Source organism: Marmota flaviventris, chromosome 13, assembly GCF_047511675.1.
Source record: "Marmota flaviventris isolate mMarFla1 chromosome 13, mMarFla1.hap1, whole genome shotgun sequence".
In the NCBI taxonomy this organism is placed as follows: Eukaryota; Metazoa; Chordata; class Mammalia; order Rodentia; family Sciuridae; genus Marmota; species Marmota flaviventris.
The window spans coordinates 49,852,990-50,141,347 of record NC_092510.1 but is presented as its reverse complement, the minus strand read 5'-3'; the positions used below and the strand labels follow the sequence as shown (position 1 = coordinate 50,141,347).

The 288,358-nt window shown below is 38.0% G+C and overlaps 2 protein-coding genes across 3 annotated transcripts in view; both read left to right on the top strand.

Annotated features, from left to right (window-relative positions):
- The first annotated feature begins 142,541 nt into the window (after positions 1-142,541).
- Frem1 (FRAS1 related extracellular matrix 1) lies at positions 142,542-271,050 on the top strand. Of its 2 annotated transcripts, XM_027950606.3 has the most exons (36): positions 142,542-142,775; positions 147,907-148,001; positions 150,453-150,754; positions 152,105-152,301; positions 158,159-158,482; positions 162,201-162,309; positions 166,259-166,390; positions 170,285-170,629; positions 171,290-171,432; positions 184,936-185,132; positions 185,803-185,893; positions 187,166-187,333; positions 190,708-190,916; positions 193,235-193,328; positions 196,611-196,863; positions 202,488-202,682; positions 203,831-204,016; positions 205,226-205,422; positions 208,381-208,603; positions 213,067-213,211; positions 216,951-217,092; positions 220,148-220,343; positions 222,997-223,261; positions 231,315-231,729; positions 236,147-236,348; positions 237,065-237,209; positions 248,153-248,282; positions 250,909-250,981; positions 256,974-257,123; positions 258,725-258,963; positions 259,766-259,813; positions 260,289-260,453; positions 260,634-260,762; positions 261,209-261,324; positions 268,716-268,801; positions 270,831-271,050. In XM_027950606.3, the coding sequence occupies exons 1-36, from the start codon at positions 142,542-142,544 to the stop codon at positions 271,028-271,030; spliced, it is 6,540 nt and encodes a 2,179-aa protein (XP_027806407.2). In that variant the 3' UTR covers positions 271,031-271,050. The 2 variants fall into 2 exon arrangements, with proteins under 2 accessions (XP_027806407.2, XP_034492833.2); XM_034636942.2 differs by lacking the exons at positions 142,542-142,775; positions 147,907-148,001; positions 150,453-150,754; ... (20 more) ...; positions 256,974-257,123; positions 261,209-261,324 and having other exon boundaries at positions 231,265-231,729; positions 270,831-270,840.
- Positions 271,051-287,977: 16,927 nt separating this feature from the next.
- Cer1 (cerberus 1, DAN family BMP antagonist) overlaps positions 287,978-288,358 on the top strand; it is a 2,475-nt gene continuing 2,094 nt past the window's right edge. The window contains exon 1 of the mRNA XM_027950581.2: positions 287,978-288,358. This exon is cut by the window's right edge and continues 126 nt beyond it. Coding sequence (XP_027806382.2) covers positions 287,978-288,358 — 381 coding nt within the window.

Sequence of the window (288,358 nt, the reverse complement as noted above, 5' to 3'; positions counted from 1 at the left end):
AAAGCTTTCAAATAAGGAAGCAACTAAAATAAATCATTTTTCTCTTGTTGGCTGGAAAGACAGGCATGAAGCCTACAATCATTTCTCTGCCTTTTACTGTGAAACTCCCTGGAAGGAAAGATATCTTGGTCAAATCTCCTTAAAACACATAAATGACAGACCTCTTGGCAAACACACTAAAGACATTCAGTGGTGGGACAGTTGATAATGATGCAGTGTTTTTAGCATAACAGGATGTTCCTGGTCTTTCTAAAACTGATCATGTTAAACAGAAAGGAATCTATGAATTTATGGGGTGGGACTGTGTGGGAAAAGTCACATGAGCCATGTAACTGTAGGAACATAAAAAAGCCTTCTTCTTTTTTATATATATGTTTTAAGTTGTTGATACACCTTTATTTATTTGTATGTGGTGCTAAGAATCAAACCCAGTACCTCACACATGCCAGGCAAGTGTGCTACAGCTGAGTCACAGCCCAAGCCCAAAAGCCTTCTTTATATATATATATATATATATATATATATATATATATATATATATATATATATATATTTATTTATTTTTTTTTAGTTGTAGTTGGACACAATACCTTTATTTTATTTATTTATTTTTATGTGGTGTTGAGGATTGAACCCAGGGCCTCACACATGCTACACAAGTGCTCTACCGCTAAGCCATAACCCCAGCCCCAAAGCCTTCTTTTTTAAAGCCTTCACTTTTAAAGTGAAGACTGCATTTGTTAAATATTCCCTAATAGGGCAGGTACGATCTGGGAAACTGAGTTGGAGGTCTTGAATCTTCCCTGCCTATACCAGAAAGACAACTTGGGCAAGAGTTCAGGTTCTGATGGGTTTTTGTAATATTTTCATGTCAAAATAGGAAAACGAGCTATTCTCTTAGAGTTTTTGTGAGTTCAAACACTATGAAATGGCATTAGAAATCATTGAACTCCAGCCAGGTGTGGTGGTGCATGTCTGTAATCCTAGCTACTGAGAAGCTGAGGCAGGAAAATCACAAGTTTGAGGTCAGTTTGGGCAACTTAACACTTCTACTTATTCCACAACAGGCATATTTTTATCCTAAAGTTGGATAGTGCAACTTTACATCCTTTTTTTCTGAAAATAATTTTCCTTAAGTCAATTTGGCAATTGATTGAAATAATTTTCTGGGAATTGATTTTTAGTGAATTGGACTCCTTCCAGGCAGTAGAATTAAAAAGTAAAAATATTGACCTCTAGTTCCTCTTATATTTCAGGGTGCTTGAGTGTAAAGAGAACTTATTGAGAGTTTTAGCAGTGAAAACTTTCATCTAAACCATGAGAGGTTACATGGTTTTGTTCTGTCATAGGCCTTTTTTCCCATGTAAAAATGTTTTTCTGGGCTGGGGATGTGGCTCAAGCGGTAGCGCGCTCGCCTGGCATGCATGCAGCCGGGGTTCGATCCTCAGCACCACATACAAACAAAGATGTTGTGTCCCCTGAAAACTAAAAAATAAATAAATAAATAAATATTAAAATTCTCTCTCTCTCTTTAAAAAAAATGTTTTCCTATTTGTGTTTGTTTCAGTCAGCTTTTTCACTGCTGTGACTTAAAGACTTGACAAGTAGAATTTTGAGACAAAAAAATGTATTTGGGGGCTCAAGGTTTCAGAGGTCTCAGTCCATAGATAGCCAGCTTCATTCCTTGGGGCTTGGGGTGAGGCAGAGCATCATAGTGGCAGGGTATGGAGGAGGGAAGCAGCTCAAATAATGATCAGAAAGCAGAGAGAAAGAGACTCCACTTGCCAGATACAAAATACATACCTTAAAGACACTCCCCCAATTACCCACCTCCTCCAGCCACACCCTACCTATTTCAGTCAGCACCCAGCTAATCCCATCAGTAAATTGATTCACTGATTGGGTTAAGGTTCTCATAACCCAATCATTTCTCCTCTGGACCTTCTTGCATTGTCTCACACGTGAGCTTTTTCTTACAAATCCTAGCAATGTTAAACTTATAAACTAAGGAAAAATTGAAAAATATAGAAAAGACTAAAAAAGGAAACTGATCAGTTTTTATACATTTTAATCATATTCTTTCAATCTTTTCTTTAGATGCACAGGTTTTCTCACATTTATAAGTAATTCTGTAAAGAGTTAAAACATTTTAACGTCCAACATTTCATTTCAGGAACACATGTTTATTTTAAAAATCAAACCAGAAATTTGCTTGAACTGCCAAATTATTCCAACAGGTTGAGTCACCAGAAACTCTGCAAATTGCTTTTCTTCCTCTTCCCCCTAGAGATCGGTCCTGTGAACATAACTAAAGGCACACAGGAGAAAGTCACTCTAAGCAAGGGGCAGAAGTTTCATGGGATTTGATTAGGAGATTCTAGCCCTCAGGTACATTTGCCCATCACTGGGTAAGTCTTGTAGTTTCTGTGGCTGTTTTCTGGGCTTTGATGAGGGGGCCACAGTCCCTGTTTGGGCTGTTTCTATTGTGTATGAAACAATGGTCTCATCTATAGAATTATCCTGTGTGAAATTGACTGTCCCCAATATGCTAACATGTTGTATTCCAAAGGAATGTTTAATTATTTCAATTTGGATTGGAACACATTTTCCAAGATAAATAATGCTAAAAATAATGGTTCAATTTCCAGCAATTTGGCCAAGAGAGGGTTCTAATAGCATTTTAGTTTTTATTTGCTTCTGGCCCATAATGACTCTGATGATCTGTCTGGACTCTAAAAGTTCAATAGCATATGGCACATAAATAGCATAAAGCAATCCCAGTATTCAGATACAAGTCTTTTCTGTCCCTCCTTCCTCACTGTTCATACCCGGACATAAAGTCAGAGGATTAATTCTATAAAAAATAATGTTAGTGAACATTTATTGTAGATATACTTTCTTCTAGTCATTATGCTAAACACTTGTGGATTTTCTCATTTAATTCCCACTGTTTTCTACATGTTATATATGAGCAAATAGGTCTAGAATCAAAGTGACTTTCCCAAAGAGACATAGCTGTTAAGAGGTGAAGCAAGGCCTGGGGTCTCCAAGGGTGCTCCTCAACTGCAACCATAAACCAATGTGTGTTGGACAAACATTTATTGTTTCCTCAGTAAGAATTTCTTTACTGAAATTCTTTTGCTCCTTCTTTCACTCAGAATAGCTCATTGTCCCTATTTAGGCTCTTACAACCCTGAACGAAGAGTCCTTGTCACTCTTGTACTAGTGTATGTGATTATTTAATTACTGACTCCCTATCTGCTAGACCCAAAGTGCCAGGGATTCTGCCTTCACCTTTCCCCTAATGTTAATACCAGGGATGCCATTAGGACCTCAGTTACACAAATATATGAGGTGTAAATGTGGGAGCATTGCTTTTATGGGACAGAGAAAGAGGGGCATGTGCGAGCAGAATAAAGACTTTGGTATCTTAGGGACAGAGTTGAGCTCTAATGTTGACAGATCTTGGGGGTAGCTGCTGGAGCTCTTGGTGCTAGGTAGAGGATTGTGGCCCAGGGTGTTGGGGTCACCATTTTACCTGTCAAATTCTTATTTTAGTCTCAGTATGTCTTTTCTTTTAGTAGATAATTTCCAAAGAGCCAAGAGTTTGCTGTCTGTACAGCAAATCTGTAATTTCCTTATCCCATCACTGGTTCTTAATTGTCATTTTCCAATGAGGCCTTGACAAACCTTGGAAGATTTCTCTTTGCTTTTGGAGAAAAGTCCTACATTGTCAGCCCAAGGTTCTCAGTATCTAATCTCATTTCCTACAAGTTCCCAGTGCAAGTGGTCTTCTACAGCCAGTGCCTGCCCCCTGGACCTTCTTCCTGTGGTGGCTCTTCACCTGTGTCTGTGCCCCAGCCCCTTCCACTTTGCATACTCCCCTTAGCCCTTGGTTAAACTCCCAGGAACCCCAGAAAGCTCCGTCAGACCTGCTCTATACAGAGCCTTCCGGCTGGACCAAGCCCTCTCGTCCCCATAGCTGTATTCTGCTCAGTCCGCGCCTTCCTGGCTTGGTGCCTCCTGCTGCCCTGTCAATCTCACCCCGTTTTTCTTATCCCCTGGCGTTTCCCACTTGAAGCCGGCTGCAGTGCCGCATGCTGTTCGGTAGGTGGCAGTCTTCACAAACAGAATTCAGGCCACTTTGAGGCTTTGCTTGGTGGACCCCGAGCAGTTACCTCAAGTTAGTTACTTGTTCACTAATTAGAAACACTTGCTTCCTTGGAGTCACAGAAAGTTTCCCACTATTATTCTGGTTTGTGAGGGGACGCCATCTGAGTTGTTGTTTAGTGATTCCATTTTCCAGCCCTCACGTGCTTGGAAGATCCCAAACTAGCCACCAATTGCTGCTCTTCATGACTTGCCCCTGAGGAGTGGGGAGAAATGATGATTCTCTTTCCTTCCTGGTATGGCATGTTTCTTTTTCACAAGACGATGATGGTATTAAAATTTTGTGCAGAGATATTTGTCATTAAAATAATGGGAAGAAAAGATTGTTTTTGAAAAACGTAAGCCTGGATTGCTAATTGAAAATACAGACAAGAAAAAAACTAGTTGTGTTCTTCAGAATTTTGTCTCCAGTTAACAAGAATGTTTGCGCATTGGCTGTTTTATGAAATGGAGCAGTTGGTAAAGCGTTTTTCCCCATAAACACAAGGGCGAAGTACCGCTCTTTCTTTGCATTCAGAGACCTTGACTGCTGGCTGTCACTAAAAGCATCTTGCTTGGAAATTACACTCACTTCTTTACTTATGTGTTCCAGCAGAACATGGGGTCACCAGTGCAAATTTGACTTCCTGTGGTGAGTTTTCCTTGCGTCATCCAACCCCTGATGTCACCTTTCCCTCAAATTGTCTTCCATTACACACATAAAGCTAATACAAAGAAAGGAGATTGAATTTTAGCAAACAAGTGGGAATGTCTACTTTTAAATACGCGTTGTGTTCTTCAGAGAACCCCTGTGGGAAACCATGTACTTCTTGGTGTGACTCAAAACATTTACAAACTCCTCTTTTGTTCTTATTTCAGAGCCTTGGTGCTGTGGGCTAAGGTCTGTTCTGTGGCTACTTCATGATCCTTAGCTCTGTGTGGATTTGCTGTTTTTTCAGGTGAACTTTGTATTGTCTTAGGAATAACAAATGCACCCATAGCTCTTCTCTAACTCAGGGCAGGTTTGTAATAGCCTCTCATTTGTACCTTCAATATGAAACATGTACTCCTTAAAGAATGGGTGTCTGAGAAGGAATACTTCTGGTGGTCTCTGCCACTCGTGTGTGGAGTAAGTGGTGGTTCTTCAGTTTCTGTTGCACTCACCCACCTCCAAGGTCAAGCTTCACAGCTAGAAATATAGTTTTATCTAGTTGAAATCAAACTGGATGTTCAGTTAAAAAGTCATGATTTTTAGTAGAAACATTCAGTACAATACTCTAATATGTATCATGATACGTTTATCCAAAGCCACAGAACATACAACATTAGGAGTGAACCCTAATGCAAACCATGGACTTTAGGTGATGATGATTCCCAGCAACTTGGGAGGCTGAGGCAGGAGGATCAGAAGTTCAAAGTCAGCCTCATTACTTTAGCGAGGCCCTAAATAACTTAGTGAGACCCTGTCTCAAAATAAAAAATGAAGGGCTGGGGAGGTGGCTCACTGGTAAAACACCCCTGGGTTCAATCCCTAGTACCAAAAAAAAAAAAAAAAAAAATACACATACACTACACACACAGACACAGACACATGGAGTATGTGGGTATTAATGGTTAAAGCAAATACTCAGTTAATATTACCATTCTGTCAGAGGACCTCTTTCCTTAAACTTGTCCCTTTGTTCTGGCCAGTGTAAATTTCCATCTCTTACATACACCTGAAGGACTCTTGATCTTGGGACCAGCTGGGGCTGATGAACATCTTTGTTGGGAATGACTAGACTTACTTCTACATAAAACTTCCTGTGTAAAAGCCTAGAAAGAACAAAACAATGTATGACTATGGTAATTCCCTTCTCACAAAGGGGTTGGTAACAACTCTGTGTGTGGCTAGTCAAGAAGTGATGTGTCGCTCTTCAATCACTCTTCCTCACTCTGGCTGTCCTCCTTCTGCTGGTCCCACACTGCTCCAGGTGATGAGGGATGATGACACTCGTGTGTCACAGCCCTTACTACTGTGTGTGGGAATCTCTTCCTCTAGGTCTGTCCTTGCTCCGAGCCCTCTGTTTAGTTATGCTCATTTTTACTTTAGCACTACTTATGTAACAAAGCAATGCCCCTACATACATGAACAACCAAATGGGACTAAAAAACCCACGAGAAATACCGAGAACCCTTGCATGCCCCGGCCACCCCCATCTTGGGTCTCCATGAAAGTGATCATATTAGAATTAAGAGTCTAAGTGGTCTTCTAGGTGTTTCTTTTTGTATTTGTTGTCATACTTCTAACCCATATGCTTATTCTGGTGTTTTTTTCCCCCCCAATTTTGGACATTATTATTGTAGATAAGGTGTAGGTCTTCTGTCTCCTCCTGTCACCACTGCTGGCTTGGCTCCTGTCCCTGTTTTTTAATGTAGAGTTCCAAAGTTTTGGTTAAATCAATGCTCAGCATTTACATTATAATGACCCTATAAGTTGTTCACTACGGACACAAGTAACGTTTGATGATTGCATTTGCTTTTTGTATAACCTTCTAATCTTGATGTTAATGATGGTCTCATTTTTTTTCATTTGCTTAGTTTCCCATGAACTCACTAATAATTTTGTTTCCAAATGTTTCAATAGATTTCTCGTACATTTGTCAAGATTCAAACCAAGTTCACAGAAACTCTAGGCTTCATTCCCTCTCTCCTTCCGCATTTACCACCAACCCTAGTATTTGCTCCACAGGTCTTAAGCATGAGGATCACTACAAAGCTCCTTGGTTTTGAACCCTGTTTCTTGAGTCCCCCATTCCTTGCTGGTTTCTTTTGATTTTTTTTTCTTTTGAAGCACACTCTGTGTTTGAGAAGCATGTTTTTTGAGATCATGTGCACTCTGAAAACATTATTCATTATCACACCTTGATTAATTAATGATGTGGCTTGCTGTAGAATTCTTGGTTGAAGACCCTTCACTTGCCAGGATTTTGAAGGCTTCATTTATAGCCTTTGCCAATACAATTTTATTGTTAAGAAATCAGATGCCTACAGCACCCTGAGTATAGTTAATAATAATATATTGTATACTTGAATTTTGCTAAGAGAGTAGATCTGAAGTATTCTTATCACACAACCTACCCAGAAAGGTATCTGTGTGAGGCAGTGGACATGTTAATTTGCTTCATTTCACAGTATATGCACATCTCAAAACATGATGTAGCTAAGTGTGGTGATGATGCACACCTATAATCCCTGCTGCTCCTCTTAGGAGGCAGAGGCACGAGGAGGGAAGGTTCCAGGCCAGCCTCAGCACCTCAGCAAGAACTTGTCTCAAAATAAAGAATTAAGGAGGGCTGGGTTCAAGTCCCTGGGTTCAATCCTTAGTGCTGCAAAAAAACAAAACTCCACACATTATGTATGCCTTAAATGTATACAATTTTTATTTGTCAATTATACCCTAGTAAAGCTTTGGAGAAAAAAAAATCAGATACATTCTAACTCCCATTTTCTTTATAAATTTTGTCTCCCTCCCTCCCTTCCTTTCTTCCTTCTTTCCTTCCTTCCTTCCTTCTTTCCTTCCTTCCTTCTGTTTTGATGGTGCTGGGGACTGAACCAAGAGACTCATGCATGCCACTCTATCATTGAGCCTCACCCCCAGCCCTCATTATAAGTGGCTTATTATTATTAACTCTGTATAATCCCTTAGGATTTTCTGTTTATCTGTAGTATTAAAAAATTCCATGGAAGTGTGCCTTGGTGCAGGTCTTTTATGATTCATTTTATGTGCACTTGTGGGTTCTATCAACACGAAGACTCAAGTCCTGTTTTGAAAAATTCTTTAATTTTATTTCTCTAGTAATTTCTTTTCTTCTCTTTCTCTCTATTTTCTGATTGAAACTTCTGGTAAATAGACCATAGACCTCAATTCTAATTTTGGATTAGAATTAAAAAATCAATCCTAATTTTAAACAATCTTTTATACTATCTCATGCTTTTCCATTCTACCCTTCCTTCCCTTATGTTGAATCTCCAAAAATTTCAGCCAAGATATTTTCAGTTGTAAAGGGCTCTTCATATTGCTTCTTAATACTATGTACTTTATTTCATTCTTTTTCATGAATATATCGTCTATACCTTTGTGATATTAAGTTTTATAGTTTCATATTGATCTTTTCTTTTGTTTTCTACATTTATTCATTAGTTCAACAAATGATTTTTTTTAACAACTACTATGTTGTTATGGTTTGGATGTGAGGTGTCCCCCAAAAGCTCACGTGTAAGATAATGCAAGAAGGTTCAGAGGAGTAGTGATTGGGTTTTGAGAGCCTTAACCCAATCTGTGGACTAATCCCCAGTGGGATTAATTGAGTGGTAATTGAAGGCATGTGGGGTGTGACTGGAGGAGGTGGGGCATTGAGGACATGGCTTTGGGGTATATACTTGTAAGTAGCACATGGAGTCTCTCTCTATCTCTCTCTGCTTCATGATCATCATGTGAGCTGCTTTCCTCTGCCACTCTCTTCTGCCATGTTGTTCTGCCTCACCTGGAGCCCCAAGGAATGGAACTGGTTATCTATGGACAGAGACCCCTGAAACCATGAGCCCCCAAATAAACTGTTTCTCCTTTACAATTATTCTGATTGGATCTTTTAGTTACACCAGCAAAAAAGCTGACTAAAACTTATGTGTTTGGCAATATTTTTTTAGAGATATAGTAGAACATAAGACAAAGTCCCTCTTCTCTTGGAATGTGTATCTAGGATATTTTTGAACAATTTTATCAAGAACAAGAATGGTGTGGGGATTTGGAGGTGAGAGCTTGGTGTTTGCTTTCGGGCACTGTATTAATTTCCTACTGCTGTTAGGACACATTACCACCAATGTTTTGACTTGAAGGAACACAACCTTATTCTACAGTTCTGGAGGTCACTAGTCTAAAATCAATTATACTGGGCCCCTGATATGAGTACCAGAAATATTATGAGATTGATTATTGACTATCCAGATTATTGATTGTGTACGGGTTAAATATTGAGAGACTATAAGCAGTGTGCCAATGATGTAATGTGAACTGCAGAACTTAGATAGACTTAAGTTAGTGATGTCATAGGATACACCCCGGGTGTAACCAAGTAAGCCCCAGATGCCACCCAGCTATCAGTTGAAGACACAGCTGACTCAGGACTTAAAAATCTGGACTTCTGGACTGGTGGGCCTGACAGGACCAAGAGACCCCCAATGCTGTTGCCACCCTGGACCAGACTCCTCTATCCCCAGATCAAGTTCCAGCAACCCGGACTTAAGACATGTCACAGGTGAGTGTCTGGGACTCTTGGGTGTAGACTCAGTTAGGACTTAGAATTAGGATGTGTGTGTTGAAGTGTGATGATCATTAATAAAATAGATTTGATTGACTCTAACTACTTGGACTGAGTATACAAAACCCACGTGTGACAGCCCCCACCAATGTGTCAGGAGGGCCATGTGCCCTGCAGAGGCTCTAAGGGACCATTGGGTTCACTCCTTTAGAACTGCATTCCATGCCTTCTTTGGCTGAGGCCCTTCCCTCCCTCTTCAAAGCCAGTCTTTAGTCCACAGTCATTGCTCCTTCCTCTATATCACACCTCCCTTTACTTCCCTCTTAGAAGGATGCTTGAGATGATATTTAGGGCCAACTTGGATAAACCATGATAATCTTCATCTGAATATCCTTAACCATCACATGCAAAGTTTCTTTTGCTATATAAGAAAACATTTACTGGTGCCAGGGATTAGGACCTGCATACCTACCACAAGCATTGTGAGTTTGAGACACCTTTATAGACCTTCAGGGGGGAATGTCAGATGCAGCTGGTGTGAGTCTGGAGTTCAGGAAAGGTCTGGGATAAAGATACAGCTTTGGGAGCCATGGGTTTATATATGGCATTTAAATCCAGAGGTGAATGGGATCACTTTGGAGATGACTGTATAGAAAGAACAAAGGATTCTAAGTGTGGGGCAATGTTAACTACAGGTGAGAAAGATGAGAAGAAACCAGTCAGGTAGATAAAGAACTGGCAGTGGCGTAGGGAGAGAAACAAAGAGACAAGTGTCTCTAAGTCTCTAAGAAGGAAGTGAGAAATTGAATAAAATTGATAATTTAGAAAATTTGGAGTCGTTAGTGATTTAACAAGAACAGTTTTGGTAGCTGGTGTGGTCAAAGGCCTGAGTTGGCATGGTATCCTAAGAATGGGACAAGTGGAAAGGTTAAAGTTAGCAGTCGCCCTCAACTCTGTGAGTGTAGCTGTAGGTGACAGAGAAAAGCAGCAGTAGTTGGAGGAAGGGGTGGTGACCTTTTCCTTTAAAAAATCCCCTATATTAAGATATAATTTCCACACAATAATATATACCTATTGTAAACATACAGCTGGATGAGTTTTGGCAGGTGTATAAACTTGTGCTGCCATCACTACAATTCAGATTTGGAATATTGCCATCACCTCTCAAATTTCTTCATACCTCTTTGCCACCAATCTACCCCCTGCTGCTAGGTATCCTCGGATTTTCTTTGCCATTATGGATTTGTTTTATCTATTCTAGAATTTCACCTAAAGCGAATCATATACTGTGTAGTCTCTTAGTATTTGGCTTCTTTCTTCAGCATCACGTTTTTGAGATTCATGCATGTTGTGTCTATCCTGTTCCTTTTTATTGCTGAGTAGTATTCCATTGTCTGGATACAGCACCGTGTTTATCCATTACCTTTCAGTGAACATTGCAAAAAGAGAAATAATCAAAATTTTCAATTTAAATGTTATTAACTTCCTTTATGAGTCCAAGAGCAAACTTTCAGCAAACTGAGTTTTAAAGATCCAATTGGTTTTTATTACCAATTTATGAACCAGGCAGTATTCAGTCTACAAATAGACAAGAGTTGCTCTAGGAATGGATGAACAGGTTTTTGTTGTTGCTTGTTTATTTTTTAGGTAGCATGAGCAGGAACAAGTGGATTAATATTAAGTTATTTCAGGTGACTTTCCTTGTACAGATTGAAACAGAGGAGGCTTCCTTATGGTGCTGGCTCAGGTTGATGGGGATTCTTTTGAATGAATATGGTAAATCTCCTGTTTTGAAAACTGTCCCATTTGTTCAGTTTGACTGTGTGGCACTTAACATGTGTGATTCCATCCTGGTTTGGTCTGGTCTGGTTTAGAGCCTAATGAAAAACTCTGTCCAAAACAATGGGCTCCAATAAATTTTATGTGACACGTGGTTGGTATTTTTTCTGTTTTGTATTAAGAAAAAACATTGTCTGGGGATGTGGCTCAGTGATTAATTGTCCCTGGGTTCAATCCCTGGTACCAAAGGCCAAAAAAAAAAAAAAAAAAAAAAAAGAAAAGAGGAAAAACCATTGTCTGTTCCAAGGCAGTGGAAACTTTGTTTTATGTTTCTTCTAGAAGTTTTATGGTTTTTGCTTTTATTAATTAATTTTGAGCACTGTGAGGTTTTTTAAAAAATATTTTTATTAGTTGTTCATGGACCTCTATTTACTTACTTATTTATATGTGGTGCTGAGAATCCAACCCAGTGCCTTGCACATGCTGGACAAGCGCTCTACCACTGGGCCACAACCCCAGCTCAATGTGAGGTTGATTTTTTCCCCCATATGAATATCCTGTTGTTGCAGCACTTTTTGCTGATAAGATTTCTATTACCTAAGAGAATTACTTTGTCATGTTTGTTAAAGATCATCTGGTTCTTAACCAGATAATATGCTTAAATGTCACCTCTAAAACTCACACTGAAACTTAATTGCCACCATGATGGTTTTCAGGTGAGACCATTAAAAGGTGATTAGGTCATGAGTGTCCAACTCACAGAAATGGATTAAGACCTTATTTTGGAAATAGGTTATTTAGCAACAGAGGGGTTTTGCTATAAAAGCTGTGTCCTTTCCTGCTCTTGCCATGGGATGCCCTCTACCTTGTGAAAACACATCAAGGAGGCCCTCATCAGATGTGGCCCTTAGATTAAACTTTAACTTCCTGGCCTCCAGAAGTGTGAGAAATAAATTCCCTGACCTGTGGTATTTTGTTATAGTAGCAAAAAAATTGACTGAGATACCATGTATGCATGGGTCTATTTCTTTTTCATTGTTCTTTAAATCTATCCTTACACCAATGTCACTGCAGCTTATCGTCTCACAGGTCTTGAAGTCAGGCAGTGTAAGGATTGTGACTTTGTCAGATGTTTGAGGATCCCTCTCTATGTTCTCATTAAAATCAGAATCACTTCAAAGCACCCTGGAAGCTGATGGGGAGGTGCATGGGTTTTGGTTTGTGATCTGACTCTTTCATCAAGAAATGCTCTAATACCAATATCTATAGTCCCCCAGCCCCTATGCAATTCTCTAAGAACGCTTGAATCTACTCCCTAGAGGGCCTTTACTTCCCAGCAGTAGGGAGATGTAGCCCCAGTACCTACTGTTGAAGGCTTTGCCTTATTCTCCTCTCTTGAGCTCGATGGTTTAACCCAGCCCTCTGCTACCACTTTCTTTTGAGTCTCTCAGGTCAGTTTTCCCCAGGGACTGCATTCCCAGTCTGCTGGGCTAAGGGGAGAAAGCTGTGGCCTGGTTACAGAGGGAGTAAGAGAGTGAAAAGGTCCCCAGTGCCTGGTCATGGTCTGCTTTGCTTAGATCTGCCTCCTGCTCTCATCCTGCTTTCTGGTTCCTGGCTCTTCCATTCTTGGCCTCTCCCTGGTTCTGCAGGTGATCTGGCTCTATGTGTTTTTATTTTCCTCCTAGATGCTGGATTTCTTGCCTTTGCTATAGTTAATACTCCCTTGTCAGCTTTCTACCTTTGAAAACTTGTTGCTATGACTCATTGGCATTTGTCTTATATCCTTTGTCCTTGTGGATTGGTGCATTTTGAATTTTTATTTCAGTAGAGTTTCAGAAGCTGAATGATAATTGCACTTGTCCCCACCCCACCTGTTATCCCTGTGTACCTCAGAGAGACCAGCAGAGATGCTGAGAACCCATTTTACCCATCTGACTCTTACACCTACTCCCACCACAGCCCCTGGGTGCTGCCTAGAGCTACCTGGGGTGCAGTGGTGGAGAGGAGCCTGCCTTTCTTTTTTCAAAATACAATTTTGGCATAGCTGGAATTGAGAGCCTATTTCTGGGTAAAGCCACAGGGATCTGGGCCTGGGCAGAGTCTGGGACAGCTGCTGAGGCAGAGACGTCCCAGGGGAAGGAAGGCATAGGCTTGGGTTTACCAAGAGAAAGGGAAGTGGTGGTAGAGGATAGGAAAGGCAGCAGAATACAACAGACACTAGTATGGCAATATGTAAATCAATGGATGTGTAACTGATGTGATTCTGCAATCTGTATACGGGGTAAAAATGGGAGTTCATAACCCACTTGAATCAAAGTGTGAAATATGATATATCAAGAACTATGTAATGTTTTGAACAACCAACAATAAAAATTAAAAAAAAATAAAGAAAGGGAAGTGGTGGTCAGAACTGCTGGGAGACACTCTCTGGAGAACCACAGAAATAGTTCAGGGGGACTTTGCCAGGGACAGTATTCCCGTCTGAGCACAGAGGGGGTGGCTTGTTGCTCTCACACTGCGTGTTAATGTTGGTGAGACTCAAATGTATCATAGGTTGGGGACACTGGGGCACATTCGGGTTTTGCCACTGGCCTGCCCCCCTGCCTTCTTGCCTTTGGATACTTCAGATTCACCCATTCATCAAGCAGGTTTCAAATTAGATGTTAGATGCATAGATGAATAGAGCAGATGAATAGTTTTTGTGACTTACCCTTAAATTACTGGATTTGTAGGGGACTGTGTAGTGAGACTGCACTGGCAGGCTGACAAGGGACCACCTGCTGGTCCTAAGGCCACCTGGGAAGGGGGTGGAGCTGAGGAGGGTTTCAGAGAAGAGTTCTGAGCTGGGTCTTAGAGGCAGACTCCTAGTTCCACAGTTTCCCGGGCTGTAAAACATGCCCCGGGGCAGCGTCATCTCAATAGCAAGCACTGTAACAAGCATTGGGTGAAAATTTAGAAGTGCCTGGCATGTCCCTAGGGTCTTTTAATTTACTAGAGTCCATAGACTAGAGGGTACTATGCTTCACATGTAATTGTTGAATGGAACTATACTTTGGCATCTGCCTCTAACTTTACTTTTTGGATCTTTTTATGTGGCTTAACTGAGGCATTATTTTGCTGTCACCTGACTATAACATGACATTTTATGACTTTTTGGCTCCAACATACCTATGTGTGTCTTATCAATTGTCCTCTGGCCCACTCCCTTACCAGTTGTTCTCTTTTGGCACGTCTTTTGGATAATGGCATGGAATTTTCCAAGTATGCATCTTTTCCATCCAGTAAGACTATGGGCTCCTTAGTTTGTTTATTTGTTTTAGTCCTTTTAACCATTTTGTTCGGTTTCATCTAAAAACTGTGGAGTAAAAGAGTATTTTTTTTTTGAAGCTTAGAACAAAAACTTCGTGTCTTACACAGCAGCCATGTGGTGTACATGAAGTGCCCAGTTTACAAACTCTAATATAGAACATATTTGAAAAGACTCCCAGCTAATCCACACTGAGAATATTTATGCACTTTTCGGGGGTGGGGGAGGGATTTTGGCAGGGGCGTTTCTTTCTGGAACAGGTGGTGAAGCTAAATTTGTTTGGTGAGCTTGACACACTTGGAGCCTTATATTCTAAGACTTCTGTGGCTGCAATAAACAGTTCCTCTCTTCTTTGTTTACAGGGAGTTGGGACTTTCTCCAGGGTGTTGGCCTGCGCATTCTTCCACAGGGACAGAAAGCTGGGGTTGATTTGTCCCCGAAGACTTGTTGCTTGGCTGTGAGATGTGGCCCCCTGGTTCTGTCAGTGAGTCAGAATTGATTCCAATAATCCCTTCAGAGCCATAGAAACAAGAATCCATAGAATTTCTTCACAATCTTCACAAGAAAGTGTTTCCTTCCAGTGTCTCAGTGTCACAGGATGGCAGGCAGTAAGAGGAGAGGGTGTGGGCAAGAGTATGGGTATAAAAACATGAAAATCTTTCAGGTCTAATAGCGAAGAATTCAGTTTTTGTTTGTTTGTTTGTTTTCTCTAAATCCAATGAATGTCCCTGCAGGAGGTTTGTGACCACAAGTCAGGTTCTCCTGCTGAAGGGGGGTATTGCTTGCTTGGGTCCCTCAAGTGTGGTGGCTGGTGGGGCTGGACCTGTTTCTTTAGTGGTGAAGACTTGGACTTGACCTCTCTCTGGTTTTGGCTCCAGGGTGCTCCTAGGAGACTTTTGAGGAACCGGGTGGGAGGCAATGAACCTTGACACTGCCAATCGCACTTTAGCTGGGAAGTATCATTGACCTGGTGGTATCACTGTGGTTCCTATAGCAAACCGGAGTCTAGGCCTTATGTGCAACTTTCAGGATTGTGCATGCACAGCCCGCTTTTGTGGAGTGCCCCTCTGTCCCTTAGATGGTTATTAGTATTTTCACTCACTGGGAGACCTGAACTTTAGGTGTAAGGGGGCATGGGCTGATTTCCTGCGTTAGAGCTCAAATTGATTTGTGTATGATGCCTTCCCTGGGGATCAGCTTGGCATCCTTTTGGCACACTGTCTGTGTTGTTGTTTGCAGGCAGTACCGTATCATCAGCAAGAGACGAGGGGCTTTAGATTAACACCGACTTGATTTTAAACAACATGCTCTGTTATTTATCATCAGTGTGACCTAGGAAATGAATTAGTAATGATATAGATTCAGCTGTTGTAATAAAGGCCAAAGTAAGCTGATTTTAATAGGATAGTTAATATTTCTCTCATATAGCGGATTCTCATATCTAGTGAATACCAGATACAATTTCATGGTATCTAGTTTCTGCTGTTTTCCACCTTCAACCTACAGCTACTACTACATGGTCCAAGATGGTAGCTCCAGCTTACACTGCCAAATCTGCAGCCCAGGGGAAGAAGAGGCAAGGAAGTTCCTTTAAAGGAACAACCCATAAATAATTGTGGGAAATCTTGAAATCAGAAATCTTGTTGCAGCCCATTGCCCAGGGACTGAATTGTGTGACCGTGGTAGACTAGATGTTTGTGATCTGCAAATAATACGTCGAGCTCTTCACCTGCATTGTGATGGTCTTAGGAGGTGAGGCCTGTGAGAGATAATTAGCTTTACATGATGTCTTGGGGATGGGGGCCTCATGGTGGGACTAGTATCCTTAAAAGAAAAGACCAGGGAGCTCTCTCTCTCTCCCCGACCCTGGGAGACTTCACAGTTTCCTCCATCATCCCACTATGGTTTGACTCATTTGTGGACTTCATCAGATTCCCTCTCTCCCTTTTCCCCTTCCTCTTTCTGCCTCCTTTTCTTCCTCTGCTATGTAAAAGCTGGGGTTGATTTGTCCCAGAAAGCTAGTTGCTTGGCTGTGAGATGTGGCCCCCTAGTTCTGTCAGTGAGTCAGAATTGACTCCAATAATCCCTTTAGATTCACAGAAACAAGAAATCCATAGAGTTTCTTCACAATCTTCACAAGAAAGTGTTTCCTCCCAGTGTCTCAGTGTCACAGAATGGCAGGGAGTATAAGAGGAGAGGGTGAGGGCAGGAGTGTGGGTATAAAAATATGGAGATCTTTCAGGTCTAATAGCGAAGAATTCAGGTTTGCTATAGGAAGCAAGACTGGAAAGCAACCACAGTAAGAAGACAAATTTGAAAGAGGGCCCTCTTCAGGAGTTGAATTGGCTGGCATCTTGCTCTTGGACTTCTCATCCTCCAGAATTGTGAGAAACTAATTTCTGTGGTTTCATCCACCCCATCTATGGTATTTTGTAGTGGCAACCCAAGCTAAGACAAGGGCCATACAAACAAATGTCTTCGTCAGGTGGTTATATGCCCAGCTAACACTCAGATTCATTACTGCAATCAGAGGATTACAGATGTTAAGAAAAAACTGTCCTCTTCTACAGAGGAATTATTTGCATTTTCTGTGTTTCATTCACTTCATCTGAAAAATGAGATTGATCTCATAGAATCATGAAACTTAAATAAAATAATGTTTATAAGGCTTTTAGGATGGTATCTGGGACATAATAACTATTCAATTAACGAATGCATAAAAGGAAACATAAGTTCTCTTGGGTTCTTACCTTTTGTTAGGATAGATTTTATCAAACAATTTCTTTAGCTTGTATATATATTTTCAAGCTCTGTTGCTAGGAGATGATGCTGTGCCACAATGGTTAAGCGACTGCTTTAGCTTTCACATCAATCTGGAGTTTTCTCTGTTGACGTAGAGAGATAAGCTTGGGGTGTTTCAGAAGGCTGTTGGAAAACTTGCACTCTGGGAATCTTTGCAGTTTCCCCTTCATCCTATCAAGACTTACTTGTCGCATTTGTAGACTTCATCAGAAATGCCATACTTAGGGACTTAAGCTTCTGGCAATATGAAGAGGTGTTGATGGAGTTAGAAAATGCTTGCTAAAACTTCTGAGAAGGAAGGAGGTCGCTTCTGGAACCCTGTGAAGAGTGTTGTGGCCTTCAGCGACCTGGGCTGGAAGCTCATGTTTGGAATTTGATAAAGCTGCACCCTGGGAAGTATTTGGAATCTGAGAAGTCAGACTTCTGAGTTGCTCTGATTTCTAGAGTGGACTAATTCGTTTGAGTCTGACATGAAATCTGTACCTCTTTCCTAAGCATTTTCATCCATTTTGTTGACTGTAACATTGCATCCATTTTTATTACATACATTTTGCATTTCACAATTGAAGGTCTGTGCTCTTTTGACACAAGGACAGATTTATATGCTGTTGCCTGGAGCTGTGATCTGAGATCACAAGGGCCCAACCTGTGAGACCCTACAGGATGAAGGCAGCCTCAACAGACTTACCTTTCCATGTGACAAGGAGCAGGGTGGGGTCAAGGAAAGTCTCCACCAGCCCCCTTGGGCATGGAAACTGCCAATCTTCAGGGCTGCCATAGAACTTGGACAGTTCTAATCTTTCTCTACTGAATTATTTCCCAAACCATAAAGAGTGAAATAATTTGGTTAACAGTGATGTAAATTATTTTAAAAATTCAAATAGAAAACACTAGTGTTCATCACAGGAAGTAAGAGAATATGAAATATTTATTTTAATTATGGTGTGTGTGTGTGTGTGTGTGTGTGTGTGTGTGTATGTGTGTGTTTTGAGTCAAGATTTGTTACTGGGTTGGGGTTGTGGCTCAGTGGTAGAGTGCTCTCCTAGCATGCAGGAGGCACTGTGTTCGATCCTCAGCACCACATAAATGTAAAATAAGGATATTGAGACCACTTAAAGCTTAAGAATAAATATTTTTTAAAAAAGATGTGTTATTCTTACGTGGTCATGGTCCAAAAAAGCATGAAAACTGATGGTCTGTAGTAAGGTGTACCAATGTCATGGCTGCAGAGCTGATCTTTTGTGGTTGGCTTGTGTTTTCCCTTGACCACTAAGACTATGGTGACTGGGAGAGAGGTGTGTCTGGGTTTTGTAATTTAATCTATTTCTTTCACAGGATAGGCCAAAATCATCCCATACCAGGCTGGATAGCATGATCAGGTCCATTCCACAAATAATTGTGGAACATGAACTGTGTACAAGAAACTGCTAGGTGGTATGGGGGCGGGACCCTTTGGTGTCTCCCACAGACTTGTCAACTAGTGGTGACGTCAACAGATTCACAACTGGTTCAACCTTAAGGCTGACCATTAGAAAAAGTACATAATAATTAACTGATTCAATCATCACAAATTAATTTTCAAATTTAAACTTTAAGTAGACAAAACAATCTTACTTCCAAAATATCAATTTTTTTGTATGAGATACACTTTCCATTTCATTACTTATTTATTTTTGTGAGGTTCTGGTGATGGAATCCTATACTTTCCATTTTAAAAATTACTGAGTTTGGTGCTGGGAAAGGTTTAGTAAGCTGGATATTCATGCATTGCTGATAGGAATGTAAGTCACTGTCTTTTTTTGGAAGGAAAATGGCTTACAAATACAGTCTTAGCAGTAATTCCACTATAAGGAATCTATCCTTAAAAAAATCAAAGACTTGGATAGAATTAATGTATGAAGATGTTCACTGCAGGTTTATTTCTTCGAGGAAAAAGTTAAAAATGACTAAGGATTTATAGAAGGAATCTGCATAAGAGGAAATTACACATTGCTAAAAGTCGTGTTTTCAAAAAACAATATGACACTGAAAAGTGTTCACATGTGATATTAAATGAAAGCACAGGATAAAATATTGAATGGATAGTTTGATCATGATTTTGGGGGGAAAAAACAAACCTCTTCATGCATGGGAAGAAAACTAGAAAGAAATTCATCAATCTGATGAATGTATAGTCTCTGAATTGAAGGACTTGGGTGATTTTTATTATTTTTTTCAAAATTTTAATGTGATTTAGAAATTTTCTACAATATGTAGTTTTCTTTTTCTTTTTTTTACAAACAGAAATGACAAATACTATTTAATAGAACCTATAAAAATTACATTCATACCAGCATGTCAAACTGAATATACATGTTTTTAGGAGAGACTTTCAAGGATTATAGCTCTGTCCTTTTGTATTATTGGGTAGTCCTAATATTTACCTCTCCCCCTTCTTTTTGCCATTGGAAGAGATGTGTGTTGTGGCAACAGAAATGAAATAGTTGCTTGTTTTATTTCCTAAACTTAACATCTAAGAATTTCCCAAGTAGTTAGCACCATCTGTATACTCCTTTACATTTTCTGAAATCCATTATTCTTAGTTTGCTGGGTCAGGACCAACCTGGAGAACTTCACACTCCATCATAGGATAAAACTAGCACTTTGACTTAACCATGGCTCTATTTTATTCATCCTTGTTATCCTTAGTTTTCCTCTACCCAGGGCAATTTTCACTCAGAACTGCCTTCAAAAGAAGAATCTATTTTTTCCTAAGGACAGAAAAAAAAATGGCCAATGTTAATGCTTCTTTGATGGCACATGCCTTAATAGTTCAATGTAATTTACTTGCATTATCTCATTTAATTTCCACAATAAGCCCATTATGTAGTTTCTATTATTATCACTGTTTTATACAAGGTACCAGATATTTAAAGAGGGTACATAACCTGTCCAGAGTGATATCAAAGTAATTATCATGGGAGAACCATGTCCAAGTTTTAAACTCTATGCTGTGTGTTCCCTCTTAGGTCCACTGAGACCCACTGTGACATTTGCTCATAGGCGAGGTAATCATTTTTAAGAATTCCAATGTCAGAAGAGACTTAGTATCATGAGACCATGGCTATACTGACTAAATTATTTTGAATTGATTAGGAAGGCCAGATGTCTCCAGGTTCATTCTATTAAAATTAGTTTTGCATATTTCCGTCCTATATTCAGTGAAACTCACATTTTAATCTCCTTGCAATTCCAGAAAAAAAAAAATCATTTTATTGCCAGTAAAAATCTTTTAGGTTTAGTCAAAGCAAGTTACAATTCCTGGTGCTCCTTGGCTCATTAGTTCTTCCAGATGGTCCATGTAAACATGGCAGGGGCTGCATTGTGTGAAGGCCGAAATGTAAATCAAGAAATAAGTATTCATTATAATTTGTATGACAAATGGAAAGGCCATAAAGCGAAACAGTGCGTTGCTGGATCGATTTCATCCCATCACTCTTGGGATCCCCTAGAGAATATTTTCAGAAACGGACTCCCCAGTTTTGTCAAGGTCAATTGTTGTCACAAGGTTGAGTCCTCAGTCTGCTCAGATATGCTGGGGGCATCAGAGCTGTGTTCTTTCTGCTCTTAATCTTTGAAATGATCTTAGTTCTTCAAGAAATAGCAAGTGGGAAGAGGAAAACATTACTTTAAAATTCTGAGGATTGTTGGAGATGGAGTGGGGGGCGGGGCCAGCATTCCCACGCTGGCTGGAGTGCAAACCAGGTGCCTGCTCAGATTCTCTTTCCACTCCCCCAAAGGGAGCAGTGACTAGTGACTGGTGGCTCTTGGCAGACTCCAGGCCACAGACCTGAGCGCCACTTCTATTGACTGATGGGGGAGAATGAAGGTCCAGGCCTCTCATCCCACCTGCCTCCCCAACTCAGGCACCTAGGAAGGGGCACCCAGCTCCAGCGTTCCTTAGAGGGTCCACTTAGCCTTGGTCGCAACTGAATCGCAGGTCCCACTTTCTGATCAGTTTTAAATAGTGACTCAGGCTCCCCAGGAAGAAGCGACCACGGGGTGAGGAAGAAAGGGCACCAGACCAGGGATTCAGAGACCCAGAGGCTGACTGACGCAAGCTGTGCCACTATTGAGCTCTGAGATCTCAGACAAGTAGTCTGCTTCTCTGCTCCTTATTTTTCTCATCTTTCAAGGATAAAACTTGACCTAGATCAGCAGTTCTTACTTTGGATCGCCTCCATAGGATCCTTTGGTGGAAAATCTATGCATTCTTCTGGAAAACCCTTTCATCAGGTCCTCAAAGGGTTCCACAATTTTTTTTTGGAATATATTTGTATTTTTAATTGACATACTGTAATCCTACATATTTACGGAGTACAGTTGTGCACAATGTGTAATAATTACATTAAGGCAATTGGTATATCTACTATCTTTATATCTGGCACATTTGTTATTAGTGTTGAGAACATTCAAAATAATCTCTGATAGCTATTTTGAAATATTCAATTAATTGCTGTTATACTTTTCCTACCATGCTGTAGAATATTAAAAGTTATTCTTCCTACCCAACAGCAGCCCTATATCCTTAGCCATTCTCCCTTCATCCTCCCTTCCCCATACCTTTCTACTTCTGCAAGATTAACTCTTTAGTTTCTACATATGAGAGAACATTCATTTTTATCTTTCTGTACCTGATTTATTTCACTTAACACAGTACCCTCTAGTTCTATCAGGTTGCTGCAAGTGACACAATTTTATTGTTTTCATGGCTGAGTAATATTCCATTATATAAATATATCTAGATCGATTTTGTATCTTGGCTATTTGAATAGTGCTACAATAAACATGAGAGTGCAGATGTCTCTTTATTATATTGATTTCATTTCATATGTGTGTGTGTGTGAGAGAGAAAATATATATATACTCTTGAGATGTTTGGATCAGATAGTAATTCTATTTTTAGTTTTTTTTTTTGAGGAATGCCATACTATTTCCCATAATGGCTGTATTAATTTACATTCTCCTTAATAGTATAAGAGAATTTCCCTTTCTCCACTTTCTTGCCAGCATTTGTTGTTGTCTTTTTAATAAAAGCCATTCTAACTAGGATGAGGTGATTATCTCATTGTGGTTCTGATTTGCATTTGTCTGGAAATCAGTGATGCTGAGCATTCGTGTACTTGTTATTCATTTGCCTACATTTGCCTACATTCTTTTGAGAAACATCTATTCAGGTCATTTGCCCATTTAAAAATCTGACTTTGTTGTTGATTTTCTTTGGGTTCCTTACATATTTTGGATAGAGATCCTTTATCAGGTGAATAGTTTGCAAATGTTCCCTTCTATTTGTAGGTCTTCTTTCCACTCTGCTGATTGTTTCTCTTGCTGTGCAGAAGCTTTTCAGTTTGATGTGATTCATGACTCTATGCTTTTGTTTCCTGTGCTTTTGGAGTCATATCTAAACAGTCTTTGCTGAGAGCAATCCCTTGAAAGATTTCCCCTGTTTTCTTCTGGTAGTTTCATGTCTTACATTTAAGATTTTGACCTGTTTTGAGTTGATTTTTGTACATGATGAGATAAGGTTGCGTTTTCTTCTGCATATGACTCATTTTCCAAACAGTGTATGATAAAAATGTTTTCTGACATGTTCTTGCTGCCTTAGTTACAAATCAGTTGGCTGTTAATTTGTGGATTTATTTCTGAGTTCTCTATTCTGTTCCATTGGTCCATATATCTGTTTTCATGCTAGTAACCTACTGTTTTGGTTACTAGAGTTTTATAGTATGTTTTGAGGTCAAGTATTATAAGGCTTCCAGCTTTGTTCTTTGTTCAGGATTGCTTTGGCTACTCAGGCCCTTTTGTGATTTCACAAAATTTTAGAAGTTTTTTTTTCTTCTTCTTTTTGTGAAGACTGTCATTGAATTTTTAAAGTTTATTTTTTTATTTGTTCCTTTTAGGTATATGTGACAGTAGAGTGCTTTTTGACATATTATACATACATGGAGTATAACATATCCTCATTAGGATTCCATGTGGTTGTACATGATGTGGAGTTCACTGGTTGTGTGTTCATATATGAATGTAGGAAAGTTCTGTCTGATTCATTCAGCAACATGCCAACTCTGTTCCCTTCAGTTTCCTTTGTCTAATCCAGTGAGTTTCTATCCTCCCCTCCCCTCCCTTATTATGTGTTAGCATCCGCGAAGCAGAGAGAACATTCGGCCCTTTTGGGTTGGCTTAGTTCACTTGGCGTGGGTTCCAGTCAGCTTTTTCCCTGCTGTGACTAAAGGATCTGACCAGAACAATTTTAGGAGGAAAAGTTTATTTAGGGGCTCATGGTTTCAGAGGTCTCAGTCCAAAGACAGCAGGTTCCACTCCTCCAATCTCCGTGTAAGGCTGAACATCATGGTGGAAGAATGTGGCAGAGGGATCCAGCTCACGTGAAGATCAGGAAGCAGAGAGAGAGAGGGAGACTCACCAGATACAAATATATACCCAAAGCCATGCCCCAATTTCTACCTCCTCCAGCCACACTCTACCACTTCAGTTTCCATTCGGTTAATCCCTATCAGGGGGTTAGGTCACTGATTGGGTTAAGACTTTTACAACCCAATCATTTCTCCTCTGAACCTTCTTGCACTGTCTCACACATGAACTTTTGGGGGTCATCTCACATCCAAACCATAACAGCATGATGGTCTCTAGTTCCATTGATTTAGTGGCAAATGCCATAATTTCACTCTTCTTTATAGCTAAGTAGTATTCCATTGTATATATGTACCATATTTTCTTTATCCATTTATCTGTTGAAAGGGCATTTAGGTTGGTTCCATACCTTCACTACTGTTAATTGAGCTGCTATAAGCATTGATGTTGCTGTGTAGTATGCTGATTTTAAGTCCTCTGGGTATATACAGAAAATGGGATAAATGGGTCAAATGGTGGTTCCATTCCAAGTTTTCTGAGGAATCTTCATACTGTTTTCCAGAGTGTTTGCACCAATTTGCAGTCCCACCAACAATGTATGAGTGTACCTTCTCCCTCACATCTTCGCCAACATTTACTGTTACTTGTATTTTTGATATTGCCATACTGGAGTGAATGGAATCTCAGTGTAGTTTTATTTTGCATTTCTCTAATTGCTAGAGATGTTGAACATTTTTCAGATATTTGTTGACCATTCGTATTTCTTCTTCTGTGAAGTGCCTGTTTACTTCCTTGTACACTTATTGATTGGGTTTTTTTAATTTTTACTTTTTAATATTTTTGTTAGATGTTGATGAACATTTATTTTATTTATTTATTTATGTGCAGTGCTGAGAATCCAACTCAGTGCCTCACACTTGCTAGGCAAGTGCTCTGCCACTGAGCCACAACCCCAGCCCTGGTGTTACGTTTTTGAGTTCTTTGTATATCCTGGAGATTAATGCTCTATCTGAGGTGCAAGCGGTAAAGATTTTCTCTCATTCTGTAGGTTCTCTCTTCACATTCTTTCACATTGTTTCCTTTGCCGTGAAGAGGCTTTTTAGTTGGATACTATCTCATTTATTGATTCTTGATTTTCCTTCTTGTTCTTTAGGAGTCTTGTTAAGGAAGTCAGTTACTAAGCCATATGATGGAGAGTTGGGCCTACATTTTCTTCCACTAGATGCATGGTCTCCGGTCTAATGCCTAGGTTCTTGATCTACTTGGAGTTGAGTTTTGTGCAGGGTGAGAGATAAGGGTTTAATTTTATTTTGTTACATATGAATTTCCATTTTTCCCAGCACCATTTGTTGAAGAGGCTATCTTTTCGCCAATGTATGTTTATGGGGTCTTTCTCTAGTATGAGGTAACTGTGTTTATGTGGGTTTGTTTCTGTGTCTTCTATTCTGTTCCATTGGGCTTCATGTCTGTTTTGGTGCCGATACCATACCATTTTTGTTATTATAGTTCTGTAGTATAAGGTCTGGTATTGTGATACTTCCTATTTCATTTTTCTTGCTAAGGATTGCATTGAATATTCTGACTTCTTATTTTTTCCAAATGAATTTCATGACTGCTTTTTCTATTTCTATGAAGAATGTCATTGGGATTTTCATAGGAATTGCATTAAATCTGTATAGCCCTTTTGTTATTATAGCCGTTTTGACAGTCATTTAATTTTGATACAGGTTGCATTGAATCTGTTTTTCACTTTGGATAGTATAGACATTTTAACAATATTAATTTTTCTAATCCATGAACATGCATTCTTTCAATTTTTTTGTATTCTATATAATTTATTTCATTAGTGTCTTATTTTCACTCTGGAAGTCATTCAATTCTTTGATTAAATTTATTCCTAAGTATTTTATTTTGAGTAAGGTAGCTTTTGTGAATGGAATTGCTGTCTTGATTCCTTCTTTTTTATTACTGGTGTCATATGTAAGAAATTGTTGCCAAATCTAATCTTATGAAGATTTCCTTCTATGTTTTCTTATAGGAATTTTGTAGTTTTAAGCCTTACTTTTAGGTCTTTAATTCATTTGAGTTGCTTTGTATATGGTGTAAAATAAGGATTTATTTTTGTTCTTTTGCCTGTGGATATACACTTTTCTCAATATCATTTGTTGAAAAGACTGTCCTTCTAGTGAACGAGTGGTCTTCACACCCTTATCAAAAAAACTTTGACCTCTGTTCTATCCAATGGTCTATTTATTTTTATGTCAGTATCACTCTATTTTGATTACTGTGTCTTTGCAACATGTTTTGAAATTAGCAAATGCAAGTCCTCCAACTGTATTCTTTTTCAAAATTGTTTTGGCTATTAGGAGTTCTTTGAGTTCTGTATGAACTTTAGGATACATTTTTCTTTTTTTGAAAAAATGCTGTTGGGATTTTGTTAAGGATTATGTTGAATCTATAGATTGCTTTGGGTAGTATGTACAGCTTAACAATATTAAGACTTCCAGTCCATGAACACTGAATATCTTCCCATTTATGGCATCTATTTTAATTTATTTCAGCAATACTTAAGTATAAGTCTCTCACTTCTTTGTTTAGGTTATTCCTCAGGATTTTATTCTCTATGATAGTATTGTAAATAGAACTGTTTGCTTAATTTCCTTTTCAGATTTTTCATTGTTAGTGTATAAAAATTCAACCAATATTCATGTGTCAATTTTGTATCCTGCAACTTTGCTGAATTTATTAGTTCTTGTGGGGTCCCCTGCCCCTACTAGCTGTGTATGGTACTTTAGAGTGATCTGTGTATAAGAATGTGCCATTTGTAAGTAGTGCTCATTTTACTTCTTCTTTTCCAATTTAGATTCCTTTATTTTATTTTATTTTTCTTGCCTAATTGTTCTGGCTAGGACTTCCAAAGCTATGTGGAATAGAAGTGTTGAGAACAGGGCAGTGGTGTACACCTGTAATCCTAGAGACTGAAGAGGCCGAGGCAGGGGAATTTTAAGTTCAAAATAAGCCTCAGTAATTCATAGAGGCCCTAAGCAACTTAGTGAGACCCTATCTCAAAATAAAAAATAAAAAGGGCTTAGCATGTGGCTTCAGGGTTAAGTGCTCCTGGGTTCAATCCCTGGAACCAAAAAAGAATCAACTTTTCCTGATCTTAGAGAAAGAACTTTCAGTTCAGTCTTTCACCATATGATGTTAGCTGTGGCTTTCCATAAATGTCCTTTATTGTATTGAGATATTTTTATTTTAGTCCTAAAGTTTGTTGAGTGATTTCTTTTTTTAAAAATTTTATCATGAGAGAGTGTTGAATATTGCCAAATGCTTTTCCTCCCTCCACTGAGATGATTATATCATTTTTGTCCTTCATTGTGTTAATGTGATGTGTTACTTCAATTAATTCTTTATTTTTGAAGCTTCCTCACACCCTATGGATAAATCCCATTTGGTTATGGTATATAATCCTTTTAATGTGCTTTTAAATTCAGTTTGCTAGTATATGTTGAGAATTTTTACATCAATATTCATCAGGGATATTGGTCTATAGTTTTCTTGTAATGTCTTTGGCTTTGGTATAAGGGTAATGCTAGTCTGACAGATCAGCTTAGACATGTCCCCTTCTCTTTAATTTTTGGGAAGATTTTAATTTTCTTCAAATATTAGGCAGAACTCTCCAGTGAAGCCATCTTGCCCTGGTATTTTCTTTGTTTAGAGGTTTTTGATATGGATTTGACAACTTTCTAATTATTAATCTGTTCAGGTTTTCTAGGTCTTCATGATTCAGTCTTGGTAGGTTTGTGTGCTTTAGGAGTTCATCCATTTTTTTAATATTAGGCACTTTGTTGATGTATCAGAATTTGTGTTTGATTCTTTTTTTTTTTCGAGTTTTTGTTTCTTTGTTGATATTTTAATATTTTCCCATACATTGTTTTCCTGATTTCTTTTAATTATCTACCGTTGTTCTTTTTTAGTTCATAAAGCATCTTTATGACAGTTATTTTAAATGCTTTGGCAAGTAGACCATAGATCTGCATTTCTTTGGGGTTGTTTTATGAAGTTTTATTTGTTCTTTTGATTGTGTCATGTCTCTTTGTTTCTTTGTATGTGGTATATTTTGGGGGCAGGGGGATAGGGATTTGGGTATTTAAAAAAACAGCAGCCACTTCTCCCAGTCCTTGCATACTGCCTTCGTGCAAAAACCCTTCACCAATCAGCCCAACTGAAGGTTTTAGAACCTTTCAAGTCTTTTCTGATCTCTTGCTTTCCTGGGCATCTTCCTGTAAAACTATAGCTTTCATGTGCTGTTGGTGCTTCCAAAATCTGGCAAAGATCTTTCTAGTGCCTCAAGTCAAGTGAAAAAGTCCCTCAGGAAGCCCACAGATAAACCACAAGAGTGGGTTAGTCTATTCTTGTTCTGAGGGAAGAGCCCTGTTATGGAGATATTCTCACAGTTATTCCACACCTTACCATATAATTGGTATGCACAAATATACATATAATATAACATGAATCTGTGCACCAATTACTGCAAAGTATTCTACACATTTTGCTGGTTGCTTTCTTCATTTTACAATGGCCTGAGTACTGTGACTTCTCAACTGTCTCTAGAATTCTCAGAAGTGTTTTTTTTTTTCCCCCATATACTCTTGTGAATTTGGTGTTTCTGGGGACAGAAGGAGGAGGACCTTTAGTTTTCTAATATATCATCTTGTTGACAATCATTTTTTTTAAGTTGTGCATAGTTTATTTCAATACAGACATTTATATAATTTACTTCCACTATTGAAACCTATAAATGTTCATTCCTATTAGAAAGATAATAGTGGCTACCATGTTTAATGATACCTAACAAATAATGAAGTAAAGGCAGAGCTTATGTGATAGTTGAGGCCTGAGTTCCCTACAGAAACACCATGATTACAGGACTTTCATGAGTACTAAGGTTCTTGGCATGTTACTCAAAACTCTAACTAATAGACCACAACTTCATTTCCCATTTTTATTATCATAACCTATGACTTTGTACAGCTTACTACAGCACTTCTTTCTCATCCACAGAGTTATATCCCACTACCCCTAGTGGATGCCTGAAATTGCAGAGTCATTTTTTAAAAATTAAGTTTGTTCTAACTAGTTATACATGACAGTAGAATGCATTTTGACACTTCATGCATAAATGGAGTATGACTTCTTATTCTTCTGATTGTACACATGTAGAATTACACAGGTCATGTAATCATATATGCACATAGGGTAATAATGTCTGATTCATTCTACTATCATTTCTACCCCCATGCCCCATCCTTTCCCTTCACTCCCCTCTGTCTAATCCAAAGTACCTCTATTCTTCCCTAATCCCTCTTATTGTGAATTAGCATCTGCATATCAGAGAAAACATTCAGGCTTTGGTTTTTTGGAATTGGCTTATTTCACTTAGCATAATATCCTCCAGTTTCATCCATTTACCAGCAAATGCCATAATTTCCTTCTTCTTTAAGGCTGAGTAATATTCCATTGTGTAAATGTACTACATTTTCTTTATCCATTCATCTGTTGAAGGGCACCTAGGTTGGTTCCATAGTTTAGCTTTTGTGAATTGAGTTGCTATAAACATTGATGTGACATTGATGTGGTAGTTCCATTCCAAGTTTTCTAAGGAATCTCCACACTGCTTTCCATAGTGGTTGCACCAATTAGTCCCACCAGCAATGTATGAGTGTACCTTTTCCCCACATCCTTGCCAACATTTATTGTAGCTTGTATTCTTAATGATTACCATTCTGACTGCAGTGAGATGGAATCTCAGTGTAGTTTTAATTTTCATTTCTCTAATTGCTAAAGATGTTGAACATTTTTCATATATTTGTTGACCATTTGTATTTATTCTTCTATGAAGTGCCTATTCAGTTCCTTTGCCCATTTATTGATTGAGTTATTTGTTCTTTTAGTGTTAAGTTTTTTTGAGTTTTTTTATATATCCTGGAGATTAAAGCTCTATCTGAGGTGTGGGTGGTAAAGATTATCTCCCATTCTGTAAGCTCTCTGTTCATGTTCTTGATTGTTTCCTTTGCTGTGAAGAAGTTTTTAGTTTGATTCCATCCCATTCAGACAATTATTTTTATATTTACTTTTTCCTACAGAAGTTTAAGAACTAAGCTGGGTGTGGTGGTGCACACCTGTCATCCTCGCAGCTCAGGATGTTGAGGCCGAAGGATCACAAATTCAAAGCCAGCCTCAGCAACTTAGTGAGGCCCTAAGCAACTTACCAAGACACTATGTGAAAATAAAACATAAAAAGGGCTGGGGATGTAACTCAGTGGTTCAGTTCCCATGGGTTCAATCCATGGTGAAAAATAAAAAGAAGAAAAAGTTTAAAAACCAAAGCACTGGGAAATTATCAAGTCATCTCTGACTCTAAAAACTGATGCTTCTATGAATACTATGCTAATTAAGATGAAAATTATTCAGCATCAATATTCTTCATGGAATCTATAGTAAGGAGGTAACTTTACTGACTTTGGCTCCTGTAGAATGGGGCTACGTAGGCAGAAAAGAAAGCTTATTCTAGCGTAAATGGGAATAGCTACAGAAATGCTCAGTTTTTATATATACATATTTTTTAGCAGTTCACAGGGGAAATTTCTCAGAAACACTACAGAACTCTGGTTGTGTTCGTCAGCTTTTGGTTGCTGTGAACAAAATACCTGATAAGAACAACCTAGAGGAGGGAAAATTTACTTTGGCTTACAGTTCCAGAGGGTTACTACATGGTTGGCTGATTCCATTGCTCTGGGCAGAAGGTGGGGCAGAACATCATGGTGGAAAGGTGTGGCGGAGGAGTGCTGCTCACCTTGTGGCAGCCAAGAAGCAGAGAGAGGGGAGAAGGAAAGGGACCACAGAGAAGATGAACACTTGTAAGGTACAACCTCAGTGACCTACCTCCTCCAGCCACGCCCCACCTGCCTTTAGCACCCAGTCAGTCCATTCAAACTAGGATGAACTGACTAGGTAACAGCTCTCATAATGTCAACATTTCATTTCTGAATATTCCTGCATTAACTCGAATTTTTTTTTGGGGGGGGCACTTCATTTTTGAGCCATGACACTGGTTCATTTTATATCTGGGAAGTTGGGACACTGAAGGGTCTTCTGCAATGATCTGAGGCTATGTAGCTGCATATATCATTCCTGAGGTGATCATGCATTATACCTGTGACAAGAGCAAGCTGACCTGTGTGGCAGGTAGATTTTAAGAGCACACCTTTCCTAAGTAGCTTCTTGGGGAGAATGCATGTCTCCTGGAAAGAAACATTTAAGAAGACATAGTTTGTGCTACAAAGGATGGAATGTCAAAGTAGGTATCAGAATATAGCCTAGGACCCAGAGGCTCCCATCTTTGGAAGTGTTTAACTGAGGCAGTGAATCTACCGGCAGAGACTTGGAAGGATTCCTACTGTAGAAGGAAGGTTGGATTAAACTGTCATGCACTTGTATGGATCTGAGTTTTTATGAACTTGGTGAAGGATTCTGGTTCATGAACATTTAATGTGAAAGGGTTGCAACATTTAGAACGCCATGCAGTGTTGAAAAGAGATAATGAAATGGATGAGGCAAAGATATCCAGTTTCCCCAGGTAGAAGTATCTGTCTGAGGGGTACTTGATGGATCTGGCTAAAAGTTGGAGGGTTTTGTTATTGTTTGTTTCTATTCTTCTTCTGTAATATATTGATAAACTGATTTTCACAGATTGTGAAGTCTTGCTGTCCACCTTCTGGGAGTGGCTGGCAATGCCTTACTGAATATCAGAAGATGCATAGGTTGGAATAGATACAAAAGGAAAATTTCTCTTGTATTTTCTACACAGATAACATTCAGAGCTCAATGTATGTTGAGAGCCACAGCCGAAGGGGCCCCAGCAAACTTCCAGCTGCCAGCAAACTTCCAGCTGCCAGCTGATGATTGGCTCACAGCGGCCCCAGCAACATCTAGCTGATTGGCTCCTCCGCGGTGATGCTCATTGGGCTGTTTCCCTGCCCTTTCAGACCACGGAGCTGCTCATTGGGGGACTTTTTTGGCTCCGCCCACGTGACCCAGCCAATCGGCCTCAAGAGCAGGAGGATTGTGGGAGGTGGAGAGAGGCTTGTGTTGGAGAGAGAGGCTTGTGGAAAGCCGGTGGTGGCAGTTGGGGCTCTGAGGGTTTTTCCTGAGAGGCTGTTTTGTTTGGCGTGTGTGGTTCTAAAAATAAAGTTAGTTTCTTTTGACAAGTGGCTCCTGATTGTGCCCAGCTAGACTGTGGCAAATGTAGGTCATCAGACAGCGTGGTTGAGATGCCTTTATGTTTGTAAAACTTTTCATGATGATATGTACCATGCTGACTTCTTCACCTATCTCAAATTCTTCACAGTTTATTGACCTAGTGGGAAGTTGTTACTTAAAAACTGGAGATTTTGTTTCTGGGGCTCCATTTCTGCTGTTGCCTCCTTATCACATAATCTTAGATCTCTTGGGGCCCCTCTTGTCATTGTACTAGATTTTCTAATTATGTCTGTCATATATATGTGCTTATGTTTCACTGAAACAGACTTCTCTGAATATCATAAAAAACTTAACAGCCTATTTCTATATCAAGGTGGCTTTCTTATTTCTATAAGTTTCCAGTATTTCTATTCATTAATTTTTTGATAGTAAATTCATCTAAGGACTGGCATGAGTGGTCTTTCCCTTCTTCATATTTTAAAAATGAGGTGTAGAAGAATCATTATGAACACAGTGTATTTCTGTTATTAAAAAGTAAATACAATCCCGGTACCAAAAAAAAAAAAAAAAAAAAAGGTAAATATTTTCTCTTTATTTTTCCTTTAGTTGTCCTTAGGTGCTTTGAAACTGTTTCAGTGACACAGATAAATGGAGTTACTTAAGAATGAGTTACTCTGAGCTGGGGTGGTGGCCCCTGCCTATAATCCCAGCGACTCAGGGGTTTGAGGCAGGAGTCAAAGCCAGCCTCAGCAATTTAGTGTGGCCCTAAGCAACTTAGTGAGGCCCTGTCTCAAAATAAAAAATAAAAAGGGTGGGGATGTGGCTCAGTGGTAAGGCGTCCTTGGGTTCAGTCACGAGTACCAAAGCAAAATAAAACAAACCCCCCAAAACAAAACAACCAAAGAAGGAATGAATTGATTTGTCTGTTGCCTCCTTACATGACCTCAACCCAGTCTTTCACCTTATGGGGTATGGGGCCAGCTCCATAGCTGTGCTGGTGGCCCTTTATAGTGATGTGAGCAGTCCTTTGAGGAGCTTCCTGTAGTCTTGGTACTGGTGTGCTGCTGACATCGGGTGCAGGTGTTTGTCATCCACTCCCAGGCCCCCCTTCCAGCTGGAAAGCCTGACCTTTCATCTAGAAGCTGTTTAAAGGAAATGCTTCTACTTATCTCAGAGCCAGGGAGAATGGATGGGAGGCAGAGGTTGTTTGCCCACATCTTCAAACACACTGCATTCGGAGGACGCCTGCAGGACTGTTTTTTAATTTGCTACTCACAAAGACAGACTTCTGTTGCTCTTCCTGAGATCCTGACAGAGGAGTGTTTGCCTTTAATGTCATGGGATGAGATAGCGCAGCTGTGTTGATGGTGGGAGTTACCTGTAATTTATGTTCTAACTTAAACATTTAGGGAGATTAGCTGTTTCCTTTAATTTAAAGATCTGAATGCTTCCCTGCCCCTTTTTTAAGGTCCAACTCCCATACATGTTTTAAGCATCAGGAAGACAGTTGGAAAATCAGAATTTCTGTTCTCTGGTACAGAGCTGGAATTATTGAAATGACAACACTTTAGAATGTGAACCTAAAATTAATGTCAACATAAAAATCATGAGCAAATGAGAAAAATTAGCCAGGTGGGCTATCTGAACGAGGGCAGGATATTTATTGGGCGGTTTCTGAGATGTGATCCTATCATGTGCCTCCCTATTCGCTTACTATTCTGCCCGCTTGCTATTTTAGTTGCTCAGATTGTGATAAATTTTATTTTCATAAAAAGTTGACTTCGAAGGACACTGGGGAAAGTGAGCTGGTAAGGCCATGTAGGTTTTGGGATTGGGAATAAGGGTACAGTGGTAGTAGTTGTGGACAAACATAAAGGGTCTCCATATTTTTAAAATGAGATTTACAATAATCACTAGAAACAACTACTTTATTTGTGCTACTAACTATAAACACAAAATATTTTTCTCCTCATTCGGTGGAATCTAATGGAACCCAAAAGATTTTGTAGTTGTTTTTGCTGTTTTGTTTTTATAGGCACCAACGGATGAATGCCTCCTCATCCAGGAAGTTGAGAGGGAAAATCTACTCGCCTGTCCTGTGCTATAGGAAACCAGAGCCCTTTGTTCACATTTATCTTTAGGATTCTTTTTCTAAAAATATAACTCTCATTGAAAAAATTAATAAAATCTCCAAAGGAATTAAAATACAGCATAATTTACTCATCAATGCAGCAGATACTTATTGAGTACCTACCATATACAGGCATTGAGGAAGAGGCGAAGATGATGGTAAATGCTATACTTATGCAAACACGTTTAATAAAATATGAGTGTCTTTGTAGGACAAAGGGACAGAATTGTTGCTGGCCACAAGTGTCAAGAAAGACATGAAAAACCTCAATGAGATCTAGATTTAGTCTCTCTATGACGTATTCTTATTTGCTGAATCTTGGGATTCTTTGCTGAAAGTAAAGAGGTTAATCTGGTCTGACTTATTTTTGTGAGCCTAGAGAATACTCATAGTGATGTTATTTTCTTTCCCAAATTTTTCTAAATTCTGAGTAGTAGTCAATTTTAGAATTTTCCTATGCATTGATTTTTAATTTCATTGGTTTGTACTTTCCAAAATTTATCTGAACAATATGCAACATTTATGCTTCCCTAGTTTTTCTCTCTAGGCACTACCATCCCCAGGTGATGGAAACTCAGTATTTTTATAATCAAGTGATCAGCAATGTAGGGGCTCATATGACCATTAGGTTTCTGAGCTTGTGCAGAAGGGCTCTTTGTCCATACCCTACCCACAAAACTGCTCTAGAATTGATAGACAATTCCTTTCAGCCACTTAGCACTGACCAAAACCTTCTTAGCTTCTGTAGGTTGTCTGAATTTATTCCAAAGTTATTATAAAGACCATTTGCCATGACAAAAGAACGCTTTTTTTCCTTATCATTTTCCTAGAACAGTAATTCCCAGATTTTTTTTACAGAAAAACATAGATGTCTCCAAGTTGTGTGTATGAGTCATAACTAGATTTCAGGAAGGATTTGGTTCGACTCCACCCCTACTCCATAGTAAAATGTGGCTTCATCTACACTTTGCCATGCTTCCCTATGAGGTGTGCTCTTCCCCACCCCCTCTGCCATGGACATTTCTTGCTTTAGAATAATCTTCAGTATTCAAAAGGCATAGGAAATATGTATAAATTTTTACATTTAAAGTAAATTTTTAAAGTAAAAATTTAAAGTAAATTTTTGTTTCTGTTGTACTCTTCTAGGTAAAAATAATGTAAGCAAAAGCCTGTCTGATCTCTTATTGAAAAATGCACAGATAATTATGCTATTTATGTGAAACTTCCATAAGGGTTCATTGGTGATCCCAGTGGAGATTCTGGGTGTTAATGCTAATACTTCATATCTTTCTAATTACTTTAAATATGATACCTGAAAACTATCTGCTTAAAGTGTACACATGCTTATTGGCTCAGTAAAACATTCAAAGTCTGCCCAAAAGTTCAGAACAGAATTGTAAGATATAGTCAGTTTTGGACTGTAAAATACTTTAAAATCATTACAAAGATTGAAAAATAATTGCGGAGAAGAGAGTGACATGTTGAAGGTTAACACATGGGGAATAACTGCCAGAAACAGGAATTTGTGAATCAACCTGTGCATAACTAGTTAGTGTAGTAGGACCTTCACACTGGAATGCAGAACTCCCTCTAATCTGCTGAGGGACTTTAGGCTTCATAGATATCGGGGGACTTTTTTTATTCTGTTAGGGCTCCCGTAACACTATGAACTGGGTCATTTATAAAAGAGCAATTTATTTCTCACAGTTCTGGAGGCTAGGAAGTCTATGATCAAGGTGTTGGCAGATTCTGTGTCTGGTGAGGGCCTGCTTCTTGGCTTCCTGCCATAGATGGTGCCTTCTTGCATCCTCCCAGGATGGTAGGGAGCTCTCTGGTCTCTCTCTCTCTCTCTCTCTCTCTTTGAATGTCAGTTTTTTTTTTAAATTTATTTTTTAGTTGTGGGTGGACACAATACCTTTATTTTATTTTTATAAGGTGCTGAGGATTGAATCCAGTGCCTCACACATGCTAGGGGAGCACTCTACCCCTGAGCCACAATCCCAGCCCTGGAGTCTCTTGTATAAAGGCTTTAATCCTATTCCTGAGGTCTCTGCCCTTATAAATCACCTCCCATGGGTCCCACCTTCCAATATCACACATTAGTGATCAAGCATCAACATTTGAATTTTGGTGGGACACAAATAGTCTACAGCAAGAATTGAACTGATTACTAGAAAGGGTAGAGAGAAAGAATTAAACCATCCTATCATGGTGGAAGAATTCTGGGGAGATGTGGCAAGCATTTTAAGAATGTTAAACTCAGCTGAGGCAGTGGTGCACACCTGTAATCAAAGTGGCTCAGGATGCTGAGGCAGGAGGATCTTGAGTTCAAAGCCAGCCTGGGCAAAAGTGAGGCACTAAGCAACTCAAGTGAGACCCTGTCTCTAAATAAAATACATAATAGGGCTGGATATGTGGCTCAGTGGTCAAGTGCCCCTGAGTTCAATCCCTGGTACAACCCCTCCGCAAAAAAAAAAAAAAAAAAAAGAATGTTAAGCTCTATATCATGTATAACCACAAGAATGGGATCCTAATTAGAATAAGTAATGCTCCACATCATGTATGTATAATATGTCAAAATACACTCTACTGTCATGTATATCTAAAAAGAAGGAAAAAGTAAAAAATTGTTAATGGTGTATTTGTGTCAATAACTGCATTTCCAAGAATTTTCTTATTAATTATATTAGATAAGCATAAATGTATACAGGGTTGATACATAAAAATGTTAATTAATTTTTAATTTACATTAGTTACACAGTAGAAAATATGATTATTTAATAGTAAATAATTACTAAAGTAAATAATGGTATAGCCCTTTAATGGAATACTCTTTATTTTTTAAAATTTTTTATTCTAATTTGATATATATGATAGCAAAATGCATTACAATTCATATTACACATATAGGTCACAATTTTTCATATATCTGGTTGTATACAAAGTATATTCACACCATTCTTCATACAAGTACTTTGGATAGTGATGTCCATCTCATTCCACCATCATTTCTAACCCCATGGCCCCTCCCTACCACTCCCACCCCTCTAGAGTTTGTCTGATCTTCCCATGCTCCCCCTCCTTACCCCACTATGAATCAGCCTCCTTATTTCAGAGAAAACATTCTGCATTTAGTTTTTTGGGATTGGCTAACTTCACTTGGCGTTATCTTCTCCAACTCCATCCATTTACCTGCAAATGCCATGATTTTATTCTCTTTTATTGCTGAGTAGTATTTAATAGTGAATAATTATTAAAATAAATAATGATATAGCCCTTTAATGGAATACTCTTTGGGTAGTGAAAATCATGTTTTTTTTTAAAAAAGAAAACTGTCATGTTCAATATACTCATATTGTAATGTTTCATAGCTTTCTTTTTAATAATTTTTTTAAAAAACAGATACAACTTTTTTTATACCTTTATTTTACTTATTCATTTTTATGTGTGAAACCTAGGGCCTTATGCATGTTAGGCCAGTTTTCTATACTGTACTACAGCCTCAGCGCTTGGATGAGTCTTTTTTTTTTTTTTTTGGTGTAGTTGGACACCTTTATTTTATTTATTTATTTTTATGTGGTTCTGAGGATCAAACCCAGTGCCTTGCATGTGCTAGGCGAGCGCTCTACCACTGAGCCACAATCCCAGCCCCAAATCTTAACTGCATTTTGATAGTTGAAAAAAGCCAGGTCCAAAAGGCTATGTGTGTGATTGTGTGATTGCATTCATGTGATCTTCTGGAAACTACAAAACTATGAGAGCAAAAGATAAAAGCACTTCTGTGAGTAGGGTGGGGGAGCAGACCGGAGGGGGCGGCCTGAGGGAGTGTAGGGGTGACTGGGAGCTGCTCTGTGGTATGACTGCAGTGGTGGACTCATGACCACACATTTGTCAAAACCCACAAAACTGCACACCACAAAGAGTGATGTGTCTATGCATATTTACAATAAAATCAGCCAGGATGTAAGAGGAACCTAAAGCAGAATACAAAGAGTAGTAAATGAACCTAACTCTGTAATGAATGAATAACATAATTCTAACGGGAGTAGGGAAGAAAAGACCAACTTAAGTCATTTCACAGTACTCTGCATGGAATTTGGGGTTCATACTTTAGCTGTAAGGCTAAAGTCAAAAAGAACTGTATGTAGGTACTAGATTCCAGTTGGCAAATTCGTTTCTTACAGAGGTATGGGTTACAGATTCTGAGATGACTCTGTGTGCGTACTAGGATTGAACAAACAAGTAAATACATAGTAGATTAAAAAAATAAAAACAAAAACAGGCTTCTCGCTGCCAGAGAAAGGCAGCCACCTAAGAAAGGTAACCAGGAAAGGAGAACGAATCATATTATTATAGAATCAGATTAGACATATTAGTAGTTTAAATTTAGAGAGGAGAGTGGAAGAGGTGTGTAAGTAAGAGTTAATGTGGCTACATATATTTCTACACTCTGTCCTTTGGCAAGGCCTAGAAGCAACGACAGCCCGGTAACAAGGAACTCCCATGACCCACCCAGACCTTAGTGTCTAAATACTGTTCTGTTGTGACAGGAATCAGAGCTTCTTGGAGAAGTGATTAAGTCCAGGGTCAGTGCAAGGAAAATACGAGGTGAGTCTGGAACATCTCATGGTGTCAGAAAGTAAAGAAGTGCTGTCGAAGAGAGAGGGGAAGGGGAAGGGAGGAGGGGAGGTGGAGCAGAGTGGAAGACAAGAAGATGAAGAAGGAAGGAGGTGCAGGGAGGGGGAGGAAGGAGGAAGAGAAGGAGAAAGAAGGGAGAAGGAGTAGGAGAAGGAGGAGGAGGAAACAAGGAGAAAAGGGGGAGGGAGGAGAAAAGAAGAAGAACCAGGAACTTGTCAAAAGAACACGGGAGCCAATCAAAAAGAGCGCCTAACAGAGCTGGGATGTCGCTCAGTGGTCCAAGGCTTGCCTAGTATATGGGGGACCCTGGGGTGGGGGGTGGGGTTTGGTCCCCAGTACTGGGAGGAAAAAAAACCCTCCTAATAGCTAAGGCTGTAGCAATTTAAGCAACAAAATAAATAATATTGAATTAGGATTCATAGCATAAGATAAATATCTACGAGTCCATACAGATATATGTAAATAATTGAGGAAATATAAGTAGAAGTAATGAGGACATAGAAACATCTTTATTAGAATACTGAGGGATTGTCACAGATTGGAGGCAAAGGAGACATGGCAATTAATGCAATATAGGAACTTGGGTTGGATTTCAGAATAGAAAAAGGTCATAGGTGGATCAACCAGTAAAATATGAATACATTAGTAGCTTGGTTAATAGTAATGTGCCAATGTTGATTCATTACTTTTGATAATTCTACTGTGCAAAGAGTTATCATCAGTGGGAGCTGGGTGAAATGTTGTGGTAGGCAGAATATTATTCTCCACCCCTCTAGACTCGTCCATGTGATAATTCCACAGTTGATTCAGGGCAGCATGTTGATCTAGTGTGCATCTCCAGAGCCAAACTGCCTGGATTTAGATTCCAGTTCCTTTATTTACAAGCTACTGTGACTTGAAGCAGGATAATAAATCACTCTTTGCCTCAATTCTCATTCCACCACATATAAGGTGGAATTAATAATATGAACCCCAAATTCCATGCAGAGTTATAATGAAGATAAAATGAAATAATTTAAATGGAGTATTTAAAACAATATATAGCTATTGTGAATCCTTGATAATTGTTAGCTGTTACCTTGCTAGCACATTTTAAGTAGAAATCACCACACTGCAATTCTCTTTATAATCTGTCTTCTTCACTGTACTATGAACATAATTTTTATTAATAAATGTATTTGTACCACATCATTCATAGGGTCACAGAGTATTCTATTGTTTGAATACAATGTATTTTAATATGACCAATCTTCTGTTTCTGTAAAATATGAACTCTATGAGATAAGAACTGTTCCAGCAACTGAGGCTTCCCTGTGCCTAGAACAAAGCTAGTACAAAGTAGGGGTGCTCAATAAATATTTATTTGTTAAATGAATTAATGTTGTTGACATTTTCAATTTTTCACTATTGATCATATTTTTTTTTTTGAAAAATTCCTTTTACTTCCAGGAAGTTTTGAAGTTTTCCTGTGCAGTAATATAAAACTTAACCATTCCTCAAGAAAGAAAATACTGATGTAAAAACACATTGCATCTAAGGACACATGTGTCATTCAAGAGAAAAATAGTCCTGCAGCTAAAGGAAAGATGCATGGTTATATTTAAAATAATAACTTTCAAATGTCTCTTTCATGAAATTGTTTTCCAAGAGTGTTTTACCATGTGGGTAAATTTTAACAAAAATTGCTCAAATTAACTGAGAGTACAATGACATGCATAATGTTTTGATTACACATATGAAATTCATTTAGTCAAAAGAGACTTTGAGAAGGAAAAATGCAATTTTGAAAGGAAAAAAAAATCCCCATGACTATAATGATAGAGTAAGATCTAATCACATGCACATTTAGAAGAAAGCATTTTGTATTCTCTGTAACAGCAACATCTGGTAACTTTCTTACTGTTCCCAGAAAGCTTTACTCTGCTTTCAAAATTCCATTTTGTGTTATACAAATCTGTAAAGTTGCCTGTGGAGACTTAGGGAACTTGGAAGAATTTCATCTTAACTTCAAAAATGTGCTACTATCACTGGATTTCAGGAGCTGGGGTAGAAGATAGTAATGAAGGGGGAGCCCGGATGACAGAAGTGGGCCAGCCAGTCCACGTTATGATGGAGTGAGCACCTCAGAGAACTTCCTTAAGGAGGTGCAGCAGGACATATAGACTAGAAGGAAGATATGTGATTGGCCTGAGAATTGTGATAAAGGATTGTTCCACACAGGGAGGAAATCCAGAGTCCAGCTGAGGACAGACTTTTCCCTTTGAGTATGCATCACAATATTATTCTTCTAGATAGATTTTATTTATTTTTAATCATGGAACTGAAATGCTAACCATGTAGTCCTGTCCACTTTCTCAGATAGTATTCAAGTAATTTCTAACCTGGAGGTCAATTTGTTTTTAATTTTATTTCATTCAGTGTGAAAGCAATGGTCTCTGGTTACTTGTAGAGTGATCTGGAAATAATTTTTTTCAATAACTGCTGTTGTTTTAGTGGTACCGAGACACTGATGATTTGGCAAGAGACATTGAAGACCTGTGAACAATGGTTAAAGAGTTACCTAGGCATTATAAAAGGAAATGGCCCATTGATATAGCAGAAGTCTGCCCAATCTAAGGGAACAGCAGAGTGTAGTGTAAAATAATCTTACTAATTTTCCTCTCCTTTATCTCTTCCTTATCTTATTTGACTTTCAATTTCTTCTGTTTTTTCCCCTCTCTTTTCTTCCCGTCCCTACCTTTCAGCATTTCTTCTCTTCCCTAGCATTCTCTGTACTCTCCTCCCCACTGCTGACCCCCTTTGCCCCTCTTATTATCCCTCTCTTCTCACCCTCCTACCCAACCCTTTTTTAGCTGCCCACAGAGCTGAAGTTCTGTTTGGATAATAGTTGAGCTTTATTGTTTGTCATTTTTAAAATAGTTTATGGAGAATTTTTTTTTTCCCAAGAAAGAAATTATATTTTGCTGTTTAGGATCTGAAATTCCATTACCTAATATGAAGCACTTGACTGGAGTCTGACAAAAAAAAAAAAAAAAAAAAAAAAGCACTGCATGAATCTTAGCAATTAGAATTCCTTTGGTTACATTTTTCTCTTTGGGCCAGTCAATCTTGAAAGAAGAAAGATGTCTTATGTGTCCCCAAACTACCCACCGCAGGCAGCTGCCATTGCTCCTGCAGGTGCTATCCAGTGGGGAGCGTCGCTGGCTCCCCCACTTTCTTTCTTTTTTTTGTTTTTATTTTTTTGTAGTTGTAGATGGACAGAATGCTTTTATTTTATTTGTATATGATGCTGAGGATGGAACCCAGTGCCTTGCACATGCTAGGCAAGTGCTCTGCCACTGAGCTACAGCCTCAGCCCTGACTCTCTGGCTTTCTATGTCACTGGATCGTTATCAAACAACTTTTTATTCTGTGCAATCTAAGCTCACAGTCTTTTGTTTGAGCCTTAGCAGAAAAAAACCAAGTGGACAAATGACTTCCTTACAATGACACTTCAAGTTCTAGAAAATGGCTCCGAGGCCACCTTCTTGTGTGGCATCATAGTCTCCTGGACAGAGCCTGGGCTCTGGAGCCTGACACTGGGTTTCTGGGCAAAGCAGGTCCACACTGAGCATCTGTTTTCTCATCTGTTAGGAGACACTCAGGGGACTGTGGTTAAAGGACACCAAACAGACAGCACAGCACCCACACAGGGTAGGATCGCATAAATGGCAGTGTGAGCCCCAGGGGACTCCTCATGCGAATGCTACTGATTAAATAAGAGGGGAGATTCTCCTTCCCTCTCCACATGGTCCCTGAGCAATGAGTGTGGTCAGGGAGCACTGAAATCTGAGAGATCGAAGACACTGGATATTGAGAGAGAGGGCAAAATAGAGATGGAAAGCATATCTGTGCCGCTTGACTCAGTTTTAGAGCTTCCTGAGATAGAACCAAGGAGAAATAGTGGGACTGTAGTTTGTGGAGTTAACTTTTTTCAAAATATTGTGTTGGGCCTATCCCTGGGGTTATCCCTGCTCCACTCCCCAGTCATTGTGTAAGTCTCTGGTTGGTGGTGAAGCCAAGCAAATGTTATGAGTGTGTGTGTGTGTGTGTGTGTGTGTGTGTGTGTGTGTAATAAGCTAACAGAAGTAAATTCTTCTCTTAGCAAAAATTGAAATGCTCCACAGTTTTAAAAAGCTCAGTTACAAGTTCTTAGTACTTTCCTCGATTAACCTAGAGATAAAACTAAAGATTAATCTCTCAGTTAACTAAAACTGATCCAGTCAGAACATGGTTTTTATGAAAATTTCTGTTGGCTGCACTCTGAAGACTTCAGTGGCTCAAAGTTGCACACCAGTGTTCACAGCAGTGCTGTGTGACCCGAGTTGTCAGCTGGGAGCTGGTTGCCAGCAGTTTAAAAGTAGCATCACTAGTAATTAAAGGAGTCAGGCTTGCAAATGACTTACTTTATAATCAAATTAGAATGAATTTGACTTTTTTTCCTCTAATGATATTATTTTTAGTTGCTGTCATTATGTTTTCCTGGGTGAAGAAAATGAAGGTGGCAGTATGTCTGGCGGGGGGGGGGGGGGGGGGGAATTTTACCGGACCTAAGATGTAAGAGTCCCTGGCTTTGGGTTGTTAGGAACTGCTTGTGTAAGATGAGCCTGGAGGGAAAGGGGATGCAGTTGGGCTGGTGTTGACTCTAAGGTAGAAAGAGAAATATCTGTGCCCTGAGGCAGGAGCAGATTGGCAAAATAAAAAGACCCTTATAGTTCCAAGACCTGTCATTAAACAATCACAGCTTTTGAAGCATAATTTTTTTTGTTATTATTTTTCATTGTTATCATTTATTTTTATTTTTTAGTTCTTTTTTAGTTATATGTGACAGTAGAATGTATTTTGACATATCATATATACGTGGAATATAACTTCCCATTCTTCTGGTTGTACAGATGTGGAGTTACACTGGTCATGTACTCATATGTGAACATAGGAAAGTTGTGTTCGATCCATTCTACTGTGTTTCCCATTCCCATTTCCCTTCCTTTCCCTCCACTCCTCCCTGTCAAATCCAGTGAACCTCCAGTCCTCCCTCCTCCGCCTTCCTATTGTTAGTCAGTATCCGCTTATCAGAGAAAACATTGGGCTTTTGGTTTCTTGGAATTGTATTATTTCATGATAGTCTCCAGTTCCATCCATTTACCTTCAAATGCCATAATTTCATTCTTCTTTGTGGCTGAGTTATATTCCATTGTGTGTATGCACCACATTTTCTTTATCCATTCATCTGTTGAAAGGCATCTAGGTTGGTTCCATAACTTAGCTATTGTGAATTGAGCTGCTATGAACATTGATGTGGCTGCATTACTATAGCGTGCTGATTTAAGTCCTTTGGGTATACGCCAAGGAGAAGGAGAACTGGATCAAATGGTGGTTCCATCCCAAGTTTTCTGAGGAATTTCCATACTGCTTTCCAGAGTGGTTGCACCAATTTGCAGGCCCATCAGCAATGTATGAAGCATAATTTTTAATACTTTAATTTGGATTGGAACATGGACAATCAAGAAGGCTCCCATGTCCTTGCCTGTTCTCTAACGGTTGACTTCTGGTGGGTCTTGTCCAATTTAGAAGGGAGGTTATAGAGGCAGAGTGAGGTTCACAGGTATCACTGCACCTTATCAGTCTAGAGAGGAATAGAGAGGGTACCAGAAGCTAAGACTCTCTGGTAGGTTAGACACTCTGCCAGAAAGTGCCAATACATTGCTTCATTATACCCTAGCAATCGTTGCAGTTGTATCCTCCAGAAAACTGAGGCTTGGCAAAATCAGTACATGTGAAGTCCCTAATAGATGCTTAGCACTTTGTCTGTAGGGACAGATGCAGCCTGTATCTTTGTGGGGCTTTCATGCAAGAGCAATTATATGATTGATCAAGGTTGTAGACCAGGCCTGAGCTTCAGAATCTGAATCTGTCAGCTTCCTATTATGTTCCCTTAAGATGAAAATGGAGGTAGGCCAGAAGCCAGAGGGGGATTGGGCAGCAAACTTGGGGTTTCTCAGGAGCACTGAACTTCTCTTAGTTCAGCAGAAGCTCCCCAAGAACCGTCAGGTGGCTTAGTTCATGAATTATTCCTGGCCATGAAGCTGTCATAACCTCCAGGGGAACTTGGCCCTGGTTCTGTGCTAAATACTGAATAGAGATTTGCGATGGTCAGCCCAGATGCCTCACTTGGTCCTTGTCCTTGTTCCTGTGTTGTTTCTTTTTAGCTTCTTGTAACTCAGAGCAGAGGCCTTGGAAACCACAGGCTCCTTTCTTAGGTGACCTCTCTAGCTTATTCCACAGTGTTGTGCTTTGGAACTAGAATGGCCCCCAAAGGCTCATGTGTTGAAGGGTTGGTCCCCAGCTGGTACCACCACTGGAGGTAGTGGAAGCTTTAGACATGTCCTTAAAGGGTATCTCTTGTCCCCAGTCCCTTCTTCACTTTCTCTCTTTCAGCTGTTTGGCCAACAGAAGATGAAAGGCTCAGCTCTGCCACATGTTCCCCACCATGATGTTCTGCCTCACCACAAGCCCATAATGATGAGGCCAAGGGACCATGGAAGGAATATCCAGAACCATGAACCAAATATTTTTAAAGTTGTTTATATCAGGTATTTTGTCACAGTGACAGCACTCTAACACACACCGCTGCCTCTCATTGTTACATAGCAGAGAGCACATAACATAGTCTAGGACAAAAAGAACAAATGTGTAACAGAAATGCACGATTAGGTTTAGATGCAAAACTCTGATTCAAGAGAGGAACTGTGCATATATGTGTAGGTAGTAAGCATGTAAACCATTCTCTTTTGGGTAAGTGGTTGGTTTCTCTTGAACTTGACATTCATATTTTCATAAACTTACACATGCAATAGCACAGCTCATGGCAATGGGGAAGACTTGTAAGTCACTTGTCCAACTTGTGGAAGTCCTATGGTGTGTTTGAACAAATATGATGAAGTACAGTAGGTTCCATAGATCTGTCTTTATATCTTATCAACTTTTCCGAAAAACTGTGAGATCTTCATAAGACACACTTGTCACTGTCTATTTTCTTACTTGAAAAAAAATGGGAATAATTCCTACCTTCCAGGTCATGATATTGATTGAGAGGACACAGGTGAAATTGCCTTGTGCTATCTGGAGCTCCTGGGAGGCTCCCAGTACATATGGATTCTTTTCCTCCTTCCTTCAAGGTTTTGTCTCTTGAAACTTACCTTTCTCAGCAATGCCTATGGATTCAGTGCTTCAAATGATAGAACTAGGAAAACATCTTGTTTGGGGGAATTGTGTATGCCGTGTTGTAAGATCTTCCTGGTGTTATTATGACAACAAGCAGAGATGGAAGTGAGACATCAGCGGGGAGTGGATTAAATCTGTATGTGGCTAGTCTTCAGGGAAGCCAAGAAAAGAAGAACAGCCAAGTTTCCTCCTGAGTGCTCCTAGAAAAGACCAGGTGAGATGGCAGCATTGTTCTCAGGATGTGAAATCGTGCAAGAACTTCTGAGTTTGGGAGATATTCTTGGGTCAAAGAACTCAAAGATATGATGGTCTAGCCTATAAAAAGTGTCTGAGCCCAATCACTGGAGTTTCCTTTTCCCTGTATTTTCAGGAAAGGAACAGGAGTTAGGTATGAGAGCAGGAGAGTGAGGAAGTCATGGGAGACACCATGTTGCCTCACTATCTTGCATTCCCACACAGTTTGCTGCGTAAGCCAAGAATGCAAGGTAGCTATCACTTTGTCTTTGGGCCTTTTCTCAAGGCTGTTTGCAGTGGGCAACCCCGAGGGGTGAAGTATGTCTCCTTCTGAAACAGAGCCAGCTTGCTTATTACTTATGATAAAATGGCGAGTCCCCCATGCTCAGTGCTGTTCTTCTATAGTTTAAAGAATATCCAGAGCCATGTAGCCCTCCACATCACCCTGTGGGAGTCAGAGGGCAGAGAGAAGTAATTCAAATATCACAATGTTCATGCTGTTCTCTGTGCCATGAGCAAGAAGTCCTTAGCCTCTAAACCAGAAATCCTCTGTCTTCTGCCAGCATTTATGAAACAGTACCAGGCTAACTTTTGAACTGTAGATAGGCTAGAATCAAATCCCAGGCTTATTCCATTAAGGAAAAAAAAATAGAAAATGTTTTGAGGAAGATTGGGCGTTCACTAAAACACTTGTTTTTTTTTTTTTTTTTTCTCTGTCCTTCATGAAGTTGCTCACCATCCTTAAAAATCATTAATGAAGTTGGTGTTTCTTGGCACTGCTGTAGAATTCTTGGACTTCTTAGCTTTGACCTCTAAAGTCTCTGAACTTCCTGAATTCTTTGTTAGCTCATGGAAGTCACTGTAAGAGCACCGATGCAGTGTGCGCGATCCCAGATTACCGGGGTCATCCAGCCACGTTTGTTTTCAAACATCTCCAAAGAGTAGGTTCAGCCACATTCCCTCGGGAGCTCAGTGTAACATTTAGCCTTTCCCTTTTAGGACCTTTCTCTGCTCTATATAATGTAAACAAAATGACAAAGAGAGTGAAATGCCTTATCATTGATTTTTTTTCCTTTTGTGGCCTTTGTGAGTTTTCAGAAAACTGGTCATATCCTTCGAGAGAAAAACATCATCCTGAAGTTCACTTATCCTTTTCTTTTCTCAAGGCTAAATGATATTCCAATTTTCTTTGAAAACCAGACCCTGTGAATTTCATTTTTTTCTCTGCTGGTTTCCTTGGGGAAAACGGATAAAGCTCTATTCTCATGGACTTATGGATTCGAGATTTTCTTTCTACTCTGCTCACCCTTAGGCCACCCCCCACAACCCTTGGGTCAACTTTGTATTGAGTGGATTCTCCAGTTGGGTTGGGATGATGATGAAGTTCTGAGATCACTTCCAAATATAAAGTTTATGAGTTTGTGTGATCCGGGGATCACATATCCCCAGCGTATGCACACCTATGCAGAGTGTCATGACCCTCCTTCCACTCATCCAAAGTTGCTTTACATAGAGCAGCCTGTCATCCTTGGTCCCAAGGATTTTCCTTCACAAGAGACAACACCCCCATTTCCCTAAGCTTCCCTTACATACATGCCTTGTTTTGCTCTGCACCTCTCAGCAGACTCATTGCTATTGATACTGTTATCTTGCAGTTAGGAAAAACCAATTCTTATTTTAAGGTCAAAAAGGAGTATATGCATGGTCTCCTTGTCTTGACTTTCCACCGTGGTCTGATAGTGGCATACTGACACAGTGTGCTTCCTTCTCCCTTCCCTTTAGTTTTCAAGCTGTGCAGCCAAAAATCTCATCATAGTTTTCCTTCTTGACTTCCTCGGTCATTCCCTTGTCAGTTAACAAGTATTTATTTAGGACTTAGTTGTGCAAGCAGCTGAGCTTTAATTATCTGACTGAATATACTAAGTGAGTGTGTAGTGTTTGCTATATACTTTTATTTTTTCCCTGTAATTCCTTAGTGACATTTCATTTCTCTACTATGGATTTCCTGTGTTGGGGGTGAAGTTAATGTAGTAAGGAAAACTGGGCAAAGGTAGCCTTTGAGAAAACCCTGAAAGCAGATCGTTAAACTTTGCTTAATTAGGTACTTAGCAGTAAAATTTATTTTTTCCCCCATGAATTTTATTTCTGCTCTTAAAAGCATGTACTTTGGTGGCTATTACAAGCAATAGTTTAAGGTGCTGTAGCTATCAATCCACTGACCATCAAAACATTATATCCTGCCGATGAATCATGTTTAGGCACACTTTAATAGTTAAAATGGAGTCAGGAAAATGATGTTATAGAATAACTTATTGATATGAAAAGATATGTATTAATGGTAATTTTCATTTTTCTCCTTTTGCTCATATGCATTTTCTAATTTTTCTATTACTGATACCTATAAAACTGATGTGAGATATATTGCTTATAATGATGGACTTTAATTGTCAAAAGGACCCATAAAAAAACAAATGAAGTCTATTGTGGTCATGCCATATTTGAAAAACTCAGTATTGTTGAAGTTAGTATTAGCATATGTACAAAAACCTACTATTTAGAATATGGAGCAATAATAAGTACCTGATCCTTTGTGTTTGAAATAAGTTCATATGATATGACATATTTGTGCTTTGAAGACCTATCTTTAATATTTTTATGTGACCAGAACTTTTGTTCATTGGCATAGCTCTTTTCAAGTCTTGGAGCACTTAAGGGCCAATGGAGACTTTATAGCTAGCCTAATCTTAGAACCTTTTAATATTCTATGATATTCAATAAGCCATGTAAATAAAAATATACCCTGGTTCAAGTCTGACTCAGAAGAGATTTCACCAAATCTGAAAAATGTGTATCTTTTTGATTTTACTGATAATTCTATTTGATTTTTAAAGACTTCTGCATAATTACTACTGACATCATGTGACATCCTCTCTTATTTTATTTTAGGGATAAACAATTTTAAATTTGTGTTCAATGTTCTTTTTAAAAAAGCCTGGTATATGATAACTGGGCATCAAAGGTGTTAAGGGACCCAAGAGAAAGAGACAAATTCAGGATTGCATAGAGTGCAATCTATTAGGAACTTTTGGAAGAAGCAAGTCTTGGGTGATAGTAAGACAGGAGGCGAAGGAAGGGGTTTAAAAGATAAGCTAGACGAATGTGGCTTGTAGGCAATCAGAATGTATCTGGATTTTCTCAAGAAAAAAAAAAAACACCCCAGAACCACACTATTAATATGTCAAAGGTCAATTAATAGTCCAGACCACAGTGGCCAGCCTCACAGGACATCTTGGCTGACAGCCTTAATGACTTTGTTTATCCTGTAGGGTTTGGAATGTGTGCCAGGGTCATCTGGCAGGCAAGATAGTGGATACAACCAAGATGGCTATAGTCATGTCAAGCTGGAGTTCTACAATATCAATAAAACATCTCTGTTCCTTAAGCCCAACATGTCTAAATTGATTTTTTTCTCTCTCTAACTTGATCTTTTTAATATAATCTCCATCTGGTGAAATAATCCCCACCCCCTCGAGTTCTCAGGTCAATATTCTGATTTCTTGTTTCAAGTTTCTCTCTTTCCCGCACGTTCCCAACTGATCTCCAAGTTCTGTTGAATCTGTTAAATGGCTGTTTTTTTTTCTTTCCTTCCCTTTATTCACTACCTCTTCCTTAGTCCAGACTCTAATCACTTTTCACCTTGAGTTCAACAGCCTTCTAAATGTCCTCCCTGACTCTATCCTCTCACCTACCTCCCTAGCTAGGCACTCTTAAACCACCGTGTAATACCATTTCTCTGTTTAGAAATGACCTTGAGCAATTCATTGCCCTCAGCAACAACATTTTTCAATTAAAATATTTCAATTGGGCTAAAGTACATCTAACATAAAATTTGCCATCTTCACCATTTTAAAATACACAGTTCAGCAGTCTTAAGTACATCTACAGTGTCTGGCAACCAGTCTCCAGAACTCTTCAAAACTGTAACTATATACATGAAATGATTCCCCATCTCCTCCACTCCCCCATCCCTGGAAACCACCATTCTACTGTCTAGCTCTTTGAATCTGAATGGTTTAAGTCCCTCATATAAGTGAAATCATTAGGCATCTCACATAAGTAGGATAATACAAGATTTGCCTTTTTGTGATTGGCTTATTTCACTTAGCACGTTCATCCATGTTTAACATGTGTCGAAATTTCCTTTTAAGGCTAAATAACATAGGATAGATAATTTTTATCTCAGTCCACAAAGTCCTCTTTGAAAATTCCTGTTTATGCTTGAAATAAGAAAGGTAGTGTGGCCATGTTAATATCAGAATTAGACCAATAGATGAAGAGTCATCAGAGATAACAGAAACCTTTCATAATATTTAATTAAAAGGTCAATGTCTCAGAAAGACAAAACAATCATGTGTATATATTCTTAACAGATTTGAAATGCATGAAGCAGACATAGACACAATTAGAGGGAGATATAGGCAAATCTAGAATCATCTTAATACCCCTCCATCCCTTGGTAGTGGATAGAATAAGTGGAGAAAAAGGAAGACTTAGATGATTTGAATAACTATCAGTTTCCTAGATGCCATTTCCATTTGGAAAATACAACAATGTCAGAAGAGTTTCTTTATAAGTGCACAGAGGAAATTCACCACCAACCTAATAAAATGTCTCAGGAAATTTCACAAGATTGAAGTGTTCAGGACATGTTCTCTGACCACAGCAGAATTAAATTAGAAAGTAAAGGAGGCTTTCTCCTGTTTTCCTTCCCACAGGAATTTATTTTATTTTTTATAATCAGGTTCATGTTCTTTAGCAAAAAGGAGAACTGGGAAGAGAAAAAGATCAGTCAGCTTTACAGGGGGCTCTGTGTAGTAGTCTGGCACCAACTAGGAGAGGATTACATCAGAGGTGGCCCTGAAAGATGGAGGGCCACCAAGAAGATAGACCTTTGAAGAGTTTATATGTGCCCACTTTGCTAGAAGGATGGTTGGCCTGAGGTAAGGTTCCATATCAATTCATGGAGAGGGTTTTATTAAGCTAAATAGCCACGGGGAGGAGATTTGGGGAGTGGGTATTCAAATGGGTCTATTGGAATGGATAAAAAGTGTGAGGATATTTGAATCTCATGTAAATGCTCACTATAAAACTCTGCACTCAGCTTTTTATAACTCATCCCTTCAACAAAGTAGCTGTTAAGGCACAGATGAAGACTGTGCCTGGGCTTAATAGCATGGACTCCCCTTCCCAGTGAGCTCCTGGCTACAACACTATTGAGCGCTCTCTTTGTCAGCAGAAAAAGCATGAGCCCCCTCAAAATGGCAGACACTGGAGGAGTACCTGGGTGGTATATTGATTACATTGGAGCCCTTTGGTGGGTTTGAAAACTCCTGTTTATGCTTGAAATCCTCTCAGCCTCACTAGTCATTACTAGAATAAGATGTGTATAGACTGACTAGTTTCAAGCAGGTACAACCTGTCATCACCTCTCCCTGGACCTGTGTCACCTGCCTCTTGCTACCCACCTCATGATTCTCTGATACTATAGCACAAGGCACTTATAGGGACCCATTCTTGCACATATAACCTGTTAGCATGAAGGAGCTATTGTCTCATGGAAATGTGACCTAGGATTGGTTCACTTGCACACTCCTGCCTAGGACTTTGGCCCTTGAAGGCATGGCACAGCGGTGCAGGGATTATTTATATGGAATTAGAGGTTCACTGCTGACACCCCCAGTGACAGTCTAAAACACTTTCCATGGAATGAATTTGGTGATGTTCCAATAGGTTACTTCCCTTGTTCCTGCCTATTAGCTTTGTTTTTCAATTTCTCTCTGTGTTTGAATTCTATGAACTATCCAATGGTTTTCCAATAAATAATTTCTCTGCTTAAGTAGTTTCTACTGCTTATAACCAAGAACCCTTACTCTGTAAAAAGAGAGGGTTGGACTCAATGCCCTATACATTATACTGATCTCCCCCCAGAATCCTAGTATTAGAATGCTTTCATTTCATCAAGGTGTGTGTGTGTCATGAAATTTTTAAGAAATAAAATCAGTGCATTATTAGGCTTAAACTTGTAGGCTTTCTTGAATTTGTCCTTTGGAAGATGATTGTAGAGACCAGCCAACTGAGTAGATATCAGATCTGACATCATTTTTTGATGTCTTCAGCTGGAGCTAAGTTGAGCTGTAATAGGATTTAGGTACAAAGGCTCTTATCTTATTTTAGAATTAGTTTCACAGATTTGGCTCATTTCCAGGAAAAAAAAAAAAGATAGCTTTTCCTGAAGACCTAGTATGCACCAATCACCATGCCAGTAGGATACCAAAGTGAGGAGGGGTACAGTAGGAGCTGCTTGCCCTAGGGGAAAAGGATTTAATCATTGAGATTGTTTCATATTGCCCATGAATTATAATAATAAAAAGCAGGTTGTCTTTACTTAAGTTTTATTATTGTTTTTAAATTCTGTACAGATAGCGCTGGGGATGTGGCTCAGTGGTAGTGTGCTTGTCTAGCATGCACAAGACAAGGCCTTAGGTTCAATCTCCAGCAAACTCTCTCTCTCCCACAAATTCTCCACAGACAACAATCCCCTTTTTGCCTGTAGTTGAAGTACATGGCTCCTCCTCCCCAGTTTGCAACTTCTCTAGCTTTAAAAGCTGTTTTATCACACAGAATAATCCTACAAGGTATTCTATTTTCTAGATCAGCCTTGAAAAGACTCAGGACCTTATTGAAGGACACAGCTAGATAAGGCAGATCAAGATTTAAACCCAGAACCTCAGGTGTGCACACCTTTTTAGTCCAACTACCGCATCCTGCCTCCTCCGGGTGGCCTGGAAAATATATCAGGCTCCTAAGAGTGTCTTTCATCTATCCAAGGACTTGGCAAATCACTGCAGCTTCTAAAATCTCAGGGACAGTAGGATACCTCTTGGGGTAATGGATGAGGACCAATTTTGTCCCTGGTGGCAAAATTACTTTGGTTATTGTTGGTCTCTCAAATTCTTAGGATGTGCATTTAGATTTGAGAGGAGTCATATAAAAGCAGAGACTCAATTCAGATCTACAGGACAGTACAACTGTCCCACTTCTCTAAAGCATTTGGCTCATTCTCAAGAAATAAACATAAATAGCATTGTAACTTGTTAGTGATAAAAAGCTAGTCCCTTGTAAGAAAAAGCTTATTTAAAAAAATAGCTTAGAGTAATGTAATGATCATGATAAAGTATCAAAACTAATTTGCTCTTGGTTAAACTGTGCCCTCTTCCTATGCCCACCGTGAAAGAATGGATACACCAGAGAAGTAAATTAAGAGTTCAAAGCCTTGGGAAAGTTTGGTTTGAACTGAAGTCGACAAAAACATCACTAGAAAAATCCCCTCTAATTGCTTTTGAATTCCTACCTCTCTTTTTCCTACTTTCCCCCATTTTAAACTACCATTCTTCAATCCTGAATGTTTCTTGTTCAAATATATTTACCAAAGGTAGAGAAATTCCTCTTTGCTGTCTTCATGGTAAAGGTTTTCTCTTGCTTGTAAATTAACACTAAAAACATTTTTGACTCAAGTCTAAGTCAGACAAACATATGGATTAGATTTAGTTTTGAAATAAACATTGCTCTAAGGCCTGTCTGTGGTAGCATGGGGGTGGGGAAGAAAAATACATTTCAGTCTCTTCTGACATCAAAACAATTAGAAACATTCTTAAATCACTCAGAAACCCAGCAGCACAGATGGCCTCATTCTTTGAACAATCTCTCCTCGCCATCAGAGCCTAAAATTCTTTCAAGTTGGGGGACTGGTGAGAACTGCCTGCTTCGCATCTACTTCCCACCCTTTGGGTCTCCCAATTTTAGGGTGTAAACTGGCATTATCAATCTCTTAATCTATTTTTTTTTTTGCAGATTAAATTTTGCTGTTGCTTTTGGTTTTATGTTTATCCATGTGTGGTCCAGAGACCACATGCATCAAAATGGTGCATGGTGTTTACTAGAAATACAGAGTCCCAGGTTCATGCCAGTCTTGTGAAATCCACATCTTCATAGGAAGAACTCAGGAATATACATTTTACAAGATTCCCAAACAGATTTAAGAGTGGGATCCATTGCTTTATCACTTAGGATTGATTAAAGTTTAGTGTTAGGAGATGACATCTTGGTAACAATAATTGTTCATGGTTTAGATTCAATTAGTATTGATTCTCTCCTTTCATGCTATGCTTTTTCAAAAATGTTATTTCATGTATTGATAAATTACCCACTGAAGTGTTTTAACTACCACATTTGTCTTCCTATCTCCAGTTATGAGAGAAAACCCTTCAAAAGTAGCACATTGAACTATATTTTTAATTTTTACCTCAGTAAAAACAAATAAAAAAAATATTTTAAGAACTGGTATTAATGGAGGGGGGAAGAAATCTTGAGGGCAAAAGTATCTTTAACCAAGAAAGGTACAAATGAGAGAGGTACAAATGATTAAGGTGATAAACTTAATTCCTTTCCTATTAAAGATACTGAATGAACTTAACCCTATTGTTAAAATTCTTGTTTTTCCCTTGGACCCAAACACAGTACAGGATCAGCCTTTTTTGCTGATTTACTTACAACAGTGTCCTATCCTGAGCTGTTCAGAATAGTGTTGTTTTATTTTCTGGTATTTTGAGCTAAGTCAAGATTTTTTTCCCACCCCCTGTCATTTCAGTGATAACGCTTTATTTTCCTGAGATAATTTTTTACAGATATTTCCATTCCGTGTACTGCCTGGCCTGGCTTTTGTCTGGAAAAGATAGTCCACAGTCCACTCAAGCCCTTGCCAAATGTGAGAAAACCATGGCAGATTTTATGCTTTTGGGAGGAATTACTCATGGGGAAGGCACGGTGGGTGTGTATGTGTGGTGTCTTTAGTTTCTACATCTCTTTAGTTGAGTGTGTGTGTTTTATGCTGGGGATTGCGCTCTGAGGCACTCTACCACTGAGCCACATCTCTACTCCTTTTTATTTTTTATTATCAGAAAAGGTTTCACTAAGTTACTTAGGGCCTCACTTGGTTGCTGAGGCTGGCCTTGAACTTGTGATCCTCCCGCTCAGTCTCCCAAGTCATTAGGATTACTGGCATGCACTGATCTAGGACAGAAGAGGCTGGACACCTGAGGAAGAGGTTTATTTAAATTACAGCAGTCCAGAGGGGCTAATGCCTAAAAATCTCTGTACCTCAAGTCTGGAAATATTTTTAGATTTACACTCAGTAGGTGGTTACATGATAGTGGGAGGAAACATACTTTTTGTCCATATTCTTAGGCCAGACAGAGGTTTTACAAGTTTTTACCAAGAAAACTGGTCTTTGAGGATGACCAGGTTTCTCTCCGGGCTCCATCACACACCAGCTGAATGGCTTTGGGCGACTTACTTACCTCTTTCTCAGCTTCAGTTTTCTGAGTTCCCAGGCAGTACTGGTACCTACTGCACAGAGTTGTCCATACGAAGGGCTGGTCTATATAAAGCGCTCAGTGAATGTTAATTTCTCTTGTACTCTCATCCCCTTTCATGGTAGATGCTACTTTTCTTTGCAAAAAGTAAATCTGACACCCTAACAATTGGTAAAGATAAACTTTTAAAGAGTTGATTTCCCTCTTCATAATCATCCCCAATAAATGGCACATTCCTGTTTTCTGAATTTGGGGGGATCTATTCTGTGAGTTCCCCTCCTAAATAATCTTAAAGTGGCTTCTCCTTAAATATAAATGTATCATATTTCATCAAAGCTAGGTTTACAAAATGCTGAAAGTTTCAGTAATAAAAGGAAAGAAATAGAAACTATGGGCATGTACATACAGTGGGGGTTTTTATTATACATTTGTTCAAATATTGTAGTTTCTCCTTGGAATGGAAAACAATACTTTTGTATATATGCCCTCTTTTCAATCTATGTGAAACACAGGAAGTGTCTTTTGTGTGTGACCTTTAGCAAGAAATACATTTTAGTTATATGTATGTATAATATATATAATTAATTATATGCATATACAAATTGAAACACTTATTTCATGAAATAATAGTCTTATGACATGTGATGCATCCTGGACATTTTCTATTCTTTACCATTTCATTTTGGTATAACATTGGTTATAACTCACTCAACAAAAGTTATGACCTGCTAATGCTTAGCGACTTGAATTTTGAGAAACTTGGTCTTATATTCTTATATTAATAGCTACATTATGTTTTTTTACTGTGGAAACTAAAATTCCAAGAGCATGCAAAACGTGTCTAAGATCATGCAGCCAGGAAATGTCCACACATGGATTTGAATCTAGAGTTATTCTAGAACCCACACTCTCTATACCTGCCATACTGCCTTTTGAAGGTACCAGCCCCTCCCCACCTGAGTTCCCAGGCAGTACTGGTACCTACTGCACAGAGTTATCCATACAAAGGGCTGGTATATATATAAAAAAATAGCCATGGTTTCATGGCTATTATTTGAAGGCCATGAAACCATTTGCTAGGCCAGTCCTGGAAGCAACTGAAACAGTTGCAATAGACAGGAAAAGCACAGTCCCTGGCTTCCTCTCCTCTGCTGGTCCCCGTTGCAGGGGGACTGAGCAAGCACTCTCTTCTTTACCTGCAGAAAACTTGGTCTTATTACTTATATGTTTAAATATATATATTTTCTTTTTCCCCTAAGGGAGACACCATTTTCTAGTTGAAACCACAGGGCAAATGTCTACTTATGCTTGCCTTTCCGTTTTGCGTTGACTGGGGCTATAGAATGCACAAAATCAAAATGCCACTGTAAACAAAGAGGATAAAGTTGCTCCCCCCTTATTCATTCTGACAATTTCTAAAATTAATACCTTGAAGCAAACCAGGGAATTCCCCACGTCCACATTTTGTTCATCTACCATGATGAGCATTGTTTAACAGGTAGTTCTTGAGATTTGGAAACATGTACATAGTTCTTTCCACATATGAGGCTGAGAGTGGTACCTATTGAAATCCACTTTGCTCTATAGAGCAAGAAGCCCTATTATCAACCTTTAGAGTTCAGAGTTGTTTTGGTATTGTGGTTATAAATAAAAGGGGTGTAAGTACTTATAGCCTTTGAGGTCTGTGTGTAAATGTATGTGAACATGAATATAAATGTGTGTGTTCACTCATCTATTTAAAAAAACAAAAAAACCCTAAAACTAAAGCAAAATGGATACAGATTTTGTTATTCACTTTCCTTCTAACTTTACAGTTTCTAACTCAGGTGAATATTCCTTGGGAAAATTGTTTCATAGTTTTCTTGACAAACTTTTATTTTCCCTGAGATGGAGGATTCTAGAAAATCATGGGCTGCATGTCAAAACAGCCCGGAAGGGCTTTTTTTTTAAGGCTTCAAGAATTTTAACCATTGTGTTGCAATCGAGTTTTAGAACAGTGATCAAGAGTTCTTATTTAAAAAAGAAACTGGGGTGGGGGCTGTGGCTCAGTGGTAGAGCATTTGCCTAGCATGTGTGAGGCACTGGGTTCAATCCTCAGCACCACATTAAAAATAAATGAATAAAATAAAGGTCTATTAACAATTAAGAAATATTTTTAAAAAATAAATAAAATAATTAAAAAGAAATTGGTGAGTATCTGCTTTGTCTGAAATAAATAATTTTAGGGCATACTAGTGAGAGTGGGTGGGACAATAAAAGCCCAATAAATATGTTTTGATAAAGGGAATAAACAGTTAATTTTTGGCTTCAGTTTCAATGGTTAAACTGATTTTTAAAGTGATTTATTTATTTGAAAAATATTTATCAAGTATCTACTATTGACAGGCACTAGTTTAAATTCTTAGCAACAAGATTATGGTGACAGGAACCATTAACCAAACTTGAAATTGTAAGTTGGAACCTTATTGTCATAGGAATGATAATATACACATATATATGTATATTTACACTCACACACACACACACACACACACACACACACACATATATATATATATATATATATATACATATAGTATATAACTAGTAATGATAAAATCTGTACCCATCTACATATACCTATTATTCAGTCCTTATTGTGCACCAGCTTCCTTACTTGGGGTTCACATAATTACCTATTTAATCTTGATGACACTCCTATGTGGCATTGCTGTGCCATATAAATTATGACCTCCCTTTAATGGTTGAGGAAACTGAGGCTTTTCAGGGTGAAGTAACCTGCCTGAAGCTATAAAGCAAAGAAGCAGTGGAGCCAGCATTTTAGTCTTTGTGGGACTCTTTCACGTCTAATGGCTTTTTACCTTAAAAGTTCACAATAACTCTTCATCATTAAAAGGCAGTCTAACACTGTTTTGCTGGAATTATTCAGTTAGGGAAGGGAACAACACTGGAACTGATGCTTGTTTCTTTTCCATTAATAGAGGATTATCTTAGTTGAACTTATTAATAATATGGGATTTCATTTAAGGCCAATGGCTGTGTTTGGAGACCTGGGTAATACTGTGTGGATTTTATGAATGGCTGCTCTTTCCTTAAAACTTGTCTCTGTAAATCTCATCATAAATGACATCAAGACTCATTTTGAAATATTTCTTATTTTTCCTGAGTATCTAAAGCCTTTCCCTGACAAATCTAGACCTTTTAATCAAAAGTGCAGTGTCCTGGGAAGGAGAAATGTTCTCTCCCGTCTTGCTTGGACCTCCTGTTCACCCTCCAGTTGGAGGAAGGGAAGGAGCATAGCTGAAATAAGAGTGAAAAGGTCTTTGTTTTCTTGATTTTCTGCTCTTCCACTCCTCAGCACCCCAGTTCATTCTGCGGTGACTTCAGCATGTTGGCAGGTATAGAAATTCACTCAGATCATGAAAGGTGAATGGGAAGAGGCTGGTCCAGTAACTAGTACTGGAAATAATGTTTGTGACTATCCATATTCTTGTTTTGTAAAAAACAAAGAGGATGTGGTTAAAGTATTTATTTTTCTTTATGCTGGGAAGATAGTTATTTCCTTGGTTGAACTATCTGCAACCATTATCTGAAACTATCTCAACTCTTTTTTTCCTGTCCTTTTCCAAATCAAATGGAAGAAAGATACACCTGAATTTTAATTTGGCAGAGCGTCACAAGTTGTACTGGTCCCTTGTCTCCAACTTTCTCTCTTTCTTCCTCTTCTTGTTGTCAACCCCTTTCTACCATTCAGTTAGAACAAAACCTTTCTCTGTTTGGTGCTAGAATGTCTAGTCTGTATGAGTATCTTCCACAGGCAGCTATTATGAGGAGGAAAGTACATCAAATACATAGATGATAATACTAATATAATAATAAATAACAATTCTATTAAGAGCTGTGTGGTGTCACTCATAGGACTGACATCATTGGCCCACACACAGGGTGACTTCACAGAGACCCATGCTTAGAAGGGACCTACACTGGGGTTAATGTTCTATTGTCACTTTTTTGAAATTCTTAATATTTGTTGAACAAGGGACCACAATTTCACTTTGCACTAAGTTCCATAAATCCTGTAGCCAGCCTTATAGTGGCAAAGGGGCAAGACCATGACTTTAGCTGGTGCTGTCTTCTAATGTAATTACTGTTGCTGACGATACGTGATGCTTGGAATTCTAAAGGTTTCCCTTTGAGCACAAGTGTTCAGATGAAAGCTCTCCTGTCTGTTGCCACTGCAAGAAAGCTAAAAGGTAGTTGATGTGTGGTATATTTAAGGCATAGCTTTCTTTCACATGCTGCAAAGAAATTTGAGCTCCTTTAAAAATCATAACAGCAGTGTTATTAGGGGATTTGTAGCATTTTCAAAAGCATGCTACACATTTTACTTGCTTCTCTAATTATCAACACAAAGCAGTGAGATTCTCTGCTCTCACATTATAAAAAGAACCATTGTGCTAGTCAAGGTTTTCCGGAGAAACTGAACTAATAGGACATACATATATAGAACTACACAGGGAGAGGTTTATATAAGGGGTTGGCTCATTGATTATGGAGCATAAGATGTCGCACAGTGTTCTATCTTTGATGGAGCCTCAGAAAGCCAGTGTAGTTCCAGTATAAGCCTGAAGCCTCAGAACTGGGGATGCTGGTTTATTTGAACTGTTGGTCCTAGTTCAAATCCAAAACCTAAGAATTGGGGCATTATGGTTTAAGTCTAGATCCAAGTACAAAGGCCCAAAGAACCAGAAATGCTGATGTCACAGGGCAGGAGAAGGTGGATGTACCAGTTCAAGGAAAGCAATCTTACCCTTCATCTGTCTTTTTGTTCTATTCACAGCCTCATTGGACTGGGTGTTGCCTGCCTACATTGGTTACAGTGGATCTTCTCTACTCAGTCTGCTTACTGAAATGTTAATCTTTTCTGGAAATACCTTCACAGACATACCCAGAAATAATGCTCTACCAGCTATCTGGGCATCCCTTAGCTCAGTCAAGTTGTCACATAAAATTAACTATCATAACTCTCTTTATTCATTAACTCATATGCCTCTCAAATATCTCTTGAGTGCTGGGAAGTACAAGACATTTTTTTTTTTAACCTACTGGTGTTCTAACTAAGAACAGGACATACCTGGCCCCTGCCCTCTGTGAGCTTATACTGATGGATGTACATGAGGAAACCTAATAAAAGGGGCAAATCAAGGAGGATTCTGGAAGAGGAAACTTCTCAGTTGATAATTGTAGGATAAAAAATGTGGGAGAATAGTATTCCTTTGGAGCTGGCTTTAGTGAAAGTTGTCTTAGGGGAAGGAGAGGAGTGCTTCCTTGTATAGAGGAATGCTAAGGAACACTCTGAAATCAGATTGACCTGAATTTGAGTATTCCTTTCATTGCCAATCAGCTGTGTGATTCAGAAAATCTTCTTAACTTCTCTGAGCCTCAATTTTGTCATCTTTTCAAATGGAGACAATTATAGTACTTAAATTTGCTTGCCTTTGATAAAGATTAAAGAGTTAATTTCCCAGAAATCTAGTCCTGTTCTTGGCAAAGGTGTTAAATAAATATTAGCTACTAGTCGTCCAAGACATATTATCTGTTTTCCCAACATAGAAGCTGATATTTTTATGGTTAAAACATGAAATTCAAAGGAATGCTTCAGAGGCTGACTAAAGTTATAACAAGCTTGGTTTCTCATCACTTCCAGCTTGACCACAGATTCACTGATGTTTAGTACCTCCGCCACATCTGGGCAGACTTTCTAGAGCGAGGAGTAATTTTTTTTTTACTTATCAGTGTGGAAACAAAATGACCAGCAACCTCAGTGGGAAGGTCGTCAGGACATGAGAACTGCTATGGTGGGCAGTAAGAGTTCTGAATCCCATCCATTGTGTTCCCCTGAGTTGCAAACAGGAAATGATGTGGTCGGTTTCATAGGATTAAAACCAGGGATTCTTATTAATATGGATATTCAAGATGTTGAAGTCATGGCCCTGGGGAAGGAACTGGGAATACTCATAACCCCTTTGAAAACATTTGTTATATGCAGTTCATTTGTTGTTTGTAGTAGAGAGCATTGCAAGGATGCTGAAAATGGAATCTCAGAATTCAGCCCATCACTTGGTCGCCTAATTATTGTCATCTGTCCTTACTTCACTGAGTTTCCTGTGACAAGGAGGCACCTACTTCATGATGACTTAACCAGGTCAGTTAGAACCATGGCAAAACCCATGACTGTTGTTGTGGCAATATGCCTAACAGTTTCCTCATCAGAGTTGATTTCCTTTCCTCCCAGAAACAGATGCAGAACTTTTTTTTTTTTTTTCCCCCTAAGGCTTAAAAAAAGTTTGGAGCATGAGGTCTTTGGCTCTGCTTTGGATCATCTCTCTTACAGAATCATCTTTTCTTAGGAAAAGGAGGCTGGAGCTCCTGAAATCAAGGAGTGATACTTTAATTGCAGAGATGGAACAAGCAGGCATACAAGCTAGATTTGTGTATCTGTGCCTGGTGACGTGGGAATTAACGCGTTAATAGAAGGGAGCATGGAGTTCACACCTCAGTTTAGATTCACATGCAATTCTGAGGCATCAATAGTGCAGAACTGCAGGGTCTTATGGAGAAGTCTGATTCATCATCTTTCCCAGTAAAACTGAATGGCTTAACAGTGATGATAACAACCCCTGGATGTTCACCCAGTGCACATCTCAGATATTATCACCTTTTCCCAGATGAAAAAAATCATCTCAGAGAGGTTGAGCAATTTACCCAAGTCCACACAGTGGGAAAGGGTGAGAGTTCATTCTTACCAGTCTGTGATTCATGAAATGTGCTGCTTCTTATCTGTATGATGTTGGGCACGTTGCAGGCAGATTGGAGTCTCATTGTCTTTTCTGTATGATGGGATCAAAAGATAATTGGATTATCATAGGATTAAAAGAATGTATCTAAAGGAGCTTAGAAAGCTGTAGAGTGTTATCTGTGTGATGTAATATTATTAAGACTATTTGCAGATGATTTCTTAAACTTATTCTGGGCTGCTTTATGACAAATCAGGTGTTTTAATTAGGTTTTTCATTTCTGTGACCAAAAGATCTGACAAGAACAATTTTAGAGGAGGAAAAGTTTAGTGGTTTCAGAAGTCTCAGTCCGTAGATAGCCAGCTCCATTCGTCTGGGCAGGACATCATGGCAGAAGAAGGGGTGGAGGAAAGCAGTTTAGGACTTGCTTAGTAAACATAAGTTTACAAAAATAAACCCCAGAGGCACATCTCCAGCCACACTCTACTAGCCTATAGTTATCACCCAGTTAATCCCTATCAGAGGATTAACCCACTGATTAGGTTAAGGCTCACATAACCCAACCATTTCACCTCTGAAATTTCTTGCATTGTCTCACACATGAGCTTCTGGGAGCCCCTCCACATCTAAACCATAGCAGCACATGTGGGCTCCCTCTGTTAGAACTTGTTGGTGACACAGCTTTCCATATCTGTAGTGACTTTGGATGCATTTGCCACCAGGATGACTGGGTCATTTATTTGAGACATGCTTATTGAGCTCATTCATGTATCAAACAAAATGTCAAGCTGGGTGCTGGCTCAATCATGTCCTCTGCCCTCATGGAACTTGTGGCTGTGAGGAGATTAGCATTAGATACATGAACATACAAACATACATGATTCCAAATTTTGATGAGTGCTCTAAGAGGGAAACAGCCATTATGAGAGAAAATCATTCTAATTAAAATGGGCTTTGAAGTAAATTTTGAATAAGTGATATATAAACCAAAATTTGAAGGATGAGTGGGGATACAGCTGGTAAAACACTCCAAGCCCCACCCACCAAAACAAAAATGTTCCAGGCACAAGAAAAAGCAAATTTTGAGGCACAAAGTAAGGCTATAATAATAATTGTAGTAATTATAAGAGTTAACATTAAGAAAACTCTTATTATGTGCCAAATACTATATCAAGAGTTTTACCAGTGTTATCTCATTTAATCTTCAGATATCCTCTAGGATAGATGCTATTATTTTATTCCAACACTACAAATGAGTATAACCAAAGCTAGAGAGATTGAGTAACTCATTCCAAAGTGATATAGTGTTGGAATGGTGGTTCAATTTCAGGCTGGATGATTGAAACACACATATTTTAAATCAAAATATTGGTTAAATTTAGTAAACAGAAGTCAGTTTTCATCTGTTAAGAGTCGAGTTGCAGACAACAAAAGCTGTATGTAATGGCTGATTTTGGGTATACACCCGACAAGATTAAGGGTTACCCAGATCACTGGTCTCAGTTGCTTCTTGGACCTGAACCCATTTCTCTTTTGCTAAATGGAAACTTGGGTGGCTTGGCATTTGATTAGAACGATTAGGGTATTCCAGGTGTGTCTTTAAGGGTTTATTCACAGAGATTGTCAGGTAAGACAGTTGACTGGGTGGGGATGATCAGCTCTCAATGTGGGCAGGCACCATCCAAAGTAAGCTGCGGCCCAGATGGAACAAACAAGGTGAAGGAAGAGTGAATTCTTGCTCTCTCTTCTGGAGCCAGACATCTTTCTTCTCCTGCCTTGGATGTTAGAACTCTAGGTTCTTCTGCTTTTGTACTCTAGGACTCATGCCAATGGCCCTGGGGCTCTAGAGCCTTCAGAATTGGAATGAGAGAGTTATATCACTGGCTTCCTTGGTTCCCAAGTCTTTTGAATTGGGCTAGCTATGATTGCATCAGAACCAGATTCCCGGATTCTTCAGCTTTCAGATGGCCTACCATGGGACTTCTCGGCCTCAAAATCATGTCAACCAATTCCTCTGATAGACTAATTTTCCTTTTTCTCTTCCTCCTCATTTCTCTCCTCTCTTTCCACTCCCCCCCCCCACCACATACACACATACACAGTATCTATCTGTCTGTCTATCTATCTATCTATCTATCTATCTATCTATCTATCTATCTATCTATCATCCTTTTTTCTGTATGTCTGGAGGATGCTGTCTGAAACACCATCTTAGGTAGTTTAAGGAAGAAGTAACTTATCAGGTACTCAGTGGTTTACAAAAGCATTGACTTAGCTGGAAGGAAGGTTCTGGGGCTTAAAAGCCTAGGCAGGGCTTCCAGAGAACCTGCTCCTCCCGCTCCTAGAACGACACTGTATTTTATTTATTTATTTTGGTGGGGGGAGGGCTTGAGAAAACTGCTGATGCTGCAGGAAACCACCAAATCTGGAAACTAAGGACTGTAGAACCATACTGATTTTGATCTTGTCTGCACCAGCAAAATGGATGTTTCCTCCTGTATTCCTCCTCCACTTTACTTTGGCCCAAAGTCAAGTCTCACTCTTGGTTATGATTAGCAGAATTAAAGCACATGCTGTCTCTAGTTGCAAGGAAGATGGGAAAATGTGGTCCTTAGCTTCCTTCCATGCAACGCAGGGACCCATACTAGATAATTTGGGTCACAGGATCCAATTCACTCAGTGAGCTAGGGCAGAGTCACAGGGAGGTGAGAGAGGTGGATAGAACCACCTCATGAAGGCCTTTGAGTTATGGTGAGAAACGTAATTTTACATGGAGACAATGGGAAGTGGGAGACTCACATAGATTTTTTAAAAATTTATTTTAATTAGTTATACATGATAGTAGAATGCACTTATGCACTTTGATATACATAGATGGAATATAATTCTCATTTTTCTGAGTGTACATGTTGTAGATCATATTGGTCATGCAGTCACATATATCCATAAAGTAATAATGTCTGTTTCATTCTACTATGTTTCCTATCCCCACATCCCTCTCCTCCCCTCCTATCACTTCCCTCTACCTAATCTAAGGTAATGCTATTCTTCTCTAGTGCCCCTCATCTTATTATGAATTAGTATTTGCATATTAGAGAAAACATTCGGCCTTTGTTTTTTTGGGACTGTCTTATTTCGCTTAGCATGATATTCTCCAACTCCATCCATTTACTGGTAAATGCCATAATTTCACTCTTCTTTAAAGCTGAGTAATATTCCTTTGAGTATATATACCACATTTTCTTTATCCATTCATTTGTTGAAGGGCATCTGGATTGGTTCCATAATTTAGCTATTGTGAATTGAGCTGCTATAAACATTGACATGGCTGCATTACTGTAATGTGCTGATTTTAAGTCCTTTGGGTATAAACCAAGGAGTGAGATAACTGGGTCAAATGGTGGTTCCATTCCAAGTTTTCTGAGGAATACTGCTTTTCAGAGTGGTTGTACCAATTTGAAGTCCCACCAGCAATGTATGAGTGTGCTTTTTCCCCATATTTATTGTTGTTTGTATTCTTGATAGCTGCCATTCTGACTGGAGTAAGATGAAATCTTAGAGTAGTTTTGATTTGCATTGCTGAGATAGTGAACACTTTTTCATATATTTGTTGATCGATTGTATTTCTTCTTCTGTGAAGTGTCTGTCCAGTTCCTTAGCCAGTTTATTGATTGGGTTATTTGTTTTTTTGGTGTTAAGTTTTTTCAGTTCTTTATATATCCTGGAGATTAATGTTCTATCGGAGGTGGATGTGGTAAAGGTTTTCTCCCAATCTGTAGGTTCTCTCCTCACTTTATTAATTGTCTCCTTTGTTGAGAAAAAGCTTTTTAATTTGAATCCATCCTATTTATTAATTCTTGATTTTTACTTCTTGCACTTTAGGAGTCTTGTTAAGGAAGTCAGACTCTAGGCCGACATGGTGAAGATTTGGGCTTATTTTTTCTTCTATTAGGTGCAGGGTCTCTATTCTAGTGCTTAAGTCTTTGATACACTTTGAGTTGATTTTTGTGCAGGGTGAGAGATAGAGGTTTAATTTCATTTTGCTACATATGGATTTCCAGTTTTGCCAGCACCATTTATTGAATAGGCTATCTTTTCTTCAGTGAATATTTTTGGAACCTTTGTTTAGTATGATGTACCTGTATTTATGTGGGTTTGTCTCTGTGTTCTTCTGTACCATTTGTGTTCAGGTTGTAAAGGATGGGTTCTCAGCCCAACTGTAAAGTGGCCTTCGATTCTCTTAACAGGAAGGAAGTAAGAATGGGTAGCCCAGACACAGGCAAGCTGCGGACTGCATGGTAACAGGGTGCTGAAAGGCTTGGATGTTGGCTTCTGTTTATTCCTGAAGCCTGAGGCAAGGCTGGGGTATCATTATGTTTAAGGAGAGGACCTTGGCGCAGCTGTCTGAATTGTCAGAGCATGGGGGGCCTGGCACTGTCCAGGTGGCTCCTTAGTCTTCCCAACCAGATATGGTTTGGGTAACTCATGGATCATTCTGGTGCCTGGCCCAGATCAAAGGATTTCTGTTCCCACATGAGTTCTCCTTTCCATGACTAGAAAGTAAATCACTCAGCAAAACCCAAACATTCATCCTTGTCTTAACAAAGGAACTTGGGTTTCTCTTCACCAGGCCCATCCATGTACACGGATTTAACATATGTTGTATCTAATATGGACACTGGGACATTTTGTTAGGATGGTAAGTATATAAACAGAAAAATATACTGCAGGTTGAGAAGGTAAGAAGTGCTAGGGGATGAGGAAAGTAAATATCAGGTGTCTAAATAACAAGGTAGGAAACCCAACCCTTTATTTCCAAGCATTATTTGCCTCCTGGTTTCTATGTTGTCTTCCCAAATTCTCCAGCCACATCATCCACAGCTCCCTTCTTTCATGGTGGGGACACTCTTCCTTTGTGTGGCAGAAATAATGTTAACAAGACATATCAGCACATAAGTAGCAGGGAGCAAGCATTACAGAGACTCTCCTAGAATGGGTCCTAGCAATGGTAGGCTATATCTCAAAGTGGAGGGCAAAAGAAAGAAGATCACATTCCTTGAGGCATTTAAAACCAAATGGAACAAGTAGCTGGGCTCCACAGGGCGTGTGCATCCTATGCTGGCCTCAGATGAGATGTCCAAGTGACTGTTTCCAATTGGAAGTTTCCAAGATATGACTTAGCGCCTGTTAAAAATAGTTGTGCACTGTGACTGGATAAGAAGTGGACACATGGTTTGCTTTATAATCCATCAGAGGCCCTCATAAAGGCCAAATGTTTTGGAGGGTGTTTTAAGGTCTGGCAAAAGTCATAAGGTTTTAATAGTCAGGCAGCTCAGGCTAACTTTATTAAAATATCAGTTCTGATTTCCCTCCCTGGAATAGAAGAAACCAAAGGACAAAGAAGGGGAGGAGCCTGGGTAATTGCATTTTACTTATTTTTTCAAGTCTCTTTCTTAGAAACAGCTTCTATTATTCTATTAGCAGTTGGCTTGTTAGCTTCCACTTGGTGGTAAGGACACTCTGGATAGTTGGATGTCTCTCCTTCTTCCTTAATTGCACATTGTCCTCAATTTATTTACCTCTTTTCAGAAGATTTGTCATTGTTTTGAATGTGAATTAAAAACTTTTTAATTTTTTTATTTCTAACTTTTGCTATGGAGAAAACCTTTTTTTTTTTTTTTTCCTTTTCCCCTCTTTGTCTATTATTGTTTGGCATCCCTCTGGTTTCCTATTTTTTTTTTTTTTCATTTGGTTTCCTATTTTTTTTTTTGCATTTTCCCTTTTGCAATTCACTTTGAGTATGTTCTTTTGAGATGAAATCATTAAAAACTGGAACAGAGAAAGTAGATTACTTTCTTACCCTTCTTTTGAGTGCCACTTCTTTGTTCTTCTCTTATGTTATTCCAATAAATTGGGCTTTGTTTCAAATGCCTCTTTCCAACCTGAACATTTCTCTGGAGGGTAAGTATACCTGCCCCCTTTGGCTAGCAATTGAAGTTTTCCTTTAACCCAAAGAACTGAGAGACTTGGTTATCAAGGAGTTATCAGTTAATGCAGAGAGTTTCTTCTTTGAATCAAAGAATATTCTGGTACCCTCTTAGAAGTAAGTCAGAACTTAACTGTTAACAGTGCTGTAATCTTTTGTTTGACTCTTTGGCAGGAATGAGGAGTCTACCAGTCCTCTCTGGACAAGTTGCGAGAATCTAATAAAAGGAATAATATGTAATATTGTTAAATATATAAATATATTTTATATATATATATAAAATTTCCTAGGACTTGTTTTCTCAAAAGTCTGCATCTCTTATAAGATTAAAAAAATATGTGTATATATATGTGTATATATATATATATATATATATATATATATATATACACACACACATACACACACACACACACATATATGTATACAAAAAAGAAATTAATCTCCTAGGACTTGTTTTCTCAAAAGTCTGCATCTCTTATGAGATAAAAGTTGCTTCCTGGGGCTGGGATTGTGGCTCAGCAGTAGAGCACTGGCCTAGTGCTTGCAAGGCACTGGCTTCGATCCTCAGCACCACATAAAAATAAATAAATAAAGATATTGTATCCAGCTACAAATATATATATATATATATATATATATATATATATATATATATATACACATATATATATACACATACATGTGTATATATACATGTATATATACACAAACACACATATATAAAAAGTTGCTTCCTGAGGCCCTGGATCTCGGAGCTAAGGCAGGGTGAGGAGACTGCAGTGGAGCCAAAATAATTGACCTTCCTCCCTCTTCTCTCCTCTCAGGTGAAGACTTTTAATGGTATTCCCCAACCACTGGTGCCTCCTTCTTTGTTATGCCACTTGTTTGTGGCTTCCTTTTCTCTAGTAGCCCCTCCCCTGGGTTCTTCAATGGTGATGGCATGGACAAGAAGGTGGACTCAATCGTCATCTTTGCCCATGTTGACTTCAGTGACTGAATTGCACAGAGAAAGAAAAAGGCAAGGTGACCGTCAGCTGTACCTTGTCAGCACTAAGCCAGGACTGGGAAAGCAGAACTCATTTCCCCAGCCTCATTAAGAATGGAAGGGACTTGGGGGTAGGTGGAAGTTATTCTCTATCTTGTTGAAGTGGATAAAAATATTTTCTACTGATCCTTCTTGGAAGACTAAAAAAAAAAAAAGGAAAAGAAAGAAAAGGCTTTCTGCATGTGGTCCTCAATTGATATTTTAGATTGTTGTCCTTTACTGAAGAAGGGCACACACTCTCAAATCTTTAGAAACATCAAGGCTCATTTGGCAGATTTCTGATTTCTTATGGAGTTATATATGATCAGTGTGTCAGAGGCCCAATTCTTGATAGAGGTTTCATTTACATATAGTAAAATTCTTGGATCTCAAATTTATTGCTCTCCAGGTCAATCCTATCAGAAGGAGTCTTGTCCCGAAGATACCTGAGATGGAAATATATCTGATGATGGATGCTGTTGACATCTATTCTCCCCAGTTGTACTGAAATATCCTAATTAGCCAATCAACAGCCCCTGAAACAGATTTTGGGATTTTACCCTCTAGCTGTCTGTCTACCATAGCTGTTGTGAATACTTTGATAATGGCTCTTGTTAATTTCCCAATTTCTTCAAAGTTTTTTTCCTTACCGTAATAACTGGCATTCTCAACATTCCCTACCTCTCCAACCTCTTCTCCACTTACTGCATTTCTTTATTTAGAAAGGCAAAACATTTTCTTTCAAGATTGTTAACCTTTAGGAGATTTATTTATTATTGTTATACTACCCTGGGCTGGAAATGGAAGTAAATATTTGCAGGTTGCAAAAAGAACTAAAAAAGAATTGCTTTGTACAGATGGAGAAATGTCATAGATGCATTAAGTGCTCTCTGGAAGAGGCTGGACGTGCATGTGCATAGACACATACATACTAAGTGAAGAAGTAGGCATTTCTGACAAGTCCACATTTTGTGTGTTTTCACAGACTATTTTAATGAAGAGTCTCCACCCAGATTCCATCAAATACTAGCAGTCTTGAGTGCTCTAGAATTCCAGTAATTACTTGAAATTGGATGAGATGGGGAAGACTCCGGACACTTCTCATTAGTGTTTGGCTGCTATACTTTAGTTAATTTTTTTAGATGGCAATCTTTCTCACAGAATGAAAAACAAATGGATGGGTATAGGGCCTTAGAATCAATGAAATCCTGCATGTCACCAAGAGGACTGAGAGCCAAGATCACATCTGTCATTATGGGTGAAAGGTCTTTGATACTGTCTAATTTCCTTCCGTGCAATTACCTACTTGCCTGCAGCTTATGATATATGGAGGTCAAATTACAATCCTTGGCAATGCTTGATAGAGTTTTTGTTGTTGTCTCCATCAGGAAGAGATTTTTAAAATCTGTGACTTGCATACTGTGTATTTCATGAACTCCACTAGTTATTCTTCCAAATTGTTTTCATGAAGGATTGGTCTGAACTGATTAAGCAGGCTATTTTTGCTCCTCTTTCTTTGTATTTGTTGGAATAGACAATTGTTAGTAATTTAAGGGAGCAACAAGTTCATATGGATTGCAGGAAAATAGTCACTGGTTCATAATTTCATTACTGTATATTTTTCAGTACAAAACTACTAAAATATGTAGATAATGCTTACCAATGTGTATTCAAGAAGCAGACAATAGGATTGTCATTAAGCTGGGGCTCCCTAGCTTATTGAGCCAATTTGGAAACTGTGCTACTAGATAACCTCTAGAAAACTTGGAGACATCCAGCCAATCCCAGCTATCGCAATGGACTCAAATGAAAGTGTTTGTATAAAATTGTGTGAGTGAAGAACAGAAAGGGTAGGTGAAAGCTCTGAAAGTCAGCAGGGCTCCCATGAACCCATAAAAATTATGTTAACTTGTTAAGGGATTCTTTTACTAGGAATCCCTAAAAAAATGGCATAAAAAAATGAAGACATGCAAACAAAATCCTCCAAAGAAAAAATAATAAAATAAACACAAGTTGTCCCACACATCCTGATTCTAGAAGAGCTGAAGCAACACTGTATTCCATGCTTTCTTTACATGAGGGTCAATTCTAATCATAGAGAGCAGAGCGGGTGGCACTATCAGTCAATGAAAAGTATGTACCTCAAAGTCAAGTCCTGGCTGGCTGTAACCACTTAGTACTTACAATATTGCCCAGGAATGATAAGAATGCTCTCAGCTGCAAATCTTTTATAACTTGTTGCTACTCAACTATCTTTAGTATTATTTGGCTTCATGTTGTATTGAACAAATATGATTGATCAAATTTCCCTCCTTCTAATTAGTCAAAGTGATAGTGGGCACAAATGGCTTGCCACTTAGAGACTATGATTTAGATAGGATAATTTAAAATATTTATTTATTTATGTATCTTTAGTTTCAGATGGACACATGGTTTTGTTTTTATGTGGTGCTGAGGATCGAACCCAGTGCCTCATGCATGCTAGGCGAGCACTCTACCACTGAGCCACAACCAGCCCCTAGATAAGATATTTTGATGATAGTTAATACCAGGGCACAAGGAGACTGAAGGGCAGTGTCCTCCAGATCTTGGAAATAAGGGATTAAGATTGCTCTTTGCATATTCAACCATGAAGTCATCAACAGGTGATGTAAACAAAGACAAGCAAAGCCAACCTAAAGGGAGTGTGTTATTATGTCAGCAAAGTGGTGGAGAAAGGATAGCTGGAAATTCTCTCTTCAGTGAAAGCAATGGGAACTCTGGCAAAAATGGTCAAAATCAACTTTTTCAGAACCCTGGATATGAACAGAAGATTAGTCTGAAAGTATCAATAGAGCTGCTTTTGAGAAACTCTACATTAGAATTTAGGATGTAAATATTTAATTTATTGTGGTTTGCTTTCCAATGATATTATACTATTCATGTGTAAGAATCTTATTTCCATTTCTTTCCTTCCACTTTATTTGTTATCACCATGAATTTTACTTAAATTCACTAAAACCCCACACAACATTATTAGAGGTTTTGTTTTTTATAATTATCTTTTAAAGAAATATAATAAGGAAAAACCTTATGTATTTACTCTGGGGAGCAGTGTCATGGGACTTCCTTCCTCAGTGTAGACCCTTTCCCCTAGCTATCATTTGGCTTTTGCAGGGCTATGCTCCCTCCACAGGCTTCAGGGCAGAATCTATTCTCCAACCTCTGCCTTGGGGGTCACACTGTCTTCTCTTCTTCTGTGTCTAACACTCATGATTGCATTGGGGTCCCTCCTAGATAATCCAGGATAGCCTCCCTGTCTCAAAATCCTTAATTCAATCACACCTGCAAATTTTCTGTTCCCATGTAAGGTGGCATTTGCAGGTTCAGGGAATGGGGACCTGGATGTCTTTGGAGGCCTTTAGTCAGGCAACCTCACTCTGCCATTGTTCTCTCTTTCTCAAGTGACAGCTAGTTCAATTGACCATTTTCTTTTCTCTCTTCTATGCTCCTCATCTGTCTTTTTGTTCTATACTACTTTTTCTTAACTTTATTTTCTAAACCTTCCTTTGAAATTTTAATTTCAACTGTCATATACTTCATTTCCAAACATTCCTTCTTGCTTTCCTAATGTTCTTTATGGCCCAGTCTTTTGTTCTCAGTTCATGGGGCAATATTTCCTCTCCTGTCTTGTGATTGTGGTTATCAATTTCATTCCTGTTTAAAGAGTGTGGCATCTAACCATCATTTCTGGGTAGGGCCTGTAGACAGACAGAGTCCGGTAACAACTGTGGGATAGTTCTTTTATCCTTGGCTGTTAATTTTCTTTAGGGAAAAAAATCTCTAATATCGCACATGTTAAGTTTCTACTTACTCAGCTCTGGTAAGCTGATTACCATATGTCCATTTGTTTTCTATTTTATTTTTTTCCTTTTTTAAATTTGTTTTTCATCTTCTAAATTTTATCTCTCATCTTTTTTTTTTTCTAATTGAGATAAAATTTACATAACATCAAATTAACCATATAAAGAACAATTCAGAGCCTGGGTAACGTGGTGCACGCCTGTAATCTCAGCAGCGTGGGAGGCTGAGGCAGGAGGATCACAAGTTCAAAGCCAGCCTCAGGAAATTAGCAAGGCCCTAAGCAATTCAGTGAGACCCTGTCTCTAAATAAAGTATAAAAATGGGATGGAGATGTGGCTCGGTGGTTAAGTGCCCCTGGGTTCAATCCTTGATACCAATAAATAAATAAATAAATAGTTTATTGGCATTTAGCACATTTACAGTGTTGGGTAACTACCACCTCTACTTCGTCTGAAGACACTTTTATCATCCCCTGAAAAAAACGCTGTCTTCCTTAAGCTCCCTCATACCTATCCCCAACCAGCCCTCTGCAGCCACTAATCTGCTTTTTGTCTCTGTGGATTTGCCTCTACTGGATATTTTCTATAAACTGAATCATAACATGTATGACTTTTGAGTTTGAATTCTTTCATTTAGCATAATGTTTTCAGGGTTTGTACATATTGTAACATGTACTTCATGTCTTTTTATAATTGAAAGATATATGGTTGTATCACATTTTGTTTATCCATTCAGCACTTGATAGGCTCATCTGCTATTGTCTTACTATTCTGTTTTGCCTACAATTTTCTTCCTTTAATGAAATTTTTGTAAGATTTGGGAAAGAAGTAAAGAAAAATAAAGGTTAAATCTTATATAGTTAATGCACAGTATATGCCACAATTTTAAAATTAATACTACATATATATTGTACTTCTTCTGCTTGACAAACACTTTGTTGGGAAAAGTATAAACGGCAGCCATACCCCAGAGAAAAACCCCAACATGGCGCCTAAGGACCTCTTCTTCCTACCTTCTTCTTTTCTGCAGTGGCGCGAAAAGTTCCCGTGTGAACTCTCCCGCCGGCGCCAATTTCAAATCTCGCTGGTGGGGAACCTTAGCCCCAATGAGAACTAATTCCTGGGCTCCGGAGCTGATATCTGGAAGAACTTGCCAATAAACGGGTTGCCTGCCATTTATCTAAGCCCTACCATCTCCCCCTTAGTTCTATATAAGCACACAGCTTTTTGCAATAAAATTGGAATTCTCCCGGCAAAGTGTCTTTGCGTGGGGAATTCTTTCACACTTAAACAAACAATTGAACACAAATTAGAATTGACCTTGCCCTATAACAGCAGGCTATCAAAAGCAATAGTGACTTATATTGATTAAAATTATATGCATTCATTCAGTCATCAATATACTAAAGTTAGCCTTCAAAGTGGCATATTTATCTTATTTCTCTGGTTTTACTTTTTAATTTAGTATAATTATATATTGTCACTAATACAAATCAGAAAGAATTGGCTGTAAAAATTCACCCCATCCAAGAAGCTTCAATTACTGGAAGTTTTGGAGTTTCTGGCTGAATTGCCCCCTCACTCACTCTCCAGCATAATTTTGGATGGTATAATATTATGGGTTGTAGACAGACAATTCTAGGTTTGTTTCATTGGAAATATGACAAAGATTTTTTTTTTTTTTTTAGAGAGAGAGAGAGAGAGAATTTTTTTTTTTAATATTTATTTTTTAGTTTTCGGCGGACACAACATCTTTGTTTGTATGTGGTGCTGAGGATCGAACCCGGGCCCGCACGCATGCCAGGCGAGCGCGCTACCGCTTGAGCCACATCCCCAGCCTCAACAAAGATTTTTAAGGATTTCATATGTAACTCCTTTATAATTCATTGCTAAAACAATATTGTAACAATAATAATGAAAATTAACTGCAAAAAAATCCACAATTCCTCACTTATGACAAGTTAGGAGTTCTTAATGCTTCCATATAGTCCTTATGTATTTGCCTTCCTCATGTTTATTAATTATAAGCATTTTGACAGGTACAATTTAATTATTTTATACACATTACATATAAACATTTAGTTTTATTGCTTTAAAACCTTCAATAATCATCATTTAGTGGTTGAATTATATTTCATTGTGTGAGCATATCTTAATTAATTATTATCTTAAAGTAAGGCATTTGGGCCATTTTCAATTTGCTGAGTAACTATGATGCTTGAATGGATGTAATTAATACATATTAAGGAAAAAATGGCCCCATTTCCAGATAATAGGTTTTATCTCAGATAAACCTGGATTCTCTTCTTGGCTCAATCACTAACTTTGTAGCCTTAGGCAAGCTTTTTTTTTTTTTTTAAATGTAATCACAATTCTTGATAGAGGTCTCATTTACATACAGTAAAACTCATGGATCTCAAGTTTATAGCACTTGATTTTTACATACCTGTACACCTATATGACTATGTTCATTCTTCCACAAGTATAACCATTTTTCTGATTTCTTACAATTTCTTCTGCCAAGAGACATCTGCATGGTTTCTCTTTGGGGGCTATTACTAATAGAGTTGTGTGACTATAGATGCCTGTTTTGTAGATACAAGTCACTTCTCTTGCGTGTGTACCTAGGAGTGGAATTGCCATATTGTAGAGATGGTGAGGCTGGTGAGTTAGATAAAATTGGACAACATGGTGCCATCACAATGCTGAATGGGATGGAAAAGATGCCTAGAACTGACTTGGCTAAACCTTTTAGCTTCTCTGAACCTTAGCTTCATCAACTCCAAAGAAAAGATAATTCCTGCCATGAAGGGTCACTACCATGATTAAAACATGTAGAGAATAAAAGGCCTAGCACAGGATTTGGACTGGAAGGTAGTCACTGATTGGGAGCTACGATGATGGTGGTAAAGGAGGTGATGGTGATATTATCCCTCCCTAAGTACTGATGGGTAGACTTGCTGAGTCAAAATATAGAGCTGACCTCTTCCTCTCATCTTTCAAAGAAAATCTGAAAATTTCCACGAGGATCCCCTTCTACCTTGGCTAGACCTGTGGCTCTCAACAGTATTGCAGCATTGCATCGCTGAAATTCTGATTTTATTCCCTAAAGTGGGGCACAGACATCCATGCTCTAAAGGTTTCCTTTTTGATGTTAATTGTCAAACCTGAGAACTACTGCCTGGCAGAAGACTTGATTTATAGCTCGTCTCCTCAGACTTTGCCACTTTGCAGTTCTCTAAGGTAGCAGATTTGTTGATTTCCTTCTTTCCTCTCTGTGCTGAAATCCTTACCCTCATTGCACCTGAGACCCCACACAGCCTCTAAGTTGGGTATTTTCTTGGTGAGTTTTCTCCTCTCTCTCCCTCATGTGTAGATATTCCATGAGTCACAAGGCACTGATTTTAGAAGTGTGCCTGTGTTCCCAAATTGCTGCCTGGTTTTAGTGTGCAGTATCAGTTTTCTCAACTGTCACCTTATCAATATTTTCTTTTTATTTCCTCCTTTGTTTTTACTTTTTCCTTTAAAATAAACACAACTATGGCAAACTCCTACAGCCTTCGGCAGCTGGCAGCCTGCATGCCTGGCTGATTCTCCCTGTGAGGTGCAGATCATCCTGGCAGACTGTTGAAAGTTGTTGTGACTTAAGGAGCAGCTGGGTTTTCTTCTCTCTCACTCTCTCTCTTTAAACTTTAGCTCCCTCTTAATTATCAAAGAAATATACATATACTGTGGCAGGAAATTTAGATGATTAGATATAAAGATCCCAAAACAACAATTGCAATCTTCTCTCTCTCTCTTTTTTTATTTTAACCAGGGATTGAACCCCAGGGTGCTTAGCCACCGAACCACATCCCCAGCCCTTTTTATATTTTATTTTATTTATTTATTTTTTTAATCTTTTTTTAAATTTATTGGTTGTTCAAAACAATACAAAGCTCTTGACATATCATATTTCATACATTTGATTCAGGTGGGTTTTGAACTCCCAATTTTACCCCAAATACAGATTGCAGAATCACGTAGGTTACACATCTACATTTTTACATAATGCCCTATTAGTAACTGTTGTATTCTGCTACCTTTCCTATCCTCTACTATCTCCCCTCCCCTCCCCTCCCATCTTCTCTCTCTACCCCATCTACTGTAATTCATTTCTCTCCTTGTTTATTTTCCCATTCCCCTCACAACCTCTTATATGTAATTTTGTATAACAATGAGGATCTCCCTCCATTACCATGCAATTTCCCTTTTCTCTCCCTTTCCCTCCCACCTCATGTATCTGTTTAATGTTAATCTTTTCTTCCTGCTCTTCCTTCCTGCTTTGTTCTTAGTTGCTCTCATTATATCAAAGAAAACATTTGGTATTTGTTTTTTAGGGATTGGCTAGCTTCACTAAGCATAATCTGCTCTAGTGCCATCCATTTCCCTGCAAATTCCATGATTTTGTCATTTTTTAGTGCTGTATAATACTCCATTGTGTATAAATGCCACATTTTTTTTTATCCATTCATCTATTGAAGGGCATCTGGGTTGGTTCCACAGTCTAGCAATTGTGAATTGTGCTGCTATGAACATCGATGTAGCAGTATCCCTGTAGTACGCTCTTTTAAGGTCTTCAGGGAATAGTCCGAGAAGGCAATAGCTGGGTCAAATGGTGGTTCCATTCCCAGCTTTCCCCGGAATCTCCATACTGCTTTCCAAATTGGCCGCACCAGTTTGCAGTCCCACCAGCAATGTACAAGAGTACCCTTTTCCCCACATCCTCTCCAGCACTTGTTGTTGTTTGACTTCATAATGGCTGCCAATCTTACTGGAGTGAGATGGTATCTTAGGGTGGTTTTGATTTGCATTTCTCTGACTGCTAGTGATGGTGAGCATTTTTTCATGTACTTGTTGATTGATTGTATGTCCTCCTCTGAGAAGTGTCTGTTCAGGTCTTTGGCCCATTTGTTGATTGGGTTATTTGTTTTCTTATTGTTTAATTTTTTGAGTTCTTTGTATACTCTGGATATTAGGGCTCTATCTGAAGTGTGAGGAGTAAAAATTTGTTCCCATGATGTAGGCTCCCTATTTACCTCTCTTATTGTTTCTCTTGCTGAGAAAAAACTTTTCAGTTTAAGTAAGTCCCATTTGTTGATTCTTGTTATTAACTTTTGTGCTATGGGTGTCCTATTAAGGAATTTGGAGCCCAACCCCACAATATGTAGATCGGAGCCAACTTTTTCTTCTATCAGACGTAGAGTCTCTGATTTGATATCTAGCTCCTTGATCCACTTTGAGTTAACTTTTGTGCATGGCGAGAGGAGGGGATTCAGTTTCATTTTGTTGCATATGGATTTCCAGTTTTCCCAACACCATTTGTTGAAGATGCTATCCTTCCTCCATTGCATGCTTTTAGCTCCTTTATCAAATATAAGATAGCTGTAGCTTTGTGTATTAGTCTCTGTGTCCTCTATTCTGTACCATTGGTCCACCCGCCTGTTTTGGTACCAGTACCATGCTGTTTTTGTTACTATTGCTCTGTAATATAGTTTTAAATCCGGTATCGCTATACCACCTGATTCACACTTCCTGCTTAGAATTGCTTTTGCTATTCTGGGTCTTTTATTTTTCCATATGAATTTCATGATTGCTTTATCTATTTCTACAAGAAATGCCATTGGGATTTTGATTGGCATTGCATTAAACTTATAGAGAACTTTTGGTAATATCGCCATTTTGATGATGTTAGTTCTGCCTATCCATGAACAGGGTATATTTTTCCATCTTCTAAGATCTTCTTCTACTTCTCTTTTTAGGGTTTTGTAGTTTTCATTGTATAAGTCCTTCACCTCTTTTGTTAGGTTGATTCCCAAGTATTTTATTTTTTTTGAGGATATTGTGAATGGAGTGTTTTTCCTCATTTCCGTTTCAGAAGTTTTGTCGCTGATATACAGAAATGCCTTTGATTTATGCGTGTTGATTTTATATCCTGCCACTTTGCTGAATTCATTTATTAGTTCTAGTAGTTTTTTTGTAGACCCTTTTGGGTCTTCTAGGTATAGAATCATGTCACCTGCAAATAGTGATAATTTAAGTTCTTCCTTTCCTATTTTTATGCCTTTAATTTCTTTCGTCTGTCTAATTGCTCTGGCCAGTGTTTCGAGAACTATATTGAATAGAAATGGTGATAGAGGGCATCCCTGTCTTGTTCCAGATTTTAGGGGGAATGCCTTCAATTTTTCTCCACTGAGAATGATGCTAGCCTGAGGCTTAGCATAGATAGCTTTTACTATGTCGAGGTAAGTTCCTGTTATTCCTAGTTTTTCTAATGTTTTGAACATAAAGGAATGCTGTACTTTGTCGAATGCTTTTTCTGCGTCTATTGAGATGATCATATGGTTCTTATCTTTAAGTCTATTGATGTGGTGAATAACATTTATTGATTTCCGTATATTGAACCATCCTTCCATCCCAGGGATGAATCCTACTTTATCATGGTGCACGATTTTTTTGATGTGCCTTTGTATCCGATTCACCAGAATTTTATTGAGGATTTTTGCATCTAGGTTCATCAGAGATATTGGTCTGTAGTTTTCTTTCTTTGAGGTGTCTTTGTCTGGTTTCGGAATCAGGGTGATGTTGGCCTCATAGAATGAATTTGGCAGAGCTCCCTCTTTTTCTATTTCCTGAAATAGCTTGAAAAGTATTGGTATTAATTCTTCCTTAAAGGTTTTGTAAAACTCCGCTGTATACCCATCCGGTCTTGGGCTTTTCTTGGTTGGAAGTCTTTTGATTGCTTCTTCTATTTCATCTATTGATATTGGTCTGTTTAAGTTGTGAGTATCCTCCTGACTCAGTCTGGGCAAATCATATGACTTAAGGAATTTATTGATGTCTTCACTATCTTCTATTTTATTGGAATATAAGTTTTCAAAATAATTTCTAATTGTCTTCTGTATTTCTGTAGCGTCTGTTGTGATATTGCCTTTTTCATCCCGTATGTTAGTAATTTGAGTTCTCTCTCTTCTTCTCTTCGTTAGCATGGCTAAGGGTCTGTCGATCTTATTTATTTTTTCAAAGAACCAACTTTTAGCTTTGTTAATTTTTTCAATAGTTTCTTTTGTTTCAATTTCGTTGATTTCCGCTCTGATTTTAATTATTTCTTGCCTTCTGCTACATTTGCTGTTGTTTTGCTCTTCCTTTTCTAGGGCTTTGAGATGAAGTGTGAGCTCATTTATTTGTTGGTTTTTCCTTTTTTTGAGGAATGACCTCCAGGCGATGAATTTCCCTCTTAAAACTGCTTTCATTGTGTCCCATAGATTCCGATATGTTGTGTCTGTATTTTCATTTATCTCTAAGAATTTTTTGATTTCCTCCTTTATGTCTTCTGTAACCCATTGATCATTCAGTAACATATTGTTCATTTTCCATGTGATGTAGGATTTTTCCTTCCTTCTTTTATCATTGATTTCCAGTTTCATTCCATTATGATCAGATAAAATGCATGGTATTATCTCCACCCCTTTATATTTACTGAGGGTTGCCCTATGGCATAATATATGGTCTATTTTTGAGAAGGATCCATGTGCTGCTGAGAAAAAAGTATATCCACTTGATGATGGTTGATATATTCTATATATGTCAGTTAAGTCTAGGTTGTTGATTGTGATATTGAGTTCTATAGTTTCTTTATTCAACTTTTGTTTGGAGGATCTGTCAAATGGTGAGAAAGGTGTGTTGAAGTCACCCATAATTATTGTGTTGTAGTCTATTTGATTCTTGAACTTGAGGAGAATTTGTTTTATGAACGTCGCAGCACCATTATTTGGTGCATAAATATTGATAATTGTTATGTCTTGTTGGTGAATGGTTCCTTTTAACAGTATATAATGTCCTTCCTTATCCCTTTTGATTAACTTAGTCTTGAAGTCGATTTTATTTGATATGAGGATGGCCACCCCTGCTTGCTTACGAGGACTGTATGCGTGGTATATTTTTTCCCAACCTTTCACCTTCAGCCTGTGTATGTCTTTTGCAATCAGATGTGTCTCCTGGAGGCAGCATATTGTTGGATTTGTTTTTTTAATCCATGTTACCAGCCCATTTTATATTTTATTTTGAAACAGGGTCTTGCTAAGTTGCTTAGGCTGGCTTTGAACTTGTGATCTTCCTACCTCAGACTCCCAAATTGCTGGCATTACTGGTGCACCACTGCACCCAGGCTACCACCTTCTCTTTACATGGTAAATATTCAGTTTGGGCTCCAGCAATTTCTACGTGAGTGACCCTGGGTTCTTCTGCTTCTCTGAGCCTGTTGCCTCACATGTTAAAGAGGATGATCAGAAAACCTGGTAGAAAAATAGGCACAAGACATCAAGGATATCTCACTAAGAAAAGAAACAAATGGCCATTGAATATATAGAAAATATCCAGTTTTACTCATAATAAAAATGCAAATAAATAGCAAACAATTAAAGAACTCCCTTCCCCAGTGAGGCAGGGGAAAATGGGTGTGTTCATTCATTCAAGTGACAGCAGAGAATTGCACACCATTACAGAAGGGAATCTGGCAATGCCTAACCAGACTATACATCTGTTTACATTTTGATATAATAATCCCACTTCAAGGGATTTACTCTGAAGATTTATCTCGACAATAAGAAAATATACATGCACAAGGTTATTTATTATTTGTAATTGTAAATATTGGAAATAACCTAAATGTCCAAATATAGAGAGTTTTTATTGAACTAAGTAAAGAACAGTCACATCTTGAAGTAAAGAAGAGAAATATCTCCACAAATGGAGACAAAATAATTTCCTCTGAAAAAGGTGAAGTACAAAGTGGTATTTATAGTACACTTCTTTTTATATAAGAAAAAAAAACATAATAAAAATCAGAAACTAATGTGATTGCCTTCGGGGGATCAGTGAGAACAATATAGAAAGTACAGGAAAGTCACACTTCACTAAGGACATTTTTGTGCATGGCTTTGACTTTTGGAATGATGCTAATGGTTTTTACTCTCAAACAAACAAATCAAGAAGGATATGGGAGAAAACCCTGTGGTGGAAAACAAACAGAAGATAGAGCTAGGCTTTAAATGAATAACAGAATTACACTGGTCAAGGAGAACTAAGTCAAGTGACTGAATACAGTAATTTGGTTATTGTCAGTTAAAAGATAAACTTGAAATATATTTATTAGGTTAGTTTTCATTATGTAGGCTTCTGCAGTTACTTTTTGTGTATGGTAGAACTGAGCAAATGTGTAAATATAGTAATTGTGCTGTTGGCTAGATTTTTCACAGAGAGATGCAAGTATGGACCAGAGAAAGACTGGCTAGAACACTGTAGTGTTAGGTGTTGGGTTGATTGGCGACAGTGGTATGAATGTTGATATAGCTCCACACTCATTTATACTATTGACACACACACACACACACACACACATGCACATATCTGGATATAGACACACACACTTCCTAATTGCCCACTGAAAAGACTTAGAAGCCAATAATAATAAGAACAACAGATTTTATTTTCAAATATCATGGTCCATTAATAATAGCCAGTGAATATTGAATTCATGACTATTCCAGGGCCAAAGAAGAGAAAAACCGAGAAGAGCTGGAATATCTTTTAAACCAAAAAGGAAGGAAGCACTTGAAATATATTGGGAACCTGGTAGTTAGGGTTCTCCAGAGAAACAGAACCAATAGAATAGATGAAGACATATGATTTATTATCGGGAATTGGCTTATGCAATAATGGATCAGGCAAGCCTCGAGGTCTGTGGGGTGGGGAGCAGGGATTGGCAAGCTGGAGACTCATGTGAGTGCATGATGTAATTCCATTCTGAATCTGAAGACCTGAGAACTAGGAGAAACAATGCAGTGCCAATCCAAAGGCCAGCAGGTTCAAGACCCAGGAAGAGCCAATGCTTCAGGTGGAATCTGAAAACAGGAAAACTGATGTCCCAGTTCAGGCCATCAGGCTAGAGGAATTTTCTCTTACATGGGGAGGCAGGTTTTTTTTGTTATTTTCAGGCCTTCAGTTGATTGCATGAGGCCCACCCACATTGTGGGGGCAAGGGCTTTACTCAATCTATTGGTTTAAGTGTTAAGCTCACCCAAAAACACACTTTAGAAACAGCTGGAATAATGTTTGACCAAATGTCCAGGCCTCCCCTGTTTCAATCAAGCTGACATATGAAAATAATCATTGCAGGACCAGTGAAAAATGAAAATAAATAATGGTAACAGTTATTATAACTCATTGAAGAAAATAAGAATTGTGAGCCCCTAATGATAATAAAAGTACAAGAAAAAAAATTCTTTCTTATGGAAAAAATCCAGGAATGATGGTTAGAAGAAAATTTGCACACATCATAGTAATAATGAGTTCAAACAAATATCTAAAAATATTACATTAGTAGGTAAATGTTTTAAGAGGCAATGTACATGTACATACTCCCAAAGAATAGCAAAGAAAGGTAACTTTACAATGGAGAAACATGGTGCATACCATCCAGTGGTTTCAGGAAAGTTTAACAATACCAACAGTGGGATGGACCAACTTCACATACCCCCTGGTGTGATGCAGTAAGAACACAAGATCACACACTTACCATCCTCGCCAGATGTAAAGACCAATACAAAAGGAGGGAAATCTATAAAATGTGCAGCCTGCACACTTAAAAAATATTTCTATCATTAGAAACGAAGGCTGCAGAACTGTTACAGATCAAAGGAAACTAAAGGGATATATCATGAAGGCAAGGAATGATCCTGAATGCAATGACTGGCTCCTAGCTCCTCTGAAAGCATTTTTTTCTCTTGCTATAAAGGAAATTATTAAGATGATATAATATAAAATAAAAATTTTAATTTTGATCATTATTTTGTGGTTTTATAACAGAATACCCTTGTGCTAAGGAAACGATCTTTATGTGTAAAGGGGCAACTAAGCTGTCCAGACAACGCATGTGCCTGTTGCTGTGTGTGAGGAGAAGAGGAGGGCATGTGGCAAATTGTTATTTGACAAATCCAAGTGGAGGGTGTAGAAAAGGTCCTTGAAGCATTCCTGCAAGTTTTATGTAAGTTTGAAGTTATTTCAAAATAGTTTATAAAGTTTTACAAAAAGAAACAAGTTCTTAGAGTTATTGTTATAAAGACTAAATGAGATAATCCATAAAAAGGAATTAGCACAGAGCCTGGCACAGAGGTAAGAACTCAATAGTTGGCTATTATTAATACAAACATGAATATAATATCAGTGTATTATTTGATCAATATATTGTTACCAGTATAAATATATTAATATCAACCTATACATTTAAGTCAATATATTATTATTTGATGTACATATTAGAGTTTCATGTCAATAATAGCATTGGTACATTAATGTTAATTTCTAGTAATAGCATCAATATATTTGCATTATTGCAATACATTTATTAAAATGATATTACATAATGCCGCAGTCCGGCTGGTTACAGCAAAATAACCGGGAGGTGACGAATAACTTGTGTACGTTGATACAGCAGGAGTCGGAGCGGTTTATTGCAGGACAGGAGCAGTATTTATACATTCCACACAGCTTATCTAATTAGCATAAACTAGATACATCAGTCAACCAATAAGGAATCTCCACACTTAATGGCTTGCTTTTGTTACTTCTCAAACCACTCCCTCTGGCATTTTGCCAGGCACCATCCAGACTTGTTTACGAACTTTAACATTCCCCTGGCAAAATGCCAGGTGTTATTTTGACTTGTTTACAGACTCTAACAACATAACAATTATTATTTTATATCTTACTTTTTCAATTAAAATATATCATAAATAATTTGATTTTAACAAAGCACGATAGTCTATGGTTTGCATGTATCACAATTTAAGTTTGAATTTTTTCTTTTTCAGGGATATATGTTGTTGCTATTTCTCTTTTTCAAGTAAATAATACCTTTATGATAATAGTGCTGTATATGAAATTTTATGAATTTATAAAATAATTTATGAAAACCATATGGTTTTGTTTATTTTCCTGATGGTACAGGACAGGAGTCTCAAAATCATTCTGCTGAGTCAAAGGAACTGGCATTTCAAAATCTCTGCAGTTCGCTGCCAAAGCCAAATGGCTTGCCAGAGGAATTTTCCCATTGTCTGTGGCACTATCAGGATGTGAGTATCTGTCTTGTCTCTCACTTACCCGCACCACGTCCTGCCAGTGACCTCCCTCTCCAGAAGCATCTGATTTTCAGGAATTAAACAGTTCTGGCTGGGAGAATTTTGTTAACTTAGAAAAATTTCTCCTTTGTACTTTTCTGTATTGCTTTTTGTTTTCCTAAGAGAATTATAAAGAAAAGTGATGAAATATTTCTGAAGAAGGAGAAAGAGAAAGAGGCAGAGGTAAAAAAGGGGAGGAGGACAGGGCTTAGCGGTGACCAGGGTAATGGAAGGACCAGTCTGGTTGTTTGGGTTTTGTTTTCTCAAAGAAAAGCAAGCTGACTCCTGAAAATTAGCCTTCTGAGGTGAGCAGATGGGAGAGAGATTTTCCAGGAAGGTCTCATTTGGTTATTGTCAGCAATAACTGGTTTGGAGCATCAGAGAGACGTGGGTCTAGTCTTGGTTTTTACATTTATTACCTTCTCTTCGTGGGCAAGTTATTGGGCCTTTCTAAGTCTTTGTTTCCTTTGGGCAAAAGAGAATGAAAGCGACTTCCTGGCCAGGTACGATTATGGTATGCCTTAATTCCAGTGGCCCAGGAGGGTGAAGCAGTAGGAATCACAAATACAGAGCTAGCCTCAGCCATTTAGCAAGGCCCTAAGCAATTCAGTGAGACTCTATCCTGAAATACAAAAATAAAAATGGGCTGGGGATGTGGCTCACTGATTAAGCACTCCTGGATTTAATCCCTAGTTAAAAAAAAAACCAAAACCAAAAAACCTTGCTTACAGTGTTTTTGCAAAGTTCACATGAGATATCATGGACATTATCTTAAGTTAAAATGGAAAGGTCTGAAGAGTCTCAGGGCAGACAAAGTCGTTAGGCGTCATAAGTGAACTCAACATATGTGGAACTTAACTTGAGCTATTTCTTATAAATTCCTGTAATAAAGAAAAACAGAATCTAAGCTCAAACCAATCAGAATCAGCCAACAAACTTATGATTATATAACTAGGGACTTTCCTGCAGAATAGATGAAATAAGTCCCAGTAAAACTGTAAACAAGCTGGGCATCGTAAGGCATCCCTGTAATCCCAGTTGCTCAGGAGGCTGAGGGAGGAGAATCGCAGGTTCAAAGCCAGCCTCAGCAACAGCGAGGTGCTAAGCAACTCAGTGAGACCCTGTCTCTTATTAAAATACAAAATTGGGCTGGGGATGTGGCTCAGTGGTTGAGTGCCCCTGAGTTCGATCCCCAATATGTCCAAAAAAAAAAAAAAATTGTAACCAAGCAAGTATTTTCTTTGCAAGTATTGTATTTGTCCTATACAACCTCCCCTTCTGTTCCTTGGGTAAAGCTCCAGGGCCATTTCTGCCTAATTCCAGAATTGTTGTTTGCTCAAGTAACTCTAAAAATCTTATTTTACCTCAGTTTATCTTTTTAATATTAAAAATGTAACATACTAAAAACTTTACAAATATTAGTTGAAAATTCATCATGCAACTAACAATACTTTCAAAGTCACAATCTTATAATATAAGTGCAACAGGGGCTGGGGTTGTGGCTAAGCGGTAGAGCGCTGGTCTTGTATGCACAAGACCCTGGGTTTGATCTTCAGCACCACATAAAAAAATAAATGAGTGAAATAAAGGTATTGTGTCTAACTACAACTAAAAAATAAATATTAAAAAAGGAAAGCTTTATTAAAAAAAAAGTGCAACAGTGGGTGTTCACTTATACATAATTATCCCTTCATGTAAATCAGGAGAAGATTACCAATGTGCAACCTGTTATGGTTTGGGATGTGAAGTGTCTCCCCAAAAAGCTTATGTATGAGACAATGCAAGAAGGCTCAGAGAAGAAATGATTGGGTTGCAAGAGCCTAAACCCAATCAGCGAATTAATCAGATGGGATTAATTGAGTGGTAACTGAAGGCAGGTGGAGTGTGGCTGGAGGAGGTAGAGCATTGGGGGCATATCTTTGGGATATATATTTGTATCTGGTGAGTGGAATCTCTCTCTGCTGCCACATCATCATGTGAGCTGCTTTCCTCTGCCACATTATTCCACCATGATGTCTTGCCTCGCCTTGAGTCCAGAGGAATGGAACCAGCCTTTTATGGACTGAGAACTCTGAAATTGTGAACCCCCAAATAGACCTTTCCTCCTCTATAATTGTTCTGGTTGGGTCTTTCAGTTGCAGCAGCGAAAAAGCTGACTAAAACACAACCCAAGGAAAGCAATTTTGCCCTAGGATTAGAATCCATGACTCCAGGGACTGCAGCTTAGTACTGAACTGAGCTTGATCTGCTTGCCAGATGACTGTACCCTAAATGTTTGACTACATTCCTGCACATGCCCAGGAGACCACCAACAAAGAGCCTCCTCCTAATTAGATTCTGATGTAAGACTTTTTAAAACAGAAGAGTTTTATACCAAAGGAAACAAAACCAACAATTTTGTTTGCATAAAAATGCTGTAAAACAATACTTAAATTACCTGGGATTTAGACCTATTTGAAAAGATGTGGCTATTTCAGGCTTCTTAAAATTAGTTTTGAAAAGATATCTAATAGACTACCCCCCCACCAGAGTCATTGTCTTCTTTAAATGATATAAAGGAACTACATTTTCCCCAGCTCTAGTTTCCCATTGTAAAAGCAGATCAGTGGTTATGAAAGTGCTGCTAATTTAAGGTTTCAAAGGATGGATGTTGAAAAATTAAGCTTTTTTTTTTCCTTTCTATTTATCTCTCCAGGAAGCAGTCACCATAAAATGCTTTCCCTTGCCTCTTGATAGTAAGCAGATGCTGCACTTCCCAGCAGAGCTCAAGAAAACAGCCTGTGGGGCAGAATCTTCCATAAATGTCTGAAGATATTTACTTTGCCAAGATTTATGTTACAGTGGAATTAAACCTAATCTTAAAAGAAGCCATCCATTTAATTAATATTTATGCATACTAGTAAATAACTTGAAAATATATGCTGTAAATTTTTAATATGGAGTGAGAAAATAATGTGCCATTGCGCTGTTGCCTGGACATAGAAATAGAAGGTGGTTTGAAGAAAAAGAAATTCCAGTCCTCTTTGGATGATACCTCTTTTCTAAATTCCCAACCTTTTAATCTGTGGACTAGAGGGCCATTCATTTACATTGATGATGACTTCTGTTTAATGGAGAGATAAATTCAGTGATGCTCAAATCCAGATGAAGAGTCTTTGTGGCAGGCTATGAGAAGAAATGGGGACTTTCATCCACTATTCTCATGAAATTGCTTTTCTAGTCCTTCAAGTGTCCAGGAGCACTTTACTGTGGCCAGGTTTGGCAGTGAGCAAAAGCACAGTGGGTCACATTTTTCAAAGCTTGCTTTATCTTCTTATTCTCTGATGACCATATGGTCTAAGCTGTGACTGTACTGGTTGGCATTTTTAGAGAAAGAATTTATTATTGTCTTTGCTAAAGCTAAATTGCTGCTGAAATGTGACTTGCTTAGGAGAAAATGCCACTTACTGTTGATTTGCCATTCCCTGATACCCCGAAGGCACTTTGTGCAGAGACTGGGGGATTTTTCCCTCCTCATGCTCTTGTTTTGTTCTTGGAAAGTATAATGTTTCATCATTCTGTTTATAAAAACAATTCCAACTCAGCAAAATTTGGCAAATTTGTAATCTTCCATTTTAATCGTGGTATGGGTGGCTTGGAATTCTCTGGTCGAATTTAAGAAGGTTATTTCAAAGGAAAATTCTTATCTCACTCTCTGTTCCACCCATCAAATCTTGTTCTTTCTCCCTTAATAATACCAAAAGTTCTCAGACTCATTGGCCTCAGGGTTGCTTTTCATCCTGAGAAATGATTAAAGACCCTAAAGAGCTTTTGTTTACTTGAGATGTATCTATTTGTTTTTGTGCACTAGAAAACAAAAACTAAAAATGTTTATTTATAATTTACAAATAGATATTTCGATGAACAATAACCATTTTTCAAAACAAAATATTAATTAAAAAGTGTTGTTTTGCATTTTTACAATTCTCTGGCTTAGCAGAAAACAGCTGGATCTTCACATCTGTTTCTGTATTCAATCTCTTGTGATTATCACATGTCATGTAGTCTCTGGAAAATTACATTCTATACTCATGAGAGAATGTGAGTGAACAAGGAAAAGAATATCTGAGTATTATTATAAAAATAATGTCAACCTCCTGGATCCCCTGGTCTCAGGGACCCCAGGCGTGTCCGTGACTACTTTGTGATCTGAGGGCACACACATCGCATCCTAAGTTGTGAAGAGAGTACCTTGTGTTAGAATGACCTGTACTTAAATCTGATTTAGTACTCATAAAAATCTTCTGGGCTTTATATAAAGACCCTCTAAGTGAATGATAATCCCCCATGAATTTGACATGTATCTTTATAGCCAAAGATACAAAAATATAGACAAATTTGTTTTCAGGGGAACTGAGTTTTCTGTGACTTCACTTGCACATACAGGAATGAATAAGAATCTTTTTTTTTAGGTCAGAAAAGCATCAGTATTCCTTGACTGGCTTATTTCTCTTCTGGCTTATTTGTATAATCAGTGACTAGATTACAAACTCACTTCTTCATATAAGTTATGATGAATCAACCATTTACTTTCTTACAATTTTAAGATGGTATTCTTCCTGCAGATGAGACTCAAGGAGGGAAGGATTTGCCTCAGGTCACAAAACTGCTTGATGAAAAAACTGTAAATAGAACTGAAAGTGCTTTTATCTTGACTCATTCTTGCCCATTTGGTTTGCAAACTAGTAGAAATGGGGGAATCCCTTAGTCTCAGACCAGGCAGAACTTGTGTTACAAGCTCCCACAGTAACTTCCCCTTCCTCTTCATAATGCTCCTCATGTTTTAGTTTCTAGTTTAATGTCCACCTAACTGGTAATGCTCATGAAGACAGGCTCACATCTGCCTTATTTATTGCTATAATCCTGTAATTTAGTCAGGTTCTCCAGAGAAGCAGAAACAATAAGAGATATATAGATATATAAAAAGATATTTGTCATGGTGGATTGGCTCATGCAGTTTTGGAAGCTGAGAAGTCTCATGATTTGCTATCTGGAGATTGAGGATTTCCTGGAGACCCAGGAAATCCAGTGGTATATGTCTAGTACAAACCCGAGGGCCTAGAACCAGGGACACTGATGGTGTAAGTCCGAGTCTGAGTGCCAACGTGGGAGAACCAGGAACACCACTGTCTGAAGGCAGAATGAAACAGACTTTCCAGTTGAAGCAGAGGATAAGATTGTCCTTCATCTGCATCTGGGGCCTCCGTGGACTGGCTGATGCCTACCCCCATGAAAGAGCTTTTTTTATTCAGCTTACCAATTAAAATGCTAATCTCTTCCAGAAACACAGTCGCAGACATACCTAGATATAATGTTTTACAAGCTATCTGGGTATGCCTTGGCCCTGTCCAGTTGACACATAAAATTAACCATTACAATACCACTCCCATATCCATGGATGCTAAGCAAACATTTGTTGAATTAATGACAGTGTAATTAGCCCTGAGAATTAGAGTCCGGTTGTTTGACTGAACTTAGAAGTTTAGTGCTATGTTTTAAAATCCTGCTTCAAAATGCTACAGCTAAAACCTATAACTACTTTATGACATAGCAATTTCAGGCCAAATATAGACCCAAGAGAAATTAGTACATAAAGCACATGCATATTCAAAACAACTTTATTCATAATGACCCCAAACTGGAAACGATCCAAATGTCCATCAACAGAGAATGGATAATAGAAAATGTTGAATATTCATTCAGTAGCACATTACATAGCAATAAAGGAAGAAACTATTTGAATGTGAAAAACAGATGAATCTCATGTGTCTTATGGTGACTGAAAGAAGTCAGACACAAGACAGCATCTATGGTATGGTTGCGTGAAGACAAAGACCAAGGACAGGCAAAACTAATCTGTAGTGTTGAGGCTGGAAGAATGTGGGGAGGATGCTGATTGGGCAGGGAAATGAGGGAATCTTTTGGGGTGCTGAAGATGTCCTGCCTTTTGATCTGAGTGACAGTTACATGAGTGTAGAGTGTGTGTAAATTCATCAAGATCTGCACTTACGATTGACATACTTGTGGCTGTGGTTGCGAACGCCTGTAATGCCAGTGACTCCAGAGGCTAAAGCAGGAGGATCACAAGTTCAAAGCCAGCCTCAGTAATTTAGTGAGGCCCTAAGCAACCTAGGCAGACCCTGTCTCAAAATATAAAAAGGACTAGGGATGTGGCTCAGTGGTTAAACACCCCTGGGTTAAATCCCTGGTTAAAAAAAAAAAAAAGATTAATGTACTTTAATTTAATTTATAATTAATGTACATTGTTCTGCAAAATGTGTTTTAGAAATTTCTAAAACTGGTACTCTCTCTAGAGATAATTTGAATTTGCTTGCCTTCCTCTACTCTACAGGTCATCCTTCTATTTTCATAAGAAAGTTTTTTGTTCCTTTTTTCTCTCTAGCTGTGGAGATCGTGGTGTCTGCACACTTCTGCAGAGTCTCTGGCTCCCATCGACAGCACATGCTGAAATACCCTGGAGGGACCACAGTAAGGGAAACAGAATGTGTCAGGAAATGCACTATCATTTTCAGTGACAGTATTTGACAGAGGTTAAATCAGATTATAGAAAAATGCTGAATCAGTTACCTTCATGATTGACTGTAGAATTCCAGGGAACAAAATTATAAAACTATTCCCCAAACAGTGGGGTTGATAAGTACGCTGTAATAAGCACAGTCACAGTGCACTCTGGGAGACAGGCTGACTGTGAGTGCAAGAGCACTTTTATTAGGACTGAAAGAGAAGAGTGAACTGCCCTAAAGACACACATGCAGGGGTGGCCCATGGCAATCATACGAGTGGTCATGTGGTATCAGAGATTGCAGGAGATTACTGGGGGTCTGCTGTATCTTATCCAAATCACAATCCTAAACCAGAGGCATGAATGTCTTTCTGTTCTTAGTGATCCATCCAATGTAAATTTAACCATTGGCTTATTCCCTACAGGATCTTCCAAAGCCCATTGAGCTAAGAATAAGTTCCTTGGCAAGAGAGAAAAAGCCCTCCAAACTCTGGGTCTTTCTTGCTCGTTTAAGTTCATCTTCCATTACCCTTGGCTTTCTGCCTCTAGCTTCAGCAACCCTGATTTTTTACAGTTTTCTACTTGTAATAAACTGCCCTCATCTCCTTCAATCTTGCAGACCACTGGTTAAATGACCTTTATCCTTTTCTATTTCTACCCCAGAATCTATTCTCTCAGAATCAACCCTGGCATTTAGGTCCTCTGAGAAGTCTCTGAATGATCCTTTCCACAATTTTGGCTGGTAAGAGCTCATCCTTGATGCTCCTGTGATGTCTTGGATATATCCTGTCATTTTACCTGCCATCTTGTATTGGTTATTTTAACAGTTCTGATCCCTATTTTAGACACAAAGTTTCTTGGGGGGCAGGGTCTATTTTGGGAAGACAATTGTCCCAATATATAGCTTGTCTTATGAGCAAAGGCACTCATTTCCCTTGTTTTGTTCTACCCCTTTCAGGGATGTTTGAGCAAACAGTGTTAGCAGATAGAGGAGCAAATAGATTTTTTTTTTTTTTTTTTTACTGTTCAGTATAATGAAAATAATATCTTACTCCAGGACAAAGGGAAGGCAAGTTGATATGCTTCTCATAATAAAATATTTGGGTTCTTCAAACTTCTGCTTTCTCTCATGATGCATGCCACCGCAGATACAGGTGTTATCTGTCCTTGTGGAGCTTTGCCTTGATTTTAGGAAAGTGGTACAAGTGTTAAGACACTGATTACTGCTATTGCTGTGAAGGATTAACTGTCCTTTGTCCAAGAACCACAAGTCTTGTGCCTTCTCCTAGTGTCCATTATATAGTGGCAGGATAACTCGTTCACTTGCACATAGGAGAAAATCCCAGACTCTCCATAGTTCTTATATGTATTATGTGCATTATTACACTTTCAGCGACAAGGTCTTTAGTTTAGAGTTTAATAAATGTTAAATGAAGGAAGGAATTGGATTTTTGTTGCAGAATAAAAATCAAAGAGAGCAGCACAAGGAGACCGTTTCATTGCAAGGTCACCTACGCTTCTGCTTAGCCATCTCCAACATTTCTTCCATGGATTTCCAACACAGCTCCCAGAATTTGTTTCCTAAATACATTTTTGTTGATGCGAGGAGAGAGCTCAGACCGGCCCTTTTGTGAGGCTGATTTGCAGTATGAACACAAATTGTCCCTATATTCTGTGCTTACGAGGCAAGAGGCACAGATACATTTTGTACAATTAAACTGTATAGTTTATGTAATTCCTTTGAATTATTAATCTTAAAAATAAACATTAAAAGCTCAGTGCATTAAACAGGCTACACAAACCACAGTATTTTACAGTGCTGAGGTTAAAGAAAGGCTGTGACTAAAGTGTTGTGGACAAGGCTTGGTGCATGTAATTTATGTCTGAAATGCTGGGGGTGACTTTCTGAAATTGCATATTCTTACTTCATTCCCACTTAAGAGTGCAAAATTTAGTCATGAGTTCTGAAGGGAAAAGAAGATGGAGAAGGTCCCCTGTTCAGAGAAAAAAAACAGAGAAAAGGTCTGCATACTGTAGAAAAGCCGTCTTATAAATTTTGCACCTCTTGTTTGAAGTCAAGAACATTCTGTTCACATGAATGACATACTTTTCATCTTAAATGTTACTAGTTTTAGGGTTATTATTTTATCCTTTTATGTTTTTGAGACAGGGTTTCACCATGTTGCCCAGGTTGGCCTTGAACTTGCGGTCCTCCTGCCTCAGCTTCCCAAGTTGCTGGATTACAGGCATGAGTTTACAGTTACCACTCCATGCAAAAGACTTGAGAAGTGTGTTTGATCTTATTCTACAGAAGCTCTGAAAATGATTCCTAGGTATTGGAAAATGCTCTTATTTACAAAATATGTTTAATTAAAAATATTAAATAAGTTTTTTATGTATTTTAGAGATTAGTGCTCTATCTGACATGCGTGTGGTTAAGAATTTGTTCCCAATTAGTAGGCTCTCTGTTCACCTCACTGATTGTTTCTTTTTCAGAGAAGAAGCTTTTTAGTTTGAATCCATCCCATTTATTGATTCTTGTTATTAAGTCTTACACTATAGGAGTCTTATTAAGGAAGTTGGGGCCTAATCTGACAAGATGGAGATTTGGGCCTACTTTTTCTTCTAATAGATGCAGTGTTTCTGGTTTAATTCCTGGGTCATTGATCCACTTTGAGTTGAGTTTTGTGCATGGTGAGAGATAGGGGTTTAGTTTCATTTTGTTGCATATGGATTTACAATTTTCCCAGAATGTGGTATATATACACAGTGGAATATTATTCAGCATTAAAAGAGAATAAAATCATGGCATTTGCAGGTAAATGAATGGAGCTAGAGAATATAATACTAAGTGAAATTAGCCAATCCCAAAAAAACAAATGCTGAATGATTTCTGATTTAAGGATGCTGATTCATAATATGCTGTGGGAAGGGAGGATGGGAAGATTAAATGAACTCTAGATAGAGCAAAGGGGAAAAGGGGAGGGAGGGAAATGTAGGGGCATAGGGGTAGGAAAGATGGTGGAATGCGATGGTCATCATTACCCTAAGTACATGTATGAAGACATGAAGGATATGACTCTACTTTGTGTACAACCAGAGATATGAAAAATTGTGCTCTATATGTGTAATATGAATTGTAATGCATGCTGTTGTCATATATAACAAATTAAAATTTAAAAAAATAAAAAATTTTAAAAAATTAAATATGTACTGCTGGTTTTCACATTCAGTAGTAAATAATAATTTGAAATCCTGAACCAAAATTTTTTAGGGAAAATAACTTTATCATACTGCCTACTTGCACCCTGAACAGACTTGTTTGAACAAGTTGATTGGAAGCAACTTGAGAACCTGTAACTGCATCTGTAAGTAAAAGTATGAATTAAAAAAAAAATAAAGAAGGGTCAATGTATGGTTGGTCAGTCTTCAAATGATGTTAGAGTCTTAGTGATTTCAGGGTTATAGGATAAGAGTTCCTTGTGAAATTCTTTTTTTTTTTATTTGTGGATATTGATGTTCTTTTTAAAAAACCATCTTAAACCTTCTAAGTGTACATTTCAATACTGTTAAGATATTCACATTATTGTAAGATAGATCTCCAGAATTTGTTCACTTTACGTATCTGGAACTCCATAACCACTGAACAGCCCCTTCTTCTCTCTTCCCACAGCCCTTGGTGACCATTATTGTAGTTACTATGAATTTGACTACTTTATATACTTCACATGTGTGGTGAAGTGACTTCTTTCATAGTGTCCTCAAGGTTCACTCATGGGTTGTATCATGAACCAAAATTCCCTCCCTTTTTAAGGTTGGACCATATTATATTGTATGTATATTACACATTCTCTTTATTCATTTGCCCTTCTATAAATACTGAGGTTGCTTCCACATCATGGCTATTGTGAACAATGCTGTGATGAACATGAGTGTTAAAATAGCTGCCATACTGTTTGAATATAACGATTTTTATTTTTCTTCATGTAAAATGCTTTGTTGTTATCAGGACCAAAATTAATTAATAAATGCATGTAAATCGAAATGTACACTAGAGTATACATGTTTACTCATTGTTAGCTATCCTTAATAACATGTTCATATATAATATTTATATATATTTAGATTTTTGAAATTCAAAAATCTCTAAAGATAACATTTAATTTATTCACCTTTAAAATAGGGGAAATAATACTTTATCCAAAGATTGATTTGGAAATTTATGGAGATCATATATTCAATGAGAATAGCAAAGCCATGGGAAGATGCATATTCTGATCATTGGGCAATGTCCATTCATTGGATGGATTAGAGACATAGCCATCTCCTACTTAGAACTTTCAGTGGCTCCCTTATTGCTTCAAAGATTGAACTAGACATCATTCACAGTGCCTGACTGTCCTGTCCAGCTGTTTTCCCATCCTTCTTTCCTTGCTTCCATTTGGAAAATCTTTTCCCATCTAATTCGTAACATCCAACCTCTTCCCCCAGTTGCCTGGGGATTTTTCTGTTCCTTTTGGATTCAAGTCATAGAAATGCAGGTCTGGACTGCTAAAACTCGTCTTGCCCATGAAAGAGCTTGTATATGGCAGGGGAAAATAAAATTAATATGCAGAGCCTTACTTTGAAGGAGAGAGGACTGATACTCAGATTTGAATTTCTAGATGCGTCTGAATTATTAGAGTTGGTTAATAAATGCATTAAATAGAAATGTACACTAGAGTGTACATGTTTAATCATTGCTAGTTATCCTTAACAACATGTTCATGTAGAATATTTATATGTATTTTCTTTTGGGGGGGTGTGGGGCGCTAGAGATCAAACCTGGGCCTCATACATGTTAAGCACGTGGTCTTAAGCCCTGAGTTGCATGCCTAGCCCTCTGTGTCTTCTTATCATCAACAAGATTGTACCATGTTTGAGAGAGGGTACTACTTCTCACTCATCTCTGCCCCTTCAGCAATCAGCAGCACCCAGCTTCTACTAAGGTTCAATAACTCTCATGGAAGGGATCTGGTTCACATTCTGGTTCCTGTGAGTTGTAGCCAATGTCTGGCTGCGTCCTCATCTTTATAAACAAATCTGTGATTTTTCAGTAGATTTATGCCATTTACCCCTAAGATGTGAAAAGCATCACTTGCCTGTGGTTTTGTTTTGTTAATTTCAGAGTGGTTTGGACTTGGACTAAGTTCCCATAATGTTTGTATATAATGACTTTTATTTTTCATATGTAAAATGCATTGTCTTATTTTTAGTAATGCTGGCTAATTTTTATTTTATTTTGTGGATTACAAGTCAGGTGATATCAATTTTCCATCCTCTGCTTGTAGAAATGGCCATAATTTCTAGCTTTCCCCTGTGCTCACCCCTTTGCAACGTGGCTTTGCTCCCCTTCTCTTTAAGAAGTAGTCTCTTTCCCCAGTGCTTTCAGAAGAGATTAGCAGATATAACACAGCAAGAGGTGTGGAAGGCATCTGTGCTTGGGACTTGCAGCTCTGTGGACCCTACCCTGACCATGGAGGGTGGTGAGGAGCAGAGAAGCCATCTCAGCTTAGGCCCTTCTGGACTGTCAACCATCAGACTTGCTCCTGAGGCTGTTCTGGACTCCAGTTCCTACGGAGCCAGCCCAGACATTGAATGCATTGTTTTTGAGTGAGCTGCAGTTAGAAAATGTTTTTGGAATCATATTTTTTAAAAAGTTAGTAAGCAGACTCTCAACTCCATGACTCCATGACCTGTGCTTGGAAAGATAAAATTGATCCTGGTGGTAAGCTATGAAAAGACCAAATCACTCCCAATCCCCAAAACAAATGGAAAGCATTTTGAAATTAAATCTTTCATATTGCCTTTGGTATATAGAAGAAGGATTTCTAATGAGTTTTTCATGTCTTTGCAAAAGCTTAAGGTCCGTTTAATGCTAGGATTTGAAGCTGTGTTCTGGTTAATCATTAATGAGGAAAATGCATAGCTTGCTTGATTTCCATTGTAAGGGGCAGAGTTCGATGGAATGAATCAGTTTATTTCAATTTCCTGGCTAAATTTAGTAGGCAAATATGGAAATGCTAATATGATGAATAGAATTTTCAGACTGAAGTTCCCATGTCCTCAACTGATTGCCTTGAATATGAGGTTAAGAAACTTGCTCAAATAGATTCACTGAAGCACATGATTTGGGAATTGCCAAATCCTTCATCCTTTCAGAGATCCAGCTGGACCATTAACTCCAGAAAGAAAGCATGGGAGAGAGATTCTTTTGTTATCAGCAGTTACAGGCTTGCATGTTGTGTGCATGTGTGCTTTTGGGAAAGTCCTTCAATATCTTTCGGGGCAGGAGCATCCTCTTCCAAATCCCTCATTCAGGCCACTTCTTGAAAGCTTCTTGTTTGAATTATTGCAATAGCTTGCTGCTTGGGGGCATGTTCCTAGTTTCTTCCCTTCCCAATTTGTATTTCCTTTTTCTGTAAGAAATACTGATACATAAAACTCATGCTTGATGATATCGCTTTTGAGAAACTCAAATGGCTTCTCATTTCCTCCTTAAATATTTTCTTAAAAATATATTAACACATGGGTGTTGTTCAACAACCCTGCGAGATCAATGTTATTATTATTGTTCCTATTTCACAGATGATATAACCGAGGCCAAGGGAGGTTAAATGATTAAGATAATTGGCTAGGCCTTAATCCCAGATTCTTCAATTCCAGAATCCATGCTTTTCCTGCAGTCTCATACTATTATTGCTTTACAAGACATTGATTTTCTTCATATAAAATAAACACAATATGTTAATGTTTTTTAGCTACAAAAATTTCCAACATGTAAATAATTTCATGAAATATCACCTCTACATGAATATAATTTGGCATTTGGCTGTGTTTAAACTTTAAAATAATAAAATATTATAGGTACAGTTAAAGATTCTTGCTTTACCATACCACTATCTTCTTTCTTCTATAATTATAATTATATTTTCAGAGGTGGTTGCCATGTTGAAATTGGTGTGTGTCTTTTTTATCTCTATTTTAATATTGTTATCATGAATATATCAATAAGCAATATGTTATGTTAATTTTGAGTTTTAAAGTTTACATGATGTGGATTTAAAAGTCCATGTATTTTTAAACAGCTTTATTGCGGTATTATTTATATGCAAAAAACTGTACATATTTAATATGTACAATTTGATGAATTTATACATATGTGTACTCCATAATCAAGGTAATAGATGTATTATTGCTCACCTTCAAAAGTTTTTTAATATCTTTTTTTTTTTTTTTTTAGGAAACACTTTTCATGAGTTCTAGTCTCTTAACAAACTAAAAATTACATGCATAACAGTATTGTGAACTATAGGTACAGTGCTATATAGCAGATCTCTAGAAATTGCACATTTTGGTAGCTGAAACTTTATACCCAGAGAACTGCAACTCTCCATTCCCTCCCCCCACCTCCCCATCCCTGGAAACGACCATTCTACTGTTTCTGGGTCTGACTACCTGAAATACCTCTTATAAGTGGAATCGTGAAGTATTTGTCCTTCTTGGACTGTGTTATTTCACTTAGCTTAAATGTCCCAGTGGTTCATCCATCTTATCACATATGACAGGATTTCTTTATTTTTAAAGACTGAACACTATTCCATTGTCTCTATAAATTACATTTTCTTTATTTCTCTGTCCATGGTTGTTTCCATATCTTGGCTATTGTGAACAAAGCTGCACTGAATGTGGGAATGCATATGTTCTTTGAGGCCCTGATTTTAATTCTTTTGGATAATATAACCAAAAGTAATATTGCTGGACCAAATGGTGGTTTGCTTTTGACTTCTTGAGGAACCACCATATTGTTTTCCATGGTGACCATAACATTTTGAATTTCAACCAACAGTGTACAAGCGTTCCAATTCTTCTACATCTTCACCAACACTTTTTTCCCCTCTGTGTGTGTGTGTGTGTGTTTGTGTGTGTGTGTGTACACTTTGTGATATCCATCCTAACAGGTAGGAGGTGATATCTCATGGTGGTTTTGGTTTGCATTTTCCTGATGATTAGCAACATTGAGCATTTTTTATAAATATATTGGCCATTTAAAAAATTTAGAAAATTTTTATTCAAGTCTTTTGCCAATTTAATTTTTTTTTTTTTTTTTTTTTTTTGCTGTTGGGTTGCAGAAGTTGCTTGTACATTTCGAATATGAATCCCTTATCAGCCACATGGTTTGAACATATTTTCTCTTATAGGTTTTCCTTTTTACTATGATTTTACTCTGCTATGAGGAAGATTTTTATTTTGGTGTAGTCCCATTTGTCTAATTTGGCTTTTGGTGTTATATCCATGAAATCATTGCTAAAATTAGAAAGAAATCTTCCCATTTCCTTGTTTTCTTAATTTTTTTTTTTATGAACACAATACCTCTATTTATTTATTTTATGTGGTACTAAGGATTGAATCCAGTGCCCCACACATGCAAAGCAAGTGCTCTAGCACTGAGACACAACCTCAGCCCCCACCCCCATTTCCTTTTTAACATTTTACGGTTTCTTCAACCCAGTAAGAACTCCTTGAAAAAAAAAAAGACCTCCCTTGTGGGAGGGGGAGTACCTCCCTGCAGATAGCAGGAAGGAACCTGTTATGAGGCCCAGGAGCTGGCAGCCCTGACCTGGTGATTCCTGCTGAAGGCCTGGTAGAATGAGGACCCTCTTTCACGGAAGTGCAGGTGTGGACAGCCTACTTTGGGCAAATGTGCCCACAGTCCTTCTGCTGTCTCTTCATAAAATCTACAGGTGTACATGGAGGACATTATGTTTCACCTTTTTTTTTTTTAAATAACAGCAAAAATGAATTCTCTTCACTTTCAAAATTTTTTTAAGAAATAAAGATATAATCTATCACTATATTTTTGCAACTTGGTTTCTTCACTCAACATCTCTTGGATTTGGATGAGAGTTATTTCAGTAGCTTTAAATCACAATGACAAGGAATATACAAGACTCATTGTACACATATGAGAATTTAAGTTGAAGTGTTTTGTTGAAATTTTTTTTAAATATTCAGATTTATTAGAAATTGTCAACTTGCTCACTCTTGGCAATTATTTAAGAGTTGAGAGGTAAGAATTTAAAGATTTAAAATGGTCCAGTAGGAAATTTTCCACTGTTATCTGTGACCAAATGTGATATTACAGGATTTAACAACTTTGCATATCTGATAGAATCTCATTTTTAGTCTCTCTCTCTTTTTTTTTTTTTTTTGTTGCCCTGATTACTAGTGAGGTTGCGGATGCTTTCATGTACAGTTGAGCCTCAGCTAATGACAGGGATATGTTCTAAGAAATGTGTAATTAGTAATACCATCATTGTGTGGATGTGATTGCACTTAACACAATGTCACTAATGTCCCTAGGAATTATAATCTTATAAGACACCATCATTGACCGCATGTCATTATGTAGCACATAACTGTACATACTGTTTGTGTATGTTCTTTTCTGAAAAAAGAACATTAAGTTTAAAAAATGATTTCTGTGGGTTTTTAGAGGTTCTTTAAATCCCAAAGTTTTTGTAGTTTAGTTACAGTGTAAGTACCTTCTCCCAATTTGTGTTTTTAAAAAATCTTTGTAGTTTGGTCTATGGAAAATTTTAATGGTAATATAAAATAATCAGATAAAGTTTTTCTTTTATAGTTTTTACTTAAGGGTGTATTAGTTAAGAAATCCTTCCTAGCTCCATATCAAGAAAATACTCACAAAGGGTGGGAAATAGGGAGGGAGGGGGGAAGTGCTGGGGAATGATATTGACTAAATTATATTGTATTTATGTACAAATATGTAACAAAAAAAATCCTCAACGTGTACCACCATAATTCATCAATACAAAAATAAGGAAATAAAAAAAAACTCAGTAAAATGGACACTTCAATGGGTGAATTTTATGCTGTGTGAGTTCTGTCCCAACTACAATTTATTTTGATATATAGTGAGAGGTAAAAATCTAGTGTGTTATTTTCCATAACAAACAATTGTTCAGTATCAGTTATTGAATTGTCCATGATTTATTCACTGACCTCTATACTTTTCCCCTGGTACTGGGGATTGAATTTAGAGAAGACCCCAACCTTTTTTTATTTTTGAGACAGGGTCTCACTAAGTTGCTGAGGCTGGCCTCTAAATTGGGATCTTCCTATCTCAGCCTCCTGAATAGCTGGGATTATAGATGTACACCACCACACCTGGCCCACTGACTCCTACTTTGATCTTGGTTGTATATCAGGTTGCTATATATAACTGAGCTGCTTCAATCATTGCTAATCTCTTTCTTTGCTTTTTTCTGTCACTGTGTCAATTGCACATTTTCTACTTACTAAAACTTTATAATATAAAATACTAGGATGTACTTTATAACATTCATCTTTAAATTTGTCTTCTTTGATTTTGTCTTAGCCATTCTTGGCCTTTACTCTTTTATATAAATTTTAAAATCAGCTTGTCGTGTGTGTGTAAATAGTGACTTCCTGTCATTTCCGTTACATTGTATTGGAATTTTAGTTTGGAGAGAACCAAGATTTTATAGAAGTGAATCTTCTCATTTGATTAGACATGCTAACCATTTATTTAGATCTTCTATGTATTTAACAATTTTTAATTTTCTTCATAAAAAGGTCACCTAAATTTAATTAATTTGGATTAACTCTCAGGCTTATCAAAGTTCTGTTGCTATCATGTAAACTGTCTTTTAAAAACATGTTTAGTTGGGCCTAGGGTTGTGGCTCAGCGGTAGAGCGCTTGCCTCCCATGTGTGAGACCCTGGGTTCCATCTTCAGCACCACATAAAAATAAATAAATAAATAAATAAACAAAATAAAGATTAAAAAAACCCAAAAACCATGTTTAGTGATTAGTTGTTACTGACACACATTAGTGCCATGGATCTTTGAGTGTTTGTCTTATGTCCCACAAATTTGCTGAACTACTTTAATTTTTTAAATAGTGAATTGTTTTGCATATTTTATACAAAGACTTGTATCTTTTACACATAAAAAGAGGCCTCTTTTCTTCCTTTCCAATCCTCATGCTTCATTTTTTCTTATACTATGTTGCTTCAGATTTCCTATCCAATGTTGACTTGTGAAATTGTAGCAAGATGCTCTTTTTTTTTTCCTGAAATTTTTCCTTTTTAAATTTTTTTTTCTTAATTGTTGATAGATCCTTATTTTATTTATTTATATGTGGTGCTGAGAATCGAACCAGTGCCTCACACATGCCAGGCAAATGCACTACTGCTGAGCCACAGTCCCAGCCTGCAAGATGCTCTTGGAAAGATTAAAAAGTCTTCCTTTTGGCTTTTTTTTTTTTTTAAATGAACAGGTGATAGATTTTTACTCAATGTCTCTTTTCTTATTAATGTGCTAGCTTTCCATTGTTGTGACAATATGCCTAAGATTAACAACTCGAAGAAGGGAAGGTTGATTTTGGTTCCTGATTTCAGAGGTTTCAGTCCATGGTTGGTAGGCTCTGTGGCAAGGTGGAATAACCTGGTGGCGAGTGTGACAGGAGCAGAGCCACTTACCTCATGGCAGCCAGGAAGTAGACAGGGAAAGAGAAGCGGCTGGAGTCCCAATAGCCCCTTCAAGGGCACACCCTTGTTGGGTAGTGACCTAACTTCCTTCTACTAGGTCCGGCCTCCTAGAGGTACCACCATCTCCCAATAGTACCACAGGCTGGCCACCAAGTCTACAACACATGGGACTTTGAGGGACATTTCAGATCAAAATTATAATAATAAAGATGTGTCTTTTTGCTGGGCACAGTGGTGCGCACCTGTAATCCCAGTGGCTCGGAGGCTGAGGCAGGAAGATCGAAAGTTCAAAGCCAGCCTCAGCAATGGAGAGGCGCTAAGCAACTCAGTGGGATCCTGTCTCTAAATAAACACAAAATAGGTCTGGGGATGTGGCTCAGTGGTTGAGTGCCCCTGAGTTCAATCCCCGGTACCCAAACAACAACAACAACAACAAGATGTGTCTTCCCCCGCCTTTAATATATTAAATTGTTGAATGTTCTAATTTTGAAACATCCTTGCAATCCTGAAAACCAAAAACAAACAAACAAAAACAACCTTACTGGTCATAATTTCTTTAAAAAATGCAGAGCTGGATTTGATTTGCAAATATGTTATTTAGGATTTGAATTATATTTAAAAGTGAAGTTTGTCTATACTCTTCTGATTTCAAGCAAGCATGCCTCTCTTCTGCCTCCATCAGAGGTTAATTCCCTGATAGTCCTGAGCCACTGGGTCAGCTCTGAACAGAGTCAGCTAGCCTCTCCCTCCCTACACTTTCCTGAACTGTGTTTCTGGTCTTTTATGACACATGAAGGTGTTTATTTTCCTGTGTTTTGTACCAGGGATTGAACTCTGGGCTCTTAACTGCTGAGCCACATCCCCAGCCCTTTTTTTGTATTTTATTTAAAGAAAGGGTCTTACTGAGTTATTTAGGGCCTTGCTGAGTTGCTGAGGCTGGCTTTGAACTCTTGATCCTCCTGCCTCAGCCTCCTGAACCACTGGGATTACAGTCATGTGCTACCATGCCCGGTTTATTTTGCTTAATTTTTTTTTTTTAATGTTTCAGTGTAGGTTTGTAAAAACTTTCTACTCCTGTGCTGATATTCTTCTTTGGTCAAATATTGTTTCACATTGCCATCTGATTTTATAAACTCAGTGAAAAACCACTTTCATGGTAGAATGAATTTCACCTCTTTGCACACTCCTAATTCTTTTATATGAATCATTGCTGAGCCTTACCTGTGCTTCTCAGAGAATGCTACGCTGTACAGCAATTCACAAAAATCATTCATGTTTACAATCTAAAAGCGTATGCTAATCTCCCACACCTGTCATTTTTTATTTTTTGTACCATTCTAACCAAAATTAGAAATAAAAGGATTTCTAGCACTAAGTTCTAGCACTAAGTTCTGCAGCCTATGCTTTCTTGTTGTTTCTTTTAAAATACCCTGGCTTTGCATTTCAACTTGTTCAAAGGATACTTTATTGATTAACATTGATGACTGTAGTATTTCAACAGCCCCCCTGTCTATTTGTGGAAGATAAAAGAGGAATAGTGACTTCCTTGCATAAATGGAACTTCAGACATGAGGACATTTTGATGATCTATTCTAGGATATGTCCAACATGGTCATGCCAACAGTTATATTTACTGCAGATATCTTTGAAATGTGTTTTAATCTAAGTTTGTTTATTTATTGCTTAGACTATCGAAGATATTTTTCCCAGAGAAGTTTTACAAAACATGTGTTTTTGAAACTAATTCATAAGCCGTCCCCCACCCATGGTATAGAGGCACATTGATGCAACACCCACAGTGGCCTGTTATTCCTTTTTCAAAAGGACTTGGAACCTCAACTCACAGCACACAAAACCCTCTCCATTTCTTTGCAGGTGAGATATTAAAACTTGGGCAATTTTTAGATTCAGTTAGAGAGTAAATTTTCTTTACTGTTGTGTTTTTTTGTCTGTCATTATGGTTTTATTTCTTACCCTTTAAGATTAATTAATGACTCATATGTTATCACCATATTTAATAAGTTTATAAACAGTATTTATTTATAGTTTAGTGATTCTTTAAGTTTTACCCATTTGTTATCAGAGCAATTAAAATGAATTAGAAAATTCTTTAGGACTTTAAATCTCTTGACTTTGTGTACACACAACTTCATTGCCAAAGTATCCATAAAACACGTTTTTTTTTTTTAAAATACAATAGTTGTTTTCTTCTTTTGCATCTTTTTCAGTTCTTTTCTTCTTTACTTTTCCCCCATCCATCCATCTCTTCCTTCCTTTCTCTCAGAATTTTCTTCTCCTTCTTTTCCATTTCCCTCTTTCTTCCCCTCACTGCTTCTAAAGAAAGGAGTGAATTTGTTGGAGAAGAGCACGATTCTGGTTGAACTGGATATCTCCAGGATATAAAAATCTAGTACCTCCTGTTTTGGGCTAAGGTTTAGGCTAGACAGACAAATATCAAATGAGCAGTTCCCTCAAAGTGAGAGAACATTCCAACTTCTTTATTTATGGTCACTGTTAAAGTTAGGCCGAATAACATGCCATTGTTCTTTTTTTTTTTCTCCTGGTGGGCTGAAACATGAGGAAGCATTTTATTAAACAGTTGTTAAGGAAAGATTCACCCACCCACTGAGTCCTGAGAAGTGTAGCTAATGAATCTCTGTTGAGAGAACAGCTCTTGACATGCCATATATCTGAATCAGTGGGATCATAAACTATATGCAAATAGAATCAGAAAAATAAGATTTTTGTGGGTTTTCCAAAAGAACCAGACACAAAAATCTTGATAAATGAAGAACTGAGGTGGTATTTAAAAACAGCACCCTAGGATCTAGACCCTTCTTCCTTCTTTTCCTTTAAATGCCATAACAAAAGTTAAAAGGCTCCACGCCACGCCCCCTCCTTCTTCAAGGTTGTACTTTTCATCTGAATTTGAATGCAAATCTTTCAGGCTGGGAATTTGTTCAAAGAAAAGAGGTGCAAGAAAACAGAAGTGTGTTTGAAGAGTGTGAGTGTGTGTATAGGAGTGGATGTGTGCGTAGCATTGCGAGTATGTATGCACACAAGTGTGCAGGTGGCAATGTGTGCATGCCTGTGTATGTGTTTGCCTGTGGTTGTGTGGCTGAGTGTATATGCATGCCCTGTGCGTGTGTGTGTGTATGTGTGTGTGTGTGTGTGTGTGTGTGTGTGTGTGTGTACGCGGGCGCGCGCCTCTCTACTGCAGGCGGGAGAGCTTCTTGGGCTCAGCCAGTGGCAGAGCAGTTAGTACATCACTAATAGTGAGAAAGCAAGCTGGGAAGAGGCTAGGAAGAGAAGCAACCAACCTATTAACAAAAGCTCAGCTTGTCCCTGCAGACCCGACCAGCAGAAGGGACAGGCGAGCTGTGGCTCTCAGCCAGGGAGCTGGGAGCTAGGGCTCCCTGCAGACAGTTGCAGGCAACCTCATCATGCCCGTCTCTCTGGGAGTTCTGAAGCTGGGTGCTCGGGAAGTTTTCAAAGCCACAGCAGCAGCCTTGGAGAAGACCAGCAAAGGGAGTGCAGCGTGTATGTGAACTTCAATTTTATGTTTTTTTTTTTTGGTTGTGTGGGTTAATGGATTTTTAGTACAAAGAAAACTCAAACCCAGCTGACCTGAAAGACTGGAATTTCAGCTCTTTTCCTTCCCTGGGATAGTTTTCCTCCCCCTTCCTCTCAAAGCCCTTTAAACCAGATTACCGGGTCAGTGACTCTTATCCAGCCCGCCAGTTTCAAGGGTTTGTAGCTTTTTGGCTTGGAAAGGAAAACCACTACCTGTAAGTATCCGCTTTCCGGGCTTCCTCTCCTTCTGACTGTGAATGTTCTGTTAGCAGAATGCCCAGAGGCTGTTTGCATATGATCATTAACACTGAGTAACAATGCAAGAAGTCTGCAGAGGCAGTTTGCAAAAGTTTAATTCTCCTGTTAACTCAGAAGGTGGGCAGCTTGCACTGCTAGCAAACCAAATGCTGACACCCATTTCGAAATCTCTTCTGAATTCATTGCCAATGGTATTCACCAATGAAGTAACCATTTTTGAATTTTGCATTTTCTCCCTGAAGTTAAAATGTTTCTTCTCAGCTAAATGAAATAGCCAAGGAAAGAGTTGCAAAAGTGAACAGAACAGACAATATCCCCAGGATATAAAAATCTAGAAATTTGGAGATGATTTCTGGATACCTTTGCATAATTTAGTTATATTTGGATGTATTATTTAAAAATATGACCTCTAAAAGACTTGAGAGATAGAGTTGGGGAGGCAAAGAAATCACATTGTTCTAAAGTTTTTGTTTCTGATTTTTTAGACTTTCTGCTCATTACTGAGATTTGGCCCAGAGATTTTGGTGCTGTAGAAATCATTTCTTTCAGTTTTCATCTGGAATCACAAGGAATCAGTTTTAAGGCATTTGATTTTAGTTTTGTTTGTTTGTTTGCTTATTTTTAAACTATTGCCTTCAGTCTTGCTGCTGGTGTGAATTACAAAGCTTAAAAAGAGCATTTCCGGGGGCTGGCTGGTGTTTATGGGCTGGAAATCTTGCTGGAGAGATTAACCTTTTCAGAGCTGTTTTGGAGACCAGATCCACTAATACAGCTTCTTTTCAGGTCTCTGCTTTGGACAATTGTTAGCATCCTGGGCTCTGGCTAAGTTTGAAGGGTTGCATCCTAGCCCCCATCTCCACCTCCACATGTTAAAAGTGACTTCTGTGTATGTCTAGGAAAATGCAAAGGACCTTTGCTCTTTTTCTCCACTGGGACTCTTCAAAACTTAAAGTGGGTGAGAACCTCCTGGGGGCTTGGTGGAAAAGCAGATTCTTCGTACTCACTCCTAAAGGATTTTAGGCCTGTGTGAGGCTGGGAATCTGCCCAGATGAATCTGAAGCAGATGACATCACACTTGGGTAAACATTGTACTACCTGGTGCTTAGCAGTTAAAATTCTTGTCATGTACTTGGTTAATACCAAATCTCATGTCTAAATGATAAACCTGAGTTTGAGCTCATGTTAAAACTAACTTAAGTGCAACATGGTTTTTGCATGCTTGGCTGCCGAATGAGGGCTTTTAACCAGTTTTTCCACCAGTCTCATCTTTCTTTTCCCTTCCTTCCTTTTCCATCTCTGCTTTTCCATTCCCATGAGTTTGAAAAGGAGCTGAAACCTCAAAACCATGTCTCCTTGCTGTCAGGTGCTGGGCTATAGACTGACCTGCCCCTGCACCGCTAAGCAATGTTTGTCCTGGACACTTGAAACCTGGGGCTGTTTTTAATTTATTATCAGCTTTCTGAGGATGCTCTGTTCCTGGGGCTGGTCTTAGTTGCGCTGAACTGAGTTGGATTTCTTGGAAAATTTCAGGAGGAGACTTCTTTCTAGAAACAGTTTATATTGGAGCAACCCCCAGGGATTGAAGAAACAGGAAATGGTTTGTCCATCAGGTTAAAGTCCTCATTTGACCACACATGAAAGCCAGAACTCAGCTTCTATCCCCAACCTCATGTTTTTATGGCATTTAATATTTAAAGTAAAAAGAGCAGGATGTAGTCTTTAAAGCTCTTTCCTTTCTCGCTTTTCCTCATTCCAAGTATTTGGGGGTCATATGCTATGTGCCAGGCTCAATGCTAGTTTCTAAGGATTCCTAAGTGACCAGCGTGAATAGTATGGACAGGGTCCTTGTCCTCAAGGTGTTTCCAATCTTAGCTGTTGCCAACCAGCCTTGGATGAGTCACCAAATCCTCCATTCTGTGAAATGAGTTGGATTAATGAGTTTAGGTATCTTTCTAACTCTGATATCTGACACTGATAGAAAAGGTTCAGTCTTCTACATGCAGATATGGAAGATGGGATCTGTTTTAGCATTTGCTTTGGGAACAGGCCTCAATACTTGGCCTACTTCTTTTCTTCAAAATTTAACCATTATATCTTAAATTTTTTTTTTCCTTTGACAAAAAACCAAGACTCAACCAGTATACCAAGTCAGACAAATGCCCCCTTTTCAGAGCACACAACCCTCCCTCACAATGGGATTATGTAACTCACCAGAAAGGCTGTTTCCCTGGGCCAGGTCATTGGGGGGGGGGGGGCAGCCTCTTATCTTGTCTGAATCTGATGTTGGTTCCCTTTAGAGAGCTGGGTGGTCTGAGAGGGCTTGCCAGTTTCCAAAGTGCATGACTTGCAACCTGATACTTTCATTTAAGCCATTCTCCGGCTTGTGTGCAGCCAGGTGAGAGGCTCAATCTGAAACCTTTGAGGGTCTGGAAAGACAAAAAGCAAACAAAATCCCTACTCCCTAATGAAAAATTGTCTGTATTGTATTTTGTCCGTGATGTAGCTTCTCTTGTGGTGGTGGCTGGGACACCATTTCAAAGCCTCTAAAACTTGGCGGGCAATAGAGAGAAGACCTATGTGCTGTTCTAATAAGTGCAGCCTCCAGCTGTCTGAAGGACTAGGTTTGGGTGGGAAACTGTTGATTGGAGGACAAGGACAGGGATCTTGCAATGTTAGGACTTTTTTTTTTTTTTAAAGAGAGAGTAAGAGAGAGAGAGAGAATTTTTAGTATTTATTTATTTATTTTTCGGCGGACACAACATCTTTGTTTGTATGTGGTGCTGAGGATCGAACCCGCGCCGCACGCATGCCAGGCGAGCGCGCTACCACTTGAGCCACATCCCCAGCCCAAGTTAGGACATTTTTAACAGAATGTTCTCTGCCCCTCATTGGCTAGTTTTTACAGGAGAAAGAAAACAGAGTTTTGGTTTCACTCATATTCCTGCCTATTTGTATGGGGTTGACGATATTTGGAAATTTGTATGGACATGTCAGAAATGCTCCTTTGGGGCATCACCCAAAAGCTGCTGAGATTGCTTGACACTTTGCACTCTGAACTTCATCCTGGAAACTTTCCTGTCTGGCTTCCTAGAGAGATAAACACTCCAGGCCTAAACCCAGAGGCCTTCTCTGGGGCGCTCTCCCTCCCTGGGACCCATCTCTGCATTCCATCAATGCTATCAGCTGCTTGGTGCTTACAAAGGCTCCCTGCACTCCAAAGATAAAGGAGCCACATCTTTGTCTCAGAAGGCCCGCTCCCCCTCAATGTCATGGGGTCTTCATTCCAAGGCCTGTATTTCTTATTAGCACACACATGTAAAATTCCTTATTTTGTAAATTGTAGAGCAAAACCTCTATAAAGTTAGAAAGTTTTCAGATAGAATAGAAATCCCCACATGTAGATTCATCCAAATGCTTAAAAGTTTTTGAAAATTTCCCATAAAATCCCTTTCAGAGCCCTGATTTTCAAAATTTTTTAAATTTATTTTTTACATGAGCTTTATTATTATTATTATTATTTGCATTACAATTCTTAATACACCTTTATACCACAGTTTATCATATCTCTGTATACAAGATATGTTGACACCAAATTCACATCTTCATACATGTATTTTGTACCACGACGAGGATCTCCTTCCACCATCCATGCAATTCCCCTTCTCCCTTCCTTTCCCTCCCACCCCTCATCCCTATCTAGAGGTAATCTTCTTCTCATGCTCCTCCTCCCTACCTCATTTTGAGTCACCCTCCTTATACCAGAGAAGATATTCGGCATTTGTTTTTGTGGGATTCAGAGACCTGATTTTTCTTTCCTGAAAAATTGATCTTATTTCTTCTGTTTTCTTGGTACCAGGGCTTGAACCCAAGGGCACTTAACCACCAAGCCACATTTCCAGTCCTTTTTATATTTTATTTAGAGATAGGGTCTCGCTGAGTTTTTAGGGCCTTGCTAAGTTGCTGAGACTGACTTTGAACTTGGATTCCTCCTGCCTCAGCCTCCCCATTTGCCAGTATTACTGGTGCGTGCCCCTGCACCCAGCATGATCCTACTTCTTAGAATGACAACACAGTAACAGTATTTTAATTCTATTTTATATAACATACTCCCTCTTTTATAACATGTTAGGATGTTACTATTTCATCCAATAAACATAAGTGATTGTTTTGAAACTAAAAGCACTGGTACAAGAGTCTGAATGTTAAATCAGAGAGGTCTAGTAGGAAAAAAAAAAAGAATGGCCTTTGAATATATTTCAATTAAATTCTAATCCTGGGTTCAGGTTTTTATTTTTTTGTTCTGTAACCTTAGCTTACTTAGCCAGCTCCTTGGGAGTAAAATAAGAGTATTAATACTTATCGTGCTAGATGTCTCTGTGGGATGCATGATGTATAAATGTTCAGTAAACATTTCTTCTTTGAGAGAGGACTGATACAGGATGTGGCACTTACCTGATTTATAGGTGAAAAGAAAGGAGAAATTGTCAACTTTCTTCCAAATCCCACTGACTGGTCAGAGCAGAGCTCAGCCTTCCACTCCCCTGGCCTTTACTCAGGCCAGCAGCGTGGTTCTTGTCTGATTCTTTCTCATAAATTGAGTTTCCTGAAACAGGTTTGTGAACTCATAAACCATCAAAGTGACTACTATGGAGAATCAGGGCAGTGTGGAAGTCATTCTGTCCTCATTCTTCCTGACCTCGAGGCTTTGGAGAATTTTATAGATGCTTTAGGTAAATATACAGGAAAGGAAGCAATTTTTTTCTCAGGATTTTGCTCCTTTGTAGCCAGGGACTCAGCTTCAGGGAGAAATGTTTGTCTGAGAATTTGAAATGTAGAGGTTATCCCATAGTGAGCCTGTGAACTGTCACCAAATGGAAGAACATAGTTGTTCAGATGTGTGGAGTATACTCTCCCCCACCATTTTTTTTTCTCGTCTATCTGATATTTGCACTGGGGGTCAGGCACTCAACTTATGCTTACTGTGCATCTCTGTGTTAGACCCAACACTAGCTCTGGAGAAACTCGGATGAGCATGGTTTTCACCTTCAAGGAGCTTGTAGACCAGGAGAAAAAGTAGGGAGATAGTTTTTAATGGATACAAATAAATAATAAAATGCCTGCAGATGCGGTATTACAGGATTCTATATGAGCAGATAAAATTGGTCTGGGAGGTTGAGACCTGAAGAATGGGTAGAATTTAGCCAGGCAAATGGGATGATTGTGGAGTGGAAGAGGGGCATTCATGGTAAAAGGAGTAGCACGAAAAAACTCAGAAGCTGGTGGGGGAGTCCAAGGAAGGGAAGAAGCCCGTGTGAGTAGCCTGTCAATGGCCAGGAAGACAATGATGATTGTGGCTTAGCGATAGAGCACTCACCTAGCATGTGCAAGGCCCTAGGTTCAATCCTCAGCACCACATAAAAATAAATAAACTAAAGATATTGTGTCCAATTACAACTAAAAAATAAATATTTAAAAAAAAAAAAAGAAGAAGCAGCTGGAGAGGTGGGCAGGGGAAATCCAGTCTCACAGCTTATAGGGACCCAGAAAGCACACAATCTACACTTCTTCCTGATAACAAGGACCCCTGGCTTGTGTCTGTCTATACCTCAGCCCTTACCATTATCAGCCAACACTGAGGGAACAATCTGAAAATAAGTGGAGACTTCTACCCATTTTTCCTGTTTTTGCACCCTGGAACCACAGAGTAAAGTCATTCCTCCTTCAAATATTTGAAGACAAACTTTTTTTTTTCTTCCCTGTATAAATTGCTGCCAAAGCAGGTCTGCTTTTTCTCATACATATGCAGTTAATTTTTGGAAATATAGAGTTACACATTTTTGTTTATTGAAAGCTAATTTACTGGCTTTAGTCCATCATTCCTGCCTCCGATTATCAAGGCTGTGGATCTTGACTGTGTCCTTGGTGATAAGTCAACCCTCTGGGATTTGTGCTGTCTGTGAATTGGATAAGCTTGTCTTCTGTATCTTTGTTTAAGGATTTAAAAAATGTTTAACGAGAGAAAGTAAAAACAGAGCTGAGGCACAACTCTGTTTCTCTTAAGTGTGATGATGTCCCTGACTTCCTTCTCTTTTTTTTTCTTTTTGAAGAAGAAAATAGTCACAGTGACTCTGGAACCCACAATCATAGAAATTCTAAGTTCAGTAGGAACAATCTTTTTACAAGATTGTTAAAGGTACACTTCATTTTTTATTTCATTTATTGACCCAGAAGTCAACTGCATACTACATACAATAGACAGGTTTACCCTCTGGTTTCAAAACAAATAGATAAGTAGTTACTGCCAGGTAGGATGGGGTAAACATCCATGATGGGTTTAAATTAAAAAATAAACAAAAAACAAAAAATAAAACTTCCGCAGTGGCAAGAAGGGAAACTTTCTAAATGGGATGATTAGATCTTAGGGCATCCTGGAGGAGGTAAAACAAGGACATTCCAGGTAATATAAAATAGCACTTTTAATGTGTATTTGTTGTCATTTAAAATAAAGTGATGTCTTGATCAGTTCTCGGGCATCCAGACATTAGCAACCCATTTGGAATTACAGACCAATTGCTTTTTCTCTTGCTTTCCTCAACTTTCATTCTCTTTACCTTATTTTAACATGTTCTTCATTTTAAGGAAATGGGATTCTTCCTTACCATATGCCAAGTCTCAGTAACTTGGGTCTCCAGACTGTCTGACGGTGGCCTCTGTTACTTTAGTACCTATTTGACACAATAGATCAGAATAAAACTACACAGCTTTTTATAAAAATGATTTTACTAGTTTTGGAAAGTAGCTAATGTCTCAAACCCTTAGAAATTTTGAAATGATCAAACAAATAAACAAACAAAATAGCTACCATATGACTCAGCTGTACCACTCCTTGGTATTTATCCTAAAAAATTAAGTCAGCATATTGTAGCAATAGATGAATACCCATATTTATAACAGCACAATTCACAATAGCCAAATTATGGAACCAGCCTAGCTGTCCATCAACAGATGAATGGATAAAGAAACTATGATATATATTCACAATAGAGTTTTATTCAGTCATAAAGAAGAATGAAATTATGTCTTATGCAGGCAAATGGATGGAATTTGAGAGCATTTTTATAAGTGAAATTAAGCTGAACTCAGTCAAGGGTTGTATGTTTTCTCTTATATGTGGAAGCTAGAGAGGAAAAGGGTGGGGGGGAGAGAGGTGGGTGGTTATCTCATGAAAATAGAAAGAGACCAGTAGAGAAAAGGGATCAGGGAGGGAGGAGGGATGAAAAAAGAGAGATACTGGGGAACAATAATGAGCAAATTACATTGTCATATTGTGTGCATGTAAGAATATGTAACTATGTTATGTTATAATATTATGTATCATTATAATGCAACAATAAAAATATGGAAAAGAACTCAGCAGCTGCTGAAGGTACTGATTGGTGATTAAAATGTTACTTGTGGGTGATTTATCAGTAGGAGGACAGGAGTTGAATGGCCATTTGATTGTTTTAAGTAGTACCCAGAGTTTAACACTGCATTTTATATCCTGTTCATATCCTGTTCACCATACAGCCATGTCCATAGCACCTCCTCCTGCTGTTAGTAGACCTTCCAAATTGTTAAGACATTACTACAGCAAAAGGAAATAAAAGAAAACCTGTAGCCACATAGACCCACATTTTAAAAAAAATCAATTCATAATATGCTCTGGACTTAAGAATTTGACTACAGAATAGGGTCACAGAGAAACTTCCTCAGGCAAGGTTAATAGCTAGCTTTGCACTTTCTCAGAGTCTTTAAAAAACCCCAGATGGAACCCATTTTATCTTTCTCATTTGGCCGTAAAACCCATGTGGTGCTGATTTGACTGTTCCAGTGAGCACGGAGAAGAGTGCGGTGAGTGCCATTTTGCATTACAGATGTTATGTGGCCTACTTGTTGATGGTTGCTCAGTTGCTTTGCTGGAAACTATTGGTCTTCATTTAACCTGTAAAGAGACATTTCCTGTTCTGTGGCTTTGTAAATTGCTATGGTGTCAGATTCCTTATAGTGCATAGAAACCACAGGTTATGTGAAATGTTGGTAGGAAGACTTTAGGGTCCTGGCCTATCCCTCCTTCCACTTTAGTATTTGCCTACATTAGAGATGGCCAGGCATAGCGGTGCATGCCTGTAATCTCAGCTACTTGGGAGACTAAGGTAGGAGGGTCACCTGTGCCCCCCCCCCCCAAAAAAAAAAATGAAAAAGTTCTGGGATGTGGCGCATTGGTAGAACACCATTGGGTTCAATCACCATCCTGGGGAAAAAAAGAGAGAGAGAGAAAAGAAAAGATCATATTGTTCATCCAAACAGAAGGCTAGAAGGCTAGAGATAGTGAAATGGGCTCAAATGGACAAGATCAAGGTTTGTGAACAAGTTAAAGTGTGTCATAGGGGTGTGGGATAATGGCCATTATTTCACTGATGAGTCAACAATAGGAAATTGGTACATGAAGAAACAGAGGAGAATTATAATTTGGAAGGGTATGTGCAGTTTTTAATTTAGAGACCAGAAGGTTTGAATTTTTCTGCTTTGCAACAGAGGATGGAGCACATAACCTCAAATTTGTTTCTGTTATCAATAATAGATTTATAGCAAATAATAATTTTAGGAAGATCCATAAATCTGATATACCTATTTCTAGTTTGCCCTGAAATATCATATTGGGCGGGGGGAAGCAAGGAAAAGCTTTTACCTTTGTTTTAAATTCATAGCACATCAGGGTGCAGTGGCCCACCCCTGAAATCCCAGCAACTCAGGAGGCTGAGGCAGGAGGATGGCAAGTTCAAAACTAGCCTCAGCAACTTAGCATGGTCCTAAGAAACTTAGGGAGATTCTGTCTCAAAATAAAATATAAAAAGTGCTGAGGATGTGGCTCAGTGCTTAAATGCCCCTGGGTTCAAGCCTTGGTTTAAAAAAAAAAATTCACAGCACAAGATAAAGTTAAAATGCAATAGAAACTCTCGATAATAGAAATTGTAGTTAAACTATTAATTTCTTTAATTTTAGACTTTGATTTCTTTCTGATAATTCAGGAAGCCACTGACTTTGTATGTGCATCTTACATATGTGGCTGGCTTTCTAGGAATGGCCATTGACCAGGCTGTCAATGAAAGCTTCCCCCCTCCCCCTTGTGATGCTAGATGTAGGGCTCCTGCCTTTTTTTTTACCCGATGTGCCAGACTCTGTGTCTGGGGCTATCTTACCTCTCGCTTCTCTTTCCTATCCCTCCCCCAATCACCAACACACTGGGTCTTGCTTTCAGACTCTTCCTGGTTTGATTCTGGTGGTAGCATTGCCAGCTCTAGTAGTCTCACTGCCTTTCTCTATCCTGATCCAGAGACTAAGTCTGACAGTTGTCAGACACATCCAATAATCTAACTTTAGTCTTTGGGTACTAAAGTTCCTCCTACCTCTTATACTTAGAGGAGACGAAGACCAAGTGCAGTCATTGACAGCAGTGGGTCTCGCTCCTGGTTTGCCATTAATCACCTGTTTGTGTTCCACCCAGACAATTAAATCAGAAATTCTGTGAGTACTGCTTGGGTGATTGTGATATGAAGCTAGAGATGGGACCCACTAGTATAGAGGGCTCTTTAGAGCCTTTCATCTTGAGTTGCCATTGTCATGAACAGTGCAGACACTCATAATCCCTCACAGAACTGCTTCCTTCTTCTTTCCAGTAGGGCTGAAGCAATGGCAGTGATGTCTTTTATCAGTGACGACTTTTCCTCAGCCTGTGTGAGTGAGCACCACGTTGCAGTACTCCAGGGGCACTATTCACACAGTGGTCTATGCACACAGTGTCCTGGTCCCACTGGAGCATGGTTACAATACGAATGGTCCTCTGAACTATTTGTATTGTAACCAAAGCCCAGGAAAGGAGTCTGAAAACCTCTCATCAATGAATGCTACACAGGACAGATGTGTTGGCGTGTTTCTCCTCAGGAATGTTTTCCACCATGAGGAGTTTATGCAGTGCTCAGGGACATCACAGTTTGAACCACATTTGTCAGCTAGTCTGGACATTGTGCCTAGGGAAAATATGTTCCCACTTCTTGACAAACTGCAAACCAAAGTTGTGAATATAGTCTGTTGATGTCTTGGAGACTCCAGGAAAGTGTTTGAGCCAAGATTGCTTGTGTGCTTCGTATTTTTCTTTCTTTAAAAACATTTCTCTACTTATTGGTATTTGCAATTCTTAGGCAACACACTGCTTATACATCGCACTGTCCTTCTGCACATCTTTATTCAATAATGAAGCATCTAATCAGACATTCAGATTCTTTATTTTCAGCCTGTGATGTTTATGGAAATTTTGTTTTTGAACTGGTATTTGAAGCATGTTTAATCCCAGTGCTTGAGAACACCCTCCCACCCCCTACTCTCTGTAGTGCCCCACCCCCAGCCGATTCTTCCAATGTAAGCAGATTAAGTTTCACTTTTCTTAATGCCATTAGGTTTGGTGAGCCACAGCTGCACCAGAAGTTGGACATGTGCAGTGAGTGTTCACACGTGGGGCCTCAACATGGGGTATGTCCTGTGGGCTCATGAACCTGATAGTACCTGAGTAGCTGGGGAACATGCAGATCCCCAGAAAGGATGGAGTTATAAAACCTGGCTAAACTCAGTCCCAAATGTCAGGAAGTGTGATGAGCAAGACCTGGCTGTGGTTTGCCTTTTTTTCGTTGTCCTTATAGCCCTGCCCTAAACTAAAGTTTATGGAAAGTGTTCTGGCTCTGCCTGGAGTCACAGGAATTGATTCAACCTAACTCATGAGACGTGTCAAAGGATGGCTCAATGGGTAACCTTTTGTGTGTGTGTGTGTGTGTGTGTGTGTGTGTGTGTTTGTACCAGAGATTAAATCCAGGGGTGCTTAACCATTGAACTGCATCCCCAGCCCCTTTTATTTTTTATTTTGGACAGGTTCTTGCTAAGTTGCTTAGAGCCTCACTAAATTACTGAGGCTGGCCTCTAACTTGTGATCCTCCTGCCTCCAATTCCTGAACCACTGGAATTACAGTCATGCTCCACCACACCTGGACTCAAGGGGTAACTTTTAAAAAATGAATAAACTTTATTTTTTGGAAAAGATTTAGGTGTACAGAAAAATTGGGGAAAGTACAGAGTTCTGATTATGGTTTGGATGTGAGGTATCCCCCAAAAGCTCACATGTGAGACAAAGCGAAAGGGATCGGATGGAAAATAATTGGGTTATAGCCTTAACCTAATAAGTGAATTAATCCCCTGATGGAATTAACTGAGTGGTAACTGGAGGCAGGTGGGGTGTGGCTGGAAGAGGTGGGGATTTGCCTTTGGGGTATATATTTATATTTGGCAAGTGGAGACTGGCCTCTCTCTGCTTTCTGATCACCCTGTGAGCTGCTTCTCTCTGCCACACTCATTGGCCATGATGTTCAGTCTCATCTTGAGTCCTGAGGAATGGAGCCGGCTTTCTATGGACTAAGGCCTCTGAAACCATGTGCCCTCAAATAAAGTTTTGCTCCCCTAAAATTATTCTGGTCAGATCTTTTAGTCACAGCAACAAAAAATCTGACTAAAATAGTTTCCATATAATTCCTCACCCCACCCACCCACTCCCTAGATTCCCCTATTGTTAACTTCTTGCATTAATGTGGTACATTTGTTACCGTGGATGAGCCAGTCATTAAGAGCTAAAGCCCATAGTTTATTTACATTATGGTTTCCTCCGCATTGTACAGAATGTACAGAATGATAAGTATTCAATGATGTGTATCCACCATTACAGTGATACATTTTAAAATAAGCTTTTTTAAAGAAAAACTTTCTTCCATGGGTCTGGGATAGAAAAGGAGAGAATGGGAACCAACTTTGGTTGAGCCTCACTGTGTGTATGTGTGTGGGTGACTTTGATTTACATATACAGATATTATCACTATTCTTTACAATCCAAAAAGCTATTGATTGTTGTTTTCGCTTTGCAGATGAAGAAACAAGAGTCCAAGGAGGAATAGGGCTTTGCTCAAGGAAACGGTGGAACCGAGATAGACACTCAGGTCTGGTGGCTCTGATTAACTGCCAGGCCTCTCTGCCTTTTTTTTCTCTTTAGCTCTAATCCTGCATCAGAGAAACAAGCCCTGCTCCACCTCACCCTCTGCCATTTTTCAGTACTGTTAATCAGAAAATTATTTACAATATTAAAAAAAAATATATTTTAAAAGATGATATGTAGATCATGGCTGAAGACATCAAAATTGTGTTAAGATCCTCAGCAGGGAGGAACACCCAGATTCCAGTTAGAGTTTTGTTTACTTGTTGGTTAGGTTTTTACAGTTTTTTACTTTACACATCTCAGCAGATGATACTGTGCTTTACCTTCCATTCCCTGCTTGCATCAGTGGACAAATCAGCAGATCAACTAATACTTAACGTTTGGCAGAATCTTAGGCTCTTCGAGCCCCTTTTCCTCATCCTGATCACTGTGTAGGGAGCACAGAGTGTGGGGCTCTGGCACCCAGGCTCCGGAGCCTGTCTGTCTGTGGAGGTTGGAATCCCAGCTATACTATTCATCAGTCAAATTACTTAGACAAATTACTTCTGTTTTTTAGTTGCAAAATTCAAATAATAATAGATATACTCCCTATGTTGTTGTGAAGATTAAGTGCATTCAAACAGTGCATGCAGAAAGTAAGCAAATAATACATACTTATTATTTTAAAATTTGCAGAAGCTCCTTCTAACTAGAACTCTGATTTTTGGTATACTGGCTTAGGCTTCAGTGGCATTGTGCTTTTTGTCACAGAAACATTTCCTTTGTAGCAGATCTCTTAAGAACACCACCAGTGGTGGTTGCTGTCATTTTCATTACAGGCCTCTGGAGTTTGAGTTGTCATGCCAAGGCAGGTGAGGCGGTCAAGGTTACATAGCACAGCTTACAGAGCAGTGATGGATGGTTTTCTGCCTGCCTAAGCAGCCTTTCCACAATGAAGTATTTTAACTCGAAGAGTAGAATTTTCCTTAAGCATACTCTAGTGAGTTTGGAGGAGTTGTTAGAACATTTTGGTTATATGCTACCACAGTGAATACATTCTGTACTATCAGGTACCGGATTACAAATCTCTCTCCCATAACACCTCAGTTTGTCAAGGGTAGGGGTCACCTCTTAGTTACCTTGATGGGTCCTGTGTCTCCATACCCTTTCATACAGAAGCTCTTTGCTTCTGACATAGCATCTACTGTTGATTCTCTGATTGTGCCTTATGCTTTCTCTCTATCTTCAGAGATGCCCTTTGTTCTCCTTTTCGCCTTTCTAATTGAACTCTTTCTACTTCTAGAAAGCACCCTCAGGCCCAGTTTGAGTCAACTGCCATTTAGAGCACTCTGTATACCCACCATTATAGCACCTACTACCCTTTGAGTCAGTAGCTTATATCACTATTTCTGAATTACAGTATAAACTCTCTGAAGCTAAGATTTTGCCTTCTTTGTCTTGATAATCCCAGCACTGAGTATAACACTTGTCACCAAGTGGGTACTCAACAAGTGTTTGCACAATGAGCGAACAGATGAATGTGTCCTATCCAAGTAAAGAACCTAGATGTATTCTGAAAGTGGGGTTAGTCACCAAGATGAACATGATTTAATGTGAATTTAAACACAATCCCACTTTTGCATAATTTGGTATATAGCTGTGAATTAAGAAATGTAGAATTTACTCAAGGAGAGGAAAAGCAATTTCAGTCAGGGTGATGAGTTTGGATACATGCCCAGGGTTAGTCCCAGGTCAAGAAGGAAGTGTAGTCAACAATAGTGAGTGACAGTGTTTTTCATTCTGTTTAAATTAATTCAGTTAAAGCAGCCTGTTGTGAAAATTTGTCTCTGAAAGCAAAATGAATGTAAATTATGGCTACTTTCTAATTTTTAAGGAAGTACTGTTTTTTTTTTTGGGGGGGGGTTGGTACTGGGGACTGAACTCAGGGATACTCAACCACTGAGCCACATCCCCAGCCCTATTTTGTAGTTTATTTAGAGACAGAGTCTCACTGAGTTGCTTAGCATCTCACCATTGCTGAGGCTGGCTTTGAACTTCGCAATCCTTGTTATACCTTAGCCTCCTGAGCCACTGGGATTATAGGCCTGCGCCACCGTGTCCAGCTAGAAATTACTTTTAATATTTATGAAATCTTAATAGTCATTAAAAACAGAAATGTAAGAGATGGCATGGAATCTTTTCCTTTTCTATTCAGTTCTCTCTACTTTGAAGGTAGCTTTAGTAGGAGGCCGCTGTAGAGATTGGCCAGGGGTCCAGTTGCCCAAAGGCAGCCTGAAACTTGGATTTCGGATATAGATACATCAAGTATGATTTTATCAGGCCTGGCCAGAAATTATGAAGCTGTCATTTGGCCATCTATTTCAACCATGTTCTTTCTCTAATCTAGTATCTCCTAAATAATTTCTCAAATAACCTGTTTTTTTTTTTTTTTAATCTTAATGAGAAAGATCAGGAAGTTTTCTATAACTTGAAGACTTTGGGCTTAAAAGTTTTCTTTCTTGGGAGCTTCTTAGAACCTTTACTGTGATCACATTATGTTGTGAATCTTTAAAATATTTTAGCTTTCTGTTCTTCAAACATATTTGGATATAGGAGACGTTTTGTGCAACACTTTAATATCTTCAAAGTATGTATTTTCAGGAGAATCCTTTGCAATACAGGAGAATTATTGCAATAATTTATTTATTAACAAGATAGATGTTGATTGGTTGAAAATCTAGGGACAGCATCCCCATGAGTATGTGTAGCAGTCAGGTTCATCTGTCCTTACAATCTTGGTCGTGATGGGGTTCAGAACATGGTACCCCAAGATATAATACCTTGGCATGTGGAATATCTTAATCTGAAGGAATTTGAGAAATGGCAAGTGCCAAAAGGATGCCCTGACCTTCTCTGAACAGCAGATCATTGCCTCTCATGTGAAAGCGCTGTCCCTGTACCCAGAGGAAAGGAGCATCCTTACTTCTGAGAATGGAGGGACACCAAGAGGAACCTGAACAACAGGCCTTGCCACTCCCCCCAGCTCATGCCCCTTTGTCCTATCTCATTTCGGCACAAGTTTTCACTCTTCATCCAACCTAATATAAAAATACTTAATGTTTCCTCTGGCTTTCATTTCCTTTGTGAATGTTCCCATGTCTCGCGGTACATTAAAAAAATCAGTACATTCTTCTCTTATTCATTTGTCTCTATTCAGTCCAATTTACAGGATTCCAGCCTATGAACCTAAGATGGATAGAAGATGGGAAGAAGGGAAGGATGGTTTCCCTCCCCTCCTGTCCTGATGGCACAGTCTGGGGGAGGACTCTCTGCACTCATAGTCCAGAGTTGGTCAACTAAGAGAGATTTTCTGGGCCCAGCATCTGTGATGTATGGAAGCTGCATGGGATATGGAATGAATGTCAGAACTGGGGTTTCATTCCAGGCTGAGGTGCAGGTAGCTGGGTGATCTTGGTAGTCTCTCAATTGCCATAGGACTTCTTTTCATCTATAATGTGAAGGGACTTCTAAAATAGAAAATACAAAGGACTACTGGAGATTAGAACAGAAAAGAAAGCTAAATCTCCCAACTAAACGAAGGAAATGCAAATTAAAATAGTGATGGGATACATTTCACTTGGGAATTGAATAAGAGGAGGAAGGTTGGTAGGGTGAGAGTAAATAGGTAACTTACTCTCAGAAAAATGTGTGTATCAATAGCCTTAACATAACTTTACACCTATCAACATTATAATTCAATTAAAAGGAAAATCCAGCAAAATAGACTGATTTATAATAAAGTTTTTTTTTTCATGATCATCTCTCGATAGACTAATTACTTCAGTATAATAGTGGGATAAAAACAGAAACCATGGTACATCCATGTGGTGTATGCAGTACACAGATTCAAAATAAGACCATGAGGACTATTTAATGTCATGGAAATACTATGTTATATTAATAGAAAAGAATGATATACAGCTCTTTTTGTAGTATGATTCCAACTACGTTTAATGACTGCGTGTGTGCGCGTACACACACACACACACACACACACACACACCCCTGAATGTTTTCTTTGGATGTTGGGAAGTGCATTTTTCTTTTTCTATAGGTTGCTGAATTTTATCCTTTAGTGAGTGAAGATACTTATCTTTTGTACTCAAAACAAACAAACAAAAAACTATAGAACACTTATTTTCAGAAAAAAGCAAATAAATTGATAAGTAAAATGAAGGATATGGACTAGTTGATTTCTAAGACTCCTTTAAAACCATACATTCTGTGATTTAGATTACAGTTTAGAAAAAATTGCAAAAGGAGAAAACTGTTATGAACAGAATCAATATATATTTTATTGATTTAATAGACTGGAGTTATGAAGTGGCCTATTTGCCTGAGGCATTTAAACCGTACTTGAAGGGTAAGGACCTGGAACCCAACATCTTAGCTGTTTGACAGGGCATGGGTATTCATTATATGCTCTTGAAGTAACAGCTATTTTCTTTAGAGATCATTGCCTCCAGTGAAAGTAACTTCACTGCTGTCTTCCATTGCTGTCTGGGACCATAAAGGAGGTTATTAAGGGTTTGCATACTGTAGAAAAAAGAGCCCAAGGCTAGTAAAGTAAAGGCCAAGGGTTTTGGTATAATGTGAAGCAGCAGAATAGAGCAGTTAGTGCAGGGATCTTGGAGTTGAGCAAGCTGGGCTCCAATTACTAGTACAAGGTCAAGTTGATGACCTTGGGTAAGTTATCTAATTACTGTGCCCCTCATATTCCAAATCTATAAAATCACTGTTAACTTTCTAAAACCATTGTAGAAATCAAACAATGCAGTGTATGTAAAGCACTTTGAACTATGCCTACTATATAGTAAGCAGTTAATGTTAGTTTTTATTATGATTATTAGATCACTTCTTTCAGTCACCACTTATCAATAAAATCAAAATAATAATAGAGATTACTTTAGGTTGGTTAAGAGAAATAAATGGAAATATAAATATAAAAAATGTAGCTCAGTGCCTATATAAAATAAGAAAGTAGTGGTAAGCAAGCAACAACAACAAAGGAATGTTTGCTAATGAAAACAATCTTAGAAGTCACAGGCCATGTCTTTTTTCATTATTCTGTTTTCTCTGTCTGAGAAAATTCACTTTGAAAGTCCTATGTTGGGCAAGATTGCAAGAATTTTCTATCCTTGGTGGGCAACTGAGCAATTAGAGCTCTGTAAGAGGTTATGAACTTCTTGAAAGAGAGCAACTTGTTTTGGGGTTGTCTCCTGAGGCTGCTTTCATAGTGGGGCTCAGGGGCTCAGTGTTGGAGGGAATGGAAGGGGATTGTCAGGATGTCGGGATGGAGGCAGGCGGAAGAGCCCCTGGCCAGAGCTGCTCTTGTCTGACTGGGGCCACCTGTATGCAAAGTTCACTCTTTGTTGCTCTAAGAAGCAAGGAGCAGGCTTCTCTGCCTCAGGGAGATTTAAGGTTAAAGGAGGCCGTGGATGTGAACCCTTAGTAATTTCCTCAACTAAAAACCGAGAGCCACTTACTCTAAGTTTAGGTGGCTAGCTCTTTACTGAGGACACACTTCTGATTTTCAGTTCGGTGTCCTTTGAGGAATCAATTTATGTCACATGTGATTTGAATTCAATTCAGGTGTTATATTGTTAATTATATTCAGCTATTCATTTATTATGCTTGCAACTTTTAAATATGATTTATATGAATTACTTTGAAATTTATTTGTATGAAAATTATGATGATTTAAAAAACATAAAATACATCATGGCTTCTAAGTTTATTCTGACTTGCATTTTAAAGTTTTTAATGTAAAGTAGAAGGCAAAACATCTTTATGGGCTTTCTTTATATATTGTCAAAGATTTAAAAATGTCTGTGCTTCAGTGGGTTGAAATGGGTTGTTGCGAGTTTGCTATTTTTTATATTAGTTTATTTTCTTAAGGAACTTTAAAGTATTTATAAGCTCTATAGCTGTGGATCAGGAGGACTCTCTTACATACACATGCACATGGAAAATAGAATGCTTCTATTGCTTATGTCATCTATAATAGATGGCAATAACTGCTTGGATCACCAATGAGAAGAATATCAGCCATGTATGAATTCTGCAAAATGCAAAACAAGCAAGCAAAAAGTTGTATTATATGATTGATATCCTGGTGTCTGGGCTGGACACAAGAGTGGGAGTAGACTTGTGTTGTGTTGTGTAGCTACCATTGTAAAATTTCAGAGCGGAAGAATAGGGAAGATTCTTCTCATCAGAACACATCATTACTACTTACCATCAAGAAATCTTGTTGCATTTAGGCTGGAGTTTAGCTGGGGATCCAGTTTTTTTTTTTCCTCATGCACAGATGATATCAGGTGAGTGACAGGAACATCATGTTTAACTGACATGAAGAATACATGCTTTGCAGTTAAGATGAATGTATAATGATGAAATAAATGTGAGCACACATTTCTCTTCCACTAAATGAATTAATTTTTTTTTTTACTCAGAAAATTTTGCAAGAAAGAATGTTTGGATAAGCAAAACTGTATGAATTTTTATAAGAATTCAAAGCAGGTTGGTTTTCCTCTTTTCAGAACATTTTTACCAACTTGGACAGGTATGCTTGGAATATATGATTTAGACCTGAAGGAAAAAGGCAATAGTGGCAAAATGGTCAGTAAGCAGAACTGACTTGCAAGGGAGACATGAGGATTGGGAAATTCTGAGAAACAGCTGAACCACACAAGAAGCAAAGACAGGATTTGTTTCTATTGCAAGATCAAAGTCAGTCCATTGTGGCTGAAAGTCATTTTATAAGCTCCCTTGGGGAATTCAACTGACTGGCCTTTCTACCTATACTTCTAAATGACCCTAATAATTCTGCTGATTCCTTGGGTGTCCAAAATGGCAATCAGAGCAAGCTGTGCACAGATGGATTCTGAGCATCTGCCTTAGCCCTATGTGGATCCTAAGAAAATGATGTTCTCTACATATGCTGGGCTTCCTGTTAGGACATTGTCAAGTAAATGTAGGCTGCCACTGGACATCATAATTTTGTATCAGAGACAAGGCAATTACCATCATCTTATTTGGGGGGAGATAGAAGAACTGTGATCACCTAGGAAACCATCTTTGATTCAGTATTTTTATTTTCTATGCTATTTTTCTTTTTCCTCTTTTGCCCTTTCTTAGCCTGTTCATCCCAATTCTTTTCTCTTTCCCTTCACTTGCCACCTCTTTTTTTTATGCCTTATTTTATTTATTTATTTTTATGTGGTGCTGAGGATAGAACCCAGTACCTCATACATGCAAGGCAAACACTCTGCTACTGAGCCACAATCCCAGCCCCCCTGCCACCTCTTGAAGTAAAGAAAAATCAAAGCATCATTTCCATGGAATTTCCACATACTTGGTGTTTCCTACACCAAGAGAAAATACAAAAGAAAAAACTGAGCTGTAATTAAAACAGAAATAAAAAAATAGCATTTTTGTTCTGTGTGGCACCTAATTTTACAGCCACCATCTAGGCCTGATTGATGGAAGGATAAGTTTTGTTTGACTTTGAATTTGTAAATTGTTACTTTGAGTACCTTTTAAAAAAATATACCTTTATTTTATTCATTTATTTCTATTTGATGCTGAGGATCCAACCTAGTACCTCACACGTGCGAGGCAAGCACTCTGCCACTGGGCCACAATCCCAGCCCTGGGGATTTTTTATTTTTTCTTCCCAAATTGTGTTGTTTCAGGTTGTTTTTGAAATGTTAGAATTCAATTTTTTGTTATGCTTCCTGTCTTAAGACTATGAGGAAGAACATTGAAACATACCTTATTTGAAGTCATTGAACCCAAGTTTGCCCAATTCTGGCCACTCTGTTTTTTCTAAGTTTTACTCTCTTATTTCTTTGATATATTTCATAATAATAATGTTACATCTGTGTGGTGCTTTATAATTAAGAAAACATTTCCACACTGATGATTTCATTTGGTCTCAAAGGGAAACTTTGGAGCAGGTGGAGTAGATGATCTCAATTTTGAAAGAGGAAACTGATGTTGTAAGAGTCAAGATTAGAATCCAGATTTTCAGAATTCAGGTCTAGTCTTCTCACAGCATGGTGGTGCTGGGACCACAGATATGGATTTCCTTCCCATTCTCTCTTGCTTCTTCCTGATAGATGGACACAAGGACTTAGGCTTTGACCTCATCCCCCAGTTAAGGACTTACTATGATATAATTGGAGAATGAGCTAATTTCCCACAGGCTGTTAGGTAAGAAGTTGCAATCTTCAGCTGATCAGTAACTAAGTTAATATAAAAACTTGAAGAAGAGTGTGAATTTTTAAAGGTGTAATTAAAATTGAGTTATGGGTAACAACAACAACAACAAAAATCCAAAATACTAGCAAACTGAACAGGAAAGTTTACATTCTTTGTCATGTAAAATTCTGGGGAAATGGGCTGGTATGGTGACTGCTTTGCAAATGTCCCAGAGACTGGGCTCCTTCTAGTTCCAAGCTCTGCTGTCCTATGGTGTAGCACATTTCTCATGTGCAAGGCTACCTCCCAGTCTGGGCAATAAGATGAATGGAGGCATAAAGAAAAAGGGACAAGGAACGTACAATTCCTCTTAAAGTAGTTTTCTCAGAAGGGCCACGTGACATCTTAAATTCCTTTGACAAGAATCTGGTTACACGGTCATAGATAACTGCAAGAGGGGGCGGTATTCTGGGTGACTATAAAAGCAATCTGAGTAACTTAGTGAGACCTTGTTTTAAAAATAAAATTAAAAGGGCTGGGGATGTAGCTCTGTGGTAGAGCATCCCTAGGTTCAACTCCTAGTACTATTTAAAAAAAAAAGAAAAAAAGAAAGAAAAGAAAAAAAAGCAGGTGAGAATGGATATTGTGAGAAAATATTCAATGTGACATTCTTGTCACAGATAGATTTTGGAAAAGAGGTAGTAGGTTACCAGAAGAGAAAGGAAGGAAATATTTGCTCTATTATCTTTAAAATTTATCTGAGAGGAGCTTATTTGATATTGGAAGTGGCTAACATGAAACAGAAGATTTTGATTGATTTGTTTCATGTCAGTCTACCTTGCCTTCTTATTAAAACAGTGCTAAACCAAAACAATAAAATTATTAAACACCAACTTTAGACAAAAATTCTAAGATAACTTTTCTTCCATTGAGATTGATTTATTCACAATATACCCAGGTCTGGCTCTAGAAGTGTGGAGATGTTAGCAAGGCTGGGATGTGTTGTAAAGAGTCAGGGTGGGACTGGGCTAGAGAAGGCTGACCAGTGGTTCACAGCATGTACAAAGACCAGGAACTTAGCTCTGAATCAAAGCCCTTGTTTTATGTGCCTGTTCATAGAATACGAGACATCTGTGGGCCTCCAAAGGGGATTTGTTTCAGCTGTTGGCTGAGTGGGTGGCCGGGGAAGATTATTCCAGGACAACATGCATATACCTACTCTGCCCTGGACTGTGCCTGTCACACACAGCCCATTGGGGTTGGCTGTTGGATAAAACCCATGGTGCCTCTCCATTTTGCTGTGTTCTTCTGTTTCATTTGGGATTCATAATCCTCCCACTAGGTGAATGGCCACATCTGAGAAGAAAAATGTATCCATCCTTTGTCCCTTGATGGCTGGTTCAGGTAACTAATTATGTAAATATTTTCTTAAATATATTTTCTGTTAAGTAACATGATGACACGAGGGCATGTTTGCCTGTGAGATAGACTTCTTTATATTGCCTTTGTCAGAAAAAATGTTTGTTCATAATATAGAGTATTATTTTCCAGGTTCTCTGCAAACATACTCTCAAAAAAGCTTTGACGTACAAAAAATTGCTTTTAAGTTTCTTTTTACATCACACATACACTATATGATTTCATACAAATGCACATATGTGATTTTTGTATTATGCAGTTTCATGTTTTTAAATTGCATGTGTTTCATTTTCTAAAAACATTGCTATTTGGAGCTGGGATTGTTGCTCAGTGGTAGAGCGCTTGCCTAGCAAGTGTGAGGCACTGGGTTCGATCCTCAGCACCACATTAAAAAAAAGTGAACTAATAAAATAAAATAAAATAAATATTTCTGTGAGTCAGCTTGGGCTGCTGTAACAGAAATATCATAGACTGAATGGCTCTTATACCAGGAATTTATTCCTCCCAGTTCTGCAGGCTGGGAAGTCCAAGATCAAGGTGCCTGATGCTTTGATTCCCAGAGAGGGCCTTCTTTCTAGTCCTTAGAGGGGTAAGTCTCACTGCATTCTGCCACAACAGAGAAACAAAGCAAGTTCTGGTTTCCTCATTCTCTTATAAGGATCCCATCATGAGGACTCTCCCTATGACCTAATGTAAATCTGATGACCTCCCCAAAGAATTCACCTCCAGATCCTGTCTCTATAGAGATAGGGTTTCAGTATATGGATCTGGTGGTAGCAGGGCACATTCTGTCCATAATATCCTCCCTTCCTCTTTCCCTCTCTACCTGTAATACATTGCCCTATTCAGATAAGCCCTCTTGATGACCTCAGGCTTATCTGTCTATATTTGTCTCCATGCTCACATAATTCACATAATTATGTGCAACATGTATCTCCATATACATCTACGAATATACAAAGATATAGCTTTTATTGTTATTTTACCAAATGGAAGAAAACATACATTCTCTTCTCTTTTGCTTTTCCTAATTCCACAATACCTTGCAGAAATTCCTCCAACATGAGTGATATATCTCTAATTCAAGTTTTGAAGGCACAGTGTATTTGATGGTATACCTGCTCTCTGTAGCTGTTTTCTTGTTGATGGGTGTTAGCTTTGTGTGGAGAAAACTGCAACAAACGTCTTTGTTCCAGTATCCTAGTAGAGGCTGCTTTTATCTCTGTAGAATAGATTCTCAGTGTTGCAGGGGAAGGAAGTGACAGAATGTGATATGTTCTGATTTTTACCTTAGATTTTATATCTCTTTTTCTTTTGGTATTTGACTGGAGGTGCTGCCTGGGTAAGACTAGTTGGCTGACTAGTCAGTTTGAGACTCATCAAAATGTCTCAAACTGTGGCATTTTGTAGTCAGAAATCTCGACCTCAATGTTGAAGGTACAAAAAATGGAATTTCCCCCCCCCCATATATCCCATTGTGGTAACTTTCAATATTTCATATGACATCATCACTATGATGATGGTGATGACAGTTCCTTATAATTTAAGGCATGTCTCCCTAATTTACTTACTCCTTTAACGAGTATTTGTTGACAGATCAGACATTGTCCCAGGCACTGAGGATAAATCTATGAATAAAAAACAGATAAATTCACACCTCCACAAGGGAAATGGCAATGAACAATCTAAAACATGCACTGGTTAGACAGCTATAAGTTCTAAGGTTAAAAACAAAGCAAAAAAGGGGTAAGAGGATGCTGGGGGATAACAATGTCATAATTTTAATGAGGTAGTTAGATGTGGCTGAACTGCAGATATGACATTTGATGCCTGGGGGATAAGCTCATGTCAGTAGGTGAGAAGCTCCAGAAGGGGAAGGCGGGGGCGGGGGGGGGTGTGGAAAGGCTGATCTTGATTTGTCTGAGGGAAAGCAAAGATGCTAGTGTGGCTGTGCAGAGTAAGCAACAAAGAAGACAAACGGGGATGCAGTGAAAGAGGGAAGGCAGAAGCCGATCAAACAGCACTTTATGGGTCATCAGGTTCTCTGGTTTTTCTCTAAGATGAGCAGCCATTGTATGTTTTTGGTGCCTTTGTATAGCCTGAAACAACTGTAGTTATGTGGGTGTGTCTCTGTGTCATCTCTTCTGTTCCATTGGTCTTCAGTTCTATTTTTGTGCTAACACCATGCTTTTTTTGTTACTGTAGCTCTGTAGTATGATTTAAGGTCTGGTATTGTGATGCCTCCTGTATCACTTTTCTTGCTAAGGATTGCTTTGGCTATTTTGGGCCTCTTATTTTTCCAAATGAATTTTATGACTGCTTTTTCTATTTATATGAAGAACATCATTGGAATTTTAATGGGAATTGCATTAAATCTGTATAGCACTTTTGGTAGTATGGCCATTTTTAACAATATTGATTCTGCCTGTCCAAGAGCATGGGAGGTGTTTCAATTTTCCAAGTTCTTCTTTATTTTCTTTCTTTAGTGTTCTGTAATTTTCATTGTAGAGGTCTTTCACCTCTTTTGTTAGATTGATCCCCAAGTTTTTTTTTTTTTGAGGCTATTGTGAATGGAATAGTTTTCCTGATTTCTCTTTCAGCTCATTAGTCATTGGTGTGTAGGAACACAATTGATTTATGGGTGTTAATCATATATCCTGCTACTTTGCTGAATTCATTTACGAGTTCAAGAAAGTTTTTAGTGGAGGTTTTTTTGGGTTTTCTAAATATGGAATAATGTCATTGGCAAATAAGGATAGTTTGAGCTCTTCTTTTCCTATTCATATCCCTTTATTTTTTTTTCTTTTGTCTAATTGCTCTGGCGAGGGTTTCAAGGCCTATGTTGAATAAAAGTGGTGAAAGAGGGCATCACTGTCTTGTTCCAGTTTTTAGGGAGAATGCTTCTAATTTTTCTCCATTTGGAATGATGTTGGCCTTGGGTTTGGCATATATACCATTTATAATGTTGAGGTATGTTCTTATTATCCCTAGTTTTTCTAATGCTTGAACATGAATGGATGCTGAATTTTGTCAAACGCCTTTTCTGCATCTATTGAGATGATCATGTGATTCTTGTCTTTAAATCTATTGATGTGATGAATTACATTTATTGATTTCCATATGTTGAATCAAACTTTCCTCCTTGGGATGAACCCCACTTGATCATGGTGCACCACCATTTTTAATATATTTTTGTATATGATTTGCCAGTGTTTTATTAAGAATTTTTGATTCTATGTTCATCAGGAATATTGGTCTGAAGCTTTCTTTCCTTGAGATGTCTTTGTCTAGTTTTGGTATCAGGGTGATTACTAGCTTAATAGTCTTAATACTAGACTTTGGATGGGCTCCCTCCTTTTCTATTTCATAGAATAATTTGAAGAGTATTGCTGTAAATTTGTCTTTGGAAGTCTGGTAGAACTTGGCCGAGAATCCATCTGGTCTTAGGTTTTTCTTTGTTGTTAGGCTTCTGATGCCATTTTCAATTTCATTGCTTGAAACTGATCTGTTTAAATATGTCCCCTTGATTCAATTTGGGTAGGCCATATGTCTCTAGAAATTTGTTAATGTCTTCAAGATTTTTAATTTTATTGGAGTATAGGATTTTCAATGTAGCTTCTGATTATCATCTGTATTCCAGTGTTGTCTGTGGTGATATTTTCACCACAAGTTTTTGTAGTTTGGGTTTTCTCTTTTACTTCCTTAACTTGTCTAAGGGTTTATCAATTTTGTTTATTTTTTCAAAGAACTAACTTTTTGTTTCATTAATTTTTTGAAAAAATTTTTTGTTTCTATTTCATTAATTTCGGCTCTGATTTTAATTATTTCCTGTCTTCTACTGCTTTTGGTGCTGGTTTGTTCTTTTTCTAGGGCTTTGAGATGTAAAGTTAGGTTTTTTATTTGATGATTTTTGGTTCTTTTAGTGAATGAGCTCAATGAAATGAACTGTCCTCTTAGAACTGCCTTCATAATGTCTCAGAGATTTTGATATGTTGTCTCACTATTCTCATTTGCCTGTAAGTATTTTTTTTTTATTTCATCCCTGATTTCTTTAGCTATCCATTGGTCATTTAATAATGTATTATTTAGTCCCCAAGTGTTAGAGGAGCTTCTATTTTATTTGATTGTTAATTTATAATTTCATTCAATTTTTAAAAAATTTATATATGACAGCAGAATACATTACAATTCTTATTACACATATAGAGCACTATTTTTCATATCTCTGGTTGTATACAAAGTAGATTCACACAAATTCATGTCTTCATACATGTACTTTGGATAATAATGATGATCACATTCCACCATCATTTATAACCCCATGTCCTCTCTCTTCCCCTCCAACCCCTCTGCCCTATCTAGAGTTCATCTATTCTTTCTATGCTCCCTCTCTCTATCCCACTATGAATCAGCCTCCTTATATCAAAGAAAACATTCAGCATTTGTTTTTTGGGATTGGCTAATTTCGCTTAGCATTATCTTCTCTAACTCCATCCATTTACCTGCAAATGCCATGATTTTATTCTCTTTTATTTCTGAGTAATATTCCATTGAGTATGTATGCCACATTTTTTTATCCATTCATCTATTGAAGGGCATCTAGTTTGGTTCCACAGTTTAGCTATTGTGTATTGTGCTGCTATAAACATTGATGTGGCTGTGTCTCTGTAGTAAGCTGTTTTTAAGTCCTTTGGGTATAAACCAAGGAGAGGGATAGCTGGATCAAATGGTGGTACCATTCCCAATTTTCCAAGAAATCTCCTTACTGCATTCCATATTGGCTGCACTAATTTGCAGTCCCACCAGCAATATATGATTGTACCTTTTTTCCCACATCCTCGTCAACATTTATTGTTGTTTGTCTTCATAATAGCTGCCATTATGACTGGAGTGAGATGAAATCTTAGAGAGGTTTTAATTTGCATTTCTCTAATTGCTAGTGATGATGAACATTTTTTCATGTGTTTGTTGATTGATTGTATATCATCTTCTGAGAAGTGTCTGTTCAGGTCCTTGTCCCATTTATTGATTGGGTTATTTTTTTTTTTTAAGTCTTTTGATGTGATGAATTACATTTAATGATTTCCTTATGTTAAACCAACCTTGCATACTTAGGATGAATCCTACTTGATCATGGTGCACAATCTTTTTGATATGTTTTTGTATTTGATTTGCCAGAATTTTATTGAGAATTTTTGCATCTATGTTCATTAGAGATATTGGCCTGAAGTTTTCTTTTTTGATGTGTCTTTGTCTGGTTTTGGAATCAGAGTGATATTGGCCTCATAGAATGAGTTTGGAAGTGCTGCCTCTTTTTTTATTTCCTGAAATAAATTGAAGAGTATTGGTATTAGTTCTTTTTTAAAGGTCTTTTAGAACTCAGCTGTGTTTCTGTCCAGCCCTAGGCTTTTCTTGGTTGGTAGACTTTTGATGGTATCTGCTATTTTGTCACTTGAAATAGATCTGTTTAAATTATGTATATCATCCTGATTCAATTTGGGCAAATTATATGACTCTAGAAATTTGTGGATGCCTTTGATATTTTCTATTTTATTGGAGTACAAGTTTTCAAAATAATTTCTAATTATCTTCTGTATTTCTATAGTGTCTGTTGTGATATTTCCTTTTTTATCACATATGTTAGTGATTTGAGTTTTCTGTCTCCTTCTCTTTGTTAGCATGGCTAAAGTCTGTCAATCTTATTTATTTTTTCAAAGAACCAACTTTTTGTTCTGTCAATTTTTTCAATTTTTTTGTTTCAATTTTATTGATTTCATCTCTGATTTTAATTATTTCCTGTCTTCTGCCGCTTTTGGTGTTGATTTGTTCTTCTTTTCCTAGGGCTTTGAGTTGTATTATTAAGTCATTTATTTGTTGACTTTTTCTTCTTTTTAAGAAATGAACTCCATGCAATGAACTTTCCTCTATGAACTACTTTCATAGTGTCCCAGAGATTTCAATATGTTGTATCTCTATTCTCATTCACCTCTAAATTTTTTAAATCTCCTCTTGATATCTTCTGTAACCTATTGTTTATTCAGTAGCATATTATTTAGTCTCCAGATGTTGGAGTGGATTTTATTCCTTATTTTATCATTGATTTCTAATTTCAATCCATTATGATATGATAGAATGCAGGGTAGTCTCTTCTTTTTAATATTTGCTAAGAGTTGCTTTGTGGCATAGTATATGTTCTATTTTAGAGAAGGATCCATGTGCTCCTGAGAAGAAAGTATGTTCTCTCACTGAAGGATGAAATATTCTATAAATGTTAGTTAAGTCTAAGTTATTGATTATATTATGGAGTTCTATAGTTTCTTTGTTCAGCTTTTGTTTGGAAGATCTATCTAGTGATGAAAGAGGTGTGTTAAAGTCACCCAAAATTATTGTGTGTGGTCTATTTGACTCTTGAACTTTAGAAGGGTTTGTTTGATGAACATAGATGCTCTATTGTTTGGGGCATATGTATTTATAATTGTTAAGTCTTGTTGGTGTATGGGTCCCTTGGGCAGTATGTAGTATTCTTCTTTATCCTTTTTGATTGACTTTAGTTTGAAGTCTACTTTATTTGATATAAGGATGGAAACCCCTGCTTGCTTCCGCAGTCCATATTGGTGGTATGATTTTTCCCACCCTTCACCTTCAGTCTGTGGATGTCTTTTTCTATAAGATGAGTCTCTTGGAGGCAACATATTGTTAGGTTTTTTTTTTTTTTTAATTCTATCTGCTAGTCTATGTCTTTTGATTGGTGAGTTTAGGCCATTAACATTCAGGGTTATTATTGAGACATGGTTTGTATTCCCAGACATTTTGTTTATTTTTGGTATTTAATGTGACTTGTTTTCTCCTCTGATTAGATTTTCCTTTAGTGTTATCCCTCCCTCTGCTGATTTTCATCGTTTTTCATTTCCTCTTCTTGAGATATTTTGCCGAGGATGTTCTGTGGTGCAGGCTTTCTAGTTGTAAATTCTTTTAACTTTTGTTTATCATGGAAGGTTTTTATTTCATCATCAAATCTAAAGCTTAGTTTTGCTGGATATAAGACTCTTGGTTGGCATCCATTTTCTTTCAGAGCTTGGTATATGTTGTTCCATGATTTCCTGGCTTTGAGGGTCTGGGATGAAAAATCTGCTGAGATATGAATTGGTCTCCCCCTCTATGTGATCTTATTCCTCTCTCTTAAGGCTTTTAAGATTCTATCCTTATTCTGTATGCTAGGCATTTTCATTATAATGTGCTTTGGTGTAGATCTACTATAATTTTGTATATTTGGTGTCCTGTAAGCCTCTTGTATTTGGTCTTCTAATTTGTTCTTTATGCTTGAGAAATTTTCTGATATTATCTCATTGAAGAGATTGGGCATTACTTTGGTTTGAAACTCTATGCCTTCCTCTATCCTAATAACTCTAAGATTTGGTCTTTTGCATGCTGTCCCACAATTCTTGGATGTTCTGTTCTTGGTTTCTAACTATCTTCTCTGTGTGATCAACTTTATTTTCAGATTGTATACTTTGTCTTCATTATCTGACGTTCTTTCTTCCAAGTGATCTAGTCTGTTGGTTATGCTTTCTATTGAGTTTTTTTTATTTGATTTATTGTATTCTTCATTTCAAGGATTTCTGACTTTTTTATTTTCAGAGTCTCTCTCTCTTGAAGTAATCTTTTGCTACCTGTATTTGCTCTCTTATCTCATTGTTGGAATGATCAATTTTTGCCTATATTTGCTCATTTAGGTCATTCTTTAATTCACAGATCATTTTAATTATGAACCTTCTGAACTCCTTCTCTGACATTTCATCAACTTCGCTGTCCATGGGTTCTGTTATTATAGTGTCCTGGTTTGTTTTGGGCACTTTCCTCCCTGTTTTTTCATGTTGTCTATGTGTCTTCCTTTTTTGCAGTGTGGATCTGAGATATTACAGTTTCTTCCCTATATTCTTGTGGTACCCATGTAGATTGTCTGTACCTCACCTTGATGTTGGGCTTCCAGACCCTGCTGGTGTCCCTCAATGAATGCTATTGCATCCTGGATCTGGGTCCTGCACAAGTTGGTGCGGGTGGATCTGGGCCTCTGGGCTTGACCTCTCTCTGTAATCTGTTGGTCAGAAGGGGCAGTCTTGTGCCAGAGGCTAGGCTCTGGCTGGTATCTGCCCTGCTGGGGAGTGTACTGGGCCTCCTGTGAGCCTGGGACCCACACAGGCTGCAGGTATGGGTGGATCTCTAATTTCATTCCATTTTGAGCTGATAGAATGCAAGGTATTATCTCTATTTTTTTGTATGCTAAGAGTTGCTTTGGGGACTAAGATGTAGACTAACATTCACAGAATGTTCCATTTGCTGCTGAAAAGAAAGTGTATTCATTCATTGATGGATGAAATATTCTATATAAGTCTGTAAAGTCTAAATTATTAATTTTACTTTTTAATTCTATAGCTTTTTTTGTTTAGTTTTTGATCTAAAGATCTATCATTTGGTGAGCGAGGCATGTTGAGGTCACCCAGTATTATTGTATTCTGATCTATTTGATTCTTGAGATTGTGAAGGATTGTTTGATGTATGTAGATGCTCTATTGTTTGGGGCATAAATATTTAAGATTATTATATCTTGTCGATGTATAGTTCTCTTAAGCAGTGTGAAATGGCCTTGTTTGTCCCTTCTGATAATTTTGACTTGAAGTCCACTTTATCAGATATGAGGATAGAAACCCATGTGGATGATATGTTTTCCTCCATTCTTTTACAATGTCTGTGGATGTCTTTGCCTATGAGGTAAGTCTCTTGCAGAGAGCATATGGTTGGGGCTTACTTTTTAATCAAGTCTGCTGGTCTGTCTTTTGTTTGTTGAGTTTAGGCCATTTACATTGAATGTTATTATTGAGAAATGATTCTTATTCCCTGTCATGTTGAATTATTTCTGATTTTTAATTTGAATTACCTTCTTTTTTTTGATTGACTATTCTTCTAGTGTAGTCCCTACCTTTGCTGGATTTCATTTATATTTTTTATTTCTTTTTCATGAAATAGTTTGTTGAGAATGTTCTGTAGGACAGGTTTTTTAGTTTTAACTTTTGTTTATCATGAAAGTTTTTTTTATTTCATCATCAAATCTGAATCTTGGTTTTACAGGGTATAGTATTCTTAGTTGTCATCCATTTTCTTTCAGAGCTTGCTATACATTATTATAAAACTTCCTAGTTTTAAGGGTCTGGGTTGAAAAATCAACTGAGATCTGACTTGGTATCCCTCTAAATGTTACTTGACTTTTTATCTCTGGAAGCCTTAAGAATTCTATCCTTATGCTATATGTTAGGCATCTTCATCATAATGTGACTTGGTGTAGGTCTGTTGTAATTTTGTATATTTGGGGTCCTAGAGACTTCCTGTATTTAATTTTCCATTTCATTCTTAAGGTTTGGAAAATTTTCAGACATTATTTCACTGAAATGATTATGCATTCCTTTGGTTTGTATCTCCAAGCCTTTATCTATCTTAATAAATCTTAAGTTTGGTCTTTTCATGTTATTCCATATTTCTTGGAAGTTCTGTTCATGCTTTCTTAGTGTCTTTTCTCCATGCTCAACTTCATTTTCAAGATTATATATTTTGTCTCTGTCTTGTAAGTGGTCTAGTCTGCTGGCCATAGTTTCCAATGAATTTTTTATTTGATTTATTGATTCCTTCATTTTGAGGGTTTCTGGGTTTTTTTTCCCCCCAGAGTATCTTTCTCTTTATTGAAATGATCTTTTTCTTCCTTTATTTGCTCCCTTATATCATCCTTTACCTTGCAGATCAGTTTAACTATGAACATTCTAAACTCCTTCTCTGACATTTCTTTCATTGTAGTGTTGATAGATTGTATTTTTGATGTATTTGGTTTGTCTGAGGCAATTTGTTATCTAACTTTTTCATGTTGTTTGTATGTCTACCCATCTAGTAGTTGATTTCTGAGGCAGAAGGGTTTCCACACGTATTTCTTATCTCATAGTTTCCATTGGTCTGGGGTCTGATCGTGACCTGGCTGGGTTCTCTGATTCAGTTTGTGACCCGGTTGTCAATCAAAGTGTTGACTGGGCTCCACTCATACTGGGAGACTTCACTTGGAATAATCCATTTTCAAGCTCATTCAGGTTGTTGACAGAGTCATTTTGTTGTGGCAGCAGAACTCCAGAGCCTTCTGCTTCCAGTGCAGCAGCAGAGCCTCTGGCTCCATTCAGTCATGACAGAGTCCTCTGTGTGGTAACATGTAATCACCTTTGCCTTATCCTGTTGGCTGGAAATGTCACAATATCTGCTGACACTCAAGGAGTAGGAACTTCTGGTTACTATGAACTAGATTATTGGTGGTTACCCTAAGGTCTGTCCATCACAAAGAACCAGAAGGAAATTTTGTTTGGGCATAGAGAGACAAAGAAAGGAACAGCTAAATAGTTGGAATTGCCATTAAATTAGGTAAGACCAAAGGAGGAAAGATGGAGCGTTTGATTTTGGCTACATAAGGATTGAGATAACTGTTACATGCCCACATGGAGATATTAAGGAGAGTTGCATATGGGTTATGAGAGCCTTAACCTAATTAGTGCATTAATCCATTCATATGGATTAACTGGGCAGTTAGAGCATTGCTGGAAGAGGTAGGTCACTGGGATTGTGCCTTTATCCCTGGTGAACAGACAGTTCTCTATTTCCTGGCTATGCTAGAGCTACTTTCCTCTGCCATGTCCTCTGCCTCATCCTCTGCCTCATCACAGGTCCAGAGCTATGGAGGTGGCCAACTGTGGACTGAGATCTCTGAAACCATGAGCGCCAAATAAACTTTTCCTACTCTAATTGTTCTTATCAGGTCTTTTGGTCACACTCATGAAAAAATGAACTAAAACAAACTTTAAAGTTGTATTTAAAGACAAGAAATGAGATCAAGAGGAGTGAGGGTAGACAGAAAGCCAGTCCAAGCACTGGTCCATCTCCAATATTAAAAAGTCAGGCAGTATAGGAAGAGCCAGTGAAGGACACTGAGATAAGCATGCAGGAGAGGGTGGGGCCCTTGCTGTTTTTATGTGTTGATTTAACCAGTTCATATCTCAGAAAGCAGTTTACTTGTTCATCTCCCTGTTTGGAAGACACCTACCTGCTCAGTTACCTAAGAGTCTCTAAATGTATTGCTTTTCAGTATGGACTTAGATGCCATATGTAAATGGGAAAAAAGATTGTATTTTGTGGAAGTTCAAAAACCAAATTTGCATTTTTGCATAAATAAGCCAGACAAATTTAGGCTAACTCTGGGCAACAGGATCAGTGGGAGTGTGTGAACAGTTTTATTTTAGGACCAACACCATAAAAATCAAGCTAATCTGTAAGCATACTTGTTCTTCAGTGACACAGGTCAGGTGCTTCCTCCAAAGTGAAAGGTTTCAAACAGTGGCACCATAAGCTGTCTTTCCCTGATGTATTCATAAAGGTAGTTAATAGAGGCATTTTTAAAATTAGCACAAACACATTTATTCATCAACCAAAGAGATGCTTGTAATTAAACTAGCACTTTGAAATAGTTGCACGTAAAATGCTTGCAATAAAGATAATGAACAAAAAAAAAGCAGCAAATAGAGATTGCTCATTGAACTGAGCTTGTGCTGATTCAAAGTGATGATGGGATTTTATTCTACTTTTTCATGGTCTCTAGTACAAGAGATATTGTTCATGATGCATCCTACCACTCGTTTTCCATCTTCCAATTTTTGGGCTTCTGTGCTTGCCTTCCCCTCTCATTCCTGATGTTGAACCAATATGCTGTTTGGAAAGTTGTCAGCAGCCTGAGAAGTGTGTTCACACTTCTCTCCCAGGTTATAAGAAAACTCTGCTTCTGAAGTGCTCTTGGTTTTTGTGGTGAGGTATTTATTACCACATGAGGCAACACCATCTGTTTAGCCACTGAATCCATTTTTGGAAGAGCAATTCCCACTCCTACTCCCTCACGTGCTCAACAATGCCTCTGCTCTTTAGCAGGCGCCATTTTCCTACCAGCTACAAGATGGTGGCCATGGTGGGCACAACTGGGTGTGCAGAGCAGGTGGCACAGGGTATGGCTTGAGGGGGGGGGGTGCTAGAGGCATTTGTGTACACCCTCTAGCAAAATTTATTTCAGTATCTACTGGTTATATAGAGAATTTATGAAAATCATTAAACTGTTAACTTTTTTATGGGCATGAGAATCCACCACTGGTTCACTTAAGTATACTCTGAATTTAAGGAGATACTCTGATACATTTTACTTTGGATAAAATCTTTTCAATTCTTTAGAAAAGAGAAATAATCATGAAATTCTAAGTGAGGGAAGTAGAAACAGACTCCAGTAGTGCAAATTGAGTACATTATAAGTAGTATTGTAGATGATATAAATACAATGTACACACACCCATATCATTAACTCTGTATATTGAAACTATGCCACTCAATTCATGGTCCTCATTACACATACACAAAAAGTTGAATGCTCACTTAGGAAAATAAATTTTTTCTCCAGTTTCTCATCAAGTGTCTCTTAGGTGTCTTCATTGCTAGACAGTCAATGCAACAAATAGTGAAGCTTATTTCTTAGTTGGGCTGTGTTGATTCAGAGTTAATTATGTTTTCAAGCAGCGTGCAAATAATCCCATCAGCTTGCACACAAATTTTATTGTAGTTCCCATTTAACTAACGAGGAAATGGAAGCGAAGAGTTCAGCCCCTTTCTCTGAACTCAAAGGATGATAGGGAGGCCGCCTGTCTACTGTTGGACCACACAGGTGACATCTCAGTTGGGGTCTGTTGCATCCGGAAGCAACAGCTACAAGCCAGGTAATGAAATGTCTGTCTTGCCTTTCAGATGGGCCTGAAGGTCAAGTTAGTTTGTTTTTTAATTAAGCTGAAATTATAGGCTGGATGAAAGATCCCTCTGTGAGTGGTGATCCTTTGAGTAGCTGTACGAATTTTTCTGTCTCTCGCTTTCTTCTAACCCCTTCTTCTGTTTGCAGGATTAGTAAAGCACTTGGGAGGCACATTAATCTTGCTGGCTTTGTCAGGAGTGATCAGCAAGTTTTATTAAAAGTCCCTGGATTGGCTGAAAGGCGTCCTTGTGTAAGTCTGGAATGAAAGGGGCATGTTAAGATCTCGGGGCACACTGTCAGGACCCCTCGCCCTGCCCCTTGGACTGTGACCTGAGCTGTGGGAGGAAGTGCAGAAGCCCTCCTCTGTTGAAGAAATTTTGTGATGGCCAGAAGCGAGTGGGCCCCTGTCAGCATGAGCTCTCTAGGTTGGAGTGGCCTCAGTGTCCTCCTGCTTCTGCTGCTCCTGGACCGTGCCAGCCCCACCTTCATCACCCTGAACCATGGGATGAGGGTGATGAAGGGCAGCTCTGCCTTCCTGTCAGAAGATGACCTGAAGTTTGCCATCCCCAAAGAGAAAGATGCCTGCAAAGTGGAAGTTGTGATGAATGAGCCAATAACCCAGAGGGTAGGGAAACTCATGCCACAGGTGGGTCATATCTGAGATTCTCTGTTCAGTAGCATGGATGAATTTTAGTGTACAAGAGTATGTGAGGCAGGTCAAAGGTCTCCTGTCTAGCCATCAAAGTTGAGTACTGTGAAGAAGTTCACATTTGAAATGGTGGGGTTGAAGTTCACAGGCAGAGTATTGCACTGTTTTTCTATGTGAGGTGGAAGCTGTTTTTTAATGTCCTTGACTGATTCTAGCTAAGTCTACCACTGACAGGGTTTACTCTTAATTATGCTAACACCTGTGGAGGAGGTCAGGCTCAAAGTAATATGGATGCTTGCATTTTTTCTTAATAATGCACTGTATCAACAAGGCTTTCCAATTTCTCCTCTTGTATTGAAGAGAACTGCTTGATCTTATAGAGTAGTTAATCATCCAGGGAAAAGCATAATGTAAAAGAAGTACAGATATGCATTTTAGTATATTGCCAATCTATGAGAGAGAGAGAGAGGCGGGGGGGGGGGGGGGGAGAGAGAGAGAGAGAGAGAGAGAGAGAGAGAGAGAGAGAGAGAGAGAGAATGAATATGAATATGAATATGGGGCAGCCTTTAAGGGTTGGAGTGGGCAGTCACTTGCAGTGTGTGCTATGGAAGATTCTTATGGAATTCTTCCTGCCCCAAATTACCTCCCCCATTGCCAGTAGTCAGGGTGTCTTTTGATAAGAAATTAAGGTCTCAAGAACATTTTAGGACATACTTGTGACCGCAGAATACTAACGGTAAAACTTGAGTAAGGGAAGAGAAGTAGAAAAGAGATCTGGAGAACTAAATATTCATTTTATCAAAATGTCTGTATAAATGTTTCCCCCTTTAATCAAAAGGAGACCTTTTTATTTAAGGGTATTCTATGGTCACTTCTTAGGATTGGGGTGTGTGTGTGGGGACAGAACCCAAGAGTGCTTTACCACTGAGCCATATCCTCCAGTCATTTAACTTGTATTTTTAATGTATTTTTTGAGATAGAATCTTGCTAAGTTGCTGAAACTGGCCTTGAACTTGTGATCCTCCTGCCTCAGGCCTTCTTAGTCACTGGGATTTCAGGTGTTTACCACCATACCTGGCTCTATAGTCACTTCTTTTGTAAAGAATTCCCTTCTAAACTTTTATTTTCCTATATTGTCTTTGCTTAAAGCAGAAGTTGACCCCTCTACTTAATATAAAATGACCTTTGATTTTATCATGTTTTCCTGCTGTGACTTAACTTTCTCCCAATATAAACAATCTTGAGAATATACTGCTGCTGCTTTTGGAAAAATGCACAAATTCCAATTGCTGAACCATGAACACAATTTCCTCTTCGTTTGGCTTTAGAAATGTGTTCATGAAGTGATTCAAACAGTACTAGATATTGTAGAGATGGAATAAAGAGGCTTAAATAGAGGCTAGCTCCAATGATTATCTCTAGGTATTTCATTTACCATACTTAAATTTATAGACCAATTCTGAAATATGTGAATTCTATGGAAGAGAGTCTCACAATGGAGGTATACAGTAACTAAATGTCTAAACTAGATGTGACAGTAACTAAATGTCTCTCACCAGATTTTCTTTTGTCAGTCAAAGACCTTTGGGTAGGATCTTAAACATAGGATACAATCATTTCCATAAGTATGGAGACGTTGTATTCCCGAGTGTTTGGTAGCCCCAATTTCTCCCTGTATTACATAGCAGTAGTCAATGCAGAGCAACTGCAGGGATTGGGGTCAAAAGCCAAGTGAAGAATTAGGAGCAGCAAGATGGCACCTTGGTCCTAGTGGCTTGGAGTCCTTGATAAGGCATGGACCCAGTGCAGTACTAATACAAATATGGACACCTTATAAAGATGATCAATTGTTAATTTGATACCCTTTCCAATAAATATAGTTTTTAAAAAGGGTCCAACACTTAGAAATGATGTTATTTTTGGGGAGAGAGAAGTAAATTCCTATTGAGAGCCAGCAGGAGCAAGCTGTCCAAGCTGTTGTCCCATGCAAACAGGACAAAGCCCTGTCATTCACCAGTTTCTCCTCCTTGAAGGCAATTTGGAAAGAATCTGTTACTACCTAGCAGCCTCTGAGGTCAGTCCTCTTCCCACCCCAGATAACCTAAGACTCCTTAACGCTGTGGCACTCTCTCTGAGAATAACGAAGTCACCTCTGAGATAGTGAATTTTAATGGTTCTGCTTCTTTGGTGCTGAGACACAGGGGAGCAGAAAGGGATCCAGGTGATGAGAACCAGATAAAAATCCTATGTGGTCACAAGGATGAAGGGTTGGAGTAGACCTCTGAGTCATCTCTTTCAGATTTAGGGCAAAACTCTGGTTACTAGATAGATAATCTGGAAAAGAAATAACAAAATGCCTGGCTGATTTAGGAAATTCTTGACTGCTTGGAAATATCCCAAACCACATTGATCCTTTTGTTTCTGTTCTCATTTTTAAAAAGTATTATTGAGGGCTGGGGTGTGGCTCAGTGGTAAAGCGCTTGCCTAGCATGTGTGAGGCCCTGGGTTTGGTTCTCAGCACTGCATATAAAGAAATAAAATAAAAGTCCATTGATAACTTAAAAAAAAAAGAAAAGTATTATTGATCCCTTAGTGTGCTATTGCTCATGTTAAAAAAGTATTATTAATTTCTGAATCTTCAGTGTGTGCATTTCTAGAAGTAAATATGATATCTCAAGCTGATTTACATAATCTAAAGTAGATATGTGATTTTTATCTTCCAAAATTGATTCTATGATACCAGTAAATCAGGAAGCTAAGGCAGGAAGATCACAAGTTCAAGGCCAGCCTCAGCAACCTACTGAAACCCTAAGCAACTCAGTGAGACTATGTCTCAAAATAAAAAATAAAAAAAGGGCTGAGATGAAATGCCCCTGGGTTAAATCCCTAGTACAAAAAAATTATTCTATTGTATAGGAGTCCATTAAAATGTGGAGTCTCATCTCCAGTTTACCAAATAGCAGAACTTTGTGCCATAGAAAATTTTATATAGTGAGGAAACAGTTTCTCCAACCATCTATTTTTTAAATTTCTGATAATTTCTATAAAAAACTAGATTCTCATGTAAAGTCTGAGTTGAAGGGAATTTGTGCTTGGTTTTTAACCCCAGCTGGTTCAGCCCTCTCCAGGGATTTATTCCTTATAGAGTTCTTGAAATTAAGCATAGCCAAGTTCACACACACACACACAGACACACACACACACACACATACACAGCCTAAATATTATTCATATATAAATATAATATATATATATATAATATATATTTACAAACACTGTTTTTTATAACTTTATTGTGCTTTATTTTTTATGTGGTACTGAGTATCGAACTCAGTGCCTCACACATGCGAGGCAAGTGCTCTACCACTGAACCACAACCCCAGCCCTAAACATTATTCTTTAATAGAGCTTAATATTAAGCTTAAAGCTAGGCTTATGTGAACCCATTTCTAGCAAGATGACTGTATTAACAACACCCTGCTGTGTAATGAACAGTTTCATGTGATTTGCACAGAAAATGTTTTGCTTAACATCTGTTCAATTAGTGTTTTCATTTCATTACTGAAGTTTGTCTTAGAACCAACAGGTTCATTTTCCTACTAGATATTTGGAAAGGGACTTCGGTGGGTGCATGCCAGTGCCTTCTGTTGAGATCACCCCCTTGATAGAGTCAATTAGACAAGGTCGATGGCCATGTGTCGTACTCCTGTTTTAGGACAAGACAGCCTCACTTAGCAGTTCTGACACCTGACCCAGAGCAAGAAATTTCCTGGGTGGAAAAGCACCTCAGTTTAGCGCTGAGCTTGCTTTTTTTTGAATGGGAAATAAAGCAGTAAGAAAATATCTCTAGTTTGAACTAGTTTACTGTCGTTAAAGTGAGTAATGAGTTAGGAATGTGTGACAATTTAATTATAAATTGTAATTGAAAAGCAGTTGAAGTGGAAAAAAACAAAGCTAGACAGTAATTAGAAAAGGATTTAGCTCTCCTTTGTTTTAGTTAGTAAATTTATGGACAATTATGGTTGTCGCCTTTTATAAAAGGAAAACATATTACGAAACATTAAACAGATGTTTCTTTTAGCAAAGCAGATTGTCTCTTTATTACCACGACTATTTGTCAATGGGGTGGGGAAGGGCTTCTCTTTATCTCCTTCCTAGTTATCAAATGAAGAGGAGAGCCAGTGATATCTGTAAGACAAGAAAGTCATTTGTGTTGGTAATAACATCTTCTCAGGGTGGATTCTGTTGTCTGAAAATGGTTGAGACTGAAAAAGGTACAGACTGGACACCATCAGTTCCATAGGGAGGATGTGTAAATACCTCAGGGGTATTTCTCAGCCTTCTACCAACTCAGATTGGGCAGAATGAAGGTCATGCTGAGTCTGAAAGAGAAGACTTTTCTTTCAAAACTAGGATTCCCCCCAAACCAGCCATTTCCTTAATCATTTTGAATGAGGTGGTGCAGTTAATTATCTTTATTTGAATAGAAGTTGCCTTTAGGATTCTATGTCTCATCATCCATTTCTGCTATTATATAACTAATAAAAGCTGTCTTTTGCAAGTATATAAGAAACAATTATGGTTCATATTTGACTCTGATCAACCACAATAGCACCCCCTCTCCCCACAGTGGCTTCCTCTTTGAATGTAAAAATGCTATTTGGAAAAGAAAGAAAAAACAGGAGAACACATGTATACAGAACAAATACAGTTTGTTGGTAGGTGGGTTAATGCTTGCCTTTTCATACAGACACACAGAAAGATCCCTTTAACCCAACTGCTAGAAACCCCTGAAGGGAGTAAATAGGAGTTTTGATAAATGGAACCATATTTTAAAAGTCTGCAAAAAGGTAGCCATTTAGGCAGTAATTACCCCTAATTTACTTGTTTGATCTGCTTGGATTTTAATAATTTAGATATTTACTGAACAAGACTCAGCTGTACGGTGAGTGGGCATGGGGTAGGATAGAGGTGGTAGTTAATACGTGCAAACGTGAGCACAAACACACACACACGTGTGCATACCACTCACAGGCCATAATTTTTCCAGGAGGTACTTGAGATCTGGAAAAATAAAACTTTGTACCAATTTTCTCATGTATATTTATCCATTTTTCATGTGAACTAGGTCTTTGACTGCCATTTCCTTCCCAATGAAGTCAGGTATGTTCACAACGGTTGCCCGATTCTTGATGAAGACACAGTGAAGCTTCGACTTTACAGGTGAGTGGACTAGGAGCTCTGATTATGTGTTGTCAGACAACAATTCTGTTTACTTAGGGTTTTTTCTGTCGCTGTATATTATTATGAGGGGAGTTAATAGATTCCAAACAAGAAAGTAATCAATAGAAATTGGAGGCCTGAGTGGTAAGGCAAGAATTGTGGCCAATTTTCAATCATCTTCATTTGAATTATTGTCTTGGGGCTTTTTTACAAATTACTAACTCCATCCTGTTTCTATTTAGTGTTCTTATGCAAGTATCTCTGGTATCCCAACCTATAATCTATAGTAAGAAAAAAAAGTTACAAATAGCAAATTTTTCATGGGAATCAATTAGGAAATGTGCTCCAAAATTGAATGAATTTTTTTTTTTGATAACTAGCTGTTCAGTTACAGGAAATACAATATCTTCCACTTTTAAACATTAAATAATTCAAATGTGCTTAAAATCAATTACAAAGCTAAACATAGAGTGATCATATGACCCGGTAATTTCCCTTCTAGGTATATACACAAGAGAAATGAAAGCCTATGTTTGTACAAACACTTGTACAGGGATGTTCATGACAGCATTATTCATAACAGCCAAAAAGTTGTACCAATTCAACTGACAATGGTATACCCATATAATAGAATATTATTCAGACATGAAAAGGAATGAAGCGTGGATTCATGGGACAACTTGGCTGATCTTTGAAAACATTATGCTAAGTGAAAGAATTCAGACACAAAAGGACAAATATTGTATGGTTTCATTTATATGAAATGTCCAAAGTAGGCAAATCCATAGGAACAATAGATTAGTGGTTGCCAGAGGCTGGGTTAGGGGCCATTGGGGCGTGACTACATGGGTATAGATGTCTTTTGGGGGTGATGAAAGTATTATGGAATTAGATAGTTAAGATATTTATATAACTTTTGTGAATATATTAAAAACTATTGAGTTGTACCCTTTAAAAGAATTAATTTCATGATATGTGAATTATATAAAAAATTAATTTTAAGGTTATAGTTATGGTATTTCAGACTTCATAGAAGCAAGTGAGGACAGGGTAGGTGGAGTAGGACTTTATATAATTGTTTACTTGTCTTTTTTTGTTCTTGAGAGTATTTGATTAAAACAGGTTGGTATAAATTTATTGTAAGCACTACAACAATGCATTAGAGGTTTGAAGAAGACTTTGGAACCGTGAATCATTCTACAACATTTATAACCACCCACTACAGTTCAGGGTCCACACAGACCATAGGAAACTCAAGGATGAAGATGCACAAACTCTTGGTGCTCTTGGTTAAATGCGAAAGATGGGCAGATAATTAGAATGCAGAGCCACAAGTGCCTCGAAAAAGGCAAAATACTGTGCTCAGAAAATCAAGTGGCACCCACTTTCCTTAGAAAGCTAAAAATCATCATGCAAGGCTTTCCAAGACTTTAGTGTTAAAAGACAGACTTCAAAGATCTTGCTGGGAAGGGCTGAAAGGCTGATGAATTCTAGCTGCTCCTACTCCTTCCTTGAGTTTCCCTGGGGGAAGAAGATTGGTAAAGTACACGCAGGAAGGCTGCCACTGCTTGTCGTTTGATGACATTTGAAATAGAATATCCAGCATAGTTGGGGGAAGAGATCAGGGAGCATGTTTATTTCCCTCCTCCCTCTTCTCCAGCTTCTATGGCAAGTGATTTGACTTCTTTATGCCTCAGTTTCATCATTGCAAAGTTAGATTGAAAATGCCTTCAATAGCTTCTTCTAAGTACTGAAAAAGATACCGCAGTAAGGAGTTCAGCATAGAGTTTAGTGTGTTATGGGTCGCAATAAAAGCATATCAACAAAGAGCTTAATTATTAATGTAAATACATCACTCATTAATTTCAAACTCTCAAAAAAATAAAACAAACAACAACAACAAAACCACATGACAACACATCTCTATTAGCCTCTGCAAATACCCTGAGAACAGAGTCCGCAGAGGATAGAAGTAGTGGAAGTAACTATTGCTGATACAATTTACATGGCAAGCAGACCTTGAATGTTCACCCGTTTTGTGGTATTTCTGAAGAACAAAAGGGCCTTGATACTACAGAAACTCCTTGCCCCTTCACTCCTGAATTAAAACTCAATCCATAAAGAATATAGGCCTTATACCCCTAAATTTGTTATGTTGGAGGTGAGACTCCAAGGTCTCCGCAGTCCTTACCTGTCAGTATGGATGATGAGCTTGAGAGAGGCATTGAAAGAAAAGGATTGGAGGAAGAAGCAGCAGCAGGAAAAGCATCGACACCAAAGTAAAGAGAAGGGATGAGACCTGAGAGGTTGAGAGTACAGCAGGAAATTAAATCAAAACTCCACCTGAGGCAAAATGTGTGAAGGCCAGTTTTTAAGCTTCAGGCTAAGTGCTCAGGTATCCGAAGTGTCTGAGCACCAATACTTATTTCCTTTGCTTTGTCCTCTCTACAGATTCACTGAGACAGACACCTTCACTGAAACCTTTACCCTGCGAGTCTATCTCATGGAGCCAGACTGCAACATTATCCGCATGAGTAGCAATGTCCTGGAGGTGTCTGAATTCTACGGCCTGTCCCGAGCCATTGATAAGAACCTGCTCAGATTTGACTATGAGAGGACGGCGGGCCTGGAGTGTACCGTCAGGCTGGACCCTTTGAGAACTAGGCTGCCAGCTCATGGCCAGATGGTTGTGGTGGAGCCTCGCCCAGAAGGACCCCGTGGAGATCAGCCACACAGTTTTTTCCCTCAGTCCCGTATGATAAATTTCAGTATTTATCTGGATATTACTAAAACTGACAAAAATATCCATGAATGGTCACCTTCCACTGTAACAAATAGTTCTACTTAATATAATTTTAGCATCTTGGGAAGAAAATGTAGGTTAGTGGTTAAGTGCATGGATTTTGGAATCAGAAAGATCTGGATTTGAAAACTCCTTCTGTTATTCATTTTCTGTGTTATTTTAGTTATGAATCTTCTGTCTAAGCCTCTGGGAGATGGGAAAAGATAATAGCTGCTCCATAGAGTTGAATAAGGATGGGAGTAAAGGAGATCACACACAGGATGGGCTTAACACAGTGTCCAGCTCACAGGAAGTCCTCGTTAATTGCGATTGTTATAGTAAAAGCAATGGCAGCAACAGTAAGAGTGGTTTATTTATACTTCATTAGATATTATTGGATTGTGATCTAGCTTGAAGTAGAGCTGGTAGGTAGCAGGGTTTAACTCAGGAAGCATTAATGGATAAGGTTCCTTCCATTATTCATTCAATTAATATGTTGGATACTTCCTATATGCACAACAATGTCTTAGGAACTATGAGAAGAACAAGAAATATAAGGAATAATCCATGAATGTAGTAGTAATACTTGTAGTAATATCTTGCATTTGGACAGAAGTTTACCACTAAAGATACACTTGAACAAAAATAGTCTCATTTCCTCTTCACAACCACCTGTCTATGAAATGGAGTATCTGTTTTATGCGACATGGAAATGAAACTCAAAGAATAAGTAGCCTATGATTGTCATACACCTAACAAGTGAAAAATGCAGTTGGGTAGAGACACGAAGACTACTGGAGAGAGAATTATGGTTTTTGGTAAGACAGCACAGGTTGATTCAGGTGGTTCACTGAGTGTTTAAGGGAAGGTTTAGAAAAAAAGATTAATTAGACTGAGAAGGACATGCAGGATTGGAGTGTGTGATGAGCACTGTGGGAGAGCATTTTGGTGAGTAGAACAGTCTAGTAGAGATTGCATGTTGGAGCCATGAAGCTGATGCTCTCAAGGGAAGATGAGAGCTAAGCAGTAGGCGCTATAGTGAGCCACTGGCCTGTTAGTTAGAGATATGCAATCACCAGAAAACATGTTTTATTTTTTTCCTCTTAGTCTAACTTTGGATGGGCAAGAGAACTGGTCACTTGTTCTTTTCACTGAAGGAAATTATAAGCTTTCAGAATAATGCTAACCCTAGGAAGGGATTGGAAGGTACATCTGAGTATTCCTGGGGTCTGTAAGAATGAATAAATGTCTAAAGGTGGGTTTTTGTTTTTATACCTGTGGTATTCAAGTGGCTAGCTTAATGCAGCATTGTTCATTTTAGAACTGGGAATGGAACTGAAGTGTCCAGGCGGAAGCTGTACCCTGGAATTGAAGAAAATAGCAAGTCTCCAAATGAGCTGTGAGGAGTTCCTGATGATGGGGCTTCGTTATCAACACATGCAACCCCCTTCTCCCAACATTGATTATATCTCCATCCAACTGGACCTCACAGATAGCAGGAGTCAAATAGTATACAAGGTACAGTGGGGTTATGGGTTGATGACCTGGCTGACTCAGAGGAAGACAGCCAACTGCACTGAAGGGCTCATGCCACTTCCCAGGCCAGGAAGAGTTCCTGGGCCCTGGAGAGTAACACTGCCTGGCATCTCAATGCAACTTCAGCCTGTTTGTTCTGCCAGCAAGTGCTTAAAGCGATATCTTTTACATGTAATATTAGATAATTTCTCTCTCTGGTTCTCGATCACTTAAGGCAGCTTGGAAAGGATTGGGGCTGATTACATATTAACAACCATTTTTGCTCTTTACCAGCAGTATTTCCCCCGCCCCATGCTCTAGTGCTGGGAATTGAACCCGGGGCCTTGCACATGCTAAGCGTGCACTCTACCACTGAACTGCATCCCCCAGGCCCTTCCAGCACTTTTCAACCTGATGGTTTGCCCTCTCTGGCACCTTCTCTTTAATATTTCCTTTTCTCCTTGACATCAGGGGCTTCACTGTGCAAACCCACAGGCAACCAGGAGGGAGGGGAACCTCAGTCCCACTTCCATGGTTGTGACCAAGGATCTCATTTTCAGTCTTTCAGACTTCAGGACAGAGGTCTGGGTCGTCCCAGCTTGTCTCCCAAGGCTTTTTCCATCTTCCAGTCTCTTAATTTCTCTTGCCCCACCTCTTCTTGATTTCTTCACACCGAAATGACGACTGAAAGTGGAATCAACCTTTATGAAGTATCTAACATGCTTGTTACTCTACAGTCTGCTTATTTGGGAAACTGGGGGCAAGAGCACACCTGCTTAAAAAGCTCGGTTTGTGCTGGTGTAAGACGATCCAGGATGACATCTGGAAAGACTTCCGTTTTTACAATCTGCCTTCCCCTAGGATCTGTCCTAAGAGGCTCAGTGAAATAGTGAACATTATTACCCCGTGGAATTGATAATTCAAGAAGTAATAAAGACATGACAAAACAAGATCATGGAATTTTAGATTTAAGATCTGGAAAAATCACTTCCAGGTAGTCGGGTCTAATTTATTAGGAGCTTTTAAAGGATGGATTTCTGAGTCTAATATCTGAACACTGGCCCAGGTTGCCTAGGTTCAAAAGTCTGCTTATCCATCCACGTGGCTTTGGACTTCATGCTTCATTTCCTTCAGCTTAAAATAAGGATAGTAGTACCTCTTTCTTAGAGAAACTAGAGGATTAAAAGAGACAATAAAACCGTACTTATAAATAAAACCATATTTGTGCTTGGCACAAAGCCAGACCCAGATTAAGCATATTTATGTTTTGCTAGTTTAAAAAGCCACTGAGTAAAAAGTTTAGGATAAGCCAGGTTTGGAAATAATTGGTTGAGTCTAAGTCCCTGTTTTTGGCAGTGGTGATGCAGAGAAATTATGTACCTGACCCACACATGCATGCCTGTTTTATGAATGCTGTGATCAAAACTCTAGGTCTAGATGTTTTCTGTTTGTTTTGACACAAACTCCTTTCCCATCTCAGTCTAAAAACTTAGAGACATTTTTCTTTCCAGCTGATTTTTCTCGGTCTATTGAGTTAGGGTTTTACTATATTTTTAGATCTGTTTTATTGGGAGGTTGGGAGGTTATACTTTTGAATGACCTCCATGCTTTATTTAGCATTAACCTATTCCATAGTCAATTTGGTTTGTCACAGCAGATCCATTTCTGAAGATGAATATGCTCACGGCAGAGAATATTAAAAAACAGAACAAAGTAAGAAGAAAATAAAATGAGTTGTTTTGCTACCATTTTTACATACAGAGACATACCCAGAGGGGAGGTACATATACCAGAACTGGTTTTATGAAATTGAATTTATATCACACATGAAGTTTTGTACATTGTTCTTTTGTTATTTTTTTATGACTGTAGAGTTCATCCTCATAAAGTAACTATATGACCATTTACCCATAATTTCTTGTACATTTTTAAAGGTCTTTCTCTTTACATTTGCCTTTTGACTCATCTGAAATAAATTTTATCATATGGTGGAACACGAGGAATTATTTTTCTTCCAGTAGCCAAATTTCCTACACCATTTGTTGGACAACCACCTTGCTTCCCATTGATATTAATGATTCTTCTATTGGGTGGTGAGATATAGAGAATGCTGTTTCAAGGCTGGCTCTTTGGTTCTTTAGGTTTACCTACTTATTGTCTTGCTGGTACCACATCATCCTATGTATAATCAGTCTGTCAAGCTCTTCATCATTGCTTCTCTGTAAAGCCATTTCCCCCTATTTTTAGTCCCAAATAAATAATTAAATAATTTTTTAAATAAATAAAGTTTAAATTAAATAAAGTTTAATTTAAATTTAAAGTTTAAATTAAATAAAGTTTAAATTTTTTAAATTAAATAAAGTTTTTTTTTAAGCCCTAAGGAGTTTATCAGTATTGGATTAAAACTATAAATTCTTTGAGGCAGAGTTAGAATATTATGGCATTGAGGATATTAGATCTTCTTGTCCAGAAATAAGGTATCTCACTTTATCTGGGCAAATGTTATACATTTCTATAATGTGTATAGTTTCCTTCATGGAAGTTGAGCACACAAATTAAACCCAGTCCTGGGCAGTTTATTTTTGTGAAACTGTTGTGAATAGAATTCCACCCCCATGATATCTTCTCATTGGTTATTGATGAAAAACAGGAAAGCTATTTTTTGGTATCATTTTCATTTATCTGGCTTCTTTCCTGAATTTAATTATTTAAAGTGTTTCTTTCAATTCTTTGCACTTTCAAAGACCATAATTACATCTTATCACAAATGGTGATAATTTTGGTCTTTTCTTGTAATTTTTCCTCTTCAACTCTATTCCCCACAGGTTTGACCAGAATATATTAAATATAATATTGCTTACAAGCTTCTTTGCCTTGTATATTTTATCCATCTTAATGACCTACCTTGACTTTTTCAATGCTTCTTGCCTTAAGTTCATCTTTGTTTGGAATGAATGTGGTTATTCTGCTTTTCTCCCTTAACATGATATGTGTGGGTCATCCTTTCACTTTTGATCTTTCAGTATAACTTTCAGTTCCTTCCTATAAGGTACATTTAACTAAGCATTTTCACAGAATTTCGTAAGAATTTTCTCAAATAAGGAAATACAAACTATTTATATTTGTGGTAATAATGGATACATTGTTTCTTACTTTTCTTGATTTTATGCCTTCTTGCTAATTGAAAACATTTTTGCTTATCACCATGTACAAGGCCCTGAGTTCCATCTTCAGAACCACAGACACAAAAAATTTGTCTTGCAAAATAGGTTAAGGTCTGGGGATACAGCTCAGTTGGTAGAATGCTTGCCTCATATGCACAAAGCCCTGGGTACAATCCCCAGTACCACACACACACACACACACACACACACACACACACACACAAGTTATACTTTCTTTGCCTTTATCTTACCTGCTTATAGAAGTCCTTTATCTCATTTTATATTTTATGGCTCCTTCCTAGATATGCTGAGGGTGAATGCAGTTGATCCTTTCTCCTGGCAATTGCCCAACTCCCATGCTTTGTTTATATAATTTGCAATTTCTGTTCTAATTTATGATCGTGATACCTTATTATTTCTCATATCATCTGTCTTTTAAGTAAGCATTTTTGACATTGGTATCCATTTTAATTAACATTTAAAATAACATTTATTTAGACTTAAGACTTAATTGATCTCAGTGTATTACACTGGTTCCTTTTAAATCATGATTTACCATTTCTTGACTTTTCATACTATGCATCTTCAAATAATATTTTTCTCATGGCACATGAAGAATCTCTATATCTTAGGATGTCATTCATTTGCCCGTGTTGCCATGCAGTGGGAAGAGGAGGGGTTGTCTTTTCCGATTCTCTCTTGCAGTTCTCTCTTCTTCCAAGCTTTGCTGGCTACTTTCTGAACTTTTGGGCTGGTGCTTTTGGGGGCTGTTGGAGAGACAGGGGCCTTGTTTTCTCAGGCGCTGATGGAGTATGGTTTCATGTTCTGTGAGCCTGGCAGATGTTTCAAGCTGCTTCAGTGTCTCAGGAGCAAGTTCATGGTTTCTCTGGACAGCCCTGTCACAGGGGTCTCTCCGTGTAGCTCTCTTAGAGGATGCATTTCTAACCTGAATGGTTATTTGCAAATTTTCCTGCAGTCCCTAGGAGGTGATTCCTATCTCTAGCTTTATGCTGCTAGACTTTTGGCCTCTGAAGGATGCTCCCTAAAGGTCAGGGTCCAGGATAACCCCCAATCAGCCCTCTGTCCCATGTGGCTCATTTCTGGAAGCACTCATATGTCCCTTACTGCCACAAAAAATGACAGGCTGCTCCCAGCACCGCCACCATTGTTCTTCTGCTCTGGCCTCTGCCCTTGCTCAGGTATGAGCTAAGAATTTCCTTCTGTGTCCCCACCTATAGAGCATACTTACAGGCTATCTCAAAGAAACTTCTCTCCTGACACCTGAGATGAGGGATGTGCCATTGACCCATCCTTCCTGCCTTGAGGGATGTGTGGTGTTGGGTGGGGAAAGTGAGTCCACACAGTAGAGGGCTCCTCTGTCCAAATACATCTCTGTCTCATACTTCTCTCAACATTTTGGTATTCTTATAGCAGAGGAGAGAGTCTTGGAGTCTAGAACCATTCCTAGACAATTTGCTAGGTAAATTTTGAATATGGGATCTGTCTCACACTCACTTTGAAATCTGATGTCCCTTCTATTGGAATGTCATTTGAGATTGAGCCAAGAATTCCATTTTTAACTTTGTGTTGCATATAGACTACCACTCCTAGTCCAGGCCAGTGTCCATCAGCATGACACTGGCTAATTGACCTGGTTCTGTCAACAGTGGGATCCATCACATTCTGTGACAGCCAGAATCTACTGCTGTGAGGATTCTTTCCACCCAGAGCGTGCATTGAGAATGCAGATTATATGATGTCATTGCATGGTTTCTTTAGAAAGCTCTCTTATTGTGTAGCTCCTAATTTTTTTTTTTTTTTTTTTTTTTTTTTTGGTACCAGGGATCGAACTCAGGGGCACTCGGCAACTGAACCACATCCCCAGCCCTATTTTGTATTTTATTTAGAGACAGGGTCTCACTGAGTTGCTTAGCGCCTCACCATTGCTGAGGCTGGCTTTGAACTCATGATCCTCCTGACTTAGACTCCGGAGATGCTGGGAATAGAGATGTGTGCCACTGCACACAGCCATAGCTCCCAATTTTTAAGATGCTTTTCTAGTTCAAGTGTTCATTGCTACCAAACAGAGTGAGCCTCCTTCAGTTGCACAAGTACAGAGTCATAAAGACATTCTTCCTTCATCCTTCCCCCTGACCTCCTTAAAACCACGTGTCAGGAGGTGGGCAGGGTGGCCGGAGGAAGCTGGTGTGCATGCTAGACACTGCCAAGTGCTCTGCTGTGGTTATTTCATTTAATCCTCACTAGATAATTGGGAGTCTAGAATTCCCATTTATAGATGGGAGAAAAATGAGATTTGGAAGTTAGATAACTTGTCTAAAGTCACACAAATTATAAGTGCAGGAGATGGAATCATAAGCACAGTTATTTCTGATGCCAAAATAGGTGTTCCCTTCTTAACCCTTGATGCATATTGGAGTCACTGGGGAGCTCTAAAAATACCAAATACCACTTTTCTGGTCCCCTCCTTGGAACAATTAAGTGAGAACCTTAGGAGGTGGATTCTGGCTGTCATGTGTTAAAACTCTCCAGGTGATTCCAATGTGCAGCCAGGATTGCAATCACAGATGGATGTGTCCTTTGGGCTGTAGCTTTATTACGTATCATGCTGTTAATCCTGTGCATTATAGCTCTATTCATATGATTTCCCTCTTCCTATTTTCCTTCTCCTTCAAAAGTCAGAGAGTGCGTGGTTGCCTGTCTACATCAGAGCTGGCATTCCGAATCAGATTCCAAGGGCTGCGTTCATGGCCATGTTTATTCTGGAAGTGGATCAGTTCATCCTGACCTCTTTGACTACGTCAGTTCTGGACTGTGAAGAGGATGAGACCCCCAAACCCTTGCTGGTGTTCAACATTACGAAAGCCCCACTCCAGGGCTACATGACTCACCTGTTGGATCACACCAGACCGGTCTCCTCATTCACCTGGAAGGACCTCAGCGACATGCAGATTGCCTATCAGCCTCCTAACAGCAGCCATTCTGAGAGGAGAAATTATGAGGTAAGAAGGAAGAGAGGCAGAGTCTCCAGCCTCATTTTTATTCAATTATTCCAGAGGCCATTTCTGACTGGATGATGTAGCACATACCCGTAATCCTAGAGGCTTGGGAGGCTGAGGCAGGAGGATCTCAAGTTCAAAGCAGCCTCAGAAACTTAGTAAGGCTCTAAGCAACTTAGCAAGACTTGGTTCAAAAATAAAAACTAAAAAGGGCTGGGGATGTGGCTCAGTGGTTAAGTGGCCCTGGGTTCACTCCCTATAACCCGCGCCCCTTCCAAAAAAAAAAAAAAAAAGAGGCTAGAGGCTACTTCTGTCAATCCTCCGTTATGTTGATACATTCTTTGCCTCAGAAGAGAATCATCAGTGTAACTCAGGATGCAGACTAAATGCCAGGGGAAGCCATGCAGAGACAACCCAGAGAGACATGGTGGTGGTCAGCTGAAGAGAGAGCTGGTCCCTCGGCAAGTAGCTGCAACTCAGCTCTAACTGGTTGCTGCCATGTAGAGCCACATGGGTCTCTTTTCACCATCGTTCTCATCTGTCCAGAGGAGCTGGAAATCTATAGTTTCTCATAAAAATATCTTCACCTTTTAAATATAGAAAACATAAAAATTGTAAAAAATATTTTGCCAACAATAAAGTCTTTCTGAGGGCCACATCTCACCCAGGGCTTGCCAGTTTGAGAACTCTGATGTCCCCCTACAGCCTTCTTGCATTATATAGACCGCTGAAGTTAGAGATGAATTTGTTCGTGACTTTTTTATTAATAACTTCTCTTTTTTATTAATACCTTCTCTTTTTATCTTGTTTGTAATTAACAATATTGACTCAGGGAAGGAGAAGCCATAGTCTGATCTGATAACTAATTTTGCTATCAAATACTCTCCATGAGGAAGTCCTCCTTCTATCTGATCTAAATCCCCTTTGCTGCAGGTTCAGCCTCTTTCCTCTTGTTTTGGATTCAGTGGAAGTTGAGAACAGCTGGTTACTGTCTTGCCTATGATAACACTTCACATCCTTAAAGACCCACCAGCAAGTCATTCAGACAGGATGGAAAATTTAAATGAGCAGATTGAGAAAGACTTGAGTTCAGGTTTATTAAGGAAAATGAGTGTTCCTGGGGTTACCAGACTGTCTTCCATGTAATTTAGGCATTTGCAGCATTTAGCTTCAAGGGCAATCCAAAGGCTTCAGGCTGTAAGAGCTATGCATTGCCCTTTGCTTTTATTTTCTTCCCTTTTTAATAGTGTGTGGCAGCTGCATTTTCTTTCCTTCCCTGGCCTATCATTCCTTCCCTGGTATGAAGTAATTTTTCATTATGCATCCAGTTTTACCCTGAGCTCACAAACAAAGCGCTGCCATTCCGGCTGTGTTCTATGTGTATTTTCTGGCATTATATAATGTAATCTTAGAGCAAAACCTGTCCAAATGTGGTCTTTTTCTTTTTCTTTTTTTTTTTTTATTAGGCGGTAACTCCCAATTTTCTCAGTGGAGATTATGCATTTTTCAGGTTTGTGGGCAGAAAGCCCCGGGCCTAAGGCCTAATCTAATGTGTATTTACACCTTTCAAAAAGTCATCTCGTGTCCCTGTTGAGTTTCATTTTTAGATTGTTACTTTGGCACCTTGAATTGGTTTCTTTTGTTATTCAGTATTTGGGGATATGTTGCTACTAATTATTTTTTTTTATCTTCTCAAATGGACCCCACATTCTTCAGAAATAAGTAGTGTCTCTTGTAATCCTCTGTTATAGTTCATCCTTCTTTTCAAGAATGTGGTGCTATGTAAACATAGCATGTAGCTCAAATCTTATCACATGGCTTCTACTTATTAGTTATGAACTTCATAACTCATAAGCACAACTAAGCAAAAAAAATCTTGTTACTTAAATGTTTTTCTTAATGGTGGGTGCACTTTTTTTTCTGGGTACCAAGGATTGAACTCAGGGACACTCAACCACTGAGCCACATCCCCAGCTGTATTTTGTATTTTATTTAGAGACAGGGTCTCACTGAGTTGCTTAGCACCTTGCCATTGCTGAGGCTGGCTTTGAACTTGTGATCCTCCTGCCTCAGCCTCCCAAGTCCCTGAGATTATAGGTGTGAGCCATGGCACCCGACTATTCTTTCTTTAATTTTTTTAAATTGTCAATGGATCTTTTTATTTTATTTATTTATCTATTTATATGTGGTGCTGAGGATAGAAGCCAGGGTCCCACACATGCAAGGCAAGTGCTCTACCACTTAGCCACAACCCCAGCCCTATACTTAAATTTTTAAAAAAATATTTAAAAATATATTTAATAGGATAGCACCTGTAGATTAGGGTTTCTTAAAATCAGCACCATTGACTTTTTGTATCAGATGATACTTTGCAGCGAGTGAAGGATATTGGCATCCCTGGCCCTGACCCATTAGATACCAGTAGCACCCCACCCCATGCAACTATTTGTGAAACCAAAAGTATCTCTAGATGTTCCCAAATATCTCCCGGGGTGGGGTGACACAAAACCACCCTCAGTTGAGACTCAGTGCTATAAAGTCTCTCCCTTAGAGAAACATTGGAGTGGTCTCATGTTGGACTAAGGGCAGTTTCTTTAGTAAATGAAGGGATACTTCTCCAACATATTTGCTAATTTCAGATTAGTAAATTCTATGAAGAAAAAAATTTAAAAATACTGATAAAGTAAGGAACAAAATCTGGGATCTGAAAAAGTAAAATCAGGTTGTAAAAAAAAAAAGAAAAAAGAAAAGAAATAGAGAGTAGAATAGAGAAATTGAGAAGAGGGGTCAAGACAGGATCATTATCAGGTTCAGAGATCCAGTTGGTTGAGGGGAATAATCTCTAATGCTCCAAAGGACAATAAGATTGTCAACTGTGGTTGACAACATTTAGTTAGATATTTCAATATCTAACTAAAAAATCCTCTAGTAGAGAGGATTTTGCATGTTCCCAATACATAGAAATTATACATTGAAGTGATGTTTATAACAGTAAACCTGATCTGATCATTACACATTGTATACATGCATTGCAGTGTCATAATAAACCCTATATATATGTATAATTGTGTCGATTAAAAATCAAAATATTTAAAACAACAATTAAAAATAGTACCTAGGAGCTGTGGGTGTAGCTCCGTGGAAGAGCATCTACCTAGCATGTGTAAGGCCCTGATTTTGATCCCCAGCACTGAAGAAAAAAAAAATGGAAAAAAAAGTCTTTCATGTGAATATTCTTACAAAATGACTAATAATTTGAAACAGTATAAATGTTCATCATGGACAAATAAAATGTGGTATATCCTTACAATGGAACTATTTGCAATTAAAAGGAAATAACTGTTGACAACATGCTATGACACAAATGAATCTTAAAACATTAAGAGAAAGAAGCTAGGTATGAAGGACCACATGTTGTATGTCTTCATTGAAATGAGATTTCTAGAAAAGGCAAATCTATGGAGACTGAAAGCAGATTGCTGGCGCCTGGGTGGGGTAGACTGTGAGGAGAATTAACAGGGATGAGCATAAGGACTTTTTGAGGTGATGGAAATACTTCTTAACTTTATGTGAAGGCTACAGAACTTGGTAAAAGAGAAAGATTCAGGAACCGAAAGTGGAATCCATTTTTGCTTCCACCCGTGGGTATGACCCCAGCATTAGTGGTACTTGATACTTGAACTTCTCAGTGTGTGTTTCCTGTACATCTGTTTGCTTGCAGGTGGAGTTGGAGGTATATGACTTTTTCTTTGGAAGGAGTGCACCTGTCACAGTCCATATCTCCATCAGAACAGCAGACACCAACGCCCCCCGGGTGTCCTGGAATACAGGTGAAGCCCAGAATGAGGCAACAGCCAGCAGAGCCCAGGAGACAGCACCAGAAAGTCATGGGTCAGGACAGAAGGGTAGTTTTACTCCCAGTTCACGCATGAGATACAGATGTCAGATAGTTAAGGATGTCAGATAGTTGTTTTGTTTTATCTAGTGGCCAGATGAGAAATTAAAATTCAGTATCCTCATGTCTGAGGCCACATTCTTGCCTCTTGGGGGAGATGAGCCAAAAGGACACCTTTCAACTGAAAGAAAGAAAGAAACAAACAAACAAACAAAAGACTCTTTGTGATATTGAACCACAGCTGGACTGAGAGCAAAGGCTCAGATTGTTCAGAGGAATGGAAGGAAGGTGCAGACTGGGATGCAGTTTCCTATTTTTATGTTGGGTTGCATAGAAACTCAAATACATAAATAAGAGCATCAGCTGCTTTAAAAAAAAGACTTTGCTTCTCCATACTAAATGGACTCATAATGTGATGTATATACTTAGATCAGATGTAAATGTGAGTGTAAATGAAGGTTTTTCCTTTAACCCTAATCCCATTAATAGCATTCAAAACATGTGTATAAGGATGCATTAGGGGGAAGATGTCTATGACTTCAATACTCAGGCGGCAGCTTAACCACATTGCCGTGTGTGTGTGTGTGTGTGTGTGTGTGTCTGTGTGTGTATACACCTTTATATGTTTCGAAATTTTCTGTTATTATTTCCCTGAAAAGTTTATCCATTCTATTAGTCTGCATCTCACAGCCCTCCTCAGTTCCAATGATTCTTAAATTTGGTCTCTTCATGTTGTCCCACAGTTCTTGTATATTCTGATTGTGGTTACTTATTTTATTTTCTTTCTTGCTGTCTGAATGTTCAAGGTTGTCCACTTTGTCATCCAGTTCTGAGATTCTGTCTTCACCATGGTCTACTCTGCTACAAAGACTTTCAACTGAACATTTTATTGATTTATTGTGTCTTTCATTTCCAAGACTTCGGTTTGGTTCTTTTTCAATATTTCTATCTCCTTATTGAGTGTCTCATTCATAGTCTGTACTGACTTCCTTAATTCATTTAGTTGTTTTTCTGTGTTCTCTTGGAATTCATTAATCATTTTTATAGTGGTTAATTTTAATTAATTTATAGTGGTTATTTTGAGTTCCTTATCCAATTTTTCCTCTGCTTCAATATTTTGGGGCTCATATGCTGATGAATTATGAATTTTTGTGTTAGCTTGTTTTTTCATATTTCTTGTATTCCTGTGTTGGGCTTTATGTATCTGTTGGAGGGATTTCTCTTCTACTCTTATGTGTGGGCCTTCTTAGGACACAGTCTTCTCTTGTCAAAGTGTCCTAGAGTGATCTAGATGGAGACCCCTCATAGGTGTGGTCAAGATGGCTCCCACCCCAACTCTCTGTGGCCAGATGGGAAACGTGGGAGACTTTTCAACCACCAGTACACAGTACATCCTCTAAATAAGCCAAGGACAGGGTGCTTTCGTGATCTCAAGTGTTTCTATACTAAATCTGTCCATTATATTCCTTTCTGTGTCCTTTGTCCCTCTGTGCTGAACCAGTACCACTGCTGCTGCTGCAGCTGCTGCTGCAACTGGTGTGGTTCCAATGTACTCTTTCTTCTTTGTTCAATGTACCCAAATTTCTGAGTCTCTAAGACACTCTGACTGTCCAATATTGAGTTTTAGTGAAATCCCTCTTTCACCCAACTGACAAAGAGGTGGTACTCCTGTTGCTTGAATCCCACAGAGTGACTAGGGATGCAGACTTCCTCTAGTCCACCATCTTGAATCCTCCACATGTATTTATATGTGTGAATTTTAATAGAGATGGAGAACATTGGCTGAGAGGCCATGATTTATAAATCTGGCTCCATGTCCCACTGTACCTCTGTTGAAGGATAATGAGAGAAAGAAAGGAATTGTTTACCTGAAGTTTAGGAATAATCACATATTACCTAGATCATTGCTTGAGTGTGGAGATGGGATAGTCTATGTGTATGTGGTTGTTGAGGGAGCTCCAGGTCTGGTTTTGCCTATTTTGGGCATTTAGAATTCTTGTTAAAATGAATTTTTACTTATTATAAACTTAGTGCTTGCCATCTTTGAAAATTTGGAGAACACATTAAATAGAATTAAAATTATTTATTATCCCACTGTGAAGGTATACCTAAGTACTATTTTGCTATATAGTTTTCTAGACTTCTTGGTTGCTTGTCTGCTGTGTCCTGTGATGTCTGTCATGTGCTGCACTGTGTACTTGTGGCTTCAAAATCCTTACTAAATTCAATCGCTAGTGCCACCAAAGGAAAAAGAAAGAAAAAAGAAAACACTGTACACCAGTCATGGAAATTCTTTTAGACATGTGATGTCCATCTTCCCTTCTTCCTTTTCTCCCCTCTCCCTTTTGCCTTCCCTCTCCCCACTTGTTTCCTTTCTCTCTTTCTTCTCTTTCCCCCTTCCCTTTCTGTTTCTTCTTTCTTTTTCCTTTCTTCCTCCTCTCCTTTTTTTCCTACCTTCCTTCCTCTCTTTCCATTCCTTCTCTTTTCTCTTTTTCTTTCATTTATATATTGTATGTTTTAGTTTATTTTCTCTAGAAAAGAGACCCTGAGGCAGATCATATGTACTAACCTTACACTGAAATTCAGACTAAGGGGAAAGCAAATAAAACGTGGTGTATTAGTCAGCTTTCAGTCACTATAACAAATACCTGAGATAATCAACTTATAAAAATAAAAGGTTTATTTTGACTCTGCTTTGGAGGTTCCAGTCCACAATTGAGTGGCCCCATTGCTTTGGACCTGAGGTGAGGTAGCATATCATGGTGGGAACATATGGTGGAGCAAAACTGTTTACCTCATAGTCAGGGAGCAAAAAAAGAAAGGAAGAAGAGACCAGGGTCCCACACTATTCTTCAAGGGCATTCTCCCAGTGACCTAAAAGCCTCTCATTAGGCCCCACCTCTTAAAGGTTTCATCACTTTCCAATAGCACCACCCTGAGGACTAAGCCTTTAACCGAGGGGCCTTTGGAGCACATTCAAGATCTGCAGTACAGCAGACGATATGATTGAGCTGATCACTAGATAAAGTAGATTGCTCTGTAGTGCTACTGTGTCCTGGGAGCAGATGGAACCACACATCTGGGAAGAGTTGAAGGGAGGGAGGATAAAGGTTGGACAAGCTGTCAGTACCCAACTGTATTGGGCTGTTTGATGATGCCACAGCTCCCTGTCTATAACCTGAATGTTTAGTTCAGAGTATATGTTCTTCTTGCTCTGATCAGCAAATAATTCTCTCTCCACAGATATCCTCTGGCATATTGGGTTCAAGAAGAAAGTTTTATTTTAATCCTTCAGTTACAAAATCCCCTTCCTTAATATAGTCTAAACTTTGCAAAGTTTCTGGCACTTCACATCTAACACTGTTGAGCACCCTCAGGCACAATAGCTCTGTACATGCGTACTGAACCACTTTACTGCAGGCTGTGCATGTTCTCATAAATTATGTCTCTTGCCTACTTAAAATATCTGAATACAACCTTTGAGAAATTCCCTATGGAAATTTTTGAACTTGAGACCACTGTGAACATATCTCTTCTTTCAGTAGTTTTTGGCATCATCATGCTTCTTAAGGTTTTATCGTGAGGATGGGGATGTCACTCAGTGGTAGGGTGCTTGCATAGCATGTATTAGTTTGGGTTTGATCCCCAGCATTGAAAAAAGAAAAAAAAAATAGGACATATCTTAAGGAACCAGTTCTTATATTGAAATATACTAAAATATATTACTAGAAGCAAAGTCTATGGAATATAGCTGGAATGGTTTCTTTAAAAGCATCTGAAATATAATTTTTCAGTTTCATAAGTAGATTTTCTTAGTTTTTCCTTAAGCAGGGATGTTGGATGCCACAGGACTTCCCAAGACATTTTTCTGCTTACTCTTCCAGGTCTGAATCTCCTGGAGGGACAGTCTCGGGCTATCACTTGGGAACAGTTTCAGATTGTTGACAATGATGACATTGGTGCCGTCCAGTTGGTCACTGTTGATGGCCTGCATCACGGACAGCTTACAGTGAGAGGTGAGTGGTCTACCTGCATACCTAGAAAAGAACCCAAGAAGGATTTTCTTCCTCCCCTCCCTCTTCCTCCTTTTCTTCCTCTTCCTCTTCAGTTTCACAGTATTGAGGATTGAACTCAGGGATATTCTACCACTGAGCTATGTCCCCAGTCTTTTTTATTTTAGTTGAGACAGAGTCTTGCTAAGTTGCCAAAGCTGGCCTTGAACTTGCCATTCTCCTGTGTTAGTCTTTTGAGTAACTGGCATACGCCACTATACCTGGCTCAAGAAGTATTTTCTTCAAAAACAAATTGTATTGGAGAGGACTCATGTAGCATCTCTTGGGTTCCATTTCTAAGTGAAATTGTCATGTCCAAAAAATCTGGAGATCTTGAGCTCAGGTGTAGGATGCTAAAATCAAGGTATAAGCATTAATGAAGGGTATTGTGTGCTTGGCTTCTTATTTAAATCTCAGTTTTGACTTCTGTATGTCATATAGAACTTTGTCAAGATATCTTCTTCACTAATGTTTTTATCCAGTTGGATGACAAAATATTTTTCTGCTTCAAAGAAATACACTGCAAAACAAAAATCTTGTTTATTTAAATACTTCAATAATAATGATGTTATTATGTTATTATCACTAGTTACCACAGTTTAAAATAAATGAATTTATAATTGTAAGGATGATAGTTAACAAGATAGTAGCCCTAATTAAGATGATATTCATACTTTATGACAAAAAAAATCTGTTCTTTATAATGAGCTCAGAGGATTTGATTTCATTAGCCTCTTAGTTTGCCTAACTGTAAAGAAATGAGGTAGGTCTCATTTATCATCATTTGTCATTAGGGAATTTTGAAATTTACAAAATGATAAATTATGATAAATTCTCCTGTCAAATCTCAGGATAGTGGGAGGCCAGTTTAAACGTGGGCATGTCAGTTAGAGGGGGGGGGGTATTCAGTTGCATGTAAAAGTAACCCAATTATATTGGCTTAATAATTAGATTTATTTTCTTCATGTCTTCCAGATTGGAAGAGATAGAAGGCCAATGAAAGAAATCATGGCATTTCAGTTTGTTTCTTTAGCAAGTTTCCAGGAGCCCAATATGACAACTCTCACTTCTGCCTTCTCACCTAGTTATGCCACATATAACCCACTGTCACAATGGAACCTGGAACTTATTCAAATGGTTATATTTCCATGTCAAACAAAACTGGGATTCCAGGAGTGAGGAAGGCAAGGAAATAGTAATGTCCATTGTTACATTAAGTGTTTAATCATTTATTCTTCTGAGGTCTTTAATGCAGCCGTGTGGTGTGAAGAGAGTAATAGGGTGCACCTGCCACTGAGAATTGTTATAGTCAGTGCAGAAAACAAAACACTGTTTATTAACTCCAAAGAAATTAAATTGGGAGTAGCAGTGTTTTAGTGAGCTTTTTCACTGCTGTGACTAAAAGACCCAACCAGAACAACTGTAGAGGAGGAAAATTTATTTGAGGGCTCACAGTTTCAAAGATCTCAATCCACAGATAGCCCACTCCATTCCTCAGGGCTCCAGGTGAGGTTGAACAACATGGCAGAAGAGTGTGGTCGAGGGAAGCAACTCACATGATGATCAAAAAGCAGAAAGAGCAATCTCCATTTGGCAGATACAAATATATACCCCAAAGCCACGCACCCAATCCCCACCTCCTCCAGCCACACCTTAAAACACTTCAGTTACCACTCAGTTAATTCCTATCAGGGGATTAATTCACTGATTGGGTTACGACTCTCACAACCCAATCATTTCTCCTCTGAAACTTCTTGTGTTGTTTCACACGTGAGTTTTTGGGGAACACCTCACATCCAAACCGTAACAGCAGTCCACATTGCAATGATGTTCTTGGATCAGAGAAGGTAGAAAGTAGTCATTTATTTTGGCATTGATCGTTTACTTGTGGGAGATATTATGCAAAGCATTCTATATGCTTTGTCTCACTGAATATAATTTCAACTTTATGAAATGAGATATTATTAGGATTCCTATTTTACAAATGGGGAATCTGTGTCTTAGAGAAGTTGACTCATCTACAGTCAAACCCTAGAAAGTGGCAGAACTAGGATTTGAACCATTGTATTTGATATTAAAGCTGTTGCTCTTGACCCTTAAGCCAGTGACTCTCAAACTTGAGCATGCATTAGATTCCCAAGAAGGACTTGATGAGACACAGATCATTATGTCCTATCTCCTGAATTAATGATTCAGTAGGTCCAGGGCAGAGCCTGAGAATGTGCATTTCTAATAGTTTCCCAGATAGTGCTGATGCTGTTGGTTTGAGATCCCTCCTGCTGGAACTGCTGCCAGGCAGAATGACAACAATAAGTCGGAGAATAACCAGTGTTTATTATAGGCTCTCTATTGTTTAGGTTCTCTCATCCTTGCTACAAAACATAGGTAGGAATTTGTATTACTAACATCAGTGATCTGCAGAGAAAAACAATAGGGTGTTTCTCAGCACATACAAGAGACGATTTATTAAGGGAATTGGCTTATGCAATTATGGAGACTGAGAAGTATCATGATAATGCTGTTGGAGAACCAGAAAGGCCCAAGGAATAATTCAGTTCTAACTCAAGTTCCAAGAACAAGGACAGCTGATGGTGTAACTCCCAGTCCAAGGCCAAAGGCCTGAGAAGCAAGGAGGATTTTGGCAGGGGGAGATGGGAGGTTGGCTGGCAGGAGTTACAGAGCCTGAAGGCCCAAGGCCCAAGAACCAGGAGCTCTGATGTTGGAGTGTGGAAAAACGTGGATGTTCCTACACATGAAAAAGAGAGAGAGAGAGAGAGAGAGAGAGAGAGAGAGAGAGATAGATATCACCCTTCCTCTGCCATTTTGACTTATTCTGTCCTCAACAGATTGAATGATAACCACGCACATTGATGAAGACAGATCATTGCTCAGTCTACTGATTTAAATACTAATCTCTTCCAGAAATACTGTCCTCACAGATATATGCAGAAATAATTTTTTTGACAGATATCTGGGCATCCCTTAGGCCAGTTAAGTTGGCATTTAAAGTTTATTGTCACAGTATAGTTATCCCTGTTTTACAGATGAGTCAAATAAATAGTCAAATGTATAGTCAAATAGATGAGTCAAATATCATTGCCCAATGATATGGTGTCCCAGAGCCCCACTGAACAATCCACAGACAGTCCCTGACTTAGGATGCTTTTTTGAGTGGTTTGTTGGAGCTGTTAAAGTCATGAGAGAGAGAGAGAGAGAGAGAGAGAGAGAGAGAGAGAGAGAGAGAGAGAGAGAGACTCTGAAATAAAGATACTGGCGATTGAACTCCAAGTGCTCTACCACTGAACTACATCCCCAGACCGTTTCTTAAATTTTATGTTGAGCTAGGTGTGGTAGCTCATTTCTGTGATCCAAGCAACTCAGGAGACTGAGGCAGAAGGATTGCAACTTTGAGGCCAATCTCAGCAATTCAGCAAGAACCTGTCTCACAATAAAAACCAAATAAATAAAAAGGGCTGGGAATGTAGTTCAGTGGTAAAGTGCTGCTGAGTTCAATCCCCGGTGCCATTTTTAAAAATTTTGAGACACGGTCTTGCTAAGTTGCTGATACTGGCCTTGAACTTGTGATCCTCCTGCCTCAGCCTTTTGAGTTGCTGAGATTAACAGATGTGTACCATCATGGCTGGTCTAAAGGAGTTTTTGATTTATGATATTTTTGGCTTGTATTGGCTTTATTGGCACATAACCCCATTGTAAGCCAAGGAGCATCCGTGCCATCTCTCCCAGCGAGGGAGGTCAGGCAGCACCTCTTTCCTTCACACCCTCTCCTGCAGTGAAGCCTTCCTGACAGCCACTGCCTCTGGGCTCCCTTGCCGGCTTCATCTCTGCTGTCTCCTCCAGGGGGGAAAGGATTTCTCTTCACTGTGGCTGACCTTCAGACTGGAGTTGTTCGCTATCATCATGACGACAGCGACACCACTAAAGACTTTGTGGTCTTCAGGATCTTCGATGGCCATCACAGCATCCGTCACAAGTTTCCTGTCAACATCTTGCCCAAGGATGACAGTCCCCCGTTCCTCATAACCAATGTTGTGATTGAACTGGAGGAAGGACAGACCATCCTGGTCCAGGGTTCCATACTGAGAGCCTCAGACATGGATTCCAGTGACGACTACATCTTCTTTAATATCACAAAACCCCCTCAGGCTGGAGAGATCATGAAGAAGCCAGGGCCAGGGCTGATAGGTAAGTTCTAGGCAGTTAAGATTGAGTGGAACCGATTCTTCAATAGAGAACTTTCTGTGCTCCTGTGAGTTTGTTGAAATTGTGTCCCAGAACACCTTGTGCCAAGGTAGACATCATATGTATAAAGTAAAATACTATTATAATTCCCATTTTTAGATGGGAAGCCTGAGACTCAGAGAAATTAATATAGCCAAGGTTGTGCATCTAGAAAATTCTAGAGCTAAGCCTCAAGGTAACCACTGCACTATGAAAAGTTAAGTTAGCAAGCAAAGTGCAGAACAAATAAGTCCAAAGGGAAACATTATGCCTGTTCTAGATGATTGACACATACTGATAATCATTTTATAAGTACTTCTTGAAGTAGGTAGGCCAGAGCTTTGACAAAATAGGAATTGAGTAAGTAATGTTACTTGGTTCTTTTGAAGTAAGACTATGTTTCTTGAAATATTTTTATAGTGGTAGCTTTTCTACATATTAAGAGAGGGGTAGACATTTTAGCTTGACTGCATTGTTATTTATAAGCTTTGATTAAAAAAAAAAACATTTAAGCCAATTCTTTGAGTGCATATAACCTACTAGGCAGAGAAGATGTGGGGAGGTAATTCCCATACCATTGTGCCCAGACACCTAAAAGTGTGTGGTATTTTGTGGACCCTTTAGGCTATCCTGTCTCTGGCTTTCTTCAGAGGGATCTGTTTAATGGGATCATTTACTATCGTCACTTTGGTGGAGAAATCTTTGAAGATTCTTTCGAATTTGTCCTGTGGGACAGCCACGAACCTCCAAATCTCTCAGTGCCACAGGTAAGAAACTATTTCTGAACACTTATCCAATGTCTTCTACATAGTTATCAGCTCTGTGAGTTGTCTTCAGAAAGTATGCAAAAACAGGTTGTGAGGCTCAAAGTTTGAGAAGTAATGGATTAAGCAAAATAAGTCAGGTTTCTTTGCAATGTGACTACTTAAGCACTTGCTTTTTTGGGGTGGGGAGTATGGGAGATTGAACTCAGGGGCACTCAACCACTGAGCCACATACCCAGCCCTATTTTGTATTTTTTTAAAGATAGGGTCTCACTGAGTTGCTTAGCTCCCCACTGTTGCTGAGACTGGTTTTGAACTTGCGATCCTCCTGCCTCAGCCTCCTGAGCCACTGGGGTCATAGGCATGCACTACCATGCCTGCCTGAGTACTTTCTTTTTAAAGAGTTTTGTGATTATCTATGAATTCAACATTACTTAATCTTGGGACCCTTTTATATAAAACATCTTGAAAACTTTGCTTGCTTCCTGACATTCAAGAAAATACTTATCTCATACATAGCAGTTAAAATATAAACTCAAGTTTCCTCCTGATCTTGATACTAACTGGGCAACCTGTGCTCTTCTTTCCTTGTATGTAAAACAGGTAATAATAGAACCTTACTTACAGAATTATTGTGAGGGTGTGACATAATAATTACAAAGTGCTGAACTTTCTGGTGCATGGTAAACACTCAAAATAAATTTTATTATTATATATTATTTTGAAAAACTAAGAGTTTTAGAAGATAGATATATATTATATATGATACATAGAGGTTATAATGTATGTATAGAATGCAGAAATAGGGCTTAAGCCAACATTGTCATATATAAATTACATAAAATGGAGCCAATGTAGTGTCTGGACAATTGTGAAAGGGTAGATTTTTTTGCAAGGAGAGTGTAATAAGTAATAGGGGTTATAAAAAGGACAGCCAGGGAGGGGCAAGATGGTGGATTAGTGTGAGGCAGCATTTCTCTTAGAAATGAAACAGCAGAACTCAAACAGCAGGAATACCACATCTCCTTGAAACTTAAAGTAAAGAAATCCTGAGACTAGAGGGGCAGTCTACCCTAGCTGAACCACAGACTGCCTGACTCTTTAATTGGATTAAAAAAAAAAAAAAAAAAAACCCTCTCCACTGGAGTTTCTTAACCATCTGTGGAGAGCCCATATGGGAGCCCTCTTGGGAGCCTATGGAGACTGGAAACCTAGGTCTGTGAGTTTGCAGCTAGGCCTGTGTGGGCTTATCTGAGCCTAGCAACTGTGGAAAGTCAGAAACCAGGAGCATTTTGCCCAGGGGAACACAGGTTAGAGAGGCTGGAGAGAGCTGGGCTCTTCCCAGCTCTGTGAGTCCTGTGGCTCATGGGGACTGATAGAGCTGGTTTTAGTGGGTTAGAAGATTAGAAAAGAGAGTGTGAGGGCATTTTGCTCTCAGCTCACACAGCCAGCTGGTCCAGCACCCACTGGGTTCCTGGGGCCCCCTGGGGCTGGCATTCGCTGGGTCCTGGCCCCAACCTGGTCCCTGACTGCCTCCCAAGTCTGGCATCCATTGGTTCCTGGGAACTGCCAGGTCTGGCATCAGTCTGGCATCAACAGGCTCTCAGGCTCCCCAGTCCACAGTGTCCCGGCCTCAATCCCTTCCTGGCCCCCAACCCATCCCATTGCTCTGAGACTAGGCCCACAGCATAGCCATGGGCCCATAGCTCTGCATGCCAGGCCACTGCTTCACCACCAGACCCACCTGGTCTAGCACACAGCTTCATGGCTGGCCCGTAGATACTGGGCCTGACCCACCTGGTGCAGAAGAGGTAGGCCCCTGATATGGCTGGGCCCCAACTTGCCCCACATGCTGCTTAGCTGTCAGACTCGCCCAGTCCAGCACACAGCCTCACAGGATCCAGTGCCAGGCCCTGATCCACCTGCCACCTGGATGGGCCAGCTGCTTTCCTATCCACCCACAGTCCAGGTTCCCCAGCACACCACTTCACCTCCACTCTGCAGCCTGGCCTGCCTACACTACCAAGAAGAGAAATTAGAAAGTCTTAAACCCCAACCTTCGACATGTTGAGCAACACAATAAAAGGAAGGATGCACAACCCATGGCCCATACTTGAAGCTTAGATCATACCTCAAGAAGAAATGAAAAGAAAACCAGGTGGGCACAGTCAGTGAACACATGTGCTTGCTTACTGACTATTTTGTTCACCATAGTAGTTACAACTTCTTAAATCCTTAATGTTTCACCAAGATCAATTGATTAATCAATCAATCTATCTATCTCTATCTTTTTTTCTTTTTTTGGTTCTTGTGACTTGTTTGTTGTGGCAGTAGTTCTGTGTTGCCTTTTGATTTGGAGTTTCCATATTGAACTTTTGTTTTATTTGAAGGTATACTGACTGATTCAAGAATTCTTACACATATTTATACTTGTTTCTCCTCATTTCTCGCCTTGTTTTTCCTTTTTTCTTCTTTCTTTCATTTTTCCCCCAAAGGTGTTATTTTTTCATGTTCTATATTTTAAGGGTTATGACTTAGGATTAACTTGTTTGGATTTTGTTTTGTATCATTTTTATCACTACTCTCTCCTCCTTGTCTCCCTCTCTCATTTCTCTATTCCTCATATCCAAATTCCATTCTCGTCTTTCCTCCTTTATATTCTTCTATTTTTCATCCCCTTTCAGACTAACAGCATATCCTAAGTTATCACTGTATCTGTCCTACTTACCCTTTGAAATTGCAAACACTTTTTTACCCTCCTTTCTTTTCTTCTTTCCTTATACTCAACTCTACCCTTAACACTTCTTAATACTACTTGAGGTACATAATGTCTACCCCTACCACCAATGACACAGCAATAATCAATACAACAGAAGGCAAAGACAATACCTATTGTTTGATTTAAGCCAGACATAATACGTGATTATGAACTGTTTTTACTGATGGAAATTGCTGATCCCACTGTTCCTACATTTTATACCAATTAATACTAGATATCAAAATAGGAACTAGACATCAAAATAGGACCTACTCTACTCCTATATATTGTTTGCATACATTGTTACTATCACCCCCCTCACCAATCTGTGAGATACTAGTGACAGAGGGACACTATAAACCCATAAGGTAGAAACTCTGCAGCATCAGATCCATCCAGATAGATGGGTAGATATACAAATGATATAAAAATCAAGGGAACAAACCATCCCAAACAACACAAACTACCTCAACAGTAGACTCCATTGATACCACAGTGTAGGAAATGTCAGAAATATAGTTCAGAAAGTTCATGGTTAAACTGATCTATGAGATAAAAGATGATGTAAGAAATGAAATCAGAGAGAAAGTACAATAAGTGAAAGATCACTTCAACGAGGAAATAGAGATCCTGAAGAAGAATCAGTCAGAAATCCTTGAAATGAAGATAACAATAACCAGATTAAGAATTCAATTGAAAGCATCACCAATAGACAAGACAGTTTCAGGCAAAGAAGAAAAAATAAATGATCAAGAGAATAAAGTTGAACATGGGGAAAAAATGTTAAGAGACCATGAAGAGAAATTTCAAGCAATATGGGATAACATGAAAAGACCTGTTAAGATTTATCAGGATAGATGAGTGCTTGGAGATACAAACCAAAGGAATACATAATCTTTTCAGTGAAATAATGTTTGAAAATTTCCTAAACCTTAAGAATAAAATGGAAAACCAAATGCAGGAGTCTTACAGGACCCCAAATATATAAAATTATAACAGACCCACACCAACACACATTGTGAAAATGCCTACCATAGGGTTTCTATCCTCATATCAGATAAAGTGGACTTCAAACCAAAGTTAATCAGAATAAGGATAGAATTTTAAAGCCTTCCAAAGAAAAGTGACAGGCAAAATTTACAGGGAAACCAATTTGAGTCTCAGCTGGTTTCTTAACCCAGACCCTCAAAGCTAGAAAGTCTTAGAATAATATATCCTAATCTCTGAAAGAAAATGGATGCCAACAAGAATACCAACTCAGTAAAATAAGCTTCAGAATTGGTTACAAAATAAAAACCTGTCATGATGAACAAAAGTTAAAAGAATTCACAACCAGAAAGCCTGCACAACAAAATATACTCAATAAAGTATTTCATGAAGAAGAAATGAAAAATAAAAGTGAAAACCAGCAAAGGGAGGAGCTACATTAGAAGCATAATCAATCAAAGGAGAAACTAATTCAAATTAAAAATAAATAAATCAAAATTACGGGGAATAAAATCATATCTCAATAATAACATTGAATGTAAATGGCATAAACTCATCAACAAAAGACACAGATTGGCAGATTGGATTAAAAAACAAGACCCAACAATATGTTATCACCAAGACACCTCATAATCAAAGACATTCACAGACTGTGTAAAAGGATGGGGGAAAACATATCATCCACATGGATCTTGAAACTGAGCAAGGGTTTCAATCCTCATATCAGATAAAGTGGACTTCAAACCAAAGCTAATCAGAAGGGACCAAAAAGATCATTTTTTACTGCTTAAGGAAACCATACATCAGCAAGACATAATAATTGTAAATATCTATGCCCCAAACAGTGGAGCACCTACATACATAAACAAACCCTTTTCAATTTCAAGAATAAAATAGACCACAACACAATAATACTTGGTTACTTTAACTTGCATCTCTCATCACTAGATAGATCCTCCAAACAAAAACTAAATAAAGAAGCTATAGAACTAAAAAATTCCATTAATAATTTAGACTTAACTGACAAATATAGAATATTTCATCCATTAAGGACTGAATGCACTTTCTTCTCAGAAGCACATGGATCCTCTATAAAACAGACCATATTTTAAGGCCACAAAGCAACTCTTAGAAAATACAAAAAACAAAAACAAAAACAAACCCAAAAACTAGAGATAATACCTTACATTCTATCAGATCATAATAGAATGAAATTAGAAATCAACATTAAAATAAAAAATAGAAGCTACTCTAACAACTGAAGACTAAATAATACACTATTGAATGACCAGTAGATAGTAGAAAAAAATGAGGGGTGAAATAAAAAAAAAATATTCAGAGGTAAATGAGAATCATGACACAACTTGTCAAAATCTCTGGGATACTATGAAGGCAGTTCTAAGAGGAAAGTTCATTTTGCTAGGTGCATACTTTCAAAGAATAGAATGTCACCAAATAAATAACCTAACATTACATCTCAAAGCCCTATAAAAAGAAAGACAAATCAACACTAAAAGCAATAGAAGATGGGAAATAATTAAAATCAGAGCACAAATCAATGAAATTGAAACAATAATAACAACTCAAAAAAAATGACAAAACAAAAAGTTGGATTTGGAAAAAATAAACAAAATTGATAAACCCTTAGCCAAGCTAATGAAAAAAAAAAAAAGAGAGAAAACTCAAATCACTAAAATTTGTGGTGAAAAGGAAACATCACCATAGATATTATTGAAATACAGACAATAATCAGAAGCTACTTTGAAAATCTGTACTCCAATAAAAGAAAATCTTGAAGACATTGACAAATTTCTAGAGACATATGACCTATCCAAATTGAATCAATGGGATATAGAAAATTTAAACAGATCAATTTCAAGCAATGAAATTGAAGATGGCATAAGAAGCTTACCAACACAGAAAAGCCCAATACGAGATGTATTTTCTAAGTTCTAAGCTAAGTTCTACCAGACCTCCAAAGAAGAACTTACACCAATACTCCTCAAATTATTCCATGAAATAGAAAAGGAGGGAGTCCTTCCAAACTCATTCTATGAGCTAGTTTCACCCTGATACCAAAACCTGACAAAGACACCTCAAGGAAGGAACTCAGACCAATATCCCTGATGAACACGGATGCAAAAATTCTCATTAAAATACCGGCAAATCATATACAAAAACATATTAAAAAGGTGGTGCACCATGATCAAGTGGGGTTCATTCCAGGTATGCAAAGTTGATTCAATATATGGAAATCAAGAAATGTAATTCATCACATCAATAGACTTAAAGACAAGAATCACATGATTATCTCAACAGATGCAGAAAAGTTTGACAAAATTCAGCATTCATTAGTGTTCAAGACACTAGAAAAACCAGGGATAGTAGGAACATCCTTAACATTGTAAAAGGTACACTAAACCTCTGCCCAATATCATTCTAAATGAAGAAAAATTGGATGTATTCCCTCTAAAAACTGGGACAAGACATGGATACCCTCTTTCACCACTTCTATTCAATACTGTCCTTGAAACCCTAGCCAGAGCAATTACTAGAAAAATATTAAAGGGATACAAATAGGAAAAGAAGAGCTTAAACTATCCCTGCTTGCAGATGACATTATTCTGTATTTAGAAGAAATATAAAAAATTCAAAAAACCTCCACCAAAAAGCTTCTTGAACTCAGAAATAAATTCAGCAAAGTAGCAGGATATAAAAATTAACAGCTGTAAATCAATTGCATTCCTATACACCCATGGTGAATCAGCTGAAAGAGAGAAATCAGGAAAACTATTCCATTCACAATAGCCTAAAAAAAAAAACCTCAAATAACAACAACAACAACAAAAATCTTGGGGATCAATCTAAAAAAGGAGGTGAAAGACCTCTACAATGAAAATTACAGAATGCTAATGAAAGAAATTGAAGAAGGTCTTAGAAAATAGAAAGATTTCCCATTTTCCTGGGTAGGCAGAGTTATTTTTAAAAAAAATTTTTTAGTTGTAGATGGACACGATAACTTTATTTTTATTTGTTTATCTTTATGTGATGCTGAGGATTGAACCCAGGGCCTCACACATGCAAGGCAAGCGTTCTACCACTGAGATACAACCCCAGCCCTGATAGGCAGAATTAATATTGTCAAATGACCATACTACCCAAAGTGCTATACAGATTTAATACAATTCCCATTAAAATTCCAGTGATGTTCTTCATAGAAATAAAAAAAAAAATCATAAAATTCATTTGGAAAAACAGGAGGCCAAGAACAGCCAAAGCAGTTCTTAGTGAGAAAAGTAATGCAGAAGGCATCATGAAACAAGACTTCAAATTATACTACAGGACTATAGTAAGAAAAATGGCATGGTGTTGACACAAAAATAGAATTGAAGACCAATGGAACAGAATAGAAGACACCTCAGAGACCCACCCACATACCTACAGTTATCTCAGGTTAGACAAAAGTTCCATAAACATACATTAGAGAAAAGATAACATCTTCAACAAATTGTGTTGGGGAAAACTGGAAATCCATATGTAGTAAATTAAGATTGAATCCCCACATTGAACCCTGCACAAAACTCAACTCAAAGTGGATCAAGGACCTTGGCATTAGACCAGAGATCCTGCACTTACTAGAATAAAAGGTAGGCCTAACTCTCTTATCATATTGGCTCAGGAATAGACTTCCTCAATAAGACTCTTATTAAAGCACAAGAAGTAAAATCAAGAATCAATAAATGGGATGGCATCAAACTAAAAGCTTCTTCACAACAAAGGAAACTATCAAGAACGTGAACAGAGAGCCTACAGAATGGGAGAAAATCTTTACCACCTGCACTTCAGATACCATTAATCTCCAGGATATAAAAAGAGCTCAAAAAACTTAACACCAAAAATAAAACAAAACAAAAAATAAAATCAATAAATGGGCAAAAGAACTGAACAGAAATACAAATGATCAAAAAAATATATGAAAAAGTGTTTAATATCTCTAGCAATTAGAGAAATGCAAATTAAAATTGTACCGAGATTCTATCTCACTCCAGTCAGAATAGCAATTATGAAGAATACAAGTAACAATAAAAGATTAGCAAGGATGTGGGGAAAAGGGTACACTCATACATTGCTGGTGGGACTGCAAATTGGTGCAACCACTCTGGAAAGCAGTATGGAGATTCCTCATAAAACTTAGAATGAAACCATCATTTAGGCCAGTTATCCTACTCCTTGGTGTATATCCAAAGGACTTGAAATCAGCTTACTATAGTGATGAAGCCACATAGGTTATACCCAATGTATATATAATATGTCAAAATACATCCTACTGTAATGTATATATAAAAACAACAAATAAAATAATCAAGGACAGCCAAAATTAAGTAAACATCTACTATATATGGTATTTTGTGCCAGGCATTTTATACCTATTATCTTCAGGTAACATGTTTATGGTTGGAAGCAAATCTCAAACCTGTTCTAGAATGACTACTGAAAGCATGTGTCTTGTTTGTCATATGATATCTTCTCATAATTTCACAGTCAATGAGATTAGCTAATGTACAGATGATTGAGCTATTGATCTGTCTGCTAAGATGACTTAATGGAAGGAGATGATAATAAAGAATGATGTCAGGGAGCTTTGAAATTGAGGGATCTCCACTATTCCTTTTAAGATGGACTGAGGAATGAATAAAACTCTCAGTTCATCTGCCTTTGGACTAACTAGTCAAATACTTTTCAAATAACAACCCTTTCTTTTCATCACTGTATTATACTGCATTTCTTTGTTAAATTTTTTTGATTCCTTAATTGCCTTGATAAGTTAAAAATGGAAATTATTAATAGGATTTATTTCTTAATCCTTTGTATCTATTCAACCTGAGTTAGAACACCATATTACTTTCAGAAGACTCTGTGTCTTTTTAAAAGTAAATCTTTAGGACTTCTCCTTTTCCTTTTTTGGTACCAGGGATTGAACCCAGGGATGCTTAACCACTGAGCCACATCCCCAGCCTTTTTATTTTTCACTTTTTATTTTGAGACAGGATCTTGCTGATTTGCTCAGGACCTTGTTAAATTGTTGAGGCTGGCTTTGAATTTATGATCCTCCTTCAGCCTCCTGAGCGCTGGGATTACAAGCGTGCACCACCATACCCTGCTGACTTCTTTTATCTTCTTTTGTTGCTGCATATTTTATACATCATTGTGTTATATGCACAAATATGAATGTAAGATCTCTCTTCAGTAAAGTCCAAGGTAATAGAAACAATCAAAGGGAATTATTTCTAAATCTGGTCAAATAAATCAGACTAAACTTTGTAGATCTGCTTATATAAGTTTATCCCTATGATGGATAAATTTTTAAAGAGGTCATAACCACATTTTCATCTGCTTCCTTTAAATTATTTTATATATATATGTGTGTGTGTATATATGTATTATATATATACATATATATAATTTATATATATAAATATAATAATTATTTTTTTTTGGTAGTACTAGGGATAGAATCCAGGGGCACTTTACCACTGAGCTAAATCCCCAGCCTTTTTATTTTATTTTGAGACAGTGTCTCTCTAAGTGAGAGATTTGCCAAGTTGCTGAGGCTGCCTGGAATTGGCTATCCTCCTGCCTCAGCTTCCCAAGTTGCAGGGTTTACCTGCATGCACCAGTGTTCCAGCCCTACTTCCTTCTTAACTGATTTTAAGAGACATACAAGTCTACGCATTTGTTCTGTCTTTATGTACCACGTATCCTCTGGTTCCCAAATAAGTTGGCTGTCTGTCTGTTTCGCATTCACAAATTCAGCCAACTAAAGATAGAGAATATTAGAAAAAGAATTGGATCTGTACTGAAAATATAGACTATTTTTTCCTCATTATTATTCTCTAAACAATACTATACTACTAGTATTTGTATAACATTTATATCATATTAGATATGATAAGAAATCTAGAAATGATGTGAAGCTTATGGGAGGATATGCCTAAGTTTTATGAAAATACCATTCAATTTTATATAAGGGACTTGAACATCCACAGATTTGTCTTCCATGAGGGGTCCAGGAGCCTATTCCCTGCAGATACCAGAGGATGACTATTTCTCTAGCTTACACTTGTCTATGTCCTCAGCTTCATTTGACACCACTACATGTCTATCTCAACAGCATTTTAAAGTCACCCTGTTAAAAAAAACACCTAGTGTATTTCCCTAAAAACTTGGCACAAACTACTATATCTAGAAGGGCGGGCAAAAGACCTTGGAAGTAGTTCACAAGAGTGAGAAATGATTCTGAATATTCTCAAAAGAAGAAGCAAAATAACAATCAGGCAGGAATCAGAGCTTGGGGCAGAGGAAGGATCAAGAATTCAGGCCTACAAGCAAGTCAGGTGCCAGCTGATGGAATATTATATTGGAGCCTGAATTTGAGGCCAAGGTCAGACTATGTCATTTTGAATACTGATTTTTCACTTTCTGATTATGTTCAGGTTCCTTACAAGTCTGTGTGTGCTTGTGGCTATAAGTAGACTGCAGGGAGTTGGGGGAATATAGCGGGCAAATGGCCTAGTGATCGGCTTGAGCACTAGTTCTCCACTCTTTGCCTGGGAATGGGTGTTTAATAATGTCTTTTGTTACAACCAGATTTCAGTACAAAGAGAATGCTTTATTTCTCTGTGGATTTTGTTAAAATAGGATTTTTGTCACCCACAGACACACACACAATAATTGTTTGAACATGCATAAATATTTAAAGAAACATCAACTTAGGCAATCATAAAGCATGTTGAAAAATGTGCCCACCAAGAATTACTACAGGGGTATAAAAAAGCCTGGTTGTACTTTCTTTTTACATAAAGAATACGTCGGAGAATAAATTAGCATGGAAAATGGTCTCTTTGAAGGCACAATAACTATTGTTTCCTTATTAAATCCAGTTTTTCAATTAAGTGGGGACTCACTGATCCACAGTATGGCTGGGAGGTCCCATAGAGAATTTCTGAACTTTGTAGATTAGCAAAATACTATAATTAGAGAAAAAAATCATGACACAGATTCCAGGAGACTAGAGAAATGACTATCATTGTGTTCCTTTATTTTGATAAACCGGCTTTAGTTTTTAATTATCAAAAATGCTTCATAATGGATAGTAAACATCTGTAAGCTTTTGTAAAAATAATGAAAGGATATAGACAAGGAATTAACTTTGTGAGCACCTACTAAGTACTAGTACTCACTGTGCTGCTGTCTTTTTGATCCTGACAATATATCTCATAATAAAAGCCATTGTTATTGTCTAATGTACAGAAAAAGGAAGAAAATTGAGTCCCCAAGGGGTTAAATGATCTCTGCCAGGGAACACAACTTATAGGTTGTGACTGATGTTTAGGTCTTTTTATATCATAACAAAAGCTTAATCATATTTTAGTTTCTGATTTTCATCTTAGTCTAAAAGGGAATTATCTTCATTTTCAAATTGGTATTGTAAACACCATTGTTATAGACAAAATTGTCATTGCTCATCTGTGCTTCAATGACAACATCAAAATAAATCAAAACCAAGGTAAGACTATTTTCATGTGGCAGAATGTGAAAAGACCCACAATGTTAAGCAATATGCAGTGTGCCATTTCCAGAGGGAGGAAGTCACAGCGTTCTTGTAACCAAGCATGGGTTACTCTAAAGAGTTAATGGTGATGTCAAAAGCAGCTTGGCCATTTCTTCTTACTATCTAGCATGACCTAAACCTGTGAGTGTGGTTTAGACTGCTTAAAATCACCAACAGGGTCTGTTGACTGATTCAGTTAGCGTCGTTGATGAAATGCTTCCTCTCCACAAGGTATTGTGCAAGATGTTGTGGAGATACAGAGATGAGTGTAATATTCATTGATCATCTACCCACATGCCAGACATCTGAACTACATAATGATATTTGATCTTTGTAGAATTTTGTGAGGTTAATATTTAGCTTAACTTAGAAATAAGAAAATTGACAGCAAAAAAGTTGAGTAACATGTTCAAGGTCAATTAGCTGCTAGTATGTAAACAGCACACTAAGGACTTTAAATGCTTACTGTTTCATTTAATGTAGTTTGTACTCTACCACGATCCTGCCCTCATGGAATTTTCAGTCTATGAAAAAGATAATACAAGATGATGACATAAGTATGTTATTTAAATGATGTCTTAGTCATGTTCATAATGCTATAACAAAATATCTGAGAATGGGTAATTAATAAACACTAGAAACATAATCCTCACAATTCTGGATGGAAAGTTCAGGATTCAGGCACCAGCAGGTTCTGTATCTGGTGAGGGCTGCTCTCTGCTTCTAAGATGGCTCCTTGTTGCTGCATCCTTTGGAGAGGGTGAATGCTGTGTCTTTACAAAGCAGAAAGGATGGAGGGATGAATTCATGCCCTCAAGCCTTTTCATAAGGCACTAAGCCATGGCAGAGCCCTCCTGACCCATTTGCCTCATGAAAGCCCCACCTCTTCACACAGTTGCATTGGAGATTAAGTTTCAACATTAATTTTTGAAGGGACACAAAAATTAAAACTGTAGCAAGGGATACTTTAGGCTGGTACTATATACATCAATACAAGAAAATATTTTTAGAATGTTTAGGACAAAATTTAGATACAATTAATTCCAACTGAGAAATTGAAGGCAAGCGCAGGTGTCATCCATCACCTTTAAAAAAAAAAAAAGTGAAACTGCTCTGTTTCTCTTTTTGCTGACTACACTGTGCATTGACAACTTCCTACCATACTTTAGGTTGTAAAATCAAACTATTTTGTGGTACATTATCTCATGCTTCTGCAAAATCTAATAAATTCTGTCTGTGGCTTCCAAAAAAAAAAAAAAAAAAAAAAAGAAAGAAAGAAAGAAATTGAAGGGTGTTTTGAAGAAGAGCCTCCTCTAAGGGCGATAAAGACAGATTGCTAAAGAAAGCAAGAGCAGAGTGTAGTAGATTGAAGAAAAATGATACAAAACATAGACATGTCATTGAGGGGCTAGACATGGTCCACCACTGTGTACAACTAGAGTGCTGAATTAATGTTGAAAGTTGGGTAAAAATAAAGTTGAAAATAGAGGATGTGTGAAGGATCTCGAATGCCAGGCTAAGGATTTTGAATACTTCTATATTTCCTGGGTGCTTGTTTAAGATTTTTAAGGAGGTTTGACTTGTATTTTTAAAAGATAACACTAGAGATATGAAAAACCTAGATCAGTGATTAGAGTTAGGGCTGACAGAAGACTGGAGCAGTCAAGGAAGAAGTGGTAAGATCTAGGCCAGTGTAAGTAGGAATGACACCTGCAGGTTGGGGTAGTTTCTCTAAGGGAGATTTTACAAGTAGAATCTTGGTGATGTGTTGAATGTGAGTGGAGAAGGAGGAATCAAGAGGTATGTTAATGTTGTTAGGACCAATGATTGAGTAATAGGAAGTATCAGAGAAAGCATAGATTGTTGGGAGATGGAAAACAAAATCAGGATCCCATTTTGTGCTTTCTATGCCCTTTCTATAGCCCTTCTGATTGAATTAACTATAATTGTGATAATTATATTTTTAGAATACAATATCCAATGAGTAAAGGATGTTCCATTTTTAGGTCACCTCCTTAGTAGCTCCTGAATCATTTGACAGAAGTTGTATTATCAATGACAGTTTTTGAATGTCATCTTAACTGTGACTGGGTGGTTGTGGGACATCCTCTTTGGTGTTTTCTAAGTGAATAGTGTATTTTCATTCCAGGTGGTGACCATCCATATCACTCCAGTGGATGACCAGCTTCCAAAAGAGGCTCCTGGGGTTTCTCGGCATTTGGTTGTCAAGGAAACGGAGGTGGCCTACATAACGAAGAAGCATCTACATTTCCTAGATACAGAATCTTATGATAGGGAGCTGCTCTACACAATAACCACTCCTCCCTGTTTCTCTTTCAATGACAGGTATATCTGAAAAGTCATCATATGGTCTACTGGGGTTGGACAATCAAAAGTGTCCATATATAGTAGTACTATGATTCAATTGCTTTGTTGGCCAGTGGGAACTTATATCCAATTTAGCATTTACTTTTGCCTCAAACTTGTATCGTACCTCCCTTTAAAAGTCTTATTCCTTAGTAAGTGCTTGCATTGTTTTCAGCATAGGTAGCTGAAAATGGTCTTCAATTCCTATTTTCTAAAAATAATATTGATTTTTCTTTCTGGTAAAATGTATTAAGGTCTTCATAACATTATTTTTTTAGATATTACAGGCCATGAAATTATCATATTCTATGATCTCAATCCAGAAAAGTAGTATAAATATATTTTAGGCTGGTACTGTATACATGGTAACAAGGAAAAATTTTAGAATGTTTAGGATAATGATTCCCTTTCATGATGGTAAAGCAAAAAATTTTGTACATACTTTCTGCAATCATGATGAGGGCGGAATTGGTGATACTGGACCTAAGGCTAGTAGCCCCTAACATAAGAAGGGAATATAAAGATGGAACACTTTATTACTTCTCATGATAAGGTCTTTTAGTTTTTGAAAATTTGGTATTAGCCATCTGACTTCACCTTTCTTAGCTGGAAAATTAGCTGATATATTCTTTCCTGTATTTCTCTTTAGATATTTGGATGCTGGGAAATTATTCATGGTGGACAGCATACCAAAGCTAACCAAAAATCCTACAGCCCTGGGGCTGAGGTCATTTACTCAGGTATGATGATTTGCTATAATGTTGAACCACATGATGTGTCCTCTGAGAAGATATGACATGCTTAGTGTCGCACCTGAGGATGTTGGCTCTTGACATCTGCCACAAATGCTTGAGGTTTTTTATTCATTCTGCTTGCACGTTTCTACTAAGCATGTGACATCTATTTGAAAGTGCTTTATCAGGTTGGGTATGATTTTAGAATCTTGTCATAATTTAATACAGCTCCCCATCCCCTCTATTTTGCCAGCAGCAAGACTCTGATTTGGGATCCCCCACGCCTGAATTTTTATTCCACCAAATTCACTTCACTCACTGTTTTTCGTTCATTAGTGTCCTAGGACTTATTTCCTCACAGCTTTGGAAGCCACAGGTCTGGAATCACAATACTGGCCGGGTGGTGCTCCTTCTGAAACCCTCTAGGGCAATCTTTCCTTGCTTCTTTTTAACTTCTGGCAGTTTGCCTGCAATCTTTGGTTCTCCTTGGCCTGGAGATATGTTACTCTCATGCCTCTGTTATCACATGACTCCCTGTGTCTTTCTCTCCTCCTATCACAAGGACAACAGATACGTTGGATTAAGGGTCCACCCTACCCTGGGATGGCCCCATCTTATCTAATTACATACATAATGACACTATTTCCAAATAAGTTCACACTTGGAGGTAGGAAGGATTGGGACTTCAGCATATCTGATTTTGGCAGGGTGATGAAGGGGGCACAATTCATTTCAGAATACTTAACCACCTTCCAAAATCCTTCACTGTGTGTTCACCTATGGACTCTACTCTGATGATCCTATGGGGGTCACAGTAATGGTGATGAGTGCTTAGGCAGCAGATACTTCTGTGGTTTGGAGCTAATTAGGCTTAATCTCCTCATAGTTAGAGGTTGTAAATGAGTATGTGAACCCCATGTGGTAAGTACTTTTTTTTTTTATTTCACAAATAAAAAAAATAGGCCTAACACATTTAAGCAGCTGGACCCATATCACACAATTACCAGAAGGCAGAGGTGTTTCATCCTAGTATTTCACCCTAGTCTCCTTCCTTTTATAGAGCTGGCTGGTTTTAAGCACTAGACATTTTAATTTCTTTTTCATTTTTCTTCCTTATGTATAGAAAATGTGATTTATTACATAGAACTCTTGAGAATCTTTAAATTGGTGATGGTATTTACAGTATTCAATGTCAGTTAACATGATGATTTTCTTGGACACAGATTTCTGATCCTTGCAAATCAATACTCATATGTCCATTCTCAATTTGCTTTGCAGCATGCTGTGAACTATATGAAAGTGGCCTACATGCCACCCATGCAAGATATAGGTCCTCATCTCCGACATGTCCAGTTCACCTTTTCCATCAGTAACCAGCATGGTGGCACTCTGCATGGGATCTGCTTTAACATTACAATTCTCCCAGTGGACAATCAAGTTCCTGAGGTATGCACAATGTTTGATATGGAGAATGGAAGGAGGGAAAGAAAGAAAAGACAAACTTTTTAATTTTGCAGCTGCAGTATAGGAAAAAAAGCAGGGGGAGGGGACTCTTTCACCTCCTGTGGAACTTTCCATCCAAAAGGTAAGATTTTCTCGTTGCTGGATTTGGCATTATTTTCAAAGCTTATCAAAATCGCTTTCATTCCTTTTTCTTTCTGCTGGGCTTCACATGTAGATCAGGGGAAGGGGATTAAATTATGGGTCTCTTAGCAACCAGAAGGGCTTATTTGCTCTCACCGCAGGCCAAGTATGCTGTTGTGTAATCCAAAGAGGCTCTTTAATTTTCCAAAATGAATTAAGATGGACCCTTTTGTTCTACTCTATCCCACTGCCCAATGTTTATGTAAGTCTTGAAGGACTTGGGTCTTTCATTAAAACCCAACTGCAAAGGCAATGCTACCTTGTGGGTCTTCTCTGTGAGACTGTTTCATGCTGAGAGTTTTTCCTGTACCCTGTCCACTCTCTGCTGTCAGAATGCTATACTTAATTAGTGAAGCTATTATTTGGTTTATTTCCCCCTACAAGTGGAAGGACAAAGGAGCATTTCCCATGGATTACAAACCAGAGGGGCCCAGAGCCTACCCAAACCTGTTCCCTAAGGAGAGAGGTCACCCTTCCCAGGTACTGGCCTGAAATACAGCCAATCCTGCTGTTCTTTTTCGTGGTCTCTCCTCACCATCTCTACATGAGCCTGAGGTTGTGGAACAGAGGGCTTCTCTGAGGACTGCGGGGGGGGGGGGGGGGGGGAGGGGGGCTGTCCGATATGCAAAAGTTTTCTGATGGATCTAAACTGTATTTTAAAATAATAAGTTGCAACATTTAAAAACAAAAAGATTTCCTATCAGTTCTGACTTGGGGTTCCTCTTGAACCTCTGGAAGCTCTAGCAATACTGAGCCTAACCACCAGCATCCCTATCAACTTACCATACTCACTTAAATCACTGACCTGACTTCTCAGGTTGGTGAGCTTGCAATCTTTGATAGAAGGCTATGGAAGTGTTCAAACTGAGGAATCTAAACAAGCTCCATCCTTTTATAACTTCTCCCTCAGGGACCAGATCAAATTCCTTGTGATGAAAATGGTTTGGAATGTCTGTGGAGCTAACGTTAGTTAGAGTTTAGTTGAAGTGCCCCTTTCTGTGTATGAGATATAGGCCCTGAAATAGCCTAGCATCTGAAGAAGCCAAAACTTTTTTCAGCATAATCATGGGGGAAATAATCTTTTATGCAAAGGAATCCAGGCCTTTTGAAAGAGAAGGATGAGGTGTGGAGGAATCTATAAAGGCCAAAGGGAAAAGTTACCTTCATTTGAAAGCAGAGAGAATAATTGGGAGGACTTGGGTCTAAAATGGCATAGTGCTTTCTCTCTTTTATATGTGGCACATGGATCAAATGACACAGAGCTTCAAAGAAAAAGGATATTAGAAATAAAATTAAAGTTGTAGTTTCAGTGGAACCAGCCACAGGAATGGGTCTCTGATATGAAAAAAACACATAAAGGGCTGGGGTTGTGGCTCAGTGGTAGGGCACTTGCCTTGCATGTGTGAGGCACTGGGTTCAATCATCAGCACCTCATAAAAATGAATAAATAAAATAAAGGTATTGTGTCCACAACTTAAAAAAAATTAAAAAGAAAAAACACCACATAAAGACAAGTTGAGTGATGATCATTGGGGGAAACTGACCCCATGCTAACTTGAAGTCCCCAGCCTCTGAGAACTGGGCCTGAGAAGTGAATGATTAGTGAGGAGGGGGAAATTAATCTCATGTTTTTATTTTTTTGAAGTTTTCTCTACAAGAGAGATTTGAAAGATCATCTAACGTATAAATTATATTTTATGAAGTATTGTCATCTTGAGATACTTATTTGTAACCTACTCAGGAAAGTGAGGCTGGCAAATGCAGACCTTGGTTAAAGGTAATACCCTGAGTGAGAGCTCCCTTTCTTCCTCCCACCTACAGTGAAAATATAGGTTTGGTAAAATGAGACACTTGGAAAGGTTGGGGTGGGGGTGATTGTAGAGAGAAAAGTCTATCATTTTATGTTTTGTTTTGTTTTTTTGCTGGTGATAAAATAGAAGACAGCCACCTCTATGGCACTCTCATAGTTTCCATGACCCTTTAGGACATCCTCTAGTGCCCCTGGTGCCTTGGAATGGAGCTCTGCCCAGCACTTAGCACAGGTGCAGGAGGAGAGAGTGGACCCTGCAGCCGAGCCCTCTGCTTCATCTTGCTTCCTTTCCATCTGCCTGGCTGTGTCTCTCCCTGCTCCTCCCTGCCTTTTACCAACTCTGTCCTTAGGGAACATTCTACTCTTGGGGAGTGGCAGCTGCTCTGAGGAGAGCAATTGCTCCCTAGGAGAACATGGTGTCCTCAAATTGGCACGGCAGTCACATCAGACCATCTGCAGGGACCTTGGAGCCCATGATTTCATATCTCAAATTCATCTTCTTGCTCTTGCTTCTGGGTAGTATTACCAATTTGAAAAAAATTAGGTTAAGCAAAGTTAACAGGTTTTCCTACCTTAAGTGTCAAAGCCTTGAACATGCATATGTGCCTTATAAACCTCCAGGGTGAGGATATTGTCTGTGTTTTCTAGACTGATTTGATCATAGGACACTTCTTGCCCTCTCCCAGTGTGGTGATAAAATATTCTAAGCCATTCTAACTTGATTTTTTTTTTACTTACAAATGAATTATTAGTCAGTTGAGCCTTGGGTTTTTCCCTTATTTAAAGTTGTATTTGTGGCTTTGATATTTAAGTCTAATGTTTAAATGAATCTATTTTCCATGGAATCTTAAATTTCCAATTTTAATTTCAAAATAACACAAAAGAAGCTTTAATACGTTTCACAAGTCTTCAAGAAGTTTTAGGGTGAAAAAAAGGAGATGGATTCTTTCCTTCAGGAGAATTTAGCAGAGGTTTTGTTTATGTTGTAGACTGAGGTGGATATGTGTCAAACAATGATTGAAATGATCAGGATGAAAGTTATTATTTCCCTAAGTCAGAACTCTATATAGTCAACAATTTGCTGATTCTATGATACAGGCTCTGGGATAAATAAAATGTAGATACTTTCAGGTTTATAGATCTGTCTTGCTTCTTTGTGTACATCAACACTTGGAATTGGGAACATTTATAGTTAAATATATTTTTCATCCCCAAACTCCAGTTATGAATTTGTCCCTGAACCATACTCCTGAAAATTTAGTAGACATATGAAGATGGTACTGGAAGTTTCATGGTGATCCAATGAGTTCTGTCTGCAGAGGTACCTCATGGAATAAGGCTTTGAATGTTTCTTCCTTCTTTCTAGGTATCCACTAACCCTCTGAGAGTGGCTGAGGGAGGCCAGTGCGTCATCAGCACAGAGCACATTCTGGTTTCTGATGTGGATACCATGTTGGACAATATCTACATTTCCCTGCAGGGGTTGCCTCTTCACGGAAGGCTGGAGTTGAATGGATTTCCTCTAGATGCTGGGGGCACATTTTCTTGGGGAGACCTTCATACCTTAAAACTTAGGTTAGGAATGTAATGTGTTCTTTATATAACGTAGCTCTCCATCTGGATCAGTTGTGAGACAGAGCAAGAAAAAAGAAATTCATCGAATTCTTTCAGGAATACCAATATGCCACTTACTAATTTCAATAGTTAAAAATTAGAAATGACAAATTTTTAATTTTCCTCCAGATAGTTTCTTTCCCTCTGGCTTACTGTACCAGTGGGGATGACTTTATGGCTATGTGAACAACAAAAATTAATTACCATGAATATTAAATTTGCTACAACTGCACATATCACAAGAGGCAATAGAAACCAGATGAACAGAGACTGAAATCATCTATGGGACTAATCTACATAATTGAACTCAGCTCTAGGAGCCAATTTCATACCCTAGACACTCTGGGACAGAGTTCTGTTGATCCATGTCTTTAGTGTAATCTTTAGTCCATTCTACTGGGGCAGGGATTTGCAGGTGAGCAAGTGGAGTAGTAGTCTGGTAAGTAGGCCATGGAGTAGAACTCAGATAGAGAAAGCCTTACCTCATGGTCCTATAGTATCCTCACCTTAAGTCTTTCATTTCTTCTACCTAATGCAGTTCTGCAAGAAACTTTTCTACACACTGTAGAAAAACATCTTTTCTGGAAAACAACATAAACTACTTAAAAACAATGGCTAGATGAACAGACTGATTTCTCACTTAAAAACACCAGTTATAAATGGAAACTTTGGCCCTTTTGATAGCATATAGGAGGAAGTATTAGACATCAAAAACTTAGCTTCATACTTTGACTAGAAAGTTGATTAGGAACTAAGATTTGTGCACAAGTAGATTGGTTTAATTTTGATAATTCAGTCATAGCTTGATTAATAATTTCCAATTTTTTGATTTCTTTTCTACTATAGTTTTCCTTATTTTTTTTTATTTTCTTATTTTTGAGATCTTAGCTCTTAGCTACATGTTAGAAAGAGACTTTGGTTAGACAGTTCTTACTAGGGAGTGAATGATGGATCGAAAAATAAAAGTTCCATTATTTTCCAGAACTATGGGGTCAAGTACTCTGCTGGAGATTTGCAATCAATGTTTTATTTGTTTATTTAATCTTCATAGTAATAAAACCTGACAAGGTGGATAGTTCTGTTCTCATAGTTGAAGAACTAAGTACAAAGAGGTTAAGGAGTTTGTCCAAGGTCACTGAGCTGGTATGTGAAGGAGGCAGGTTTTCAAAGATCTGCTTTACTCTACAGCCTTGACTTAGGACGTGTGCTCTTGGGTCCACTTGACCCTTTGGGGGAGTTTTAGCATAGTAACATACTATTAGCATATTATCACTTGTAAATATATTTTTGATAAAAACAGCAGGGAGCATGGCAAAATAAACCATAGAAGGTAGTGTGTAGAAGGAACAAAGTAGTAGGGATGAGGACCTTCCCACACCTGAGTTCATATCCATCCTATTGGTGAAACTAGTTCTGAGTAAAATATAGCCCTATTTTTTTCCATAGATGAATATCATATAGGTTCTATATACTATACTAATTTTAATTTTAAATTCTTAGGACTTATTTCCATTCCTTAGTATCTCAAACAGATCATTAATATGTTAAAAAATTGGCTCAAATAAATCCAACAGCTATTTAGAATTTACTGGGCATCCCCACAGTAGGCTGGTGAGTGTATGGAAAGCCAAGAATAGCCAAGAATTCTAAGGAGCAAAATTAGTCCTTCAAGATTTTGGCTGAGTCTTAAAGGAATATAAGGCCAAGCCTAGACCAGGGAAAGGTATTTTTAAATCTGGGAGAGAGTTGAAATTCTTTATGGGTTGAGAGGAGGAAAGCTTGTAAATGGAAGAGAGAGAATGGGGGAGGCAATACAGAACTCAGGGATCAGGGTTTTAGAGAAGAGCTGAGTAGATCCTGAACAATGGCAGGAAGATTAGCCTTGAAAGTGGGGAAGGAGTCACCAGTTCCACATAGTGTCCCACTTTTCCCTGTCTATGCTCATTCTCAGGGTCTCTCTCTGGCCCCAAACAGTGTATTCTGCAAATAGGCAGAACTACAACAAAATGGTTTTTGTTGTCACAGTGGCAACTGAAGGACCACTTTTTGATTTGGGGATGAATATAAATTATCAATGCATATAACAGACTTTCCTAAGGTGGAGCAATTTTATGTTGAGGGGTACTTGAGTGGTTAAATATGTGACTTCATGATTATGCTGGTTTTTTCTTATTTATTTATTTAATGAACACATGACACAAGAAGAGCTCTTGTGTAGTGCATCTCAATTTAGTCTTACAGTGTTCTTCAGAGATTAGTTACAAATATTATCCCCATAGGTATCAACATGATGGATCTGAGGTTCTTCAGGACAACATACTCTTGGAGGTCACAGATGGCACAAATTCAGCAGAATTTGTTTTACATGTTGAGGTGGGTAGAATGTTTCTTCCTTGAGTCATATAAAAATAAAATGTCTATTTTGAAAATCTCCCTGAGTCCCTAATATAACTTAAGTACCAAAGCAAGAGGATGCCTCCTTATGTCTTTGTATATCTTGAGCCAGGCACGTGGTTATACTGATAGTTGGACAAACTATTCTCTCCCCAATCCATTTAGAGTAGAAATATTCTGACTTAAAACACAGATATTTAATTTAAAAAGTAATAGCTACTCTGGAGGCTCAAACTGGAGGATTATAAATTCAAGGGCAGCCTAGGCAACTTAATGAGACCCTGTCTCAAAATTTTAAAAAAGTTGGGATATAGCTTAGTGATAGAGCACCCCTGAGTCCAATCTCCAGTAAGAATCCCCCCCAAAGTAAGGGGTTTCATATATAAATTATTTACAATGATTTTGAACACTAACACTCATAAATGTTTATTTAGCAGCTCAGCAGGTTAGGCTGGCATCTCTGAGGGTTCCTGGCCTATGGAAGAAGCCATGTGTGTAGGTTTGTGGTGTTCTTTTGTGAATTTCTGCACCATGTAGCCCTGGTAGAAGGTCTGTTTGAGGCCATGTTTCTTCTACCTTTTAACAAATGAAGAAAAATATGTTCATATGCCCAAAGGACTTCTGAGGACTCTGGAATTTCTCTGTTAAGTGGTTACCCAAGTTCATGAGCACAAATCATAAGATTTCTGGTTATTTATAACTAGTGACTAAGAAAGGTCTGCAGAAAAACTTGCCACATTCCCTGAAGAGCCACTAATTATTATCATTGTGCTAAATTCTGTCTCTTTTGGTTTTAATATTGTCCAGATTCTTGTGATACACACTTATTATTAGTGGTAACAATGTGTTTATAAGATATTTTGTACTTGTTATTAAGAAATAATGTTCACATGTGTGTATTGTTTTATGAAGCAGATAGGGAAGCAATTATTCCCATTTTATAGATAAGGACACTAAGGCCCAAGAAAGTTTTGACAACCTGCCCAAAGTCATGTGCCTGACAGTATAATGTGGTCTGGCATCTCCACACTCTGGTAGCTAGGCCAGTGTTCTTCCTTTTTACCATGCCATACTTCTACCTTGCCAGGTGACTAATGCGAGCAGGTCCGAGTACCATTTTGTGCCAGGCACAGTGTGGAGCATCTTCCTCATGCTTCTCCACTTTGTCCTCTTAATGGGTCTTGGAGGTCTTGATGAAAAGCTGTACATTATTTCACTTCAAAAAAATATTTTCTTTGTTGGCAGATTTTTATGTGTGGAGAAATCTCTTCTAAAATTTTGCTTTTGTTTATCCTGAAAAGTAAATTTCAAGGAAAAGGCCCCAACCCTATCTTTCATTCATGACTTTCTTCTTACTGGTAATAGGCAGAGAAATTTGGGAAAAGAATATATTTATTGATTTTTTTAAAATAAAAGGGCATGGTCTTTGAAAGCCAGGGACACAATGTTTGTGTTTGTGATTTTTACCAAAAAGGGATATTCTTTTTTTAAAAAAAAATACAGGGCCTCACACATTTTTAAATATATTATTTATTTATATGGGGTGCTAAGAATTGAACCCAGTGCCTTACACATGCCAGGCAAGCACTCTACCACTGAGCCACAACCCCAGTCCCAGGAATATTCTTAATTGTTTCTCCTTTAAATTTTATTATCCATTTGAATTAATTGGTGAAATTCCCTAGACAGAGTCAAGAACAATAGTAGAGATCTTTAGTAAATTTGCACAGAAAACTTGAAAAAAAGATACTTTTTCCTTAATAAGACAACAGAAAAATAGAGAATATTGTATGCTTTTTAAAAAACTCTTTGATTAAATAACTAAGCTAGGGGTTCTATCAATCCATGCCTCTACCCATAAAAGAAAGTGTCAATAATTTCATATGTTTCATGTGTATTTGTTTACAGATGTTAGCCTGTTTAAATAGTAGGGTTCTCAGGGTCTAGATACAAAGTTATATTCATTTATTCAGCCAATGTTTTACAAGTGCCTTCTTTTATGTTGGATCTTCTATACTTGAAATACAATGATGACCAAGGCAGACAAACAGGTCCCTGTTCTTCTAGAGGTTACAGACCAGGGGTAAAGACAGGCATTAAACAGATCATCACCAAAATAATGAATTGATTTTTATATGTGTTCTATAAATAAGGAGGGGAACTAAGTAATAGAAGCTCCTAAATGAGCCCAAGGAGGGCTTCCCTGGGGAATGCACACGGAACATAAAGCAGGAATTAGCGAAGAGTTGGCGACAGGGTATGCTGGACAGAGGCAGGAGAGGCTGCACAGGCCCCGAGATGGCGAGGAAGGTGTGCTGGGGTGAAAAGGGAGGGAGGTGGCCAGCACATTCCAGAGCATAGATGAGCCAGTGACTCCCAGGAGGAGCACTGGGAAGCCAATAAATGTCCCAAGAAGGCAGCAGCTTGAAATGGACATTTAAAACAGACCCCTGTGGCCACAGTGCAAGAGGGAAGAAATATAAAGTTGAGCAGACTCATGGGCCAACCTGACAAGATAAACCTTGCAGCCCACCCCAGGTTGTGGCCATGGATTCCAAGGAGAAGTGCTCTTTGTTCCCTTTAAAAGACCTGTCTTTTAAAATTTCAGTGTGGTCTTTTCAAAGCCAGATAGCCAGTGTGATCCCATGTTGTTTCTCCTTCCTTTCATCTTGGAGCTTTGTTTTCTTGAGTGAGAGGAAAGCATTTTTTTTTTTTTTTTCAAGTTGAAACCTGGCTAATGGAGTTTCACATGTAATGCAAACCTTTTGAAATGCAGCTGTGGCTTATTGTGAACCCAACTTCATGGGTGGCAGGAAATTGAGGTGGAGAAAAGGTTTGTAGTCACTAGATAATGCAAAATAAAAATAACCTGGGCACTGTGAATCACACCACAAGGACCAGAATTCCTCAGGAATATGTGTGACTTTGACAAAGAAGGAAGGATTGAGGCTTTGATGAGGAATGTTGTATATCACATTTATGTTTTGTCTGTTTAGAAGGAGATAGAGTTTTGAGTCCCAAACCATAAACGTATTTCTTCCATTTCTCCCTAAAATGCCTCTCATGTGGAGTCTTCCTTGCAAGATGGTACATAGGGGGAAGTTAAAAACAGGCTGCTTGGCCAAATTCCATGGCTATTGTTTCATGTGTCTGGAAGATCGAAAATCCCTGTCACTGTGACTTTGAGCTAGGTGTTGCCAGTTGGGCAATTTGTCATTTCTTTCTTTTTCTTGAAAGCATTTTTTTTTTTTTCCTGCTCAGGTGTTTCCTATAAATGATGAGCCGCCAATCCTGAAGGCTGACCTCATCCCCATGATGCATTGCTCAGAGGGTGGAGAGGTGGTCATCACTCCTGAACACATTTTTGCTACTGATATGGATAGTGATGACTTGAAACTGATGGTTATGATTGCCCGAGAACCTCAGCATGGGGTGGTGTGGAAGGCTGGTGTTCAAGTAGACCAGTTCTCTCAGGGAGATATTATCTCAGGGGCTGTGACATACAAACACACAGGTAAGTGACGGCATTGTGACTAGTGAGGAAACACAAACCATATGAGAGCCTTATTCCACTTGCTGTAGCTCTGATAATCTAACAGTCTTAATGCTGGCTTCAATTTTAAAAAATAGAGTAAAAGATGCAGCTGCAGCCTGCACCACACTTCTCAATTACAGTTACCATATTTAGGAGTGTTTTTGATCTCGTATTATAGTTAATTTTGAAGGGTTGAGAAAAAGCAGGTGTCACTTGCTGCTGTTCTTTTTTTTTTTTTTTTTGGTACCAAGAATTTAATCCAGTGGTACTTAATCACTGAGCCACATTCCTAGCTCCTTTTTATATTTTATTTTGAGACAGAATCTTGCTGAGTTGCTTAGGACCTCACTAAGTTGCTGCAACTGGCTTTGAACTCGTGATCCGCCTGTCTCAGCCTCCTGAGCCACTGAGATTGTAGGCATATGCCACGGTGCCCAGCTTACTGCTGTTCTTGATGCTACCACATACGCCTACTTTTGGGTCAACTCAAGGATTTAAATTGGTCACTTCAGCTTATGGATCCATAAATCATAATAGAAATTCTTGAAGTAAACTTCCTAAATTAATGATATGATGCATTTTAAAAGTTTACTGATGGCCAGCTAACTCCTAAGAAGTAACTAGTCAGCTTTTAAAGTTCCTGAGAAGCAAAGATGATCTCTTACACTTTGTGGGACTTGCCCACGGTACCTGTCAGTGTGAACACAGTTTAAATCTTCAGGAAGTGCTTGTTTATAGGCACTGCGCTTACATTTCTGGCATCACATTATTTTGTTTCCTGGATGACACTTATTCCTCATATAAACTGTTCAACTAAAGAAAATATTAATTCAACATCTGATATCTGCAAGGACATCACCAGGCCCCATGGGGCTCCAATGGAGTGTAAATCCAGATCCTGCCATGCAGGACGATTCACTCAAGCAAGCAGTCAAAATCCTTTCAGATGACAGAATGACAAATCTGCCCATCATGACATCATCTCCCCTGTACTCTTCTGAGGTCTGGGTTAGGGGTATTTCCTCAGTAATAATACCATATATTTTCTCTTACTGGAATTAATTGCACACTATTTCAATTTCCTGTTTACTTATTGATATGCCTCTTTTAACTGAAAATTCCATGATGGAAGTATAATTGGGTGTATAAGGCCAGCTGAGTAGTATAGGCTGTAAGAGCTTTCAGAATTCAAGTAATTTTCTTATTTGAAATGACATAGAGAAAATTCAATTAGTGAGGTGGAGAGGGGGCTCAAGGAGAAATGATTGAGATTGCTAAGGATTAATTTGGAAATGGTAGAAAACATTTTGAAATAATATGTTTTCATATGTATCTTGGAAAACAGCAATTTATCAGGATACCAGTTGTCTCAAGGATAATTAATGAACATGGGACATTTTATTCATGCTGCCAAACATCTTTTTTCTTTAAATGGTATCTCCCTCTTATCTGCATGTAGACTTAGGAAAGGTTTCACTGGTTATTTCCTTGTTTGGGGAGCATATTTTGCACTTGCTTGATATCTCTTAAGAGTTCACAACTACATACTTCTTATATGTTTCCTTCGTAGATCTCAAATCACCTTGCAGGACAGGGATTCAAAGACTAGTGATTGTCGTTTGTTATAATTTCAACACCTTTGGCAGGATCATAAAGCACAGATGAATTAGGGTGACATGGGTTACATTTTCTTCCACTACCTCATTCTAAGTGCTAACCAGCGGGTATTCAAGTGTCTAAATCTCTTCTAGTGTAATGGCCATGCAAGGAATTGTTAGCTAATGAGACCTAGAAAGATATTGGGTTAAATTAGTTTAAAAAGATTTTCTTTTGTTATAACATTAGGAGAAATACTAGAGTCAATGGACAATTTGATATTGTAATATTCACTTGTTTATTCAATAGGTAGTTACTTAACACTGTGATAGAATCAATGGAAAGAATCCCAGTCTGGTTAGTATCTGAAGTGAATTGTCTGACTCCACTATTGCTTCTATATGTTGATTATAAAACTACCCATGAATAATTTTACTAGCATTATTTATTTTCTTTCTGTAATTATAAAAATAATGCTTGCTCATTGCAGAAAACTCAAAAAGAATTGAAAAGTGTAATGAAGTTTCAAATAACACTGATACCTCTCAAAGATAGTCACTGTTAACATTAAAGTATTACAGTATTTAATTTTTTTAGGTGTTACTTTTCACTTAGTTACAATCATAATATATATGTACTTATATTAGTTACTTTTTTCATTTAGATTATCATCTAAAATGTTTATTCAAATGTCTATTAAATGATATGGTTGTTATAAATGTTTTAGTAATTGAATAGTATTTTACTATAAAAGTATATAATTAATTTCCTAATGTTAAAAATGGGGTCATTCAAAAATTTTCTTTTACACAATGCTAATATAATAACACTATGATTAACATTTTAAGTGTAAATCATGTCCTTAGACTATATTCATTCCAAGGTAAAGAGTTCTCCTATCTCTACAATAGCCTTTTTAGTGATTTAATGCTCAGCCTACTTTTCCAGCTATTACTATAGATATATCCTATGCTTCTATCATAGAGAAATGGCAGTTACTGAATGTGCTATGTTTGCCTTTTTTTTTTTTTTTGTAAACTTTCTTCTGTTCTTCTCTCCTGCCTCCCAGTTCCCTGCCTTATCTGCTTGACAGGCTTTTACTTAAACCCTTTAACACACAGTGCAAAGCCAGTGAAGCCATCCTGAAAGATTTTTTCTTTTTTTCGTAAATTTTTAAAATCCTAATTTGTTATGTATGACAGCAGAATGCATTACAATTAATATTACACATATAGAACATAGTTTTTCATATCTCTGGTTGTACATAAAGTAGTGTCACATCATTCATGTCTTCATACATGTACTTAGGGTAATGATGTCCATCTCATTCCACTGTCTTTCCTACCCTTGTGCACCCCTCCCTTTCCCTCCCTCCCCTTTGCTCTATCTAGAGTTCATCTAATCCTCCCATGCTCCCCACCAACCCTCTTAGGAATCAGCATCCTTATATTAGAGAAAACATTCGGCATTTGATTTTTTGGGATTGGCTAACTTCACTTAGCATTATATTCTCCAACTCCATCCATTTACCTGCAAATGCCATGATTTTATTCTTTTTTAATGCTGAATAGTATTCCATTGTGTATATATACCACATTTTCGTTATCCATTCATCTACTGAAGGGCATCTAAGTTGGTCCCACAGTTTAGCTCTTATGAATTGTTCTGCTATAAACTTTAGTATGGCTGTGTCCCTGTAGTATGCTGTTTTTAAATCCTTTGGGTAAAGACCAAGGAGTTGGATAGCCGAGTCAAATGGTAGTTCCATTCCCAGTTTTCCAAGGAATCTCCATACTGCTTTCCATATTGGCTGTACCAATTTGCAGTCCCACCAGCAATGTATGAGTGTGCCTTTTCCCCAACACTTATTGTTGTTTGTTTAATAGCTTCCATTCTGATTGGAGTGAGATGAAATCTTAAGAGTAGGTTTGATTTGCATTTCTCTAATTGCTAGAGATGTTGAACATTTTTTTTATATATTTGTTGATTGATTGTATCTCATCTTCTGAGAAGTGTCTGTTCAATTCCTTGGCCCATTTATTGATTGATTTTTTTTTTTTTCTTTTGGTGTTAAGATCTTTGAGTTCTTTATGTATCCTAGAGACTAGTGCTCTATCTGGTGTGCGTGTGGTAAAAATTTGCTCCCAAAATGTAGGCTCTCTATTCACCTCACTGTTTCTTTTGCTGAGAAGAAGCTTTTTAGTTTGAATCCATCCCACCTACTGATTCTTGATTTTAATTCTTGTGCTATAGGTCTCTAATTAAGGAAGTCAGGGCCTAATCCGACATAATGGAGATTTGGGCCTGCTTTTTCTTCTATTAGTCGCAGTGTCTCTGGTTTAATTGCTAGGTCCTTGATCCACTTTGAGTTGAGTTTTGTTCATGGTGAGAGATAGGGGCTGAAATATTTTTTCTACTGGCATATATGCCTTAGCCCAGGCTATTGTCAGCCAACATTCTCATTCTCTTTCAGCATCTTGCACATTATGGGGCTAATACACAATTGTCACTAGCTATCCTCAGGAGGTTAGTTTCAGGACCCCCACGGACAGAAATTCCCTGAATGCTCAAGTCCCTTATCAAATGACCTACTATGTGCCTATAACCTATACACATTCTCTCATATACTTTAAATCATCTCTAGATTGCTTAAAATACTAATGCTACATAAATAGCATTATTTATGTTATACCATATTGTTTAGGGAATAATGACAAGAAAAAAATCTATATATTCAGTCCAGATGCAATATTTTTCTAAGTATCTTTGACTTGCAATTGATTGGATTCATGAATTCATCAGTAGTCCTTAAAGAGATATTTATTGACTAAATAACTGATGAATCAATATTTTTAAGACAATTTGCTTTTTTTTTTTTTTTTAAGTCATTATAAACAGGTGAGAGGCCTTTACTGTTGACACTCCCAGAGTTGAAGACTGATCATTTCTAACTCTCAGAACTCAACTCTGTTTTTTCCAATTTTTCATACTTTAATCATCTGGTTGCTTAATGATATCATTTGTAGGGTTTTTCGTGTCATTTTTTTTTTTAAACTGGGAAAATAATCCCAAGCACAGGACTCTGCCAATTTGGGTAGTGTGAATGGTGAGAAGATATGACATTTCTTTTGTGCCCTAGTCTCATGGATGCTCCCAGCATTAATTGCTTTTTGAAGGTGAGACGTGAGACTTACCAACAGCACACTTGCAGGGCTTTTCTGCCCCCTGCAGAGCAAGCACTCTGGCTCCATGCTGTTCATTAGCAACTCAAAGGAGATTGTCCTCTTCCAGATAAGCTATCTAGCCCTGGCTTTTTCTTCCTTCTATCTCTCAAGGCTCAAGTTGAGGCCACTTTGGATTGTAGAGAGTAAGATCTAACAAGTAATAGGAAGAAGGTGAAGGTAAATGCCACTTTTTTTTCAAGGCACTGTTGCTAATTTTTAAAAAAATCTTGGTTAATATATAAAAAGAAGAAAACATTGAAGGAAATGATCAAAATGTGGAGTGTTGTTGACTTTCACCTATCCAGTGTCCTCTGATTCTCATAACTGCTGTGTGGCTGATGGTTATAAATTCAAGGTGGTTGGTACAAAAGGAAGGGCAATTACCAAGAGGACAAGGGTGTGTTCTGCCTCTGCCTGAGGTTGGTCTTCATAACCCCTGAAGGATTATGCTGGAGGAATAAAACCATCACTAGTCAGCTTCCTGCCTCTCCCTTGTTCATTTGTGAACTGTCAGACCCTGGTTTGCCCTGGGTTGCCCCTCCATATGGTGATTGATGGCTGGCAGGAATTTCACCCGAGGCAACAGATGGACAAGCATTTTCACATTATTTTCATGACAGTACTTCATTTTATAGTGATAAAATTGGGCTTTACATTTTTACACTTATTCTCATAAGCTCCTCTCCTTGCCGTTCAATGCTGACAGAGGAGGTGTGAGTAGATTCCATCTTGGTATTCTGTATTTTTAAAAAGTCAGGTTTCAACCATAGTTGTGTTTTCCAGGTGGTGAGATTGGCCTGGTGCCTTGTTTTGATACCATTACTTTGGTGATTTCGGATGGAGAAGCTGGCCCTTTTGTGAATGGCTGTTGTTACAGTGGACCTAATCCATCTGTTCCTCTCCATGAGTCCTTTCCAGTGTATGATCTCAACATCACAGTACATCCAGTAGACAATCAGCCACCTTCAATCGCAATAGGTAACAATGTATTTTTTTTTTTTTTCTGTAAAAGTACTATTATCTTGTCTAGGGTCATAGCCATGGTTCGGTGAAATAATACATTTTACTTAGAGTCATAATGGAAAACCATCATACAACAATTACCCTCAAATAACTGGCTCATCAGAAATTTGTGGAAAACCCCAAATCTGTAAAAGATTATATGACAAAAGAATTCACTTGTTTAGAAATTTAGTTACTTCTTCATGGAGAAAGAATGTGTATGTGTGTGTGTGTGTGTGTGTGTGTGTGTGCGCGCGCGCGCGCGCGTGCGCATGCGCATGTGAGCACGTTGGGACAAGGACAACACTGGAATCCTCAAATATTCTGGTTTGATTTCATGTGGGAAAATATAATTTGCTTGCTGGAGAGAGAGAGAGAGTAATTTATTTTATCCGTAGTAATTTCTATTAGAACAGAATGAGTATACCAGAGAGACCATTTATATACTTTTAACCTTATTTGCTATTTAGAAAGTCATCTCTTCATAAGCATTATGTATACGTTCTGTCCCTCAGAAAAAAAATATAAGCATATGTATGAATGTTATTGTAATTTGCAAACTATCTCCCAAGCAATGTTCTGGAAAGGAAGCATTATCCCAGCAGAATAATTAAGCACCAAGGCATGAAAAAAATGTTCGTTATGAGCAATTCATAATAGCTCTCAGGCAATTAACGCTCTGACAAACAGAGGTAACAACTGATCTTGAAGAGTACATAAACTACATTTAGTGGCTTATCATTAAAACAGTTTGGCAATTCGCATTTTCATTTGTCACTTCTGTAGAGACACAAGGGAAATCAGAGTTCCTTGAGAATGACTAAAAGGCTGTGCAGGAGTAGTTAGTATTTCGGCTGTCTTTCAATTATTGTCTGGCTTGCTTGTACAAAAAAAAAGATGTAATTCCATATAAGTCAAATTAAATTCCACCCGTTATCCCTGAATATTTTCACTGTAAAGAGAATAAAGAGAATTATGCCAAAGGAAGTGAACATCTCCCATGGAAGTGTATTTGCATAGGGGAGGCGTCTCTGAATTGGAACTTCAATCATTCCCTTTTGTCTTCCCTATTCTGATTAGAAGATTTCATGCTAATTCATGATTGTGTTGTTATTTCTATGCAGGTACCATGTTCCTTGTAGATGAGGGGTTCTCAACAGCCCTTACCATTAACCATTTGTCTGCCAATGATCCTGACACTGCTGCAGATGACTTGGAATTTGTTTTGGTTTCTCCTCCCCAATTTGGTTACCTTGAAAACACACTTCCTTCTGTGGGTTTTGAGAAAAGCAATATGGGCATAAGTATAGGTAAGAGATGGTTTCATGACTAGCATTAACTGTTCTATTTATGGATGTAATTGGCCAGATCATGCTTAATAACTAGGCAAGGAGTCCAAAAAGGTTCAAAGCACCATGTACATTCAAGAAATTATTATTATCAATATGATTATTGCTGATACTTTTGAATCTATTATTTTTAAATTTTTATTCTTATTTTTCCTATGCATACGAGTTAACATCAAACTAAGTGGAGATTTCATTTATGAAGAAATGAGAATATATATTAAAGAGATAATGTTTTTAAAGGCCCTTATAGTAGCACAGAATGCTGTAATAGAATTTATCTGGTTGGAGCTTACAAGGTCTCAGTCTCACAAGTTTTCATTATTTTAATAGATACTGGTGGAAAAGATTGGAAAACATACTATGAGTGTTATATAGAAAGAAAGTCTGAAAAGTTTAGCAGATAACATTAATTTTGAAATCAAAATGAGTCTCAGATAATAAAATAGCTCCTGTATTTGAGGCAAAAACAAAACATAAGCAGAGAGCAAAAATCCAAATTTTCCTAAGATAATAATAATAGTTAATAATATATTCTTAAGTTACTTTAGAAGTATATGATTCTGCGAGCCCTTTTTGAGGCATATCTACTTTAAATATGAGAAAGTCTGGATTTAAGATTAATTGCATCAAACATTGCCCAATTTTTCCTGTGACTTAATTCACACATGGAGCCATTTTTTGATTTAAGGCTACATCTTAATTCCCAAACATTACATCAGCTAATTCCACTCAATTCAATCAGGTGCTTGATGTGTACATCAAGTAGGCCAAGAATCGTCTCCTGTTTTGCCTCTATGTGAAAGAGGTGGGCTCTTTCTTACCGAAGTATAACATGAGCTGCTCAGGCAGCAGCAGTGGTCAGATAACGGTCTCCCAGCATCCATTCTGAGGATCTGAAGAGTGGTCAGGAAGTTCCTCTGCATCCTGGTTTGTAGCTATTGCTTTTCTGTTCTCCCTGTCTATTTGAATCTTTTGATCTATGGTTATCTGTTTTTATGTTAATGGTTGGCAGATGTTGCAGCTGTCCCTGACAGCAGATACTCAGGTGAACTGCCATGATCTTTTATTGGTTTTGCTGAAAAAACAGGGTGTTATTGGGTTAAAGATAAGGACCAGTACCTCGTAAATAATGCTTTTATTGCTTACCTGTTCCATCTTGGTGTGCTCTAGCTTCCTTTCACTGGAAAGACATGAAGGCTTTGCACATCAACTATGTGCAATCCAGACACCTGAGGATGGAACCGACCACTGACCAGTTTGTGGTGTACGTCACAGATGGGAAGCGACGCTCCTTGCAGACTCCATTTTATGTTATAATCAACCCCACAAATGATGAAGTTCCTGACTTTGTAGTGCAGAATATTACTGTAAGAACTTTATCATAATATTCCATTTCTCACTCATCATTTTTTTTATCTTTATTTTAACCTAGTCCATTTAAATTGCTTCAGAAGCTCTAAACGCACAAATTTGGTGAGGGGTAGGGAATGCAGTAACCTATGTCATGTGATTACTTGAAAACTATTACTCTAATAATAACAATAATGGCAATAATCATAATTATTGCTAGCACTGGGCAATTGCATGGATACAATTACTACATTGCTTATGTATAGAATGGAGTACTTACTACATTGTAGATTCCAAGCCCTTTATGTGCATTCGTATTTAATCCTCACTGTTGACTCTTAAGGGGATGGCATTATTATTGTCATTTTGTAACTGAAGAAATTAGGCTTAATGAGGTTAACTAAATATCCTAAATAATTCTTGCACATACTAGTAATGGGTATGATATTGTGATTTGTTTTTGTTTTTAATTTTTAAATAGGGATAAATTTTATCTACTACTCTATAGTTCGTTTCCTAAAAACAAGATTATGTAGATTTAAAATCTTTCACATTAGTATATAACTCTTTTTAAGCAATTTATATGTATAAGTACATATAAATGTAAATGATTATTTAATCCAGACATATGTATTAGCAAATCCTGAAGAAATAGGATGAACACAGGCTTTGGAATTAGAGGGACTTGGGGTCTTGCTTTTAATAGGTGTATGATCTTGGGCTTCTGTTTCCTCATCTGCAAACTGTATATAAAATCTTCTTTGAGGGTTAGCCATGATGATTGAGATGGCCAGGCACAGAGCAGACCCTTAATCAATAGGTGTCATTATTATTATTGTCATTGTTGTATTTGTTATCTTTTTTCTGTTATTGGCCAAAGTCATTATTTTGTTTTTTTTTTCCTGCTAAAAAAATTACATTCTAAATGTGAAAGTCTTTGTTTGTTTTTAATTTTCTACTGAATCTTAATGGTACATGAGAGTCACCTCAGCATTAAATTTAAGAGGCAGCTCCTGCCTTTCCTATTTTGTTGGCACATGGGTTTCTCTGGAGAGCCCCTCAGTAATTATATGAGACAAAAAATATATATATACAAATGATTCCTTCTATACTTACCTCCATTGTGTTGTATGTGACTAGGGTTGGGGCTTCAGAAATAATTAGGCTACTAAGAAGTTGTCCCTTGCTCTTTAGAAGTAATCATGCTTTTTACATGTGTCTTCCTTAGAGAAAGCTGTTATAGGGTAACAAATATGGAGTACCAGTGTCATTGGCAGAGGCGACTAAGCTTCAAGGAATATTTTTCTTTCTTGTGAGAAAATATATTTATTTTGTGGATAGCTAGACTTTTATCACATGGTGCTACAAAAACACTTGAAGTTTTAGTTTATTGTAATTCATTCCAAACCTGTCAACTTATAAATGTCTGCCTTTTATGAGTATTGATCTAAATTTTGCATTGTTATGATCTCAATAAATAATTCAATCTCCAACAAAGAATACCACATTTTTTTTCAGTAAAATTTCCTAGTACCCTTGTGAATGAACTTACCATTTTATAAATAAGAAACGTTGTCCTATACAGTGTGTCAGGGGGAAAGGCTTCATAGTTAATTTCTATGATGAATAATAATTAATAATATATTTTTAAGTTGCTTTATTAAAGTTTTTAGAAAAATACGTGAATTGTGATCAAAGATAATTTTTATAAGTGTATCATTATGAATTAATCTATGATACTGCCTCAGTCCTTAATAAGTGAGGTCAGATAAATGAAAATTAGCATCATTTTAGCCCAGGCATCATGTATGGTGAGTAACTCTTCTTTATGTGCATTCTGTAAAAAATGGTTACAGGAGGGTTCACTTCAAAGTCCATGAGATTCTAAACCGTATTTGTCCTTCAAGCTTTGATTGTGTTCTCAGCCATAAAAATGTCCTGGTGTCCTCCACCCTATTGTGCTTCTTGTTTATTGGTATCTAGCAGTGCTGGGTGTTGTCTTCCTCATAATACAGTTATTGGTGGAGAGACCTTCAGTCTCTCCTGACTTAGATTCTTGAGAATATTCATATTCTCCACAGCATGTAGCATAGTGATATTGCAGATTCCCAAGAAGCTTGTATAGAATTTGTTCTCTTTTATTACTGAAATCCTGCCATATTTCAAAATAGGAAGCAAAAATATTTCCTTGTTCTCCCTATCCTCGCTATGAGGGGGGAAAAAGGTCAGGACATCTCAGTACCATATTGTTTAAATGACTAGATCCTGCATGAAATCATGAACATTCCACTCTCTTTGTGCTTTAAGGATTACAAACCTGAAGTGGGGTGTGGGAAAGTGGGTCAGGAAAATTTGAGGTGTGAGGATTAGGGAAAGATGAAAGACCCAGAATTAAAATACACACTCTCTGCTGTCAGAAGCATCCTTCTCAATTGTTGACTGAAATAAATAAAGAAGATATTACTGCTATAATAAAAGTTAAAACACCAAATACATGCAGTATACAAAGATATTTGTGCTATTCCTAAAACAGTTAGAAACCTAAGAATTGTAGAAAGGATGAGGTCCAGGAGGTTACAATAACAGATTGGTATCTGAAGGTGAAGGTTCTAGATTTGATTTTACAACTGAACTTTACTGACTTCTAAAGACTATGCATCCTTTGGTTGCTTTTTTCTCCCAATTTTTAAACTATGAATAATATATTCATTTAAAATCATATGTTCTTTTTGTTCATGGAAATGAAAATTGCTTTAAAACCTTCAAAAAATATAAGGGAGATTAATAGATTTGATGTTTCTTTTTATGTTCCTATTAAACGAGCAATTTCTTTTTAGGACTCATTATATATAAATGTTATGGAAAATCTGCAATACGGTATCTTAAAATGACGTTTTTAGCAGTTTGTCAAAAGAATCTAGTGGACAGGTTCTATTTCACACACACAGCTGACTTTTTGGACTTGTTCCTGTTAGGTGTGTGAGGGTCAGGCGACAGAGCTGGATTCTTCTGTCATCAGTGCTGCTGACCTGGACATCCCCAAGGACCCCTTATTGTTCAGCATCACTCAGAAACCACGTCATGGTCTCCTCATCAATAGGATGCTCAGCAAAGACTCTCCTCAGAATAAGCAGTCAGCCAACCCTGACCAGAAGCAGGAACTTGTTCACAGTTTTTCCTTGGAACTTTTCAAGACTGGTATATCATGTCCCACTTCCGTTCAATTTGTTGCTATTGATTTAATAATTTAATTTGGACTTACATGTGGACTCTAAAAGTCTAACTCACAGAAGTGGAGAGTAGAATTATGGTTTCCAGAGGCTGGGGGATGGGAGGAATGGGGAGATGCTGGTCAAAGAGTACAAAATTTCATTTAGACAGAAGGAATACATTCAGAACATCTATTGTACATCATTGGTGACTGTGGTTGCTAAAATATATTGTGTACTTGAAAATTGCTTAAAGAATAGATCTTAAGTGTTCTTAGCGCGCACGCACACACACACACACACACACACAAAGACAAGTTATAAAGTAATGCATGTTAATTATTTTGATTTAACCATATCACAATGTGTGTATATGTATATAATATATATCAAGTATATCACATATAATATGTCAAAAATCATGTTGTATATTATAATTACATATAATTTTTATTTATCAGTTTAACAAATTAAAAAGTAATTTAAGGGGCTGGGGTTGTAGCTCAGTGGTAGAGAGCTTGCCTAGCACATGTGAGGCACTGGGTTTGATCCTCAGTACCACATAAAAATATATAAAATAAATAAAGAAAATAATTTTTTCCATCTACAATTTATATATATATATATATATATATATATATATATATATATATATATACACACATACACACACACACATTATAATGTATATATTATGTAGATATATATATACATTATAATGTATATATTATATAGATATATGGAACAAATATTTTTAGAATGTAATTTAACAGAGCAAAGATGATTATAAATCATAGAAATAGAGGGTGAAGAAATAGCATTCACTTTATATTTTAATCCCTCCAGGGTTACTTCTGGGCTTTAGAATATTGATAGGCATGAAGTCCTGGCTAGAAATAATAGCTTATTGGAAAGGCAATAACATATTTTCTTTCACTTTTAGAGTACCATTAAAAATAATATTTGCAATTTTTGGTATTTTAATGTAAACTTTTATGTCATAATAAAAAATTCCCTTTTAAAATTAATGAGATCATGGAACTAAATTTTAAGAGCTTTGTCTGCCAAAATTTCCATAGTTGAAACAAATATAGAACCACATATAATAAGGACTCATTAGTCTCTGAGGAGATAATTTGCTCTTTAGGGAAATGACACATCGAAATAGCAGCCTGAATTATTTTTTAATTACTTTTCTCCTTTAAAAAACACTGATCTTATCCCATTTCCCACTTATAAAAATACTTTAAAAAAATGTGACCAAATGGTTCAGTTTCAGAATTACTGCCTACTCTCATTCTCCTTCCTTCTCTACCTGTTTTCTTTTCCCAGTCTGCAGGGTCCTTCTCCTTTTGGGCTAGCCCAGGACATGCCTTCAGAATGCAGCTTCCTGTCAGCTTACCCTGGGGTGCCCACCCATTTCTTCTCCATGTTGTCTTTTTTTTAAAAAAATTGTATTTAAAAAAAATCATTCTGATTAGTTATATATGACACTAGAATGCATTTTGACACATTGTACACAAATGGAGCACAATTCTCCTTCCTCTGGCTGGACATGGGGCAGAGTCACACTGGTAGTGTAATTATACATGTATATAGGGTGGTAATGTTCATCTCATTCCACTGTCCTTCCCATCCCACACTCTGTCCCCTCACTCTCCTGTACCCAATCCAAAGTTCCTTCATTCCACCCCCGCCATTATGGGTCAGCATGCGCTTATCAGAGAAAATATTCAGCCTTCGGATTTTCTGGGATGGGCTTATTTTCACTTAGCATGATATTCTCCACCTCCATCCATTTACCTGCAAATGCCATAATTTTATTCTTCTTAGAGGCCGAGTAATATTTCATTGTGTATATATACCACATTTTCTTTATCCATTCAGCTCTGAAGGCCATCTAGGTTGGTTCCATAGTTTAGCCATTGTGAGTTGAGTTGCTATAAACATTGATGTGGCAGTTTCACTGTAGTATACTGATTTTATGTCCTTTGGGTATATACTGATGAGTGGGATAGCTAGGTCAAGTGGTGGTCCACTCCAAGTTTTCTGTTTTCAGAGTGTTTGCACCAATTCGCAAGACTTGGCTATTCTGGGTCTCTAGTATTTCCATGTGAATATTAGGCAGGTTTAAAAAATATAGTTAAATATGGTTTTTAATATTTAAGCTTTTATCTTGGGGACTGGCTCAAGATAGGGCTATATCTCTCTAATTTTTTTTTTTAATTTTTTATTGTTGGCTGTTCAAAACATTACATAGTTCTTGATATATCATATTTCACAATTTGATTCAAGTGGGTTATGAGCTCCCATTTTTACCCCATATACAGATTGCAGAATCACATCAGTTGCACATCCATTGATTTACATATTGCCATACTAGTGTCTGTTGTATTCTGCTGCCTTTCCTATCCTCTACTATCCCCCCTCCCCTCCCCTCCCCTCTTCTCTCTCTGCCCCCTCTACTGACATTCGTTTGTCCCCCTTGTATTATTTTTCCCCTTCCCCTCACTTCCTCTTGTATGTACTTTAGTATAACTCTGAGGGTCTCCTTCCATTTCCATGCATTTTCCCTTCTCTCTCCCTTTCCCTCCCACCTCTCATCCCTGTTTAATGTTAATCTTCTTCTCATGCTCTTCGACCCTACTCTGTTCTTAGTTACTCTCCTTATATCAAAGAAGACATTTGGCATTTGTTTTTTAGGGATTGGCTAGCTTCACTTAGCATAATCTGCTCTAATGCCATCCATTTCCCTGTAAATTCTATGATTTTGTCATTTTTTAATGCAGAGTAATACTCCATTGTGTATAAATGCCACATTTTTTTTTATCCATTCATCCATTGAAGGGCATCTAGGTTGGTTCCACAGTCTAGCTATTGTGAATTGTGCTGCTATGAACATCGATGTAGCAGTGTCCCTGTAGCATGCTCTTTTTAGGTCTTTAGGGAATAGACCAAGAAGGGGAATAGCTGGGTCAAATGGTGGCTCCATTCCCAGCTTTCCAAGAAATCTCCATACTGCTTTCCAAATTGGCTGCACCAATCTGCAGTCCCACCAGCAATGTACAAGTGTACCCTTTTCCCCACATCCTCGCCAGCACTTGTTGTTGTTTGACTTCATAATGGCTGCCAATCTAACTGGAGTGAGATGGTATCTTAGGGTGGTTTTGACTTGCATTTCTCTGACTGCTAGAGATGGTGAGCATTTTTTCATGTACTTGTTGATTGATTGTATGTCCTCCTCTGAGAAGTGTCTGTTCAGGTCCTTGGCCCATTTGTTGATTGGGTTGTTTGTTCTCTTATTGTCTAATTTTTTGAGTTCTTTGTATACTCTGGATATTAGGGCTCTATCTGAAGTGTGAGGAGTAAAGATTTGTTCCCAGGATGTAGGCTCTCTATTTACCTCTCTTATTGTATCTTTTGCTGAGAAAAAACTTTTTAGTTTGAGTAAGTCCCATTTGTTGATTCTAGTTATTAACTTTTGTGCTATGGGTGTCCTATTGAGGAATTTGGAGCCCGACCCCACAGTATGTAGATCGTAGCCAACTTTTTCTTCTATCAGACGGCGTGTCTCTGATTTGATATCAAGCTCCTTGATCCATTTTGAATTAACTTTTGTGCATGGCGAGAGAAAGGGATTCAGTTTCATTTTGTTGCATATGGATTTCCAGTTTTCCCAGCACCATTTGTTGAAGATGCTATCCTTTCTCCATTGCATGCTTTTAGCCCCTTTATCAAATATAAGGTAGTTGTAGTTTTGTGGATTGGTTTCTGTGTCCTCTATTCTGTACCATTGGTCCACCCGCCTGTTTTGGTACCAGTACCATGCTGTTTTTGTTACTATTGCTCTGTAGTATAGTTTGAAGTCTGGTATCGCTATACCGCCTGATTCACACTTCCTGCTTAGCATTGTTTTTGCTATTCTGGGTCTTTTATTTTTCCATATGAATTTCATGATTGCTTTCTCTATTTCTACAAGAAATGCCATTGGGATTTTGATTGGCATTGCATTAAACCTATAGAGAACTTTTGGTAATATCGCCATTTTTCCCAAGTAATTAAGTTTCTGTTTCATTTAAACTCTCTGACACCTTTGTTTTTATATGGTTTACTTAATAATACATCTTTTTCTCACTGATTTAAAACAAGGCCTCTGTCAAATTCTAAATTATTTTAAATAAAGAATTTATAATGGGATATGAAGGTACTTTTTAATTTTCTAAGACAAGTTTTATTTCACCCTAGTGTACTGATTAGTAAACCTTTTTCTCCCACGCAGGAGAAACTAGCCAGGACCTTGTCTTGCTAGCCAACTGCTCAGTGAGCTACACCACTGGTCCCCATGAAATCTTGCTAGTACCAGTTCCTCAGATTTAAAACAGATTACCTGTGATGTGTGTTGGGATGGTTCAATCCTAAGTGAGCTTTACTTTTTTTTTTCTCCTTTTCTAGGAATGAGGTTGACCTATGTGCATGATGACTCTGAGAGCTTTGCTGATGACTTTACAATCCAATTGTCAGATGGGAAACACAAGATACTTAAAACCATTTCAGTAGAGATCACTCCGGTTAATGATGAGAAACCAATGCTAAGCAAGTAAGCCACCTAAGAGAGTCCCTTCCTGATTTTTATGAAGCTCTGTGAAGTCTGTGATCCTGGGTGAAGAAAAAGTGTGTGTCCCCTAAGGAAGCCAGTATTCCATCATTTGGTCCATCTTAACTTGCTCCACCCACACAGGCACCTGGAACACTTAATGTAAATGCCAGTGAATGAAACTTCCTCTTAACAAGTCCTTTAATTATTTGATTTTCTTCTAAAATTTCCAAGTAGGTATAAAAAATAAGAATGACTGAGCATACAGCATAGAAGGGATATGCTAGTAAATATTTAGACCTATGCCCACATGCACCAAAGTTCAATCAATATGTGTATTCTACTCAAGAGTGGTAATGTTAACTACAAACAGTCCTCACAATGGACTTGCTCAAACTTTTAAATAAGAGTGACAGAGGGAAATAATCAATCATACTCCTTTCATCATCGTGGTACTTCATGATCTACCATATTTCTACCAAGTTCCACATGTATCAACACCCCTTTTAGTAATAGAAGGCCACATTACTAAACTTCCTGAGATAGTTACAGCTACAAAATTACTATACCTCTTTGATTGCTTCAAAATCCCTTGTTTTTTTTTTTCTTTTAAAAATACATTTTTATTTTTAGTTGACATATAATTGTACACTTTTATGGGATTCAGTATGATGTTTTAGTACAAGTATACAAGGTGTAATGATTGGGTCTGGGTAACTGGGATTTCTATTACCTCAGATGTTTATAATTTTTGTGAATTTCTCCTTTCTCTTATCTTTCTCTTTCATTCTGTCTTGTGGAGAGGAAGCGATGTTCCCCCTTTATCTCCCATATGCCCTTGAATAGATCACCTTTTGCTTCCTTCTAGTACATCCTCCATAATTTTTCCCCTCCTGCATCTTCAATTTCTCCTTTTTCCTTCCTTTTATCAATAAGACACAGGGATATGGTTAGTAGTTAAGAGAGCAAATGATGGAGTTAGATTGACTCAGTAATTCTGTACTTTGGTGTGGTGGTGTGACCTTGAGTACACTACTTCATTGTATCTGCTAACTTCTCTGTGAATGGGGATAGTGTTTGTATCCTCTTCATAGGCTGTTGCAAGGATTAAGTGAACAAAAAACATTTAAAAGCGCTTAAAAGAATGGCTAAAACATTGTGCACAATCTTTTTTTTTTTTTTTGGGGGGGGGGGCGTACCAGGGATTGAATCCAGGGATGCTTAACTACCAAGCCACATCCCCAGCCCTCTTGAAAATATTTTATTAGAGACAGGGTTTCGTTGAGTTGCTTGGGGCCTCACTAAGTTGCTGAAGCTGGGTTTGAACTCAAGATCCTTTTGCTTCAGCCTCCTGAGTCGCTGGGATTACAGGCATGTGCCATTGCTCCTGGCTCATGCAGAATCTTAAGTGTTCATTATCGTCACTATTGCAAGTAACTATCTTCATTCTGAGGACACAGACAACCCAGCCCCACACTCATTTCACTGCCAAACTTTTTGCAAGAGTAGCTTGTTCTGGTTTCTTCCATTTCTGCCAATGTCTCTAACCAACCTTTACCACTCTATTAAAGCTGTTCCCTTAGAAGTTACCCTTGGCTTTCCCACCAAATCCCGGGACTCTTGTCACCTCACTGGACCCTGGTAGAACCTATGATGCCATTTGTTTGGTGGTCCTCTTAGGTGCTGGGTCAACATTCTAGTTCCTTAACTCATAGCCCCTCAGCTCACTTGTGATTCTCTTGATGGTTGTGGGGGAATGTACCCTGCTCAGTATTAGCACCCCATCTCAGATGCCCACAGTGCCCTGCTCCACTTTTCAAATTTGGAGCTTTCTCTGAGCTGCAGTGGATCATTCAGCCCACATTCAGGCACAGCAGAGAGCACTGTAGGGACAGCCCTTAGCCTCAGGAGCTAACAAATGAGATAAATGTGCCAGCTTCCTGTCCTCCAGAAGCACAATCTTAGTGTCGTCCTCTGTGGCTTCTCAAGAGATCCCCAGCAACTGGAGTTTATAACACATGCCTATCACCCCAGCTATTTGGGAGACTGAGGCAAGAGGATCTCTTAAGCCTAGATGTTAGGGCCGCCTGACAACACAGCAAGATCCTGTCCCTTGAAAAGGAAAAAAAAAAAAGAAAAAGAAAAAGAAAAGGATTCCTAGTAGGTTTGAGCCCAACTGCCCATCAGGAAATATACCCTTTGCTCTCTTTTCCTTTTTCACTCCCTGTTTCTCTCCTTCTTCCTGAGATTGCCTCTCAAACAAATTACTTGCACCACAGACTTTGTCCAGGGTCCCTTTTAGAGACACCTCTTTTCTTCTCCATATTTAATACTGACACTTTCTTCTCACCAAATTCCCGCCTTCATCATTCTGGCTTCCTGTTTGGATTCATCTGTCTCTTTTGATAAAAAGCACCACTAATCTCCCTAAGCCCCCAACTAACAGATGCAACAGATCCCTTTGCCTTCTAGAATAATGGGACTAATATTCTTCAGTAAAAAGATAGACCAAAGTCTCCTCTTACTGCCAAGGGGGATATCAATCCTGGTGGACAAGAAACCTCCCCTGGTCAGGTTGAAACTGAAGTGTCCTGACCTCGGCTTCACGGCAGAGGACTGGAAGTTTGTTTGTTGATGCCAGTTGGTGCTGCTCAAAGTCCTTGCTCTGAATCCCAAGTGATTCACATGTCTCAATATTTCTCAGAAACAAGCCCGCTAGGGTGGACAGAGTAGGCATGTGTAATGTCCATGGTTGAGAGCTAGAAGCACTGGTGGGAGGAGGTCTCTTCCCTTGGATGAGACTAGGGAAAGTGGCCATATTGGCTGTAGAAGCAGCAGCACCACAGAGGCCCTGCAAAAACCACAGCAGCAGCGTCCAGGTTAGAAGCACCAGCTGTTCCCACCCAAGCCTGCTTGCTGTGCTAGCCTGCAGCTCAAGATGCCAGCAGCTACCTGGTGGCTCAAGCCCTGGGCAGAGATGAGGCATGATAAAGAGAACACAGGCTACCAGAACATAACCACAGAGACAAAGAGTATACTAGAGGCCCCCAGATTACCTAAATACTACCAAACTCAGAATGGCATATCACAAAGGGTACTGGAGCACTGTGTATAAGCCACTTAATCTCTTTCAGTAAGCTTCTGTCTATAAAATTACAGTGATAGTACCTGGCCCATTACTTATGGAGCTATTGCAGTGAGTGTTAAATGAAATATTAGAAATAATCATTTTATGAACTGATTTTTTTTTTTTTTTTGTACCAGGAATTTAACTCAGAGGCATTCAACCACTGAGCCACATCCCCAGCCCTACTTTGTATTTTATTTAGAGACAGGGTCTCACTGAGTTGCTTAGCACTTCGCTTTTGCTGAGGCTGTCTTTGAACTCGATTCTCCTCCCTCTCAGCCTCCCAATCTGCTGGGATTACAGGCGTGCGCCACTGTGCCTGGCTGAACTGAATTTTTACTTATAAAATTATAAGTTCTACACATGTTAGCAGTTAGAAGTGTTTTAATTATGTGCTACTTTATTCATTGCTGCTGCCTCATTTCTTTTTAGACTTTCGCACGTAAAGTGAAATGAGAGCTTTTTTCATGTCTGCACTTCATTCTCGGCACTTTGGCTATTGAAAATCCTTCCTCAGGTGCTGAAGGGTGGGAACTGTGAGAGTCAATATAAGTATTCCCTGTTAAAGGAACACCTTCCGTTTTCATATCAACCCAGGCATTTCCCTTTTTGCAGGAAGGCTGAAATTGAAATGAATATGGGGGATACCCGTATTATTTCTAGCGCCGTTCTTTCTGCTGTAGACAAAGACTCACCCAGGGAGAAGATTTACTATTTATTTGAAAGGCTTCCCCAACATGGACAACTTCAGCTTAAGGTTAGTGGTTTTAAGGCTTATTTTTTTGAAATTAATATAGTGGTTTTAAATTTGCTCAACACCCATATTTGTGCAATTGAATTTATTCTCAATCATATTTTTTTTTTTTTTGTCCAGAGGTGAATTTTCCTAAACCAGGGTGAATCATGTCCTTCTAAATTTTCTTAGTCAATTTAAGGCAAATTCAACCAATATTAAGGTTCTTTATTGCTCCCTTCCCCAGAGCTTTTCCCTAAATGCTGAGGGAGGAAGTTACCAGGTAAAGGAAGTTGTCTGGTTCTAAAGAATCTAGCTTCTTCTGAGATATCTTCATTCCCACCAGATTTTTTTTCTTATGATCCGAGTAACTTTTCTCTTTACCATCCACCATGTCAAGTGCAAAACTCCTTCAAATCTACCAGCAACCTCTCTCTCTCTCAGCTAAGATGCAAATCATTCTCAGAAAGATGAAAAATTTGATTTTTTTGCATGACAGTTAGGCCTAGGAAAATATGAAGCGGCTATCTCCAGCTCCTTCTGCTCTAGTCCCCTAACAAATGGAGCCTCTGTCCCCTGACACTATAGTGCAGAGACCTGAAAGTGCAGCCCAGGGATCAAGCCCCCCTCCACATGGGACTCCAAACCTTACCTTAGTGTTATCACCTTCTGCCTTTTCAATAAGTCTCAGCAAAGGGAGCCTTCACGTTTCTTTCTCAAACTTCACCCTCCTCTCCAAGCAGTGACAATCCTGTCTCTTCTCTAGGGAGACAGTTCACTGTACATTTACCAAATTGTTCTGTGTTTTATCTGAGATGAACTTAAAGCTGGAGAGTTGGTGCCCTTACTCTGCAATCCCACTTTCCCTCACCACCCCAGAGACCTCATGCAAAGGTTCCAGTGAGTAACATTTTGCACCAAAAACCCTGGGCAGAAACTTCATGTGGAGGCCATCCCACCCCAGATTGTGACAGCTGCCATACCTGAATCCACGATGCAGTAATTCACATCCCTGATTTGTATCAGGAAACTATAAGCATGGAAACGTTAGGATCCTAATAGTGGATTCTATTGCTAACTCTTCCAACTGTTTGTGATCTGACAGTACCTCCTTGTTTCACTTTAGTCCTAGAATGGGCCAGATTTCATTCTATTCAGACCATGTGAATGATACTTAAGGATTAGTCACTTGAGAAGGTCTGTCCAGTAATCCGCCAAAATGTTTATTGAATAGTGGAGTCAGACCAGCAACGACCACTAGCAATGCCTGGTGTGATGGTTCGACTGATTTCTTCACAAAGTCCTCTGAAGCAGCGAGGATGCTTTCTGTGTGGAACAGCTTGGTTGTCTTAGAGTGTGGGCACCATAGAGAATCAGAGTGAAGAGCAATTGCTGATTTAAATTGAGGTGCAGCTGGGTCCTTATTTCATTTTGAAGAGTAATGAAGCAGAAATGCAGCGAAAGCTCACACATTTGGGTGGCTTGGGAACTGAACTGTTTTAGATATGTGAAAATCCAGATGGGTTCGGATTCCCAGTAGGGCTCGCCACCATTCTCTTGCACCTCCTTCAGGCTCCCCAAGGCTGGGGACCAGGACTCCAGGCCTCCTGGACTGTCTCAAGAGATCATGTTTTCTTGTTGACTTTCCTTGGTTTTTCTCATTTCTAGTCCACTTCTTATTTTCTCCTGCGTTTTGGCTTTCAGATGATTCTGTCAGATCAAATTCCCATTTGAGGGTATAAGAGAAGAGTTTGGTAAAGGCAAGAGAGAGCAAAAAATTGGGTATTCTGTATTTATTTTCCTGGACAAGGTTACAAAGAGGAAAAGTTAAATATAACTGTAGACTTGTCTAGTTTAAAACCAGAAAAAGAATCTGCTTGAAAAAAAAATGTATTTGCAAACAGATCTTATTATGGAAATGAACACTGAGCTTAACTACTACAATATAATTAACTTTCACCCATGAGCCCTGGGGCTGAACGTATGTTGCAAGCATCAAATGGGCAAGAGTATTAAAGAGGAAGAAACCTCATCAAGTAAAATGACAGAGACAAGTGGCAAGATTATAAAGAGAGAGCAGGACAGATCTTCTCTGCTAGAAGCCAGGAATCGGTGGAATAATGTATTGAAAGGACATAAAAGGTGAATGATTCATGTTTCTGTCTTAGTTACTTAAATCAGACAGAAAAAGTGCAATATAGTTCATACTGTAAAATTCTAAAATGACATTTTCTTCAGTTATATCAAATTACTTTTTGATGAGCTATTCTTAGGGAAAGCCATGTGTATATCTTAAAACAGCAATAGGATTATTAATAAGATACAGGTTTATTATTTCACTAATACTCTCTCTCTCTCTCTGTTGTAAACCAACTCTCCAGCATAAGAACCTCTTTAAATTGAAAATGTCACAATTTCTGCACCGAGCTCTACAGAATAGATGTTGGCTGGTTTTTAGAAGATTCTGATAAAAATAGTACATGTGATATTTGCAGATTATATTTTTTGCTGATTTAGGATATAAATGTAGGGAGTTATAGGGGTCTGGATCATTTTCTTCAGGCTTCAGTAAAACTAGAAAATGGACTGGAGAATAAAATGCATTCATTCTATTTTTGTCTTATCAGAGAAGCCTAGTAATGAACCACTTTGCAAAAATCGGTTTGATTAGTTGTACAATGATAGGAACTAAAAAAGGGAACTCCAAAAGAAACACATCTAATTTCTAAAGAACACATTCCAGCAGCTCGATTACCCACCTGCTCTCATTAATTGGAATATTTAATCAGCTATGATTGCTGATGATAAATACCTTGAAAGAATCAATGCTATTAAATTGTCACATGACTATGTCAAAAATCCTTTGGTTCAAACTATTTTTTTTTTTTAGCCACAATCTTAATTTATTTTAACTATTTCTTAGAAAATAGAAAAACAAAGTAACATGGGAAAATGTATTTTGAAATTTCTCTGAAATGTTATTTTTATTGGAGGATTTCAGAGGATATGTATAAAATATTCACTAATTCAACTGGGGAAAAAAAAACATGGGCAGCTGACTAATTCTGATACCTTTCAGATAGGGAGAGACTGGGTTTCTCTCTCCCTGGGCATGAAATGTACCCAGGAAGAAGTGGATCTGAATTTGCTGAGATACACGCACACCGGGGCAATGGACTCCCAGAATCGAGATAGCTTCACCTTCTACCTCTGGGATGGTGACAACAGATCACCTGCATTTGACTGTCACATCATCATCAAGGATATGGGAAAAGGTAAAAGGTGTTTATTGGGATTAGTTTTATAACTGGAAAAGAGCTGCTACAGGTACTCAACTTTTGTTCCTTTTCCCTGTCTCTCTCATTACCTTTCTTCCTTCTATCCTTCATTCCTGAAATTCTATCATTCATGATTCAATCCTAAACTCCACACCTGCTTCTCCTGGGATCTATGAAATACACAGGAGTAGCCAATCCTATTTCCTATTAGAAATCTAGCCTTGCTCACGATACAGCTCCACAGGCTAATTTAATAGTCAGGGCTTTTTGCTTTAACTAAAATCTTACCAAATTGATGTGCTAACTCTAGTTTTATCTTCAGGAAACACAGTATCATTTGAAAATAGAGTTACAAAGAAAAATATGTCCAATGCAATAACATGAAAGGAAGTAAAGCAAATGTGTTTTTAAATTAAAGAAATAACAAAAAGAAACTTTGAAATTGAAAAAGGTCAAGGTTGTCACTCTTTTCACTTTGAAAGTGCTAGGGTACACTCCTCAGCAATAAAGGATACAGTTGAATTCATTAAGCAGAGCAAGGGAAAAATTATACCACCTTGATGTTTAATTTTATTTTTCCTTTTTTGTTTTTTGTTTTCTTATGAGATTGAATATCTTCAAAATCTCATTGACCATTTGTGTTTTTCAATCCAGAAATGACTTGGTATTTACTTCACGTATTTTTTCCTTTTGGATATTCACCTTAAAGTATTGATACAGAACTCCCTATATATTAGAGAGAGGGGACAAAGCAATATGGTGTTTAAGAGTTTGTGCTCTCATTTCAAATGGCTTGAGTACAAATTGTATTTCCATCTTTTACTAATTGTGTAGACACGAGCAGGTTAATTAGCATTTCTATACTTTAGTTTCCTTATTTATGATCTGGGAACATGACATTACTGTATCTCACAGGATGGGTATGAACATGTAAGAGCCCTTAGTCCTGTGCCTGATACAAAGAACAAATTCTGTAGAAACGATTGTTTTTAATGGATCTCAGGTGAATATCATTGGCCCACACATGATCCATTTCTGCAGTATCTAATCATCATACAGTTATGCATTTTCTTTAAAATTGAGGTAAAATATGCATACCTTAAAATGTACAATCTTAGCTGTTTTGAGTGTACAGTTCAGTAGTATTAATTATATGCATATTGTTGTGTATCTAATCTCCAGGATGTTTTCATCTTGCTAAATGAAGAATCCATACTCAATAAATTCCCTAATTTCTTTGCCCTGGTCCCTGGTAACCATCATTTGTTTCTAAGAATTTGACTCCAGGCTAGGTGCCTAATATAAGTGATATCATCTGATATTTGTCTTTTTGTGACTGGCTAGTTTCACTTAGCATAATGCTCTCAGCTTCATCTGTGCTGTAGCATCTGGCAGAATCCACCTTCTTTTTATGGCTAAATAATATTCCATTGTATACATGCATCACGTTTTGTTTCTCCATTCAACCATGGAGGGGACTCAGGTAGTTCCCACCTTCTGGAAATTGTGAATAATCCTGCTATGGACGTGAGTGTATAAACAAACCTTTTAAAAATATACAACAAACGTGTGTGCAACTACCACACAATAGGGCCTGAAATATGGCAATAACATCTCTTCCCATCTTCCAGGACAACCATTATCTTGAATTTGGTGTTGTCTTCTAATTTTTCCTTATAGTTTTCTTGACTTATTCATGCAACTAGAAAATGTTTACAAAGTACATCTGTATTGCCATGTGTAGCTATAGTACATTCATTTTTCTAAAGCATGAGTCAGTTGTGTGAATAGACCATAGTTGTTTTATATGCCCACTTTTTTTGCCTTCTTTTTATGGCTGAATAATATTCCATTATATGCATGCATCACATTTTGTTCACTTTTGAAGAGGCATTTGGGTTGTCTCCAGTTTTTTCAAGACAAATAGAGCTCAATGACCATTTTGGTACATGTCTCCTGAGGTACAAGAGTTTCTCTCCAGTACACCCCTGGAGTACAATGGCAGGGCCAATGTATATGTGAATAGCCAATTATACAAAATAGTTCAAATTGTGTGTCAATTTACACTCCCTTCACTGTTGTATGTAACATTATTTTGACTTACATCCTCTTAAACACTTAATATAATCAGACTTCTACATCTTTACTTATCAGAGAGTTATAAGATGGCAATTGATTGTGATCTTGTTTGTATTTCCACAATTACTAATGAGATCAATCATCTTTTTATATCCTTGTTGGCCACACATATTTCCTCTTCATGTGAAATGCCTGATCATTTCTTTCGCATTTCATTTATGATAGTTACATAAGCCAGATGTAGTGGTGTATGCCTGTAATCCCAGTGGCACAGGAGGATTACAAGTTCAAAGCCAGCCTCCACCGCTTAGTGAGGCCTTAAGCAACTTAATGAGACTCTGTCTCAAAATAAAACATAAAAGGGCTAGGATGTGGCTCAGTGGTCAAGCACCCCAGGGTTCAATCCCTGGTACCAAAAAAAAAAAAAAAAAAAAAAAAAAAAAAATTACATAAACCTTCCTATGTTGTGTGTTAATTCAATTTTGACATCAGGCCTTCGTCTTTTACCTTTTCTTGGAACATTCTGTGTTTTTAAATAGGATTCTTGACCACATCCTCTTCTGCCATGCAGGTGATATTGTCCTTCTTGCAAAACCACTTGTGGTATCTAAAGGCGACAGAGGGTTCTTGACGACTGCCACTCTTCTGGCTGTGGATGGAACAGACAGGCCTGAGGAACTGCTGTATGCCATTACCTCTCCACCGCGGTATGGCCAGGTGGAATATGTCCGCTATCCCGGGGTCCCCATTACAAGCTTCAGCCAAATGGACATAGCGGGGCAGAAGGTCTGCTACATACATAAGAGTGGGGCAGCTGTGCCCAGTGACAGCTTCAGGTGAGACCTATGAAAAGTTCTCTGAACCCTTTCTTTGGATTAATGCTTAGAAAGAGAAAAGGAATATATTAATGAGCTTTCTTATAGTAACATTTTATTCTATGTGTCTTATGATGTCCTTTTATATATCTTAAATGCGTACCATAAAATTTATTTAAAACAAAAAAAAAAAAAAGAAGAAAGCAGAATTGAATGCTTTTCCAGCTCAGTCATAGCTGTGTCTCTCTTTTCCTGCCTTGCTATATGAAAGGTAAAGGCTCATAAAATGAGCCTTAAAATGACAGCAGAAAGACAAGAGATCAGGGCCTGTTGCTGAAGAATAAATGCAATAAGCAGATACAAATGCAAGCTCTTCTGTGAGTAGGAGCATGAACAATTGAGGGTCCCAGCTAAGGATACACATAGAAAAGTAATTTCCCTCCTTTTTTAAGTGTGTTTTCTGTCTGAAGAAAAGGCATTTATTAGCATAATAAGTTTGGCATAGGTAGACACTGACTTCTGACACAACATGTTCCCATAACTGTATCATAAATCATGTTGTCACAAAGTAGATCATGTTTCCCCACAGAAACAATGTTATAATTGGAGACTGTGCACCTGTTCAAGGATTCAGTATCAAATAAATCATTGGGATGAATAACAATCTGGTGAAAAGGCAAAGATACAACATTAATGAAAATGTATATTCATTTAAAATGTGGAAATTTGTTTCAAGTCACATGAAACAGGAGAAACTCAAGAAGATCTATCATCCAGCAGCTCTCAAAACTGGCCATACCTGAGGTTCTTGACAAAGTGCAGACCCCAAGCAGGGGTGAGGGCTGGGAAATCTGTCTAGCCTTTTGGGGAACCATGGCACATAATCTACCCTGAATTTTACTGATTAAGAAGGAGAGTCTGAGAGCCTAGATTTGTCTGCATACACGTGGGGCTTCTGGCTTCCAGTACAATTTTCACCATGTCCAATACAACCTTCTAAAGAACATTATAAAATGATATATATGTGGCAAATTCCTATACTATTCAGTGTGTTCCCATAAAATATTAAGTACTATGGGCATGCCCATGTTTAAATATCACTCCTCTCTGGCATCTACTCTTCCACATTCAATAGATCATGGTGATAAGTACTGTCTAGATGTCAGTAAAGATGACTTCATCTTTTGAGTATTTAAAGTGATTTTTGAAAGATGATCTGGATAGTCCAACAGTTAAACTAACAAAAAATCCAGGGAAGCTGAACAAATATCTTCTTTCATCTCTTGACAGATGTCCTTTAACAAGCAGACAATCATTTAGTTCAACACTATCTTAACCAAGTCATGTATGTATACAGGTATAAATGACTTTTTACCTGTAAAGTATGTAAAACAGTATCTGGCACATAGGGAGAACTAAACAGGTAATAGCTGCTGTCATTAGTGCTCTTATTGTGGTTGTCATTTTTATTTTATTCTTTCCTTGACCCCCTTCCTCCTTTTACAATATCAAACATGGTCCTTAAGAAGGCACGGAGTTACAGAGAGGAGTAGTGCTTATTCTTTTCCTCCTGTTTGCTGATGTAGGCAGAAGATTCTTGGCTTAACACATGAATATCAGATCCAGGGCTTTTTATTTTACACCTGTTTCTGGACTTCTTGCTTCACTCCACTCCTGCTCCCCCCAGTCAAGGCCCATAGGAGAATCTGCTGAAGACATTAATGGCCATTGGAGAAACCAGTACCCTGCTAGAGAAGCCAATGAGTGAATGTGCACAGATGTTGAGAAATAAAGGCTAGGTCCTAATCTAATGGTTAGGCTAGAAGATAAAATCTCTCTGTGTAAGGATGGGTGATATTACAGAAATTTTCCTCATTTGCAGCCATAGAAATTCATATTAGATAGCATTTTAGAAATAATTTATCCCAGGAATTTCAACATTTCAAAATCCTCAGAATTACAAAATACAAATTCTTGGGTCTCATCCCATAGAGGCAGCTTTGGTAATCTCTGTTCAGGCCCAGGTTCTGAATTTGTAGTAGCCCTGCAGACACTTCTAACGGTCAGGACTAGCAGTCATTGGATTGGTCTAGTCCTTTGATCTGAGTATATTCCCAGGAGCCTTGATAATTTCCAGAAGCCCTGGCAGGCCCTCCCAGAGACAGAAGATGAGGAGGCTGAATTGATGGTGCTTTGGGCTCTTCCTTTAATTTGTTTTGTTTGTTTTTTTGATTCTTTGTTTTCTAGTTTGTATTATACACTTGGCTTCTGGGTAAGATTTTCTTTAGCAAAAAGGCTATGGTTCTATTTCCTAAAGCCCATGCTTTGTATCCCAGGGATATAGAGATGCTGTAGGCTGGTACAGACCCAGGTACTGATTACAGAACAGGGAATCAAGAGTGAAGAACTATTCCTTGTCAGTTCTCTCTACCTTTCTGATGTTCAAGGGGGAAGTCTCAGGTTGGTGCTATGTCTTTACCATCCCTTCACATTTAGTTTTCCCTTTTTAACAGTGTGTAGGCCTCAGACTCTGAACCATTGGGAAACAATATCTAGCTGGAATTAAAAATATTGTTTTCTTTTTATTTATTTATTTATTTATTTTTATTGGTTGTTCAAAACATTACAAAGCTCTTGACATATCATATTTCATACATTAGATTCAAGTTGGTTATGAACTCCCAATTTTACCCCAAATACAGATTGCAGAATCACATCGGTTACACATCCACATTTTTACATAATGCCCTATTAGTAACTGTTGTATTCTGCTACCTTTCCTATCCTCTACTATCCCCCCTCCCCTCCCCTCCCATCTTCTCTCTCTACCCCATCTACTGTAATTCATTTCTCTCCTTGTTCATTGTTATACAAAATTACATATAAGAGGTTGTGAGGGGAATGGGAAAAAATATTGTTTTCTTATATTAAATTTTGCAGTAGTTATGGAATCAAGTTTTTAGAACATAAAACTTACAGTTTTTAGTAGTTAAAAGAGTTCCTTGTAAGTACATTTCTTTATGTAAACAAAATAAATCAGTATTGAACAAAATAGTAAATAACAAGAGTATAGTTAGTACGGGCATGTGGACAAAAATTATGATAGTGGTCTTGAAATGACTCAAGATCAGAAAACAGGGATACAGGGAGAAACAAACCAATCTCTTGGTTTACATGTAAGAAGCCAGCATTGCTTGAGCACCTACAGCATACAAGGCAGTGTACCAGCCTTTTTTCTGTACGTTATTTCCCTTATGCCTCGCACCCCCACCTTGGGAGAGACTCAGTTGTTACCATTGTATGCATGAGAAAACCAAAGTACCAAGAGACAAAGGAAGCCACCTAAATTGACATCACTGAGTATCAGAACTGAGTTTGGGGATAAGGGTTCATTTCCTTTGGAGAGTTCTTTCCATTCTACCTTGTTGTACCCAAAATTTGTGGACTCTGAGTTTGTGCAAAGGAACCTCCTCAATGTGTCCTTCTGGGTTTTGGCCAGCAGTTTTACATATTTATAAGGGAAGAGCCTAGCATCTGCCCAAGACCCGCTTTTTAATCTTGTCATTTCACTAACCCAATCATGGACTGCTGTGTTGTTTGTCAAGTGGCGCTAAACCAAAGCCGAAAGCCTGTTTTAATGAAAGTGTGATCGTGGTGCTTTTTAAAAATTAAATATATGCAACCAATCTAATCACCTAAATTTATGTTGCTTGCTGTTAAATTTGGCAAGGAATTTGGCTGGGTAGAAGAGATAAATTCTGTGGCAGAGGATTTTGCCCCCTTCCTTTTGAATGTAAGATATGGCAGCATTAATTAAACAGGGGAGTTTAATGGTCAGATTTTACCTTCTGCAAAAATATTTTGTGAATCATAAATTTCCCCTGCATTGTTTGGTGCTGCTGGCCTGGAAGAGAGATTTGGCAGCATGTTCTAGGACAGATGACACCAAGTGATTAGCAAGCTGACTTCAGCTGCTGGCAGCCGGGTACTAAAAGAACATGCTAATGTCCTCCATTTTGACATGCCGGCTGGACTTTTTTTTTTCCTGAGGAGCTGGCACTATTTATGATTCCATTTTTATCTTTTAAATGCCATGACAGATGGCAGATTCTTCAGCCAACTCTAATGCCAGGAAATGCAGAAAGCTTGAAAGCACCGTGGCAATGGTGAAATCAGACCAGGCAGACACCCCAGACAAATCTGAGAGTCATCCCCCAAATTTCATGAGAATGGTGGTCATCTTGGCTGCATCCCTCTGTTGGTGGCGGTGGGGGTTGGGGGGTTTGCAATAAGGGAATTAAACAAAACAGACCCACAGAAGGAGCTGCCACCTCCTTATTACCAGTGTCCTCACCTCAGAGTGGGTACCAACACAGCTTTAAATCTTGAGAATATATTTACAAGATTTTTACTGGATGGGGGTGCAGCTTTTAGAAGATCATCTGGTTGACTGCTGCAGACAGCAGCAGTACTGACCTTGTTTCACTTGCTCCGCTAGCTTCATTTTGACTGGGAAGCCAACCATAACCATTCACTCTGTCTCTCTCTCTCTGATAATGTCTCTCTGCCTGGGAGTAGTTTGCATTGTTACTCATGAAAGTGGAATGATGTATTTGATCCAGTCATGTTTAGAAATTGCATCCTTTTCACCCCTGGCTTATTAGCTTTAGGTCAGTGCAGACAGCTGCCTTGGCGTCCCAGCTGGGAGCACTGGCCTCAGTAAACATCTTTCTTACCCTTCCAGGGTCCCTGGCCTGTTTGCCCTCATTCCCATCTGTCTGATGGCAGGCTGCCTATTTCCAATGTGGTCACATCCCAGTCATCAGGAAGAGAGGAGTTTGAGGTGGACAGCCAGGGTCATAAGACAACTTCAGTGCCCTCATAGAAATCACACACACACATAAAGTAAATGCAGTGGTGCTGTCACAGAACTTTGAGGACCCCATCCCAAAAGGACATTTTCAGAACCAAGTCTCCAGAGAGGGAAGTCAGAGTTAGATATTAAAAATGGCCACCTTGGATGGAGCCCTGGTGTTCACCTGAGCTCACGTTGAATTTCCCTGTCTTTCCACCCTTTACCCTTTCTTCTCCTTCCTTCTCTGCTGACATTTGACACACTTTTAATGGGGGCACAAAGTCTTTAACCCCACAGTTAATGCCAATACTAAAAAATGCAAGTCCTTTGGCGCTACTGGTGCTAGACCTTATCAGTGGCTGGTTTAAAACTCTCTACAAGGATACGTTTGACATAGGGATGTGGTAGGGAATATAGAGCCATTTTATTTGTGAAACAGGAGGTGTAAAACACATTTCAGGAGGAGTAAAATGGAAAAGAAGAATTTGGAATCACTGAGGAGATGCCTAGCCACCTTCTTGTCTTGGATCAGATGAAAAGATGTAGGGGGAAAGGAGAATATGAAAAAGTAATAGGAAAAAAATAGAATCAAGGCAGCACTCCATGAAAGGCTGTGAAAAAGAGCATCATTTTTATCCCTAGACATGCATATCTTTGAGATTGTCAGGGTGATTCAAGTAAGAAATTTCAAGAACACACAGATGTTTTCTAGGTGCACTTTTTGTTTTTGTAAAATATTAATGTTATAAATACCTCTTACTCCAGTAACAAAATTGAACAATTTGCTTAGGATATATTAATCAAAGCTTTAGCTTTACAAAAGGAAAACTGATTGATTTGTTTTAAGGAAACTAATTTGGCTCAGTCTAAAATTCTGAGAGTATTAAATAGCTTTATTCAAACTATACAAAAATGATGCTATAAATAAAAAAGGAAAAAAAAGATCACATTCCTTTTTCTATGTATCACATGTTTTCCTTGTAAGCAGTCTTAGTAACTAGATAATTTAAAAGCTCAAAAACTTTAGCCTAGCCTTCAAAGCAAAATCTGTACTCAGCCAGCCTCCTCTCTCTTTACTTTTCATCTAATTGTTCTTCTCCTGGATTCCTATACAGGAGGCTGGGTGACTTGCTGTGCTCTCCTGGTTTGGTTTCAGGTTCCATCATGGTCAAAAGTAAAGCAACAGGGCGAGGTTGTGGCTCAGTAGTAGAGCACTTGCCTAGCAAGTGTGAGGCACTGGGTTTGATTCTCAGCACGGCATATAAATTAATAAATAAAAATAGAGGTTCATCAGATAAAAATAAAAGTCCAATATATATATATATATTAAAGCAACAAACCTCAAACTCTGAAGGATGAGACATAATTGCAAAGAATAATTTGTTAGTCATATTTGCCAGGTTAGTAAAACAAATATAACCCACGTCTTCTCTAGTTAAAAAAAAAAACCCTGCTAAAGACAGTTTTATATAATTTAATGTTATATTATAGTTCAATATTTTAAAAGATTTTTACATGAGTAAACATAAGAGGGTATCCTTCTTTCATGAATATTTCTAACTATTGTACATGGAGGAAAAACTAATAAGATGTATGTGTTAGTCAGCTTGTCATTTCTGTGACCAAAATACTTGACAAGAACAACTTGAAGGTGAAAAGGTTTATTCTAGGATCAGTCCATGGTCAGCTGATCCCATCGCTCTGGTCCTGAGGTGAGGCATGACATCATGGCAGGACACGGCCAGAGGAAAGCTGCCCAGTTCAGGATAGGAGAAAGAGAGAGAGAGAGAGAGAGAGAGAGAGAGAGAGAGAGAGAGAGAGAGAGAGAGAGAGAGAAACACTTCCTCAGCACATCTCCAGTGACCTAATTCCTCCAATAAGGTCTCACCTTCCAGTAATCCATTAATCCACTGATGAAGTCAGAGCCCCCAAGTCCAACCTCTTTGGGAGACATTTTAGATCCAAACCATAACAACATACAGGTCTGTGATTAATTCTAAATACATTCCTTTGGTCTATGGTACATTTGTCAATCTCATCTGATAGTACTGATTTCCTAACTTTTTGGAGTTTTAATATTGTGGTTTGTTTGTATAATTTTATGGTACTTGATTTTCTTTGAAATTTAAATACTACATTGAAATGTTATAAAGATCATTTAAATTAGTATGATTGTGAGGCTGATTGCAGTGGGTAGGGTATGTTTTAGTGATCAAAATACACAAAAGCACATTACGGTATCACAAGACCAAGATTATAAGAGGATTGACTTACCTTGAAGGTGTATCCTTTCAGCTTTCTCATTATAATTTTGCATTTGTTCTCAGGTGCCACAACTCTTTCTTGGTGGATTGCTAAACCAGCATTTATTAGAAACTCTATGAGAGCAAAGGGTGTTGATCAAAACATATGAGTTCAAGTCCCAGTCCATCTCCTACCTTCCTCATGATTTCCCACAAAATTTCTGAATCTTTCTTTTAATCAGGGAAAAAATCCTTGTCTACTCTGACTCCTACACATTCTTTTTCTGATTTCTACACATTTTAAAAAGAGCATTCAAACCATAAGAAACAATCACCTCTCATATTATTGTTGAGTTGAATGGTACTTGGTGATCATCTGATTCATTCCATGAAATTTATGGAAGAGGGAAAATGAGAACCAGAAAGGGGAGATGAGTTAGGTAAGATTACATGTCTGATTAATGTGCTCTTCTTTTAGGAGATTTACCAAGAAAACACAAATAGAATGAGTTAAGCAATTTCCGTCTATTCAGCTCTTCATTATATTGGTTCCCCAACTCTCAGTCTTAAAAATTTAGGTTATTAACATTTCCAAGAAAAAGTACAATTGCAAAATTTTAATTACATAAAGTGAGTATACCCTTAAAACTCCTATAATGGGTCTAGTTGTATGTGTATAATTCCTGTTTGGGACAAGGAATAACACTAAGTAGTGACAAGCCTACCTCTTCCATCCCAAGAATCTATCACCAAAGTTTCTGAGAAAATACACTTGGTCGTAGAATGGTCAATTTATGTGTTATCCAGCGACTGGTTTAATGATAGAAAGGCATCTTCTGAAAGATCTGTCCTTGATTTTTCTTATGAGTCACAATACGACATATCTTTTAGTAAAGGTGTGTATTATTATCATTTCATTCCAGTAGATGGTGACACAAGAATCCATGCTGAAGGCTGCCTTGCCTCTCTTTGCCAGATTCATCGTCAGCAACGGACTGTGGACCAAGCACGGGGTGTTTGAGATCACACTGGAGACTGTAGACAGAGCCTTGCCTGTGGTCACCAGGAACAAGGGGATGAGGCTGGCCGAGGGGGCCATGGGCCTGCTTTCTCCTGACCTCCTCCAGCTGACTGACCCTGACACTCCTGCCGAAAACCTCACCTTCCTCCTGATCCAGCTCCCACAGCATGGCCAGCTCTACCTGCGGGGAACTGTACTGCTTCGACACAACTTCACTCAGTGGGATGTGGACAGCGGGAATGTGGCCTATCAGCACTCTGGAGGCAGCTCCCAGATTGACCACTTCACTTTCATGGCCACAGATAGGACAAACCAAGGCTTTGTTGTGGATGGGAGGGTGCGAGAAGAGCCTGTTCCATTCACCATTCAGGTAAGTATGGCAATTGTGCAGTCCCAGGCAGGGATATGAGGAAAATAGCTTCAACATTTATTTCCTTCCCATTTCCAGTCAGATATGGATTGTGCATCTACAGCATGCCAGGCACATTAATGTGACTAAAACAATGCGGTCCCTGTATATGGCTTAGGGACTGGCCTTAGGAGTGGGCAGTGGTATAGAAAGGAACGAAAACATGAACCTCAGAGTCAGACAAACTTAGGTTTGAATTCCTGCTTTGTCACTTATTTGTTGTGTGACTTTTAAAGATTCTTTAGCTCTCTTGGATCTACCTTTCCCTCCTTGAAAAACATGCCTTCGGCACTGTGATAGGAATTAAATAAGATTCGGTGTCCAAGGAACTAGCATGTTGCCTGAAACATATTTGATATTCAGTTATAAGACATGAATAACTATGCTATTATTACGATGTTTATTGGTCCGTATCATCTACTGGCATTTTACAGTTTTCCTGTGTGTGTGTATGTGTGTGTGTGTGTGTGTGCTTGCACAGGCACACATGTGCAAATGTGTAGTGAGGATCAAATCCAGTGCCTGATGTGCGCTAAGCATGCCCTCTACTTCTGAGCTATATCCCCAGCCTTCTGTTTTCAACTAAACATATGAAAACTTACAAGACAGAATTGCTATTACCTGTACAACAATAATGAAGATAATAATAGCAGCAGCTACAATTATTGTTAACTGAAGATCAGACCCACTTCACATGAATCTCATTTGGTTATCATAAAAGTCCTATGAAGTATGCTTTGTTATCTACATTTTAGAGATGAAGAAACTGAGGTTCAGAAGTTCAATAATTTGATCCAATACATACAAAGACCTCAAGTCTTTCTGATCCCCAATTCTGTGTTCTTTCTCTGGCACTATACCTCCACTTTTGTTGACTTTTACAATAATTCCTGAAGGGTAAAATGTGTTTTTTCTTATTTTAATCAAAGCACATCAAGTATGTTCTGGCTCTGCAACCCTGGAATCTACCCTCCTTGGGTGGAGTTCACCCCTTTCTACACACTTCCACCAATGGCAAAATATATATAATTTTGCCTCTTTGTTCAGAGTACTCTCTGACTAGTAAAATAATCATTTTTCCTTGCTCTTTAGTCTCTATGTTAGTTAGAATTTTCCATAAAAACACAGAATACACTGTGTGTGTTTGTGTGTATGTATATAAATGATACACAGTATGCACATATCTATACCTTTATCTATGGGTATAGAGATAATATAGATACATGTAGAAAGTCTGAGAGAGACACAGAGAGAGGTTGATCTCCTTTAAAGAACTGGTTCATGCTACTGCAGAGCCTGGCATATCCAAGATACCTAGAGCAGGATGGCTGATAAAAATTCTAGCAGGAGATGATGTCGCAGCCTTGAGTCCAAGGGTGCTCTTGGACAAGTTCCTTCCTCTTTGCAGGAACTTGGTCTTTTCTTGTAAGGCCTGCAATGGATTGGATGAGGCCCACTCACACTACAGAGAGCAATCTGCTTTACTCAAAAGTCTACTGATTAAAACATTAATTGCCTCTAAAGCAGAGCCTAGCCATGTTGACACATACAATTAACCTTCACAGTCTCTATCTAAGGCAGGGAATCATGATAACATCGAGTAGGTACTTGATTGTCTTTGGCATGAGGGAGGTCTGGGAAATGTAAGGAGATTATGATGTATTGGGAAAGAAGAGAAGGTTTTGATGTCACTGATACAATATGTGAGAAGTAAGTTGTACTTTTAAAAGCCATTGCTTTCGTTTATTTTTAAATTAATGTCTTAATTGTTATTAGTCTCTTCCCACTCTTTGGGTCATTAGTATCTTTTTCTTGATTTCTCACTTTCCACTCCAGTTTGAGAAGTGTCACCTGCAACAGTGAATAATTTTATGGTCTGTTTGGCTGCAGATTTATAAGAGTTATAAATTCTGTGTGCAGACATAAGAGTTACTTCCTATAGTTCAGAGAATAGATAGAAAAGGGGGGTAGAGTTTGAGGAATGTACCAGAACTTAAATCAGGTCTCTCCCAACACCAGCAACTTATTTTAAGGACCTTGCTATAATAGAGTTATCTCTTGGAAGTTGTGGATTACTGATAGAAAAATATTGGATATATGTTGTAAGGCTTATTTTCCATCAAAAGAACAAGGTTTTCCTTGAAAAAACAGTATTATTATGTGTAAAAGCCTCATGAGAAGAGCCTCATACTTTGTTCCCAAATGCCTATGAAGCTCCTGGTCTCTCTGAGTAGTGGTAACGCAGTTAGGAAGTGACTGGCCCTTTCAGCAGTGTAGGAGAGATGGCACCCTTGTCTGCTGCCTCTAAGAGTTCTTTCTGCTGAGACAATATGAACTCAACTGCTACTGAGTGATGAATTAGTCCAAATAAATCTACTAAGCATGAGTGAACAACTTTTATGGTGGTACCTGAGTAATGGAGGGCAAGAATACATGCAAACCACAGGTGGACTTGACTGATACCATCAGGCATAACCTAACATTCATCATATCCATCAACCAATATTGATGCAACCTGTAGTCCTCTTATAGAGGGGGACAGGGTTTGGGGTAAAGGAGAAAGGAGCCTGCCTTGTGGTCTATGGTTCTGGCATAGGTGGGATGATTTTCATAAATCCAACACAAGTTATCATGGGATGTAGCCTGTTTTAAAAGTCTTGTCCTCCAGCATTTAAAAATGCTTCTGGTATACTGATCCAGAAGACCTGCTTTTGAAGAAGCCAGAAGTTTAATAAGACTAGGGTATATTTGAGCCTGAGAATGCCCAGAGGCACAACAGGAGACCATGTAACTAAAGTTCAGATATTATTATTTTTTAAACAAAACACTACAACAAGCATTGATTACATTTTTAATACTTGCTTTTAAAGAAAATGTGACATCAAAAAAAATTAAAACAACCATCCTACATTCAGCTCTTGATTGTCTTCGAGGATTTCTTACATGGCACTCTGTCCATGAGCCATCTCTCTTACTGGCCATCATGGGGGTGGGAGCTTCTCTCAAAAACTGAAAAATAACTTATTATTACTTATTCATCTTATCATAATATACAAGATTATGTAGGATGTTACCATTGACATGAATTCTTTGGTTCACTAGGGTGAACTAAGGTTTATGGTAGTATCATTTGGGGGTAAAACAATTAGGAATTGTGAGATTAGGAGTGGGTTGAATGATGGTAGTACTCTTGTACCCATTTTCTAGTACTGATGTTGAATTTGTGTTAATTTATCCAAACCTGTTCATCCTTAACGACCACGGTCATTTGCAAGATGGACTGAGCTCCATACCACCACACCTGGACGAAGTCCTTTGTAGAGTTAGAACACATGCTCCTGTTCCCACTCATGATGGATCGCCCTTCCATGTCCTCACAAAACCAAGCTACTTTGTGTCACGTGTTCCTCATTCTCAATGAAACAAGTATGAAAAAAATCACTTTCACAATTTTCTTATTGTTTTAGTCAGTTGTTTTGCTGCTGTGACTAAAAGACCTAACTAGAACAATTGTAGAGGAGGAAAAGTTTATTTGGGGGCTCATGGTTTCAGAGGTCTTAGTCTATAGACAGCTGGTTGCATTCCTTGGGGCTCAAGGTGAGGCGGAAGAGTGTAGTGGAGGAAAATGGCTCACATGATGAACAGGCAGCAGAGAGAGAGAGAGAGACTCCATTCCAGATAACAAAATATGTACCCAAAAGGCACACCTCCAATGACTTACCTCCCCCATCTGCACCCTTCCCACCACCAGTCACCACTTGGTTAATCCCGTCAGGGGATTAATTCACTGATTGGGTTAAGGCTCTCATAACCCAATTATTGTTCCTCTAAACCTTTTTGCATCGTCCCACACATGAACTTTTGGGGAACACCTCACATCCAAACCATACCAATTCTATGGTATTTCTATTTTTATTCAACATTTTCACCATTTGAACAAAAGCATGTTTAAAAAAATCTATGTATTCTTGAACTTTTATAACTGTTTCTATAAATCATTGAACACCAAAAAAATATGGAAATCCTTTTGTTGTACTAATATTAAGTAAGCAATGTAATTCTTGTATTTGTTCAATGAATATTCCCTGGGCTTTGGTATGGCCCAGGCCTTGAGCCATGGTGTTTTGCCCTCATGCAACTTACATCCTGTGGGAGAGTCAGACATTAGACAAACTTAGCTTGGCAGAAACTTGGCTTTTGTTCCAGACACTGTGGTATTCACTGAGGATATTGTGAACTATAGTCTTTAGCAGAAATCAACAAATGAGTATGAGCAATCTGAAATTTGTGTTTGTCATTGTTGGACCACGAAAGCCCTACAGCCCATAGGGTGAGAAACCTTTTTGGATAACATTGTACGTAATTATTGATGATTCAGGTGGAGCATTTGGATAAAATAGCCCCTCGGATCACACTCTTGCGTTCCCCTTCACAACTGGGACTCCTGAAAAACGGCTGTTACGGGATTTACATCACTTCTCGAGTGTTGAAGGCATCGGACCCTGACACTGAGGACCATCAGATAATCTTTAAGATTTTACGAGGCCCACTACACGGACATTTGGAGAACACAACAACAGGTACTGGCTTCCTTAATCCTTTTAACTGCCCATTTTGAAATACCCAGTGGCTGGCAGGACTGGAGAGTAATTTAATTAAGGGCAGGTCTGTTTGGTAAACACTCTCCAGGGCTTACTGATACGTGCAGCTTATAAATCAATATTGGTGCTAAAGAGGGTTTGAAGTTAAATTCACCTTGACAGGAGAATCAAAAACTGATATACAGCTGTTTGCTGTTTATAGTTATTTTTTTAACAGCCATACTGTAATATATTCAGAAGAACCCACAGTGCCAGGGCCAGATTCATATTTGTAACTAATGTTTAATTCTATCATGAATTCTAAATGATATGTGTTCTTTAAAAAAATGAGTTTCCTAACAGTTTTTCTGTATTGTATATTATTTCTACTTTATGAAGACAATGATCATAATATATAACTAAACAGGATGCTTCAGAATTATAGATATTTGTTACTACATCTTCCTGCTACCCTTCCCAATATTTTTATATTTTTAAAGGCAAATATTTCTGGAGAATAGTAAATGTAAAGCTTAATTTGGGTTCATTGCATTTGAATTTTAAGATAGGTTGCAGCAATGTTACTTATTTTTTTTCAATGTACTTTGGCTAATCTCCGAAGCTGTGTTTCAAATAAAATAGTCATACAGTTTTATCAGCTCTAATGTAATGTTTTGATGATTATCCATGAGATTTATTGATTTCTTTTTTTGTAGGTGAATTTATCCATGAGAAATTTAGCCAAAAGGACTTATACAGTAAGACCATTCTTTACATCATAAACCCATCTTTGGAAGTAAATTCAGATATCGTGGAATTTCAAATCATGGACCCCACAGGGAACTCTGCCACTCCTCAAATGTAAATTCTTTTGATTATTCAACAGTCCTGCTTGAAATATCCAAAATGTATCTTATTAAAAAAGTGAAATGATCTTTTCAAACACAATCCAAGAACATAAATTGATAGACCATTTCATAAGCTCATAGAATTTTGGAGAAGGAAATTTCTTTTGATTACTGCCTAGTAATGGAAAGCTAATAACTTCACAGAGTATGGAAACATTAAAGGCAAGTTGTACAGTGTCATTCATGTTGTGTGTGGAAATGCACAACACTTCCACACACAGAGGTACTGTCCTGCCAGTTCGCTGGTATCCAGGGCTGAGCTTGCTGGCTCATGTGTAAACCTGCAGCCAGAGGTCACTCTAGGACCATTTTAGTAACTATAGTCGCCTAAAATATCTACGACAGGGAAGAATGAAGCACTGAAGAAGGGTTGGCCAAACATCTTGTCTCACCCAAAATGAAACCAAACCAATACTTTAAACTGCCTTCACAAGTTAATAAGTCTACTACAGGTAAGATAGTGAGGAGGAAGATAGTCTTGGGTATAAAGTGACATTTGGAAGTATATAAAATGTACAATGCTAAGAATAACAAGTTCTCAGAATTAGCAAGATTAATAGGCTATAGTAATTTCACAGACTGGTTTCCTACTATAGATTTCTCTGGAATATAGACCTTGAATGATTGATTAACTGGCACATGGTCATAAAATGGTCAGTTTACTTCTTGGGTGTGATTTTTCCTTTTTTATTTGATGCCTTTCCCAGATACCTCGAAGAAAAGTTGTTATTCATTCTTGTTTTAATATTCATCATATCTTAGACGTACTTAACTACACATGAGTACAGTTCTTCTATAGTCCCTTTATAATAAAATATGATCAAAGGAGGAGAAGAAAACTGAGAAACCCTTCTCACTTTTCATTCTTTTTCTTCCCCATCCTGAAATGCAGTTCCAACATTTGCCAGCAGAGGTCTCTATAGTCATTGGTAGGAAAAATTGGTGCCCTTAACTGCGTTCCCATAGTCCCACCTCCATTTCCCTGATAAAGTACAGTTCCTCGCCCAGATTTATAGACTCCACAGACTTTTTTTAAGTGGCTAGTATATGCCAGGCACATATAAAGCTGGGAAATAGGTGTGAACAAGCAAGACCTGGCCTCTGAAATTAAAATATATTCCTTAAGTTATAAAACTAAAATGAATGACCCCCTCCCCATTAAATGCCTTTGCCTAAGAGAAAGGATTCCTCATATCATTATATATATTCTATATAAATTTCATATGTGTGTGCACATATATGTATGTATGTATGTGTATGTATGTATATATACGTATACACATATATATATATAGCTACTGGGGGTTTTACCACTAAACTACATCCCCGTCTCTTTTTTTAGGTTGAGACATGTTCTCCCTAAATTGCCCAGGCTGGACCTTGAACTTGTTAACCTCCTACTCTACCTTCTGAATAGCTGGGATTACAGGTGTAGGCCAAGAGATCTCCACAAGTATCACATCCTTTAAAGAAAGCATACCAACTATTTGCAACTCCAAATAAATCCTGTAATTCTTAAGAAAACTTTTTTAAAAATTCTATTCCAAAAATGATAAATTGGCATTATTTGATTTTAACATTTTTTAAAATAGTTTAACTCAAAAAACATAATATCAATTCAGACTTGTCACTGACCAATTGCTGACCTCTTGTCCTCCACATGTGAATATAATGTAGATAGTAATCTTTTTTCCCTAGCAGTGGCAGTAGATTGATATTGCCTCACCCATGTGCCCTTTTTATTCCTTGTTGTTACCAAGGACATTGCTTCTTGAGGATGATTTATGTTTTAAAATAACCCTAAAAGTCATGTGAGAATCAGCAGAATCTACTTAGTGCAATGATAATCTTAATTGAGGCTCTTTTAAAGAGTCTCCTGCTTGTGCTGGGCATCAGTTTTCATGTACCTATGCTGAAGATGCTTCTAATTCAAATCTAAACGATTGGAACCAATGCTACAATATACGTCTACCCAGGAGAAATACAGAAATAACTTTGATTTGATTCTGACGCACTTTAGGTTATTTTCTTTAGAGTGGGCAGAAGGAGGTAGAACTCAGTATTTATCTTTACAATTTTTTACTGGAATATTTGGGGCCTCCCCAATCTCATTTTTAAGTCAATATTTCCTAGAAGTTGGTGCACATTTTTCTGATAAGAAACAATGTTCTGAATAGTGGTTTATCTTCTCAAGACAACCAGCAAGAGCCTAGCTATATGTACAATGTAAGTCATAGGCATTTGTAATTTTTTTTCTCTATTTCATGCTATTCATTCAATAACCATAACCACCTGAGCTAGGTACCATTATAATCCAACATACAGATGAGAAAACTGTGGCATAGAGCCGGGAAGTGACTTTTCCCAGCTTAATGCAGTTAATGAATGAGGGAGCTGGAATTCAGCCCAGGAAGTGTGGCTTAAGAGTGCACGGTTTTCCCACTGTGCTAACTAACAAACTTCTTGCCCACTTTTAACAACTGCTAAGATGACTAAGGGAACCCAACAGGAGGTTTATTGCCCTTGCCCTTCTTTCTCTGCAGACATTGGTTGGCCAGGCAGCAAGAAAGGAAAGAATTCTTACCTGTCGAGGTTATTTTCGTTTTTAAATATGAATTATAAGTATCCCTGGGAATTATGGTATAGATAATAAACCACTGGACTTGGAGCTGAAGGACAGAATGCGAGTTCTAGTTCTTCCATTCACCTAGTTACCTTCTGTAAAACAGGACAATACCACAATTTAGAGGAAACAAGTGAGATAAAATATATGAAAGTCTCTTGTGTACTTCAAGTCCTTAACAAATACGACTTGGGGTGATGCTTACTATTGTTGTTAATTTGTGTGGGTGTTCGTGTTAATTCAGTTGACTAAAGAAGTATTCTGGAAACATTTGCTGGATTTGAAAGTTCACCTCTAATTAGAAATTGATTCTGAGGTGATTCACAGTCTGTACAGTCATATGATTATTAATCAATAAGCCAAATGCTGTGTTATGCTATTGTAGTATTTCTATGTAGTGTCAGTCCTGAAGGATCAGTCGAGATTTTATTTTACAAATATAGGGCAATGTTGTTTTAGGAGAAATTAATCAAGTTATTGCCAGCTGACTAGTTTCCATGTTTGTTTAATTTAACTGCACCACATTCCAGAATCATCAAGATGTTTGCATGGATTGGAATCCCTGAGAGAGGGGTATCATTATGTAGCAGATTTCAACCTAACCAGGCTATGGAACTACTATTCCCCATCTCCTCTCCAGAAAAGCTTGGGGAACAAGTTTTTTATCAAATACATTTGGAAGATACTTTGTTGTAAATAGAAATTATTTAATAACACTGAAATCCATGGGCGGTTTGCCTAAAGATTTAGATTTGGCTATGAGCCTAAATTTCAGGTGCTATGCTAGGTTCTTTCACATGTGTTGTCTCATTTAAACTACAAAACACAATCACGTGAGGGCAATAAGGAAATTCGGCTCAAAAGATTATCCCAAGGTCGCGGGAAGACTTAACAGAGATGAAAATGAACCCTGCCCTGCAGACCTCAAAGAACACACACTGAAGTGTGGCTCACTCACAAGCTTGAGTATTCTCTAGTCCAAGGTCAAACTCTAAGATGATCTGCAGGATCCCCAAACTAAGATATGCAGGACTCACATGGCTCATTGAAAATACCATTGTAGACCACAATTTTCCTAATGTATCTTCCATGTAAACCTTTTCCTGGTGCCCACTGAAAATAATTAACTTCAAAAGAATTGTTGATCCATGCTGATGTTCTTGGTAACTCTGTGGCTGCTTCTCCACTGTGATTCCCATCCTCCCTCTAACAGCCTACATCCTGGCTGTTCTAATATTCATTCTTGGCTTGGGAAGAGAAGGGATGGAAGAAGTAAAAAGGAATTTTTATCAGGCAAACTTTGTAATGTTTGAGCAGCTTTTATGAAACACCTTGTAGGGGAAGAGGTTGAAACTATTGGCTTGCTAATGCCTGCCCATTACCTGCAAGCCAGAATGTGATTGTCTCTAGACTAGATCTTAGGAAAGCACAGAGGAAGGAAAAGAAAATACCACTTATTAAGCACCCACTGTGTACAGGTGCTTTATACATATTAACTAATTTTAATCATAATCATGTGACATGAGCATAATTCTCCTCGTTTTAAGATAATGAAAACTTGAGCCTGGAGAGACTGAGGAACTGACCATATTCACACACTAATAACTAGTTGCAAGGTGTGTTCCCCCCAAAGAACTTGTTTTGAGTACTCGATATGGTGCTTCTTGGCTAAGCACTGTTTCCCCGTTATCGAGGGAAAATGAAAAAACTGAAAACAGGTGTTCAAAGCATTAGATTGTGGAGCTTAATAGCATCATCTTTGAATTGAAAAATCTTAAACCAAATTTGGAAAAATGTTTTTTAACATTTTAATTTTCTGAAGTCATGCTACTTGATTACAAATGAAGATCTACTTATAGTAATAAAAATTGAACCACAATTTCTATAAAACATTTTACTGAGAAGCTAATAGTTAATTAGCACTCATGGAGGTTCATTTAACCCCTTTGAAGTAGGAAGTCATCCTTATTACACTTTGGGAAGTAAGGAAACTGAGGCATACAGAGGCTAAGTACCTTTTACACAGACTCTTATTAACCTAGATTAATGTCCCAAATCCCAAACTGGTGTTTTAACCCAAGGTGTTTCAGTTCCTTCATGTAAATGAATCAAATGGTCACAAAATATCAGAAAGTACAGATTTCTTGCTCTGGAACAGAGTCTCTCAATCTCGGCACTATTGGCATTTGGGAAGGGATAATTCTTTGTTGTGGGACAACATCCTGTGTACTGCAGGATCCCTGGCCTCTACCCACTGAATGCCAGTACCAGCCTCTTGCCAGGTGTGGCAATCAGCACTGTCTCCGGACATTGCCAAATGTTGAGAACGACACATACCCTTTAGAAAACGGTGTGTGAGAAATCATGATTTATGATGAAATGTTTTCATCAATGTCACCTTTCTCCCCAATGAAGTGTAATAGTAGTTAAAGAATCCAGAGTAAGTCAGGGTTAAAAAGAACTTGCAAGAATCTTCTAGCCTAGATTTTTTTTAAAAAGCTGTATGAAAGATGATGTTAATAAGGTTGGGGAATAAAAACCATTTTTTATTTATTTTAGCATATGACTTTATTTATTAAATTATTTTTATTATAATTTGTTATATATGATGGCAGAATGCAATTCATTTCATATTACATGCATAGAGCACAATTTTTCAAGTCACTGGTTGTACACAAAGTATTTTCACACCATTTGTGTCTTTATACATGTACTTAGGGTAATGATGTCTAACTCATTCCACCATCTTTCCTACCCCCCTGCCCCCTCCATTTCCCTCCCTCCCCTTTGTCCTAAGCTAAAGTTTCTCCAATCCTCCTATGCCCCCTTTCCCATCCCCATTATGAGTCAGCATCCTCATATCAAAGAAAACACTTGGCCTTTGGTTTTTTGGAATTGGCTTGCTTCACTTAGCATTATATCCCCCAATTCCATCCATTTGCCTGCAAATGCCATGATTTTTATTCTCTTTTATTGCTAAGTAATGTTCCATTGTGTATATATACCAAAGTTTCCCTATTCATTCATCTACTGAAGGGCATCTGGGTTGGTTCCACAATTTAGCTATTGTGAATTGTGTTGCTATAAACATTGATGTGGCTGTGTCCCTGTAGTATGCTGTTTTTAAGTCCTTTGGGTATAAACCGAGAAGTGGGATAGCTGGGTCAAATGGTGGTTTCATTCCAAGTAATAAAAACCATTTTTGATTGTCAACTTAGTTTAAGAAACAGTAGGCTAAATAAGATCCTTTCATTCAATTAACATATATCTGTTGAACACTTATTATGTCTACACACTCTGCAAGAGACTTGGAATGCATCAGTGAACCAAAGACCTGTGTTTCTGTAGAGTACACATAGTATCTAAGTAACTAGATTGCAGGTTATATATGATGTGTATTTTGGAAGATGAAAACGTTGGTCAATGTGATAGCACACACCTGTAATCTTAGCAGCTCAAGAAGCTGAAGAGGAAGATCCCAAGTTCAAGGCCAGCCTCAGCATCTAAGTGAGGCTCTAAGCCAGCAACTTAGGAAGGCCTTGTCTCAAAATTAAAAAAAAAAAGTTGGGGGGAATGGGGATGTGGCTCAGTGGTTAAGCACCCCTGGGTTCAATCTCTGTACCAAAAAATAAATAAAATACAATGACAACCAAAAAAATGATGGCCAAGATAAAGGGGATCAAAGGCTTTGGCAAATAAGTGAAAATGTTAAATTGGGTGTCCAAACAGCTTTTCTTATACCTGATTGCTTAGTGTTAATGAGTCGCAAAGGGATCCAAAAATCTCATAAACTTTAACCCAATTTTAACTCAACTCCTCCATGCTATGTCTTCCATTTCCAAAAGTGGTTGTTGGGGGCCAAAATTTAGCTTTTACTTTGAACCAGCTTTTCTATTGTGATGAGTAGCCCAGAACTACTTGTGGAGATAATTCTCAACTGGGGGTGACTTTCCTCCCAAGGGATTTTGGGCAATGTCTGAAAATAGTGTTGGTGGTTGTGACTCTGGGGAAGTGCTACTGTGTCTAATGTGTAGTGATCAGGGATGCTATCAAACATCTTCAAATACATAGGACAACTTCCCACAAGTAATTATCTGGTCAAAAATGTCAGTAGTGCTGAGGGTGAGAGGAGTTTTCACCTCCTGCTAAATGATTTGAAATGATTGCCATGTGGTTTCACATATAGTGTGTTGGTTACCTTTATTTCTGACCTTAGAATGAGCTTTACTCAACGTTAATGGGAGAATGAAGGGATCATTAAAATGTAAAGACATGAACCAACCCTTATGCACATGATGCCTACACATCCAGAACTTTCCAGATTGCTCTCCTGGACTCCTGCATCTGGATATTTATCTGATGCTAAACATAATTTTTTGACTTCTTGCAGGGAGAATTCCCAAATGATTGTCTATATCTCTTATTTTTCTTTCAAGTGTTTATTTAGAGTTTAAGCAATCACAGTCTCAGCATAGAAAGATCTCAGATACGGTATTGCAAAAAAAAAAAAAAATTGCATTCAAAACATGTGTTGCACATATCCTGTAGGTTAGTGAGGGCTTTGCTATTTAAATATTTTTTTTTCTGGAAAATATATAGCCTGGCTTAAATTTCATGGCTTTTCAATAGAGCTTTATTATTTGTAGTGAATGGTTTTAAGAAAATAAAATAGAACGCTGTGTAATGACAACCTTAACCTATAAGCATTATGCAATGCTCTGATGGTGCATCAGGGAAATCTACGTGCATTCCCAAACACTGAGACCTTTGTACTGTGAAACCAAACAGTACTCTGAATTATTCCCTTCTGGATCTAGATCAGCAATCAGATTGCACTTAGTTTCAGACTTTGAGGTCTCTTGGATCTGCAGAATGGCATTGATGGATTTGTGTGTGTCCTGGTGAGAATCAGCAACGGATGGATTCTCTGAACCAGACATTGAAATTCACTTGAACCTTACCAAGACTTAGCTTAAATCCATCCAAATTTATCTGTTTCATTTTTCCCCACCACCTTCCTTTCCTTCTTATTTCTTCTTCCTGTCTTCTCCCCTAATTCCTCTTGCTGACATTCTTTCTTTCTCATTTACTGGGGTCCTTTAGGAGTTTTTTTGCAACATATTTCTCTTAGCATTTGTGCTGTCCTTATTGCTTGATATCTTGTAATTCTTCATACCTATTTATTTCTATACGTCTTGATCTGATTCATGTTTGATATGATTCATTTAAATTCAGTCGCATCAAATATCAATGAGGTTTTTCAATATAAAGATCTTGTTTTCCATATAAAACTATATGTAATAAATATGAATATATTTAATGTTTGGATTGCAGAGAGAAATTTGCATTTCTTTAGTGAAAACCAAATTATGTATGATAAATTTCATAGATTTCTGTTTGCCATCTCATTTTGAAATTTTCCAAGACTTCACTAATCATTAGTACAGTCTCTCTCAGAGTCTTTGTACAATAATACAAAAGCTTTCATTGTTTTTGGTCAGTGTATTTTTTCCAGGGCAAAATCACATTAAGATTAACATGGTACTGGGCATGGTGGCACACACCTGTAATCTCAGTGGCTCAGGAGGCTGAGACAGGAGGATCGCTAGTTCAAAGCCAGCCTCAGCAAAAGTGAGGTGCTAAGCAACTCAGTGAGACCCTGTCTCTAAATAAAATACAAAATAGGGCTGGGGATGTGGCTCTGTGGTTGAATGCCCCTGGGTTCAATTCCTGGTACCCCCCCCCCCCCAAAAAAAAAAAAGATTAACACGGTGATAATTCTGTGAATAAAATTAATTTATAAGATTAAAAATTATACATTTTTTTAAATCTTGTTTTTGTGTCAAGGATTTTATGAAGTCTAGCATGCAGGAACTATGTTTCTTTATCTATGGACTGAATAAACATAGATGCATGAACCTCCTATAATAATCCCATGTTCCAACAGTACTCTTCCCTGAGGCCCATGATCCTCAGATATGAACCAGTGTTACTGAGTTCCTTTTGCTAATGAATTTCTTTCTTTTTCTAAATTTTTTATTTGTTTTAATTAGTTATACATAACAGTAGAATGCACTTATATATTTTGATATATCATACATAGATGGGATATAATTTCTCACTTTTATGAGTATTCATATTGTATTATCATATTGGTCATATAGTCACATATATACATAGAGTAATAATGTCTGTTTCATTCTACTATCTTTCTTATACCCACATCCCCTGCCTTCCCCTCCTTTTAATTCCCTCTACCTAATCTGCTATTCTCTCTTTTTTTTTTTGCCTTTATACATGTACTTTTTTTTTGCATTACAATTCTTAATATACATATATACCACAATTTTTGTATCTCTGTATATAAAGTATGTTGACACCCAGTTCGTGTCTTCATACATGTACTTTGGATAATGATGTCCATCACATTCCGCCATCCTTGCTAATCCCCTGGCCCCTTCCTTTCCCTCCCACCCCTCTTCCCTATTTACAATTCATCTATTCCTCCCATTGCTAGTGAATTTTATTTGCAGGATGTGATTGTGACACACCCTGATGTCGGCGGGCCCTAGGAAAGCCTGGGAGACCGTGAAATGTGTGAACTCATATTCTACATGGTAGCACCCAGAATTTCTAGTTCTGAAAAAAAGCTATTGTGAAAAATAAATTTAAACTTGAAAGTTCAAATCTGATTGGAAGTTTGGGAAGTGCAGTAAGAAGTGACCACAAAGGTTTTGTAACTCCAGAATAAAAGAGGAACAAATAAAACAATGGGTAATGTGAAGATTGCTCATGTCCTGTGTATTGTTGTATAAAAATAAAGGGAGTAAAAAATGCCAGGACAAGGTTAGTGAGAAATGTGTAAGTAAAACATTCAAGTACTCCCATGCCAAAAAAGGGAAATATTGCAAGGTAATAATAAAATCGTGTTGCTTTGCTTGAGCTCAAACATTTCAATTAGAAGGAAATGGTAGAGGAGACATAGAAGATTTAGCATCAAATTTATGCTTGAATATTATTCTGCTACCTATTTGCTTTGTCATAGCTTTTGGTCTTTGAGCTAGTTATCTAATCTTTTCTGAGGTTTGGTTTTTTTTGTGGGTTATTTTGGGGGGGTGGGGTGGGAGAGAAAGGTTCCTCTCTAGCTGATAAGGATCAGTGAAGATAATAACCATCAAATGTTAGATTCATTAAATATATTGTAGAAAAAAAAAGACCACCTTCTATTTATCAGATTCATTCAATTGCCTGAAGAAGATCCTTCATATCCCACCAGTTTCATGGGTTAAACCAACCACTTGTCAAAAATATTCAGAAAAAAATATTTGCATCTGTACTGAACATGTACAGTGTTTTTTCTTTATTTCCTAAACAATAGACTTAACAACTATTTACATGATGTTTACATGATATTAGGTTTTATAAATAATCAAGAGATGATTTAAAGAATACAGGAGGATGGGCAAAATTATATGCAAATACTACACCATTTACATAGGGAGTTAGGTGCTTGCAGATTTTGTTGTCTATGGGCTGAGGGTGAGGGTCCTGGAACCAATATTCCACATTGAGAGATGACTACAGTTGTCACCAAGCCACATTCTATTACAGTTCTTTTATCTTTTGTTTGTCTGTTTGTGTGTTTCAGTGCTCAGGGTGAACCCACGGCTTTGCACATGCTAGACAAGTGCTCTACCACTGAGCTATCCTCCCAGCCCTACATACTTTCATATGTACAAAAAAAGTAACAAAACTCGTGAACATTTTAATTGCTGGGCATATCCTGAAGGATAACTCATTATTAACCTGAACCCAAGTTCAGAAAAGATCTGTGTCTGAAACCGATCTTGTACCAATGAGGAAGGTCAAAAGATAAGAGATTTCACATCAGTGTGTTTTCCAAAAATAAGTATTTCCTTAAACTTGACCACTGATGGTCCCTTTTTGTGTTATTAGTATCAGTGGGAACTTTGGCAGTGTTTTAACCTTAGTTTCTTTATTTTAAAAACAAATTTCTAAAACTTGTTCTGTCTAGCTTACAAAATCACTGTAAGGATGGAATAAGATAATATTAGTAAAAGTTCATCGTGAACTAAAATGTACCAAATATGTGTAAAGAATTTCTGTTACTGGCATAGATTGATCAACCATGTTTGCCACTCTAAGCGGAACCAGTGGCTCAGTTACTTGTCAGAAGAGAATTTCAACAGATGTTAATTATATATATCTTATGATCTCTCTCTCTCTCTCTTTTTTTTTCCTTTCATGTACAGTTTGGAGTTGAAGTGGTCTCATATTGAATGGTCACAAACTGAATATGAGGTCTGTGAGAATGTGGGCATATTGTCCTTAGAAGTTACCAGAAGGGGATATTCCATGGACTCAGCCTTTGTGGGAGTAAAGGTAACAACATTGAAATGCACATTGTCAAAGTTAAAACTTAAGTTATTAGTTGGTGCCTTTGATGATTTTCTTAGCAAAATTTAGAGTTCCCGAGAAAATTTCCCCTGCAGGGTGCAACACTATTCTATATATTCTAAGTACAATTTTTCCTTGTCTCCCCACCTTCATCTAGGTTCACCAGCTCCTAGATAGAAGTGTTCATTTTGTGGTGCAAGGGTTTGAACCTGGGACTACACACATACTGGGCAAACACTGTACCACTGAGCTACATTTCAACTACTGGATAGAGTTTTTCCAAACACGTTTACTTCTGAAATCTGATCATTATTTTCTATATACTCTTCAAGTTTTAAAGTTTGATTTCACAGTGGGTTGCATTGAACTTAGTGAAACTGGGCTCAATTCTGGTTTGAAAGGAAAAGTCATAGAGAATGCATTCTGTGGTGTGCCCAGAGCAAAGTACAGTCCCCTAATGGCCATCTCCCAGGATGCGACAGGATTGCTTTCCATGGTCACAGTGGGTGAGTCAAACAGGAAACTTAAGCCCATCTTAAGGGCCATTCAATCATGAAAAATTAGGAGAGCATATATTAATATGGGTGCTCCCAAATATGAAGAATTTTCAGGTAATAGCTTTTGGATTTATCAACCTGCTATTTCTTTCCATTGACATCAACATAGAGCACAGCCTCTGGTTTCTAGAATTGAAAGGTTTTTCGGAGTCATCGTAGCGATAGCCCATCAAGACAAGGTGAGCATGAAAAGAAAGTACACAGCATTGATGGGAAGACTCCTCAGTCTGATGGAAAAAGCACTGATACCATCCCCTGGGGGAAAAAGGGCATCAGTTGAATCTCAATTATAATAGCAAAGGCAGATAACCTTAGGACAGGGTGCACCTCAATCTGCCTATGTCCAGACTCAGTGTTCTCTTTCCAGTGAACACAGGTGCTTTCTCTTCGAGGTATGTTGGTAGCTTATTGCTATTAAACCAGTGGAACACTTGATGTGCCCTGTAATTTTCCAGGAGGTGACTTAAGGCAAAGGAAAGAAGGTACCTGGATGGCTTTCTAATAATCCCCTGGTCCTCCATAGAAAATACCATATTCTCTAGTCTGGAGTTTTGGGCCACACTGCCACTCACCTTGCCAGGTAGAAAGAACCTACAGAGGATCTTATGTGTACTTAAGTGAATGAGCACCAGGATCCTGCCAGCTGAGTGTGCAGGCCTCCATCAAACATGGTCCTTGAGTCTTCAGGGACTACTTCATTCAGAGAGCAACCTGCCACCTTACACAAAAGCTTGTTGGTCACATGACCAGGAATAGAGAAAGAGGAGGTACTTTTACCCCATGCTGTTTTCCCTCATTTGAATCACCTGGCTCATTTCTCTAAACACCTTGCCTCAGACCACTGCTTCTCTCAGGATTCTGTAAACTCAGTGGTGGTAAATACTAGGTAATTGCACGTGCAAGAACCATGCAGGGAAATATCACTTCCAGCATATGGCGGATACAGGTGTACAATGGGCTGCCTTTTCCTAATGAAAGGAGGTTTAGGGGGAGCCTTGGCATTGTGGACAAAGAGCAAATGGAAGTCTAGGAGGTGCTACTCTTCCTCAGCAAAATATTTCTACTGCAGACCCATTAATATGTGGAGAGCATATATTAACATGGTGGCCTTTGATTTGAAATAGAGACACTGTCTGAGGTCATACAGATAGGAATTTTAAAGTTTTAAATTATGCACTCACTTCATTCCTTTGTAAAAAAGACATGAAAATACATTAATTCACTTTCTTAACCATCTTCAACATCTCAAAAATCCACAGAAATAACAAACACCTCCTATGCTTATACAAGTTCTTTTTCAAATCAGCCCATGACAACTCTTAACACATATTTAGGCACCCTCTGGGGGGAATTTAAGCCCAAGACTTCAGAGTCCTAAAATCAACTGCTTAGTTTCTCATACTGGAGTTGGTGAAGCAGGGACACAGTCAACAGTCTGTTTAGGGCAGTTTTTCTTTTTATGACTTATTGGTTGGAGTCCTCTAAAGCCATGGGGTCTGGGTGTGGATTGCCTTTACACAGCTCTCTGCCAGGCCTTTCCATCCCACAAAGCTCTCATTCATGTCTGTGAAGAGCAATAGCTTCATCCAGACAGGAAAATGGAGCAGACTTGTTCAAGTTAATCTGGTCTAAAGGTTTTCAGAGCCCTGGAGCCTGCAGATCCTTTACAGAGACTGCCAGGGCATCACACAGGTTGTTGGGAGTGTATACTCTCTTCTCACTTCTCTCCCTCCCTCTCCATTGAGGTTCTATTTTAAAACCAAGCTGGGGTAGAGGGAAGGTCATCAAATAAAACTGTGCTCATAACAAAGAGAAAAATGAAGTTTTAAAATCTATTCTGCTTTCCCAATGATTGAATCATTGGAAAAACAAAAAGTTAAATCTAAGAAAGATCCTTATAGCCTCTAAAATGGTTTATTAGAATTTTAAAAAATGCTATTTATTATTAAAAGCAGATTTAGGAGCATGAGTTTCATTTAGTATTGAGAAGAATAAATGTTTCTCTATTATAGCATATTTATTTTTATTTTAAAAAGACATTTTTTTCTCTTAAGGTCAATCAAGTGTCAGCTGCAGCTGGAAAAGATTTCACAGTGACTCCATCCAAACTGATTCAGTTTGACCCAGGTAGGTTTTGTATCTACAGCTTGTTTCATGTTTTGGTGAGCAAGTCTGCAGATGGTGGAGAAGACAGGATATCATCAACTTCAACCAACCAGAAGCCCCTTAGGGAGCCAGATCACCCCACTCCAGACAAGAGGAGTTTGGGCCTGATATTCTAACCTCCTATATTTTTTTTATTGCAAGTTAATATGTATTTAAAATGAGAAGAAAGAGCATAACAAATATCAAATATCAAAGCAAACATCCAAAACCATCCAGAAAAAAATCATTTAAAATCCTGGGACAAAGCTATAATAATCTAACTGGCTCATATTGTGATGAAAATTTTTAGAATGTTGTATTTGCATGGATTCCTAAATTATCCCTTTAGAAATAGTTTGATCTGAGATATTCCAGGGGAAATTATTATTTAACTAAATAGCAGTGGCTTTGTTTTAAATTTTGCTAGGTGCAAAAGATAGTAAAAAAGTGTGGTGTGGGGCTGGTGATATAGCTCAGTGGTAGAGTGCTTGCCTGGCATGTGCAAGGGCCTGAGTTCCGTTTCCAGTGTTGGAAAAAAGCCTATCTCAGGTCTCAAGAATGTTATATTGTATGATACATAAACTTGAAAACAGTAATAGTTCATTGAGATTCAAAGGGTGAACCATTGTTCTGACTAAAGAAAACCTTGGGAGACTTCTCAGGGGAGGCAGCATTCTAGCAGGTAGATGAGGAAATGCCAAGTTGAAGAATGACCACAAAAGAACCCACACACGTTTGGGCACCCACACACCAAGGTTGGGCAGCATCCTTTCCCCCTGGCTTCTGTGGACGGGGCCAGGAGGTCTACCTCACTGCTCTGCATGGTTTTCTCTTCCCTTATGGAAATGGACTTGGGTCAGTTTCTAAGGGAAAGGCTTCAGGAAAGTGTTGTGCTTTTCTACAGAGGAGTTGTCCTGCACTCTGAGAGAAGAGTTGACCTAGTCCAAACGCTTGACATTGTCCACCACTAACACATAAAGTTTTGTGCAAAGGCAAAAGAAAATGGCCTAAATACCATCAGTGCCCCCAAACTGACCATCATTATACAATGAGGGAAAGCCACTCTGCAGGTCATCCTAAATAGTATGGCATTTGAAAATTGTGCTGATTTCCCAGGGCTGCCTGTAACAAAGTATCACAAACAGGGTAGCTGAGAAAATACATGTTTATGGTTTTACAGTTTTGGAGACTACGAGTCCAAGATCAAGATGTTGGCAGAGATGATTTCTTCTGAGGGCTGGGAGGGAGAAGATATCTTTGCCTGTCTTTTCATTCTTCAGTTTCCTGACAGTCTTTGGTGTTCCTTGGTTTCTGCTGTATCACCTCAGTCTCTGTCTTTATCTTCACATGGTGTTCTCTGTGTGCATGTCTGTGAACAAAATTTCCCTTTTTTATAAGGTCATAAGTCATAATGGGTTAAGGACCCACTCTATGCTAGTATGACCTCATATTAACTAATTTCATCTGCCATGACCCTATTTCCAAATGAGGTCACATTCTGAGGTGTTGGGTGTGAGGATTTTGGCATATACATTTTTGAGGGACACAATTCAGCATGACACAGGAGCCTTCAATTGACAGGCAGGAACCCAAGTGTTATTATTTTCTTCCTTCCTGTATATTTAGCTTTCTGACCTAGGAGGTCAGGAAGCTCTACTCTTGCTATGTGTTTGGGGTTTGCCCCTAGGTTTCTGTAGGCTCTTCTGTCCTAGGCAACTATAATATGAAAAGGTTTAATGCATTTGTATTCGGTGCCTCCTCATCTCCCACGTTATTATTATTATTAGTAGTAGTACCAGGGATTTTACCTGGGGCACTTATCGACTGAGGTATGTCCGCAGCCCTTTAATTTTTTATTTTGAGACAGAGTTTCATCAAGTTGTTTAGGGACTTGCTAAATTGCTGAGGCTGGCCTTGAACTTGTGATCCTCCTGTCTCAGCCTCCTAAACCACTGGGATTACAGGGCCCTGTGCCCAGCTGCATTCTCCCTTTTATCCTTCATACGAGGGCACTTTCAGCCTTGAGAGTCAAGAGTCTTTGCCATATGCCCTGTTTATTATTGATGTCTGGTTGTTACAAGATCAGGAGTGATTTTGGCTTCCATTAGTTTTGAGCAGCCCACCAGGTGCTCTGTTTGGATTGATAGGAACTAGAACGTATCACACTAGGGCAGCTCTGAAATTTACCTCTTAGAGATTTCATTGGATAAGATAAATACCTATTTGTCTAGAAGAGTTCACATGCTGTTTTGATTAGACAGTAATGACTTCTGGGGGCTCTGAATAGTCTTATGATTTTAGAAATTATTTAAAAATTTAAAAACAACATAAACATATCTTATAAATTAAAAAAAAAATAAACACATGCTTGGCTGTTTGTTTTTTTGGGAATTTATGAAATCAGAAATAGTCATGAAACTCCCCATGTCCACCAGTCCATCCAGTGATGTGCTCCTGTGTTGTTAATCCTTGACTCTTTCGGGTCTGATGTTTCAAGCCCTTGTCCCCAGAGCAAACCAATTTATTTTTCTAAAAATAACAGGTACCTTGAATGAGGGGGAGAGGACACAGGCAATCAAGAATGGCGGGGTAGTGTAAGGTTGAAAAATTCTAACCACTTTGCATTTCAGCTATTGTGACTAATCTAGAGTGGATGTGTAAATACTCTTAAGAAAATGATTGTTTTCCTTTAAAATGTGTGTTCTTGAAAGGTTTGCTACATTCTTTTTTTTTTTTTTTAGAGAGAGAGGGAGAGAATTTTTAATATTTATTTTTTAGTTTTCGGTGGACACAACATCTTTATTTTATTTTTATGTGGTGCTGAGGATCGAACCTAGCGCCCCGTGCATGCCAGGTGAGCACAATACCGCTTGAGCCACATCCCCAGCCCCAGGTTTGCTGCATTCTTAATTGAAACTTCATCATTCCTGAGTCAAATATTTCCCAAAGGAACAGATCTATAATGTGGCATTTACTGAAAAAAGAAAAGAAAAGAAAAAAGAAAGAAGGAAAGGAAGAAAGAGAAAGAAAAAATGTTTTCTAATAGAGAGGGGAATATCCAGGAGTTCCTACTCAGTAAAGTGGGATGTGTCTGTATACAATGACACCTTCTCTCTCCTCTTCAGCACCTTTTGTTTTGTGGAAACTGGGAGGAGATCAGGTCAAGCCTTCTGAAAATGCAGGTGTATATCAGAGACTTAACAAATTCTTTGCACCTTGACAGTGGAAGAGGAAGGGGAAACAACAACAATGAAGTTTACTTCCAATCTCATTAACCTAAATAAGAAGGTCCCATGCACACACCTGGTAGGCACAGAGACAAAGCTGAAATGCAGACGAACAAATCGGAAGCACTTAAATGAAACTCAGCATGGACTTTCTCCAACCACCTGGTTCTACTCCACAAAGCCCAACAAAAACTTTTGAGTTTCTTTTCTAGGAGTGGGTATACTATAATTTTTACAAAATGATTCTTAAAATAAGAGGACAATTGATTGAGACTTGGAAATATTTTTTACCGGATTTTTATTTAAATAATGCTTAACTTTATGGGGCTTGAGGGTCAAAACAATTCTGTGAATACTAAAGATCTTAGTATCCATATGCTTTTTTTACTGTCCAACTCTGATCTTTTTCATGCCCATTTTTATTGCAATGGCTGCCTTGGGTGGTCTCCCAAATTTCAGCCTCTCTGTCTACCTGCTTTGATGCCCAAACCTTCACAGGTAACATTTTCAAGTTCATTTTGTTAAACCATCCACTCACAGAATGTCAATTGTCTGCGTGAGACAAGTCTGTTGCCTGTTGTTTAAAGTTTGCATCTGGCCCCCTGGGGTCCAGGGCTCTCTGCACCTGGCTACAGACTATCTCTGCAGCTTTATGGCCTCTTGTTCACCCATGTGAGCTCTGCCTTCCAGACAGTTATCTCTTCACCCTTCCCTCATCAAGGCTTCAGCTTTACTAACTTTCTGCAATTGTTGATGTTGTTTTCCTGTTTCCTCCCTCCAAATCCTTCCAACTGTGGATGGCATATATATAAATCTATGCCACCTATTCTGTATCTTTTGGCAGCTAAACATACATAGCTTTGATTAGTTATTTGACTTTTCTGGTACAATTGGTCCTGTGTTGGTACAGGTTCTTCATCCACCTATTTAACCAACCACAGATAAAAATTATTGAAAAACATTACATCTGTACTGCACATACACAGACTTTTATGTTTTGATTCCCTAAGCCATACTGTATAATGACTATTTACATGGAATTTACGTTGTGTTAGGTATTATAAGCAATCTAGAGATGACTTAGAGTATACAAGAGGATATATATAGGCTATGTCTAAGTACTATGCCAGTTTATGTAAGTAACTAGAGTGTTTGCTGCACATTTTGGTATCTGAGGAGGATCTTGGAGCTGATCCTTTGTGGATGCTCATGGACATAATTGTCTTGTGTCTTCTGAGAAGTTTTAAATTCCTTTAGGTTAGAGTTTGGCTTATGTTATACTTCTGGTATTCTCCATAGCATCTAATGCAAAAGCAAGCACTTAAGTATAAAAATGTATATTTTGGTGGATTGATTCATCCATCCACAAGATGGGAATTATATAGTATTTTATATTAGGTGCACCAACTTCTGTTTTTGTAAAGACTGCGAATATAATTGATTTAAGAATACAGTCAATAACTGAAAGTTTAATAAATTATCTATAAGTCTAATTTTTAAAAATAGAATTATTCCAAATACACCTAATTTTTCCTGTAAGTGCAGCCAAGAATAGGATAAGTGAACAGTTTCATCTTTCCTTGGATTCTGTTGAGGATTAATGAGACTTTGATTAGGTCATGAGATCTACATAAAACATACTTTCAAGAAAGGGGCTGTCATGTAGATGACACAATTGAGAGGCATAAATCATAGAAGGCAATCTGAAGCAAAAAAGAGTCGTACTTTTAGAAGAGAAGACTAGGATAATGTTTAACTGCCTTATACAGAAAGATTTATGGGAGCAAAAGCATTCAAATGAGTACATGGCAGAGAGAGCTTTTCAAATTTAACCCTATGAGGTTAAACCATAAGCTTGAGCCTACTTTCTCCACTAAACAGCATTCTCTACTTCCTGCCTCCACTTTTTCTTCTAAATAAACTCAGGAAGATGTCCTGCAATCCACAAAGTGAAAACTGGTCCAGATTAGACAATCTCTAAAGCTTTTCCAACTTAATATTTTGTGTCTCTGGGTTTGCTTTCCCTCCTATCCTCAGGGTGAGAAGATGGCTGGGATATATTGGTAACATCAAAACTGTCTGTGTTAAGTTTACAAAGTTACAAGCTCAGCTATAACTCCATGAACACAGAGGGACAGGAAGAGGGAAATAAGTGGGCTCCTCAGTCTGTTTCTGGAATTCCCAGCCTGTAAATTCTCTCTAGGAGGATATCAAACTGCTGGGTATTACATCATCAGAGAAAGCATTTGTGGGCTGGAAGGATCACAGGAAGTAGGGCAACTGATGTGGGCAGCTGTCTGTAGAAATTCATCATTTCAAAAGTTCCATGAATGGCATGAAGTACCATCCAATAATCACTTCTGTCTGCATCAACACCTTAAGATTTTTGAAAGTATTAAGAGTTTAAGATTATAGAACTTGTTTATTCTTGAGAAGGGACAGTTTGGGGGGGGAAATTACATCTTGGATCTCATCTACTAGCCATTTTTTTTTTCATCACTTGCATAATGCGGCTTACTTTTTTGTTACAGTGTTTGCATTGAAACCGAATCATCATTGTCCAGGAACAAATGTGGTCTTTTCATAGTACTGGGGAGAACAGCAGGGCTTCAGCGAGTTGGTGGCAACACAATAGCTCACTCAGGCTACTGCAGTCTAGCTGTAGACATGTTAATTAATATATTTCTCTGACACCTAGGTGATTGAAATAGCAATTAAAGAGTAATTAAAATGTTTACTTCTTGTAGGAATGTCAACTAAGATGTGGAATATAGCAATTACCTATGACGGATTAGAGGAAGATGATGAGGTCTTTGAAGTAATTCTGAACTCCCCTGTGAATGCAGTTCTTGGCACGAAGACAAAAGCTGCAGTGAAAATTTTGGACTCAAAAGGAGGTATTCTTTTGATCCTCATCTTGAAATCAGGAGCGGTCCTGGCGCCATGGCTGCTTGCTTTCAACAGCCAACATGCTTGATAACACCTTCAAATCAGAATGCTTAATTTCTTGTCAAGAAAGCAGCCTCCGTCATGATGCAGCCCTTTTATGCTAGTTTCTGCTTCATGTGGTTTTCCTCCTGCTAAGAACTATCGCTTGAGAAAAGCAACAAGTCAGCACCGCGGTTGTTTTTTTTCCTAACCGTTTGTTGTTCTCACCGAGGGGGAAACAATGTTGGTGAGAATCTATCGACAATTATTTTCCCCCAGAGTTTGAAGGGCTGTAATTATCTTCCTCGGTTAAAGAGAGCTCTCAAAGCCCCAAACCCGAGCTCCCACTGCAGTGTGACCAGGAAAATTCTAAGAAGGGAAGGAATTGGAGCAAAATAGATGCGAAGATGCAGCTGGCTCGGGGATTCAGAAGCAGCTGGAGAATATTAATGAATAACTTTGGGTTACAGAGCCAAGCAGGTCCTGGGTAGTATACGCTAAAGAACAACCTGTGAACCAAATAAAACGAAGAGCAGTAAATGTTTTTGGTGCTCTGATTTTTTTTTCTTCCAAAATCCCTTCTAGTGTCTTGTCTGTTTAGTATTTGACAAGTGTCCAGTACTAGACACCATCCCATGCCCTGCTTTCACACCTGCCATGCTCTGTGGTCTGTATTTTTTTTTTTAAACCTGGAATCTACTGTCTCCCTTTTCTTTTCTCCTCATACTAAAATGGGCATTATCCTCTTTCCTAATAATAGCCATGTTTTCTCAGCATCTCTCCCTTCCACCTATCTCCTCACCAAATTTATTTTCCAGTAGAATTTCCTAGTCACATTAACTACACAACATATATGAAGTAAACATTTTTATATGAAATAGAAAATACCTTGGGCTAGGGGTGTAGCTCAGTGGTACAGTGCTTGGGAGGGCCTGGGTTTGACCCCAGCACTTCAAAATATAATATAAACAAAACAAGCAAAATACCCAGGTGAGGGTTCTGGTCTTAGATTTTTTTTTCCCATATTTTCCCAGGGATACTAATTGGAAGATTTCTTATAGAAGCAGCTCTGATAAGATTGACTAAGTTTTTGTTTTGTAATAGTTGAATGCAAATTTTTATGACTATTACTTGAATACAGGACTCTTTCAGCAATTCCAGTTTCTACCTGTAGGAGATCAGGGAAAAACTGAACTCTGCTTGTGGAAAAATACTTGATCAGTGAATAAAGCCTGGAATGTTGAGAAGAACTGTAGGAGGAAGCAGAATGAGACTATTTCCCAAGTGTACAGAATGACCATAAAACCAGGACAGAGATTTTCATTTCTGATTTGTGAAATCAATTTCACGACTTCATAATCACCCCATAGGTGTGCAGAAGGGCACTGCTCTCCTGGGTGGAAACTGATGGAGAGTAAAGGCGTTTCTGGCAAATGGCAAAAAGGCAACATCTGGTGGGAAATCCATCCATCTAAGTTTAATGACAAGCTGCTCCAGGAGCTGTGTCAATGTGATCGCTTATCTGTTTGTGTAAAGTGTACTGACCGCCTGCCATCTTGCATGCCTCCAGGACAATGCCATCCTTCATACTCCTCCAACCAAAGCAAGCCCAACACATGGGAGAAGGGCATTTGGCACCCGTTGCATCCAGGGTCTCCCTCGCCCACCACTTCTGGTTCCCTTCATCTGGAAAGAAGACCCCCTCCATCTTCCAAGCAGCTGGCAACCACCAGGGGAGACTCCCTACAGGGCTTTGATTCCGCAGCTCTTTCTCAGAGGAAGCTTAGGACCCACACGAATCGCAAAGCAGTAAGGATGGGGACCTTGTGGGAGTGGATGTGTGTGACACATGCTAATAATAATAAGCATTCTGAAACGCCGAAGAAGCTGTACGGATTCTCGGAGTGAGTGGGAACCATGATTTCTTGCAGAGTCATGCAGTGCCTTTTATATGCAAAAGTCACAATACCACCTCATTTTGTTAATTATTCTAATTGAGGTGATAGATCCATTGATTCATCCATATATTATTAATTCATCATGATTTCTGCTCTGGTTCCTTTTGTGATGGAAACAGAAAATAACCAGGGACCCTAAAACAAAAAGAGATGAAGGGATACACTTGATTGCGGAAGCCATGACTTTGACCTTATGGGCACAGCATTCTAACTAGCCACACTCTTGAGAGTGTGTATGTGTGTCTTCTTTGTGTGCTACAGATGTGTTAAAAAATAAAGTTATCTTTTCTCCCTAACTGGGACATATATCCATGAATCAACACAATTATCAGTTGTGGTTTAGACCTAATACCTTTTAAAATTCCAATGATTGGGCTGGGGCTGTAGCTTAGTGGTAGAGCACTTGCCTAGCACGTGTGAAGCAGTGGGTTCAATCCTCAGCATCACATAAAAATAAATAAATAAAATAAAGGTATTGTGTCCATCTACAACTAAAAATATTTTTAAATAAAATTCCAATGATTGGGCATGAAAAAAACTTAGTTATCAGGCTTTTAAAATGTTTGAACATTAATATCTTACTGGAAGGGTTTTACTCTATTGCTAATCATTATTCAAGCCAATTTTGTTTATGTTGTCTTTTGTGATTTCAGGTTCATCCATCTTCTGTTTATAGAAACAGAACAGACATCATCTATAATGTAAGCATAGTCAGAGAATTGCTAAATTTCTTATATTTATAGATGCAAAATATTTATGTATTTATTAAAAATGGAGGGGAGGGGAGGGGAGGGGAGGGGAGGGGAGGGGGGATAGTAGAGGATAGGAAAGACAGCAGAATACAACAGACACTAGTATGGCAATATGTAAATCAATGGATGTGTAACTGATGTGATTCTGCAATCTGTATATGGGGTAAAAATGGGAGCTCATAACCCACTTGAATCAAATTGTGAAATATGATATATCAAGAACTATGTAATGTTTTGAACAGCCAACAATAAAAAAAAAAAAAAAAAAAAAAAAATTTTTACTTTGAAATTTGTTTTAGAAGATTGAATAGTAGGAAAAAATCTTTTTACTTGGAAACAATTTTTGAATTATTCATTTTTATAGCAAAATTTTGTGTTTACTATCTTAGCGTTTTCTTTATTGTTACTTTTTGCTCTCCTCAAGTATCATGGGATAGCTTCCTTGAAACTGGAAGATGACAGTGCCCCACCTCCCCAAAGGAAGGCCAAAGTATCCATTATTAGTCAGCCACAAAAGACAATGAAAGTGGCAGAGCTGCCTGCAGTAGATAAGGTGGAATCCACAACTGACTCTCACTTCCCCAGACAGGTAGGGAAATCTTTTTTTCTTTCTATTGACTTTATAACAAACTGCTGGGCAACAAACACACTTAATTCACAAAATAGGCTCCAAGCTTGGAGAGAGCTACCCAAGAAATGAAGATCCAAAGGAGGTAAGTGTGTTATCAACTTACATTAAGACAATTCCAAATTGCCTTTTCTTCCGTAGGACCAGTTGCCCTTATTTCCAAAGAATTGCACAATGGAATTAAAGGGACTCTTCCATTTTGAAGAAAGCACCCAAAAGCTGTATGGATGCAATGGGATTGCCTGGAAATCCTGGAGCCCCCAAACCAAGGTGGGAAACAGGCTGAATTGACAAGCACCTTTACCTGCAGTGTGCCCTGTGATGGGCTAGTAGAATGGCCTGGTGTGTGACTACCAACTCATGCTTTCCTGCCTGCCCTTATTACACCTAAAGGGTCAAGAGGAGTAATGCCCCTAAGTGTTTGTTTGTTTTTTTAATCACAAAATACATTATTAAACAGAGATGACTTTAAAAGACGTTTACTTATTTTGTTGAGTTACCAGAATGTCCAAGGTGTAACACTGAAACTTTGCTTACAGTGGTAGTGTTTTCTGTACGAAGCCATTGCATTTTTCAATATGACGAGTGGAATTAGGGTGAATGTGGTGATGACATTGGAGTCAAGTGATTCATACGACTCCTTATGTTGAGAGCAGACTCTAGACTGTGAAGTCCCTTGTTGTGTGAACACAGAAAAATAGACAACTGTTTTTCAGGAAGTGGAAGATAAATCTTGTCCAGTTGGATGGCACCTTCACTCAGGCTACTGTCACACCTTGATCCCAAAGCAGAAAGGCACCTGGACCATGGCTACCGGAGCTTGCAGGGAACAGTAAGGAACCCTCTTTCACATTTGACTGATGCTCTCTTACATAATTTCTCTGTTTTCTCATGGAATTGCAAGTCAGATTCATTCTTTCAACAGTTCTCTCTCATATCTGCCTGGCTTTGTTTGAGGAGCCTGGAGGAGCTTATAGTTTAGAATGGATTTGTAATTAACCTTAATAATGTATATATATTTTTTCCTTTTCTCTGTCTTAGTCTTTTTGAGAAAGTCACAGGAGCTTTTCTGAGTCAGCAGCATTTTAAGTTCTGGTACTTCCCCCCACCCCCCACCTCTTTTTTCTTTATGTGCTAGGAATTCCTGCCCATTGATTTGAAAATACATAGTAATGAAAGGCCTCACAGCATCAGGCTTCTGACAATAAGTACTGATGCTTATAAAGCCAAACTAGATGAAAGCTCACTGGGAAATAGAGCATTCAGTGAAGGAAGACTCATGGTCAGATAATGACAACAAAACTTATCTAGTCCAGAAGGACTTTTAAAATGTGTATGCAACCATCCCTGACCCTCCTTTTTACTTGCCAACCTAGATATTATCCAAACAATGCAATTAACCTAATGTGCTCTACAGCTGGAAATTGAGACTAGAGGGATATCTGGTTAATATTGATCAGATCTTATTCTTCACCAAATTTTAAAAGTTATGCTTATCCAAAGACACCGTTAAGACAAGGGCCTCACACATGACTTAGAGACTGAACTAGAAACTGGAAGATGGTTTATAAGTAAATTAAAAGGTCCTCAGTGCCACTAGATATCTATAAATGAAAATTCAAACCACAGTGAAATATCATTTCATACTTGCTAAAAAGGTCAAATCATAAAGATGACAACATCAAGTGCTAACGAGAACACAGAGCAAATATTTCTCATGTATTGTTGATGGAAGTATACAGTGGTGCAACTACTTTGTAGAAATGTCTGGAAGTTTTTTACAAAGCTATGTACCCTATACCTAGGTATTCTACTCCTAGGTATTAAAACAAGAGAAATAAAAACATATGCTAAGAAATATGAAAGGATTTCATAATAATTATTCATAGTAATAATAATTGGGCCATTTGTCTTCTTGATATTGATTTGTAGAAGTGCTTGATATTTTCTTCATTGACAAGAGAATAAATTTTTCTATAATTTCTTTAAGCAATTAAATGCAATGAAGTGCTGTAACTTCTAACAATGTGGTTGAATTGTTGATAAATCAAAAACCATATATAGAGAATACAGCCTTGTGCAGCAAAATACATGTTGTATGTTTCCATTTATTTGAATAGGAAAATCTAATTAATCTTGCTATTAACAAATGATCATCGCTGGCAGGGATTGTGAGTTGAGCACCAAGTAATATTCTAGAGCGATGGAAGGTTCTATGTCTTATTCTGGATAATTGTTCCATGGATGGATAAGGAGAAGATTGTAAAAAGCTGCCGAAGGGAGAATTACAGTTTTCTTTATTGAGGAAATGAAGGCAAATGTAACTGTACTTCAGCCAAGGTTATCAAGATTATGTCATTGCAAGGATTTTCTAGTAAAATGTAGATAGACAGGGCTGGAGTTGCGGCTCAGTGGTAGAATGCTTGCCTTACATGTGAGAGGCACTGGGTTCGATTCTCAGCACTGCATATAAGTAAATGAATAAAATAAAGGTTCCATCAACAACTAAAAAAATATTTTAGAAAAATGTAGATGGACAGGACTCCCCCTCACTCCCAACCCTGCCAACTTTGAGTTTGGAGGACACTTTATTGGTCATCTTCCAATGGTTCTCAAAGGACAGTGCTGGTAACCAATGATCTCCAGGGAAGCTTTTATTGGATCTTAATATTGTGAGAAAATAAGGACAGCATGTGTTGAGAAATGTCTTCCCACCCATTCATAGGTGTTAATGTATGGTTGCCAATTATCTTTAATTAGAAAGACTATTTTTTATTCTTTTTTTTAAAAGAGAGAGAGAGAGAATTTTTAATATTTATTTTTTAGTTTTCAGCGGACACAACATCTTTGTGTGTATGTGGTGCTGAGGATCGAACCCAGGTCACACGCATGCCAGGCGAGCGTGCTACCGCTTGAGCCACATCCCCAGCCCTATTCTTTATTCTGAGATGATGATCTTCTAGCTTTTTGGTTTTAAAAATCATTTTTATAAAATATTGGCACCTGACAGTAAAATTGTTGATAACTTCTTGTTGATAACCCTAAAATTATTATCATCAGTCAGTTTAATTGCAGCTAGCTTTTAATGGTGAGTAGCAACAGTAATTACAGAGTTTCTTCACAGATCCATTAATATTGTACAATTCAATCTTACCAATAATAAACTTAAGGCCCAAATTAATTTAAAAGCCTTCCTACTTCCTCACATACTTGACCCAAGATTTCATCTGCAACTTGGTTTTAAGCATTGTCACCCATGACCTACACTAGCCTGACCCAGTTCTATGTGCCTTCTTGCCAATAACGCCTTACTTTTATGTCATGCTTTATAGTTTACAGAATTCTTTCACCTGTATTAGCTTATTTGATCCTCCCATCACTTTTGTGAGGAAAGCAGGTATTATTAGCTACAGTTTACAGATTAAAATAAAAAAGTTTTAAGGAAGGAAAAACATTCACTTATGGTCATCTAAGTAAGTAAATGAAAGAGATAGGACTTACTTTTCCATTATAATCTCCAATTAGCTCCATCAGTACAGGGGATTTCTTATCACAGGTGTATTGACAAGCACATCTATTTTAACTTTGTGTTGGGTTAACCAAAAGTTGGTTTTCAAAATTATGTGCTAGAACTTTTGTATCGCTCACAGCAAAGAAATATTAAGATTTTTATTAAATTATGATTTCCAAATTTTCTTTGGACTTAAATCAAGCTAACCTTTCAGGGCAAACCTAAGGTAAAATCAAGTTCTGAGTTTATAGATTCATTCATTCAACAGATGTTTATTGGGCATTTATTGAACCGGAAATGGCTAGATCAGGCCATACTTTGATGGGGTTGAGTTGGTTGGTTGTTTTTTGAAGTGCTGGAAACAGAATCCAGGGCCTCATACATGCTAGGCAAGTGATCTGACACTGAGCTAAACCTTTAGCACCAGACCATATTTTTTTTTAGACCTATTTTTTTAAAGATTTTTTTTAAGATGGATACAATATCTTTATTTATTTGCTATTTTTTTTAGTTGTTGACAAACCTTTATTTTATTTATTTATATGTGGTGCTGAGACTCAAACCCAGTGCCTCCTCACACGTGCCAGACAAGTGCCCTACCACTGAGCCACAGCCCCTATTTTATTTATTTTATTTCTTTACTTTATGTAGTGCTGAGGATTGAACCTAGTGCCTCACATATACAAGGCAAGCACTGTACTGCTGAGCTATGACCCCAGCCCCAGACCATATTTTTTTAAAGTACTATTCTTTTGTATTGGCCCCACAGTCCAATAACTAAATAATTCCTTATTCATCAAAGAAATAGACACAATAACTCTCCAGATCCACCTGTCCTCTGTGGCAAGTCCAAAAATACTACATTTTACATCATTAATGTCATATAATCCTGATCATTCCTTACTACATTCCCTTCCCTGTGAAGAATATGAAAAATACTGAATTTAAAAACAGTATTTAGTATTTATTGACCTGAAGTCTTACTATAGGTCCAATTAAGAAGCTCCCCGGACCTAAATACAATAATATGAGCTGCAAGCAATATATATTGATTACATACCTTAGAAAATAAATGAGATTTAGAAATACTGTAAGTGGAAAAACATTTTGCTCTGGAATAATCCATTATAAAATCCATGATAATAGCTAAAGAATTCCCACCTCCCCTGCTAATCTATCTGAGTGATCATAGCAAGTACATCAAACAGTATTTTTATAAGCAGATTCAGAACTACTATTACTCAAATTATTTTGGAATTATTTTGATAAACTCTAGTCTCAGGGAATCATTTTAAACTGTGACTTCTTTTTAGATATAAAACTGAGAAAACTCTCAGAACAAGAGAAAAAATTTAAGGACAACTGGAGCTTTTCCACCATAGTTTAGAAAAACAACTCATTATCAGTAAAATAAACTTTTTCAAATTATATATTACCTAAACCCCATATTGATTCAGAAACTAAAATATCTCTCAAATACCATTCCTGATGATATTCCAGGGTATGTAAGGGAAGTAAAGAAAATACACATGGTGTAGTATTTTTAAAGCATCACTTAAAACTTCTAATCTTATACTTTCAATTGAAAGAATGGATGTAAAAATTGAGTGGATATAAATATAAACCTTTCCTTTGATTGCATTTGCATGATGCTTCAACATGCATTTTATTTCAGAAGGACAAAAAGAGTGACTACACTTATATGTACTAGTTACAGATATTTCAAAAATTGTCTACTAGCAGATTAAAAGTAAATAAAAATAAAAGATAATCATATTCCCTTGGATCAATTATTCCAGGAACAACATTTTTGGGTGGTAAGGCCACCTCCTCAGTATAAGTTTTTACTGAGCCCCAAAATCCCCTCCTCCCTTTCAGCATATTTTTGTTCATCCTTTGGGCATTCTTTCTTCCCACATTCATTACTTTCCTGGTTCATTGTATTTACTCTGTTGGCTTAAAAGTGGGTACTCCTCTGGAATTGTCAGTTCCTTTTGGGTCAAAGTCACAGTTTAACATTTTATAACCTGGAGACTTACATTCTTATTATGTATTTTAGAAGATGGTTTTAGGTTCTGTAATTAGGATTAGTATGCATGTAGTATGCTGTAGTCCTAGGGGCCACTATTTGATTCTGTTCTGGGGCTCCCTCACTAGTATATGTTCTGGAAGATCTTTTACAGAGAGTCATTTATAATGCCCCTGTTTCAATAAGAACAGCACATTTTACTTCATCCCTTGTTCCTAATCAGATTACTAGCTCAACTCAATCTTTATCTCCAATCTCTTTTCCTCTCCATTGGTATTTTATTATTTTTATAACCCAAAGGAGCCAGACTCCTGGATTAGGCATTTCTTTAATTTACATATTGTAATCTCATCTGCTCATTTCCTAAGGCAGTCACTGTACATTGGTAATTCTATTATTATAGATCATTATCTATGAAGCCATTTTGTCTTCCCACAGGAGAGTCTGGAACCCCTGCTGGCTGATTCTTAAAGAATCCCCCTGAAATATACTGATACTTAATCAAAAACTTTAGAAGAAATAGATGTTCCTTCCTTCCTTCCTTCCTTCCTTCCTTCCTTCCTTCCTTCCTTCCTTTCTCTCTCTCTCTCTCTCTCTCTCTCTCTCTCTCTCTCTCTCTTTCATTTTCCACATTTTATTGGTGCATTATGGTCTTACATATTGATGGGATTTGTTGTTATATATTTGTATGTGTGTACAATAAGATGTTTATTTCTACAACCAGAAAAATTAGGTGTTGTTTTTAATTTTGTACTTTAAATGCCTTCAAATTTCAGAGGTGCCAAAGGATTTTTATTTGTGTATGTGTGGCTATATATTTCACTTTTATATCTACAATGCACATTTCTATAAGACAATATTTACAATATTTTATGGGTATATGAGCAAAAGTGAAAGTAATGGTATTTTTATAAAATAATCAACATGTAAATACACAAATATTTCTTTTGTATATAACTACTTTCCAGCACTTGACCAATCTGAAGTAAAGCTATTTTCCTATCTGGTTCTTTTTTTGGGATGTCCTGCTTTTTGAAGAATCAGATAGAAAACTGAAATTGTATTTAAGCAACTAAAACATAACTTACAAAGTCTGTTTTAAAGATAGTTTCAGGTATCTTCAAGCTAGAGGAAAGATGAATATACTTGAATAAATCCATTACTTCCTGATGATGAAGTTGAGGGTGTGAGGTTGGTGAAATAAGGAAATTAGTTCAGTAAGAAAATCAGGGAGTTCAGTAAGGACTGAAGGGGTAGAGAAGGAAGTGGAGCCCTCATGTCCCTTGCTCTGTCCACTACACAATACGGGCTGAGGCAGCCACTCAAGCCCTCCCTTGGCCTACACTGAATATGAGTTTGATATTCTGTGTTATAAGCCCACAGCACATTAGAATGATCATATTGGATGTGAGAAAAAGGGGAGGAAAGCTGCCCCATCCTACCTGCTGTAACTGTCATACAGGAGCTGACGGTAAATAATGAGATCAGAACCAAGTCATAAAACCCAAATTCAGTACCTGAAGTCATGTGGTGGAAGGGCAAACAGTCTTACATATTTCAGGGACCAGGAAGGCAACATTGCATTATAGAGCAGCAAAGCACTGATAGTAATGAGGAAAAATCAATAAGAAACAGACAAATTATGTTTAATGTATGGCAAAACCAGAGAAATAAATCTGAACTTTGGAAAAACATTGCAAAAATGTATAAAATTTAGTTCAATCGTCATCTAACCCTATATAAATATTGCTAATTTTGTTTCCTACTTATTTTCATGTCAATGGATACTGACCAGGCCAGAAATCATGAAGATTTTTTGTTTGAATTTTCAAGTTTTTAAACATTTTAAAAAAGCTTATTCCTTTTAATTTTAATTGACAAATTATCATGTATATTTATGGGGCACAATGTGATGTTATGATACATGTATACATTGTGGATTTGTATTATAAAACTTTTTTTAAAGAAAAGATGTAATCTATTGTCTTTATAGTAAAGCATCTTAAAAGAGCTTTTATAAGAACTGCAGGGGAGTTAGGCACAATCAAATATTCCTTATACGTATAATTCAACTGTTTGCAAAAATAATTCAGAGAGAATTCTGTTTTGTGGGAAATTTTTTATATGTGCTTACAAGAACAGATGCTTTAACTTCTACAAAATACATGAAGTTTTGATAATGGGATATACATATTTCACTGAGTATAATGAAATGGTTATAATTATTGGGTAATTTGACTAAACACACTAAACTCAAAATTTATATCTTAAGTCATTTTGTCTGAATAATTGACTCACCTTACTGATCAAATTAACTGGATAATTGCTAAATTTATAACAGAAAAAAATCTCTTAAAAGAGTTAAAGTATTTTTTCATTAAGTAATTAATTTTTATAAGTAAGCAGTTGGTAATTTTACAAAAAGATGCGTGAAACTCATTGAACTGTGCTTTTTAAAGTGCAGGTACTATAAGAACCCTTTCCCTGTTGTCAACTATCCCTACCCTGCAGACACTCATGAAAGAAAAAATAGAGTATTAAAGTCTTGGAAAAATCCTTTCTACATATAACACCTTTTTTTTTTTTGGTGTTTTAAACTTATTTTTTTATTATGTTATGCATTTTGTATGAGCAAAAATGTCAATTACCTGTTGCTGACATTCTTATTTTCATTTGTGTATAGACACCTGGGAAATCTCGTAACTGTATTCTCCAGGCAGCACATGCAGTGGCTCTGGGACATCAGTGGAAGAAAGCCCTTTTGGATAGGCAAGTATCTGTTATGCTGAGGAGGGAGGCAGAACACAAAGAGAATAGGTACCAACACCTCCTGCTCCCTTTTAGCAACCAAGTAATTGTAGTTTGCAATAAAGGGCAATGATTAGATGATTAGTCTAATCATCTGTCTTTTGAAACTAGCAGTTCCTAGCACCAAAAACTAAACCTTGTCTTAAGCCTTTTGACACAATACTTCATTTTCAGACATCTGTTCCAAGAAATAATTAGGGATGTGGTCAGATTGATAGCTAGGAGAATATAATGCAATGACATTTCTAAACTTTAAAAATTAAAATTATTTGTAAATAGGGAATGGATAAATTATAATATGGTCATGTGAAAGCACACTTACTTAATTTTGAAATAAAATATATTTAATGCTTTTTTAAGGTTTTAACTATTAAAGGCATGACAAAATGCCTATGCTTGTTTATTAATTGATTCAACAAAGATATGTTGGTTACATATTATATGTAAAATATGTAATGCTTTGCATTTGTGACAAGGTGGTAAGTAAAAAAGTCAAAGTCCACAGCCATAAGAATTAATAATTTATAATAAAAAAGAAATTCATATGCATAAGGTATATATATATAAATATAGAGAAATATATGCTAAAGAATTTGAAATGATTTACCTCTACTCAAGAACTATAGATGCTTTTACTTTTATTCCTTGGTTTCTGAAGTTTTTAAAATGTTTTCTACAATTATTTTTTAAAGTTGCTGATGGATCTTTATTTTATTCATTTGTTTATATGTGGTTCTGAGAATCGAACCCAGTGCCTCATACATGCTAGTCAATCGCTCTGCCACTGAGTCACACCCCCAGCCCTATTTTCTACAATTTTGACAATAATAACAAATCTTTATAAGCTACTTTTGGAAATAGAATTCTCAGGGCACATCAAAATCAGTATTCTTAACTGCTCCTTAGAGGCACTATATTTAAGGGAATTATGGTAAATCCAGTCTTGGTGTCTCACAATTTCTGTAATACTTAGTAGGTCTTTAAATTCAGATATGAAATTGAGAGTATTAAGAGCTGGGTTGCAACATAAGTTTTATCTACATCCTTAACCATGCTTTTTAAGACTTTGTTCTCACAAAGTACTTAGGCATAGTATTATTATCTGATCATTAACTCAAGGAAGCAATCTACATGAACATAGGGTATTTCTAAACAAAAAACATTTCAGTTGATTTCACCCAAAAATATTGGTTGAAAATCAGTTGGGAAAGATTACATGCTCTGTAACTGGGACTGTTGTCAGGGTCAAATTTGAGTTGGAAAATGTTAGATCATGCTATTAAAATGGATTCCTTCCTTTTTTTTTTCCTTTTGTTATTTCTATTATGAATGAGAGTGAGGGGGAAGAGTACTTCTTTAAGAAAATATTATAGAAGCTGTACAACATTAGAATGCAATTTGCACCAATTGCCAGTAGGAATAGAGAGGCAAGAAGAGAAAACCATTTTTTATTGGAATTGTAGCAGATTGAAACATCTTAAGCTCCAGACTAAAAATAATACTTCATAAGCTACTTTCAAATATGAAAACCAAGACATTTAAGTAATGTAGAAGAACAAGGAACAAAAAAATACCTATAGCCCTGTGATAAGAGTTCTATATGTAGAATGATACACATACTAATACTGGCTGATGTTTATTAAACACATATGTGGAGAGTTCTATATACATTATTTTATTTAATCCTCCAAACATGTACATGTATTTTCATACCCATTCCTTAGACGACAAAAAGGAAACTCAGCGAGCATAAGTAACCTGCCCAAAGGGGCTTAGCTAGCAACTGGTGGAGTTAGAATTTGGACTCAAATTTGTCTGATTCCAAAGTCTTATACTATTGTGTCTTATAGTATTCCCAGTTTCTATTCTTTGTTTTAGAACCTGGACCCACATTGGCATGTCATAACTGTGGTTAGAACAATAGACTAGATAGGCTATCTAAGTGTAAATGTAATAAAATTGTTTGGCACATTCTTTTGGCTCACATCAGGTTTGAATGACCAAGCGCACGCTGGCCACTGGGAATGGATTGGAGGTGAACCTGTCACCTTCACCAACTGGAGGAGAGAGCCCCCTCAACACTCAAAGCCTGGAAAGAACTGTGTTTTGGTCCAAAGAGGAGGTAAATGGCAAACAAAGAACTGTATGAAGGGCAAACCTCAAAATTTCATGTGCTCCAGGAAACTCTAAATGTAACTTGCTCTACAGAAGCCACCAGAGATTTCTCATCTATTTATTTACAGGATTTCTGAAGATTGCTCAATAGAGACAAATTGTCTTGACTGAGTGTGTACATCTTTGTGATTCTATCCAGTAAAAATATAGTACCTAGGTTAGTATTTCAGGAAGATTGATAAATGAATACTTCTTACAGGATGAAATACAATTTTTGTATTTCAGTACCTTTCAAAATAAATGCCTGCAGTATTATGAGGTGTAAGATTTGCTTATTCCAGAAGACCAGCTCCCTCACCCTACTCCATTTCTTAAACAGTGCCAATGTTCATGGTCCTTAGATATTTTTATCCTCATTATCTCAAGTGAATCTATTCTGCAGCCTCCATGACAGGTGCTCCTAGCACTTCAGTCGGAGGGACTACCCATTCATTAAGCCAACATTGAATTGCAAAGGGTGGGTTTATCCCTTTAGGGACCTTTCAGTGTGAAACCTAAAATTAGAAACTGTGGATGTAAAAAAATTCTCTTTTAGTTGGAAGAATCTTGCAGATGGAGGTTCAACTTCAAAGGTATAGTCCAGGTGAGAATTCAGGGAGCTATCTGTACTTTAGAGACCTACCCATCGCTACTCAACAAACTCCTTTTCCAGCATGAATGTTGGCATTGTGCCATTCCAAAGCTAAAGATTGGGTTTCCCCAGGCTTCCAGAGTCATATGAAATTTGCAGTAACATAATCTCTTCATCTTTGTTGGTGTTTATTGTACCAACTAGTGTTTCTCAAGGACATTTGGAATAAGGAGTATCTATGAATGATGGTTGACATTTGGAAGAAAAATAATGCTTCCTCAGAAGTGTTCCCATGAACTATGCTGACAAACAAAGAAAAGTAATATTGAAAACAGAGCCTTTGAAAGCTTATATTCTCAGAAAAGATTTCGATGCAATTTTAGCCCTTAAATCTTTAATATTTTTAGAAATGCTGTGTTAACTAGACTCTCTAATGGAAAAGTACCTTATTAATTTATAAACTCAGCTGAGTGAAACATTTTCATAGCAATGAACACGTTGTAACCTTCACAAAACTCCCTTCTGAAATCAATGCTTAATTATAGAGAAATTAGAACTTTATTTGTGAAATGTTTATTAAAATTTTTGTTTGCACAATCACTGAAAAATATGGTTGTGCCAAATGTAACTTGCTATCTGAGCACCAGTGTAACTTCAGAATTAAAATGGATTATGAAAGACCAGAGTGCTTTTCTATGATAATAACTTGAGTGTTGTAGACACTAAAAATGGTTTAAGAAAGTTATTCCAGTTTCTGGATATGAAAACATGACAGATTTGTTTTATTTCTGTTCATTTATCAAAGTCTTGACTAATGGAAAATTTTACATAGAGAGGTTATGATAAGACTCAGATGTTCTGTTTCTTACTTAAATCTCCATGTGATTTCAGAGTAAGGGAAGGGAGCTCCTTACATTAGATGGCTGATTCCTATATGCACAGGACATAAGCATCCTCTGGTGTTTAACCCAAATATGCCAAACCCATCCTCCATACCAGCTCTAGCCAATTCCTTGTGATTCACTGCCCTCTGCAGAGTGGAAAGGTGGGATTCCTGGGAAAAAACAGAAAGGTTAAATCCTAGGGAAAAAGTAAAAGTTCCGAGAATAAGGAATTTAAGGGCTATTACTTCCTACTAGAAATCTAAAAATATATAAACTTATTTAAAACTGGAAGTCTAGAACTATATCAACTGTGTGGAAACTGGTTGGCATGATAAATTTATTACTCTTTTCTGCATTGACAATGACACAACTGTAATTGCAAATGTTATCATAGAGGAGAATGGTTTGATTTTTATAACAACTAGACATATTAGAGTGGAGGAATGGGTTATAGAAGAGAAAGAGAGTGGCTGGGCAGAAGGCTCATGTAGGAAAGGGTGATGATGATGATATCTAGGAAAACGAATGGCAAGAAGGAGGACTTGAATGTTACCAGCTCTCTTCCCCACACCTGAACACTGACTCTGGGAAAGTTCCCCTGTATCCAAGGGCATTAACACAGCACAGCAGTGTGTAACTTTCCAGAATCTTGTTGATATGGATTTTTAATACATAACATATAATTTGCTAAAAATAAATTTTAAAGGCATATGATAATCATTTCCTCTCTTTCCAAGGAGTGGTAAAAATAAACCAGGTGACATTTGTTTGCATTTCTGTTTTTGTTTATTTTTAATACAGCCCAAAAGCTATGTACCTATTTTAATTAACACTATGGTTCTTTGTAATTTTAAGCCATAAATTGGTGTTGATTTCTGCAACAAAGCTGCATATTAAATGTACTCTATCTAGTATTGTATCAACATTTTAAAAAATAAATTTATTTCTAGTTCTCAGGTATTGTTCCTTTAGTTTTGACATTTTATATTTTTCCCAGGGGCATGTGGGTTTTTTTTTTTTTTTAATCTCAATGAGTCTGTCTATTATAAGAAGGAATGGGTAGAAAGCTTAGTATGTCTCTTGTGTTTACTGTTTAGAGCAGCTTCTAGTTATATGACTTCCATTCGTCCATATACCTATCATTCATTCAACAAATATTCAATAAGCGTCAACTCTGCAACTGGCATTGTTCTATATAAAGATATGGTAGTGAATGGGATAGGAAAATGAAAGCATAAAAGCTTGGCAATTATATGCAAATTTCTAATAGCTTTTTTTTTTTTTAAGCCTTAAGCTTTTTATCAGGGAGAAACTCACAGTGAAAATCATTGATTACATTATCACTTTTTAGAATCGGAGGGAAGCATACTCAGATACATCAGCTTAGGGTGACTTTTGTGATATTTCTCTCCTGATTAAGGAACTGGTGCTAACTTCCTGAGTTTATAATCAGGTCAAAGTGTTATTGATAGCAATTGTCCCAAATTTCCTGTCTCCAGGATTGTTAGGATATGAGGGATTCAGATGTAGTTAATTGATTTTGTAACACTTTTTTTTTTGGGGGGGGGTGAAATGACAAGCAGTATGTATCTCTGTACCTTAGAGATTTCTGGGGCAACAGAAATTAAAGGGAGAGATCTATGGCATCATCTCATCTAGAGATGAGAAGACTGAGATCCTCAGAAGAAATCAGTACTTACAACCAAGGTCTTCCTAATGCTAGGCTGCATCTCTTCCCCTGTTCCACATAGTATCCTATCCTTAGCAGATGGCTTTATTATATTTCAGTAAAACACCTTTAAATGATAAGTATGATAATATTTACCTTATACTTGAAAACACTATTGTAAGTGAAAGTAGACCCCAAACCATATTAATATATGAATCCATTTATATCAAATGTCCAGAATAGGCAAATCTATGAAGATGAAATAGATTAGTGGAAGAATTGGGGAACTGGGACAAACTATTAATAGGTACAGGGTTTCTTTTTGAGAATGTGGAGTTAGGTGATGATGATAGTTGGATAACATAGTAAATATACTAAAAGCCATTAAAGTGAACACTTTAAATTGGTTTATTTTGTGTTACGCAGTGTATCTCAATAAAACATACTGTTAAAAATCACCAAATAAAATTTATTTCAAAAACTACAAATGGGATGATGTATTTGTTGTGTGTTTATCTGACTCATCCAAGATATGTTTTGCAATTTTTTTCCCTATGTCTCACCCATATTTTTGTTTATTTTATGTGTGTGTGTGTGTGTGTGTGTGTGTGTGTGTGTGTGTTGGTTAAGGAGAAGGGAATGCTGATTTGACATATTTTTAAATTTACAGCACTGCTTTATTGATCTCCCTCTTCTTTCTCCCCATCAATCATGGAAAAGAAATGTTACTAATGGCAGAGAGTGTCTGGATGTCTGTAATATACAGAACACCATGATTTCTTAAAATTAACTTTACAAGCCTTTAGAGCAGGATCATGCAGGAAATGAATATACTATCCTCATAACATACACTTATAACTGTTCATTTTGAGCAGTTTTATAGGCCTTATACTCTGCTAGGCAATAAAGTTCAGTTTATCTTAAGACAGAAAGGAACAAAAATCAACCAACACTTCCATTAAAGGCCTCATGGTAACCTGCAACACTTTTTCCAAGCAATGATGTATGAATTCACCTTTTGCTTCTATCTCCATCTGTATTTTTCCTTTCCAAAAGCAATCAATCTCAACTTACCTGACAAGGAAAAAAAATGTTCACACTCAACTATATGCTGTCCATAAGAAATATACTTTAAATGTAAATACGCAACACATTTAAAGTAAAAGAAAGGAGGAATTAGAAGGGAGACCAGTATGGTAGAGGAAGACAATCTGGGAAGGGAAGAGGGGAGGGAACTAGACAGTGAAACTGAACAAATTATGTTTTTATGTATGCACAAATGTGCCACGATGAAGCCATTCTATAGAATATTCACCAAAAAAAAAAAAAAAAAAAGATATGCCACCTTAAACCTAGTTAAAATTTAAGCAGCTATAGTAATATTAGAGTAGATTTTAGATGAATGAACATTGCCAAGAATAAATAAAGGCACTTTAGAATGTCATCAATACATTAAGAAAATCTAATTATCCAAAACATATATGCATCTAATAACAAAGCTTAAAAATATATGGAGAAAAGCTGGTAGAATGGAAAAGAGAAATAGATCAATCTATACTCATAGTCAGAAAAGTTAATACCCCTTTTTCAGTATCTGTTGGAATAAATAGCTAGAAAATCAGAAGGATATAGAAGTGTGGGCACTATTAACCAAAGTAACACGAATGAAATATATAGAACACTTTACCCAACAACAGCAGAATGTATCTTCTTTTCCAGGGTACACGACACATTTACCGGAACAGAACATATGGTAGGACATTAAACAAGTCTTAGTAAGTTTAAAAGGATTCAAGTCATACAAAATGTGTTCTCGGACCATAGTGGAATCAAATTAGAAAGCAATAACAAATATTTCTGAAAGATCCCCAAGTGATTAGACACTAAATTATATTCTTCTTTAACACAGAGGTTAAAAAAGAAATCAAAGAGGAAATTAAGAATGATTATCAGAATAAAAATGAAAACAACATATCAAAGTTTGTGGGATGCCATTAAGGCAATACTTAAGGGAAATTTTATAGCACTAAATGCTTTTATTAGAAGGGAATAACCTCACTTGCCCTTTAAGAAAAACGGAAATAAAGCAGAAATATAAAGATCAGGACAAAAATCAAATGAAATGGCAAACTGAAAAACAAGAGAGAAGGCAAATGAAATCAAAAGCTGACTCATTGAGAATTTATATGTATATAATGTGTGTGTGTGTGTGTGTGTGAATCTCCAGACTGAGTTGGACAAAGAAAGACATGGATTTCTAACAATCTGCATTATTGTAGATTCTATAGTTTAAAGGACAGTAAGGGGATATCATAAACAGCATAACACAAGTAAATTCAACAACCTAAATGAAATGAGTAAGTTCTTTGAAAACACAAACAACAGAAGCTCAAAAATAAATAAATAAATAAATAACTTTAAAAAGTTGTATAACTAAAAAAACTGAATTTGTAGTTTAAAACTTTCTCACAAAGAAAACTCCAGTCTCAGCTAGCTTCACTACAGAATTCTACAAATATTTAAGGAAGAAATATTACCAGTTCTACAAAACACTCATTCAGAGGATTGAAAAGGAAGAACTACTTTCCACATTACATGCCAATATTACTCTAAAACTAAACTATACAAAGATATTAGCAGAAAAGAAAACTTTAGTTCCTCATGAATATTTATGGAAAAAATTGTAAACAAAATTTGACCATTTCAAACAAAGCAAGATATACAAATGGATAATACATCTTGACCAAGTTATTGTTAAGAGAATGAAAGGACAAGTCACAGATTGGGAGAGAAAGTTTACTATGCATACATTTGATAAAGGAATGGTATCTAGATTATATTTTTTAAAACCCTGAAACTCAAAATGGGATTTTTTAAATGGGGAGAAGATTTTAACTGTTATTTCTTACACACACACACACACACACACACAAAGATATATGGATCACAAATAAAAACACAAGAATATGTAGAAATCATTGGTCATTAGGAAAATATAAATTTAGCCCACAATGAGATAGTACTATTTACCTAATAGATGGCTAAAATGAAAAAGATGTACTATTCCAGCTGTTGGTGGGGGTGTGGAGAAACTGGAACCATACTGCACTGCTGGTGGAATGATAAAATGGCACAACCACTTTGAAAAATGATTTGGTGGTTTCTTAAAGAGTTAAACATATACCTTCCATATTATCTAGCCATTGCATCTCTTAACTAAGAAAAAAGAAAGCCTAATTTCTATTCAAAGACTTAACACATGAGCCGGGCATTGTAGTACATATATAATTCCAGAGATTCAGGAGGCTGAGGCAGGAAGATCACAACTTTGAGGCCAGTCTCAGAAACTTAGTGAGAACTTGTTTCAAAATAAAAAGTTTTAAAAGGTGGGAAGGGAGTTGTGGATATAGCTCAGTGGTAATCCCCACCAGGTTAATATCCAGTACAAAAAAAAAAGTACATGTGAACATTCATAGTAGTTTAATTTATAATAGACAAAACTATAAACAACCCAAAAGTCCATTTATGGATAAATAAGCAACCTATGGGATGTGTGTACAGTGGAATAAAACAAATGAGTTATTGACACAATGTGGATGATACGCAGAGTAATTATGCTGAGTGAAAGAAACCTGACAAAAAAAAGAGCACAAAGTACACATGTATATAGTACTTTATAGAAAATTCTGGAAAGTGTAAGCTAAGTAATAGTGGCAGAAAATAAATTAGATGTTAGGTGGGAAGGTCATGAGGAAACCTTTGAGAGTGGTGGATATATTCACTATCTTGGTCACAATAATAGTGTCATAGATATAAACATATACTCTTATATGTCAAATTCTACCAAGTCATATATTTAAAATGTATAGCTTATTATTTGTCAAATCTACTTCAACAAAAATTGTTTAAAGAAAAAAGAAACAATTTCTCTAACATGTTAGAAAATCTTCAGCAGATATGCATGATATGATATGCATGAAGATGTCTTTATTTCAGGGTCATAAATATTTGGAGCAAAATTATATGATTAAAATGTCCAATGATAAAAAAACCTAATAGAATTTTATATTGCCTCATTAAATTGATAGTTCTTTCACATAGTGTTAATTTAAAATAGAATGTAAAATAATATATGCACCATTTTAATAGCTTCATGGTAATAGGCAAACTGATGGGAGAAAAACATGAGGTGGGGTCATATCTCAATTCTATGTTGCTAGCCATGTATCCTAAATTTCCCAAACTTAGGATTTTCACAAATAAAATGAAGATATCAATAATTTCCTAGAAGAACTGAAAATTAAATGTGAAAACTATAAAGAATATGACTTGGACATAGTAGGCCCTCAATCTAAGATAAAAATTAAAAGCTTCACTCTGTGGTGCGTGTGTGTGTGTGTGTGTGTGTGTGTGTGTGTGTGATGCAAAGCCAGCCCCTGCTTGGAAGAACAACAACTTTCAACAGGACCTGTTTTCATTGGTGATTTCCCATCAGTTTTTTCCCCAGAAAGGAGGAACTGTGAGTGGGAGGATTGGGGTTTTAAGGTTCTTCATTCCCAGTGAGAACTTTCCCACATGTTAGGACATTTGTGCTAAACATGGAAATATTTTTATTTTTGGAGATATCCAGATGAATGAGGGAGCCCCCCCCCCCGCTTTTTTGAAAAACAAAAAAGTGTATATTTGTTGCATATAACATGTTTGAAATATGTACATATTGTTTAATGGTTCAGTTGAACAAATTAGCATATGTATTACCTCCTATACTTATTTTTTTGTGTTGAGAGTACCTAAAATCTATCAGCAGTTTTCAAGAATACAACACACTGTTATTAACTGCAATCACTGTGTAGTTCTGTTGATCTGATGAACTTATTCCCCCTCTCTGAGACTTTGTTCCCTTTAACCAGCATATCTCCCATCCTCACCTCACCCCTGGTAACCACTCTTCTACTTTCTGTTTCTATGAGCTCAACTTCTATAGATTGTGCAGATCACATGGTATTTGTTTTACTGTGCCTGGCTTATGACTGTGGGAGCCCTTTTAAAACCCCAGTATTCCTTTCTTTCAGAAAAGAACCATCACACACAACTCTCATTCTAAAAAGACAAATTCTCAGGAATAATTTTTCACTTGATAAAGGATTGTTTGCTTTGCTAATGGACTGGACTTGGGTCATAGCTATTTTCTAAACATGACTCTTCCTGGAGTCACATTTTTGAAGTTTCCTTTTGCATTCAGCATTTAAGGACACATTTTTTTTTTTTTTTTTTTTTGCATATACAGAAGAGGACTGTGTTTACAAATCATGCTCCAAATCAACACTTGAAGATCTAAATGGTGCTAAGTGGAGAGAAAAGTGGTTCTGTCTATGTGGGAGTCAGGAAGGATTTAAGGAAGAAGCTAATTAACAGACAGGACCAGCAGGGACTGGCTCCCAGTAAATTGATTCCTTGCCTACAGCTCTCCTACCTGGCAGAATCACGAGGTCATTTGGGAGATTAGACACAAGTAAAGGCTTCTTGGAGTTTCATATTTGAACCAAATTGGAGTTTTTTTGCAAATATGTCTAAGTCCTGTTCAGCTTTATGGCAAACCTGGGCCCAACATCAGGTACACAGCAGAAGGCAAACCCTGGCTGGAAAATCTGCTTTGCTTTTGCATTTTATTGTCACGATTTTTCACAGTTTGTCTCGTGCCACCTTGTTACTTAATTCCTGCACCTCGAAGGGAAAATGTGTAATATTTTAATATTTATGTTACAGATACTTAAGATTATGTTTCTACATAGGTGGTGCCAAGATAGTCAAGCCAACTTTTATTTATAGAGGGTAGAAAATATAAATCTGTCTAAAATCTTTCATGAAATGAGGTTTTAATATTTCCAAAGAGTTGATTTTGGTGCCTACTCTTGGGGAGCCTTAGAGAAGGGTTGTCAATACAAAGGCGTCATTGTTTTAGGTTTCCTATCCATGACTTGCTCCCCCCACTCAACTTCCCTCTCTTGGCAACTTCTCTTTGCATTCTGTCCTACATTTGGCCCTGAGTCAGTTGAAATCTTTGCAAGTTGATTTTCCATTCCCATCTGAATTTCAGCTTAGCTGTGGAACTGTTTTCCATGTGTTTTTAATCATTTGTCCATGTGTTATGAGCTTATAGGGACAATATGGTTCCCCCAAGCTGCCTGCATTGTATCAGCAAAAACTGGCAAGGTGGCCAGGAGGGGAACAGTTTTCAGACAGATGCCCCTACACTCATTTCTGTTGGTGACATACCACCTCCATCTTCCAGCTGGAGTGCAACCATTTACAAGCTTCCTGAAGTTACCTAACAGACATAGCAGCCCTTGGCATGAGTTACCTTTTTCAGGAGTGTCATTGTCCTTCAGGAGAGACTTGCCTGGGAACTGTGGCAATGTGACAAAGTCCAAAAGACCTACTCTCAGATTATGGCCAGGCTGGGAAATAAAGAATGGTTTATTCTGAGCCTTTCCTGATTCAGTGCAAATTTGATTTAAAAATAAGAGTCTAAACACAGAGATTGAAGGATAAGTTCTCTAGGACAAAGAGATACCTCTTAGAAAGTCAAAGCACAACAAGGACCTGTGTCAGAAGTTTCCATCCACATTTGTATTAGATTCGTTATGTTAAAACAAACATTCACTAACCTTCTATCTATAAAGTGAGGGGCCAGGGACAGGAAAGAAACAGAAAAATGAATTAAACCAAATCCTTGTGCCCAGAGTTGCTAACCACACAGTCTCCAATGAACACAGTCCCTGCCTTTGGAGAGTTGTTGCTCCCTGCTTAAGAAGACACACATGTACCCAAATTAAGCCAAATCCAAGGAATCACTAAGTGGCTGAATAAAGAAAGAACCCAGCTTTCAAAGTCAAAAAAAAAAAAAAAAAATCCCAGCATTATGGGCACAATGGCTCCCTTATAAATCCTCGACTACTTGGGAGCTGACTGGATGGCAGGTCTGCTCTCATTGTAGCCTAAAAATTTGGGATTCTCATAGCTTTTTGCCCACTGACTTCCCTGTCTTTCTCCATTCTGTTGAGGACCCATTTCATGAGAAATTAATTAAATGTTGTAGAGAGTTCAAGTAGCTACAAGAAGGCAGGGGAGATCCTGGGAAGCAAGTTTTAAAGGCATGCTGGAGCAAAGGCCAGACTTGAGTGGGCTGGTGAATGAGGGGATTTGAGACAGTGGAGCCTGTTGGACACAGATGTCACATGATGACACTGAAGTGCAGAACCTGAAAACTTTTATGGAATCAAAAGAGATGTTTTTAAAGAATCTGAAACAATCAATTATTGTATAAATGCTAGTGGGAGGCAGCCAGGAGAGGGAAGGTGTTTGACATGGGGAAGACTAGCTAACAAAGCAGGCTGGAAGGGATGTGATTTGGAGAGTAGAGGGGAAAGGAGAGGTGAGCTGGTATGGTTTGATGACTTCTATGTTTCTCTGCAGAAGAAAGAGTGAGGTCATTTACTAAAAATGATAGTAGGCAGAGTAGTCAACAGGTTGAGATAATTAGGGAAGACTTTAAGTAACCTATATAGAAAATGAAGAGAGCTGGCTAGAGTATAGTAAGGTAGAGATCACTGGGCAGAGTGGAGATTTCATTTGAGACTGAAGTAATTTATATAGAATCAATTTTCGATGTTTTATCACTGTCTCTGGCCCCAGGTCTATGTCCAGGGAATGTTCACTGCAGAACGTTTCTGGGGTTGGAATTATATTGGATGGGTGCAAGACAATGAGTGAAGGCAAGGAAAGTGGAACTATTACAGAGGTTTGAAGTGATGGACCATGAAATCCAAGCTGGATGGGGAAGGAAATGAAGAGCAGAGGCCTTATAGATATCCATTGATTGATTAACTCATCCATTCAGTATTAAGCCAAAAATTTTGAGCATTTACTATGTGAAAGGAACTGTTCTACACCCTGAGAGCGTGACTAAGAAAGAGTCACTTGATATTGTGATACTTTCACAGAAGCTAAACTCTAGTGGAGACAGATGTTAAACAAATGTCAACACCAAAAAAATTATTTAATTACAATTGTGGGAGTACTATGATGGGGATAAAGCAGAAAACAGATGCTGAAGGAGCAACTGAGAGAACTGAGATGACAGGATTGGTTGTGAGACAGTGTGATCTAAAGACGCCATTCAGAGGGGCAGCAGTTCTTTGCAATAATAAGGGTCAGAATGTCATGAGGTGAGGAGGCCACCTGGAGTTGGGGGTCATCGAATCTCAGCCAGGGAACTGAAAGGGACATCCATGTTATACTGATAGTGTACTCTCAATGTAAAATTATCATACTCATCCCTGTGGACACTGAAAGGTACTAGGATTGGGGGTGAAAAGAAGGTAACAAGCTAGATGAAGAAGACAAGGAAAGCAGTATTACCCCTGATGATATTTAGACACATAAAGTTAGTGCTTGAGAGCATATAGTTTGCAAGGTATAAAGGGGATCCAGAAATCAGATTTAGTTTTTCTGGCTTTATGTCCAGAGTTACTTCCATTTACATTACTCAGTTCTGAGAGCAGCTTGCAGCAAAATGAAAAACAAGGCAAATTTTAAGTATGAAGAAGGAGGATAATAGAGGCTTAGTCTTAGTGAAGCATCCTGGACTGGATGTAATCAGAGGTGTGTACTGTGGGGGATGAATGGGCTGTTGGGAAGGTGGGACACATGGTGAAGGCTATCTTGCCTTGACCCACCTCTCAGATTTGTGGGAACTCTTTTTGTACTTTCAGTAAGCTGCTGATTAGACACATTATTGTCTGTAACTTGTGTAAAATGATAAATACATCCTCTGTTGCAAACAAAACAAAACAAAACAAAACAAAAAACCCAGATGCTTCTCAGTGGTATTGGATTGCTCTGAACAGAGGGAAGGAGATCATTGAAACTACAAACAGATTGTATTTAGTGATTTAGTTCCTAAAAGTGGAAGTGGGAAATGGGTGTGGTAGCACTTGCCTATAAAATCAGCAACTTGGGAGGCTGAGGCAGGAGGATTGTAAGTTCAATGCCAGTCTTGACAACTTAATGAGACCCTCAGCAACTTGGTGAGACCCTGTCTCAAAATAAAAATTAAAAAGGACTAGGGATGTAGCTCAGTGCTAAAGCATCTCTGGGTCCATTCCCCAGTAACTGCCCCCGCCCAAGGAAAAACAGTGAAAATGAGGAATTTTTGTCGGCCGTTAAACTATTTAATATTTAGCCTTTTCTATCAATTACACATTTTGGTCTCTTTGGGTGACAGTTGAAAAGATTGTTAAAAAAATCAATGACAAGGGCTGGGGTTACATCTCAGTGGTAGAAACTTGCCTCACACATGTGAGACACTGGGTTCCATCCTCAGCACCACATAAAAAAACTAATAATAAATAAATGAAGTTAAAGAAGATATTGTGTCTATCTTTAAAAAAAGAAGAAAAAAGAAAAGAAAAATCAACGACAAGGGTCGCTTCCATAGTAGGGATGGGTAGCTTATGCAGTCAAGCAGGGTAGGATGTCAGAAGATCCATCTTTCTTGTGCATTTTTGTATTATTTGAATCTTGCTTCAATATGAATTTATTATTTACTCAGAAACAAACAAAATTTTCCAGATGTGGTAGATCAGACCTGTAATCCCAGTGACTTGGGAAACTGAGGCAAGAACATCACAAATTTGGGATCAGACTAAGCAACTTAGCAAGACCCTGTCTCAAAATTAAAAGTGAAAGGACTGGGGATGAAGATCAGTAGTGAAGCACTCCTGGGTTCAATGCCCATCCCCCATCCCCCAAAATAAAAGAAATGTATTGCACCAGGTTTATGTGCTCCCTCATGCTCAAAAACCATTTACTCAATAAAACTAACACAAGACTGTCCTGTTGATTGTGCCTTTGGCATTTGGATCTACTTGAAAATTCCTGATAAGTAAGTACAGAAATGGTTTTCCTTGATAAGTACAGAAATGGTTTTCCTTGTATAAAATTTCCTTGTATTACTTACTTTGAACTAGATTTTTACTATAGATTGCAAATCCAAGAGACCTGGACAAGGACACCCTCATCATTTATCCCCAGGACCTCGCACAGTGCTGGCACTCATATATAGACTATATGAATAAATGAATGAATGTGTCTTGCATATGGAAAATACTGGAGAATGAGGCTCTTCCATTGTGTCCTTTCCATAGGAAGGACAGGGGGAGGGTAGCAGGAAGAATTCTACATTTTAAATAAATCACTAAACTAAATTGCTGACAAAAATCATTTAAGGGGAAATAACTCACTTTACCTCTTCCTTTGTGGTTTGGAAAACAAGGAAAAAAGGTTTCTTCAGCTGGGCACATGCCTGTATTCCCAGCTACTTGGGAGGCTGAGGCAGGAGGATCAAAATTTCTAGGTTAGCCTGGGCAACTCGGTGAGACCCTGTCTGAAAATAAAAATTACAAAAGGCTGGGGGTGTAGCTCAGTGGTAGAGTTCCCCCAGGTCCAATCTCCAGTGTCCCCTCCCCGCAAAAAAAAATGCTGCTTTTAAGTTTTTAAAAATAATCTAAACTGTCATAATACCTTTGTTGTTCTACATTTTGAAAAGAAGAGTAGTCATGAGGAAATGGTATGCATCCCAAATATTTCTCCCACAATTCCATCAACCTGAACTTCCTTCTCCTAGGCTCTGTGCCCATCCTCTGCCTCAACACCACCTCCCATCTTGTTGATTTGAGATTGGGGTTTTCAGGAAAAAGCCCTGCTGTTTCCCTTCAGAAAGCACTAAACATATTTCCAGTTTCCTTCTGAGATTCTGTAAAGACAGAAAATGTAGCTGTTATTGTCCTCTCAAAGGCTTCTCTGAAAAGGTACCAAGACGCCCATCTTCAACACCTTGGGTTTCACAGCCCTGTCTCCCTGTTTTCTAAGTGTCACCAGCAGACAGAAACATTTTATTTAGGCACCTTCTCATGAAGCCCTGTAGGAATTCTGAAGACATTTGAGAGCCTCTGAAAACCAGGCCAAGTTGAAAACAGAAAGTCATATTTACAAGTTGAGCATACTTGTAAATTGGAGTGAATGAATGCTGAGTCTGGCCCCCTAGCATGCCTAAAGTTGGCCCAGGAAGCGGATTTTGCCTTTTGGTTGGACCCATACTTGCAAGCTCAGGCCTGTGTTTCATTGTGGCATTTGGTACACAGTACACCAACAATTTGTGATGCTCTCTTCGCGACAGCTTCCTGCTGTGTGTGGAGGCCTCCTCCAGACCTATCTCCATTTGGTTAACCCAAACTGAGAGGTAACTATATGCCAGTACCAACTGAAGACTGGCAGAAACCACACAGTTTTGCTAAAAGCTACAAAATATTTATTTATGTTCTTAAGAGTAGACTGTAGCTATCACATACGTACCTTTAGAAATTGGTAAGAGCATGTGGTGGTGAAAAAAGTGAGTCATCTACCCTTAGCTGCAAAAGAGAGGGACCAGAATCAGGCTTGTTTCATTGTCCTCATCATGGAAGGCTTTTCTTTTCTAGATTTACCCTTCAGGATATTTGCACATTTTCTCAGTAAGGAATGACAGAACAGCAAAAGGAAATTCTCCATGAGTGATTTTTATTTTTAATTTTTATTTTCAGTACCAGGGATTTAACCCAGGGCCACTTAACCACTGAGCCACATCACCAATCCTTTTTATTATTATTATTTTTTTATTTTGAGATAGGCTCTTGCCAAGTCCTTAGGGCCTAGCTATGTTGCTGAGGCTGGCCTTGAACTTGCAAGGCCTCCTGATTTGTTGGGATCCTGGAGCGCAGCTCCAGGAGTAATTTTTAAATAACATTTATAAGCATCAAAATTCAGATTCAGGCCATGCGCGGCGACACATGCCTTTAATTCCAGTGGCTTGGGAGGCTGAGGCAGGAGGATGGCAAGTTCAAAGCCAGCCTCAGCAAAAAGTGAGGTGGTATGCAACTCAGTGAAATCCTGTCTCTAAATAAAATACAAAATAGGGCTGGGGATGTGGCTCAGTGGTCAAGTGCCCCTGAGTTCAAGCCCCTGTACCCACTGCCCACCCCCCTCCCCCAAAAAATTCAGATTCAGAGGAAGGAGAACTTAGGACTAAAAAAATAATGAAAAGTGGTTGACATCCCTACAGATGACGATAAAAATAGCGAGTGTATAACATCACTAGACTGTCTAACCTACATTAGAGCAGGGACTAAATTTCAAATAGCAGGCAATTTTTGAAAAATGAAAGTGTTTTCAAAGAAACAGCAAATATTAAGATTTATTCATTATAGTTCAGTGGCACCTTAAATGAATGCTAGCACAAGTTCCACAGGTATTTGGAGCTAGTAAAATATATCTTTTCTCATAGAATTCTGAACTATTAAAAATAGTTCATTATTTTAAGTAAAGGGACTTAGCTGAGGCTTTACCTCATAGAATTCAGGCATGAGTATCAAGACAGAACACAAAAGCCTAGAAGAAATATTCCAATGGGCCACTCTTTGGAAAGAAAGCTTAATTGTTACTTTAAAAAAGGGAAACATATTCCAGGATTATTTGTGTTTGTGAAGAAGGGAATGTGATGATTGAATCAAAAGGGGGAAGGAATATAAGCAAGCACTTCGTTGATTCCCAGAGGGAATGCTGTTGGAATAGTGTGGTGAGTTGATTGGATTCAATTCTGGGGTTTCAAGTTTGCAGCTGTTTCTCTTCCCTTGGCTGATTTTAGATAGTGATTTAACAAGTTTTCTTTTGATCCCTGAAAACTCATGTCTGTCTCAATCTTATTTAACCTGATCATCAATTACTGTAGAATAAAGGAGGAAGATGTGGATTCAGTAAGGTAAGGAACTGAGCAGCCAGCCTCACACCCCAAGCCATCAAACCTGGTTCTTAGAATCCACCTTCCCAAGTCTAGCTCTTTGTTTAAAGAAAGAAAAACAAGTTGATAATGGGGGTTGGGGGGCATTTCCCCATCCTCATTGAAGACTGATGAGCTGTCAGCCAACCTACCTTAGGATTCTTGCTGAAAATTTAAGGACAATTGTAAAGTTTACTGAGGACTGACCAGTTGTGAAATTTAGCACCCAGTATTTGATACTTAACCTGAGAGTATTAACTTGTGAATTATGAGTTTCCATGTATGGAAAGGGAGAATGTATTTATTCCCTTTACTCTGTTACTACACAACAGCCAACAACCTTAATCCACATAGAAGTAAAAGGTGATAAATCTCTTTCTCGACAAAGTTAACATCCCTCTTTCTTTCCTTTCCATACCATTTTGATATACTTCTTTAGTAGTGTGTGTGTGTGTGTGTGTGTGTGTGTGTGTAAATAGCTTTCCTAAAGGCCTGGTCTTTTGTTAAATGTGTGCACTTGATTTTTATCTGATACACTTCTCTCAAAAACATGTCATGCCTATTCTATCCCAACACAGTAAAGAAACACACCAAATGTTAGCTGACTGTCTTCCTTCTTCTAATAACAGTGATGGGAAATCCAGCAAAGAATAAGCTGTTTTTGCTAATACAGCTCTTTAAGTCTCAGACAGAGAGCTAAACTGTCAGTTAATTACCCCCTGGGTCTCAGGCTTTCACTGGGGCCTTCTAAAATACACAAAACCAAAGTGAAGGCAGGACATCATTAGCACCACATAATTCAAGCAAACAATCAATGTGTTTACTCTGCCTGGCTACTGACCACCTGCCTTCCATCCCACCAGGCAGGTCTCTCTATATAGGCTGTCCTGTTCACAGTCCTGTAGAGTGAGCCTCTTTGGGCTTCACCATCTGTGAACTGAAAGGAATCTTGGGGTCTGATAGCATGCATCTGCTTTTACTTCAATTGCTTGTGCTCCTGCCTCTGGGGAAGGCTGGCTGGTGCCTGGATGACCCTGGAAGTCACAGTTCTTTTTCCCTCCTGCTCCTAGAAAGGAGCCGCCGAGAACTCTCCACCAACAACCAAGAGGAAGCTGAGGACAAGCCGGATCTGTTTGTTGCAGTGCCACACCTGGTAGGCACCAGCCTGGCAGTGGAAGACCAGAGGCAGAAAGAAAAGATGCTGTCCATGTTTGGCAGGATCTGGAAGAAGCCTGAGAGAGAACTGTACCCTCTTGGGGACTTAGAAAGTGAGTACTCCCCACCTGGGACCCAGGCCCTCCGTCAGCCAATGGAAAGGAAGAAAATAGAGAAGTCTCCTCTTCAA

Bases quoted from the DNA above. Each gene is read 5' to 3' on its own strand.
- Frem1 (XM_027950606.3), top strand. From the start codon at position 142,542: ATGAGCTCTCTAGGTTGGAGTGGCCTCAGTGTCCTCCTGCTTCTGCTG. The intron at 250,982-256,973 runs GTAGGTTTTGTA...TACTTCTTGTAG, and splicing joins ACTGATTCAGTTTGACCCAG to GAATGTCAACTAAGATGTGG. The intron at 260,763-261,208 runs GTGGGAAACAGG...ACTGTTTTTCAG, and splicing joins CCTGGAGCCCCCAAACCAAG to GAAGTGGAAGATAAATCTTG.